The 236,088-nt window shown below is 38.9% G+C and overlaps 8 protein-coding genes across 21 annotated transcripts; 4 read left to right on the top strand and 4 right to left on the bottom strand.

Moving 5' to 3' along the window:
- The first annotated feature begins 9,671 nt into the window (after positions 1-9,671).
- Positions 9,672-19,204, top strand: LOC120309140 (sterile alpha motif domain-containing protein 12-like). Of its 2 annotated transcripts, none has more exons than XM_039346046.1 (4): positions 9,672-10,829; positions 13,817-13,952; positions 16,943-17,219; positions 18,821-19,204. In XM_039346046.1, exons 2-4 carry the CDS (start codon positions 13,866-13,868, stop codon positions 18,823-18,825), a joined length of 369 nt encoding a protein of 122 aa, XP_039201980.1. In that variant the 5' UTR covers positions 9,672-10,829; positions 13,817-13,865; the 3' UTR covers positions 18,826-19,204. The 2 variants fall into 2 exon arrangements, with proteins under 2 accessions (XP_039201980.1, XP_039201978.1); XM_039346044.1 differs by having other exon boundaries at positions 10,368-10,829; positions 13,863-13,952.
- A 1,088-nt stretch (positions 19,205-20,292) lies between these two features.
- On the bottom strand, positions 20,293-73,504 carry SELENOI (selenoprotein I). 2 transcript variants are annotated; one of them, XM_039346041.1, is made up of 10 exons: positions 73,222-73,502; positions 45,426-45,494; positions 44,967-45,075; positions 37,203-37,277; positions 36,091-36,353; positions 32,802-32,910; positions 27,860-27,908; positions 27,452-27,632; positions 25,832-26,014; positions 20,293-24,357 (listed from the first exon to the last, which is right to left on the bottom strand). In XM_039346041.1, the coding sequence occupies exons 1-10, from the start codon at positions 73,291-73,293 to the stop codon at positions 24,229-24,231; spliced, it is 1,239 nt and encodes a 412-aa protein (XP_039201975.1). In that variant the 5' UTR covers positions 73,294-73,502; the 3' UTR covers positions 20,293-24,228. The 2 variants fall into 2 exon arrangements, with proteins under 2 accessions (XP_039201975.1, XP_039201976.1); XM_039346042.1 differs by having other exon boundaries at positions 24,292-24,357; positions 73,222-73,504.
- Positions 73,505-76,715: 3,211 nt separating this feature from the next.
- PBK (PDZ binding kinase) lies at positions 76,716-85,238 on the top strand. Its single transcript, XM_039346043.1, has 8 exons — positions 76,716-76,934; positions 77,280-77,354; positions 78,196-78,289; positions 78,901-79,043; positions 79,737-79,906; positions 80,018-80,147; positions 81,348-81,521; positions 83,528-85,238. The coding sequence occupies exons 2-8, from the start codon at positions 77,294-77,296 to the stop codon at positions 83,731-83,733; spliced, it is 978 nt and encodes a 325-aa protein (XP_039201977.1). The 5' UTR covers positions 76,716-76,934; positions 77,280-77,293; the 3' UTR covers positions 83,734-85,238.
- A 190-nt stretch (positions 85,239-85,428) lies between these two features.
- On the bottom strand, positions 85,429-98,554 carry ESCO2 (establishment of sister chromatid cohesion N-acetyltransferase 2). Of its 3 annotated transcripts, none has more exons than XM_039346039.1 (11): positions 98,467-98,554; positions 96,652-96,711; positions 94,653-95,610; positions 93,691-93,754; positions 92,529-92,574; positions 89,792-89,927; positions 89,512-89,643; positions 89,317-89,406; positions 88,690-88,833; positions 87,193-87,374; positions 85,429-86,444 (listed from the first exon to the last, which is right to left on the bottom strand). In XM_039346039.1, the coding sequence occupies exons 2-11, from the start codon at positions 96,693-96,695 to the stop codon at positions 86,312-86,314; spliced, it is 1,929 nt and encodes a 642-aa protein (XP_039201973.1). In that variant the 5' UTR covers positions 96,696-96,711; positions 98,467-98,554; the 3' UTR covers positions 85,429-86,311. The 3 variants fall into 3 exon arrangements, with proteins under 3 accessions (XP_039201973.1, XP_039201972.1, XP_039201974.1); XM_039346038.1 differs by lacking the exon at positions 98,467-98,554 and adding an exon at positions 98,354-98,388; XM_039346040.1 differs by lacking the exons at positions 85,429-86,444; positions 98,467-98,554 and adding exons at positions 88,296-88,407; positions 98,354-98,453 and having other exon boundaries at positions 87,194-87,374.
- Positions 98,555-101,220: 2,666 nt separating this feature from the next.
- On the bottom strand, positions 101,221-113,043 carry LOC120309134. Of its 5 annotated transcripts, none has more exons than XM_039346033.1 (6): positions 112,924-113,043; positions 111,295-111,552; positions 109,434-109,482; positions 109,145-109,220; positions 107,162-107,254; positions 101,221-104,770 (listed from the first exon to the last, which is right to left on the bottom strand). In XM_039346033.1, the coding sequence occupies exons 2-6, from the start codon at positions 111,412-111,414 to the stop codon at positions 101,947-101,949; spliced, it is 3,162 nt and encodes a 1,053-aa protein (XP_039201967.1). In that variant the 5' UTR covers positions 111,415-111,552; positions 112,924-113,043; the 3' UTR covers positions 101,221-101,946. The 5 variants fall into 5 exon arrangements, with proteins under 5 accessions (XP_039201967.1, XP_039201966.1, XP_039201969.1 ...); XM_039346032.1 differs by lacking the exon at positions 112,924-113,043 and adding an exon at positions 112,841-112,891; XM_039346035.1 differs by lacking the exon at positions 112,924-113,043 and adding an exon at positions 112,810-112,859.
- CCDC25 (coiled-coil domain containing 25) lies at positions 112,942-135,836 on the top strand. The gene is made up of 9 exons (XM_039346037.1): positions 112,942-113,058; positions 115,179-115,226; positions 118,120-118,159; positions 121,241-121,292; positions 122,337-122,412; positions 126,081-126,184; positions 129,440-129,642; positions 131,356-131,401; positions 132,887-135,836. Exons 1-9 carry the CDS (start codon positions 113,034-113,036, stop codon positions 132,914-132,916), a joined length of 624 nt encoding a protein of 207 aa, XP_039201971.1. The 5' UTR covers positions 112,942-113,033; the 3' UTR covers positions 132,917-135,836.
- A 30,194-nt stretch (positions 135,837-166,030) lies between these two features.
- On the bottom strand, positions 166,031-203,252 carry SCARA3 (scavenger receptor class A member 3). Its single transcript, XM_039346030.1, has 6 exons — positions 202,731-203,252; positions 189,033-189,089; positions 188,641-188,760; positions 175,712-175,810; positions 172,336-173,379; positions 166,031-168,777 (listed from the first exon to the last, which is right to left on the bottom strand). The coding sequence occupies exons 1-6, from the start codon at positions 202,735-202,737 to the stop codon at positions 168,338-168,340; spliced, it is 1,767 nt and encodes a 588-aa protein (XP_039201964.1). The 5' UTR covers positions 202,738-203,252; the 3' UTR covers positions 166,031-168,337.
- A 9,344-nt stretch (positions 203,253-212,596) lies between these two features.
- Positions 212,597-234,685, top strand: CLU (clusterin). 6 transcript variants are annotated; one of them, XM_039346027.1, is made up of 9 exons: positions 212,597-212,726; positions 221,829-221,943; positions 226,000-226,148; positions 227,079-227,246; positions 228,339-228,792; positions 229,365-229,478; positions 231,433-231,656; positions 232,978-233,153; positions 234,445-234,685. In XM_039346027.1, the coding sequence occupies exons 2-9, from the start codon at positions 221,856-221,858 to the stop codon at positions 234,449-234,451; spliced, it is 1,380 nt and encodes a 459-aa protein (XP_039201961.1). In that variant the 5' UTR covers positions 212,597-212,726; positions 221,829-221,855; the 3' UTR covers positions 234,452-234,685. The 6 variants fall into 6 exon arrangements, with proteins under 6 accessions (XP_039201961.1, XP_039201959.1, XP_039201960.1 ...); XM_039346025.1 differs by having other exon boundaries at positions 212,629-212,748; XM_039346026.1 differs by having other exon boundaries at positions 212,642-212,688.
- Positions 234,686-236,088: the final 1,403 nt, after the last annotated feature.

Here is a 236,088-nt window from a genome sequence, read left to right as displayed (position 1 = left end):
AAGCACTACACCATGAAGGAGGAATCTCTGAGCCCTGTAAGATATCATTGAAAAGATCGCCTAGTGGTTGGATCATCTCCTCCATTAAAACTTTGTAGTAGACAGCTGTCAACCCATCCGTACCCGGTGCTTTCCCTAGTTTCAATTGTTTAATTGCTATCGCAATTTCCTCTTTAGTAATTAAGCCATTAATTTCATGTTTCTGATCCTCTGTCAATTTGGGAAAACTAGCCTCACTTAAATATTTATTTATATCTAGGATTTGCACATTAGTAGATTTGTATAATTTTTGATAATAATCTAAAAAAGATTTCTTAATCAATTCCTTCTGAAAGACTAATTTGCCCTTATAATTTATTTTATCTATTATCCTCTGTCTCTGCTTCTTTCTTAATTGATAGGCCAGCCATCTCCCTGGTTTATTGGCATTACAAAATGTATTTTGTTTCATAAACAATAAGTTAGTTGCAGCTTGATCCGCCAGCAACATATTAAATTGTGCTCTTAACAACTTTACAGATTCTTTAATATTTTCATCTGAAGGATTTAAAATCAAAGACTTTTCTTTTAACTTAATTTCATCCTCCAATTCTTTACGTTTTTGAGTCTGCCTTCGCTTATGAGAATTATTCATTTTTATCAAGATCCCACGCATAAATGCTTTACCTGCATCCCATACCATTGACATTGAAGTCCCCTTATACATATTTAAAGCAAAATAATCCTTTAAAGACTCCTTTAGCTTTTGAATATTCTTTTCTTGTCTAAATAAGTTTTCATTCACCCTCCAGGATCTTCTCTCCTCTTTTTCTTGAGTCAACTCCATCCAAACTGGACTATGATCCGTCAATGACCTAGGAAAAATCTTTACATTCTTTACTCTATTGTATAAGTCCGTTGTAATAAAAAAAAAAGTCAATTCTTGAAAAGGATTGGTGTCTATCTGAGAAGAAGGTAAAGTCTCTCTCCTCTTGATTACATTCCCGCCAATAGTCCCTTAGTTCCCAGTCCTCCTTCATATCAAAAAAAGCTTTAGGTAGTTTTGCCTGTTTAAAAAGAGGAGAAGAACCTTTCTTATCCCTTTGTATATCTAGGACGCCATTCCAATCACCTATTAATACCACGGATCTATAGTCCAGCAAAGTTATTTTTTGATGTAGCAATCTATAAAATTGTTCCTGTTGCTGATTTGGTGCATAAAGTCCCACTATGAGTATTTTCTTACCATACAGACCAAGTTCAATCATCACATATCTTCCTTGGGGATCTGATTCTACCAGACAAGCTGGTAGATTTTGCTTTACATAGATAACCACTCCCCCCTTTTTCCCAGGAGCAGAAGATACAAAGTGAGATCCCAGACGGGCATTAACTAGATATTTCTGATCTTTAAGTAAGATATGAGTTTCCTGTAAACAAATAACATCATTGTTATGTTGCTTCAAATAATAAAAGATTTTCTTTCTTTTCTGTGGAGAATTCAATCCGTTAACATTCCAGGTCAGGAACTTTGCCATCTCCCTTGGCCATGAGCCTGGAGAAGACTCCCTGGAGATCTGCCATTCCTGCCTGTATTGCAGAGCTCTTGGATCTTGCTCCTCCCACCGGCGATGAAACACTTTCGGAAGAAGATTCTTTAGCCTCTCTTTTACGTTGCTCCTTCTCCTTACGTCTATAAGCTGCACGGGTCATTCTCTGCTCTTTGACCTCCATTTGACGTTGCCATTCAGCTTGCAGCATCCCAGCAGAAACCAGACCAAGTGCTTCAGCTTGCTCCAACTCTTTGCCACTCAGGGGTTTCTGAACAGGTGGAACTGAGCCTGCACCCAGGACCGTGTTGACCGTCTTTGGCTTTATCAACCATATTCAACCTATAACACATCCCCGCATGGCTCAGAACAATACCCATCGGGATCTCCCATCTAAATGGCATCAATCTGGCTTTGAGCTCATTAGCTAGAAAAGCAAAATCTTTCCTACTTCTTAAAATTTTTGATGGGATTTCCTTTAAGAGAATGATATCTTGGGCAGCAATCTGGAATCTTTTATTATAAAAAACTTGTATAATTTCATTACGCAGAGACTTCTTTGTAAAATAAATCACTACATCTCTAGGCAAGTTCTTCTGCTTGGCAATCCAAGAGTTAACTCTGTAAATTTTTTCCACTTCTCTGCGTAATTCTCCTTTATCCATATTCAGAGCAATAGCTAAGTCAGTGAGCACCACCTCCATCAGGTCTTGATTCATATCTTCCTTAAGGCCCCTGATCCTCAGGGCATACTCCATCTGTCTATACTGGAACATAAGGATATCTTCTTGTGAAGTCTCCATCTTCCTTTCCATATCTTGGAATTTCTCCTCAAAAGAATCAACTTTATCTGCCACTTCCTCCACTCTCGAGTCCAGCTTCACCACCACCGTAGCCAAGCCTGATACAGCTGCAACTATATCTTGCCGCAAAATGGTGCTATTATCTTCTAGTGAGACCTTCATCCCACTTAACTCTTCCTTAATTTCAGATTTAATCTGTGTGACAAGTTGCTTCATTTCATCTCTAATTTGAGATACAACATCTCCCATTATGCCTTTAATCTCTTGTACTGACGGGCCTGGCAAAGGAGGGGAGGGTGGTGGCTGGGTCGGTGGTACATGTTTAAGTTGTTGTTGTGATTGTGCAATTAAAGCTGTGGGAGAGGAGACCACCTTAGATGTTATAGAAGGCGGCTGTCTCTTTGAAGCCATTTTATATGACGCAGTTCTCTCTTCCCTTCTTCCCCAAAAAAAGGGGGGGGAGGAGGAAAATAGAATTTTTTTTAAAAAAGGACAAGAACACTGTAATCCTTAAAAGTCCAAGGAAAAAAGGAGAAAAAATCCAATACCAGGAACAAAAAAATCAAAAGCAGTCATTTAAGTCCAAAACTTTAAAAGCAAAAAGACAAAAGAGAAAAGGAAAGGAGGAAAAAAAAAAAACTCCGACACTTTTAAAACGCCATCTTATTTCCTCTCTCCATACCAGCAAAAAAAAAGAACAAAGGAGAGATACTCAAAACTAACTAAAAGAAAGAAATAAAATACTAAACTATATAAAAAAAAGATCCTTTAAACCGCTCTGTCCGCTTCGGAAATTACTCACCAAGACGCTGTAAACGCGGAGATAGAGGCGGCGGTTTCTTTTGCTTCAAAAGGAAGCAAAAACAGCTGGGAGGCGGAGATCAGCAGGAGCTCCGAGGGAACACTCCTTCCACCCCCTCTAGGAATAAATCCAGAGGGGGTTCAGGGGTTCTACCTCTACTCCTGCGTTCTCTATCCCTTCCCTTTGCCCGGGAAGGGAATTCCGAGCCGCGGGCCAGCTGATACGCGCTGCGCTCCGCGGTTCTGACACCTTCCCAGCTGGACGGCTACTAAGTAGCCACCATCGCCGTCGCCCCGTACCGGAAGCTCCGTGTCACTGTTTTTTTATCAGAATGTCCCAGGTTTAGGATGCAGAAGACTGGACTTTCTCCGTTTTCTGCTTTCTGGGATTTTTTCCTCCTGTTGCTTTAAAGGGCTCAAGCCTGCTTAACCATCTTGTTCGACTCAAATGTGTGAAGAGGTTTAGTTTTAATATTGATTCTTCCCGATTTCAAAAGCAGTTAGTGTTTATTCAGGGAAGAATGGTGAGTGTGTGTGTGTGTGTGTGTGTGTGTGTGTGTGTGTGTAAAATATTAGTAGCTGATGAGCCATTACCATACTTACAAAACTGTCCTCCCCAGAAGAAAACTGGTTCTGGAAAATAAAACTGACCTGGATTTCATCATGCTGGATGTAGCCTGTTCCTGTAAAACCAGTGGTGTGGTCAGCTTTCAGCCCAATATCCAGAGCTAACTATTAGATGGAATTACATCATGCTGGATGAAAATCAAGTCATGACTTAGCATGATGTATGAAACTACTGTTGCTTGTCAAAATGTCTGGATTAAACAGTGTTACACAGATTTATGAAGAATTAAATATTTTCTTCCATACATATACACATCCCATCCCCAATCCTGAATGTCTTGTTCCAATAGTCCTAAAAATGGAGAAATTATTAAGTTTATGAATGCCAATATTTGTTTAATTTACTACAATGCTTATTAAAATAACATGAATTCAGATTTGATTTTAAGTTCATTTATTCTTTGGAGTGTGTGTGTGTGAGTGTGTGTGGGTGGGTGGGGGGGTATTCCACAAAGATTAAATGCAAGTTTCAGCTCCCACAGTGTTATACGTTCCTGATATTGAAAAATCAGAATGCCTTGGCAAGGATTTCTCCATTGTTGACGCCCAGCCCTTTTGTCAATTCTGGAAATGACTACTCCCAAACTAATATGAATCAATAGTGACTTCCAACATCCAGATAGTATAGCAAAAGTTCTTTCTGATATCAAAAACACAGCAGATAAATTCCTAACGAAGCAGATAGGGTCCTTTAACATACATGATACTTCTAGGCAAAGGATGCTGTTACAGTGTAGGCCCTGTGTTTGGAGGTTGTAAGGGCCTGGATGGGGAGAAACTGGCTTGATTCAACCATGGCAAGACAGAGTGGCTCTGGATTTTTGACCCTCTAGGGCAGGGGTAGTCAACCTTGGCTCTTTTATGACTCGTGGACTTCAATTCCCAGAATTCTTGAGCCAGCTAAGGAATTCTGGGAGTTGAAGTCCACGAGTCATAAAAGAGCCAAGGTTGACTACCCCTGCTCTAGGGCCTAGGCCCAGTTGATATTTAATCTCTGACTCTGGATGAAGTAGCGCTCCCTTGGACTGAGTTGGTGTGCAATTTGGGGACCCTTCTAGACTCACAGTTCCTGCTTGATCAGGTGGCAGCTATAGCCAGGAGAGGATTTGTACAGATTTGACTGATGTGCCACCTGTGCCCCTTCCTGGACCAGGAAGCCTTGCTCATGATCTCGAGCCTTCATCAGTTCCTTTTGGGATTATTATAATCCGTTCTACATGTGGCTGCCTTTTTTTAAAATAATATTTTATTTTCCAATTTTACATTTAAGTATTTAAAAAGGCAACGTGGTGACTGGGTTAATCAATAGTTTGATAACAAAATCTTTAGTACAAATCTCAAATTACAACATCAAATATTTCTTCTCTTTTTCCCTTAACATTTACTGTCTCGTATTCAAGCTAGTACAATTCTTATTATATCAACTCAATAAAAACAACATTACATTTATCAATAAATTTGTAGCTTATACATATCTTAATTACATTCAGTCTTCATAAACAATCCATATCCTGTTATTAATTTTTACCCAATTTTTAGTTTCTCATCAATATTCCAATTTAACCTTTGATATTTATAATTTTCAAGCCTTAGGTAACCAAGATTTCCCTTGTCTCAATTCATGACAAAATCTAATATCCAACATACATATTTTATATATTTGAATATAATCTTGTTCTATTTCCTAAAAGTTATCTATTTCCCACCATATTAAATCATCTACTTAATAATACAATATCCTCTTTAATAAATCAAAACCATTATGTGTATTACCTAAGTCAGGGATAAGCAACCTCGGCTCTTTTATGACTCATGGACTTCAACTCCCAGAATTCCTGAGTCAGGAATTCTGGGAGTTGAAGTCCATGAGTCATAAAAGAGCGAGGTTGCCTACCCCTGACTAGGTTAATCAATAAATCAAACATATTCATAATAATTTTCTTTTTCCTTTTAGGTCTAATTTTTGAATGTTAAACAGATAAAGTCCTTATTTTCAATGGTCTAATGACCAGAATTCCCCTTTTCTCAACTTCTTCCTTTAACCCTCTAATTAATAATATGAAATCCCCTCTAATAAGTCAAAACCCCAATTTTCTTCAACCTTATTCTGGCTTTCTTCCTTTGCCAACTAGGCTTCCATATCAATTCTTTTAGATCGTCAAATAGATCTCCTTCTATTATTATATATGTTATTTGAAATAAAGGAGACCATTTAATTGCCATTTTTTTGGAAGGACTAGCCCATTTGTATTCGTTGTCTCCCTGTTATTCCAATTCCCCATGCTTGCCCTGATATGTTTGTCTTTCATTCAATCTGTTCTTCTTTCTCAAATTTCTTCTGATTTATATAGAAAGTCATTTCCATTTTCAGTGTTGTCACTTCCTTTTCTGGATTTTCCATCAGCTGTATTTGTTGGTCAATTGAGTCCTCTGTCTTAATATTTGATTGTCTCACTTCTTCTGTTATCTTCTGCATTGTTGGTTCTTTGGTTGTAGTCGAAGTTTGGGTTTGTGTATCTAAGCTGGCATCTTGATCTTTTATGTTAAGTCTTATTTTATCACAAGCTGAAAGAATGGTTTCATGTATTGCTTTCAACATGGAAAGAATCTTTTCCTGGTCTTCATCCATCTTTCACGTGTTTATAAATAGTCTTTCTAGCAGAAGTTGTTTGTCAAGCAAGATTTTATAATCCAAGGTATTTCAACATCTCACATAGTGACCAATATTCCTCAAGTCAAACAGATAGGAAAGCAGCTTCCCACATATAACTCTGAGAGTCAGTAAAGGTTTACATTCACAGTTCAAGTAGGCCAATTATACCGCCTAGTTGTTCTCTTACAGCTAAGTCTCTCACAGGTGGTGCCAAGGTCAGAAAAGTCTTATCTAAGATCTGGGCTTCAAGCCAAGTCTCTTTCAGGAAATAAGTTGTAGTACCAAACTTCACCACAAGATGTCACTGATGCCATTTAAGGTTTTTTAAGTCCAAATTTTTTATAATCCTTTTTCCAATTTTATTTCTTTTTTGTAGATAAAAACAAGAGTCTCCAATAAAAATAGGAAAATTTTGGTCCCCAAGTTTCAGGAACATATAAATCCAATTAGATTAAAGTTGATTTTTTTTAATGCTTTAATTCCCCTGGGTAGTCAAACGCCGCTATTCTTAGAGGGTGGGATAGAAAGCTACTTCAGGTAGCTTTTACAGGAAGAGAAAGCTACTTCAGGAAGCTTTTACAGGAAGAGAAAGTAAAGAGAAAATCAGATCGGACCCAGTTTCATCCGCGTTGCTTTCAAAGTGCTTGGTGATGAGTTTGACCGGCTGTCTGCATTTTAGTGATGGCCGCAGCAGCTGCAGCGGCAAACCGGAAGTCTACATGTGGCTGCCTTTGAAGACCACCCGGCAGTTAGAATTGATCCAAAATGCAGCGGAGTGCGCAGTGGTGCCTCTAGGTTTACTCACACTATACTTCTTTTGCTTGATCTGTATGCTCTATAGATTCATTCTATTTTCTATGGCTGTTCCAGCTAGTTGGGTATACAATCATGACAGAAATGGCTTTATGCAGATTGAATACTATAGTTGTTTATTTTCCTTCCTTTCCCCCCTTCAGGTCCTTTTTGAGGAACAAAGAAAATCAATACATTGTTGGAGAGTATTTTTCACTAGTGATTGCCTACATTTTATTCTGTTATGGAGGTTGGGACAGCAAACAGACACACAGAGCCCATTACTGCATGCATACAAATCGAAATATATTAGTAACAATTGTCCTGCTTTAGTTTCTAGTTAAATTGGGCATGGAAAGCCTAGCATGAATTGTGTAATATTAATTGAACTATCATTGATTGATTTGCAATTGTTTCTTAGATAGCAAAATCCAGATATAATATTTTAAAATTACTAGAATGCCATTATCTACAGTATTTCTAAATCTATATCCATTGGTGAAAGAGGTTCTAAGTCTTTCATATATTATAGGGACTTCTGGATAGAAGGGCCTAGCTGTATGTATCCCTTAGAAACCAGTGCCGAATTGGAACAACAAGGCTAACTCAATTTCTGGTCTAAGATTGCTTAGGAACACTGTAGATACAACCTACCTAAGCTGACAGTACTGAATTGTACATGGGCAGATTGTATTGTTTGGATTAAACACATTGGAAGACATATCAGTGCCCAGAAGACCACACAGTTAGTTGATAAATAACTTCTGTGATAACAGCTAGTTTCATGTTCAGTGGCTGCAGAGGTGGTCATAAGGGCTACAAACAGTATTTGGAAACAAATAAGTCTATGCAGAGTTTGTCAAGAACAGATATCTCTCTTTATGGAGGCACTTGGATGGGTTTATTGAAACAATCCATTCATCAGATCAGCCTGCTTTTTGCCTGAATGAAATTTGTGGAATCTCAATTGTTAATTGGCTTTCTTAATGCTTTTAACTGTGGTTATTTGGAATTACAGCTAACCAAACTAGAAGCATCCATACTAGTATCATCTGTGCAGCCTGCCAATCTCGATTGCTTCACCCCAAATCTGAAGTATCACACTTGCTCTGTGAACAAAAAAATGAGATGCAAGGATAACAAGAAGAGGATGAACTGGTTTATCGCCTGTTCAGGATCCTACAGAATCAGGAACAAGAAATGGAAGGGGAATTCCATACTAAGTTCCAAAGCTTGCTCTCCACTTTGGGCTCAGTGAACATCAGAAACTTCATTTTATTCTGCACCAGCAGTTATAAGAACAAGAGCAATATAGCCTTCCCTGAAATGGCAAAGAAAACAAGGGGTAAATTAGTGTTTCCCAACCTTAGCAACTTTAAGCTATGTGGGCTTCAACTCCCTGCATTGCTGGCTGGAGAATTCTGGGAGTTGAAGTCCATATATGCTAAGACTGGGAATGCTGGGTTAGAAGTTTCAAACTACTGGGCAATAGGTGCTGATTAAATGGGATAGAAAACTGAATTTATAAGAATAGGGCAGCACTGAGGTATCTTCCAAGTGGATGTGCATCTCTAAGACAGGATTCAACCAAGCTAGGCTTGGGTAAATGGCATAGAGCCTCTTGAGTTTTTTTAACAAGATGATAAGAAGAGGCTTTTAATTGCCTGATATGTACCCTCCCAGATATAGGTAAACTGCACAAATGTTTCTGTAGAGTTCCCTCATCTAAAAAGTATGTGCAGCGACTCCTGGTGTCCGTAGCATAGAAGTATTTGCATTTGATACTTCTCAGCCAGCATTTTTTTTTATTTATTAGATAAATAAATGTTATTACTTTATAACATTTTTCTAAACTCCACTTTTGAAGCCCACTCCGCCACAGCCATTGCATAAATGCATCTGCTCAAGTGGGATTAATTAAAATATCCAGGGATTAACATTAACAAGATTCTTTTTAGGCAGTAGGCAATCTGACATGGCAGTGTCTGAATCCTCCCTGAGAAATGCATAAAAAGCATTAGCAACTACATTTATTTATATCCTTTACCAAGAATTTGGTGCCTGGCTCTTATCAAAGAATTGCAAAATGTAAGGGTGAGAAAGGAATTCATCTTGTATAAAACAATATAAATCACTAGTGAGGAAATATGGTGAAAACTTCCAGGGAAAGGAACCCCACTATCCTTCAAAATAGATTGTTCCACTATCAAATACAGGTAGTCCTAGAGTTATTACCACAACTGAGCTCAAAATTTCCATTGCTAAGCAAGACAGTTGTTAAGTAAGTTTTGCCCCGTTTTATGAATTTTCTTACCACGGTTGTTAAGTGAATTGCTGCAGTTGTTAAGTGAATCATTTGTTCATTAAGTAAATCTGGCTTCCCCTATTGACTTTTCTTGTCAGAAGCCAGCTGGAAAGGTTACAAATGGTGGTCATAAGACCCCGGGACAGTGCAACTGTCATAAATACATGCCAGTTGCCAAGTGTCTGAACTTTGACCACGTGACCACGAGGATGCTGCAACAGTGGTAGGTGTAAGAAAACCAGTCATGTCCCTTTTTTAAGTGTCATTGTAACTTTGAACAGTCACCAAATGAATAGTTGTAAGTTGAAGACTATTTGTAGTTCACTTCATAAGCTGTTGTTTAGCCAAATTTGATTTCCTTTAGAATGCTTGTGCAAATGGAATTGGTTGGTTTTGTACCAAGCAACATATAAAGCCCAGCTATGGGAATAAATCCCCTGCAGAAGGGGATAAATAAGCCTTAATGAGGTTTGCTATTCTCTTTCTTTCCCTGCAAATCTGCTGACTAGGACAGATGGTGTTACTATGCTTGTGTTACATACAAGAGATTCAGCTGCACCTCCCTCCCCATTCCCCCAGGGGATGGAAGGCGGAGGGAAGAAGACTGAGATTCATCCTCTCCTTTCAGATCTTGTTTCACAATGACATAGTCAGATATACCAATCCCAAAGCAGAATGTGAATAAATGATTCACCCTAGGACAGGTTGAGACATCACAGAATTATGGTTTGGATATATACCCATATATAGAAACTTAATCTGTGGTGTCTCCAAGGCATTATTATTTATGGTTTAGTGTATTTTGCAAATAAGATGCATATAGATATGAACCACTCTTGACGTGAAGCAGGAAGCAGGATCAATCAAATCATAAATTGCCTTGAAGTTAAAATAAACATGGATGGGTGTATGCATGCCAGGTTGCGCATGAGTGAAAAGAGGGTGCATCCGATTAGATTCATAAGGCAAAGAGGAGGGAATTTTTCCAGATGGCTCCTGCATAGACCTGAACATGAACGTGCCTGTTTGGTTGTGTGGCTGCAAGTCAGGAAAGACAAGGACTCTCTTGCCTGGATTTGAAATCAGAAAAGGAGGAGACTGGGGAAGGGGAGGGGAAGGAGCTGAGAAAATCTCCAGGTATGTTTGGAGATTAGCACAAAGGCAAGAAACTACTCTACCATTGAGCCAGGCTGAAGCTGAGGGAGAAAAACTGTGAGTGTCTTAAAGGCCATTCTAGATCTTCTCAGTGGACAAGACTCAATACCTGGCATGGGTCCATGACGTCGGTAATCATATTTAATTCCACTTCCACAACATTGGTAAGTGCATATCTCTCATTGAACATGTAGGTGTTTATGCTCCTTATCAACTCTGAACTGCAGGGAGGGCTTGAAATTGTGTCCTTGCAGTTTGTCCAGAGTCTGGAAGTGAATTTGTGTAGCTGTTATGTTTTAAGGTGTTTGCTTTCTGCTGCAAAACTGAATTTTGGAAATAGGGTAAGCAATGCAATTTGCTATAAATGGGGTTGTCACCTGAAGGGATCCAGGTGACAATCTGGAGTGGCAGGTACTACTAGTACAGACTGATTCTCATGAATGTTTGACCCAAATCCTCCACAATAACTCTGGGCATGGTTGCTCCATCTCATGAAATTCTGTAAGTGGGATACTTAGATGTGGTAGAAGCTATCTCAATACAATATCTTTATTGCTAAAGGGTAAATAAGCATGGCTGGCAATCAAAACAAAAGACAACAACACTAAAACAAAACAAGCAGTGACATTTCAGAAGTACCATATTTAGCCTTCTTTCTCTGGACTTCACTTTGTTATTTCCTTTGGAAGGAGGTCATCAAAGGCTTGCAGTGCTTAATCATGTGTTCATTTGTTACAAATATATAAGTTGGACTTGAATGGAGGCAGAAGAATTCTAGGAGTTGAAATCCACACATCTTAAAGTGGCCAAGTTTTAAAAAAAATTGCTCTAAGTCATTCACTAGGCTAGTTGGGGATATTGGAGCTTGTGGCCCATTTATCAGAAAGGACTACTTTGGGGGAATATGCTACCTATGTCAATATCATACCCACCCCATCTTTTCTTTAATTTGTGTGTTTGTGTGTGTGAGGGAGGGAAGAAGACTATGTACAGAACTCCTGACAGATGGTGAGATTCCTAAAGTTTTCTGTTGAGTCATTTTGCTTCCATCTCTCTAAATCTCACACTTCGAATGCAATTTAGCAGCCAGTCAGACCAGGCTGTGTGCAAACAAGTAACCAAAGGTTCTCATGATTATGTCAGTTACTATGCCTTCAGTGCACATTTCTTATAGGGTAGGTTGGTTGAAAGAGTGCTTAGATGTTGGCAAAGTAATTAGACAAGATGTTGAAGAATGTTATATAAAAAGTGCCTTTTGGGAGGTGAGGATTGCTAGCTTTCCCCCCTATTTCAGGACTTTATTTTAAGAAATCCCTATTATACTAAATACCAGCCTTCAGTTTCATTTGAGCCCAGTGGGCATATGCACACTTTTCTCCCTAGGCTACACAATGTCTCCCTAGTCAAAAATATCTCAACAGAATAAGTTTATGTTTATCAAAATGGCTAAGATTTCCCCGGGCTCCAGACAGAAATCAAGTGTGAGTTATGTTATTTATTTCAATTTATTCGCTGCCCAAGTCCAGTGGACTCTGGGCAGTGTACAAAACTAGGAAAGTTAAAAACTGTTAAAAGTGTTGAATTTCAGAGACAGCCCAAACTAAAACTAATGAATGCAAAAACAAACAAAAATTACCATCTTAAATAGCTCATAAACATCACCCGAGACCTGGGATCAAAGCCCGGTTTTCAAAGCTTTACAGAAGCCTAGGAGTGAGGGTATCATTTTTATCTCTGGGGGGTGGGGAATACTGTCCCAGAAGTTGGGGGCCACAACAGAGAAGGTGAGCTTCCTTGGTCCCACAAGAAGTTCATGTTTAATAGAGGAAACCTGAAGCACACCCATTTCATTAGAATAGAATAGAATAGAATAGAATAGAATAGAATAGAATAGAATAGAATAGAATAGAATAGAATAGAATAGATACTGGGTGGCCACGTACTATTGGAGATAAACAGTCTCTCAGCTATCCAACCCTATGCCATGCATAACTTTATAGGCAATCAGCACCTTGAATTGCTCCCAGAAGTTGCCTGATAGCCAATGCAACTCACATAGCAGTGGGTAACACATGCACACATTGAGATGCTCCTGTTACTGCTTGTAGTGTCGCATTTTGAGCCAGCTGTAGTGTCTGGATGGTCTTCAAGGAAAGCTCCCTCTACAACATATTGCAGTAATCCACTTACGAGGTGACCAGAGCATGAATGATTGTCTGGAGGGTCTGTTTATTGAGGAAAGGTGCAACTGGTACACATGATGAACCTGTGCAAAGACCCTCTAGGGCCTTATGTTACCTTACATAACCTGAGATAAAACATGCAAAAGGGCAGGGAAAAACGTTGCTGAACAAGAAGTAAAACAGAAAGAGGCTGTAACCCTGCAGAACCTGGCCCTAAACCTCTCCCACATTTTAACGTCAATATGTTATGTTGGATTGTTGATCTTGCTTTACAGAAGAGAAGGCTGGTTATGGGATTCTGGTTTTTGGAAAGAAGAGTGACTTTTGAGCTCTGTTGATGACAAGCCTTTATATTAACTCACCAGCTGGCAGCCTTTTGCACTATGAGCCAAACACAAAACTACTTGTAATGTATATCAGAGGACTCCAGGATCCTTTCCTTTGTAAAGACGCTGAGAAAAAGACTCAGGCATGTCTTGAGCAGAGATTTGAAGCTGCTGCAGAGCTGCTTGTCACAGCTTGAGACAGCTTGAGAGTCTCTGTGTGTTTATTGGTTTTTATATACTTTTTACATACATAGGCTTCTACCATTAAATGCTGACATTTTACATACATAGGTTTAACCATTAGATGCTGACATAAAGTTTCTTCATTGGAAAATTCCTTCATATAAGCAACTATTTTCTAGTAACATATTACCTGATCAGAGATCAGGTAAAAACAAATACAGATAGATCAAAAGGAGAAAGAACTAACAAAGGCAGGAAGAGATAGGAAGTAACTTAAGCATATTATCTATTTAGGTAGGTGAGATATTAAGTCAAAAGGGGATGACCTTTTGGCTGCTTCATTAGGACAAAGGGTATCAAAAGGTTATTAGGTTTGTGGGGGGGGGGGAAGCATGGCAGTTTGCTGCGCGTGCAATTTCCCCCACATTCCTTAAAACGATTTCTCTGCTTTGTCAACAGTATATTGTCCACCTGCTTCACAACCTTGTGCGCTTGTTTCCTTCAGCTCATGATCCCGATGGAGAGCAATGCTAAGAGGGGATTGGGAGACTTGAATGTCATGGAGGAATCACATGCAGAGCCTGCAGGCTTAGAGGTGAGCTATCCCCTTCCTGGAGATTAACTACTGTAAGCACTTTGGACTCTGCTTCTTTTCTTCCTCTGGCTCAAGCAATCTGCAATAATCTGCAGGACAAGAAGCAACTGGTGGAAACTAAGCAAGGAGAGAAGCAACCTAGAACTGAGGAGAAACTTCCTGACAGTTAGAACAATTAACCAGTGGAACAATCTGCCTCCAGAAGCGGTGAATGCTCCAACACTGGAAATTTTTAAGAAGAGACTGGACAGCCATTTGTCTGAAATGGTATAGAGTTTCCTGTCTGAGCAGGGGGTTGGACTAGATGACCTCCAAGGTCCCTTCCAACTTTACTATTATTATTATTATTATTATTATTATTATTAAATGTTTCATCCTTATGCAGAGTACAGATTCTGTAACTTTTATGTTCTAGAGCAAAACAATGGCAAACTATTTAAATTAGATTTATTCTTGCCAAAATGTGCTAAGACTGTCTTAAATTGTACATAGTACAGTGCCATACAGTGCTTTGCAGTCAGTCTCCCCCCCAAAAAAAATGCTTTTAAGCATGCAAGAGTGTGAACGTAGCATGTCTTGCAACAAACCAACTAGTTCTGCAAGTTCTTAGGCACTATTTAGAGAATTAATCCAAAGCACCGCAGAAGCCCTTAATCAGAATAAGCACTAATGGAAGTGCCCTCAGACCAATAATAGAAAAGAAGCTGCTTCATATCAGGCAAAACTAAACCACCTGGCATTGTATTGCAGGGCTTCTCCACCCTTTTTATCAACTGAATATCTCTGACTGAAAATGACACTTGTTGAATCTGGTCCACTCTATACACAGAACAGGCACTGCGTTACTAAACCATGGATTCCTTCTAAGCTCTTCAATTATTTCTACTAATTAATAATGAATAATAATTTCTGTAACTCCATTCTCCATCAAGGGGCAGAAAGAAAACCTGTGGAAATATTACAACTGAATGGAATATGCTGGTGTTGGCGAGAGACTTTTGTTAGTTTAGACTTTACATTATATTGATTGTATTCTTTATTGTCCAGGTTTTGATTGATTATACAGTACTGTGAAATCTGCTGAATCTAGAAGATTTCTTGACAATGGCTTTGTCACAAATGTGTCCTTTTTTGAGCAAAACTGGTGGAAGGCAATAGTGGGTGAACACTAGGCAGTATTAGATAAATTGCAAACTTTGTTTTGTAACCGGTTATGGCATGAGAACAACCTTGATCAACCTGATAGAGGACTTTGGTTTAAAGATAGCAAGAATTTCTTTGATTTCCCAGTAATAGCTTTGATGTTATCAGTCTTGGTAACTAGCCAAACTAGTTTAGGAGATTGAAGTCCAGAGCAATAAGGTTTTCCTCTCTTAACCTGAAGAATGAATGCATTTTAGAAAGTAGCAGTAAGGATGGGAAATCTGAGCTTGGAGTGCTGCTCTCTGCTCCCCCCCTCTCTATTACCTCTAAGTGGTCAAGTGCTCCAATGAGTAGGTAATTACTAGGATCAAGATATGATTGTTCAACCAGTTCTGGATTGCTATTCTCCCCAAAGGAGAGTATTCACTTTGAGAATGTTTGTTGAACCAAGATTTTCAGACATCTTAATGACATCAGTCAGTCAGTCAGTCAGTCTATCTGTCTGTCTGTATTTATTTCTCACATTCTTATGGCTGTCCATCTCACAAAAAGTGATTCTGGGTGGCATTAGCCAAAGGTTTTGGAGCAGAAGTAACCTAGTCACAATTACTATGTTCTGGTAACTTCCAGGAGAGATTACTGATATCATTCTCCAGAACTATCTGGAAGCTTCAGTTAGTGTAGAATTTGGCGGCGGGGGGGGGGGATTCCTGGGGCTCTTAGGGGATGATACTTCAGTATAAAATAACTTCTTACAACTAGTACCAACTCAAAGCCTTTATTTGCATAACCCCTCATTTTATTGGATTAATTTAATTTTTATACTGTGTTCCTTCAGCATACATAATCAAATTAGCTAAACTTAGTAGGACAAGTCTTAAGCACTTTTTTCAAGGCCATTGCAACTTTGAACTGCTGTTAAAAGAATAACTCAAGGACTATCTGCATAGAGAGTACCAGCACTTAAGCACTTAGAACAGAGGGTTAAAAGTGTTATCCCATAGAATAACATCTTGCTACTTAATATTCCAGTAATCATAGTGTTTTACCTGTCTTCTGTGGGCTATATAACTTGACATTAGGCTGTACAGTATAGTAAACTATGTCTTTGGAGGAATATTGTGGTTCCAGTGTAGAATATTGCCTTCTTATTGTGTAGGAGGGTGGGGTGCAATTCATTACTTTTTCTGTATTTGCTTTTGTTCTTAAGCATATATTGCCTTGAGAACCTTCCACTGAAGTCCAGTTTGCAAACGTACTGGATAAATAGAAAAAAAATGTCCTGTTTGTTTAACAAATGTAGCTTTATTCAAGTATTTCAGTTACTGGCACAGAATTAAGAAAGGAATGTGAGAGATCCAAAAGGAAAAACTTCATTTCATTACAAATAGTTCTCATCTTATGACAATTGGAGCCAGAATTTCTGTGGCTGAGCAAGTCAGGTGTTAAGTGAGTCACTCTCAATTTTATGATCTTTTTTGCCATGGCTGTTAAGTGGATCATTGCTGTTGTTAAGTGAAACACATGGTCATATCAAATCTGGATTTCCCTGCTTATCAGAAGCCGGCTGAGGTTGCAAACAGCCATCACATGACCCCAGGACCGCAACTACCATAAATAAATGCCAGTTGCCTAGTATCTGATTTTCGATTGCATGACTATGAGGATGCTGTGATGGTCATCAGTGCAAGGACCAGTTGTAAGTGACTATTTTCAGTGCATTGTAGCTTTGAGTGGTTGTGACAGGAATGGTTCTAAGTTGAGGATTACCTGCATGCTGTTGAGAGTTGATGTGGTGTGCAGAAAGTAAAAGAAACCAATTAAAAGATCAGCTTGGCACCTTACAGGGTTCAAAGGAGGAGGAAGCAAGGCGCCCGGTGGCACAGTGGACAGCAGCCGAAGTGTGTGCCTGGCTAAGAGGAAAAACCTTGGGAACTCCAGGCAGTCCACTGCTGGAGGCAGCCAATAGCCATGCCATCTCTGGCAAGGCTCTCTTGCGCCTCTCCGAGGAAACCCTGGAGCGCATGGGGATAGTGCCGAAGAGCCTGCGGGAGGAGCTGTTGCAGGAGATCCTCCTGCTGCGCATTCAGCAAGAAATGGAAGATTTGCTGGGCATTTCAGATGGTGAGTGATGGTATCTGCTTAGAGCTATCTTCACTAGAGGGAAGTGTACTGGCATTGGGTGGAATCAGAATTTGAGGAGAAAAGGAGGTGGAAGCAGGATATGATTATAATCTCTCTACAGAGCAGGAGTGTAAAACTGCCAGCCCGCAGGCCAGAAGCTTCACAAGGAAACCACGCCCTCCCCATTGCTGGCAATGTGGAAAAAGCTCCGATACGTTGCGCGACATCATGTGACGTCGCAAGTTTGACCTGTCTGCTATAGCGCATGCACAACACACCTGCCCATTCTTCTTGCCGGGTGTGCTTCGTGCCTAAATGTCTGTGTCATGAACACAGTCAACAGTCCCAAGAATACACTAACATTTCTGGCAGTCTCAACTGTTCTGCGAAATTGCTGATCTTGCCCCCTAGCACAATACAAGCAGTCCTCAACTTACAACAGTTCATTTAGTGACCGTTCAAAGTTATAACGGCACTGAAAAAAACTGACTTATGACCGTTTTCAGAGTTATGACCTTTGCAGCATCCCAATCGTTTGAGCAAAATTCAGATGCTTGGCAGCTGGTTCATACTTGTGACTGTTGCAGCATCCCAGGGTCATGTGATCAACTTTTGCAAACTTCTGACAAGCAAAGTCAATGGGGAAGCCAGATTCACTTAACAATCAGATTCCTAACTTATCAACTACAGTGATAGATTGCGGCAAGAAATGTCATAAAATGGGACAAAACTCACTTAACAAATTCTCACTTAACAACAGAAATGTTGGGCTCAATTATGGTCGTAAGTTGAGGACTACCTGTATTGTCTATATTAACTGGCAGAAGGTTTTCAACTAAAGTCTCTACCTGGAAAGATTAAAGATAAAATTTGGGACTTTCTTATGCAGGAGAGAGATACTACAACTGAATTATGTCTTTATCTTCATCGACAATACTAAATAATCTGCCAAGAGTAGCAATGGAATTGGGGAAATGTGTTTTGCAATGAGGATGAGGCCCATGTAGTCAAGGTTTAGAACTCATTTTTTTCATGCTGTTGTTCAGCAACTTTTTCATCAGCTGACAAAACAAACCTTGTATTAATTCAACTATTGCACAAATGGTCTATTGTCTTAACATGTTGTATGAGTCAGACCATCACATTATTTGTTTGGAGGCAACAGAGGCATTTTGTTAACTAAAACTTAGGTTTAATTGCATGAATCAATGTTAAGAGTCAAACCAAGGATAATCCAATTCCTATTTCAGCATTTTAGCCACTTTATTACATCAACATATGCAACAGCATGTGTTCAGATATACGGTTAGATCAGTGGTTCTCAACCTGTGGGTCGGGACCCCATTTGGGGTCGAATGACCATTTCATGGGGGTCACCAAGCCATGCTGTCCGCCATTTTTTCCCTTTTCCCTAGCTGTCCTACTCCCTCTTATTGGTGGTCACACCCACTTGGGGGTCACCACAACATGGGGAACTGTATTATGGGGTCACAGCATTAGAAAGGTTGAGAATCACTGGGTTAGATGGTTTTTCAGTTGTTGCCACTGTCTGGCATCAGTTTCTTTGATAGATCATTTCTGCCTCTCCTTCTCTCACACAGAATAACCCAGGAAGTCCAGCAGTTTAAAACCACAACTGTCTGAAAATCAGCCATCTTGAAGCATCCTTTAGAATTGGTTATTGGTGTCAGCTGTGCCTCCAGTTGGATTGTGGGTTCATGAATTGGAGCATGAAAATCGGTCATTTGTAACTCGGACTCAATTCTTCATGTTCAGTGCAAGTTCTTTTGTAGAAAAGTATGGACTTCGAAAAGGAGGCTGTTCTGTTATTATTACCCCACATGGAAAGACCTGCTGATAGCTGTTGAAAATGCACTTCAACACTGGGCTATTCTGCAACAATGAAGGGGTAATTAAATCTTTGGAGAGCATTCAAGGTTTCTAAGTCATCTTAAGAATAAACCTATTCACATCATATAATATCAGAGACAGACAATCTGGTGCCTGCTAAATATTTTGGGCAACTCCCTAGTGGCTTGATTGTTCCATGTCTAGGCCTACAGAGAATCAGGCTTCCTATTCATTAGACCAGGGCTATGCTCTGGATTCAGGCAACCACAGCATTTGTACTTGCTGTTTAATCCTTGTCTCTTTTGAGACAAATGTGGACAATTTCTATCATTGCCAGGATAGGCATTGTTTTTCCCTGCTCCAAGTTCAAATTCTCTGTTCCAAATAAATTGGACAACCATCTGTCTGGGATCATATAAAGCAGCGGTTCTCAACCTATGGGTCGCGACCCCATTTGGGGTTGATCGACCATTTTTCGGGGGTCGCCAAAGAAGGCGATCCGCCATTTTCTCCCCTCAGGGGGCGCCGCCGCGCATGTGCGCCGCGCATGGGGTGGCCCCGCCCCCATGCGCGCGGCGCCGCGCATGCGCAGAACGTTTGTGTGACGGGGGTCGCCGTCACACAAACGTTGAGAACCACTGATATAAAGACTCCTGCCTTGGATAGAAGGTTGGACTAGAAGACCTCCAAGGTTTTTCCAGCTGCATGATTCTATGATTCTGTGAAATTCCTTTCTATTCCTTGCCTCTTGAAAGCCAAAAGGGAAAGCCCTCCCTTCCACCTTTCCTGGCAACCTTTGGAAAGAACCTGTAGCTTCCCAATTAGGAGAAAAAGTATTGTATCATTGTTTGAACTTCCAGACATTTTAATACTTTTGCTATTTGTTGTATTGATATGTGTTATTTTATTTCTAGAATACTCTGATAACAAATATTGATTGGCAGAAAGATTTTTGTTTTTAAGAATAAAACAAAACATTTTTAACATTGTTTTTAAGACCAGCATTTTGCAAATAAAATCATGCACATTTAATGCCAACACAAAAGAGACAGCATTAATAATCTTACTTCTTGGATCTCTGAGTTATATCTATCCTGGCCCAGGAAGACTCTATTATGACCATCTTGTGTCTAGCACTTGTTTTGAGCAGACACAACTCAGAACTGATAAATGATAGCCCTCCAATACTTTCATTTCAGGAATAAAACAAGTACCCAAAAGATGAGATATTAAAAAGCTTGGAAAAATTTATTGACGTTTTATGTCATAATAGGCTTTTGAAGTTTTTAAATACAATAAATATTTATCAGTAATAATAGTATTTAATGGATCAGAATTCAAATCCATTGCCAGACTGTCAACTGTCCACAATACATAAGACAGACATGAATCTTGATGAAGGATGACACACTGTGGAGCAATCCACAATGACATTATATAGTTTCTTATTGAAAATTCTTTTTCACTAACAACAATAGTAATCTGTACAGTCAGTTTTGCTTTGACACAGCTTGTACTGCCCAGAATCTGCTGGACCGAATGCTTCAAAGAATACAAGCCAGAAGTTTCCTTGTCCAAGAAGAGTAGGAAACTGTTCCTGGCAGTCAGCACCTATGAAGACCAAGGCACACACCCTCTTCCCCAAAAGAGACCCAGTTATCATTTTCCCCTTCTGGAGAAAAAAATCAGGAGAAAGCTATCTCTTACAAGTTCTGCCCCCCTCCCCAGGTATGGTATCTTACAAAGAACTGATGATTTGATATTTTACTTGACAGCCAAGTTCACAGAGTTAATCAAAAAGCAAGGAAAACCAATTGGTCCAATATTTATGTTTGGTTCATTGTTTCCAGACAGAACCTACTCTGAAAAGGGCACTTATCTTGCCTGTATTCCAGAGTCAATTTAAATGTGGAGAATGGATTCCTATCTATTCTCGGTCTCTTTTAAACTGAGAAATCAGTTCAATGAGTATTGATTGGGGAGATCTGGAATACCATTATTATTAAGCTTTACATCCTAGGATTACATTTCAAGCAAAAATGGGAGGGGTGGGATGGGGGACACCGTGGCCTCCTTCATTGAATCTGTAGGTAGATGTCAGTTTTCATGAAATATTTTTATCCAACATACTCTTTCCTGAAACCATGGTGGAGAACAGTCAACTATCTATGTAAGGTTTAAACACCGGAATGATCTACTGCTGCAAGTCAAAATGAACATAGCCCCAATGTGTATTTTTTATTGGACTTAACACCAACCACAAATCATCAGGGTTCTAGCTAATTAGCATTCCATAGATTTTCTTGCAATTCATACCCAGTTCTGAACTATTGTATTCTAATATGAGGGCTATACAAATGGTTTATGGGCCCAGCCCAGTGTTGTCTTACAATAGCTGCTTCTCTATACAACCCACTTTTGGATTAAGCTTTGCTAGCAAAAGCTGAATCTTGCAGGACTGTGGAGGGACTGGAAAAAAGTTATGTGCATCAGGCCCCTAGAGTTGCTTTGCCCAGGAATCATCCTCTACTTCTCTGAGGTTTGCTTCAAGGGCCAAAGCATAGATACCTAGACAATAGTCAATCAAGGCAGAACAGACATCTGTTTTGGAACATAAAATGGAATTGTTATTTGAAATGGCAACAAAGGATGCAAAGGAATGGCACACTACTGAAGAACTGGTTACAACTGCTCCCATCACATTCTATGCCATCTTCCATTCACTGAGGTAATCTAGGAAGCAAGATGAGGTTAGAATCAAGGAGAACTTGAAACCAGTAGTTACACCCACCTCTTGAAAGTAGAGGGCAAGTGGCAAAATGTCCACCCCCCCCATTCCTTCAGTACTCAGTACCTTTATTTTCAGAACAGTAGAGATGAACTCAAACAGGGTGTTTTAAACCCCACAAATGGTGCATTTGACTCCCACCGAACTTGCAATCAGTTTTAAATCAGTAATAAAGAAAAATACACAAACCTATTTTCCTGTTTTCATTTTTAAAGGTGCTATACCTACTCCTTTAACTTGGACAACACTTAAATAATTTTTTTTAAGACAGCTGACTTTTCCCTCAACTTGAGGAGAGTCATTTAAGGCACCAAATTCCTTACTGAGAAGCCCTGATAGGTAGGAAAGAAGAATCACATTTTTTTCCCCAATGAAGACAGATAGGCAAACATGCCAGCAAGCTCATGCAAAAGCAAATGTTACCTGCAAGCTGCAGTGGCACTGTTCCTGATCATCACAAGTGTAGATGTTCCCATATAATATGCATGCTTCTAGGCAGAATCTAACAATCATTTACTAGCTCACATTAAGCCTGCATACATATAAGGAACCCTGCTTCCCAAGAATATTGGCTTCTGTGGATAGCCATCACTTTCTGTCTAAAGGATTCTTATGCCACAGTAGCCTGTGCAAAACTATACCATTGATCTGACAACTCTTTGTTTCCAAGACAAACACTATTGTCCCAAATTAAGAGACCAAAGACCAAATGTTCCTACAATGATTCATTTCTTAACTGCATAAAGACAGATCCCTTCTCTGAACTGACCACCTTCTTAAAAACAGAAAATGATTCCAAGAGACTATAACTACATGACCTATTTCTTACTGTCACTTATGACTGACAACTGATTATTTTATTCTAACTATTGCAACATCAAATATTCACACAAGCTCAATTCCTCTTTACACCCAAATTTTACCCCCCTGTGCAGTGTTCTGATACAAATAAAAAATCTCCCTAACTCCATTTCAAGTTTTGTTTCATAGCAATGGAATATTAAGTAAACAGAACCAAAATCAGAATTATTTGCCATCCATGTCTTGAAATTTCTTTTTCATGCTAACAATGAGAATCAGGGCTTTCCTTGTTCATTGCCATACCAGACATGGCATTTGGGGTAAAACTTGAAAATCAGAAAAATAAACTATTTACAGAAAAGAAGGGATAGGAATGAAGGCAAGAATTAGTTCTAGGACTTTACACTGCGTACACTTTGTTTTTTGACATAATGCTTCATGTTTACAAAAGAAAAGATAAATAATATCACAACTCAATGTTTTCTGCAGAATGGAATGCATCATCCACAAAAAGAAAATGAAACAAGTGGATCTCCTTATCAAACCATTCATCAAGTTACCTCTGCCGTTAATTACATATGAAAAAAAAACATTCTGCGCTCAGTTTCTTCCGGGTGCAGCCTTTCCAAGAAAATTGGGGTTAGGGTGCACTCTTCATTTAAGCACACATACACAAATAAAAAAATTCTTCCTCAAATAAAGTACAAACAGAAGAGAAAAATCAGTGCTGGGTCTTCACCATCACTCAATTGTTCAACAGATTCCCAACCAGGTAATAAACAGAAACAAACTATTTCTAAAATCGAACACGGGGATCAAAATCACTTGCATTTCTTGTTTTCATGAGAGAAAATTCAATTGTACCCAAGAAAAGCAGTGTCACTCAGAGAGTATGTACCACATCTAACAAATAACTCTGGTGCAAGCTTACTTTAACCCATTGAGATGGTAATGTTGTTTATCACAATCTCAATCCTATGATAAACATGAAGGAAGAATGTCTGTTACTGAGTCCTCCCACAGCATTGGCTGTGGCCCCACTCTCTCTTCACAAGGCACAAGCCACAATTTGGAGGGAGGATAAAAAAGGCATTTGGGAAAACACAACTGACTAGTCATGGCTTAATGAAGTTGTGACCTCCGAGCTCTCTAGAAGAATCAATTGCTTCTTTAAATAAAAAGTCCCTCTTTATAACTGGGTCTCTGATTTTAGGATGTGGAACAGTTTGCAATAATGTACTTCAGTTCCCAAGGGTAGTTTCATGGGCCCCTTGTTCTCAGTATAGCCATGATGACAGTTCTGTGGCAATCTTATAGTTCTAAAGCCATCATCCATGCCTCTGTGCCTGATGATCTTTCTTTGAAGATTCCATGAGGCCCTCTCCTGATCATGTAGTTTTACTGTCTACACATTTCTGAAAGGTGGCATGAAGCGGCATGGGAGGAGACATGAACAATAGCCTTCTCTGGTTTCTGGGTCCCACATGTTCTTTGCCCCCAAACCATCCAAAGCGGGTTAAATCTAGTTCCATGGTGATGGTTGAAGTATATTTACACAGGCTACCAAATTTACAGTGCCTCTGAAGACCGCAGGCTGACGTTTTCCTCTGATGATACCTTTTCCATGCCTAGTCAATCAGAGCTGGGCTTTTGTAAAGAAAAGGTTCGGATGTTGAAGTGTTTACTAAGCTGCCTCACCTAAATGGAAAGAGAAGAGAGCAAATGAAGAATGGTGGATAAACCTGAAATCAAGGCTGGGCATGCAGAAGCTTTCTTTCCTTTGTGTATTCCCTGTTCCTTCTCTGGAGCATAACAAGCTTTATGTCAGTCTACCAATCCTCCAGATAAAATTCATTTTCTATTTGCATTATTTCAAGACAAACAAGAACTGGGAAGAGTATTCTAGGTAAATAGGCGATCCTACTTTATAATAAGTCTGAAGGATGTGTTGCAGTGGGATGTTCAAAAGTCGTGGTTAAAGTTTTAATCTTTAAGCAAGAACAACACCTCAAGCTCCTGTGGGTTTTTTAAACTACTAATTGAAAGTTTTAGATTTCCTGCCAATCCATGAGACACCACGTCTTTTATCCCCTTTGGTGTCTAAGAAAGGGCCCATACCTTAGCATACGGATTCACATGGTTAGTTCCGTAGACTTAAATCTCTCAGTACAAATTCAAAACTCTCAGAATCATCCAACAGTTTGAGATTGCTTTGGTTCTACTGTATTACAACAAGAGATAGACTATAGAAAATATATCTATGCAGGTTTTTACAGCCAGCAGCAGTCCAATGATATGAACCCGTAGACTGATCAGTTAAATTGTAGCCTATTAGCCTGGAAGTTCATCACCATTATATAGAAAATACTTGAAAGGGTGGCCTTTTCTTTTAGGAATGAATAAAAAGCTTGTCTTTATTCAACTTGTATTGCTCAATGGGAACTCCTATTCAAGCTCTAGTCACAAATCTGTTACTTTAAAAACAGATTTTGGTCTTACATTTTAGGCAATTGTACTTTATTAGTTGCTAATATTGGCTTACACCAACCCCATTCTCTATAGCAAAAAGCAGTCCAAGTGGTGGATGAAGAACATTTCAAACCTGCGAAAAGTACAGATAGTCCTCAACATGCAACTATTTGTTTAGTGATTGTTTGAAGTTACAACAGCACTGAAAAGGGTAACTTATGACCATTTTCAACACTTACAACTTTGCAGCATCCCCTTCGTCACACTGTCAAAATTCGGATGCTTGGCAACTGGCATGTATTTCGGACAGTTGCAGTGTCCTAAGATCATATGATCACCTTCTGCAACCTTCTGACAAGCAAAGTCCACGGGGAAGCCAGATTCACTTAACAACCATGTTACTAACTTAACAACTGCAGTGATTCACTTAACAATTGTGGCAAGAATGATAAAAAATGGGTCAAAATTCACTTAACTGTCTTGCTTAGCAATAGGAATTTTGAGCTCAATTGTAATCATAAGTTGAGGACTACCTGTACAGGAATGCCTACATATCAACCAATGAGACAACTGAAGGGACTTCATTGGGAAAGATAAGCCAACAATTCCAAAGTTATCTCTACCATCTGTTACACTACATGGAAAGTAGAACAATGCTGAAATGGACAATGCAGGGAGCCCCAAACCCTGCGGAATGGCTTACCACATTGACTCCATAATGAATGTGTGCCAAGGTGATGAAAATAGTGATTAAATAGAGGAAATTTGTTTCCTGTTCTGGTACCAAGTCTGACATCACTACAAGGATAACAAGCGCAAGTGGAAGAAGCAGCCAGTTCAATGGCTGACATCGAGTGCTGCTCATCTGACTGACAATCAATCGACACTGGAAGAAAGGGCAAAACATCAAAAGGAAGTTAGGAGGAGAAGGAAATCTGAGTTTAATTTTCCTATCAATATAGGCTAGTTGAGAATTCTCAGAATTACAGTCTGAACGTCCCTGAAGGGCAGGAAAATGGACTGACTGTTTCAGTCATCCGAACACCTGTGTTCCTCTTAGAATAATCCACTGCTCCAGTAGTAAATCATCTGGCGAATGTAAAGGATGCTGAGAATATTCACACGGTTTTGACTGACCATTTGGGCTAATTCAATTTACAATTGTCCACCATTTTGATTACTATCTAAATACTGTATCAGGAACTGCAAATACCCGGATTCCTTCTAACATGAAATGTTCTCTCTTTGTACACAACAAAATCTATAACTTGCTAGAGACTTGCAATTATACTGGGTTCTGTACTGTTTCGTTTTGGCTTCCTTACATGCCCTTTATCTTTCCCACCATGCTGGTTGGAGGAATTCTAGGAGTTGAAGTCCACATATCTGAAAGTTGCTGAGGTTGAGAAACACTGTTCTGGAACGTTAAGAGAATCAGGGATCTGGAAGAGGCCATTTTTAGACTCTCACATCCAAACTCGTGCTCTGCCTCTACTGATGGCTATCCAGGGGAAATTGGGGAGTTGACGTCTACACATCTTAAAGTTGCCAGGTTTGGAAAACTCTGAGCTAGATTGTGGTTCAACATTTTCCATTGGCTTTCTAAATAATTGATTCCATCACTCTTGCTGATAAGAATTAACTGTTAAAAGTAGTCTTTAACAGTATTTGACCAGAATCTGTTTTCCTGCATTGTAAATCCACTAAACTTTATAGTCTCTATCCTGACAAAATACAGAAACTGTTGTGGTCTTTTGGACATTATCCTTTTAAATCAGTGTGCACAAGTACATCTCAAGGTATACATGATGTGGCCTCTTAGCATTCCTTTAGAAGCCTCCAGACTGGGAGGGGCCAAATATTTAGGCATTTTTAGTTTTTTAAGGCACCAATTTAATCCCTACCCAAAAACCTGGTCTTGGCTCTGCCTAATTCTGGAGAGCAACCTCTATGTCTTGTAGTAAACCATATATGGCTCTTGGATCAATGGAAACTGCCCACCCATTATAGGTTCCTGAGAATTTCTACCTTATTCAGCCCCCTGCTTCCTCTTGTTAAGGTGGTGTTGGAATGTAACCAGGCAGTCATGTCAGCTAGAAATTGTGGGAGTTGTAATGAGAGAGAGAGAGAAAGAGAAAACAGAGAAAACAGAGAAAGAAGAGGAGAGAGAGAGTGACAAAGAGAGAGGAGAGAGAGACTAAAAGGATGGCTGGTTTGGGAAGGCTGGCTCAGACAAATGGACTACCAATCAAAGCAACTGTCTTCTTCCTGACCCCTGAACCTTTTGGAAGCCTGACTTCAAAGCAAAAAGGATGACACGTACAGAGATATTTGCGAAGGCGGTCCCAACCATGAAATAGAAGAGGCGTGGATGGGTCTCCAGGATATCTGTCGGTGACTGGAAGATCCAAATGGTGCACAAAATGAAAAGGAGGACTGGCGAGAAGAAAGGCAGCATGGCTTCATAGAAGGAGTGGTGCTTCAGGGTGCTGTTGACATAGGCTCTGAAGGATAGGAGGTAGCAAACAAGGGCTTGGTGAATGAGTGGGCCAAAAGCAAGGTCATTTGGCAGAGGGAGCCTGGCACTGCAGCCAGAAATGGAGTGCCTGGTATCTCCATACCCCTTTTGAACTTGAAAAGGGAGAGTGGATATTTGCCCAATATACTTTGCTTTTTCAATACTATCTCTGCATGATGCAGATGCGACCCCTTGACAATGCAAAACACTTACTTGTAGTAATTGTTCAAGCTCATGGGAACAGTGATAGTAAGTGCACAGCCTAAAAAGGAAAATATAGAACCAATTTACTTTTCCAATAAATCTGTCTTTCTCCTTCAGATAAAAGGAGGACCCGACCAAATCTATCTTGATTATTTCCTATTTTGGGAGTCATGCATACTGTTATACATCAAAGCAGCATTTACACAATTAAATCATAATCAAGCAAATCTTATACTCCATGTATTGTTTGAACTGGGCAAATAAATCAGTAGATATCACAAATAAATTTATATAGAATAGAATAACAGAGTTGGAAGGGACCTTGGAGGTCTTCCAGTCCAACCCCCTGCTTAGGTAGGAAACCTTACACCATTTCAGACAAATGGTTGTCCAATCTCTTCTTAAAAACCTCCTGAGTTGGAGCATTCAACATATGTTCCTTAAAAAACTGGAACATGAGTCATAACATGAGTCATATCAACAATTAATGTACTTAGGCCTAATATTTACAATCTCATTAACGTGATTATTTACTAGTTTTCAAAAGGAGCTATCGTTCCAGGCAAGGAATTAGCAACTTGTAGCCTGGAAGTCATTCCATCTCCTTCCCCAAGACCTCCAAAACTGCATCAATGAAATTCAAGTCATACTGATCAACTATGGTATATAATTTTTAGATTTTGAATGGGAACAGCAATAAAATAGAAGTAATAAACCTCCAATAATCCTAATGCTTACCTCCCCCAATCTCAAAAAGTGGAAAGGTCAAACCTGTCCCCCTGTGGAAACATCATAACACAACTCCATCCACTCTGGCCCCTCATGACTATAATTTTTAAAAAAGCAGTCTCTGATGCATAAACAATGTATGTGTCTGCTCAACCTCATATTTGCTTTATACTAGCTTGTGTAATGTTGCAAAGAATTATAAATACTCAATGCAAGAAAGAGTGGCTATTAGGATTATATTTATAATACATAAGGAGAAATCCGTATCTGATTGTAAATTGCTCAGGATCAAGAAAATGATTTTCAAACACTTGGCTTAATATTTTTATCATTTTGCACATGTTTTCATGTATTTTCATATCTTATCAGGAAGCAGTATCTGAGGCTAATTGTCTTGCCTTAAGAAGTTAACTTGAGTTATGCATGGTTAATACTTAAATGGGAGACAACTATGATATCAAACCTATAATTTGGATTCTAGAATAAGTAGAAACCACTTCTGTATTGTTGCTAAGAAATTAATCTCTATAGTTTTGATATTTGTTCATTTATTTTAGAATTAAACTAGATACTTTGGTTAGTGTAGAATATTGTCTCACAAATACTTTTCTAAAAGGCACGTAGGTCACATTGACATGTATACACATTGACATGTATCTGTACAGATATGTAGATCACATTCTTTTAAAGTATCTGAAATCTGTTGAAACAGATCTATATTTTTGCTTATGTTAAAGGAATTAAAACACCTTAAAGGTAACTTAAGATAAATTACCATGATGATCTAGGGAGATTGGGATGAAAGTGAGGGGCAAAATTTCAACTGCAATTCTGTAACTTGAAATCTAAGGCAGGGGGTATTTTGAAAGTTTTTAGAAAAGCACAACTACCTTTGAGCAGCCCCTAGTTAGAAAATAACCAATTCAGAAACAACTGGAATAATTAACTAAAGTTCTGTGCACTTCGTGCTCTACAATATACGATATGATATCTACAATATGTGATTTGGCTACGTTTACCAGAAGAGGGCTGCAAGGTTATACTAGGAATATGCTGGATTAAGTTACAGATTTGTGCAAGCTTTAATGTATGTTTCCTAGTGCACAGAAGAAAATGAAAATGAAAAAAACAATAGTGAAGATCCAGATTTGAAGAAAAACTATATTCCTCTCTTGCCTCTGAATTTCCTGAATTATTGAGCTGGTGAACAGGAAATTCCTTGGTTTAGATGTATGTTGGATCAGAGAATATATTCTTAAGAATGTGGTGAATATGCCATACTTATTCCAATGTATTCACACTCATTCTCCAAATACTTCCCTCAAAGTCAGTGTTTAGACAATTATTATTTTTTTGTTATGTTCCAACAAGTCAGTGTTGGATTCCTAGTGACCGTATAGATAAGGTTTTCTCCATGACAATCTGTTTCTACATTTGGTCTTTCAAAAGTGCATTCATTGCCTCTGTGACTGAGTACATTCACTTTGTTGCAGATCATCCTCTTCTCGTGTATTTATTTGCTGCCCATCTCAATGTGAGGCAACTCTGGGCAGGTTACAACAATAAAAGCAATAAAACCATACAGATGCTACAATGATGCTATCTGACGTCTCTTTCCTTTCCACTTTCCAGCTTTAGAATCTTCTCCAGAGAACTAGGTCTTTGCATTATGTGTTTGAACTTAAACATAATTTAAGCCTGGTCATTTGTGCCTTGAGTGAGAACTCTGGATTGATTTGTTCGATAATTCACTGGTTTATTTTCTCAGCTGTCCAAAGTATTCTCAGGAGTCTTCTCCAACACTAAGTTCAGAAGTCTCACTACGGTAACTTCCTAGCCTACCTTTTCAGAATCCAACTTTCACTTTCATGGAGTGTATCATAGGAAATACCATTGTTTACACAATTCTTATCTTTCGTAGGTATATCTTTTGCAAGGCCTTCATGGCTGCTCTACCATGTGCTAATCTGCAGCATATTTCTTGAGTGCTCATTCCTTCAGTTTTGATGGTTGATCCTAAAAGGCAGAAACTATCTTCCACTTTGATAATTCATTATCAATTCTAATGCTGTACTTTTACATTAACTTAATTATCTTGTTTTATACAACTCATCTGCTGCAATGTAGACAGACTGAAACATGGTCACAGTTTTAGGCTTTCAACAAAAATGTCATCTCGTATGAGATATTCTGTGACAAATAACTACGCAGTGTAGTCCCCATCTCGTAAGAAAACTCAGCATAAATAACAAACATTTTCTTGATAAAGACATACTAGGCCAGTGATGGCGAACCTTTTGGAGACCGAGTGCCCAAACTGCAATCCAAACCCCACTTATTTATTGTCGGGTACCAGATGGGCATGGCCCACTGGATGGGTGTGGCCTACTGGGCAGGCATGGTTGGCATGGGCATGGCCTACTGGGTGGGCGTGGCCAGCTCACCGTCACTCACATCAGGGGTACTTGTGCGGGCCTGGGCAGAACTGGGCCAGATCTGAGAGTCTTCAGCGGAGGGTGGGTGGGACCAGATCAAGTGCTGGGGCATGGTCCATTGGAGGAGCCTCACTGAGCCTTAGGCAATGCAGGGGGCCCATGGACAGTGGCACGGACTTCCTGGAGCCCTGGGCAGAGGAGGTCAAGCACCCAGCCTGGCCCTTGAGCTCTCACAGCACCAGAACCCCACAGTCCTGCCTACCCTGGCTGCACTTCCCTGAGGGGGTGCCCAGCTGCATGGTGACTGCAGAAGGGCAAATTGCATGGGTCAGAGGGAGGCCCACTCCCTCTCCATGTGAGGAGACCTGGCTTGGATATGTTGGATATGTTCATTGCCTTGAGCTATTTATAAAAATAGTATAGGCCAGATATAAATAAAAATAAAATTAATTCATTAAATAAATACTGGATTTCAGGACCTGTACTGATTTTCTAGACATGCAGGGAAACCAATCCAAAGTAAGCAGCAGGTTGCCTAGAAGAAGACTCCACTTTGCAAAAGATGAGAGAGAGAGGGAGAGAGAGTGAGTGTGTGTGTTTTTGCATTCTGTGTTTCACAGCTTCATGAGTTTAATGAGATTTATTCCTAGATATAGATATGCAGGACTGGTGTCTTAAAAAAACAAGCTATCCTCTCGGTGCACACAGATTTGAAATGTTGGATAGCGTTGGATAGATTGGATTTTTCCTTGTTGCAAAGGATGGCTTCAAGCGGGGATAATGCAAGGAGCCCAATAATCTTTCTTCCTTTCTCTTTTTTTGAAAGCAGAACCAGCCTTTTATATTAAGGCTCTGCTCGCCTTCCCAAACTCCAAACTCACGCATCCTACTTTTCTCGCTCGCCTTCCCAAACTCCAAACTGAAGTAGGACGAGGAAAATAGGACGCACACGTGAGTTTGGAGTTTGGGAAGGCGAGTGTAAGACGCGCGAATTTGGAGTTTGAGAAGGCAAGCTAGGAAAGTAGGACATGCAAGTTTGGGGTTTGGGAAGACGAGCGTAGGACGCGTGCCTTCCCAAACTCCAAACATGATATTAAAGGGGGTGGGGGAAGATATATTAAAGGGGGTGGGGGAAGAAATGATTAATGAGGTGGTGTGTGTATGTGTGTGTGTGTGTGTGTGTGAGAGAGAGAGAGAGAGAGAGAGAGAGACAGAGACAGAGAAAAGAGAGATCCCCTTTTTGTAAGTTTGCTTACTCTGCAATGCTTTCCTTTCCCGACACTTTTGCTTCCCTGCTGGCTCAGCTGCCCAGATCTAGGGCTGCAAAGCGATTTTGCTCCATCACCACCCCAGCCGATCTGGGCAGCAGAGTGTTTTCGAAGTCTCTGGAACTTGCATCCATGGCCGTGGAGTGATTTTATGGCACTTCAGCGGCTCGAAGTGGGCACCGAAAATGCGGCGGGGGAAGAACAGCAGCAGTGCAATCTGCACGGTGGGTGGGGGATTTTGCACACCCCCCCCACGGCCGATCCAGGCAACAGAGGCCTTTTCCACCATCCAGCCCGGGCTCTCAATGCAAAGAGAAAGAGAGCCGAGAGTGCAGGCGCACATGGAGAGGCGGAAGGGAGCAGTCTGGCCCGGCCTCCCTCCAGGGTGATGGCGTGCGTGCCCACAGGGACGGCTCTGCATGCCGCCTGTGGCACGCGTGCCATAGGTTCGCCACCACTGTATTAGGTTTTGGTGCAAAGCAGCTTGAAAGATACAAGTTTCTACAAGATTCCTCTTACCAATTATCATAGCAACAAACAGATCCTTATATAAAAAATGAAACAGGAAAGGGCTGTACCAGGCCTCCACTCCTAGGATGGATGTCACTATGTATACTATTGAAATGGTCTGGAAAAGAAGACAGAATTACACATCATTATAATAATCATCTATTCAGCATTTCCAAAATTGTCTAGAGATCAGAAAACCCTTTTATGTGTTATAATGTAACATGAATGTTGTTGATGGAAATATCTAAGTTTTTTCTTCATGCCCTGTGCCTGCTATAACTGCATGTCCAAGAGTTAATAACTGGTGCAAAGAGCAGAGCTAACTTTTCTTACCATTGTTAAAAGGGAAGGAGCTACAAACCAAGGCAACCTCTCCCAAACTAAGCATCCCATAGGTGTCTGCATTTCCATACCTATTTTACTGAGAATGCTGAAAACTGGTATCTGGAAGGTGTGCAAAATTGGAAGCTGGCCCAGAAAATACCCCAAGGTTTTTAAGCTGCTGATTGCAAGTTATATCTTGAAAGTATGATCAAGGCACTTTTATGAAATAGTACCCACAAAACTTGTCCATTTACAAAATGATTCGCATGGGGGATATGAACAATCAGTGAGCATCAATATACCAGAAAACTCTGAGGACATGCTGAAGGAACTTAGGGTACGCAATCTGGACAAAAGACAATTAAGGAACAACATAGTATTAGTGTTTGGGTATATAAAAGAATGCCATAGGGAAGAGGATCAGGAAAGATTTTCTTTTCCCAAAGAAATTAAAAGCACAAATAAAGATTTAAATTATAGCTACCTAGACTTCATTTAAATAAGATAAAATTGTCCTGATAGTATGATCTCTATAAGCCAGTAGTCTACCTATAAAGGCTATGAATTTTTAAGAAGTGGGAGAGCCATCTATCAAGAATGATTTTGCTGTAGACTGCAGAGAGAGTTGGACAAGATGATTCTCGTAGTCCTTTCTCGTCATTTGCATTTTATAGAAGGATGGTGTACTGCGGGTATCCAGAGACCAGTAAATTTTATGGAAAAAGAAGGGAAAGTTGGACTGCCCCAATAGTCTTTTTTTTTAAAAAAAAAAAATCTGGAAATAAATTCTATAGGCTAACAGCGTAAGTGTAGAAAGTTTAATAGCGTGAAAGATATATACAAACTAATTCAGCTGAATCCTGAAATCACACACAGAAAGGAGGACAGGCAAAAACTTTTCATCCAAAATTCTCCATTTACAGTTATGAGATTTTGGATTTTTGTTAATAGGTTTCAAATGTAATTTCTCTTCCTAAATTCATGAGTGAGACTGTATATGGAGGATAAGGAATCAGATTTTAGTGTGGGGGAAAAAAATCAAGGTCCCCTCTGCTCAGCCATGCAAGTATTTAAGTCCAAGTCAATAAAACCTGTAGGCAGCAAACGTAAGAGGGCAAAGGGCTCTTTTAAGGTTCCAACGTGGTGAGTGATTGTTCAGAAAGTGTTCAGTGGGGCATCCCAGAAGAGTGGAAAGAAAGTGCCTGCCCACCAGCATTCGGGAGGAGTGGACAACTAACACCAATAAAAACAACTATACTTGGTAGTTGTTTTTCAAACAAAGCTACTTTTACCAAGTTCTATGGCATTCATGCCTGCCAATAAATGCACTCAATTTCATCCACTGTGTTGCTGGGTTTGTCTATGAAACATGCAGATGGAGAGAAACACATGCTTTGATTCTTAAAATTATATGTCTCAAGAGACATGACTTTAGAGGAGAGATACTTTCCATTCACAAAGCTAAGGCCTTATCCAAAACATCTATCCCTTAGAATTTTTCAAAGTATTTAAAATGTGCATCTGCTTCTTGCTTTATTAAGGGCTCAATTTAGAAGCTAGTCAAAAGTGTCATCTTCATCTTTTTTTAAGTACCTGGGAATCATTTTTTTTTTTTTTTGCAGTTCATGCCTTGGTAGCCCAAATGAATCAATGCAGAAATTTCTTATACAGACCAATTCCATTATGCCCAAATAGAATTGCTTTAATTGTTGTGTCATTTCTCAATGTTTACCTTCAACTGAGTTCAAGTGAGTTACTCAAGGCCAATTGATTACTGAGTATAGCAGTAAACAGTAATCAGGATACCAGTTTGCTAAATTTCATCTCTAAATAGTAGTTGCTCCACAGTCCTAACCTCACTTTCATAACTACAATTTCTCAAACTCTCTAGATATGAATCAAATCCTACAAGCCTGAAAGTCTGAATAAATACTATGGCCATTATACATCCTTGCAATGAATGGAAACTGATTAAAAAAGATATCCTTCCTTTAGACCAGGGGTAGTCAACCTTGGCTCTTTTATGACTCGTGGACTTCAACTCCCAGAATTCCTGAGCCAGCTAAGCTGGCTCAGGAATTCTGGGAATTGAAATCCACGAGTCATAAAAGAGCCAAGGTTGACTACCCCTGCTTTAGACTTTGTGGAAATCACCAGTTAGTTTTGTTTCCAAACTGTAAGAATGGTGGCTCCGATAAATTTTTTGATTCAAGACAACTTTTAGAGAGGATTTTTTTTGTAGCCTATTCTAGTCTGTCACAGGGAAATCTGACAGCATTAGCACGCCCTTGAACTGAGTGGTAAATTACACACACAAGCCTATCTAAAGCTCTCCATTGCTTTTAGGTTAACTTAGGGGTCTTAAAATATAGGTTATAGCCCACTCAGGGAATAACTATCATTCCAAAATATGCGTAGAACAAAAAATTAGAATGGTTGTCTCAACAATAAAAATTAATATTTTAGGAATTATGTAATACTGAACAAGCTTCTACTTTCTATTTAAACTAATGTTTAAATAGGATTATTTCCAATAAAATTTTATTTTATAAAGCTGTAGGGCTCTACTGTTGATTCTATGTACATACAAACATAATTAATTTAAATAATTTTCATTACTCATAGTGGTGTATTTATTTCTCACTCAACTCTAAATCTCATGTATTGTTTCAAAGGGTCGTGGCACCAAAAGGTTTGAAAACTCCAGGGTTAAACATTTCCACATCTTATTTCAAGACTTCTAAAGAAATCTCACATAAAATAAATGGGGCTTTAACCTGAAAGTGGTAATAATAAGCAAGTGAAGCAAATATAAACCCCAGAGAATCAAAATAAGCCAGATGGCAACCTAGAATGAGAAGAAAAAATGGCTGCAGCCATGCTCATTGTAGCTGTCGGATCCATGACACCAGATCTCTGACCACTATTAAGGCAACCCTTGGAAATGATTGTGGCAAAAGGCTGGTTGACTTACCACCTGGCTGATATCGTAACCCCAAGGCAAGAAGAGAATCTCTGTATTATACTTCTCCCAATGGGAAAGGATGAATGAGAACAAAACCACCCAGAGGAGCAGGTAGAGGACAAAAACGCTGACACCATTGGATCCTCGGCCAAAAGTGGAGTACACGGTCACCACAAAGAACATGCAAGCCCAGCTGTCTAGGCCATGGTCAAAGAGTTCCCCAAGTGGGGAGCTGGATTGGGTGCGACGTGCCTGTTTCCCATCCACACCATCTGAGGAGAGAGATGTCACAGAAAGAGAAGGTTAACTGATAGCTTTCATTTCTATTGAGTGGCTGGGATTAAAATTAGAAGAAAAATACAGTAAGGAAAGAAATCAAAGCAAAAACATTTAAGAACTAAGCTGGGTGAGGCTCTGGCAATTCATAAACCAAGGCCCATTTGCTAGTGCCATTGTTGTTAAAAACAGTGGAAAGTGCATATGAGGCAGAAAAAAAAGATCTGGTTTTCAGATTGTGGTTAACTGAATCCCTAAAACATTATCCCTTTTCTGCTGTAAATCCTACTGCTTTCCTAAAATTGCTACAGATCCATAACTGCTCTTTTAAAGGATTCTCAAGGCCTTACATCACTGCATTTAATATTCCCGATACATTTTTTCCTATGCACATACTACTTGCACTTTACTTTACTAGTAGATACTCTTATTTCCTTTTGTAAAAGCTGATCAGAATATGTGGCTTCCAAAAGAAAACTAATTACTTTAGAACAAATTGCTTGTGGCTTTGGGCTTGCATCTTCCAGAGTCTCCTTTCTTGCCCCTGATAAAACTAAAATGAAGAAGCAACAGCTATTTCAGAAATATGAATGTGCAACAAAGAACAGAGCAGCTTCTCTATCCCTCCTCCTCTTTGGGAAAAACATCCTCTGATATTTCAGCCACAAGCATTAATGGTAAGAGGCATAAGGTACAATCTGCTTGCATATGTATTTTGCACTAGACCTGTAGGTGTAATAATAAGTAGCTGTTTTATTCAGGGAATTTGGTTTCAATAATATTAATGCTCAATAATATATTGCTAATTGTATAAATACAGTGTGCAGAAAATTAACAGATCTTACCTAGAGTATAAGCCGCAAAATTGAGAAGACCTACTATGACCCACACTTTGTTTGGAACATGCTTTTGTTCTGGTGCTGCAGGAAAGACAAGTAATTCTGAGTCATTATTTTTCCTAGGAAAACATTTTTTTCAAACAAGAAGAGTACATTTTAGTCATTAAGATCAGGTTCATTCTATTGCAGGCTTAACCAACCTGGAACTCTAGAAGAGTTTCGGGACAATAATAAGTCACAGCAGCTGGTTGGTCTTGCCTGACCTCAAAAAAGCATGTGCGAGAGACTACCAGGAAATACTAGGACTGTAAATTAGAATGAGAAGTTTAAAAAAAAATCCCAAAAGGCGGCAATGGCAAAGAGACACTATGATGTGGAAAACCTATTCTAACATCATTACTTGCTTGTATCAGCAAACCTTTACTTACCATTGAATTCATAGCAACTACCACCTAATTGGGAATGCCACTCTTATTGCCATAATTATAGTGTAAAATAGTATTTTATTTATTCATTCATCACATTTCTACACCGCCCACTACTTGTGACTCTGGGCGGCTGACAATAAATTTAAATTACAATTACAAGTTGAAATAATATGCAGATAAAACAACAGCAGCAAGATCAGTTAATCTGAAAGAAAGATATTAGAATGAGTGGGCTCCAAAGCATTGAGGCTGAATTGGAAAATTAAATGCTTCAATAATGGGATTAGCTGTGCTTCTTACTAAATTATGCCCCCTGTCCCCTCCAAATCAAAACGTCTTGAGAAAATGTATCCTTCCTGGGACTCGCCTGATGCCTTAGACCAGGGGTAGGCAACCTTGGCTCTTTTATGACTCGTGGACTTCAACTCCCAGAATTCCTGAGCCAGCACAGCTCAGGAATTCTGGGAATTGAAGTCCACGAGTCAGATAGGAAATGGAATCCAAATCATCTGGAAAATGCTATATTGCATTTTTATATTAATAAATAAGGCTATCCTTGCCCTTTGAAAGACATGTAGAGCTTCCTTTCAAAAAGGAGTGTGTGTGGCCAGAAGAATGAGATTTCATTTCATTTCCATTTAGTTAGATGTAGTTATTAATCTTTGGGTGTACATTCTGTGAATTCCTGTATACAAATCTTGGGGGGAGGGCTGCATTCAATCCAGGGAACTCAAGTTATGTATTATTGCTCTAAAGGTTATAACCCTTCTCGATATTTAGGGAAACAAAACAGCATTTCAGCTACTATAAAATATCCTGGTTTTAATTTTTCTCTCAGGTGCGAATTTCAATACTAACAAATATAAAGCCTGGGTTTCCATCAAAATTGTATTCATTATTAAGTGAGACATGCTTATTCAGAAAGTGCTGATTCTTAAAAATAATTTGAACAGAAAGGACCCAAGATAATAGCACCTAGACCAGGGGTCGGCAACCTTAAACACTCAAAGAGCCACTTGGACCCCTTTCTCAAAGAAAAGAGAACACTGGGAGCCACAAAACCCTTTTGACATCTAAAATGAAGATAACACTGCATATATCCTTTTTTTAACCTTTATCCTATGTATAAAAAAAACTATAGTGTGTTGCATTTATGAAATCAATGAACTGCTACAAAGAAAACAGATTTTTATGCAGGAGAAAGAGGGGGGGAAAAAACCTTTCTCCATCCCAACAGGTGAAAACAATTTTAGTAGCTTATCTACGATCTTTAAATACAGCATCATCTCTTAATTAAAAAAATCAAAGTATTTCATTAAACGTTCTTTACTAAAAGTCCAGTAAGGACAACATATATTCATATTCTCTCTCTCTCTCTCTCTCCCTCTCTCTTTCCTCTCCCTCCCTCCCTCCCTCCCTTTCAGGATAACTGGGGGGGGGTTTAGCTCTCTCGGAGTCCATCGCTCCCCTGAGGCCAGTTCACATCTGTCACAATTCAAATTCCTTGCTAGGGGAGGAAACAGAACCCAAAGCTCTTTTCTCGCTCTTTCTTCCTGGTTGAGTCGGGGGCTCCATCTGAGGACATGGCTGGGCTCTGTGGACCCCCTTGGTGCGGCGGGGGTTGACCCTCCAGCTCTGACCAGTGAGCGGCACAGCCAGCCCCCCTTGGAAGATCCCCAAAGCTGCTCAGCCAGGCTCCCTTCGGAACAAAGACCCAGAGCTGAGCAGAATCAGGAAGAGACACCCCAGGGTCTTACAGAAGACCCAATTCCCTGCCCTGCTGATCTGGGGACCCCACCGCAGCCCCCCCTGCAAAACCCAGGGGGGGAACCCAGCACCGGGCTATGAGGGGAGCCGGGCTCCCAGGATCCCCTGCCCCAAGGAGAGGACCCCCAACATGCGCCGATCCTTCCAGGTGGCCCTTCTTCCCTCCGGCTCTGGGGCTCCTACAGTGCCCAGCTTCCTCCCCCCTCAGCCCCAAGCCAGGCTTCCCGGGAAGCCCGGCAGGTGTTGTGGGGATAGGTTGGGGAGGGGTCCTCCTGCTCCAATTGGGTCCCCCCTCTTTTCAGAAACAGTGCCTGAAAGGAAGGACAGAGCAAGCTTCCCCCGCGGGCATCCGGCACTCGTTGCTTACCTCCCTTTCCCGGGCGGGGGTCCCTTGAGAGAACAGCTGCCGCCGCCTCCCCTCCCATCTCCCAGTAGGCTTCAAGGGAAGCACAAGACTTCGGGGGCAACTCCGAAGGGAGCCCCCGACCCTAAACAGGGCAGACCCCTTTCCTGGGGCCACGGCTTCTGGGAGGGCTGGCCCACTTAGCAGAGGCTCTGACAGGCTGCTCCCAGGGGGGATCCTGAGGCTGCCTTGTGCAGCTCCCTGGCCATGTGCGCCTTGGATGGGTCCAGCACAGAAAAAGGACTTCCTGGCTGCACTTCTCCCAGGGGGCAGGGCGCTTGGGCGCAGGGCCAAGCAGGAGCCCTGTGAGGGGGCAAGTCCGTGTGTGTGTGTGTGTGTGTGTGTGTGTGAGTGAGAGAGAGAGAGAGAGAGAGAGAGAGAGAAGCGCAAGTGCCTTTCTCTGTCTCTCTCTCTCTGCAAATGGCGGAGGACAGGAGCCTGGAGCCGCAGGAGAAGGCTGAAAGAGCCGCATGTAGCTCTAGAGCCACAGGTTGCCGACCTCTGACCTAGACTTATATATTACTCCATAGTGTTTTACAGCCTTCTCTAACCGGTTTATAGAGTCAGCATATTGCCCCCAACAATCTGGACCCTCATTTTACCAACCTTGGAAAGATGGAAGGATGGAAGGCTGTCAACCTTGAGGTGGTCAGGATTGAACTCTTGGCAGTGGGCAGAATTAGCCTGTAATACTGCATTCTAATCACTGTGCCACCACAGCTACTACTACTATAATTTCTATAATTACTTGTTATAACACAATTTTGATATAATCTGAGGTAATAAATTGTATATCAATGAGAAGCAAAACATCCAGCTGACCTTGAAAAGTTAGTAGGATGATACTTTTTACCAGGTAATTCTGGACTCACAGCCTAGATTGTAAAGTCCAAAAATATAAACACAGGAAGAAGGCAATGACAACTATTTTCCCTCTTATTGATAACAAACGCCATGGATATTTGGAAATTTAGCTTGACTTGTTTTATTTATTCAATTTATTTGTTACCTCACAACACAACACAATACAAAACAACCTTGAAGGAGAGTTGACCAGTGAAATGCAAGGTAAAACAAAGACTTTCTGTATTAATGAAGTCTCACATACTCTTGGCAAGAATTTAAATCCTTACTCTGTACTTTCACATAGCTGATTTTCATTTCCTATATTTCTGCCAATTTTCATTCAGGCTTATGTTTAATATTAATGCATTATTAGCTAGCTCTGCATAAATTTCAAATCCCATTTGGGTCAAAATTTTGTGAGACGTTTTTCAAGAAAAATACCTTTAGGGAGAGAAAAATATATATTTTGATCTTGATCTGAACTGAGTTTGTGCTTTCAGTTTGGAAAAATAGATCCAGGAAGCAGCACCATTATAAAACTATTGTCATATTGATTATTAGCTGGGCAGTAAACAGCAGTGAAAGAACTAAACAACAAGAGATTTGTCTGCCCTCACGAAGATCCTTGCTTTGCAAACACAGAGGGCAGCTGCTATACTATTTGCTGAGATCTTAATCTTAATGTCTCACCCACATTCAATGATGGAAAAACAAAATTCTCTATTTCAAAATAACAAGAACCCAAAAGCATCTTTGTATAATTTCACTAAGGATAATCCTCGTAGAGAAAGAGAGATCAAACAACGTATTCCACTGAGTCAGATTTAGGACATGTTGCCGATTAACCTTAATTAAAACTTAAATGTTACTCTTGGACAGTAAATGGATTGTGGCTAAGCCTAAAAATAGTCAGTCGAATTAAGCATTACAATTAAATAAGACACAAAAGAGCTTCAGCAAGAAGTTGCAATATGGACTGCTGCTAATCAGTTTCCAACCAGCCATTCATGCTTTCTTCTATGAGTCAAAGTCAAAGCCATACAATTTTGGGTTGCTCTAATTTCTTTACTAAAAACAAGATTGCACAATGGAAGCAAAAGTTTATTAAAATCAGTATCCTATTCTCCTTGACAGCCAACTTTCTGAGCAGCCTATCAAATAAACCTGAGGATTAATTAGAAACTGATATTTAAGGATTTGCTAGAGGCAAAAGACAGCTATTGTATCCTATTTGGTAGCTAATTAGAACTTTGTTCAATTTCCCTTCGCAAATTGGTAAACATTATCCCTCTACCTGATGATGAAGAATCCCACATCTTATTTAAAGGAATATTTTGTGAACTTTTAATCATTTAGTTTCTTTGGACTCCTAGAATAATGGAGGAAAATTAGACATGCATTTTTGCAACACCATACATAACTTTCTGCATCCCATTATTTCCTTTCACTTTTCATTACAGAGTAGTTCCAGCAGACTAATGACTTTTGATTCAGTACAACATCTGAAATTATTTCTAACATCATTATCAATAAAAAATGGGAAGTTCATTGGTATAATCTAGCACAATCCAGTGTTCTGTAAGGCAGTTAAAACAATTCTGCACTACTAAATTTAAGTTTATTGGTTTTTATGGCATGCATCACAAAGGGTGTTTTCTTAATACTGTTTTGACTATTACCTCTTAATGCATTTTTCTTTTATTGCTGTTCTATTGTATGTTGCACTAAGTCTGTGGGTTGATGAAACAAAAAACTTAAGATTTCTTTTTTAATATATTATTATAAGGAAATATATTATCAACTAACGTATTAATTATAGAAATTAATTATTGGTTGTTTTTAAGTATATGAACCCAGACAACAAATTGTTCATTAAGCACTAAAGATTGTTATTGTAAAAAAACCTTAGATTTCTTAATACAGTCTAGAATTAGGTGGTTATGAAAAAGAGTGTAGCTGTTAAGGTTGACCCAGAATGAGGGAAACCCAAATTCAAGTCTACCCTCAGCCACAACTGCCTTCCCCAACCAGATTCAATCTGTCTAAATAATTCCTCTCAAGAGAAGCTGTGGGTAATCCCTCATTTTGGTGAGATGATGTAGGCCAAATGCAGGAAACACTAGCTCTTGGACACAGCTCCAAATTTTGGAGCAGACTTCCCATGTAGATTAAATTAGCCTCATCTTTTGGAAGGTTGTTACAATAGAGTTCTTCCAAAGGAGTTTGGGGGAGTTATGGACATTACACTGAGTGTCAAGCCATGAGTAAATTGTGCTCGATATATTTTCTCTTTTTTATTATGAACGTTTTCATGTATTGCTTATTTTTGTATGATTATAATTGTATTAGCCTCCAGATTAAATGGATATTACTATCCAGATTTATGCAACCTCGACCAATTCCCAGCTGCTGCGTCAAACAGTGAGAGGGACGGTATATAAATAAAATAAAATAATTTGTGAAGCCAGGTAAAAGCACCTGTGTTATCAGGCACTAAACAGGTAGCTGGCTTACCAACTGGTTGTTTAACAATGTTTACAGTTATGATGCCCTTGGACTTCCAGCTGTCGTAAAGTACTGTGCTATCCCCTGCAGTCATGTGATTGCAATCTGGGTGACTGGCAACCTGTCTGCATTTACAACTGTTGCCATTTGCAACCTTCTTTGCTGTATTTCCCTCTCATCTCTGGAGGTTGGTTGAAAAAGCCGCCTGCTAAGGGGGGCTGAACTCCTTTAGTGGAGTGAAGGAATGGAGTTCAGATTCTGAGGATCTGAGCTATTCCTGCATGCTGCAAAAAGCATTCCCTTTAGTGAGGTAGAAAAAAATGAAACTCATTTCCTGATGATTTATGCTCTGCTTCCTGATCCTGGGGAAGGAGTTCCCTTCCATGCATGGAAGAAAGCTGACATCCTTTGGCAAGCAGCTCTTTCAGCTAATTCCTAGAGATGAGAGTGAGCCAAAATGCAAGCAGGATTTTCAACTCTTGAGCAGAGAGGCAGCACAGAAGATAAGGAGTGTGGGATGCCTCAGGTGGGTGGGGAAGGAGGCCTGGTGCAGCTGCATGTGAGTGTCTCTTCATTCAGGGGCTGTAAATCCTGCTTGAATTTTGGCAGGGGAGATTTTCAGCTTTTGAACAGAGGCTCCCAGATTCCCTGCCCACCCCTCAGGCACATTCCTTATTGTCCACTTAACAACCACAACAGGGAGTGCCAGGATTGTGATCACTGAGCAAAGCAGTCATGGGGGTCTCAGTCACATGACATCTTGCTTAACAACTGCTTCGCTCAACAAACAATCTCAATTGTCGTTCATTAAGTGAGGACTAAGGACTACCTGTAAAGTCCTTCATGGTTTGGCATCACAATATATGAAGGAATATTTCTTCCTGTAATTACCAATCGTATTTTAAGATCTTCTTCAAAGAGGATATTCTCCCAGGATAATAATGTCCCCTGTTGTTGTTAAGTGAACCAATGATTTGCAGTGAGTGCTGTTTTGGCAAAAACAGTCATTATTCTGGTTTTCGGCAAAACTGTTGTAAAATGTGGTCCACGGGACAATGCAAATGGCTGTAAATGCAGTCCAATTGTCAAGCGCCCAAAGCACAATCATGTGACCTTGGTGTGTGTGTGTGTGTGTGAGAGAGAGAGAGAGGGGGGGGAGGGAGGGGGAGGGAGGGAGAGAGAGAGAGAGAGAGAGAGAGAGAGAGAGAGAGAGAGAGAGAGGCTGGCTATCAGAATATCGAATCTGGCTTGTAAGTCCCCCAAAGTAGGTCTGTCAGAACTTTGAACTAAGCAACCATTCATAAACCAAGTACTACCTGTATCTGTATTTTCATTCTCTCAGGTACTTTAATCAATTGATGTACTAATTGCTGTTACTGTTTTATATTTATAATGCATTTTAATTGTGACTTACATTTTACTTTTCATTTAAAATCTCTATACACTTTTATGATTTCAATGTCCTGCAAGCAGCTAGATATACACCTTGTTTTGAAGGACAGCACACATATTTTTAAAAGCCTGTAAAAAATAAACCGAGAAATTGGAAAACCTAAGAACACCATAGCAAGACTAAGTAGGCAAGGTTCTAGCAATACAAGGGCTCAGTTCAAGTTAAACCGGATTATTTTACGCATCGTTTATTGAATAAATCTATGTGGCCTGGCTATAGCTAAGTAAAACTGAGTCAGTCTGAATATCAAGCAAGGCCAAAATCAAACAGATATCAATATCGAGAATATATTTTTCATAATTCTTGACATTCTTGTGATTATAAAGGCACACACAATTTAAAAATTGAATGAAACATGAAAGTCTTACCAGAAGCATAAAAATCAGGGTCAAAGTATGCCATGAGAAAGAAGTTGAAGACAAGTAGCAGGAAACCAGAAAATGTTATCAAATTTGGGGCCAGCCACTTAGGAAAAATCTAGGAGAAAGCAAGTAAAAAAAACACACAGCAAGTTCATATTAATGGACACAGTAATTTTCATCAAGGATAAATAAACAAGAGGAAAATAACTATTCATTTGACATAAGCTTTTTTTTCCTTATTGTTCTATAGCAGCAGAACATAAAATCCAGTCCACAAGATGACTGCATATCCAAATGATCAAGTTTTCTGAAGAAGGGAATCTCCTGGGTTAGTCACAGAGAAAAGGAAGGGGTTGTAGTAATATTAAATGAGTCATAATTTTTTTCTACTTACAGAGAGTTAAACAAAGCCCAAGTATAGCACAGAAAGCATGCACAAACAGGGCAGACAATAGGTTTACTCACCTTAACTATAGTGTTCCAAAATGGATGCATGACATACAGGGAAAGAGGGTTGTTGTCCACAGCACTGTACTATAAAGGAAGCCAAGAGAATAGAGGATCAGCTGAAAGCCTTAGAAAATTCTTCCAGCCAGCTTACAAGTAGGACATCTGCATTCACATCACCTCACATTTCTCCAGAATCAAGCAACAGGTTGTTCTATGGAAGTGAGAAGCCTCTACATATTCTCTCTTTACAAACATTTTTGGAGAAGCATTCACTAATGCTCTTTGCACATGACAACTACCCTTCAGGGCCAGGTTTCATAAAACTAGATAACTGTATTTTACTGCTCAGAGCACAACTGTTTGTAAATACCTTTTAATTTCACAACAGAGGGATATAGACCATCTCTAGTAACATGATGGTTGTGTCAATTCCATAAGATCAATGACAGGGAAGATAGAGTACCGGCAGTAATCTATTCTGATTGAATAATAATGAGAAGGGCCATGTTATAGGTCATAATTAGGTTGGTCTTTCTCAGAATTGAATATTGTTATTAGTCACAACTCAATGGAGCAGATGTGACCGCCTGCTAATGTTCATGTAGCTGCTTGTCCTATAGCAACATTTAAAATTTGGCTAAGCACCCACATAGTTAACTCACATCAAAACCACTCCAAATTGTCAATCAAGCTTCCAAATTATGATTTTGTTTGTTTTGCTTTTCTCTCTGATGAATAAGGATTGCTTCCAGACAAATAAGGAGGGCTATGTTCAAGGGACTATCTATGAGTTCAATACATTTGGGTTGTGAGTTCGCATAAAGCAGTTTCTGGATGGTAGACAATGGAGCTTAACACACACATGCATACACACATAATTACTCCAGGGTGATAGTAGGTGGTGGTACGTTCCTGGAAGGGATGAATGAAGCAGTCTGGGAGTTTATGCCAAGAGTGTATACTCCTACTGGAGTCATCCAACTAAACAAGTGGGCACCCACATCAGGCAGCAGCCGTATAGGACGATGTTGATGGCACATGATCACAATTAAGACACAATTGCAAAAACAGTGCTGGGGAAGGCAATAGCAAATAATTTTTACCACCCACCCTAATAAAGAATAATATACTGTAGTGCCAATTATGAACCCCTGAATCTGATTGGCACTCCACATGTAACTGAGGAAAAGCTGGAGATTTCTCAGAATTCTGATGATGTTTATGATGTGGCTATATTTAAGTTTTCCACACTTCTTGATGCTGACATTACCATGCAGGAAAATCTACAAAGGCAGAATGGTAAGTGGGACCATGGAATATAAGAAGTATGAACATGGGAAAGTGATGAAATATCTTGAAATTAGATCAAAAACAATCATAGTGTTGATTGTTCTGGATACAAAAACAAAGAACAGCATTGCTTTCATATCAGGAAGCAAACACAGCACATAGGTACAATGCAAACAATGACCAATTACTGTCAGTTAGATTTGGGGAATAACCCTTTAATATGATAAGTTATCCAGGATTATCTCTGGAAAGGGATAGGAGATTTACCAGTTTTATGATCAAGTTTAATCTGAAATTGATTTAACAAAATATCCTGCTTATGGAATGCCAAAGTTACAAATATTAAGGAAGAAAATATAATTGAACTGTACAGTCTAGGAAACAAAGGAAGAGGAAAGTAATTTACCAGCTTCTGCCAATCTAATGATTCCTAAATTGCTGACAATTTCTCAAACAACTAAAACTACATCGACATACATGGACATCAATAGATGATTCACAAAGAAATCAATCAACTATATTTTTGGTACAAGGAGGTAGAAGAACAAAGATGTGGAACAGATCATAAGCTACTCCTATGCTACTCATGTTCCAAATCAAAGTAGAAGTATAATCAGTTTCTACAATATTTCCATTCCATTTTTCTCCATGCAGCCTGCCCACCAAATACTTTTTAGTCTCAGGGACCTTATTGCTTCTTTGGATCTTGACCGTGAGAAAAAGAGGTGTTATGAAGCCATGCCTAGATACATGTTAGAAGTCTGTGAAAAATTCTGTTTAGCTTGGTTACTGATTGTAATTAAGTCTATCCACCTTGTTGCTAGTTATCTTCTTGTTCATTTTTCCTTCCATCTTTTCAGGACTTGGTAAGGAAACAGAATTTTCGTGGTGTGTTCAAAATATGATAATTTGAGTTTGGGTCATTTGCACCTTGTGTAAGAACTACAATCCATCTTTTGTTTTGTTGGCTGTGCATGGTATTTTCAGAAGTCTTCTTCAAGACCAAAGTTCAAAAGTATGAGTACAGTGTTCTTTCTACCCTACTTCTTCAGTATCCATCTTATAAGAGAAAAAGGATGGAAGCAAGCAATTTCGGGAGGATGGGGGTGTCCTTGGTGCCTGTTTTCTTGCAGACGTTTCATTACCCAAACTAGGTGAAATCATCAGTGCTAGTCTAAATAGAAGCCATCAATTTCATCATGAAATGAGATATCTGAGCTTTATTGATTGCTTGCTTGCAGATGTTTCATCACCTAAATAGGCAATTTGATGATATTATCTAGTTAGGTAATGAAACATATGCAAGCAAACAACCAAGCTCAGACAGCAGCAACAATCCCACGATATCTGATTATAATGCCTCTACTATAATAGTTAAGTTGTTGGATGCTGGAGTAAGAAATAGAATCCCCTTTCCTTTAGGCAGTTAAAATTCTTGATCTGGTGAGAAATTAATATCATAGAAACTGGGTTGGCTCAGATATCTCTTGTTATTTTCAGCTGAATAAGAATAATTAAAATTAAGAATTGTGAAGCAGTATTGTCTCAAACAACAATCAAAGGAAGAAGCAGCATACATCTAACAAACTCTTACTACCCGATCTAACCCAACCAGAAGCAGCCCCATTAAAACTGAGCAATTGATTTCTCCCCCTAAATGGAAATACACAGATCTACAACCTCTCCCTCAAAGAAAACAGACACCTAGCAAAGAAACAACACCAAATATCCCTAAAAAAGTCACATCAACAAACACACCTGAGATAAACAGAAAAGAATCTCAGACTGCACCTCCCCCCCAAAAAGGCAAGTGCTAGTGATAGAAGATTCTATTCTCAAAGGAACAGAATCAACCATCTGCAGACCGGAATCCAGGGAGGTATGTTGTCTCAGTCCTAGGCCTTCAGCTGGGTTTTATAAAATGTTTTCCCTTTAGGCCTCCACCGCTGTGTGTAAAAAAAAAAAAAAGGTTCAGTCAGTCAATTTCAACTTCTCGCAGGAAAAAAAAAGATCTTGCAAAGTTGGAATTGATTGATTGAACTTTTTAGTCCCACCCAGTCTGCCGTTATCACCGCAGCCATGCCCACCCAATGGGTCATGCCCACCCAATGGGTCACGCCCACCCAATGGACCACACCCACCCGGCACTCGACAATGTATAAGTGGGGTTTGGGTTGCAGTTTGGGCACTCAGTCTCTAAAAGGTTCACCATCACTGAACTAGGCAATAAGTGTAAGGAGCTAGGAGCACAAGTAGTGTTCTCATCAGTACTCCCAACAAAAGGCCAGCACCCATTGAGTGAAAAAAGAATTCTAGAAATAAATCATTGGCTAAAGGGTTGGTGTCACCAAGAAAGCTTTGGTTTCCTGGACCATGAACTGCATTTCCTACATGAAGGACTCTTGGCAAGAGATGGTCTGTACCTCATGAAAACAAGGAAAAATGTACTCAGAAACTAATCAGAGAGAGAAGCAACCTGGAATTAAGGAGAAAGTTCCTAACAGTGAGGACAATTAACCAATGGAACAGCTTGCCTTCAGAAATCATGGGCGCTCCATCACTGGAGGTTTTTAAGAAGAGACTGGACTGTCTGAGAGGGTATAGAATGGTTCCCCTTCTTGAGTAGGGGGGCTGGACTAGAAGACCTCCAAGGTCCCTTCCAGCTCTATTCTATTCTATTCTATTCTATTCTATTCTATTCTATTCTATTCTATTCTATTCTATTCTATTCTATTCTATTCACTAACTGGTATACATCATCTCTTTAAAAAGATGGCTGATCCTTAGGATATGCCATTCAAAAATTTGCAGGCTTTCTGAAACACAACTGTGTTTGGTCCCTAAACTGAGTTTCAGGTCATAATATCAAAACAGATATCGAAGAGAATGAGGTATCAGATAGACAGATATATTTAATATATACACATATATTTAAAAGGAAGTTTCACACACGTCTCAATCCTTATTTGCAAACTTGATATACACTAGAGCAGTGGTTCTCAACCTGTGGGTCGGGACCCCATTTGGGGTCAAACGACCATTTCACGGGGGTCGCCAAACAACACAGTCCGCCATTTTCCCCCCCTTTTCCTTAGCTGTGCTACTCCCTTTTATCTTGAATAGAGTCTAATTCTATTGGCTTTCAAAAGCCAATAGGAATTGTCCAGGCTGTCTCTGCCCTGCTGAGCCTGCCAAAAGTCCCATTCTGCAAACGGTGCTGCAAGTTGTCTGCAGCGAAGGCGAGCTGTCTGGAAGTTTCCACCCCTCCCTGCTGAGAAACTACTAAAAATGTAAGTAAAAGAGGGCCAGGGGTGGGAGGTGGGAGGCCGGCGGGCGCAGGGAGGGTTGCTGGCGTGCGTGGGGCCCGGCGGGTGCCTTACCTCCCTTGGGGTGGGCCAGCTTGTGGCCCAGCCGGTGGTCGGCCTGTGCCGTCTCTGCCGCTTGCCAGCTACGCCTCGGCCGGCGCAGGGGGCGGCACCACGCATGCGCGGTGCTCCCAGGCAGGGAAAGTCCTCGACTTACGACTGGTTGGGTAGTCCTCGACTTACGATCGGTTGGGTAGTCCTCGACTTACAACCGGTTGGGGGTCGCGGCATTAAAAAGGTTGAGAACCACTGCACTAGAGAGAACACAAATGGCTAAACTGTATACTGTGTTTTCATGAAATATTTGCAAAAAATTAACTTCAGGGCAGATTGGTCCAAGCTGGAAAAGGGAAAAAGTCCTAATCTATCAATGGTAAACAAAATAGCAATAGCAATAGCACTTAGACTTATATACTATTTCACAGTGCTTTACAGCCCTCTCAGCGGTTTACAGAGTCAGCATAATTCCATATTGCCTTAAAGACAAGCTACAGATGACTAACTACACTTTCCTTGCTACATAGGAGCCAATGACAAGTGAGTTCCAGTGCTTTGTTGATTGATTTCTTTGACATTAAAAGGCACTAAAGGAACCCTCTGGGCTCTGCAATCTAAGGAAAGACAGGTAAGAAATAAAGCATAGCAACTTGTCATTTATGTTCTCTTGATTGACTGATTATAGGCCATTGCGTTGGTGTCAACTCTAAGCAGCCAGAGATTTTCTCCAAACTTGATGCTTCATATATATAAGTAGTTCTAAAGTTATGTCTATAATAGAGCCCAGAATTTCAATTATATGTCATGACAGTCTTAAGTTGAGGCATCCACATGACTGACCTGATTTTCTGCAGCAGTCATTAAGCAAATGCAGCAGTCAAAGTAAACATGGCAGTCATTAAGCAAAAACAGAAATGCCAGTTTATGGCCAAAAATAATAATAATGGTAAACTGCAGTCATGTGACCGCAAGATGCTGCAAATGTGGGCCAGTTGTCAAGCACCCATGGGACTACAAAGGAGGGGCAGCCATCAGAGTTTCAAATCTGAGTCATAAATACCTTTTGGGGGCCTCTGACATAACAGAACGGTCATTAACAGACCAGTTGTAAGTTGAGGATTACTCCATTTCCATAGTAATGCTAAAAGAAAAACTTTCTATGAAAAAAAGTTGAGATTTGTCAAAATAATAATCTTAAAACATTCTGTAGTTATGTTTAAATACTAACTTCACTTTTCAGATTATATTTTTAGAATGTTAACAATGGTTTTATTGTTGTTGTTAGTTGCGAAGTCGTGTCCGACCCATCACGACCCCATGGACAATGTTCCTCCAGGCCTTCCTGTCCTCTACCATCTTCTGGAGTCCATTTAAGCTCACTCCTACTGCTTCAGTGACTCCATCCAGCCACCTCATTCTCTGTCATCCCCTTCTTCTATTGCCCTCAATCTTTCCCAGCATTAGGCTCTTCTCCAGTGAGTGTTTCCTTCTCATTAGGTGGCCAAAGTATTTGAGTTTCAACTTCAGGATCTGGCCTTCTAAAGAGCAGTCAGGGTTGATCTCCTCTAGGACTGACTGGTTTGATCGCCTTGCAGTCCAGGGGACTCGCAGGAGTCTTCTCCAGCACCATAGTTCAAAGGCCTCAATTCTTTGGCGCTCGGCCTTTCTTATGGTCCAACTTTCACAGCCACACATTACAACTGGGAAAACTATAGCCTTGACTATATACGCACTTTTGTTGGCAGGGTGACATCTCTGCTTTTTAGTGTGCTGTCTAGATTTGCCATAGCTTTCCTCCCCAGGAGCAAGCGTCTTTTAATTTCTTGGCTGCAGTCCCCATCTGTGGTGATCTTGGAGCCCAGGAAAATAAAATCTGTCACTACCTCCATTTCTTCCCCATCTATTTGCCAGGATTTGAGAGGGCCGGATGCCATGATCTTGGTTTTAACATTGAGTTTCAAGCCAACTTTTGCACTCTCCTTCTTTACCTGCATCAAGAGGCTCTTTAGTTCCTCTTCACTTTCTGCCATTAGAGTGGTATCATCTACATATCTTAGGCTGTTGATATTTCTCTTGGCAATCTTAATTCCAACTTTTGATTCATCTAGCCCTGCCTTTCTCATGATGTGCTCTGCATATAAGTTAAATAGACAGGGCGACAGTATACAGCCTTGCCGGACTCCTTTCCCAATTTTGAACCAATCAGTGGTTCCGTGTTCAGTTCTCACTGTTGTTTCTTGACCCGCATATAGGTTTCTCAAGAGACAAATAAGATGGTCTGGTATTCCTATCTCTTTAAGAACTTGCCACAATTTGTTGTGATCCACACAATCAAAGGCTTTAGCATAGTCAATGAAGCAGAAGTAGATGTTTTTCTGGAACTCCCTAGCTTTCTCCATGATCCAGCGTATGTTGGCAATTTGATCTCTAGTTCCTCTGCCTCTTCGAAATCCTGCCTTTACTTCTGGAAGTTTTCAATCCACATACTGCTGGAGTCTAGCTTGTAGGATTTTAAGCATAACTTTACTAGCATGTAAAATGAGTGCAATGGTGCGATAGTTTGAACATTCTTTGGCATTGCCTTTCTTTGGAATTAGAATGTAAACTGACCTTTTCCAATCCTGTGGCCACTGTTGAATTTTCCAAATTTGCTGGCAAATTCAGTGTAGCACTTTTACTGCATCGTCTTTTAAGATTTTGAATAGCTCAGCTGGAATACTGTCATCTCTACTAGCTTTGTTGTTACTCAGCTTTTCTAACACCCATTTCACTTCACATTCTAGGATGTCTGGCTCGAGGTCAATGACCACCCGATCGTTGTTATCAGGGATGCTAAGCTAATTCTTGTATAGTTCTTCTGTGTAATTTTGCCACCTCTTCTTAATCTCTTCTGCCTCTGTTAGGTCCCTGCCATTTTGGTCCTTTATCATGCCCATCTTTGCATGAAATGTTCCCTTCATATCTCCAATTTTCTTGAAGAGATCTCTGGTCCTCGGTATTCTATTGTTTTCTTCTATTTCTTTGCACTGTTGATTTAAGAGGCATTCTTATCTCTTCTAGCTATTCTCTGGAATTCTGCATTCAATTGGGTGTATCTTTCTCTTTCTCCCTTGCCTTTCGCTTCCCTTCTTTCCTCAGCTATTTGCAAAGCTTTCTCAGACAGCCATTTTGCTTTCTTGCATTTCTTTTTCTTTGGGATGGTTTTAGTTGCTACCTCTTGTACAATGTTGTGAATCTCCGTCCATAGTTCTTCAGGCACTCTGTCTATCAGATCTAATTCCTTAAATCTATTTGTCACCTCTACTGTATATTTATCAGGAATATGATTTAGTTCATACCTGAGTGGCCTAGTGTTTTCCCCTATTTTCTTCAATTTAAGCCTAAATTTTGCAACAACAAGCTCATGATCTGAGCGACAGTCAGCTCCTGGTCTTGTTTTTACTGACTGTATAGAGTTTCTCCATCTTTGGCTGCAGAGCACATAGTCATCTGCAATCTGATTTCTGTGTTGACTGTCTGGTGTAGAGCTGTCTCTTGGATTGTTGGAAAAGAGTGTTTTTTATGACCATCGTATGGTTTTATTAGGACTACACTATCTGGTCCAAACCCATTTTTGCCCAATGGAAACCTCCAGCTCTGGTGCTTATTTTATGTAATTGGTCTCCAACTCCCAAGCAGCCTTATTGCTACCACCTATGTGGCACTGATAAGCTACTTATGCTCTAACTTGGAAAAAAATACTTATCAGAGAATAACAAAGTTGTATTCATTGTGTTCCTTCACCTAAATATGCATCATTTATTCAATATCAATCTCTCCAACACCACAAATAATTACTCTCTTTTGAATGGGATTCCACTTTTCTGCCTCTCAGACATTGTTGCTTTGCAATTCAGAGCCAAGCAGGAGATGCATACTGTTAGCTAGAAAGTACTTTTGGCCATCTAAAAATAACATCCTTTAACTGGATAGTTTTTGCTATACCATTAGCATCATTTCCAGAAACCTTTGAGACTTATTGCCATCCCATTCATTTAGCCTTCACATTACTTTCAAAACATCATATCCAAGACATTCAGGAGATGGTGATTCCAATTAATGGTGTGGAATATTTAACAGATTGTTTAGATCTCATTATTTCTCCTTTTAGATGCAGGAGAGAGCAGTCTAATTATTTGGGCTAGGCAGAAAGAATTTTATCATGCTGAATATATGATCATGAACACTGGATCAAATCCTGTAAAAGTAATCACATCCAGATATTCAAGCTAGGTAATGAGATATGTAATGAAGACTATTACTGCAATCTGTTCTGGAAATTAAAATTAACATCTACCAACCCAACCAGATGGAAAGGATTCTTCCTGTAGTTCAATGATCAGCACTATTCAGTACTAACTACAAGGTTTTAATTTCAAACGTATATGGCACACAGAACTTTTGGTTTTTCAGAGAAACATAGATAGCACAAAAGATTTGATGTCTAAAAATGCACAACTGCAAATGTTCTGGTTCACCTTAAAATCTGTACACCTGTTATAAGTAATAAAGGCTACTTAAATGAAAAGTTATCAATTCAAAAAAGTGATTGGATTTATTTTCCTGAGGTATCCTAGCAGCCCCAATTCAAGCTGCACTGTTCTGTTTGTCAGTTGTTTAGTTCTAAATCAGGTGGAATCAAATTACTCGAGGAAATTCTTTTGCAGAAAAGAGGGGGAAAAGCAAATGGAGTCTAGAATGTAGATATTCAAGACTATTCATAGTAGACTATAATCTTCAGACCATAAAGTAAAGAAGATGAAATGTTAATTTAATCCCATGATAGGAATACCTGAAAAATAGTCTTGGGTAATACCCCCCCACCCCACACACAAATATATAGGCAAGTGTAATGGTATGTGAGGAAAGACCTTGGGAGATGGGTGAATTGATGCTGCCTAGGGAACAGTCATATAAGAAACAGCATATCGAGTACAGCTGGACAGAGGGTGGGGCAAGAGGCTCAGAAGGGACCCTCCCTAGTTTCTCAGGCTATAAAGGAGAGAGCAGGAGAATCTGCTTTCAGACTTCCAAGGTGTTACTACTATAATTTTACACTAAAGTAAGTTATCTGGTCTTATTTCTGTCTGATCTATCTGGTAAGACTGACAGCAGAGAATGGGGCTTATGTTCATCCTGTTACTGAACAATACACCAGTTCTGTGTTACAAGCAAACACTATGGACCCATGGTACAAAAAAGATTGGACAGATTTATAGCTTGGGTTAAACTGACATCTTAATCAAGATTTGCTAATTATGTTGCAACTTGCTGGGTTCACAAGCAGATTTTTATACAGTTCGATTCCCATATGAAAAGAGATTATCTACGTTTTGAGCAGCTCTGGTGCTATCAATAAACTAACATTCCATTTAAAAAAAGAGGCAGGAAAATGAAGATTTGAGAAGAAAATTGTGGAACAGCCTTTCTTTCAGGTAGAGTAGCTTAAGTACTTGCTTGCTTTGGGTTTCCTGTTAGCATCCCTTGAAGCCTCTTGAGATTGCAAATGGCAAACTCTAAATAACAGGCATTTGTCCAGATGTGATTGACCATCAGTGGATGAAAATGTCTCAAAGATGCATTCTGAGAACCAAGTCCTCTGGGCCAACTACAGCAATATCTTTAAGGTAAATCATTAGCTTTCAAATTTACAGAGCACAAATATAATTAAATGACCATAAAATCCTGGAAATTTGACATCATTATTAAAGCTATCTCAAAGATCACCGAGCCAAAAAAAAATCAGATGATGTGCCTAATAAATTATCTTTATATGAATGTTTTTGATACCATTGTTATGGCTCCAATAATAAAAAACTCTTTAGATTATATCCAATAATAGCATGATTTTTTCAAGATAATTGTATATTACATATATTGAATATATATGTATAGAGAATACAGATAGCCCTCAACTTGCAACCATTTATTTAATAGTTGTTTCAAAGTTACAATGGCGCTAACTCCCTCACACTTACAGCATCTTCTTGGTCATGTGATCAAAATTCTGGCACTTGGCAGTTGGCATGTATTTATGATAGCTGCAACATCCCACGGTCATTAAGAGCCGTGGTGACACAGTGGTTAGAATGCAGTTTTGCAGGCTAATTGGCCAACTGCCAGCTGTTTGGGTCTGACTGGCTCAAGGTTGATTCAATCTTCCATCCTTCCCAGGTCAGTAAAATGAGGATCCAGCTGGGGGCAATATGCTGACTTTGCGAACCACTTAGAGAGGGCTGTAAAGCACTGTAAAGTGGTACATACAATAAGTCTACGTACTATTGCTATTTGATTTGGGATGTTCCCAGCTGGTTTCCAACAAAGTCAATGGGTGAAGCCAGACTCACTTAATAGTTGCATGATTCACTTAACAAATGTAACAAAAAGTCATAAAATTGGCCACGGCACACGTAACAGCCTTGCTTAACAATGAAAATTCTGGTACCAACTGTGGTCATAAGTTGAGACCTACCTGCATATATATTCTTAATTCAGAAAAAAAAATTATAAAAAAGAATTTATTTATTTCAATTTGAGGAGTGTAAAGATGAAGATTCCCTCATGCCTAGGTCTTTATGTGGTTTTCTTAGTAACAAGAGAGAAGTGGTCTGCCAGGACCTTGGACAAGGATGCTTTTTTGACTGCATAGTCTAACTTAAGCTTTAGGATTCCCTGATGGTTTTCCTTCCAAGTAGTAAGCAGATACAAACCTGATTAGTTTTTTCCCCAAGGTCAGCAAACTAAAGTTGGATGAATTCAGAATCTTAAAAGTAGCACTGTTCTGATTTGTGAAGTCATCTTGAAAATTAGTTTAAATATTTCTTTTATAATATATGTTAACAGTTGTTTGCTTCATCTTGAAAGATTTACTTGTAAAAATAGTTTAAATATTTCTTTTATAATATATGTTGACAGTTGTTTGCTTTACAGTTTCCTGTTTAACAAGTTGCTTTATTTCTGTAGCATTAATAAATTAAGAAAAGAAAGCAAAGCAGCTTACTAAGCACTTTAGCTAATGCATAAGCTGGGAAACCCCATACTCAAACTTCTTTCATCTGTTAATTTTGGCAGTGACTTACATCACACTGATGTAAATATTATAAATGGGAATGCAAGCATAGTGAATATATCTTGGGAGTATATCTGTTGAGCATTATGGCAGACACATTAATTGCACAAAAAAAAAATATTAGCAAGAGACATGTCAGGCAAATTGACCAAACACTGCTTATCCATTCAGACTAGGGAATAATCACCTCCAAGTCCTGTTCCAACAAGGAAAAGGGAGAAGACAATTCAAAATTCACTTAGCAGGAGGTAATTTACAATAAAGCTACTTGTGTAATCTTTAATTAATATATGTTTCAATATTGTCTGCCCTATTTCAAAATGCTGGCTCTGTTTTTAAATCTCTACAGCAGCAACTTTTGCAATTCCAGTTCAGAGAGGAGCAGTACAGAAACGCACTTCTTTGAAATGCAATGTCATCTCCTTTAACAGGGAACAAATTACGTAGATATAGATATGAGTCAAGATACGATAAATCAAAACAAGTGTTATTTCCCCAATAATCAACATTTATTATGCATAATAAATTTAATAATAATATAGATTAATTTTCCATAGAGATTATAGACATATATATATATTTGTTTTCTGAGGTTATATATATATACATACATATACATACATATATAAATAATAATAATAATAATAATAGTAATAGTAATAATAATAATAATAATAATAATAATAATAATAATAATAATAATAAGTAGTAGTAGTAGTAGTAGTAGTAGTAGTAGTAGTAGTAGTTGGAAGGGACCTTGGAGGTTATCAAGTCCAACCCCCTGCTCAGGCAGGAAACCCTATACCATTTCAGACAAATGGTTGTCCGGTCTCTTCTTAAAAACTTCCAGTGTTGGAGCATTCACTGCTTCTTAAAACAGGTTGTTCCACTGGTTAATTGTTCTGTCAGGAAGTTTCTCCTTAGTTCTAGGTTGCGTCTCTTCTTGATTAGTTTCCATCCGTTGCTTCTTGTCCTGCCTTCAGGCGCTTTGGAAAATAGCTTGACTTCCTCTTCTTTGTGGCAGCTCCTGAGATATTGGAATACTGCTATCATGTCCCCCCTCGTCCTTCTCTTCATTAAACTACACATACCCAATTCCAGCAACCGTTCCTTATATGTTTTAGCCTCCAGTCCCCTAATCATCTTTGTTGCTCTTTTTTAAAATTTTTATTTATTCCTTTTTCACTATACAACAAAAATAAAAATAAAAATACATTTTTTTCTTAACAATACTGTGTTATACATCTCATATATATTTATTTACAATTTATTTATATTAATAATCATGTCTTTTTATTTCTCTGTTCCAGCCAATCATAACATTTGTTCCATATTTCATAAAATTCTGTTGCCTCCTTGTCTTTTAATTCTAGCGTAAGTTTGTTCATTTCTGTGTATTCTAGAATTTTGTATATAATCATATCATTTGTAGGTATGTTTTCACCCTTCCAACACTGGGCATATACTATGCGGGCTGCTGTTAATATATGTACAGTGATATATTGGAGTTGTTTTTCCATCTTTAAATTTATTATACCCAAAAGAAATAGTTCAGGTTTGAGTTCAATTTGCACCTTAGTTATCTCCTGTACCCAGTTCCTTATCCGTTCCCAATAGGTCTTTGCTTTAGGGTACAACCACATGTGATAGAATGTTCCCTCCTTATTTTTACATTTCCAGCATTCCGGATTCATATTTTTGTAAATTTTAGCCAATCTCGCCAGTGTTAAATGCCATCTATAGAACATTTTATATTGATTTTCCCTATATGCAGTTGACAATGTCAGTTTACAATTTCTGTTCCATAATCTTTCCCATTCTTCCAGTTTTATATTTCGGCCCACATTTCGTGCCCATGCTATCATTGGTCCTTTCACTATTTCTTCCTCCAAATCTACCTCTAATAAATATTTATAGGTTTTTGTTAAAAAATTTCCTTCCTTATCTGTTAAAATTTTATCCAATTGGTGTGGGGTCTGGTTTATTCTTCTGTGTACTCTTTCTAGGTCTCAATCTCTTTTTCACATCATGGTGATCAAAACTGGATGCAGTATTCCAAGTGTGGCCTTATCAAGTCATTGTAAAGTGGTATTAACACTTCACGTGATCTTGATTCTATCCCTCTGTTAATGTAGCCTAGCACTATGTTGGCTTTTTTGGTAGCTACAGCACACTGCTGGCTCATATTTAAATGATTGTTCACTGGGACTCCGAGATCCCTCTCACAGTTACTACTATTAAGCAAGGTACCCCCTATACTATACCTGTACATTTGGTTTTTCTTGCCTAAATGTAGAACCTTACTTTTTTCACCATTGAATTTCATTTTGTTAGATAGCGCCCAGTGTTCAAGTCTGTCCAGATCCTCCTGTATCTTAAGCCTATCTTCTGGAGTGTTGGCTATTCCTGCCAGCTTGGTGTCATCTGCAAATTTGATGAGTTCCCCATCTATCCCCTCATCCAAATCGTTGATGATGATGTTGAGAAGCACTGGGCCCAGAACAGAGCACTGGGTCACTCCACTACACACTTCCCTCCATGTAGATGCGGTTCCATTGAGGACCACACGCTGAGTACGGCCAGCCAGCCAGCTACAAATCCATCTGGTGGTGATGCTGTCTAACCCACATTTTTCTATCTTATCAAGTAGTAGGTTGTGATCTACTTTGTCAAATGCCTTACTTAAGTCCAAGTAAATTATATCCACAGCATTCCTCTGGTCCACTAATTTCGTCATTTGGTCAAAGAATGCAATAAGATTTGTCTGGCATGATCTGTTTTTGATAAACCCATGTTGGCTTTTAGTAATGACTTTATTTGCCTCTTGGTGTTTAGTAATGACTTTGTTTGCCTATAGATTTGTTGTTTGATTATCTTTTCCAGGATCTTCCCAGGTATTGAGGTCAGGCTGATAAGTCTGTAATTTCCTGGATCCAGTTTTTTTCCCTTTTTTGAAGATGGGAACTACATCAGCTCTTTTCCAGTCCTCTGGTAATTCCCCAGCTCCAGGATCTTTGAAAAATATTGTTCAGTGGTTCTGAGCTCACATCTGCCAGTTCCTTGAGAACCTTGGGGTGTAATCCATCTAGTCCTGGTGATTTGAACTCATCTAGGCTGGACAGGTGCTCACTTACCATTTTCTTGCCTATCTTAACTTGTGTTTCTATTCTGTTTTTTTATGGCACTATTTTTGATAGGTTGGTCTGTTTTTTCCCTTTGTGTAAAGACAGATGCAAAAAATGAGTTAAGTAGTTCTGCTTTTTCCCTGTTGCTTGTCACCTTCTTGCCACTTTCACCCACTAATGGACCAATCATTTCCTTCACTTTTTTCTTGTTTTTTACATGTTGAAAGAAGCTTTTTTTGGGTTATTTTTGACTTTGGTCGAAAGCCTTAGTTCATTTAGTTCACTTCATCTTTGAAGGCTCAGGCTATTTGCTGATATTCTGACTTAGTTATGTGCCCCTCTTTCCATTTTCTATACTTGTCCTTTTTATCTTTCAATTTATCAGAGAATTCTTTATGTATGATGTGTGTGTGTGTGTGTGTATGTATATATGCACATATCAGTAAATATACACAAATACTAATCAATCCCACATAATTTTTCCTGAAATAAGTGAATTTACTACAAGTAATATCAATTTGTTTGACCAATCATGTAGACAAATAGAAAATATCAAAACTAATACTTTCTTAAAATGTCACAAAAATAAAAATCTGTTTTTGTATTCATCTTTCACTCCAAACAATAGCATATATGCCACCTTGATCAATGATCTATTCTTGAAGCAACAATAGGGGAAAACCATTAATAGATATTTTAATTAATCAGAAAATAAAAGCAAAAAACAAACTCCATAAGCAGTAATTCTATTACATCCCCTGCCTATTTACAGCACATCCATTGATCCATTCCTCAACCTTGAGCAAGCTCCTGTTCTTTTTTCATCTTTGTCTGAGCTAGATCTGAAACTTTCTTTTTGCCAATACATTATACATATGCGTTGCATATATTATACAATTCTGAGCAAGCCCACTAAAATTACAGAATTAAGAACTATGACCATCACTGAGAAAAGTGCTTTCACATCAGGCTTGTAACATCAGAAGGAACTCTGAATGGCATGAAACAGAACAACATTTTTCCTTTATCTTGCTGATTTTAATCAATTTGGTTCCTTGTCCTCAAATATGACTTCATCCACAGATTCCAGAAGGAATAGTACGGTTTGAAGCTAGGATTAGAAGCTACGACAGCAGCACTCGGAAATATAGAGATTCTCCCAGCACAGATTTGATGACTTCTTTCCAAAGGGAAAAGGAGGAGGAGGAGCCAGCGCATGCCAGTAGAACAGGCTGAGCAAAGCCCTGCATTTTTCTTTAATCTACAGTATATCAATTTAACCTACTAACATGACAGCAAGAAAAAAAAAAGCTTGCTGCCAAATGGCAAAATCCAGAAACTGCCATTCACAGCTCTGCACTTGTCTGTATCCTGCAAAGAGCCAACTGTGCATTGAATAAGTGCAATCATTACAGAGGAATCTCTGAGGACCACCTAACAATCTAATTCAGTGAGATATAGATTTTCTATAAAAAAGGATCAGTGCAGATCCCAGCCAATAGCTCCTTGACAAAAACATTATAATTTTTTGCAAATCCAAAATCAGAGATCTGAAGCTGTGACTGACTGTACTGAAACCATACTGAGAAATGATCCTGTTTGGGATGTTCTGATTTACTACTGAATTGATTTACATTCCATTTTTCATAGAAGATATATTACTGTATGTCATAAATTCATCATCTGAAAATTAGTTTAAAAATAAACCTGTCTTTTAAAACCATGATTTGAGCATTGAATATTTCAAATTACAAATTCCCAAATGTATTATGTATACAGGTAGTCCTCGACATACGACCACATTTGAGGCCCAGATTTACACTGCTAAGTGAGTCAGTTGTTAAGTGAGTTTTGCTCCATTTTATGGCCTTTCTTGACACAGTTGTTAAGTGCTTAAATAGCTTAGACAGTTAATAAATGGTCATAAGTCACTTTTTTCAGTACCGTTGTAACTAAACAAATGATTGTAAGTCAAGGCCTACCTGTAAATGCTAGAGTAGATGGGACTTCACTTGGTTGTAACAGGGTCCTTCTAAAATATTCAAAGGAATTTCCAGAAAAGAAACAGCAACACAACTGTCTAGGGCCAAGGAAAAGCAGTTGCAGAGGTGGCTGTCTATTCTTTTGTTTAATTATAGTTAGGTCAGAACAACTGATGCAATGTAAACATGATTCCAGGGGTGAAAAGGTCTTTCTTGAGACTTCACACTTATTGGAAGTGCTATGCATGCCAACATTCCACTAGTAAATATATCTGTAAGCTACTCAATGCACCTTCTCGAACACCAAGTCAAATGTCCAATCCCTCACAGTGCCTGTATTGCTCTCCATACTTATAGCTAATACTGTATTCAACACAGTACATGGATAGTGAAAAATACATGAAATGATATATATGATGTATAGTCTCCTCTTTTCAATTTTCACGGGAAGCCAAATTATGGCTCAACCTGTGCAAATGGCTGCAATTTTGTTTTTTTGGGGGGGACCTTGCAACCTGTGTAAATTGCTGTGATTTTATTTGTTTGTTTGCTTGCTTGCTTGCTTCCTTAGGAGCTTACCATGAGGCAAAAATAAAAATATTACATACATAAGTTTAAGAAGGCATTAACTCTGTCCATTTCTCATTAATCTCTCCTCCTCATATGCTATTTAAGATGGTATTGGGGTGCGTCTTAAATCAGAAAATATTTCAAATCAAAATAAATTATTCTCAACCTAACAGAGAACTGATCATGAAATAATGGAGATTTGTAGCTATCATCCATATCTAGCTAAAAAAATTATACTGGTTGACTTTAAATACAGCAATATTGCAGATATTATGGCAAACTGCTTGTAATAATAACAGTGCAACATTGATGGTGCTAAATACAACATAACTTCAATATTAGCCATCTCAAAAAACAATCACAAGGCTAGATAATTTAATATTTTTTAGAAGCCAGAAATAAATTCAGTATGCATAAACCCTGAGTGACCTAAGGACATCCAATACAGTTACTGGCATTTTAGGACTTCTTACTTAATTTGTAAACAACTGGGAGATATTCTCTAATCTGCAGTCCATGTTTTTAGAATTTCCAAGATAACATACTATAATAATAATAATAATGATAAAGTTGGAAGGGACCTTGGAGGTCATCTAGTCCAACCCCTGCTCAGGCAGGAAACCCTATACCATTTTGGACAAATGACTGTCCAGTTTCTTCTTAAAAACTTCCAGTGTTGGACCATTCACTGCTTCTGGAGGCAGGTTGTTCCACTGGTTAATTGTTCTAACTGTAAGGAAGTTTCTCCTTAGTTCTAGGTTGCTTCTCTCTTTGGTTAGTTTCCACCCGTTGCTTCTTGTCCTGCCTTCAGGTGCTTTGGAAAATAGCTTGACTCCCTCTCTCTTTGTGGCAGCCCCTGAGATATTGGAACACTGCTATCATGTCCCCCCTCGTCCTTCTCTTTGTTAAACTAGACATACCCAATTCCAGCAACCGTTCCTTATATGTTTTAGCCTCCAGTCCCCTAATCATCTTTGTTGCTCTTCTTTGTACTCAACATCTTTTTTTACATCATGGTGACCAAAACTGGATGCAGTATTCCGAGTGTGGCCTTACCAAGGCATTGTAAAGTGGTATTAATACTTCACATGATCTTGATTCTATCCCTCTGTTAATGTAGCCTAGCACTGTGTTGGCTTTTTTGGCAGCTGCAGCACACTGCTGGCTCATGTTTTAATGATTGTCCACTAGGACTCCGAGATCCCTCTCACAGTTACTACTATTGAGCAAGTTACCCCCTATACCAGTGGTTCTCAAACTTTTTAATGCCGCGACCCCCAACCGGTCGTAAGTTGAGGACTACTCAAACAGTCGTAAGTCGAGGACTACTCAACTGGTGCAGCACCATTTGCAGAATGGGACTTTTGGCGGTCTCAGCAGGGCAGAGACAGCCTGGACAATTCCTATTGACTTTTGAAAGCCAATAGAATTAGACTCTATTCAAGAGAGTCTATTCCAGGGGTAGGCAACCCAAAACACTTAAAGAGCCACCTGGACCCATTTCCCACCAAAAACAAAACACTGGGAGCCGCAAAAACCTTTTGATATCTAAAATGAAGATAACACTACATATATCCTTTTTTACCTTTATTATAGGTGTGTGTGTGTGTGTGTGTGTGTGTATATATATACACATATATATGTATATGTATATATATATAATATACATACACATACACATACATGTAAAAAAAGGATATATGCAGTGTTATCTTCATTTTAGATTTCAAAAGGGTCTCTCTCTCTCTCTCCCTCCCTCCCTCTCTATCTGCCCTTGGTCTGCCACTCCTCTTCCCCCACTCTCTTTCTTTATCTCTCTCTCTTTCCTCTCTCTCCCTCCCTCTCTCCCTCTCTCTCTTTCTCTCTCTCTCCCCCCCCCCTCTCCTATCTGCTGCTCACCTAGCAAGCTTCAAGCTGTTGTCCAACAAGCTCAGGGGTAGGCAACCTCGTCTCTTTTATGACTCATGGACTTCAACTCCCAGAATTCCTGAGTCAACCTAGCTGGGTTAGCTAGCTCTCTCCTGCCCTTCCTGCTTCCTGCAGAGATGCAGCAAAGGGAGGAGCTCCGCCCAGTAAGCTTTTCAGCTCCTCGGAGAACACTGTTAGTGCACTCTCTTTTACACATACACACAGATACACACACAAAAACACAAACACAAACACAGAGAGAGAGAGAGAGGGAGAGAGAGAGAGAGAGAAGGAAGCAGGGAAGCGCAATTGCCTCTCTCTGTCTCTTTCTGCAAAGGCGGAGGAGGCTGGGAGCCACAGGGGAAGGCTCAAAGAGCCGCATGCGGCTCCGGAGCCGCAGGTTGCCGACCTGTGGTCTATTCTATTGGTTTTCAAAAGCCAATAGAATAAAAGGGAGTAGCACAGCTAAGGAAAAGGGGAAAAAATGGCAGACTGCGTTGTTTGGCGATCCCCGTGAAATGGTCGTTCGACCCCAAATGGAGTCCTGACCCACAGGTTGAGAACCACTGCCCTATACTATACCTGTGCATTTGGTTTTTCTTGCCTAAATGTAGAACCTTACTTTTTTCACCATTGAATTTCATTTTGTTAGATAGCGCCCAGTGTTCAAGTCTGTCCAGATTCTCCTGTATCCTAAGTCTGTCTTCTGGAGTGTTGGCTACTCCTGCCAGCTTGGTGTCGTCTGCAAATTTGATGAGTTCCCCATCTATCCCCTCGTCCATTGAACTATCTCCTCAAACAACCATTTTCCACATTTGTTACTACTAAAAGCAAGATTGGCAAATTTCCAAGGATTTAGCCACTGAATTGCATGAATAAAGAAACCAGGAAATTGGATACTGAATTTTGTTTATTTTTCACAATTATGCATAAAGATGAGGCTAACTAAAGAAAGAGATTTTGATTATACAGTATATTGCTGCAAAGAACTTACCTATAACCTATCACTTTATCCAGCTGAAATATGCATGGTAAATGCCAACTTCCTAGACCTAGACTGACTGTTCTATGTTTGGTTGGATGATTGACTTCCTTGTTTCAACTGCTTTGATTCTGTACATTAATTTTCTTAACATCCTCCTGACATACATTTTACAGTATTTAAACTTCACATATTTTGCAAAAACGTAACTCCAAAGCGGATTTTAGCTATTTGTCTGGTTCAGGCTGCAAAGGAAATCGGATTAAAGAAAGGGCTCAACTTCATTCCTTAGCATTGTAAGGCTACAAAAGACTCTTCTGTTTGAATTCCACACTGCTGGTGCAGAGGCCACTGAAGGAGCTGGCCTAATAGTTTGACTTAGAGTTTATTGCAAGATTAGGAGAAAACGCAAGAATATCAGGCTTCAAATCCCAAGAAAGACACAATGAGTTACTTCAAAGCAGTTTCCTTTACAGGTAGTCTTCAACTTACAACCATTTGTTTAGTGACAACGCCAGTGAAAGAAGTGACTTATGACTGTTTTTCACACTTACGACCCCATGGTCATGTGATCAAAATTCAGATGCTTGGCAACAGGTTTATTCTTAGGACAGTTGCAGGTCACCTTTTGTGACCTTCTGACAAGCAGTCAATAGGGAAGCCAGATTCACTTAATAACCATGTTAGCAACTACAGTGATTCACTTAACAACTGTGGCAAGAAAGGACATAAAACGGGGCAAAACTCACTTAACAATTGTCTCTCTTAGCAACAGAAATTTGGGATTCAATTGCAGTCGTAAATCAAGGACTATCTGTATTGTTCCTCACCTATGGATAGAAAGCTTGCCAACTAAAGCAAACTATTTGCATGATTAAAGATATACTCTGAGAACTGCTAGGGAGGAGCTGTCTTGACCTTCTTCCTCCCAACCAAACTATCGAAATGTCATTGATTTGCTTCTCTGGAATGCAGCCCCTCCCTTCTGGGAATCCAGACTACACTCCACCACAAGAATGACTTAAAGGCAAGGAAGACCACAAAGTTTAAATTTTAACCATTTAATGACAATATATATATTTTCTTGACTACTGTTCATTCAATCAATTATAAAGTCATAAAATTTGAATATATGTGAATATACAGACAGAGTATGCAGAGTAAGGAAGATACAAGGAAGTAAGAAGATTGTTAGAAGGTACAAGTACAAGATCCTTTGTGTGCCAAAGGATCCAGTTGTGGCATATCCTGTTTTTCCTCCTGAATGAACTCATCCAATCTTTCCAGGAGTTTTCAATTATTCCTGGAAGTGGGCAGAAAGTCATTCAAAGATTTTCAAACCTGTAGCTGATTTCAAGAATCTACTTTAATAAGCAGAAAAGTCATGAATTGATTAGTCCTGGGGGGGAAAAACCAGGAATTTTTAGAGAGAGATTGCTGTAACTGTTTTTTGTTTGTTTAAATGTGGTATGAGATACTACAGGCAGTGTTATTGCCACTCCTGGAGAATGATTTAGAATAAAGCACTTCGTGCTGGTTCTTGAGAAAAGTGAGTATACAGTATGTGTGGCATTTATTTTTATGACATATTGTAGACAATTCAAAAATTTGACCATAGTTTTTTTCGCATTTGAGAGGTACCCTTTTCAGGACTCACTGGATATATTAGCAATTTCACTGTTTGCTCAATCATCTGTTCAGTTTTATCATGGAGATCCCAGTTTTTCAACATACAGTACATTAGTACATCTAAACCCTATTACTATTTCTATGATTAAAACAAAAACATGGCATCTTTGTTGAGATCCAAGACTATAAAATATGCATAGTTAAATTATTAGAAGGCTTTCTTTCAAATTCAGTAAAACTGGAAAGGAATGCCTCTTTTGTTTTTTTTTTTTTTTTTTTTTATTGAAATTTTTCAAAAGTTTTACAAATAAAAATCCACCCCCCCCTCCCCAACCACCCCACCCCCCCCCGACTTCCCAGAACTGAATATAGGATTATTTAACAAATATTTTAAAAATAACATTTGCAATTTATAAAATAATTAATAATAATAATAAAAATCACAGTAATAATATATATAGAAATAATATACATAACATAAACTTTAAAATGAATAATATATACTAAAAAAGAAAAAAAATAAAAAATAAAAAGAGAAGAGAGAGAGAGAAAGAAGAAAGAAGAAAGTAGACGAAAAATAAAGCATATATATATATAAAAAAAAAAAAAAATATATGAATAATAATACATTAAAAATGTATATATATAAAAAAGAAAAAGAAGAAAGAAAGAAAGAAAAAACAATCATTACAAATTATAAAAAGGCTAAATAATATTTTTCCATATCCAAATTATGTTGTATAAAATTTATCCATTTTTCCCATACCGCAAAAAATTTTTCTTGAGATTGCTCCTTTAAGAAAGCCGAAATCTTTGCCATTTCTGCCAAATACGAAACTTTATGAAACCATTCTTGTAAAGTAGGCAAAGATTCCTTCTTCCAATATTGTCCTATTAACAACCTAGCGGCTGTAATCAAATTTAACATCAATATAACCTCCTTAGCATCACAGTCAATAACAATACCTAGTAAAAATAATTGCGGAGTAAATTTTACCCTTCTTTTAAAAATTCTTTGAATATTCCACCATATCTTAATCCAAAAAGCTTTTATATGCTTACACGTCCACCAAATATGGTAATAGGTAGCATCCAAATATCCACATCTCCAGCATTTCGGCTGTAGATTAGGGTACATAATGGACATTTTCTTTGGGTCAAGGTGCCATCTATAAAACATCTTATAAAAATTCTCTCTTAAATTTTGCGCTTGTGTGAATTTAACATTTCTTATCCAAATAAGTTCCCAAGTATCCATTGAAATCGTTTCACCAATATTCTGTGCCCATTTAATCATACAATCTTTAACTAGTTCAAGTTCTGAATCTAATTCCACTAAAACCCCATAAACTCTCTTAATATGGGTTGGCCTTTGATCTCTTACTTGTTTTAAAAAAATTCCATCTTCTCTAAGCCAGCCCATTTTACAATCCATCTTCCATCTATCCACTATTTGTCTATATTGGAACCATGAATAAGTTAAGTTTTCATGTGTTAATTCTTCCAAAGATTTTAACTGCCAGTCTTGGCCATCCCATCTTAATAACTGTACGTAAGAGACCTTGTCCATATTTACCCCTTTCCTTATACCTTCTATGGCATGCCGAGGTATAGCCCATAATGGTATTTTGAAGTCACTTTTATAATACTTTCTCCACACTCTTAGCAAAGAGTTTCTTATAATATGAGACTTAAAAACCCAATCCACTTTTTTATTAAATATTAAATAGGCATGCCATCCAAAAAATAGGTCCCAGCCTTCCAAATGAAGTATTTCTGTATTTGTTAAATTCACCCAGTCGCTAATCAATGTCAATACTACAGCATCATAATACAATTTCATATTTGGTACCTTGAGTCCACCTCTCTCACGAAAATCTTGCAGTATTTTAAGTTTCACCCTTGGTTTTTTCCCTGCCCAAACAAATTTATTAATACCTTTTTGCCATTCATCTAAATTACGTTCGTTTTTTAAAATAGGTAACATTTGAAACAAAAAAATAAACTTTGGCAGGACATTCATTTTAATAACTGCAATTCTGCCCATAAGGGATAACTGTAAATTATTCCAGGAATGCCTCTTTTGTTGATAACCTATTTTTGCTCCAGTTTTAAGTCTTCTCATTTCTATTTACTATAACACACAGCTCATATACTGTAGTTTGTTTCTTTGGCTATTTCACAAAACATAAAAATAAGGAAACAAATCCAATGAAATAGCAAAGAAAATTTAAGTTAGTATGATTAAATTCTTTATATTTAACATTTTAAATTAAAGAATTTTCAAACATATTTCAGCAGGCTTTTCGACTAAAGGTCATGGTAAGTCATAGTATAGTTGTGTGGAAGATTACAATAATGCTTATTCATAGCTAAACACATTGTCCAATGTTTGTTCAGCAAATCAGGCTCTCTGGCTTATTCAGTGAAAGAAACCAGAAACAATCCTCTCCTTTCCCTTACCTCCCACTGTTTCCACTTGAATCCCACAACTTGCTAAACTATGAAGAGGTGCTTTACCTTTTATCTAAAAGCAATAAAAATAGTACATATGTATGTATGTGTGTGTGTGTGTGTGTGTGTGTGTACTATATGTATATGTATATGTATATGTATATATGTGTATGTACATGTGTATACACACACATACACACACACACACACACACACACACACACAGCAACTGAGAAAAATTCCACAATAATGAGTAAAACCAAGAAATAGGTCCCTCGGCACATAGCCAGGTTTTTAAAGTGTTTAAAAGGGCCATTCTAATCTCCAAAGGAAGGATGTTCAGAAGAGCAGGAGCTATAGCAGAGAAAATAAATCTTCTGGTCCCAGTGCCATGTGACCCTGCAGCATGCCCAACCTGCTGGACTGAATTGTCTGCTAGGTGTTTAGCAACCCTAAACCCTAAGGAGGGACCAGATCCCCTAAAATAGGGCTACTGGGCGATTGTCTGCAGAACCACAGACACAATAAGGGCATAGAAATATTGTTTCGCTGCTCTTATTGCCACGGACTCTAATAATGTCTCTAGCTTGTGTTCAATAGTCTTTGTTCCTCATCTTTTGCCAGTGGTGGTCTACACATTTCTTAGTCCTTCAACTCTACCATATATATCTAGGATATTTTTTAAATTTCTCAATATAGTTTATACCCCCCAGTATTTCCACAAGGTCTCCCACACAAGTACTAATCAAACCTGATTCCACTTAGCTTCCCAATTCAGATAGTCAGAAAATGCTGCCACCTGCTGAGACAGGTCTCAGCGGATCAACTTTTATTAGAGAAAGGAAATGTGAGCTACTGGCTGGATTCATGCATTGTGCTAATTCATGCATTTAGCTGATTTCAGCAATGTATTCTGAATGTGAACTCAGATACTATTAAATTATAGTTTATAATTATCATGCTGTGCTGGCCCTGCCAGTAAGGCTTATTTAATAAACTCAGGTTAAACAAATGAAAATTTAATGCAATGTATATACAAGGTCACCGAACTTCACATGTAGCAAGATGCCTAATTTAAGATAAAGAAAAGGGTATAAATGGTCCAAAGAGAAGAATTCTAATGCAAAAGGGTTGTTCTGCATACCTCTTCAGCATTAAGGTCAAGATTAAAATGGGAAGATCTGACATTCCACTGGAATCTTAGGGAGCAGTACACTACAAGTAGTCCTTATTTAATGATCACAATGGAGCATATAATTTCCATCAGATGTCACTGTGATCATTAAATGAGTCACCACGTGACCTGACTCAATTTCACAACCATTTTTAGGATGGTCATAAAATGAGCCACCATGGTCATTAAACAAATCATGTGCTCATTAAATGAATCACATGTCGTTAAGCAAATCCATTGTCTTGAATGGACATTTTTTGCCAGAAACCTGAAAAAGTCACAAATTGTGGTCATATTGCACGCTGCAATCAGTCATAAATGGAAGCCAGCTGTCAAGTGCCCCAAATCACGTGATCATGGGGTGTTTGTGTGCAGTAGTTGTAACTTTGAAGTTAAATTGTAAGCAATGTTTCTGATGCTGTCATAACTTTAATGGTTATTAAACAATTAGTAATTAAGAGGGCTAGCTGTCTAAGTAGAAAACTCAGCAAGTTACAGAATGATGATAAAACATAAGTAGCAGCAATTTCCCAAATCTTTCCTTCAATGCAACTTGAGGAAGGTGGCTGTTAATTTTGTAGGCAGAAGTTCCTTTACAGAGAAGGAAAAGAAAAGATTCTATATGTTGAGGAAACCTCAACATCTGCAAAAGTAAAAAGAAGTCAACTCTTTATCCATACACACAAAGAAAAAGAACAGCCAGAGAGTCCTCTGCAAAGAAACAAAAGGAGATAATTGCTGTATACAACTTCCTTGTCCTCATTATAATGACTGAAACCAATTACCCTATGTGTTTACGGAAGAATGAAGGAGTCAGAAAAGTCTACAAGCAGGTAGATGAAAAAGCGTTCTTGTGACTTTCATTCATTTCACTATTATGAGCAATAAATGTTCAGATGATTTTCTCTTACAATGTGTGTGGCTCAGTTCAAGTCACTCACCCATGGGAATTTCTTTGCATCTATTTCATTTATAAAATTTATATTTGTCATCCACCAGGAGCTTGGGGAGGGGGAAACTATTTCCTTTTATCCCAACAAGTATTGTGAGATAGTTGGCCTGAGAAAACAATTGGCCAAATAATTTAATGACCTTTCCATGACTGAGCATGGGCTTGAATCTGGATGTTCCCACTGCTAATCCAATATTTTACACTCAATTTTAATTGTTAACTGGCAGTATTTGAAACACCTGATTGGTTTGTATAAAGAAAGGATACACATGCTCAGAGTCAAATACCTTTTGTGGCTAAAGAAGGCATAAAAATTGCAGAAGTGAGGGCAATACTAAAAGTCTCAAACATGATAAGCACATATCCATCATTCAACAAAAATTAAATATAAAATATAAAAATAATTAAAATAAATTAAAAAACAAAAAACAAACTCAATGGACCACTAGATCTTTTTCTGCCATCAGTTTTCTATGTTTCTATGTGGTAGTAATCAAAGACAACCTACTGAAAAGACTTAGCTTTGTGACTGAACTCTATATGCCATGCCTAAAAAGAATCAGCAAAGTTACCAGTAGAGTTAAACTATGACAGCTACTGGATCCTAACTCTCTTTTGTCCCTATATCCTAGGAAGAAGACTCAGCTTGTAATTCATGGATATCATAGAGTCAAAATTATAGAATTCTTTGTCATGCACATATTCCATTTTCAAAAGATAGTAGAGAAAATATTACATGGCCATATAGTGAAAGCACATCTGTGTGCAAAAGGATTATTCACAAGCTTAAAGCTTCAAAAGCATCTTCTTGGCAAGCATAAAATAATAATAATAAATGGATATCACAGAGGAATCTTTACTGAGTCACGGCTCTGAAATGATCCACGAGGTGGGCAGATGGAGACACTCCAAATACCGTCTGTGCCATAACCCCAAATTTTCAACCAGAAATAGGCCTCCTTTATTCCAAATAGCGGGCCTTCGTCCAAGGTGGACTACAGTTCCCATCAGCCTCACTCATCTCTCCATTCGGGTTAGCGGCAATGGGAGCTGTGGGCTAATTCATCCGGTGAGTGGAGGAAAGAGAAGCACTGACAGGGCACGGCTGCTTCCCGCAGGAAAGAAACTGCGCCGCCGCTGAGCTATCCAAGCACCGCGTGTCTCTCCCGAGGGATACCTCCCATCGCCCTCCAACAGCCCAGGGCATCTCCTTCCCCGCAACCCCAGCAGCTCTTTCCCTCCTTCGGAAAAACCCGCGGAAGCCCACCGTCTCACCTTGTACTTATCAAAGCCGGCGAGTTGCTCGGCGTTCACGTACTCATAACTGGCCATGGTTAGTAGCGACATCAGACGGATCCGCTGTGCAGAAAAGGGCCCAGTCCGTATCGCCTACCTTTCCCACGCGACGCTATTACAGGGAGCAGGAGCAGCGCCCGCAGATAGACTCTGTACGCTCGTCCCGCCCGGCTTCGAGAATAACAGGGGAAGAGGAGGAAACCCCCCCTCCCCGCTCCAACCCCTCGCCGGATTCCGTACTTCGCTGCTCCTCCTCCCGCGTGGCTGCTCCAGATCAGCCCATCCGTGACGTCACCGAACGCCTCTTTGCCCGCCCACTTTCCCCTTTTGGCGTGCCGCCATCTTGGATGAAGCTGAGCCCCTGGGATTGGTTCTGTCTCTGCCTCTGTGATTCAGAGGTCATTCCCCTTCTCGCCTGCTCTGCTTCTTGAAAAACAGCTTGCTTTCAGGGTACCGCTGGGATTTGAAAATTATTTAGTGGGCGGTTTATATCATAGAATCATAGCTCTGGAAGGGACCTTCAGAGTGTTGTCTTTATTCCTCGAATTCATTGCAACTGAATATATTCCTGTTCTTTTTCTATCCCTCCCCCGTTTCTTCATTCAGTTCATGATAGCCTCTTCCCTACTTGCTCTGCGTAGAGCATCCAATTGGTCTACCAAACGCTACTGTATGCGGATTTGATGATACGTTAATAAGAGCATGGGACCGATTTTTTTATGTTTTGCAGTAATTAAAGCTACTTCAATTTCTTTTATAACAGGTGAGGGAAGTTAGCCCAGAGAAAGAAATATTAAAAAGGGCAGAAAAATATATTTTTCCTCAAAAGGACTTTTTAAAACCAAACCTGGCCCCAAATCTACCTCTCTGCCCCAAGCAAGAGCTAGGCCCATACAAATGCAGATGTAAAACCATCAGAAAGTTGGAGCCAGAGTAATCAAGAAGACAAAAGAGAAGATCTGCATACCCCACCCAAACTCTAGGAGTCAGCCCCATCACTTGGGAAACAGGATATGATAACAGAATTAAACCACAGATATCAAGGCCTAGACAAACACTCAGAAACAGCCTCAAGGGTCATGCCACAGGAACAGGAAACTATTCCAAACAAGGCTAGAGAGGGTATAAAAAACCTAACTGTCCATGTGCTCTCTCTCTTTCCTCCTTTCTGCAAGGACCATCTTTCTGCTTCTTCAATAAACTGTAACCTTTTTCCCAAAGCAGTCTCCATGTTGCCTATTTATTCCCAGCTTGGATGAACCAGGATGAAGACTTCTCACACTTTTTTTTACTGAAAAGATGACTTTATAATGAACTGGTAACTAACTGCACAAGTTGGCTTCACAAAATGTGCTATCCTATCAGTTGACTTGTGGCTCAGTTTATCCTGTGACTTGAGTCCAACTTTCTGCATAGATGGTGGGGCTAAAATTGGGGGTAAAATTGCTAGAGAAAAAGTAAGTCTAACAATCCAATTCTGCTGCTTGTACTGGTCCTGTACTCTTCAACAGCTTCATAAACAATATGGGAGGGGGAATAAAAGATGAATTTATCTAATTTGCAGACAATACCAAGCTGGCAGGAATAATCAACACTTTACAAGATAGGCTCAAGATACAGAAGGATCTTGACAGAATTGAACACAGGTTTTACACTTAGGCAGGAACAATAAAATGCACAGGTATAGAATAGGTAGTACTTGGCTCAGTGGTAGTGACTGAGAAGGATCTAGGTGTCCTAGTGGACAATCACTTAAATATGAGCCAGCAATGTGCTACAGCTGCCAAAAAAGCCAATGTAGTCCTAGGCTGCATCAACAGAGGAACAGTATAAAAAATCAGTGAAGTGACAGCACCGCTTTATACTGCACTGGTAAGACCACACTTGGAATACTGTGTCCAGTTCTGGTCACCATGGTACAAAAAAGATGTTGAGACTCTAAAAAGAGGGAAGAGCAACAAAGATGATAAGCGATATGGATGTTAAACCGTACAATGAATGATTGTGGAAACTAGGTGTATCTAGTACAGGGTTAGGCAACCTTGGCTCTTTTATGACTTGTGGACTTCAATACCCAGAATTCCTGAACTAGCCATGCTGACTCAGGAATTCTGGGAGTTGAAGTCCACAAGTCATAAAAGAGCCAAGGTTGCCCACCCCGGTCTAGTCTAACAAAGGACTAGGGGTGACATGTAGACCCACGTTTCCATAGTTAAGTTGATAGCAGTCAATAACTTGAGCTGTCACAGAGAAGAGGGGGTCAACATATTCTCCAAAGCATCTGAGAACAGGACAAGAAGTAACGTGTGGAAAATTATTAAAGAGGTTTTAATAGAATTTAGGAGAAATGTCCTGGCAGTGAGAACAATTGATCAATGGAACGGCTTACTGCAGAAGTTGTGGGTGCTCCAACACTAGAGGTTTTTAAGAGGGTAGACAACCATTTGACCGAAATGGTAGGGTCTCCTGCTTGAGCAGGGAGTTGAACTAGAACGGGGTCCCCAACCCCTGGTCCGTGGACTGGTACCGGGCTGCGGCATGCCAGCAACCGGTCTGCACAAATAAGCAAAGCCCCATCCATGGGATGTAGGCAGCACCCAAAACCACACACTCTCTGGTCCGTGAAAAAACTTTTCTCCACGGAATCGGTCCCTGGTGCCCAAAAGGTTGGGGACCTCTGAACTAGAAGACCTCCAAGGTCCTTTCCAAACCTGTTATTTTTTATATTCTACTTTTTGATAGAATTAGTACATGAACTTTGAAAGCAGTGGGATTGAAAAGCAAGACTGACTTCATCAATATCAGATTCAACCTATTTTCATTACTACTTGAGATAGAATACATTTATGATTGTATGCTTTCAAACATTTTGACTGCCAGCTTTAACCTAATCTTTGTTGAATGATTTGCTAATTCAACTACACAGTAACAACATAAATCATTTATTACATGGATATACAATACTGCTATTATATGACATTGACTCCCCCATGACCTCTGATGATTTCCTGGGTAAATCCATGTCGTTTGATACAGTATTGTGAAGTGTTTGACGCTTCCTTCCTCCGTTTTTTTTTTTTTTTTTAAAAACTTCCCATTCCAGTCAATAACCTTGGCATTCCTGGGGAATCTCATCCAAATACTAACCCGTCTTACTTCCCTTAGCCTTTTCGAATTGGCACTGCCATTATTTTATATGCCGCCCATCTCACCGATAAAGTGACTCTATTTAGCTCGGTTGTAGTGAGTAAACCAGCTCGAAATCATAAACTACTGTATGAGGTTTGATACTTCGGTACTGTTCTTAAGTGCGCAGGATTGGCGCCAATCTTTTCTGGTGCTTTCTTAATCTGTCTTCGTTAGCAACCCGTAACTCTTCTAGGATAATAGAAAATCTAGGACAGTAATCTTTTGGTCCATCTGTTGCAGAAACCCTGCTTTTCGTTCAGGTGCTGACTCCCCTTCTCCGATAATGCGCCGGCTGTCCACAAGACAGAGAACCAAGCCACTCCTCCAATTCGTTCGCGGCGTGTCCCGAACCTCCAATTGGTCCGTTCTCCTTTGCTCCGCCCCTAGTTAACGTTCTGTTTACGCAGCGCCAGCAGAGATTCAAACGGTGGCGGAAACTGCCGGGGTGGTTGAGACTGAATCGTATTGTCGTCTTCCTCGTTAACGGTGGCGCGTCTTTTCCCGTGAGATTTTTTTTTTATCCTGTCTCTTACCCTGCTAGCTCTGTCGTGAAAGTCTGTGCTTGGGGCCTGTGGACCGCAGAAAACAGCTTCTGCGATTCCTTGCACGCACTGAATTGGATGCTCCTCTCCTGGCGTTCAGTTGGGAAGAGGGAGACCCTGACTCTTAACAGTCTGAGAGGAGAGAGCATCTGGCCTAACCGCTGCTTTCCCCAGTTTGCAGGCCGTTAGTTATTAAATTATTTGATATATTTTATATTGTTTCTTATTATTAATAGAGAACCATTATTGAGTGGGCTTCCAGTTCTTTGAATTACAATTGAAAATTCTTCTCACTTTTTCCTGCAGAAAAATCATTAGTTATGGCTGCAGAAGCTGCTTTCAAGACTCCTAGTAAGCTAGAAGGAACAAGAAGGAAATCCGGTGAGGCTGTACTTAGTGAAGATGTGGGGCAACTTTAGGGTCATTGATTAATTTAACTTCATAAATTGGTCAATTTATAGATATAAGCAATCAAACGTATTAGGAAAAATTAGGTAAAATCTTTTAGATTCTGAGCAAGGCTTTTGTTGTTGAAAAATATGGTAGTACATGACTTAAAGGTGAATATAGCTCTTAGCACACAGTATTCCCCTCTGCAGAAGTGAAGAGCTCACATGGATTTGTACTGGAGGGGGGAATCTATGGCAGAAAATGTCTGCAAGAAAGTGGTAACTCAGCTTCCACCAGTAACATACAGTATTGCTGTTGGCAGAGGAGGATGCAATGAATGTTTGTTCTAAAGGGTAAGAGAAAGATGGATTTGGGGAAGGAATAAATTTGTAAATTTATTCTAAATGCTTCTTATCCAAATGTAGAATACAAGATTTTAGTATAAATTATTTTTAAATACAAAGGTTTGCAGATTTGGGACAGAATAACTTTTTTGTTTCCATGGCCATCACTTTATGTTGCTTCCTGCTTCCATGATAGTGAATGTGAAGAGAGAATGCTGACTCCAAATTGCCTGATATATGGTTGAAATTGAAATAGGTGGGTTTCTTTTAAAAAACAAAGTTATAGGATATATTCTTCAGAACATTCTTAGAGAAGCAGTATGATGTCTTTACATGTCAAAAATTCAAAGAATCGACATCAGATTGTGCACAAAATACTTGATAAAGTCTGGTCTTGGTTGCTGAGTTAGAAAAACAATTTTTGCAATTTTGGTAACAAAAATTTATTTCATATAGCATAAACAGCTTTTTTTTTTTTTACAATATAGGACAAAGTACTTCATCTACACTATCTATTCCAGCTTCTCCTTTCATGCGAAAACTGGGATATGGAACTGGTGTGAATGTTTACCTTATGAAACGGTATGTTATCTTAATTGATATATTCCAACATACTAAGATTTCTAAAACATCACAGCATAGGCCACTTAGCAAAATTGAAAAAAAAAAGTGATTTAACTCTGAGCCTACTAATTGGTTGTTACAAGCACAATAAATCTGGATTTTTCTGAAGTGTCAGATTGTCATGTCTGCTCTGCAATTCCTGCTTCTGCTTGTAATTTGTTATCAACTGTGTTATCCTGGAATAGCTCATTATGAGACAGGTATAAGCTTCAGTTAATTGTTGAACTTGAACCAGATATAGCATTGGCTTTGATGAATGATGGAGAAATATATGTTGGTTTTTTTTTTTAAAAAAAAACCCTAATAGTACTGGAGGCTCAGAAGAAAACTAATAATTTGCTTTCTGAAAGTTGAAGTATCAAAGGAAAGCTATTTTAAAATATTTGATTTCTTGGCAGGTAAAAAAATGCCCACAGTGCTTCTTATAGGGACTGAGAACTAATTCTCAGCAATGGTTAAATTGCTGTCAGCCATGCTAAAATAATGGAAATGGTATTTCATATACAGTAGTATTAGCTACTTAGTTTATCTATATACCCACTTTTTAAACTAAATCTCTTTTTTTCTAGGTCTCCTAGAGGGATCTCTTGCTCTCCCTGGGCTGTAAAAAAAATAAATACCAAATGTAACTCCAGCCAGCAAAGTATTTATCAAAAGAGGCTGAATGAAGAAGCTGATATTCTAAAAAATCTTCAGCACCCAAACATTGTGGGTAAGATTATGCAGGGAAAGTGGAAGATAGTTATTCATATTTATGAGCCTATTTAATTGAAGATTCCACGGTTCCACCTGGCTAAATATAGAGAAATGTCCTCAGGTAGATATATAAGCTGTACTGATGTAAAGGACTTGTCCTATTACAAATGAAGGCAAATGTAAGTATCCCAGAATTATGTTGCAGGATCCAATCTGGGCTGGTCACTGGGACCAGAGGTTTAGTCTTCTGAGCTTTCCGAACCTTGCTGGAGCCCTTCCTCAGGAAACGTCTCTCTCACCAGGAGGTGTGCTTTGGGCTATTCTGTGTGTGGGGTTTATTTGATACCTCTGTGTGTGGGGTTTATTTGATACCTACGCATAGAATAGCCCAAAGCACACATGTCTGAGAAGTTCCCTGAGGATGGGCTTTAGAATGAGTCCAAAAACTTGGAAGACTAAACTTCTCGTCCGTGACAGACCCAGATTGGATCCTGCAACAATTCCTATTGTTCTGTTAGTCTTTCTTAGGTACCATGATAGTTTTCTTAAAGCTCTTTCAGCATTATTTTGGAATGAATACTTGGATTGGAAAATATTTGGAGAATTATAAAAAGTGTCCTGGCCCATTTAAAGTTTGAATTACCCTGGAAATAATAAATGAAATGTTGTCTCTGGGGAAACTGACAAATTCTAAGTATGTGTTTTGAAGGGTTTCGTGCATTCATTGAGGCCAAAGATGGAAGTATGTGTCTTGCTATGGAATATGGTGGGGAGAAGTCCCTGAATGACTTGATTGAAGAAAGAAATGAAAAGCAGAAGAAACCTTTTCCAGCTGCCACCATTCTCAAAGTAGCGCTGCACATGGCAAGCGGCTTGAAGGTAGGCTGTAGAAATGGAATATGGCACTTTATGTGAAAGTTTAAGGGTTGAACAAAAACAGCAAAGCCTACAATTCCTTTGTAAATAAAATCCTTCTTTTTTGATTTTTAGTATCTTCACAATGACAAGAAATTGCTTCATGGTGACATAAAATCTTCTAATGTTGTCATTAAAGGTGACTTTGAATCGATAAAGATTTGTGATGTGGGTGTCTCTTTGCCTCTAGATGAAAATATGATGGGTATGTTGAATATTTAGTGTTCTTTTTTTTCTTTCACTGAAAATCAGCTTCAGTTCTTATTTCCGTCCACTCTACTAGGAAATGATGACCTCTGTGCTGTGGTGGTCATCAGTCAACTTTCCTGCCACACTGCTGAATCCTTAAAGGAATTCTATTGTTAAAGTCAGAGCTGCTTTTGTGATCTATTTTACAATGGACAATAAACAGTTTGGCCATCCTCATTTGGAAATAAACCAGAGCTGTTATGTCCATTTCATGCATATTTACTTATACCTGAAGGGAGAGCAAAATACTAGAGATCTGTGTGAAATATAGAAATATTTTTGAATATTGTTTCTTTGAGGTTTCTGAACTTAAACTAGAAAAGCAAAAAAATGGACCCAAAACAATGCAGTTCTTTCAGGACAGGAATGTAAGATAAATGTTCTATATCAGTGGTTCTCAACCTGTGGGTCGGGACCCCATTTGGGGTCGAACGACCATTTCACGGGGGTCGCCAAACAAGGCTGTCCGCCATTTTCCCCCCCTTTTCTTTGGCCATGCCCCTGGCGATGTATAAGTGGTTGGGGGTCACCACAACATGGGGAACTGTATTATGGGGTCACCGCATTAGAAAGGTTGAGAACCACTGTTCTATATAAATCAAGAAATTGGGATTGTAATATGTCTCTTGGTTCTCAGTGCCAAGCTCCCTTTTCTCTTCTTGGCTGCTTCCAGCTGCTGGAGCATATAACTCTTACAGGAAGCAGGAAGAGAAATTCTCATTCTAGAATTCTAATTTACTTCTCATGTGGAAAAGAATTGCAGTTGTAGGATGAGGCTATCCTCTGTAAGTATTCCGATGGATCTGAGAACCTGTATAGAATTGTGATTGGAGTTGTACGTGCTACAGAATACCATTTCCTCCAATCGCTTGTGCAATGGGCAGCTTTATAAATTAGTTAGATAAATAAATCCTGCTCATCACTATTGTGGCTATCAAGATTTTACCAAGCAGATTTTTTTCAGCCCTACTTGGTTTTAAGGAATTTTAGAAATGAAAGGATAGATTCTTTTCATAATGATTACTGTGACACTAACTGTTCTTGGCTTTCTTTTCCTTGGTTTTTACAGCTGCTTTAACATCATTGCTTCTTGAGAGAATTGCACTAAATCCTGAAGGTGGCTCTTAGTTTGTAACTATAATTTGTTTTTGTTCAGTGAGTGATCCAGAAGCTGAGTACATTGGCACTGAGCCCTGGAAACCCAAAGAAGCCTTAGAAAAAGATGGTATTATCACTGACAAAGCTGATATCTTTGCACTTGGGCTGACTTTGTGGGAGATGATGACACTTTCCATACCTCATCTTAATCTGCTTGGGGAGGATGATGATGGTGCGTCTAAATATTCTTCTTAATTTGGCAGGTGGGATGGTGGGATAACTTAATTTTATTTTTTGTTTTAGTCTCAGGCCTGCATTAACAGGGATGACATCATTGGGGTAGGCAGGCTAAAATGAGATGTGGATGAGATGCAGAATGTTACATTTAGCAGAACCTTTTTTACATCCATACAAAATGGCCAATTTGACTTTCTGGGAGAAAAGAAATGGGACAACAGAGCTGTCTGCAACTCACAAATTGCTCAGTCAGTGAATTTACTGGTAAAGTTAGCTGCTGAACCAAATCTTGTATGATCTTGGGGTGATTTTAGCCATTGAACATATGCCAAATATGTTAGAAATTTAATCAAGCATGGAATTTCTTTTAGTACAATTTATATTCTACCTTTCTGTCAACATGGCAATCAAGAATAATAGCAAAAAAAATAATATAAATATGTAAAATGCCATAAAATAGGTTAAGTCATTAAACTTGAGAAAAGCTTGAATAAACAGTCTGTGGAGATTCTCAATCCAGGTCATGGTTGTCCCAAAGATGCTTTTCAAGAGGCAACTGGACTTTCTTGTTTTTCTTTAAAGACATTTCGCTTCTCATCCAAGAAGTCTTTGTTGTCTGCATCTCAGACTGAAGCAGGAACCATTTGCGCTTCAGTTTGAGATGCAGACAACAAACTCATCCCCAACACCTACCCCTGTGTTCAACAGTGAAAGGGCACAGGGCAGAAAAAATCCTACAGAAAGCACAGCTCCACAATACAGTCCTTTCAGCAGTTCCAAGAAGGCTCCCCACACCCATATTCAGGTGATCCTGAAGACACAAATCCCCAAGTGGCCTCAACGACTCTGTAAAAGAATACAAATAACCAGCTGTCTGCAAGGAATATATATCCTTCCATCCCCCACCATCCAGTTATTGCTGAAGAAGCTTCTTGGATGAAAAGCGAAACGCCTTCAAAGAAAAACAAGGAAGTCCAGTTGTCTCTTGAAAAAACACCTTTGGGATAACCATATATATATATATATATATATATATACCATATATATATATATATGGTAAAAGGGATATATGCAGTGTTATCTTCATTTTAGATGTCAAAAGGGTCTGTCTCCTTCCCTCCCTCTCTCTCTCTTTCTTTCTGCCCTTGGTCTGCCAGTCCTCTTCCCCCACTTTCTTTCTCTCCCACTTCCCCCCCTCCCTCTTTCTCTCGCCTCCCTCTCTCCGATCTGCTTACCTGGCAAGTTGGCTTCAAGCTGTTCCCCAACAAGCTCAGAGGTAGGCAACTTCGGTTTTTATGACTCATGGACTTCAACTCCCAGAATTCCTGAGTCAGCATAGCTGGGCTAGCTAGCTCTCCTGCCCTTCCTGCTTCCTGCAGAGACATAGCAAAGGGAGGAGCCCCGCACAAAAAGCTTTTCAGCTTGTCGGAGAACACCGTGAGTCTACTCTCTTTTACACACATAGACAGAGAGAGAAGCAGGGAAGCACAAGTGCCTCTCTCTGTCTCTCTCTGCAAATGGCAGAGGAGGCTGGGAGCCACAAGGGTAGGCTCAAAGAGCTGCAAGTGGCTCCGGAGCCGCAGGTTGCCGACCTGTGCCATAGATATTTGCCCTCAAGACTTGGTTATGTGACCAGATATGGGGCTTCCACAAAGCTGGAAATTTGGCAAGATGGCTCCGTTGTTGAGGGTGGCATTTTTTAAATTTCCCTCCATTTTGACTGAATTTTGAGTTGTTAGGATACCTATTTTCATATATTTGTATTCACTGTTTTTGTTTTTTATCCATTGTGGTGCACTGCCCAAAGTTTCCTTCAATGAAATAGGCAAGTATATAAATATGATTAATAAATAGAACTCTGTGATCAAACCCTGGTCACTGGAAAATCAGCAATCAGTATTGTTTCTGGGCAGTTCTAATGTTGAATATAATCATTTTCTCTTAGCAATTTGTGATGGTTTCTTGAAAACGGCTTTTGACCCATTTCTAATATATTTCCAGATGCTTCTTTTGATGAAGCTGACTTTGATGATGATGCCTATTATGCAGCGCTTGGAACTCGGCCACCACTCAATATGGAAGAGCTGGGCCCTTCATATCAAAGGGCTGTTGAGCTTTTCTCCTTGTGTACTATGGAGGATCCAAGAAACCGTCCTTCAGCAGCACAAATTGTGGATGTTTTAGAGTCGGAAGAGTTCAAATATTAGCCATCCAAATCAACTCCTGCATCATATGGCACCTTTTCCGTTCTCTTCTAGAAATGTTTGTAGGTGCTAACATAGTTAGATTATGTGAGAATATTCAATACTTAGTTGCTAGTTCAAATGTATTTACGATTAAGTGGTCATCTGTTTCATTTTAAACTATTTAAATTGCTGGATTATTTTTTTAGATCAGATAAATTATCTCAGTACCTTTTGTTTTCTTATTGATAAGCTGATGTGAAAACATAGAAGAGGATGACTAATTCAGTGTTAATGTGCACGATTTGGATGTAAGTGAACAAATTCTCCAACTTCTGTTATGTTCTAGATAAGTTATATCAACTGAATATGACTCAGACATAGTCAGTATGAGAATTTGCAATTCATTCAGAAATGGCTGCACATGTTGTAAAGGTCAACTATTTGCTTCCAATGTTCAGCAATAAATTACTGCTTTTGGGTGATGTTACAAAGCCTCTCAACCTATTGGCTGAGATTACTGAAAACGTTAAGTGATCCCAACCATTTGCAGCATTTTTGCAGAAAAGCTTAGGGTTCTTTTCTAAGCTGTTTCTCATGGCATTTCAAGGGCAGCAGTCCAAAAATTATTTGGATTGCATTTCACATTCATTGGAACAGCAGAACAAAACTTGGAATGCTTTGGTTATTCTAGGTCTCAAAATTCAGAAAAATCATGAGTGATTTCACAGGGCAAGTAAGTTAGCGCTGGTATGATGCTCCTGCCAATATATTCCTAGTGCCTTTCCCTTTCTCCTGCCACCAATGCCCTTAGTTGCCACGATTGCCCTTAATTTTTCTTTTACCCTCCCACACCAGATCATTTGTGCGTGGAACAGCGTTTTGGTCTGTATCTAGAACAAAACTGCTTCACTTCATCCTATATATGAATCAAAACACCTGAAATAATGTTTTTTTGTTCAGGTGCATACCACATACTATAATACATAGTTGAAATTTTCTTGTATAAATCCAAATTCTGTGTGAAGGGCAAAACTGCAGTTTATTGGAATTACTGAAAAATTAAGGTAGAGATAAATTCTAGGATTAGTGGAAGGCATTGCCTTTTGTAATTATAGCACACAGATTCAGAAATGTTTATATCTTTAAGAATGTTTATATTTTTGCAAGAACAGTTGCTATATGTAGGAGCTCAAGTTCCTTTAGTGTAATGGAAATTGCATTATCTATATCAGAGGTCCCCAACCTTTTGGGCACCAGGGACTGGTTCCGTGGAGAGGTTTTTCTACAGACCGGAGGGTGCATGATTTTGTGTGCTGCTTGCATCCCACAGATGGGGCTTTGCTTGTTTGTGTGGCCCGGTATTGGTCCATGGACCGGGGGTTGAGGACCCCTGGTCTATATGGATAGCATCAGTTAATAGACAATTTGTTTTAGCTCGTTTTCCAGTTTTTCTAGAAAAGGACATAATAAAGAATTGCAATGACCTCAGATCAAAAACCCTGATTAATGATTCCAGTGCTTTGAAAGAAGGGAAGTGTGTGTGTGTAATTATTTGAAATGATGGTTTGAAGTGTATGCTCATATAGAGTGCTATCGTGGATATCTATAGAACCAGGCTGGCTATGAGATCAAATAAGTTAAATTATGCCATAAAGTTAAACTAAGGGATAGCCACCTATGGAAGAATGTTAGTATTCAGTAAAAGAGGCAACTTGGTAAGTTTGTATGTATAGATTGCACAATTTACTCATTTCTGTGTGGTAGCAGACAGGTTATTTTATGATCAAATGTGCATAAAGAGAACATTTGATCATGAAAGACTCAAAAGAGGAACTAGCAGGTCCTCTGTTTATGGTTAACTAGAGATGATTGATTGGAACAGTATATACATTTTGTAAACAAACATTTACTATTGCAGATACATATCAAAGAATGCTTAATACAGAAAAATATTTATTTGAACAGACTTGATCCAACAATGTTTAGTGCAAAATTGCAGTTGTTGTCAGACATAGTCTATGCAACTTCTGCAGTCGCCGCCAACACTTTCAAAGCTTCAAAAGCTAGTTTCGATAATGTGCTTCCATGAACAGGTGCAAAAATAATTTTAAAATTTTAGTTCATAGCAGCATTACAATACCTCTTACAGTTTATTTCCTCCTATAAAAAAATTATTCTAGATGTTGCTGAACAGCCATAGCCAATATAATCACTGCTAAAAAGTGCTGGAAATTAACAGATAGCTTAATACATTTTTCAACCCTGCTTATTCAGTCTCAGCATGAGTTTCTTTTACTAAATCTCCTCAGTCTGAAAGAAATCAGTATATTTGCTAGAATACACTGAAGGTAGTACAAAAAAGACCTAGAGCAATTAGGAGTTATTTTCTTACACATTCTAACACCAATTTTGGAATTTAACTTTCAGAATTAACTTTTTAAACAATTCACATACCAAATACATACCTGGTATGCTACTAACTCAAATTTACTTTAACACATTAAAGCAGAAAACAATGCCCTAACCACATTTTATAAAATAGTCCTTGCTGAAAGAGATGGGCTCATTAACTCTACTTTGCATTTGTACAAATCTAGTCTTAACTAATGAAATTATAAACAAGGAAGTTGGGTACTTGGCAATATTTTGCTGCAAATAGTTTCCCATCTGGTGTTGGATCTGAAAAGGCGATTTCATTGATGCTTAGGTAACAGCCAAATAAAAAAGTTTGCCTGGAAGAAAAAAGTATCAAAGCAGAATAAGAACCCAATTGTCCTTTTGTTTATTATATTTATTTAACAGTTCATTTAATAGTAATAGCTAATCATTTATTATATTCATTTAATAAAAGTTTAAAACTATTACAATATTAACAAATGAAACAGTCAAAAGAAATCATCTTTATCCAGTGCTCAGCTGAATAAAATGGCAAGTCCAGACTAATTAAAGGAAGGCTGTTCTCAGCACTCTGCTATATATGAGACACGTGCAACCATGCCCCTAAGATTGGCTCCGTTGAACAAGAGTGTATACTTTTTATAATTAGCTGAAAAATACTTATATTCCCAGAAAAGAATATAGGTAGTCCTAAACTTATAACAGTTCATTTAGCAACCCTTCAGTTACAACAGCTTTGAAAAAAGTGACTTATGACCATTTTTCACACAACTGTTGTGGTGTTCCCCATGATCATGTGATCAAAATTTGGATGCTTTGCAAATGGGTCATGCAACCTTCTGACAAGCAAAGTCAATGGAGAAGCCAGATTCACTTAACAACCTGTCACTAACTTAACTGCAGTAATTCGCTTAACAACAGGGGCAAGAAAGATCATAAAATGGGGCAAAATTCACTTAACAAATGTCTCAATAACAGAAATTTGGGGCTTAATTCTGGTTGTAAGTCAAGGACTACCTGTATCTGAAAATAAGACGTCATATGTTACAAAATTTTCAAACTGGACCCAGACTGCTTCTTTACCTCATCACATCCACCAGACGGCTAGCAATGTGCTTCCTCTGCATCAGGCTGAATACCCAGATTCGGCTAATCCCGCAGTAGACCTTTTCTGGCTTTGTTGAACAACACCAGGCACGCTGATGCTCTAGGCTGTTTTTAGTAGGGGATCCCACTGTTGCGGGCTCTGAAAGCACTCGGAAAGCCTGTACAAAAGAAGAGTTGCTTTAAACAGTACCTAACTGATATTAAAGGATGGATTACAGGACTTTAAACTTTTTGCGTCCCAAATTTCATATGGCATATGTTGGGCTGCATCTACCAAAGTATCCTAACTCTTTATGAATTGATCTACAAGTACACACAACTATTAACAAATTATCTTCATGACATCTTCACACAGTGATAATGAATGTCACAAGTTTAGATAACAAAATGTTATCTATGTTAGAGTCATAATTCCCTGCTTCTTGATTATTGTCCAACACTGCTTGAAATGGAGTCCACAACTGTTCTATCTTTGTTAAATGCTCTTAAGAAAGAAGCTCAGGCAGAGATTTTACTAGCACTTCTTTTGCTCCAGTGTTTTGCAGACTTTTTAAAGGAATGATAGGAAGTCATCCACTGAAAAAAGGCTCACTATCTGGATTAAGATTTTCATGTTCCTTGCAAGGAGAGAGAGGGAAATGGACTCTTGAGAACTTGCAGGGAAGCTTAAGTGATTGCTAATGAGGCTGCAAACTCACCCCAGAATAAGCTGCCTCCAAATCTCCATCCAAGGTGTGGATTTGGTACTAAGCAACCACCTTTCTCTTCCTATCACATATGGAACAGAGGATAATGCAAGGATCCAAATAAGAGGTCTTCTTGCATTAATGTAAAAACATACACAACCTTTCTTACTAGCTTCAACAGAAAAAATCAGTAGATACTACCTCCCCCACAATAAGATGGTTACTATAAGGAACATTTGTCCCAGAAAGATAACCCTACCTCTCGGTCAAAGAACTCTTGAATATGGATAGAGTAAAATTGTAAAGATTATTTGCCCATCATTATTCACTGATACTATTAAGGTAAAGTTCAAAGATGTTGATCACAGCAAAGGATCAGATTTCTTAAATTACCTTCTATCAGGTACCCAGGTCTGGTTTCCCAGAGAAATGGGGGCAACCCAGAAATAGCTGCAGCATTGCTGTAAAAGCGTAGCCATCTCTTGAAAAGAAACATTCCTTTGGACTTAAAAAAATGATTATTTTCTGAAACATCTGAAGGCAGGACAAGAAGCAATAGATGAAAACTAATCAAGGAATAATTGAAATAATTAGCATCTTATTGTTAAGATTCTATTTTAAATAAGGTTTAAGTTATGTTTTAAATAAAAACAATATAAAAGGATCTGATTCAAACTACTGAACTTGGTCAACACTATATGAACATTTCTGGGCTTGCCCACCCATTTCAGAACAAAGGTATTTCTTTCAGACATAGATTTTTCATTCAACAGTACCAATTACTTACCTGTTTGACTGGCTCAGCAATTAAGCAGCCAACTATCTTTTTTTCATTGGATACAAACAAATATGTTTTAGTCTGTGATGGATGAGTCTGTACCACATGTTTGAAACCAAGTTCATTGTCTACAAGTTTGCGTATGTCATCAGCCTACATAAGAAAAAAACCCACAGTAATTTAGTTACATAGTTGTCAACAGGCAACATTTCTAACAGCAATTAGTTATAGAATTATAAAAAGTGCATTTTTTGCTGGAATTCTATTTGGCCACCAAGATTTTTGGAAAGCAGTAAGCGTTGGATAGTTTGTTAACACAAAAATAGCTGGCTGGAAAGTTGCTCCTAAAAACTGAACACAAGCTATTTTGTTTATAACTTTTTAAAAATTCAAACCATGCAATATATTTAGTAATAAAAGATAATTCCTGAGATTATTAGAAAATGGGAAAATTTTCTTTTGTAATTTCTTAAATTACAAGAACATTTAACTTGGGCTGAGAGTTATTTATCATTTGGGAATACTGTATACGTACATTTTCCCCTCAAAATGTAAGAATTATGGAACAACACTGGAACTGATAAATAACTTAGACAAAAAAATAGAAACAAAGTTAGAAAAACTCTAGTACAGCACCTTTTTGATAACATATTTTGGATCATTCTGTAGAATCAAGATAATTTTTCCATCCCAGTATTCTGCAACTACATGTTCATTCTTCCAGCTCTACCAAAAAAAGGCAAAAGGAATATGGAAAAAGATTTAGATTAATAAATTTAGCTATGAATAAAAAAAGAACAAACTCTATGGTATATCTAATTTCTGTCTTACTGTATATTTTATTCCCTCAATAAATCTTTGATGATACTGGACATGATGTGCTTCATCCTCTGGGTTGGCAGCTGAATAAACCATGCCACATGATTTGCAGATGGTGGCACCAATATGTTTTTGACCAGCATCCTGTAAAGGCACAGAAGATATTAACATGTCATATTGTCCAGTCTAGGATATTAGGAGAGACCATTTAGCACTTTAATATACACATTCAGAAACAAAATGTGGCATGTCTATCAGCTTTGTAAATGATGGCTGCAAGAAGTATACTCACAATGATCATTTGATCCTTCAAGCCTTTGGACAATACTTTTGCCTTCTTGTTGATTTTTAGTATGGAGGGAGACTTCTGCTTTACTGGACTTGGTTCCACATGTGATGATGGTTGTTCATCTGGAAGAGTCTGTAGACTGAAACAAAGATATTTGCACCTTACCAATAAAGATTCATAAAGAATATATAGGTATTTCATTTCTTAAGACTAACATTAATGAATACGGCTATAAGCACAAGAATTTTCTCCCAGGAGAAGCCATCTTAATTTTGAATACTGAAACATGGGATTTTACATTTAAGAAATCAGTCCCACTAGATCTTGCACTCTTTTAGATTACAAGTCCCATTCCTTGATATTGGCCAGTGCTGACTAGGGTAATAAGAATCAATATTTAAAACGTAACAGGAAAATAACAGATTGCTTACTTGCTTAACTCAATGACATTGTGAACATGAATTCTAGGTAATCCTTCTATATCTTCAGTTCAAATACAGGTAGCCCTTGCTTAATGGTAATTTTCACCGTTAATGTGTTTGTAAGTGCCATGTCACATGATAGCATCACTTGGTGATGGCAATCCTGTCAGTCCCCATTGCCATTGTTACGTGAGTATCACGAGTCATTTAACAAGGATCACTTTCTGCTAGCTTCCCACAAGCAAAGTCAATGGGAAAGCCAGCAGGAAGCTGCAAGGCCCAAGTGACTTGCAAGCAGACTGGTGGGCAGACAAGTGGCTGCTGCTGTGTGTAGCACGAGCAAAGCTGCAAAAGAGGGGGGGGGCTGCTACAGAGTGCGGGAAGGTACTGTGGTATAGTACAAACATGACCTGGCAGGTGTGTGCTATAGAGTGCAGGAGGGCAGCATGCTACAGGTGTGATCTCATATTCCATAACTGGATTCTCAGAAAAAAAAATCAGCAATACTGGGAACAACCTGGAACGTTCCCTGCCAACTTTCCCATTGACTTTACTTATGGGAAGCTGGCAAGGAAGGTCACAAATGGTGATCATGTTACTGCAAGACATTGCAACCATTCTAAGTGTAGGCCAGTCATGTGACTATGGGGATGCTGCAACAGCCAAAATTTCAAAAACTGATTGTAACTATCACTTGTTCAGCACTGTCATAACTTCGAACATTTGCTGAATGAGTGCTTGTTAAAAGAGGACTTCCTATACAATGTTCCTGTAGCTATTTCTTCTATTTCATTTTTACAAATCCCATGACCCAGCTTAGGCTGATATGCACAGTGGCCAAGGGACTGAGGTTGATCAGAATTCCAATAGGCACTTCAATTCTAGTTTAACACTCTAATATAATGGCATTATAAGGAAGAAGGAAAAAAACTCTTAACAGCTGCCCTACAATTAATTTTTTTAGCATATTTTAATTGGTTGTAGTATAGTCAGTACATGGGCAGAGTATCATTTTAGTCTAAGGAATAGCAAAGTTTTTATCGCAGTTTGAAATATTTATATTTTATTTTTAAGCAGAAATTCTTTACAGCCAACTAATTGCCAGAATTTTGCAACCCAGATGTGCTATGTCTTTATAATATTAAGACAGTACTGCTCTCTCTACTTTGAGTGATTAACAAAACCAAATGATGTAATAGTTAATACAATGTTCTATTTGTTTTGCCCTCAATAAGCAGGCTTTGCTAGTCCTATGAGCTTAAACTTCAGTATGGAAGCATAACCTGGTGCATAAGCAGTTCCTCAGATGTAACAATTTGCCTATTAGAATTACTCAAGGACAATAATATTCAGCAAAGAATCTTTGTCCTTTGGTAACTGAATTGTGATGCCAACAGCAACTAATTAGGTAGCAAAATGCCATGACTTATTATTTCAAGATCGGTATAATTTATGATGGCAGAAATTTTCCATAACATTGCAGGGAGCCATAGAAATAATCTTGGAGAAGGAAGTTAGAAGTTATTACCTCAATAACAGCTGCTGAAGCATAGGCTAGCTCTGAAGTGTTTGTTTGGTGTGTTTGTGTATGGAGGAAAGGACAAGAGAGTATAGGTCCTCGACCTACATCCATTTGATCAGTGTTCAAAATTATGACGTGCTGAATGAATGGTGATCGTGAGAGTTCTGGCTATCCAAGCATCCCTGAGATCACATGATTGCGATATGGCTGCTTAGTAACTGGGTCACACTTGCAACCAACTACAGCACCCTGCAATCATACCATCACCATTTGCAATCTTCCTTGCCTGCTTCCCCAGAAAGTCAATTGAGAGGCTGGCAGGGAAGGTTGCAAGACACTGTGCTTGTTTTCCCCCATTCTTTGTGTTTGCATGGCACTGACCGCTTGTGCACCTCTGTGCAATCTCCACAATCCTCACTGTGCCTCCTTCACATCCGCCCAACCTGCACTTCTTGTGCATCCCTTTCCATTTTCCCCAAACCTCCCTTGCACTACCTCATTCCTTCCCTCACCCAGCCTGAGATTTACCTGCCTGCTGGCCTAGGACTTACTTCTTGCTGTCTTCCAGATTTTTATGTGTGAAAATGGAAGCTGACTTGCTCAATGTCTGTAGGATTTGGTTAACAATGATAACTGCAGCTTGCAGAGATTGTTGTTGCTAAGTAATGTCATTATGCTTTACAACTACATTGCTTAGAAATTCCAGTCCTGATTGCCTTAAGTCAAGGACTTAACTCCACAGGAAATTCTTCATCTGCATTATATAATTACCGAGAATATTACAGAACTGACGTACCTTTTTTTGTTGCTGGAAAATGTTCTGAATAAAGAATGGACATTGTCTGCCAAAAATAATATTGGAAGAAAAAAAAGAGTATCCATAAAATTTATATCCACCCATTTCCATTATTCATAACACTGTGCTCCAGATCTTAAAAGGAAGAGCTTAAGCTTAAGAACTTAAGGATCAATATAGCTTGACCACAAAATATTATATAAATATATATGATGCGTTAATATTTGGTGGTCAAGCTACATTGATCCTTAACTTTAGCTTAAGTTTTATATACACACACACAGATACACAAAGTCATAAGCCTGCTGGATTCCAAAGATCACTTATATCAAGCTTTTCTCCTGCAGGAGATGGACACATAGATATCAACTACCCTCTTGAAATTTAGGTGTGAAGGAAACTAGGTTTTCATGCCAAAGTAATAACAAGGTCTGAAGGCAATAGCTAAAAATATCCATTCTGGTCACACCAGATAATATACAAGACCTGGAAATAGCTGACCTTGTTCCGTCTGATCAGATTGGGAGAAAATGATCTTTCAGATAACCTGATATATATTGGACCTTAAAAGTGGCAATTGGCACCATGAAATGCACCTGGAGGCCAACTGGTAAACAGTGAGGTCACCACCTCTGAATGGGGGATTACAATTAAGTTCAGAATCAAAGATGGTATCATCTGGCCCACAAATCCAAAGCCATTGTCTTGGAATAAATCATCCTCAATCTATTTCTACCCATCTAAACACTACTACCTGGAACTGAGTTAGGATTCCTGTTACACCATTTGCTTGGCTTGGTCCTGAGACATATAGCTGTGAAGCATAACTATCTTGATAGTGAACCCCATGCCAACAGATGATCTGCTCCAGTAGATTCATGTAGAAGGTAGGAAACAGTGGAGAAAACAAGAGGCTGGAGTACTTCACAAAATAGACATCTCAGGGCAGATCTATTCTTTCAGCCCTCAGTTGGAACTACCCCTGCGGGAAAAAAGGGAACTACTACGACATGATGCTTTCTATTCTAAATCTGTGGTCCAGAATAACACTATCATCAATGGATGCTGAGAGTTCAGTGAGGACCAGGAATGTTGCACTCCAATCCTGGTCCCTATAAATATTCATAATCATTGTTTATAGGATCAACCATAAATAACTTACTGGAAGAGGCAATCTTATAATTGTTTGTATTGTCAGATGGTTTCTTTGAGATATCGTCCAAAACCTGTCAAAAAAGCAACAACAACAACAAAAAGATTTTTTTAATACAAACTGAAGTGTCCCTCAGTACCAATTCTATTGGATCTTGAACCCTACGGGTTATGAAAATATATATTTTGAAAGTGGAAAATTAAACTATAATTAATAAAGTCAATATAATGTATTAAATTACTAATGAGGCAAATGTCATAAAAGGCCATTAAACAATCTTTTAAAATTGTATTCATGACTTCCAACAGAAAATAATTCATGGCCTGATCAGGAATGGGACATTGCTGGATAAAATTTTCTATTTACTTATTTTACAGAGTCCTCTTTTTTCATTCCAGCTTCTCTGAGAAGCCAGTTAATATTGTTTGGTAATAAAAACTAATAATTAACTCATTTAACAAGAGAGCAAGTTCAAATATTTTTAATGGTGATGGATGCAATATGTAAGAGCTTAAAGGAACATGAATGGAGCCATTGTTTTAGATAGCGCTCTAGTCCAGGTCAGGCCTTTCAAAAAAGTTACCAGAAACCCGAGAAAGAATTGTATTTTAATCCAAAACAGCTTGTTGACAATAATCCAAGTTGCTATATTAGTGAGATAATTATATGGCCTTTCCAAATAAATCAGTCAGTTTATCCAAATTATAACCCTCAAGGGTCTTCAAGAAACAAACCCTGTCTTTATGCTAATTTGACAGAACATGCAGGACTACAAATCAAATAATCATTGAATTAAGGAATTTAATCTCTTCTCAATCAAACTTACTAGAGGGGTCTGCAACCTCGACAACTTTAAGACTTGTGGACTTCAGCTCCCAGACTTCTGGGACCTGAAATCACAAGTCTTAAAGTTGTCAAGGTTGCGGACCCCTGTGCTAGACAAATTACTAATATTTATAAATTACGCATACCTCTTTCCTGGCATCAGTTTCTTTCTGAGCTGGGGACTCCAAGGAACCAGACGGAGAAATTTGAAGAAGCCCAGAATTTGGCAATGATTTCACTTCACACAAAGGGTCCTTAATATGACTTTTATTACATGTTAGTGTCTTCTTATCCTTAATATCAAGATTTTCTTTTGAGGATGCATCTGCTTGGTTTTCTTTCCTGCCAGTTTTAGCTGCTTTACTTTCAGAAGATAAGCACATTTTGGTATTTGTGAGAAGATTGTCCTGCTTCTTGCTTTCTGTGGTATTGTTAACAAATTGGAGAGATTTTCGTGGTGAAAACAGCTTCTTAGAGTCACCGTTCCCCCTCTTTCCAGTGGCAAAAAATGCTGCCCCTGTCTGGAGTCTTAACATAGGTTTGAACTTCATGGTTAGAACTCTGGAAGGACCTTCTATTTTCTTTTCTACAGCATAATTTTTATTCTCCTTCCCCCTAGGCTTAGGGACAGCAATTTCCATTTTAGCTTTTTTGGTATTTCTTGATAAGGTCTTGGCCTGTTTGGAAATAGCTAAGTGCTCGGAAGTTTTAAGATGTTGCATCTTGGCCTGTACCACTTCTGTCTTGTTAGCAATAGGTAAACTTGCGTAATCGTTTCTGGAATTTATATGACACTCCTTTGCTTGTTTTCTTTCCAATATACTTTGAAATATATTTCCTTTACTGTAAAAGGAATTGATTGGCACAGTGGAATTATATATAGTGCCAGACACCGGAGATATTCTCTGTGGGAATGCATTTGATTTTACTTTTGGTACATCTGCTGTCTGCAGTGGTGAAGTATTAAGTTTCTCCAAGCTGGTTGACTTTTCAAGAAAGTGCTGGCTTTCTTTATCTTGGAAACTAGGTTTTTTTGTTGGAGATGCTTCTTCAGTGAATTCCATCCTCAGTCTTTTCACTGGAGTCTCATTTACCAGCTGTAAACTATGAAAAGTACACATTTGTTCTTTACCTATCTCAGAACTAATTCAGCAACCTTATTGTATTATAGCTAAAAAATAACATCTTACTTAAAGAGTTTTCAATCTATTACATTAAAACAAAAATTCTATTGAATGTACTCTTTTTTTAAACCGAATTTGAATTAAAAACATCACTGGGTCTGAGGCATCTTAACATTGTTCCTTTAAATGGGAAATGTAAATTTAGTTCAATTTTCGCCTTCTTAATTTGGACAATAAAATATTAAATATAACGAAGAATCTATCACAGTTTAATGTGCTTTATGTACTTAACAGTAGATGACTTCATATACTACAATTCTGATTTGTAGTTTTCCAAAATAAATCAAAAGATTTATATATTCAAAAACTAAAACACAGATCACTGAGACTAAAAAAAATTATTTTAAAACTTAGCTTTCGTCAGCATCTGCTGACATCGTCAGAGTTCTAGCCAGGATTGAGAATCACGTTCTTATAGTTTCTGCAACACCAAGCGTTTGGCTAACGACTTTTGTTACCGGTCTGTTCAGCTCCCGCCCCCCTGTAGTTAATTGCTGTGTTGACGGCTGTTTAAATTTAGGCACCCTGCTCCTCTCCTCACACCCTGCCCGTGTGGAGTGTGTATTCTGCCGTGTGCAGTCATCTCGCTGCTTTAACGCCAGAAAAGCAGCGAGTTTAGTTTATTTTAAAATGCTTATAGTAGTAACAAAAAGTTCAAGAGTTTCTCTGGAACAGTCTCCTGTGAAGTTCATCTTGTCATCTCCCTGAGGGCATTCAGGAAGAGGAAAAAACAGGACTGTTCAGAAAGCATTCAAACAGATTCAGCCATCTTTGCTTCTATTTTTGAGTTTGTTTTATCTCTGATTTGTTGTTTTATTATTCTTTAGTTTTTATGCTTGTTGTGGATATTTAAAATTATTTTCATTTATATTGTGTTAATCGATGAGGATTGATTATAGTGAGATATAAATAAAACAAATAGAAATACAGTATATCCTTATGACTGGCTTTTAAAACTCACCTATTGTAACAGCGTTTTCTTTTTCTTGGAGTAACAGCTGCCATACTCGGAGTAAAAAGCCTATTATAAGTTACAAATGTATATTTTAGAAAGTGCATTTTTTTCATTAGGCAATTTAAAATGAGCAAAGCTGGCACAAGAACCTGCATCTCTAACTTGTCCTTGCTTGCCTTTTTCTTATGCCAATTTATCCTGCCTTCATCTACAGAGTAGCAGCTAATTTGGTGTATTTATCACTTCTTCTAATAGTGGTTCCAACATACTTGGTTAAATATATAGATAGGCATGCCAAAAACAAATTTCAATGGTAAAGTGCCTGCTCTGCAAGCATAAGATTTCAGCTTTAATCTCTGGCATTGCTACAGATGGTGAAAAAATCTAGGGAGAAGCCAGCATCATTAAATAAATCAATAACCTGATTCCAAAGAAAAAAAACTTCAAATGTTGTAGATATTCTTCCATTCAATATATATTGAACAGCAGCTTTTTGGCAGAGCATGTCTTCAAACCTTCAAGATAGGTTTGAATATGACATCTGTCTGTAAGCTTCAAGGACCAGTAGAAGACATTACGCCATGGTTCTCTTGAACCTTGGACAACAACACTCTATATTTCCCAGCTGTCATAGCTGTGGTTGAGGACAGTGGGAGCAGTGGGAGTTGAATACATATAAAGGCATTGCTGGGTGAGAAGGATCAAGATATTAGAATTCTCACAAAAACTCTTGGAAAGTCTTATTTTTTTCCAGTGTACAGGTAATTTTTAAATTACAACTGTTTGTTTAATGACCATTCAAAGTTACAATGGCAGAAGAAAGTGACTTATGACCATTTTTCAGTTATGATCTTTGCAACATCCCCATGATCACGTGATCAATATTCAGATACTTGGCAATTGGTTCATATTTAGGCCATTATGTGTCTTGAGACCATGTGATCTCCTTTTGCAACCTTTTGACAAGCAAAGTAAATGGGGAAACCACCTAACAACCAGGTTACTAACTTATCAGCTGCAGTGATTCACTTAACAACTGTGGCAAGAGAGGTCTTAAAATGGGGCAAAACTCACTTAACAAATGTCTCACTTAACAACACAAATGTTGGGCTCAATTGTGGTCATAAATCAAGGACTACCTGTACTACCCACTCGCCTAATGTACACACTATTTATATACTAAACAAAATCAGACGAGTATATATTCATGTCATGCTGCAGAATTAATAATAGAATGAGATTGCAGACCAGAGGTGCTCAGGGCCTAATGTAAGGCTATCAAAAATATTCAATGACTCAGCACCCTGCCTGAGCCTCTGTCCAGCCTACATTTCTCCCACCCCCACCACCTCACAGCCTCATTTTCTTTATGCAGGCAGGTTGGCTTACTGAGAAGCTAAACCGAAATTTCCTTTCCTGACCTTTTTGAGGAAGCAAAGTCAAAGCAACGAGAAAAAAAAAAAGCAAAGAACGTGAAGATATTTTTATGAAACTCGTGATCTCTGACCGGGGTTCAGAACTCCCCAGATCTCTTCCCAGATCTCTTCCCACTTTTTCAAGGCGATCAGGGCTACAAAAATCCGGAGGGCCATTACATAGCCACAAAACGGCAAAGCAGTTTTTTGTTCCCACCCACCGATCATCCGGATTTTTGCAGCCCCGGTCGCCTATAGACTTAATGGAAACAAATCAATAAGGTAGTACATACTCCTTAGTAATTCTCAGCATTTCCTTTTCCTGCCCGTTTCCTTTGTTCCAGTCCCAGCTTTCTTTTCCCCCATACATAAAAAGCCGATCTCTGATCACCCCTCAGTACATTACCTCAGTCAGGAGAGAGTGGGGAGAAAAAGAAATCCCACCGTGAAATACCTCCTATCGACTCAGACACTGACTGCGCCGTTCGAATTTGCTCCCGCGCGCGCCTTAGCTCCCTCTATTTCCTATTGGTCTGTTCCTTAACGATAATTGGTTAAATTGCTAGCCAATGCCTATGCTAGCCCACTCAGAAGCAATGTAAGGATCTCGGCTCTCGCAGACACTTCGCCAGCATATTAACGCTGAATGGAGCCAGCTACTGTAGTATAGTAATAAGAATAGTAAAAGATGTTTTGGATATTATTTTTCGGTCTTCTAATTCAGTTGTATAAGTAATTCCGAAATGAGTAGTATATAATCTTGTGCACTACTTCAAATCGGTAGTAGCCATGCTGAATGGCAACAAGCTGATCATTTAGACAAGAAAAACCAAATGCACAGGTATAGTATAGGGGGTACCTTGCTCAATAGTAGTAACTGTGAGAGGGATCTCGGAGTCCTAGTGGACAATCATTAAAACATGAGCCAGCAGTGTGCTGCAACTGCCAAAAAAGCCAACACACAGTGCTAGGCTGCATTAACAGGGATAGAATCGAGATCACATGAAATATTAATACCACTTTACAATTCCTTGGTAAGGCCATGCTTGGAATACTGCATCCAGTTTTGGTCACCACGATGTAGAAAAGATGTTGAGACTCTAGAAAGTGTACAGAGAAGAGAAAGTGTACAAAGATGATTAGGGGACTGGAGGCTAAAACATGGGGAACGGTTGCTGGAATTGGGTATGTCTAGTTTAACGAAGAGAAGGACGAGGGGAGACATGATAGCAGTGTTCCAATATCTTAGGGGCTGCCACAAAGAGGGAGTCAAGCTATTCTCCAAGGCACCTGAAGGCAGGACAAGAAGCAACGTGTGGAAACTAACCAAAGAGAGAAGCAACCTAGAACTAAGGAGAAACTTCCTGACAGAACAATTAATCAGTGGAACCTGCCTCCAGAAGCGGTGAATGCTCCAACACTGGAAGTTTTTAGGAAGAAACTGGACAGTGATTTGTCCGAAATGGTATAGGGTTTCCTGCCTGAGCAAGGGGTTGGACTAGATGACCTGCAAGGTCCCTTCCAACTTTATTATTATTATTATTAAGCCAGCCAATTGGCTTGCCTCATTATACTTAGTGGTAGTGCTACCATTTTTTTTGTGTGTGTACTCGCTTGCTCGGTAGCAAGTTCATTTTCAGTATGTGTTTGTTAAATAGTAACCTCCTGTTTAATTCGGCCTTGATTCCTCTTATTCCTCTGTTTGGTATTTTTACCCTGCTTTTGTAATGCATATGTATAGTAGACCTCGAGTTACAACAGTTCGTTTAGTGACTGTTCGAAGTTACAATGGCACAGAAAAAAGAGACTTATGACCATTTTCCCCACAAACCATTGCAGCATACTGTGGTCATGTGATCAAAATTTGAGTGCTTGGCAATTGATTCATATTTATGACGGTTGCAGTGACCCAGGGCCATGTGATCACCTTCTGCAACCTGACAAGCAAATCAATGGGGAAGCCTGATTTACTTAACAACCATGTTGTTAACTTAATAGCTGCAGTGATTTGCTTAACAACTGTGGCAATAAAGGTTATAAATTGGGGCAAAATTCAACAACCTTTTTGCTTAGCAACAGAAATTCTGGGCTCAGTTATGATCGCAAGTCAAGGACTACTTGTACTACCCCACTTGTAGTGCTAATAAGCTGTCATTAGAAAAGAGAATTGGACAAAATACAGTAATAGGAAAAACATGGAATAAAAGACTGCCTTTTTGTAATGACAGTTGCAATTCTACTAGAAAGGAAGGCCATGAAGAAACATATTTGTTAGCTAATGGAAAGAAATTGGTTGAAGACATTGGGTTCAATAAGTGGCTGCAAATGTTCCATTTGCCCCAGTTGGTTTGTGATTTATTTAATAAATGGGGTTTACAAAGGACACTGGCTGAGTTGGCTCAAAAACTTAATAAACCTTTTTAGGCAATGGGGGCAGGTACATAAGGGGATAAGCCACTTCTGCACAAGTTCATTTAATACAGAAAGGAATCAAATTATTGGTGTTTAACGTGTACCCCTCACCCCAGGAAAAATATTGAGCAGAGCCTGAGGAAAGTCAACAGAAGCAATGGAACTTCTCTAGGGAAAAAATATTCCTTATGTTTTGACTGATAAAATAATGTGGATAGTACAGACCCAAGTGTATTCTTTTTTATTGACTAATGGATGCTGTCCAAAGTAATTCGCGAGATAGGTACCTTCTGTATATAGATAGTCCTCAATGTATAGCCACAATTAAGCCCATAATTTCTGTTAATGGTGGTAATGGTCATAAAGTGGTGACCAGATCCAATTTTATAATCTTTTTTGCAATAGTCATTAAGCGAACTTATTGGTTTTTGCCCAAAATTGGAAGTAAAAGCTGGTTTGTAGCAAAACCATTGTAAATTGCAGTTGTGACTGCAATGGCTGTAAATGTAGGCATTTGCCGAGCACCCAAAATACAGTTGGAAGAGGGAGAAATCAAAAGTTTGAATCCAGGACGAAGCCCCATGATCAGTTATAAGTTGAGAATCAGCTGTATAAATTTGATAAATAAAATATAGATAATTAAATAACACAGCCATAAGCTGCAAGGGTAAAGATACAAATAATTGGGTGCAAAACATTGTGAATCAAAGCAGATAATACTAATGCTTCAGAGCCAGAATGGGGGGAATCATAGAGTTTAATGCTAGTAGAGGACATAAGAGAAAGGTGATGCCATAGAGAGAGAAATAGTGGGATACAATTACTTCTAAGAATGCTTACAGCCAGCTGCCATTTTTTTTCTGATTCCAATATAAAATGCACTCAGAACTGAGCTGTACTCTTTTGTCTTTTTGTGGATCTATTATTTATCTCCCTTAATTTTTCTGCATATATGGTATACTAGGAAAACTAAGCATGAGTAATTAGCCAGAGTAATTTCCTCCAATAATGTGGTTTACCGGTCCATCCAGTTTTCAATTTGATCCAAAGCTGCAACATTGATCATATTGCCATCTGCCTCACCAATGTTTTCTTCCCACATGCTTCCATTCAGTGCTCCCTAGAGCCCAATTTCCTCTCTGCCTGGCTGTGTGGTAAGCTCATGATCCCCAAACCAACAATTATAATCCATATATCTAGCAGATGTTTTTTCTGGAATAGTGCTATCGATGATGGACAATTAGCTAGATGTATTTTTACATTTCCCTGCAATTTCTCAGGGAAACCCATGTGAATTGAGCAAAGGTGGTATTTCAAAATACAGAAATATGTAATAGCTCAGCCAGTTTATTTGCAGCCTGGAAAAAAAACAACACAGACCTGCTGTGTTCTATCTGTGGAGATGAGTGACAAGAAGATCCTTGTTGGAGAGGGACCGCAGAGACTGGCAGCAAGCCACATCTTTATTGAGACCTCAATACATTTGATCTCTGGGGTGTTTGGAAGGGCTTCTTTGTAATTGCATTGCGGGAGAATGTCTGGAATGTTTTTTTGGTGCTCCAGAAGAAGCTGATTTTGCACGGTAGCTATCAACCTTCTTGTGGGAATGAAAAGTTTCAGGTTCTGAGACTTTCATTGATACTTTTCTACGACCATGAGAGTGTCCTTGTTTCAAGTGAGTAGGAGTCATTGCATCTTTAGGAAGAGAGTTTTGCTTATGGTGCAAAATGCCTTTGGCTTGAAAACCAGAAGTAGCTGAAGGAACCACCAGATTTTGAGAAGAAGCTGCTTTCTGGAGGGATGCCCTAGAGCTTTGCTTTGTGGAGGGGAGTTCTTTTTTCCTCCGTACCTTTGCCCAAACTTTCCTGATGCATAACAAGAGCTTTTTCAGAATGCTGGGAGGCTTCTGTGGGAATTTGGATTGGATTGCCTCTGGGGCTGGCTTTCGAATTCGTGACTGGGGCTCCATTTTAGGTGAACGTGGAGAGGATCTAGGTGGTGTTGCTCTGGATGGCCTGGAACCAGCCCTGTGCCGTCTGACTCTCAGGTCAATTGCCTCTGTAGATCGCTGCCTGGCTTGGTGAGATGGCCTCTCTGGGGCCCATGATGGAGGTGCTGCTTCATGGGCATTCCTGCTTCTGCTCCTGCTCCTGCTTCTGCTCGGACTCCTCTCTCGCTTGGAGGGATGCTCTTTGCTGTGTTGCAACTTTGATGCATCCTTTCCTTGCACCAGACCCCATTTGCTGGCCTCATGCCTCTTGATCTTAAGGAGGAAGCCCAAATTCATGTAAACCTCCCCATCCTGTACACTTAGCCGTGGATAGACAAGGAGGCAAGGGCCGTGCTGTGGATGGGGATGCGGACAATAAGGAGCGCAGCGGCCACATAACAAGCAAACAGGATATTCTACACTTGGCCGGCTACGTCCATTCTCCAGACCTTTAGCCAAGCACATATGTAGATCCCGTGTAGCTTGCTCTGTATCCAATGATTCCACAATGGCATGGGCCAGACACTGAGACTTGGGGGGGCTCTTTGGAAGTTTGAGACTTTCCTGATGCAGTTCTACTTGTGTTTTGTGAACACAAGGCAATTCCAGTTGGTTCTGGCACATGAAAGTAGGGTCTAAGAATGATGTCCGAATAGGGCTACGGAGGTCTCCACTTTCTTTCGGGACTTCTGTCATGTCCTTAGCCCAGCTCAATCGGTGTATCTTTTGGTCAAGCATCAGGCTGATCTGAGTCTCTGCTGGCTTGTCCTTGGGACTGCCTGACCTTCCTGCACTTTCCTTAGAGGTACTTGGTCTTTTGCCACGAACTTCTTTCTCCTTTTTCTTGGGAGTCCTGGGTCTTCCAGGCTGCTTTGTCAACAGGCTCTGGTTTTGTGCTAGCAGGTTAAGTACCTCTTTTAACTCCTCCTTAGGGGTCATACTACTCAGATTTACATCTCTTGGTGCCTTGAGACTGCTGTGGCTAGTAGTATGACAGATGATGAATGGGGGAGGCAGCAAATCTTTGGGAGAAGGTTCAGGAGTCTGGGTGTGGGGTCCGGGGCTTCTTACCCTGACAGGTGGAGGTTTGGGTGAAGTTTGACGACCTTTGGGGCTAGTTGAAGGAGGTGTGCGGCTATGTGACCTTTGACCAATGGAGCGCTGCTGGCTTACCCAATGCACCACCTCATTTTGTGGGGTGATGCCAATCTGCACATTGTCTGGTGCCTTGAGATTGCTGTGGCTAGTAGTTTGACAGATAATGAATGGGGGAGGCAGCAAATCTTTTGGAGAAGATGCAGGAGTCTGGATGTGGGGCTTGGGGCTTTTTACTCTGACAGGTGGAGGCTTGTGTGGAGTGTGATGAGCTTTGGGACTAGTTGAAGGAGGTGTGTGGCCACGTGACCTTTGACCAATGGAGACCTGCTGACTTACCCATTGTACCACCTCATTTTGTGGGGTGATGCCAACCTGCACATTGGTGTCTCTGCTGGGCATCTGAGAGAATGGTGATGCTTCTTTCTGCCACTGTAATGGCGGTGCTTCCCTCTGCCAATATAATGGTGGTGCTTCCTTCTGCCAATATTGCCAATGTAATGGTGGTGCTTCCTTCTGCCAATGTAATGGTGGGGCTTCATTCTGCCAATATAATGGTGGGGCTTCCTTCTGCCAATGTAATGGTGGGGCTTCTTTCTGCCAGGGTAATGGTGGAGTTTCCTTCTGCCAATATAATGGTGGTGCTTCCTTCTGCCAGGGTAATGGTGGATCTTCCTTCTGCCAATGTAATGGTGGTGCGTCTTTCTCCCAATATAATGGTGGTGCTTCTTTCTCCCAATGTGATTGTGGTGTTTCCTTCTGCCAAGGTAATGGTGGTGCTTCCTTCTGCCAATGTTTCTTGTGGATGTGCCAGTCAAGCAGCTCCTGCTCTTTGTAGTCCAGAAAATAAATCCTGCCTCCAAATCTCTGAATATGGATAGGGCTGCTTCTGACTCTTGAAGGAACCCTTGGTGTCAGTTTGGTCAGAGATTCAGATGTTGGAGTACTTCTTCTCCGTTGCTTTGACTTCTGGTGCAGTTGGAAGTTCATTGGAGGATAAGAAGAAGATCTTTGGCGTGACTTCTGGAAACCAGTCTTGTAGGGACTGGTGACGTGCCCCTGCCACTCTGGAATTTCTTGTGAAGCAATGGGGACTGGGGGGGAGGGAGGTGTTCTAGACCGGCTATAGCAGACATCTCTGGTTGATGAATGGGCCCAGCTGTACAGAGAGGTGATGGAATCCAAAGTGGTGTTGGATGCAGAACGTGAGATTCTAAACGTGATGGGAGGTAGAAAAACAAAAAAATAATCAGAGCAGCCATTTCCCTGGAACTTAATTATATAGCATCCCATCCTTTGCTACAGTTTTGTTTTGTTTTATTTTATTTTATTTTATGTTTGTTTGTTTGTATCCCGACTTGTTTTTACAAGTAACTCAAGACGGTGAACATATCCAGCTATGAATTAACCAGCTCAGCTTCCAATAGCCCTGGCACTGGGGGATGGAGAAGTATGAAGCAGACAGGTATCATTCCCACATTGAAAAGATCTGTATTTATTCCAGCTAAAATATACTATATCCCCTACTTTTGGCAGGGCATGTTGAAGATGAGTCATTGGGAAGTCAGAGGGAAGACTCATACTCCAAATGCTATTCTCTTCCTCTGTCAGGATCAGCCCCTGCCTTATGTAGATGAACGCAGTTGCCTCAGGCCACAAAAGCTAGGCATTCAATAGTGATCTTCAGGGAATCTCAGTTAAAAGTATGTGCAAAACTTACAGGCCATAGGTCCTCTAGCTGTCACATTAAAAATAGATGGGTAACTTTGGGCTAGTCACTCTCTCTCAGCCAAATTCCCCTCATAGGAGTCTTGTGGGGAAAATAGAAGGAGGAAAGAGCATTAAGCATGCTTGCAGCCTTGAGTTGTATATGAAAAGGGGTGGAGCTTTGATCACATGGTTGTGGCCACCATCTTGACATTTTAAACTCTCCCTGCAGAACCGCTGCCTAAAATCTATGTGATACAGTATTGCTTTAAAAACTGGCAAATAGGGAGAGATGGGTAAAACTACCCAGAGGAGCATCTTTTCAGTTGTTGTACTTCAGTTTTTGGACTTCCCCAATTAAAATTATCGTTTGCTTCATTCCTGGTCCTTGAATATACTGTAGATCAGGGGTTCTCAACCTTGGCAACTTTAAGACTTGTGGACTTCAACTCCCAGAATTCCTCAGCCACAAGTCTTAAAGTTGCCAAGGTTGAGAACCCCTGCTGTAGATAGATACTAAAATCAGTTACAAATTTGCTGCCCATACCTAATATGGGGAGAAAGTGACTTCCATATCACTCATGACATAATTTATGTCATCCTTACCATGCAACATCACCCACTAGACCTGGCCATGGGTGATCTAGTAAATCCCAGGTCACAAATAAGGAACCAGAACCTTTTCTGCCCATATTTGGCTGAACTGGCTTAAGTGCATCTCTCATAGGAAATTGGTAAATATCAGCAACTCAATCAAAACTATAAAAAATTCTTCAGGACGTGGAAATTTACACATACAAAGAGGATGAATTGGCCCAAAGTGACAGGTAAACATACCTTTTAGGATGTGATATTACTCCTATTAATAAACAAAATATCTCTGATTTCTACCTCTAAGCCTCAATGTTCTAATCTGTGGGCCAGTGTTTCCCAATCTCAGCAACTTTAAGGTAAGGGGACTTAAATTCCTATAATTCCCCTAGTCAGCATACTGATTGATCTTAAAGTTGAGAAATATTGCTGTAGACATAGGTTACAATGGTCACAAAAATAAGATTTCTCTAGCTATAGTCTCTTTTTCCTTGCTCTATTTCACTAAGCTTTGAGGGAGAGAGATATATGTAAAATTATGAGGAAGGATAATAATACCACACCATCAACAGTGGTTCAGTACCATCCAAGAAGTGAGCCAGTCACTGACATGAATGAATACAGCATTGTTCATTGGTAAATTAGGACTGGCTTCCATTTGATGTATTGTGGAAGTCTTACGGTTTAGTCAACTTGTTGGTATAAGGGATAATTTGAGCTTTTCATATTGTTTGTATTTACCTTGTAAACCATATTTTAGGAAAGTTTGTAGATATGTAGGACATTTTTATTGGGGATGTTTTTATTTTTATTTTTGATTAACTCTTTGAAGGAAGAGCTATCTTAACATATTTTATCAAGGTTTACATTAAATTAACATATCTGAAAGCCTTTTTTATGGTTGGCTGGAAGAATGTACGTTTGCCTTTTTATCACAGTATCAAATGTTAATAAGAATCAAAAGCAGAAGAGGAAAAGAAATGTGAATATGCCTGCTAAGAAGACTACAGCATTATTTGCTGAAAAGAGATTCTCAAGCAAGGTGATTTTTGATTGATGTTAAACAGTCCAGAACTTTGAATTTCTTGAATAAAAGAGATATGCATCTAGCTGTTCTGACTTTTTCCATCACCATCTACTTATTCACTTAGAAAGCTTTAGCTTACTTTTATACTTACAAAACACTCCACTGCTTACTAGAAAGTGTCCACCATTGTTCCTGGACTAAGAAGTCTAGAGATCTGCTCAGCCTGCTCCCCCCCCTTGCACAGACCCTCGCTTTCAAGAAGTTCTATCAGAGTCTTACGGTTTACTGATACGTTGCATTTGCCAGGTGAGGTACTCAATTTTCTTATCCAAAACGCACAGAGTACGATAGAGGCTCAAATTGTTGCAGGACCTGACAAAAATGGGAGATAACCATATGCACATTAGGAAGTAATGCATCACATACTTATAACCAATCTCTTCTTGTTGACTTTTGCAATTTTTTTTTGGGGGGGGGGCAGAGCTAAGATGACAATGGGACATCCTTATGATATGTTATTTTTTATTTGTTTCTATAAATAGCCTTTCTTTTCCAGAAAGTTCATTTGGCTCCACTTCATTACAATTCTTTTACAGATATATTTTCCTTTTTTTCTCTGTTATTCTGCAATTGTTATCCCCTTCGCAGAGTTGATAAAATATGGAAGGCTACATATTTGAAAAAATAAAAAAATTGTATTGCAATCTTTCTTCAGTGTGAAAAAAAAATCCCTCAAGTATAATTCCTCTTGATACCTTGGTCTCTCCCTTCCCTCTGTGATCTTCTGAAGTCTCACTTTTAAGATCACTTATATTGCACCACAATTTTGGTTCAATGTCTGGCCAAGCCATAAATAAAACATTTGCATTAGGTGTGCCTGGCAAGTACCTATGGCAGTTAAATAAGCAAAGGAGGCCACATTATCTGGCAATACCATTTGTTCATATTCAAAAGAAAAACCATTAACTAATCCTTTTATCTTTTATGACCTTTTACTTTATGCTTTTCTTAATTATAGGTAGACCTTCCTTAGTCACCATCTCATGCAGTGACCATTCAAAGTAATGATGGCACGGAAAAAATAACTTTGCAATTAAGGTTCATGTTTATGATCTTTTCTGTCTCAGTCATGTGTTTAACATTATAGTCAGTTAGTATGCATTGTCCTGTGTCTGACCTCTTCTTTCCCACTCCATCCCAGAGTGGAGAGATTGGAGAGGAAGGGAATACAAGAGAGTAAGCAGGTACTTAATGGGGAATACATACAGTATCAAAGGCTAGTGTCAGCTGTTTGTCTAGAGTCTTTGTGGCTGGGAGCTACAAGCATGCTAAGTAAACAGACAGTATTAACTTATTCCTTTTGCTGTACTGAATATTCCCCATTGTGGGCTTGCTTACCCTCTTGTACATAACCCCACCCTACCCAATCTCTCCACTCTCTGAAGAGAAAAAAAAAGAAAAAAAAGACTCAGGCACACAAACAGGCAATCTCTTTAGATACTTTCTCACGTGCTGGACTTGTTTTTTTCTCTCTCCTCCCCATCCCACCTTGTAGAGAGATTGGAAATGGATTATAAGAGAGTAAGTAGATATATAGTGGGAAATACAGATAGAAAGGGCTGAAGTCATAAGTATATTGGGCAAACAGTTGACACTAGTGCGTATTTTTCAGTGTGTATTCCCCATTGTCTACCTATTGATATTTATTGTCATGCAATCCCTTCCTCTCCAATGAATGTAAATTCAAAAAATCAAATTTCCTTCTTGCTAATTACCCCAGTGCTTCCCCCTCCCTTTCCCTCAGGTCCCCCAACCAAGAAAGGTTGGGGACCTCTGGGTTAAAGAATCTCCCTTCCTGTTCTTTTTCCTTATAGCCCCAGAAAGATAGAGAAAAGCTCACATGTTTTTGCTCCCTGTTTGACACTTTATTAATAATTACCCAAATCCTGAAGTGAGAATTTAGTTTTGATTTCTTTCAATTTGTTAAATTCCCCATGAAAGTATAAAAATGCCCCTGTATCTGTCATATCAGAACAGAGATTCCTATTTAAGTTGGATAATTCTTCTCTTATTGTATCTCTTTCATAAAATGAAGATGATCATAAATACTATGAAGATAAGAGCAGCGTCTGAGCTGTCCTTCCAAACCACTTTACCAGAATTGTTGCACAACAGGTGCTGTTTCTAGGCAGAAATAATCTTATTTTTTGGAACATACATATAGCTTATTAAGAAAGATATAGAGTAGGTGGGGTTACTTACTTCTGTTCTGTGGCTGAGCTTATACCCTTTTTCCTCTCTGGATCTGTGCTTGTGACACTTAGTCTTTCCAAAGATGCTGCAGTGGGAGAGATAAAAAAGAAAGGTTGACTGCTCCAAGACACAACCTCCCAATTACTACAGCAATGTTTCTCACCCTTAATACATGGTAAATGTCTAGATGTTAACCCTCAGAATTCACAGCAAAGGGCATGTTGGCTGGGATTGCCAAGGCACCCCAGTGCTATAGGGCTAAAAAGAAAGAGAAAGTGAAATTAAGTGCATCACTTACCTATCCATGGTACTCTGTACTTGCTCTGCTTTTTGTTGCGGGCATCAGCCTATAGAAGAAGAAAAGAAACACACATAAGAATTGTTCTATAAAAATCTATGAAGAATTGTTTTTTTCTGTCCCAAAGAGTAGAATTACATATAACAATAGTAAATTTGAAGAGAGGGTACAGTTTGATTGAACATTAAAAGAATATTACGATTTGTCCATTTTGAGAACTTTAATAAGTGAAACAATTATTTAAAGGAATCATTTTTTTCATCACTGATGTTCTTAAAGCAGATATTGGACAACCATCTGTTGGGGATGTTCTACCACTGGATGGGGTTAGATTAGATGGTCTACAGCAGGGCTTTTCAACCTTTTCACAGATTGTACCACTTTTAGGACATGACAATATTTGAGTGCCACCAGTGCTTAGCAAGGTGTCAAAAACTTGATTATTAAAAAAAGGGGGGGATTTGGGGTTTTACTGATTAGATTCATTTGTTGTTCTAGAAATGGCTAGTTTATAATATGGAAAAGTAAAAAGTTGAGGTTTGATGTTAATGCTTCATTCTACTGAAACAGAGGAAGTCAGAAGTCAATGCCTTTTCTTTTCCCCTTTCCCCCCTCACTTTTCCCCCTTTCTTCCTCCCCACTGTGTCCTACTATTTTCTTTTGTATTTTATTCCATAATCTAATAAAATGTTACAAACCGTAAAAAAAAAGGAAAAAAGTACTGATTTTAATTTCTTCGGTGGCAGTTCCTTTGCCGAATCACTTTCCTTTTGTGCTAAGAAACGTATGATGAATTTATCCATATTTATTAATATGCACCACCACCAGCTGGTTGGTTGGCCCTTCTTCCACTCTCCCTCTCCTCTTCTTCCTCCCTGCCTTCTGAGCTCTCCTTCCACAGTGTAGTAATTTTGACAGACAGAAATTATATATAGTAGTCTTTAAAAACAGTCCTATTTTTCCACAATCCTTTATTATGGAAGATTATTGTAGTAACTGCAGGGAAAATCAGTCTCCTATACTATTTTAAAAATGAGGAAAACCCCATAAAAATGGCCTTCTCAGGTTTGCTTAGTGCTCATACGTAAGGAAGAAAGAAATTATATTGATTTGTTTAATCAGCTATTATTCTGTCATTCTCTGACCATAAGTCCAGATGAAACAAAAGCAGGATTTCAATCAAATCAATAATGATGTGGGAAATAACAAAGAGTGGATGGCACAAAAGAGCTTATCAAAATAAAGATGAAGGTGTACTTTCCTTCACAAAGGAATATGAAATGAATTTTTCCTGTGATTTCTTTTCTCTGAGCAGAGAAATATTTTTCTCAAGAAAAATGTGAGAATAGAACACTCTTTACAAATACCACTTCTTGTCTTTTTATTGTAGTCTAATTATTTCCATTTTTTTTAAAAAAGCTAAACAAGCTGCCACAAAAACAATAGAACCAACTCTCTCTCTTTCCCATTGCTTCCCAAATAATTCCAGAACTTTACACAATACAAAATATTTTTAATAGTTGGTTAAGATGTTCCAGATCCAGCCATCAAACATAGTGAAAATATACTCTATTATATCCATAAAATAGTTACATTATCTATCTGACAGAAAGCAAAGACTTATTTCATGAGACCAGATAGATAATGATCTGGGAAGTTATAGCTGAAGTTTAAGAGCCACCTTCTCCCTTAAAAGCTTGCTTATAGCTTAAAAAGATAAATGGATCTTTGTGAATTGAAGTAAACAAAGTATATGACAATAGTTTGTATTTAGTATTTAGTTAACAGCCTCTACCCTTCTTCATGACCACAGCCAAGACCAGCAATTTAAGCAACTTTCCATGAAGAATTTTGATCTTACCTGTATTTTTTTCACCTTTTTGAAGGCCCAGATAGTAGCAGGCACAAATAAAATGGCGACTAGCAGAAACAGCAGCAGGTGGCAGCAGTCTGAGATGACATTCTGCAGGACTGTCAGCATGGTGCTGGGGCCCAGCTGGTATATCAGCAGCTGCTCTGTCAGCCTCTAGGCTACAGGTTCTTAAGGCTTCCCATCTGAGGTCATGCTTGCATCACAAATGTCTTTTACAGTCCATTTTGCTTGGCTGAAGCCTTTTCTCTGATCAGCAGACAACATCAAAATTAACCACATTCAGCCCACTCAACTTATAAACAGTGAAGATGTTAGGTATATACACCAGTGCTGCTTATAGTCATTTGTTTATTTAGTCATTATTTTGACCTCACTTTTTTGCTATAAAATTCTAAGGCACAATCATCTCAACATAAACATGAACCCAACTCAGGCAAGAATTCAAAGCTAAGAATGAAATGTGTATCAATTACTTAGGTCTAGCAAATACTTTTAAAAATCATTTTCAAATGTTACTTGTATTAGACCTATAAAGTTTCATAAGATAGCTGCAAGCTTTTTGATTTACAAGGACTTTCCCCTTTCAATTCTTATTACTTGAATTAAAGCAAGGGGACGTGAAATACAGAAACAGAAGACAATAGAATTAGTTTGGTCTAGTGGTTAAGACACTAGATCACAAACCTGGAAAACATGTGTCCTAGTCACATTTTAGGCATGAAAGTTGGCTTTCCAGAAAATAGGAAGTAGTAGCATTAGGTATGTTCGCTGCCCTGAATGATTTTAAAAATAATAAAGGTGGAAAATAAATAAAATATTGCATTAGATATGTAGATCAACTTTTTCCAGCTTTATAGAACCAGCATGGCCACATTTATTGGAAATAATGGGAGGGCTTTTTTTTTTAATAGTGAAATACAAAACAACTGGCACCAACAGAAAGAAAAATAGAGAAATGGTGATTATTTATGAGTAACCCCCCCAAAAATATGGAGATTAAAACAAACATGACTAAAAAAGTAGTGATATACCATTCATTAAATCCTTAAGCTGATCAAACATGTTGCTTTATTTTCACTCTTAGAACACAGTAACTTTTTGAAGATTGATACAGACCCATATCCTGGATCCGTTCCTAAGAAACTTTCCTAATCAACTGGGTGAACGTTAGCCTCTGAAAGGCTGCTAATTCTGTCTGCCTCCTCAGAAGCAGAAAATTCTACCCTACTGGCATAAACGAATACTGTAATATTTAAAATAAAGAATGCACATTTGCAGGTTATCACAGGTAGAAAATAGTCACGTAGGCAAATACGTATCCAGCCCCGTTCAGTAGTGCTTGAGCCTGAGGTCACCCGTTTCTATATGCCCCCTTCAAAGTAAAGAAACATTTTTTTTCTCGTAAAGGGGTAAGATTTATATAAAACTACACAACAGAGAGTTTGATTTTTGTTTCGTTTAAGGAAGCAGACAACGAGGGAACATGGATGAGGGTCCCTGTACCTATCTTCAGGCTTATAGGGGTGAAACCCACCGTTGGAAAATTAACCTCTGTGTTGGATTTTCGGAAAGTTCTGCTTGTAACACTTATTATCTCTATGGGAACTATTGACTTACGTCATTTCCTGAGAGCCGCCTCGCTAGAACCGGAAGGCGCTGGCCGTTTGCGAAGCTTTCTGGCTTAAATTTCCGAAGCGGGTGAGAAGGAGCTTTCGTGTTGTGTTGCCATGGTTTTTTATTTCACGTCCAACGGTAAGAGTGGCCTGGCCACACTCACAACTCTTGTCAGATAAAAGTGGATGCTTATATCTGAAACCGCTTTCCCCCGGTTGATGTGACAGATTACAACTCTTCTTATCACCAGCCACTTCTGTTTCGGTTGGCGGATGATGGGTTTGTAGTCATCAGTCCAACCTATCCAGTGGCCTCGTTATCTCTGCATGATGTTCTCTTATCGCTGTACAACCCAGCCAGGGTAGGCTGGCCGTGCTATAGTTGATAAACAAGGTGAAGGTAACTCCACACCCCCGAGAGTTTAGGATATTTTACAAAAGGCAAATGGAAGATGAAACGAGAAGCATCTTCGCTCAGATTAATGTGGTGGGTTCATGAAAAGTGATCTTATTGTGAAGGAATACAACCAAGTGCTTGCTGATGATGCATTGATTGCCACCATTTATGAAAAGACATATTTTTTTATTACAACGTCTCAATTTGACATGCTTTCAGGAAAAAATGAAGAAAAATTGTACAATAAAAATCACATTAAACAGTTTAGTTAGATTCAAACCATAATTTAGCATAATGTATGAATCTAATCCATATCTTCTCAGCATTTGGCACACTTTTGTTGAAATGATTGCTTTGGATTTTGATTAACTAAGAAGAGGTAGAAATGGTGGGTACTGTTGTCTTATGTCCTGTTTGTGAGAACAAAATACTGTCCTAAGCTTTTGCCTTGCCTTGAACGACTTTTACAGTATTGTTTCTAGTATATTTTTTCTCCATTCTGGTAGTATACATTTCTACATATCATACTATTCTACTTTGGGTAAGCAGTGTTCTATAAAGTGGAGAAAAGGAGTAGAAAAATGTGAATAAATTGCAATTATTCACTTCACTTCACTTTCCTTAACAAATGCAGCTATATTTGATGACTATTAATTTTCAGGTCCATGTTTTTAATTGCACCATACAACCTGCACAAAACATTTGCTGGAAATCTTGTGGATTCTCAGCCAATAAACAGCAGCCTCTGCATGCAAATATATGCATATTCACATCCCTAACCTATATACTGTATCTCCAATGTCATCACACAAACTTCTTATAAAATTATTCAGAAGTACATTAAATAAGCAAACTGATTGTTGTTTTATATCCTCCTTAACGTTAAGCCATTTTTAAGCATTCCTTTTATTGTCAATTATGCTTTACTTTCAGCATAAACACTCATTCAACAATGCATTTTCAGCACCATATTAGCACAAAACATTTCATAATTCAAGTCTGTTTTCATTATACCTATAGAGTTTTCTCTATATAAGAAAAAGTACAATAAATATTATCACCTTCATATATTTTTCAGAGAATTGTTGTAATGCAGAATTTTTGCTCATTGTCATGTCTAGTATTCTGTCAATCAGAATTCTGCCAAACACTTTCTAAGACTCTCAAGCTAATTCCCCTTTTGTATTATTAATCTTTCTCTTTAAAAAGGGGAACATTAATGGATTTCCTCACAGGTGAGGTTTTCATACATATGTTATACACAACCATTTTATAAGCAAACCACATCCATATTTTATCATTTCTTCAACTGTACTGTTTATATCTGTAGCCTTACCATATCCAGCATTCTCAGAGCTTATATTCATTTCCGTCAGCTTTTTCCTAAACACTAACTTTTATGGAATTCTATTTGGCATAGTACTATAATTTCTAAAGCATTTCCTTCCAGCATTTCCTCACTTCAGTTTCTTCAAACATAATGTAATCACTTTCATTTTAATGCCATTCATTCATTATTTAGCACTTTTCACCCATTTCTGAAAGTTTTCTTTACCTCTTATAATCTTAATCATTCCTTGCTCTCTTTAACCATATTTTTCCACATTTTTTTTAGAATTTTCCTTTTCTCCTTAGATGTATAATAAAATATATTTCAGAGCCTATCTGAAAATAATACTGGGGCAACTGATGTTTTTAGACCAAAATTAATTATCCCTCAGCTGAGGAAAGCTTATAATGATTCTGACATTGGGATATGAATATGTTTAATAGTTTAATAGATAAATCTTTTGTGGAAACCTTGCATATCTGTGCATAGTGCAAAAATAACATGGGTTATTTTTTTCTTTTCTGTCCTTCAGTTATTCCTTCTGTTTATACAATTTATATGGGAAAAGACAAGTATGAAAGTAAGTAAAGCATTCCTTTGATTTGCATGAAAAAGTGTGATCTATTGATAATTTATGCATCTTCTGTAACAGCTCTTTTTAGCTTCCAATTGCTTGGGAATTCACTCACCCTTTCTTTTAGATACAGTAGCCACATTTTTTAGAATAGCAGGATGATTATTAGTTTTAGGAAATCAGTTCCCAAATCAATATTGATAAAATGTTGAATAAAAATATAAGCAGACCACTTACAACCACAATTGAGCCCAAAAATTCTGTTGCTAAGTGAGACAGTTGTTAAGTGAATTTTGCCCCATATTACGCCCTTTCTTGCCACAATTGTTAAGTGAATCTGGCTTTCCCATTGACTTTACTTGTCAGAAGGCCCTAAGGTGATCACATGACCCTGGGACACTGCAAGTGTCATAAATGTGAGTCAGTTGCCAAGCGTCTGAATTTTGATTACATGACCATGGGGATACTGCAATGATCGTAAGTCTGAAAAATGGTCATGTCACTTTTTTCAGTGCCACTGTAACTTTGAATAGTCACTAAATGAACTGTTTGTAAGTTGTAAGTCAACAAACTGTAGTTTCTGATGACTAATTACAGTAAATTACAAGAGTATGTTGTACAGGAAGGGTTTTTTTTTTAAGCTATGACATTTGTTACCAACATATAGTTGCCAATATAGATGGTTTTAAAGAGTGATTAAACAAATTATTAGAGCATTAAAATACAAGTCTGACAGTTTCAATGACAATTTATTGCCTCCATTATGAGAACCGTGCTGGGAGAGAAAATACCCCTGTGCTTATGTTTTACTTCCTAGTGACATCTACATGGCCCTCTTGGTCTAGATCAGGGGTAGGCAACCTTGGCTTTTTTATGATTTGTGGACTTCAACTCCCAGAATTCCTGAGCTAGCCAGTTGTCTACCCCTGGTCTAGATGGTTTGAATCAGTAAGATTATTTATTTACTTGGTTCCTTTGAGTCAGCATTAACTCCTGGCAACTGCCTGGACAAGTCCCTATAGTGTTTTTGGCAAGAGTGCAGAAGAGCCTTGCAGAAGATAATGGTTTTATTATCTTCAAGTATGTAGAATCATATTAAAAGAATTGCAGAAATAAGGGGAATACAGTATCGGGAAGTTGGAAAACCTTATAACACGTAACTCAATATTTGTTGAACCTTATTTATAGATTACTGGTGAAATATAACTTAGAATCTGGAAATGTCAAAGGCTGCATGATTAAATGGATACAAAATTTTAATGTAGTAATAACAATTTAATGGTAGGAACTTCAAAGGAAGAACATAAAATTTACTCTGAACATTTATTTGGAGTAAATTGGTATAAGATGTTTTGTTGTTGCTATATTAGTCCAATTTTGCTAGAGTGGATAAATCATTTTCAAAACATTATTGTTGGCTGGGGGGTTTATTGCCTTTTGTATTGCAGTTTTATTTCTGTAAGCCATCCAGAGTTATGGTGAGTGTGTTGGGCGGCCATATACATTTTCTCAACTAATAAATTTAAAAAGTTGTGAGGATATGCTTTGGCATCTGGAATAACTTTGTACCTTAAAAGTAAATCAGGCACAAGTTTCAACTCAAACTGGAAACCATTCTTAGATTATTATATACATGGGTTGGTACCATGTGAAAAATGGTTTATTTGTCCATAGAAATTATGTGCAATTTTGTGAGAGAGGTGCTTGAATCAGAATAGATTCTTCATAATATGGAGTAAACTTAACACAATGTTATGTAATTACATTTCCTGATTTATATTGTGTTAATCAAGGTTCTTGATATGGTACTTGATATACAGTTGATATATACAGTATTGATACAGTTGCCTCGCAGTGAGATGGGCAGCAAACAAATTTAATAATTAAAAAAGGAATTTAATAATATCAAAACATTTTGCATAATTCAGTGACACACTCCCCCGACCCCACCCCTCACAATTCTCAACCTTTTATCTTTAAACAGATGGAACATTTCTTTTTTTCTAGAGCAAATGTAGTAACTGTGAGTATAGGGTACAGTCTAAATTAGATTGTGTCAATTTTGTGGACAATCAAGTAAAAAAGCTAATGTAATTGATAAATTGGAACAAGAAATAAATTCAGTAGAAATTCAACTTCCAGATGCCTTATGTATCTTCCTCACCCACCAATATTTTCAAGATTGCTTTTATAAATGGATTTTGTAAAGTTCATTTTGAAAAGTGAAATTGCACTGTGTGCCTTGTGCAGAGATCAAACACCTGCTATGTAAAATAAATTGTACTCCTATTTATCTAAAATTTTTATTTTGAAATTGGAATTTGTAATAAAAAAACGCTGATATACAAATTAATATTTGAGTGCTACACTCACTTGGGCTTCTGTAACCCTGGTGTACAAAAATGCTTTTGTCAAGAACTACTTTTCCTCATGAGTTGAAAGCTACATGATGAGTAAGATTGAAGTATGCACTGGGTGAAGGCACAACTTAAAGTAGGGATACTTTTTTCTCTCTGACACTGTAACATTTCTGTCTTTTAAGTAGTAATTTACAGGAAACTGCCAGATAGCTGTTATTTATACTTACCTATACTTATATTTATATATTAAACTTATGTAACCCAGCTTGCCTAGAGGTTATTATCAGAGATCTGATCTGATTTGTTTAAAATTAACTTTAAACTACATAAAAATAACCTGAAGGTTGCAAATCACTTATGTTTGTTCCCTAAAAAATTTAAAATATGTTATCTCAGAATCAGACATAATATATTTTTTGCCACCTTTCTGATTAACATTTTGTTTCAGTCTCAAATCTTCGGTTTGAAAAGAAAAGGAAAAACAATTTATGTAAACGCTATTAGAGCTCTGATCAGTCTTTGTTTGCATTTTCTTTTAGATGAAGATCTAATAAAATATGGTTGGCCAGAAGATATTTGGTAAGTACTTAAAAGGGTCTCCTTTTGTATAATGAAATCCTTTTTCATATGAAACAAATCTTTCTCCTTCCTAATAATTACTTATTAGCATCCTTTCTGGACTCAGACTTAAGATAGGAGAAGAGATCCCATTTCTAATATTATGCCATACCCAAAAAAGTGAGATTCTCTCCCTACTTCTCAAATGTAAGTGGTCTACCATAGCATTTGTGAATTTTCTAATTCTCTCTATAAAAATGCTGTTTGTTTTTTTTAAAAAAGAGTTCATTTCCTGTTGTCTTTTTATGCTTGTGGAGGTTTTTCCCCCCAGTTTCCAGTAATAAGTTTCCAATCTCCCAGTTGCAATTTTGTAGTCTTCCCAAACAAGTTATGCATTCTGTCAAAATGTTTTTCCTATTGGTTTTATGTCTTCTTAAAGGCTTGACTGTAAGAACCACAAGAATACTGGCAAATTATAATTTTAACTCAGCATCAAAATTGATGAGATTTTATATCATCTCATATGCAGACAACATTAACGCAACCATGCTTAATTGTAATGCAATTTCTTTGTTTTTTTACTGTATTGTCTGAACCAAATTGTTGTAGGAGTATGAGCTAACAGAAAGTATGGCTTATCCAAAACAATCATAGCAAAGCAACCCATGGCTTATTAAGTTTTTTTTTGTGTATAATTAATTATTATAGTTATGTAATTATGGTTATATATTTTATATACAATATAATTATATTATAATGTATATAAATATAATTTCTTCCATAGAGAGAATGATAAAATATTCAAATAGTACAGAGATTTATTAAAAGTTTCACAAAAAGCTGCCAGGCTTCATACAAGCCACTCAAACTCTTATTGCGTTTTCCCTTCACACTCTTTTATATCCCAAGGACTTGGGAGAATTAATCTGGATTTCTTCTTAATACAGGTAGTCCTTACTTAGCAACTACAATTGGGACTGCCAACTCTATTGTTAAGCACCACATTCATAAGTGGAAAATCTTCTGACCGTGATAGTTTATAATCTCATTTCAAGTTCATTCATTAGGTGAATCATGGTCGGTAAATGAGACCTCTCATAACTGCTACTTGCAGTTCTACTTCCATATATAAAATATTTGTATTTTGCCTTTTCATACAGATTTATAAGACAGCAAACTATGTAGGCTGGAAATGAGATGTGCTATTTAAAGCCAATTATTATTTAATACAACAGCATTAAATCACTAACATTGCTAATAATATGACTTATTTGGAATGAATTTCAACTTATCAACCATCATCTATCCTGTTACTGATTCCAGACATCTGTTTCTAGTGAAACAGTTTCAGGATTTGACTTTAGTTTTAGTAGGTAAAATCGATGCTTTATGGCCCTTCAAGTTGAAAAGCATGATAAAGATGATAAATACATACTAAGGCTTTGGCACTTCTGCATATGTATTAATTTCCTGAAGAGTAGAATTCCCTAATCTTGACAAAAACAGATGTGTGGATGTGAACTCCCAGAATTTTCAACATCAACTGTGCTGTCTAAAGAATGCTGGGAGTTGGAGACCACACATCTGGAAGTTGACAATGATGGGAAACTGCTGTAGATCTTTTGGGCTTAACTCTTAAAGCATGTGTTTTTCAATTGCTGTGGAAAATAGCTTGTGAACTTATGAGAATCCTAAACGGGAGATTTGTCAGCTTGATGCTTTTGTGTTACTATATAAATGTTGGATGAGAAGTAAATTCTCCACCTCCATAACATTAGTTTAAATAGTAATATTTTAAGAAATGGGAAAATAACCCTTGAAATGAGTTCTTTTTGTTACCTCTATTTACTTCTCCATGTAATCACATTTACTTCATATTTCTTCAATGATGGCCAAGCTTCATAAAGCTGTCACAAAGCCTTCCACGTAATGTCTCTTCAACCAGTTCTTTCTACCACTTGAGTCAAATGGATGCTCAACAAAGTTATTTGTTTTGGAGTCAGACATCACCCATCCACACACAGACAAATAAATAAATTCAATATTGGGAAAAGAGAGAACCAAATGGCACCAAATCTGGACTGAAGGTGAATAGAGTAAGATAGTGAGATCCATCTTTGCAATCGCTTTTTCAAGACTGAAGCCATTTGACGTGTTACAGAAAGAGTTCCTTGTGCTTCTGAATTTTAATTATTGTTTCAAAGGGACAAAGCTAGAAGAGGGGAAAGTATGGAATTCTGTGATGGCTTTAATAAATTTGTTCTTTGTCCAAGTGTGTAGCAAATTGTGGTGATTATGTGGAGAAGTAAATGCAGATAATGACATTGTTTTAAGAATTATTTTCTTATTTAATTTATTCATATATATCTAAATTAAAGTTATGGAAGTCGAGGTATTACTTTTTATTCAAATCTTGTTAGAGGGGAATAACCCTTCCAGCTTCAGCTACAAGAGGTAGTAAACTTCCAAATACTGGTTGTCAAAGGCAACCATGAAGTGATAAAGAAGTGTTCCTTTCATGTTTTTTTAATGTCTTTTGGAGAGGCTTGCAAGATTGTGATTAGAACTAAAGTGCTGGAATATGTGTGTCTTAGGTGTAATTTCTACTTTTTTCCTCCCCAAATACATTTATAAATATTTTGTCTCACCTGGATACTAGTACCCAAGAAATCAATTAAAGAATAAATAGTTGAACAACAGGGCACATTACTCAGATTTATTAAGTTCTAATCTCTGGAAGATACTAAAAATCTGAGCATCTATTTGAGATGATTTATGAATTTGCCTTATTTATTGATAGAGAAATGGTCAAGTTAAGCACAGGATTTTGTTTGCCCAATATCTAGTGCTGTTTTAATCTGGTATCACTGGAGGGAGTACTTGATCTTATGTCGGTATTTTTCACCAAAGTATTTTGCTCTTTTAACCCTCTGGTTTCCTTTTCTTTGGATTCTTAATCTTCAGTCAGAGATTAACATGTTAAGACATAATTCTTCTCCGTACTATTAAGTCACAGAGACCACATGATAATATCTAGAAGTGTTGTGTCTGTGGGGAAGATACTGAATTGCAATTCCTATCAAACTTTTGCACTTTGTCTAGGTTTCATGTGGACAAGCTCTCCTCAGCACATGTCTACCTCCGGCTATATAAGGTAACTGTCCAGTTTTGCTTTTTTTTTGCTCAGTTATATGCATCCATGAATAATTATGGGATGATGCTTTCATAGCTATATAGCAACAATACACAAAATTATGCAGAGTAATACACCAATAGAAATACAAAATTTCCCTTTTCTGGTGGCAGAACTTTGCAGTTTCCTAAGAACATTTCAGTGTTCAAGAATGGCCTGATTGAACATTTGCAACAATGGTTTGATATTTTTCAGGTGTGGACCATGCCTAGAATTCTGATTTCTGTTTTGGAAATCAAAAAGTTATCAGACTAAAATTCTTCTTGAATTCAGCTGAGCATAATTTTCATACTAGGCATAATAAGCTACGAGGAGTAGGACCTGAAAAAAGTATACTTGTTTACATCCTTATGCCTTAAAAACAAGGTCATCCAAAGGAGTCTAATCAAATAGTGCTATGGTGTAATATAGTTTGGATTGCCAAAACTCTAGGATTTCAATCATGGAAAATATAATCAATTTTATTCTCAAAACATCTAACCAAGATGTTATAGTGAGCTATATGATTTTCATGGTTTTTATTTGTATCATGTCAGCTTAATTATATGCTTGTATAGCTTATGGCAGTTAGTGAACCCAGAGTTGTATCTTTGTCTGCAAAACAAGATTTTAAAATGAATGGCTTGATATGACATGCGAAATCTTTCATAAACTGATTTAATTGTGTGCAAGAAAGATCAAGATATACTTTTTTTAAAACAACAGCAATGCTATAGTAAACTTGTTCATTACAATAGCAGCAAATAGTGTTACACCATTATATAGAACAACACATTTTTAATAAGGCAGTATTTTAAATTTCCAGTCCAGTTCATAATTTGCATGAAATGAGATCTAGCCCAGGAAAACTTATATAATACTATTACTCCTTTTAAGCATTTGGCATTTTTGCTATAACAGCCTTATGTATCCATAAATTCAGCGCAAGGGACTGTGAAACTTTTCACAGCAAGTTCTCTGCATTCCCACACCTAGAATGCTCATATCCACCTTGATTTATTTTAGGGGCAAACAGTGGATGATATTCCTAAGGAGGTTTTGATAGATTGCGCACAGCTTGTGAAGGCCAACAGCATTCAAGGTAAAATTTTGCCTATATGAGAAAGTGAGCCAAAATAAATTACAAGGATTTTGAGTGGAGAGTCAAGGAGGAAGGCTTTTGAATTTGGGATTAACAAATACCAAAGCTTCTGAGCCTAAAACAATATGAATCATTTGGAAATTTCAAAATATGAAAAAGGTTGTCCTAGCAAAGGCACAAGGATCAGTGATAATTAGTTTCAGTCAAGTAGATGTCAAATTGTAATGGAAGACAGGATATAGTGTAGCACAGAAATAGGCAATGTTGTAATGTGGATACAAGTAGCATCCATATATTTTCCTTAGTGCTCACCAAGTTCCTTATCCTATTTATTTTTTATTAAAAGAATATATTTTTTAAAAAAATGGAATGCTGCAATGTAAAATTCAACCATCATACTGCATTACATGTAAGAACATTGTTGGCTCCTCAGAGTTCCTCCTGAGATGGTAAAGAATATCATAGGAGACTAGTTTGTATTATGATAAATTTATGTTTTGTGATCGGTCATGTCTTTTCTGTGAACATCTGCACCAGCCTTAAGTGTGCCCACTGCATGTTCTTTAAATTCCAGATGCGCCCTATCCCAACATTGCTTTAATCTAGCATCTGTCCATCTGATGTACCAGTGTGTTGAACAGAGGAAGCCACTTTTAGAGATGGGTCAATATTCGGGTTAATATTTAAGTAGTTGCCTCTGTAAGCCATCTTCTTCTCCTACTTCAGATCTTATCAGGTGCTCATAGAGATTTTCTTCTTTCTTTCTTCCTTCCTTCCTTCCTCTCTCTCTCTCTCTCTCTCTCTCTCTCTCTCTCTCTCTCTCTCTCTCTCTCTCTCTCTTTCTTTCTTTCTTTCTTTCTTTCTTTCTTTTCAATGACTCTTTGCATGTATTTATGGGATTTTTGCCAGTATGAAGTCCATCTTTTCCCAACTTAACTTCTAATGTTTTGTGGGCATTGCTGGGGGCGAGGGAGAAGAGAACATAATTCCCCAAGTAAAATACTGTATGTTCCAAATTTCTTATTGTCTGTGGTCTTAGCCAGCATTGTCTCAGAATTTCCGAAAATTATTGTATTGTGGCCTTCAAAGGAATTTTTGATTATGTTTCCTTGTCCTGTTCCAGCCATGGGGGAACACTAGATAATTAAGATACTGTCGTTAACCATTGATACCTCAGGGAACTTTAGTAAAGGAAGATCTTTCCCTTCTTTTTAACCAGCATTAAGATCACAGAAAACTACTCAGCTTTTCCCTCTAATTCTCCAACCGTATGATCTGCAGATGTATTGGGTTCTAAAGTCCACAGTTCTTCAGTTGCCATAATTTAATACATAAGACAGCTCTACTGGGGACACAGTTCACAAACCCCAAGCTACATTCCAGAAGATCCCCCCTTTCTTTTCTGCTGATCCAAATTAGTGGGGTTGGCTTTCTTCCTTTAGTGAGAGTAAAGTCAAAATACCATGAATATAGTCAGACTCAAGGATCCTTTTTGGAGATCCAAATTCTATAATTTCAATTAATTGTCTAATGACTAGCTATCCAATATAATTTTAAAAATAAGATGTAATAATGGAATGATTATTATGCACCAGCTGCATGGGAGCCTTATTTTTTCAGTTGGCTGGTTAGTTCAAGGAGTGTTATTTTATGTTCCCTCTCTTCCACCTAAGCCAGAAGTTTTGGTTTGTGGAATGCTTCTATTTTTTTGGTTTGCTCAAAATTCCAGATCTAGAATTTTACAGCTGCTGGGTTTGCCTGCTTGCCCTCTAGGACATTGGTTCTCAACCTGTGGGTCGGGACCCTGTTTGGGGTCGAACGACCATTTCACGGGGGTCGCCAAACAACGCAGTCTGCCATTTTTTCCCCTTTTCCTTAGCTGTGCTACTCCCTTTTATTCTATTGGCTTTTGAAAGCCAATAGAATAGACTCCCTTGAATAGAGTCTAATTCTATTGGCTTTCAAAAGCCAATAGGAATTGTTCAGGTTGTCTCTGCCCTGCTGAGCCCGCCAAAAGTCCCATTCTGCAAACGGTGCTGCACCATTTGAGTAGTCCTCGACTTACGACCGGTTGAGTAGTCCTCGACTTACGACTGGTTGGGGTCGCGGCATTAAAAAGGTTGAGAACCACTGCTCTAGGAGATATGAGCAGTTGAAAGTTGAGGCTTGTACTCAAATTGAGCTGAATGCTTATATGATCTCTTTTACCATAGGCCACCGAGCATCTCTTAGAGATGTTTTCTAGCCTTGAAAACTCCTTTCAGTTCTGCGCCTTAGATTCTGCAAACTTTTTTTGAGGAAATACTAGGGCACCATGTGCGTAAGATTAAAAGGAAGGTTCAGTATTATCTCATAAATTTTAAATTTTTATCCTGCTGTATCTGCATTCATTGGATCACATCTCAGTATTTGAAGAGAGCACTCTAGGCAGATACAAAATGGGTTACAGAGTAAGTGTTCTGAAAGCCCCAATATAATATTAGGGGATCAAATACAGTTTCCAATTGTCATTCAAAAATTTCATGTGCTGAATCATAATTTAGGACTTTGAGAGTTAAGTACAAATTTATTTTTGAGCTTTTGGGAGATAATATGGATAAAACTAAAATTATAAAGTGGTGAAGAATATGGAGCCTTGTTAATCCAATTCTTGTCAGAGTAAAACAGCCTAAAATCCCCCCAAAACGTGCATGCAGCCTCCCAGATGGCTCCAAAATTGCTATCAAATTGTATAGTGATTTTTAATAGGATACAACAGTGTTTCTCAACCTATGGTCCGCAGACCCCTGGGGGGCTGTGATGTCACAATATTTGGTACGATCTAGTGCTTTAACTCTTGAGTTAACTCTTGGTGGTCTGTGGCCATGGTCTGTGGCCACAAAAGTATTTAAAGAGGGTCTGTAGTGAAGAAAAGGTTGAGAACCATGGGATAAAAGAAATATTTTCAATAATCTAAATTAAACCTAGTCCTTGTCCTGCAGTCATTTTTGGAATGCAGCCGTTAGTATGCTACTCAAAGTCTAAGTATGTTCTCAAAAAATAGATATGTGTGGAACAATAAATGTTGCATTATCCAGAGTTCTTTACAATTTGTGTCAGTTTTGGATAGATAAGCTCCATGCTTCAAAGCTAGAAAATAATAGCAAAATGTGTAGGGCTACATATGGAGGATTATAACTGTTGAATTATGACTTATATTTAGATACTCCTTTCGTGCCTTGACTATTATCATGGGAAGCAGATGGTTTGTTCAGTTGTTGTCTTTAAAAATTTCATCCCAAGAATCTTGGAACATCTCTTTAATTCTTGGCGTTGCTTCCCTGTTCCTGCAGGAATTAGACAGATGAAAGATTGAGAGTCTCTAACTAGTACCTTTCTGGGAATAACTGGAGCTAGTCAATTGCTCTGAACCTCAATTTTTAGCAGATGTGATGTAGCATGATTGGGCAGTATTGTGGGAGCTGATGAGATCTTCCACTCTTTCTGCCTCTTTTACATAATTGGAAACATAAAAGGTATTTCAAGTTTCTTGGAAAATAGCTTAGCTGTAGATATTGTATTCTTACTATGTAAATGTTTCTGATCCTAATTAAGGCATTGAGAAAGATGCCCAGAAGTGGGCATAATTACGCTTCTTTTTTTTCTATATAAGTACTCTCTTTTTTTAGGCTGCAAAATGAATAATGTTAATGTAGTATACACCCCATGGGCCAACCTAAAGAAAACAGCAGACATGGATGTGGGCCAGATTGGATTTCATAAACAAAAGGACGTAAGTATCTTCTTCCTCCCTGACCTCTCCAAAGGTTTCAAGCTACTTTCCTTCATCAGACCAAGAAGCTAATGGCAGATTTTGCTAATCTTCTGTAAAATGCAGAAAGAATATGTGGGAAAGCAGAAGTATCTTTGGCTTCTTCTCTCACCACTAAAGTTAAAGTCCATGAAAAGCCTGAGACTGCAATGGAGATCTGATACTGATTGGAACCTTTACGAGTTGCAATGCAGAAGGGTCAACAGCATTGCCCTGCTGTTAATTATTTGGTTTCCTGATATGATGTTTCAGCTAAACTCCCAATAAATGACATAGTGTGAGAAACATTGCCAATGTTTAACCTATGATACCTTTTGTAGCAACTTGTTATACATGACTTCCCTTTATTTCTAGTAATTTGATTGCAAGATGATTGTCTTGACTTCTAATATTCTAGTGCTATCTCATCTGCAATTCCTGTGTTTAGAATAAATTGTGCAGATAAATACCACAGTTCACTAAATTTGGCTCTTCCAGTTGCAAAAGGTAAAAGTAGAAAGAATTGATCTTGGTCAAAAATGAAAGGATGAAGCATATCATACACATGTTCTTGGGGAGGACAGTATAGACAGTCATGTGAAGAGCACCAACAAGAATAAATCAATGAAGCTCCATCCCAATCATCTTTGGATAGTAGCTATATTTGTTGTTCATTATACCTATAATTTTAGAGGGTTGTCCAAAACTGCTGGGAACAGTGCTTTTAATGAATTGTTAGGATCATCTTTGCATACTGGGAGAGGGGATGTATTTTGGTTGGAAAACATGATTTGCACATATAAGGCCTTCCATCAGCTTCTGTCTTCCTAGATTAAAAGAAAACTATAGAATTAGGTCTGGGAAAGGTTCTGTGCTACTCCCCCAGGATGACTTACGGGCCAGTGAAATAATTTGATTTAAATTGCTATTTTCACTGTGTTCAAAATTTTTCTTTGCCTTTAAAGACTTAGAAATAAAATGGAAAATGGAAAATAAAAAAATGAAAGAAATTTAGAGGAAACATCTCCAGCAACCATAGTAAAATTTAGAGGAAACATCTCCAGCAACCATAGTAAAATGAATGCCATATAATAATTAGGGGGGAAAAAGCAAGTGTTCTTCAACTAGGAAGAGTCCTGTCTTTATGTTTACTGTTTCTCTTTCAATTGAGATTTCCAAACTCTTTTTAAAAAATCTTAAAAATGTAAGTGATCTATCACCTTTTGAAGCTTTTATTTCTACATATCTATTTCTCTTGGAAGAAATCCAGTCGCTGAATTATTCTTAACTAACTAGTTTTAGGAAAACTAAGAGCATTGCTGAAGGACTTGGTTTTACCAGTGAATTTTTTAAAAGGCAGAAGATTCTGAAAAAAATCCATTAAGAACCAGCCATTACAGACATTATACAAAAAATATATTTTTTATTATTTTCTTGAGAATAAATATGGAGCTAAAGTATTTGGCACATGCATAAATATGTGAAAAAATGAAAATTAGAATATTTCGGACATGTGACACGACACCCAGAAAAATACGGCATACTCCATTTAATACTCCAGGGAAAGATTGAAGGCAAAGGAGGTCCAGGCAGAAGAAGAACACTGTGGCTTCAAAATCTAAGGGACTGGTTTGGACAAAACTCAGCAGCACTTTTTCGTGCGGCTGCTGTTAAAAACAGGATCGCCAACATGATCGCCAATGTCCGATAACGGATATGGCACAAGAAGAAGATGAATATGTGAAATTTGGCTGAAACCACACAAATTCTTGGGCTTCTTCTTATCTATTCTTGAATTATCAGCAATTGTAGAAGAAGAAGTTACAAACTTTATGAAGCCTTAGTCCAGGGATGTCAAACTCGCAACGTCACGTGACGTGTCATGATGTATTGTGACTTTTTTTGCCATGGCCAGCAATAGGGTGTGCGTGGTTTCGCTATGATGCATCCGGCCCGCGGTCCAGCAGTTTGACACCCCTGCCTTAGTCCATCATCTATCCACAGGAACTATATATGTGACTTGAATCCAGGGTCACTTAGACCCCGAGTGAAGAGATCAATGGGGCTAAGGTCAGCAAGTATCCTTTTTTCCAAATGGGAATATACATGCTGGCTATTTGGCATATGTGACTTTGAAGACTTCCTACATTATTTTCATCAAGTGATCTAATATCCTGAGCCTGGAAAAACAAGTCTTTTTCAGTGACATCAGAGGGCTGTGAATCAAAGAGGGGAGGCCCCTGCATTTTTCAAAATATATTTTTAACCAAATGAAAGCAGAAAGTTACTGCTTTAATGTTTTTATTTGGTGAACTAGGTGAACCTCAGGATAGTGTCCTGCTGTTCTAAAAGAACATCTGTCAGTAACATTTAGAAGTGAACCCAGGACAATCAGAATATTTGGTCAGTATGAGCATGGGTTTTAAGGCTTCACAATAGAACAGCCTTCAGAATGTTTCTTTCTGTATTGACTTTATGGGGTTTGAGTATGTAGGAGAATTTGGAGGGAATGTGCCTGTCAGTTTCCTACCAGTCAGTACTTTGGTAACTAATAGTGCAATCAAGGAAACTCATATATGTTTCAGAATTTTCTCTTTCCTTAATTGGATTTCTTAAATTAGTGATTGCTCTCCAATGTTCCAAAGTTCTACTTTGAAAGGCAGAAGCAAGTCTTATAGACGCTGATTTCAGAGGGTTTCTGATAGTGGTTTCTGGAAGCATTAAAAACCCAATCCATGTTTCCTTATCCCAATTTCAAATTCTCATGATTTTTTCTCTTTATTCTGCAGTATGGATAGAAAACATTTCAGTGACATTGACATCAATCCTATATCTATGGTGCCAAATACAATTTTAGTCAATAGACTTAAGGATCACAAAATTGCACAATTGGAAGTAATTATCTAAATCATCAAGTCAAAAAAATTTTTAATGACTGCTTTACTTTCGTGACTTATGTGCTTGTAACAGTCAATATATAGAAAAAAAAACATGGTGACAGATGTGGCCTTTCTGTAGTAATTTCTGTAGTAATCCTGTTTACACCAGGATCAGATCAAAATAGTATCTCTTAAATGTCCACTTTCTTAGTACCTGTAAAAGTATTGGCTCTCCAAGTACATGACCATTTGAGGTGTTTCTACATCAGTGTTGCCTCAGGGAACAGAAACCTGAGTGTTACTCAAAGTTAATTCAGCTATATTTTTTATAAGAATTACAGTTCTTTCCTGTTCCAAGGTAAAGATAGTGACAGTGGAGAAGAAGATAAATGAGATTTTGAACCGACTGGAAAAGACCAAAGAGGAACGATTCCCAGACCTGGCTGCAGAGAAAGAAGCCCGTGATAGGGAGGAGAGAAATGAGAAAAAGGCCCAGATCCAAGAGATGAAACGAAAGGAGAAAGAAGAAATGAAAAAGAAAAAGGAAATGGAAGAGCTTAGGTGAGTGAGGAGATGGGTTCCTTTCCTGCTATCCCTAGAATGGGCAGCTATGGAAGGTCTGATTGAACTGACAAGTGCAGATAGTATCCATAAGTTTGGATGTTCAACAGGTCATGGAAGAGTTTTGTTTTAAATTTTGAAGGGAGGTGGTTTGGCTTTTTGAACAACTTGCTTGGATGCCAGCCCAACTCTTGATTTCTCTCCTGCGCCCCTGACTTTCCAAATAACTTTAAATAGAACTTTCTAATAATGGTGGTGTAATGCCAATATTTCAGCTTCATCCTAATGCTGCTGCAGGTTAACAGTTTGTGCTGTACAGAATCAACAGAATGCTCACACAGAGTATTGTTACAAATGTAAGTAATTAATTTCCCAAGATGGAATGGATTGCAACCTGTTCTAGCCATATAGTTCACTAATCAAAATGTTCTTCTTTGCTCCTTCCTCCCTTTCTCTTCTTGGTATTCCTTGTAGGCAACCAGGGCAGCTAGTTTTTGCAATTATACAATATGTAGAATGGTACTTCTACAATTTGATATCTTCTTGCTGATCAGACTACATTCTGCTATTTCAGAAGAGTAGTCTCAAAATGTATCCTCTCTCAGAAATTATCCGTCCTTTAAGATAGGCAAGGACTGGTTAGGAAACACTTATCACACAAATGATTCTTAGTCATTTTATTTTTGTACCGTATAATAACAGAATGTTGAAAGCCTAAGAGAAATCCTGAAGATTTCAGCTCTATTCCTGCAGCCCCACAAATGACTTCCCCTCCACACCAGAGGGGAGCTGAAATCCTTTGGCAGACTGCAGAATGTTTAAGAGAGAAAGGTGTATAAGCTGGGAGAGTTTCAGCTGAAATCTTTTGGCAGGCAGCTCTTTCATTCTGTCTCCTTAATGACCCAGAAGATCACTTAATGTGTGTAATCAGGAATGTTGGGATTGTGGTTGCTGAGCAAAGCAGTTATGTGGGGATTTTGCTTACCAACTTCTTCACTCAATAACTAATATTCTGATGCCAGTTGTGGTCATTAAGCAAGGATTATCTATAGTTTGTTTTTCTGTGTTGCAGCTATGTGCCTTTAGAGCAGAGATCCCCAATCTTTTGGCCACCGGGCCTGGTTCTATGGAGAGAAGTTTTTTCCGCACACCAGATGGTGTGTGGTTTTATGTGCTGCCTACATCTCGCGGATGGGTCTTTGTTTGTTTGTGGGAACTAGTTGCTGGCATGCCATGGACCGTTACTGGTCCATGGATCGGGGATTGGGGACCCCTGCTTTAGAGTTTACAGGAATCTTCTTAGGTTGTTTTATTCTAGAGATTTTGAAGATAAATTCAGCAAGAGCTGATACTTGTATATGGTTCAATCAAAAGACACTGCCAGCATCAGTTTCTAATTGGTCATATTACAATTAAAGTTCCAAAGTTCAGTAAACAAGCCTGCCAGCATCTTACTCCCCATTGTAGAAATTTTATGTTTATCATTCAAACCAAGCCACTTTTGGATCTGTGGAAACTGGAATTTGAAATCTAGTCATGAATTCTAATTGTCACAATTTTTTTCTACACTTAGATGTTTAGCTTCTAATTTATAAACTCACTTTTTTCCCTTTTATTGTCACTCATGCTGAGTTGTACCTCAGTGGCAAAATTCCCATTTATATTAATTATTTAACCTTAAAAAATTTAAATGTATTTGCTTTCTTTTTACAGAAGTTACTCTTCCTTAATGAAAGCAGAAAATATGACTTCTAACCAGGTGTGTTTTCTGATACTTTTCTAATGAGACTATAGATATTATGATAGTCTTCTTTGAGTCCTCCTTTCATGCTACGACTTAGTAAGTAACATGTACAGTAGAGTAACAGAGAATGAAATGCTTCTTGCTTACCAAATTGAGTCCTAATTTTTCCTGATACTAGGCTACTTTATTAGAAAAATCTGTAGTCTTGAGATCTTCACTTTCTATCTTGGTAAATGCAGTCCATCATTCTCCTCCCATAGTAAGTCTTGGATAAGTCATGCATAGCCATTATGTCTAATGGTAATTGATAGTATTACTCTCCATATAATTTTCTAAAGTATCAATCTGCCTTTTATAAACAAATGCCAGTTTACTAATGTGCTTGATAAAAAATATATTATCTTTTATCTGTCCTGAATTTTCTTTAATTGGTTTCTTTGGACAATGCTCAAATTCCCTTATTATAAATAAAGGAAAGAAACTTTTTTCTACCGACTTTTCCACATCATTCATTATTTTATGCAATTTTGTCATGTTAGATGTCTTCTTGTCTACACTAAAATGTTTCAGATATTACAGCCTTTCCATACAGAAGAATGCCTCCCAATAAATTGACATTGTGGCAGCTATTTCTGCTTCTTTACAAAATGCTTTCTAAAATGTAATTAGCATTGCCAAAGTGATCGCACTATAGATTTTTATATAAGGTCATTTCAAGATAGGCTTTTTAAAAAATTCTTTAAAAAGAATTTTAAAGTTCTTTTTTGAATGATTTCCCCATTTCAAATAATTCCTTCTGTGGAACTTAATGGGTGACCTGTGTCATTCATGTAGCCTTCACTTACTAATGGTAAAGGGGGCCAGAAAAACTGTTGTTAAATGATGCGGTCAAGGTGTGGTATCATGTGACTGCACCAACTTATCACAGTAGTTCCAGCAGTCCCAGTTGCAGTTGTTAGGCAAATCCTGCGTAGTCATGGTGTCCGGAATCATACGACCAACTACCAATTTCCCCATTGTCTTTTCTTGTTGAAAGTTGTCAGTGAAGGTTGCAAGGGAATCAGTAACATCTTACCTCAGGAAACTAGTCTACAGCCATTCTCTGTGGCAGTGATTTTCAACCACATTGCTGTAGTATCTTGTGTGCTGCACCTCATCAGCTAGAACCCTGTCTCAGGGGCAGAAACTAGGGTGGACTGCCTCCATTTCTTCCCCTGTGTCTCAGCAACCTGTGATGTTATGGGACTTTTGTGATCCGGAAGTCCCACGTATGTGATGTGTACTGTGAGACGAAAATGTTTGCAAACCTCTACTTTGAGGTCATAGGAATGGAAGAGTGTGATTTCAATATTTCTTTCTCTGAGGAAGTTACAACAATTAATTGAAAGAAAAAGAGAGAAAGGGGTTCTGATATTAAATCTGTCATGCTGAGCAGCCTAAAATATTAAAGTCATAAAAATATCCCTTCTGAATAATTTTTGTTTGTCTTTCCTTTCACAGGATGGCAATGACTCCGATGACTTCATGTAAATCTAGCACCTTCCTTGTGGAAGATGAAGATGAATTTTGACATCTTAGCCTTTTGCTCTGGATGCCAAAAATAAGCAAATGAAATTGTTTTATTGTGAGCAGCAAGTATCTGTTCATTTTCCTGGACAGATCATTCCTGTTAAAGTTCTGAAACCATCCGTTGTGACTCCAGAGCTACTAGGGTGTCTTACTTCCTGGAGAGGCTGGATTTTGGGGTGACTATATTTTCAGGATAGGTTGAGGAGAAGGCTACACTCAAGAGGCTTTGAGCCAGAAAATCAGTTTCTGCCTTAAATTTTCCTGGGGAGCAGATTTGGAAAGTTTTGCCATTATCTTTTCAATATGCATCATTGAGCTGAGAAATATTTTTATCTCACAGTGTTTGGAGTTTGATTTTTTTTTTTTTTTAGTTTATTTGGTTGTTTGGGTACCTGGTTGCACCAATTACAATTTGATACCTCTCATCCCTTAGAAATCTGAATTCAGAACAGCTGTCTTTCCATGCTTATACTTGGCTAGAATCTAAAAGCATCTTTCACCTAGCAGTCAGCATTTCCTTGCATGTGTAGCACCCTGCAAAACTCAGTGCCATCTTTCAAAGAAAGAAGTATGCACTTTTGGGCTGCTTTTGTTATGTTTGGGCTCCTTGTAATCCTGATGCAGAGCTTTACATGGGCTTTTTTTTTTATCTGCCCAGAGTTTGCATGGGTATAGTAGAGGAGGAGCCAGGAAAGCTTCCACTGTTGATTCTCCATTCAAGAAGGCATTCAAAAGGTCTACTTCTTTGGTTCTCTTCTGACCAGCAACATATAATATCTCTTTGCAGTGAACATCAACCTTTTTCTCCCATACAAAACGAAAACTAAAAAACCAACAAAACAAAACCAACAAAAGGTGGTAAGCTGCTTTCTCAATATTGCCCCTTGCTTTGGCATTACCCACATTTTTCTTGCTTGGGGATTTTGTCTGTTTTCTGTCTTATGGTGTCACCGGGGCATCTTCTAAAATGTGTAAGTATTGCATATGAAGTGAGCATCCCTAGATACGAAAACTGTTTGCTTAGCCTAGTAGGGGAAGATATAAGGTGAATTTCTTTATCTGAACAAGTGCCTCAGTATAAAAAAAAAATATGGGTTAGAGTTAGGGTAGTAGCTACAATCTCTAAAGTCTACAACCTCTAAACTAGAGAGTTTCTGATAGGATGTTGGAGAGGGAAAAATAGGCTTGCTAAGTCACCATCTTTTACTGTATTCACTTGTTTTCTGCTGTGTTATCACTGAACATGCAGAAAAAGTTAAAGGCTGGCCTTGACTTCTCCAAAGGCTCAAATTCCCACTGCTGTTCCTGATGCAAATTTTTTAAAGTACTTAAATAATCCTAAAAAATGCCTTCAAAGTAGTTCAAATTTCAGCACTGAAATTTTGTCACATTAGAAGTTTACATATGCTCAGTAGGAAACCCCAAAAATAAATAAATAAATAAACACAACCCACTGAAATTTGGATCTGTATGCTTTTGTAGGGTTCCATACCTTCCTGAAATCTGCTACGATAGTTTCTCCAACTCTCTGAAGCAGAGTTTCTGAGCATGTAGGAAGAGAAAATAGTGCTAATAGAAATCTAGTTATGCAACATTGGGCCTTGGACTTTACTTCAAAGATGTATTGGGTCTGCAGATCAGGTTTCAGCATCTAGTTAAAGAAAGATACACACTAGTCAATGGGTTTATAGTAAAAAAACAATCCCCAGAAGATAAGCTAATTTATTAGAAGGGTAATACTGCATACATTAAATATAATACTTTTATTGGCAACTTGTCATACTACAAATTATTCAGAACAAAGAGTATTAATTTTTTTCACAAAGAAACAAAAACATGTATCCAGTCATTGATTTCACAGAATGTCACTGATCTTCAGCAATTTGAAATTGCTGAATGTTAACATTTTCAGTAATAGCTTGGCAAACTCCCATTCCAAATTTAGTTCATTTCCTTCTGAGACTTTACACAAAGTTTGGCTCAATATGCTGTTCTCATTCTCTCATAAAATCATTCATTTTTAAAGAGTTGCAAATAGTATAATCTCATTGGATTAGTATTAGCCTAGATAGATTAAAATGTTTATATATAAGTAAAAGCCAAGCTTCTATTCCTAACATATTATTATGCCCCAATTTGTGGTATTGTCTCAAATGGTCTGGCTGTTTAATACTATTTTTGGAAAATGAGACCTAGTTTATAGCTTCTATCTCCATCCAGGAAGTTCAGTATATTTAAAAGATGGCTTCTAACTATTTGGGCCTTCTAAGAGTGATAATCTTTTACTGTATTCATTGTATAGACACTGTGACATGCTTGTAAAATGACTACTATGATTCTGGAGACTAGTATGCTCAGGATTTCAGTGCAGTCTGGGACCCTTTCCTTTCTCTTTGCTTTGGAACAAGGGTTTCTTTCCTTGTTCTCATTGACTTTGGGAAAGTGAGAGGATCAACAAAGTGAGGGAAATGACCCCAAATAATTTCTAAACATTCAGTATAAATCATTTTTATTAAGGATAACTTTAAATTTCAGGAAATATCAACTTTTTGCAACAAAGAATTTTAAAGCGATGACTCAAAAGATTCTTCTGAATAATAGAACACCTTTAACCGATTAGAGGACACGTGTACTTTTTTTGTTTTTAATGTATTATGTTGTTGGTTTTAGATTATATCTTGCAACTAAATTGTTGAGCTGTTGCTATCCTTACATAAATGTTCATTGCCGAGACTGCTGTTATTTTCTGACTGAAAGTCATCCAGACAGTTTCCCAAGTTCAGTGATTTTGTTCTTCTGAAGGATTCAATCATCTGTGCATAGCTGTCTTTTGTCTTCACCTGAATCTTGTTCTAACTGACACATAAACTATTTAAACCTATCACTGTCTATGTTTTTTTATTTTACATAATTTGGATTTCTCTTATATTTGTGAGGCACATGGACAAGTTATGATCTGCAATGTTTCTCTGCATGCATTGGCAGAAATTTGTACTATTAGTACTATTCCCATTAAATAGTTTTTTAAAATGTCTGCTACATTCTCTGTTTTTCTCTTTCCCCATCTTTTTTTTTTAATTGAAAAGTTTTACAAAAAATTACAAAATATACCCCAAACCCACCCCCTACCCCCCCTACCCCACTTCCCAGAGCTGAATACAGGGTAATAAATATAATAATCATAATCTAACTAACATTAACCAACAATATAGATAAACAAATATAATGCGCTTTAACTCTCTTTTAACACAAAGTAAACAATTTAAGAATAAACTTAATCATATAAACAAATTAAAATCCCAATTTATAAACAACACAATATCATAAAATTTCCACTATACTAAACTATTAATAATAATAATAATAATAATAATAATATTCTAAAATTTATTCATAAAATAAATGAAACTTTTCAGTCCCATATTTATTCTGAATATAATCTATCCATTTTCTCCAAACTGAAATGTATCTTTCTTGTGAATAATCCTTCAAATAATCTTTCCCCATCTTTTAAGTCATAAGACAGAGGCTTGAACATTGTAAGGTCTGTTTAGTACAGCGGTTCTCAACCTATGGGTCGCGACCCCATTTGGGGTCGATCGACCATTTCTCGGGGGTCGCCAAACAAGGCGATCTGCCATTTTTCCCCCTTGGGGGGCTGCGTCGCGCATGCGCACCGTGCATGGGGGCGGCACCCCACATGGGGGCGGCACCATGCGTGCGGCGCTGCGCCGTGCATGGGGGCGGCCCCGCGCATGCGCGGCACGTTTGTGTGACGGGGGTCGCCGTCACACAAACGTTGAGAAGCACTGGTTTAGTACTAACCTTTCACAGAGGTATTAGAGGAGGTAATTTCAAGATAGTGAATTGGGATAAATGAGACTACTTTTAGGTATCTTTTATTCAGTATTTTATTCAGTTACAATCATTATTGATGCTTGGTGACTTTGATGGATAGAATAACAATTATGAAAAATTAGAATAAACCCAAAATTATAGTAATAGTCATTGGACTTGAGATAATCATTCTTTCCCAGGTCTCAACTCTGTATTTTTTTCCCCTTATCATCAATGAAGTTAGAAAAAACACCCTAATTAGTAATCTCCAGGAATAAGTTAAATTTAAAAAATAAATAATCTTAAATTTTAGATTTAAGGTTAAAGTTTTGAATTTTTGCAGTTGGACTAAAATCCTATGGCAAACCTTGAGTCCATATTTTTTTTTAAAAAACCTGTTGATTATTTCTTAAGTTGCAGCTGCTGTCATGTGACCTGTTATGTTGTATAAGCAAAAAACATACAATTTAACTGGTTAAATTTAATGAATTCATTTTGATTAAATGAAGTGTCGGGTAGCTTTTTGTTGCATCCATCCAGCTAACAATCCCATGCCTATAAAGCACATTTGTTTTGCTTCCTGCAGTAGTCCCACATACCTATTCTCAGAAAAGTAACTAGCAGTAGACATCGATTAAATATTTATTTAGGTTAAGCATAGATTTGTCTCTGGGGAATCTTATTCTGATTCTTTTAATTTACAACTAAACATTTTCCGCTTGTTTTGTGAAGTAATTTGGGTAAATACTTGCATGCAAAGTGATAGTAAGTTTGTTTATATTAGATTGTGAATGATTGATTTTGATTTATTTGTATTTATATTTGGCTGGAAGTAAACAAATAAAAAGGGGAGTGATGGCTCAGTGGTTAAAGACACTGAGCTTGTCAGCTGGAAAGTTGATAACCCGGGTTCAAGACGCCATGTGCCATGTTAACGGGATGAGCTCCCGTTACTTGCCCCAGCTCCTACCCACAAAAGCATGCAAAGGCAAGTAGATAAATAGGTACCACTTGGTGCATAGTCATGCTGGCCATGTGACTACAGAAATGTCTTCAGACAACCAGGGCTTCCTTGGCTAAGAAATGAAGATGAGCACCGCCCCTATAGTCAGACACGAGTGGACAGGGGAAACCTTTAAAGAAATAACATTTCAGTCAGAATCAATAGCTGAGATCTGCATAACCAGTTTAAAGATTTGGACACTCAGGTGGCTTGGCTGAGATAGAGTTTGGTCTTTTGTCAGATCAGAAATGTTGCAACATGAGAGTGAAAACCTATTTAATGTAGCTGCAGCTGCTCAGATCTTCCAAGGGTTGTCTCACAGAAGAAAGAAAAGAACAATTCTCTGCTGGGGATTGCTTCTTGAAAGTCACAAATCTGCACAAAAATAGACTTCATCTGAACTTTTAAGAGCAGCTCAGTTATGGTGCAACCCACAGTGTCCCAAAATGCATGAGGCTGGGATGAATTAGATGCCTTGATCCTTATAGAGATTTAATTAGATTAGATAATCTTTATTGTCATTTTTTACTGTGGGCACAAAGGCACACATTAAAAATGAAATTTAGTTGCTTGCTCTCAAAAGTGTAATACACATTTAAACATGCTATATACAACATATGTATAGACCTACACCCTTATGTATAAGTAACATAAATATTAATCGCTGTCCATCTTGAATATATAACAAAAGGAGGAAGCTTGAGAGTTCACAAGGTTAATACTGTATGGAACAAAACTGACTGAATCTGGATGTTCTGCTTTGGATACCACGAAGCCTCCCCCCAGAAGGTAACAAGGAAAGTAGGTCGTGAAGAGGATGTGTAGTGTCCCAGACAATCTTGTGGACCCTGCTCAAGCAATGCTTATGTGCTATGTCCTGGATAGAAGGGAGGGAACTGCCAATGATCTTTTCAGCCATCCTCACCACTCTCACCATTTGAACCTGATTACTCATTTGAATACCAGTCGTCATAAATTAGATTGGGTTTTTTTGTTATCTTTTTATATAGTTCGTAGATAAAGACGTTGCCTCTTAAAACGTCCCACCCCCAAAGCTCACAAGAGCCCACTTTCCGCTAGCTTTTTTGCTTTTTGAAAGCTGTAGTGTTTCGCTTTTATCGGTAGAGGGAGCTGTAATGCTGAGAAGTTTCAGTATCTCACGTAAGTGAGAGGAATGAGTGATAGCAGCCCCTGGCCCGCTTCAAGCTTGGAAGCTCCTCAGTGTCAAACTTGGCTAGTACTTGAATGGAGGACCATCCAAAACACTCCAGAGGATAGCAACAGCAGAACTCTTTCATAGTTAAAAAATTACATGAATATACTAACTGACTAAGAACTCATAATAATCTATAAAGGTTTAAAGCATTCTGAATGCCTTTTCATTCTGCTTTGCCTCAGTCATTTCTCTGCTTGAAACATGAAACTAGAATTCAGTCTAAAAATCTTTTGTATCTTTGCTTTTTTATTTAATTTGGAACACATATCTATATAAGGTATTTAGTACAATACATTTTTTTGCTTCATCACTAAACTTGCAAACTGGAACATACTAAAACAGTTTGCTGAATCCATTAACGCATCTCATTCCAAACAAATTCACTCATACACTCAACCTGCTGCTTTCCACCTCCCAGAAACCCCATCTAACATGTCCCCTATACTGGCTGGAAATTTTGAGTTTCACAGCGCTAACGTACTAAGTGGTTTTCATGCTGAGGAAGGTGGCATCTAAAGCTCCAAAGAGAATAATTAGGACTGGCCAGAAGGAGATTTGTGCATCTGTTTTTGGAATATGTTAAGATTGAGCTCAACGGTTTGGAACAATTTTTGTTTTCCAGACTGGTTGGTGTTTGTTGGTTACCATCAGCAGCTGCACACAAATGAGGCTATTGGGTGGAGGTGTCTCCTCTCTCTTGCTTGTTCTGGAGACCTTTCCAGAACATTATGAGATTTTCCGGTTGGGCTGGTACTTCTTTGGTGACCGTCATCTTTTTGCTGGAAATCTGTCAGGTTGGGCCTCTTCATGAAAATCTAGCAGAATGCTGGCCAATGGACTTAGGCTTCCTGAACCCTTGGCATGAGACCAAGATTAGTCTTGACCTAGACATCAAACTCAGTTCTGTGGGATTGGCAATGTCTCAGTGGAAAATTGGACATCTGTACTATCGTTTTGCCAGTCTTTGTATGAAAATGAAATATACTGCTGATAAACAGCATTAGTCCTGAGGGAAGGAGTACTTTTAGAGAGATCAGTTTGGGAATACTGTTTTTATTGTATTTCTGGCAAATAAAAAAGAGCTGTTTAAAACACAAAAGGTCAAGACCTGGTAGAAGGATGACAGTTTATATGGAAACTGGCTTCTTTAGCTTTCTTTTAAGCACATTCAAGGGGGAAAAACATGCAGGTTTGCCTGCCATCCCAACTTGGTGTTATCTAATGCAGCTTTAAACTGGCTTATTCAGAAAGACACCTGGGCAACTAGAAACTTTCCCACACTGCTTGATTTGCATGCATAAATCAGCTACAAATGAAACTGGACCTCAGATTTTAGCCCTTTCCTCCACAGCGGCCTGAGGAATTGTGAGAGGTGAAGGCCACATATCTTAAAGTAGCTGAGATTGAGAAATTCTGATCTAGGACACTCTGCAGTTGGAGCACTTCAGTTACAACAATCCGCAGAAAAGTCAATCCAAGTAACCAGATTTATGTCAAGAAACCTCGCTCTGCCAGAACAGCCATGTTAAATATGAACCTTTGTTTTTGGTATAATTTTTAAACAGCGTAAAGAACCCCCTCCCTTTGACCTATTTTCTTTCCTTTTTCCTTTCATATCCTTTCAGATTGATACAAGATGTTGAATCAAACTGCCAGTAACTAATTACAAGTTGACACAAGCTAACTACATACACAGGCAAAGAAATTAGAAAAAGATGACAAAGCCATTCCATGTCTGTAGACTTCTGGAGAGTCCAGATTATCTGGAGACTTATCTGAGTTTAGATTCAGGCTTTGTTATCCAATTGAAACTGCATTGGTTGCTGTTTGATAATTACTGGTGACATTAGGATAGGGCGAAATGTGGCCTTTCTCTCTTGTTTACTTTATCATTGGCATTTGATCTTATTAATCATGGTATCCTGTTAGACCAGCTGCAAGTGTTGGGAGTGTGTGGATGTTGTGTTGTTTCTAATTGGTGATGGGTGGGAAAAGGTTAACTGGTGGTTATTCACTTATAGGGTGCTACGGAACTTGGATCCCCCTCTGTTACATGACTTCTGGGTTTGGCTTAATGTTGCTCAGCATGGGATGAGTTATCAATATATAGGTGACAAATACCAATTGCTTCCGGCTGAATAGTGATTATGGTTGAGGTAGAGGTGCTGATCTCTACCTCCACAATATTATATTAAAGTCAGGAAGGGGAGGAGCAAAGTAAAACAGTTCCAACCTTTGCAATGAACCTGTACGGGTATTTTAGTTGCACAGACTATGCATTTCACCTGCTGTAGCCTAGTCCTCTTGCTTCAATTAATATTTACACTGAAAGACTCCTTGTGTTTTGGGAGTGTAGCAAAAGTGAATTTTTAAAAAATTACTTAGTCATCAGAATCAGGCTTGTCAGCATCCCCAGCAGCTGCAGAACTGTTGACCTTGGCTTGGGATAATGGAGTAAATGAAAACCCCCAAAGTCTTGGACTGGGCCCTGGCCTCTCCTTTATGCAACGGCGTCTTTTCCTGCTGAGCCAGCAGTAGCCAGGGAATCCTTGGCTGACTGTGGGTAACGCAAGGGTGGGAGATCATACAATCCATTTCCTCATATGTGATTTCAAATGTCTCCTAGTGTCACTTAGTCATCATTAATGTGACATAAATCCTGTCTTTAACATGGTTGGGTAATATTGGAAGATTCTGTAAATCAGAACTGAGCAAATGGCTTTTATTTAGAACTTGGCGAAGTTCAAAATTGGTCTCTTAAATGTATTTAACAGTCAAGGAGTGGATAACCTAGTTGTTCTTGATCTTCTTACTGGTCTTGTGCAGTAATGTCAATATGGATCTAATTGTGAGCAAAGTTTGGAGAGACTGGGTACCTGTTAATGTTCTGATTTATTTTAGGAATATCTTCTTGCCACGTTTGGAACAACTTTTAAAAATTCAGTGAGATTCATACATATAACAGGATCTGGAGGCACTTGACACTAGAAGTTGTTTTACTGCAAATCACAAAATTAACTGATGTATTCTCTTTACCGTAAGTGGACAAACTTTTGATAATTAGAGGCCATCTCAACACTTGGGGGCTGGGTGGGATTTTATTTGATTTCTAAGGCTATTAGAAAAGTTGCTACAAGTTTCATGCATTTCCCATCAAAAAATGAGAAGAAACCATGTCATTGATCAAAGGGGACTAGAAAAATAATTACATCCACTGCCACCTCTGTTCTACTTTGACAGCAGCTCCCCAGAATTGCAATCTCCCTTAAGTGAAGATGTCTGAGATTTAATGTTTAAGCCCACTCCTGCTGCTTACGTTCCACTGTGCAGATGTACAAATAGTCCTCAACACACAACCACAAATGAGCCCCAAATTTCTGTTGTTAAGTGAGATTTTTTAAGTGAATTTTGTCCCATTTTACGACCTTTCTTGCCTCAGTTATTAAGTGAATCACTGCAGTTGTTAAGTAAGTAACATGGTTAAGTGGATCCTGCTTCTCCATTGACCTGACTTGTCAGAAGGTCTCAAAAGGAGATCACATGACTCTGGGACACAGCAACCGTCACAAATATGAACCAGTTACCAAGCATCTGACCATGGGGATGCTGGAAAGGTCGTAACTGAAAAATGATCATAAGTCACTTTTTTCACTACGTTGCAACTTTGAATGATCATTAAAGGAACTGTTTTAAGTCAAGGACTACTTGTATATGAATAAAAACGTATATGTAGAGAAAGTATTTCTCCTTTTTGTCATCTTATTTTATCATATTCTTAGCATCTATCAATGCCATGGTGTAAAAGTGTTATCAACGTTTCTGGTAGTTACATCTGAAAAATTCCTTTGTCTTGCCTGTCTACCTATGAACTGTAGAGGATAACTGGGTTAGCCCCAGGTCAGTGGACTTAGCAAAGTTTGGTTATAAAGGCAGGGCAAGTAGGCCTACAAGCTCAGCCTAAGATAATTTAGTGTCTGAAGTAGAAACACAAATGAACACTTCCAATTAATAATGAGGGAGTCTCCTCCCCAACTGCTGTCTTATACAAGAGAAGCTCCACATCATTGAGACTCAGATGGGAGGCCTTTCAATGTACAGGTACTCCTCAACTTATGCCCACAATTGTGCCCAACATTGGTTAAGTGAGTTTTATTCCATTTTCTGACCTTGCTTGCCACAGTTGTTAAGTGGATCACTGCAATTGTTAAGTTAATAGCATAGTTGTTAAGTGAATCTGGCTGCCCCATTGACCTTGCTTGTCAGGAGGTCACAAAAGGTCAGTTATGAGTCAGTTGCCAAGCATCGGAATTTTGATCACGTGACCATGGAGAAGCCCCAATGGCCATAAGTGTGAAAAATGGTCATAAATCACTTTTTTCAGTGCTGTTGTAACTTTGAATGGTCACTGAATGAACTAGTGTAAGTCAAGGACTACCTGTATTGTGTTCCCTAATTTGGGGGGTAGGGTGGTGCAGGATTATAGGTCATCTTACTTGAACCCATTGAAGAGCCCTCAATACTACAGCATTGAATTGTTTTTTTTCAGTCTATGTTTGTAATAGTCTGTAAGAATAGTCTATGGTTCTGTAAATATCCTTGAGAGATAGAAGGAGGAGAAAGAGGAAGAAGAACAGTAGACTAGGCAACAGTGTAGCTTAGCCTGCAGAAGCAATGAGGTTGTGACAAATGTCTCAAAAGGAACTCCATAGTAAAGTTAGGGGGGGGGGAAGAGATGTAATGTCAAGCCCCAAGGGGCTTGCCATTCGGTGGGGGGGGGGGAATGAGCAAACAACCCCACCCCCACCAACACGCCGAGCCGGAGCCAGCCCGCACCGTCGCAACCGCCCGCCGGGAGGAGGGAAACAACTTACAGCCTCCCGGCCAGTCCTCGACACCGCGGCTGCAAGATGCCCCGCCGCTCAGCTGGGAGGCAGGGAGGAACCAGCAGCAGGGAAGCAGCCTGCCGCCTCCCGGCCGGCCCTGGACACTGGAGAAGGCGCCACAGCCCAGCTGGGAGGGGGGGAGGAACCGGCAGCGTCAGGCAGCGTGGAGCTTCTTCCCAGCGCTGCAGAGGGTGCCGGAACCGGACTGCAACACCCCGCCGGCCAGCTGAGAACACAGGAACAGCTGACGGGTTCCAGGACCAGACTGCCCCATCCCGCCGGCCAGCTGGGAGCGCAGGAACGGCCGACGGCCTCCCAGCCAGCTTTGGACGCTGCCGGCCAGCAGGGAGACGGGGAGCGGCCGGACATGTCGGGTGGTGGGCGGTCTCTCTCCGACGCAGTGGAGGGTCCCGCAGCCGACCCAGAGCACCCTCCCCAGCAACAAGTCAACCCCAGCGCGGCCCTGAAAGGGGAGGAGGCGCACATTGCCATCTGTATGGCTGGAAAGGACTGGCCAGCAGCTAAGCACATAAACTTACCATTGCAACTGAAGGCAGCAAACATGCGGCAGCAACAGCAAGCGGGCGGACGCTGGACCATGGGGGGTGGGGCTGCACGGGGGGGGGTTAGGGCACGGGGGTGGGGTTATAAGGATAATTAACCGGATGGTGGTTTGTGGGTGGAGGGTGGGGATGTGGGCGTGGACACACTATAAAGAGCTCTGGGGAGAAGTTATCCCCAGTGCTGACTTTGTTAGTTACCGTATATTCCGGCGTATAAGGCGACTGGGCATATAAGACGACCCCCAACTTTTGAGAAGATTTTCAGGCTTTAGAAAGTCATCTTATACGCCAGAAAATACAGTACAATATTGAATTTCTGTTTATAGATGAGCACAATAGGAGCTCCTTTGCTGCTAGAAAGCTTTGTCCTGTCAGTGCTTATTTCTGTAAAAAAAAATAGAGCTGGCCACTAGGGGGCAGATTGGTTTTAAATTCAGAGAACAGCTACCCGTATATTCCTGTGTATAAGACGACCCCTGACTTTTGAGAAGATTTTCAGGCTCTAGAAAGTCATCTTATACACGGGAAAATACGGTAGTAAATAAAATTGCTAACGTGCACCAAGTTCCTGACCCTCATTCTGGACGATCTAGGACTGTGGTTTGTCATGTACTTTCAGAGTTCAAAATTCTGTTATTGCAACCTTATAATAAAGGTATTGTTAGCAGTGCCAGGTTTAGGCGTAAACAGAACGGGGTACACTTTAGGACCCCAAAATCCACAGGGCACCACAAAATTTCAGAGTATCAGTGTTCTGATTTCAAAAACAAGTTATATACTATTAAAACTCTTGTGTCTTTTGATTGTAATTTTCAATTGGGTAAATGTTACATCATAGGGCAACAATTTTTTAATCAATGTACCTCAAATGGGTTAACTGCATCCAAATGTATTCATGACTTCTGTGGGATTGAAATTTGCAAAGTAATGGTTGGTTCACTGCTGCTGCATCATATTACTGCAGTCAGCTTCAGTCATGTGATCATTTCCAATGTTCCTTGCAACCTTCCTACAAGGAAAGTCAATGGGGAAGCCAGCAGGAAGTCAGAAGTCACTTCTACTGATTTTTCTCCCATTCTGTTTCTCTGTTTAGTTAAAGAAGTATCTATGAAACCCTAATGGCTCCCAGGTTATCTAGTTACGTCCTACTTTATCAAATGCCTTACTGAAGTCTAATTTTGCTATATATGCAGTATTCCCTTATCTGCTAATATAGTCATATTGTCAAGGAAAACAATTAGATTTGTCCAGTGCAACCTGCTTTTAACAGATCTTTGTTGGCTTTTGACAGTTAGTTTATTCATTCTAAGTGCTTGTAAAGCCATTGCTTGATTATCTTTTCTGGGATTTCCCCAGACATAAGTGTCAAGCTGACTGGCCCGTAGTTTCCTAAGTCCACTTTTTTTCTTTTCTTATTTAATATTAGAACAAAGTTGGCTTTTCTCCTGTCTTCTGGCACTTCCTCTGTGCTCCAGGATCTCTTAGTGATTTCAGTCAGTGATTCTGAGATGACATCCATGCATTCCTTTAGCAGCCTGCAGTGCCACCCATCTGGTCCAGGAGACTTTAATTCATTTGTAACCTAGATTTGTCTAAAATATGATTTCATTAGTTTGTTGTAAGATAGTACCAATAATTTTCACTGGAGAAGGGCCTAATGCTGGGAAAGATTGAGGGCAATAGAAGAAGGGGACAGCAGAGAATGAGATGGCTGGATGGAGTCACTGAAGCAGTAGGTGTGAACTTAAATGGACTCCAGAAGATGGTAGAGGACAGGAAGACCTGGAGGAACGTTGTCCATGGGGTCGCGATGGGTCGGACACGACTTCGCAATTAACAACAACAACAACAACCAATAATTTTGTAATGTATGAAAACATATAAAAAATAAAATAAAAAAAACAATTGTCATACTTTTATTATTTCCCCCTTTTCCTCCTTTTCTTGTATAACTATGTTTATTGTTAAGTTGTGGTATTTAAGTTTACTGTAGTTTGGGTTGAAATGTTTGAATAGTACTTAGAACTTTTGCTTTTGTACATGTCTTCTATTTCTATCTGTTCTCTTTAAGAACATCAATGGCATTTTATTTATTTATTCCCCACCCACCCATTTTGCAATGTGACCCCTCACGCTAATGAGTCATTTGGGTGCTCAGAGGGATTGGGCTTCGTTCCCAGTCACTGGGTAGCTCTTTTTCATGCCAGAGCCTCATTTAGTGGAAAACTCACAAAACCAAACAAAATAATCATTGAAGCTTCTCTCTTTCCTGCTCCATCCCTGGAAGAGGAGAGGTTGATGCTAGTTAGGATCGGGGGACCATCTCAGACAGGCAGAAAACTATGCCATTCCTTGGTTTATCTCATTTTTTCCTCTTAGAACAGAGGGCTTGAACGCCTGTCATGTCACTGTGACATCTGGCTCACTTTTCAAGTACAAGAGCCTTCTTCCTGGCATTATTTCTTTCAATATTCCATTGTGAATTCTTTTTGATTGTGAAAAAAGCAACTGCTCTCATGTACTGCTTATCAAGTGCCTATGGAGCAGCAGTTAGAAGTGGAATAAATGCAGTGTTGCCTAATAGATGAAAAAGCATCTGGAGCTGATCTTAAGGACATTGATTTTATAGAGTGCCAGTCTGGTATAGTGGTTAAGGTGCTAGGCTAAAAACCAGGAGACCCTGAGTTCTAGTCCTGCCTTAGGCATGAAAGCCAGCTGGGTAGTCTTAGGCCAGTCACTGTCTCTTAGCCCAACTCACCTCACAGGGTTGTTGAGAGAAAGAAGGAATATTCGTTGTCTTTGCCATCCTAAATTACTTATAAAAATAAGGTGGGATATAAGCAAACAGCTCCCTACCATGACAGTAATGACCGAAGATGATCCCCTATCTCAGACTGGAGAATGAACCCCCAACTAGTAGAGAGGAAATGCACCATTCCCCCTACTGTGGGGGTAGGAACCTTGGCTCTTTTATGACTCAGGTCCACAGTCACAAAAGAGCCAAGGTGGCCTACCCCTGCCCTACTGTAAGGAGGTAGCAGTGTGCTCCACCTGTATTACTCCCCCTGTATATTTCTCCCCTAGGAGCAGCAATGCCACACTTACCTCCTGTTGAATCAGTGCTTTTGGATGATCCCCAGTAGTAAGTACAGTAGTCAGTGAAACAGTAAACTGTTCTGGAGAGTTGTCCACAACCCACACAATGAGGCAGTTGCTTCAAGTGGTAGTGGATGATTGTTTTCTTGGTCTGGATTTTGGGATAGTTTGGTGATTGTATTTACCTTTGGCCTCTTTTAAGCTCCAAAAGTAAAGGTCTCCAAACCTGACAACTTTATGACTTGTAGACTTCAACTCCCAGAATTCCTCAACCAACCATGCTGGCAGAGTAATTCTGGGAGTGGAAGTCCACAAATCTTAAAGTTGCCAAGTTTGGAGACCTCTGCTCTGTCGGGATAGTTCCCAACTTTCTACATCAAAGGGAGGAAAGAATAGCAATAGCACTTAGACTTATATACCACTTCACAGTGGTTTACAGAGTCAGCATATTGCCCCCAACAATCTGGGTCCGCATTTTACCAATCTTGGAAGGATGGAAGGCTGAGTCAACCTTGAGCCAGTGAAAATAGAATTGCTGGCAGCCAGCAGAATTAGTCTGCAATACTGCATTCTAACCACTGCACCACCATGGCTCAGTGAAAAGAAAAATGGGGTTTGGACTGAAAATAGTATCAGGAAGATTCCTTGTGTTATGTGCTATGCATTCCAAAAGTAAAGTAGCTATACTATAAGAATAATACTTTAATAAACCCACCCTCCAATTTTCAGACTTCTAAATCCTGGGATTAGACACTAAATGCTGTTCTCCTCTTTTATAATCTGTTTTCTGAATCACAAGATCCACAGAGCACCAATTATATTAAAATTAAATTGATTCACTGAGAGCCAAAAAGGAACCACGTAGTTGCTTGAAGGCTTTCCACAAAATGTTAAATGTTCAGGTGTAGCTGGTATTTGGGAAGCTGGTCGAATGCCCATCCTGGCACATAGCCTCTCCCCAGGAGCCAACAAGCAACCAGAGAACAAAATATTCCTCAAGACTGGAGCACCAGCCAAAGTCTGCATTATTGGCATACATGCCTTGGGGCCTCTTTAAGAAGGCAAGAGACTTACTGCAAGGTGAGAATGGAAAGACCAGCATAATCCAACCTGTGAATTGTTTAGTGTTACACAATTGTGGAGGACACTTCTTGCCATCCATTTGTTCCTTCCTTTGATCAGTCTAGAATGGTAGAACATGCCTTATGCTTTGTTGAAGATTTTTTTCTGCCTTTCCAATCTCTGTTAGAAAAAGTCTAATGTTTTCCCACATTTTTCTGTTTTTCTCATTCTTGTAATCTTTTCCTGTTATCCTAATTGTTCCAGGGCAGGAGGGAATTAATGTAGAAAAGAAATAATAAAAGGCATGGAGATGGGAAAAGGCAAAATGCTTATATAAGTTCACATAAATATATCTAAAGAAGCAAAGGTGCTTTTTTCAAAAGGCATCTGGATTTTGTTTTTCCTTGAAGATGTTTCGCTTCTCATCCAAGGAGCTTCTTCAGTTCTGACTGAATGGTGGAGGATGGAAGGATCTAAATTCCTTGCAGCCATCTGGTCATTAGCATTCTTTCTGAGAATTATTGAGGCCACTTGGAGGTTTATCTGTGCCCTGAGAGTCACATGAAAAAAGCACCTTTGGATGACTGAGAATCTCCATAGAGATCTAAAGAAGCACTTGCGGAAGCTATTTTGAATCTTCAGCCAAGATTGTCATTTTATAATATATCATCTATTTAATCCATGAAAAGTTGTGAAATGTTTGCTATCTCTGTTGTACACAACATTTTTGCTTTCACAAATTTATCCTATTGCAATTTCCAGAATCTCTCCTAGCTTCTTTTTTTAAAGTTGACATTATATTGGCTACTTACCAGTCTTCTGAGACAAGTTTATTTTGCAGAGCTGGTACTTTTTATATTTTTTTAAGATCTGTAATTTCATATGAGAGTTCTTTCAGTAATCTTGGACTGACCTTCTCTGCATCCAAGGATTTGTTTGCTTTCAATTTGTTAATAAGGTCTAAAATGTAAGGTCAGATAAGCAGCTGGCTGAGAGGGTTATGGTGAATATATAATTAAATATGAGTCAGAAAAATCTGGCAGTAGACAAAAGAAGGACATGTTTTCCTGGAAATTGATTAACCCAAAATCTTCAAACACATACTTTATTTAATATGTTTATACCTTGCTCTTCAGCTGGAGAAGCACCCAGAGTGATTGACTGATCAATAAAAACAGAGTGTTCCTGTGGTTAGGCAACAGTTTTAAAAGGGCTTGGAAAGGAAAAAGAAAAAGCAAGAATTTATGACATCAGCCACATCTGCCAGTGTCTGCTGTAAACTAGCAGAACTGGCTTTTTTCAGAATGTAAATTTGGATTGGATTATGAATGTCCAGCAAAAACATGATCTGAGAGCTTCTACAACAGTTTCCTTTAATTAGTTTTCAGATGCAGTCTTCATTCATCATACGGTACTTACTTTGGATAAAGTCATGTTCAGTGTTTGCATGACAAATATAAATTATTCAAAGGGGCTGGGTTCACATAGCATACTGAGCTGCGCGTGCGCGCACCTGCATACACAAGCAAACTAAAAACAAGACTAGACCCATTGGTTACCTGTCCTGTTAGATCTACCAGTAGAGGCATGCTCTGGTTTCTGTTCACAAGAGAATGTCATCTGGCAGGGCCCAGGAAAAGGTCCTTTTTTGACATGGTGGCCATCCTTCGGAACATTATTTCCCTTCTGAGATAAGACTTGCCTGACCCCTGTTACCCTTTTGCAAAGCATTAAAAATTTGTTTGGCCATCAAGCTTTGGGACCCTGATAGTGTGGGTGAGCTCATTCCTTGAGAAGTGGTGAATGTTCTTGTCTTGTGTTCTTTATGTTTATAATGCTGGTTGTGTTTTTATTCTATTTTAATTGTCAGCCACCTAGAGACATTTATATGAGATATACAACCATATAAATTAAATGAATGAATGAGTGAATGAATGAATAATCCAATATTTTTACATTGTGCAAATGCAAACGTTGGATCTATAATAGTCCTTGCCCAGCAAAATGTGTAAACTTAACCATTATTAAATAATGATTGATGTATGGAGTGATCTTTCATACATCCATTCTAATCTCATAGATTAGGTATATAATGTTGGAATTGTCAACGGGAAAGGTACAATGTTGTAGAAGATACTCACATTTACACATATAAAAAACAGAAAGGCAGCCAATGCTGGTCTTTAGTATCATATTAATCTATAAGAAAACAAATCAAAAATCCATTCAAGGACAATATTTTCATTAAAATAATTCAAATGTTTTTTTTTTTTTTTTTTTAATTAAAATTTTTCAAAAGTTTTACAAATAAGAATCCACCCTCCCCTCCCCAACCACCCCACCCCCCCCCCCGACTTCCCAGAACTGAATATAGGATTATTTAAGAAATATTTTAAAAATAACATTTGCAATTTATAAAATAATTAATAATAATAATAATCACAGTAATAATATATATAATAATAATATGCATAACATAAACTTTAAAATGAATAATATATACTAAAAAAGAAAAAAAAATAAAAAAAGAAGAGAGAGAGAGAAAGAAGAAAGAAGAAAGTAGACGAAGAATAAAGCATATATATATATAAAAAAATATATATGAATAATAATACGTAAAAAATGTATATATATAAAAAAGAAAAAGAAGAAAGAAAGAAAGAAAAAACAATCATTACAAATTATAAAAAGGCTAAATAATATTTTTCCATATCCAAATTATGTTGTATAAAATTTATCCATTTTTCCCATACCGCAAAAAATTTTTCTTGAGATTGCTCCTTTAAGAAAGCCGAAATCTTTGCCATTTCTGCCAAATACGAAACTTTATGAAACCATTCTTGTAAAGTAGGCAAAGATTCCTTCTTCCAATATTGTCCTATTAACAACCTAGCGGCTGTAATCAAATTTAACATCAATATAACCTCCTTAGCATCACAGTCAATAACAATACCTAGTAAAAATAATTGCGGAGTAAATTTTACCCTCCTTTTAAAAATTCTTTGAATATTCCACCATATCTTAATCCAAAAAGCTTTTATATGCTTACACGTCCACCAAATATGGTAATAAGTAGCATCCAAATATCCACATCTCCAGCATTTCGGCTGTAGATTAGGGTACATAATGGACATTTTCTTTGGGTCAAGGTGCCATCTATAAAACATCTTATAAAAATTCTCTCTTAAATTTTGCGCTTGTGTGAATTTAACATTTCTTATCCAAATAAGTTCCCAAGTATCCATTGAAATCGTTTCACCAATATTCTGTGCCCATTTAATCATACAATCTTTAACTAGTTCAAGTTCTGAATCTAATTCCACTAAAACCCCATAAACTCTCTTAATATGGGTTGGCCTTTGATCTCTTACTTGTTTTAAAAAAATTTCATCTTCTCTAAGCCAGCCCATTTTACAATCCATCTTCCATCTATCCACTATTTGTCTATATTGGAACCATGAATAAGTTAAGTTTTCATGTGTTAATTCTTCCAAAGATTTTAACTGCCAGTCTTGGCCATCCCATCTTAGTAACTGTACGTAAGAGACCTTGTCCATATTTACCCCTTTCCTTATACCTTCTATGGCATGCCGAGGTATAGCCCATAATGGTATTTTGAAGTCACTTTTATAATACTTTCTCCACACTCTTAGCAAAGAGTTTCTTATAATATGAGACTTAAAAACCCAATCCACTTTTTTATTAAATATTAAATAGGCATGCCATCCAAAAAATAGGTCCCAGCCTTCCAAATGAAGTATTTCTGTATTTGTTAAATTCACCCAGTCGCTAATCAATGTCAATACTACAGCATCATAATACAATTTCATATTTGGTACCTTGAGTCCACCTCTCTCACGAAAATCTTGCATTATTTTAAGTTTCACCCTTGGTTTTTTCCCTGCCCAAACAAATTTATTAATACCTTTTTGCCATTCATCTAAATTACGTTCGTTTTTTAAAATAGGTAACATTTGAAACAAAAAAATAAACTTTGGCAGGACATTCATTTTAATAACTGCAATTCTGCCCATAAGGGATAACTGTAAATTATTCCAGTTTTTTAAATCCTTCTGTACCTCCATCCACAGCTTTTCATAATTATTTTTATACAATTTTACATTAGAAGCAGATAATGTAACCCCCAAATATTTTACCTTATCAACAATTTCAAAGTCTGTTAAGTTAACTAGAGCCTGTTTATCACCATTAGTCATATTTTTAGCTAGTATTTTGGTCTTATTATTATTAATTTTAAAGCCAGAAACACGTCCATATTGTTGAATCAATTGTAATAATTTCACCACCGAAGAAACAGGTTGAGACAAAGTAACAACCAAGTCATCTGCAAAGGCTCTTAATTTATATTCTTTTTTATTAATTTCTATTCCTTTTATTTCTTGAGACTCCCGAATTTTAATCAACAAAATTTCCAGTGTTAAAACAAACAATAACGGAGACAACGGGCATCCCTGTCTTGTTCCTTTTTCTATTACAAAAGCCTCTGACAAACCCCCATTTACAATAATTTGAGCAGTCTGTTTTTGATATATATTGGATAATACTTGTAATATATTTTGTCCAAAATTCATCTCCTTGATTAAACACAGCATAAACTGCCAATTCACTTGGTCAAAGGCTTTTTCAGCATCCAAAAATATCAGGCCTGCAGAGACTTGGTTATTCTTTTCTAAATACTCTAATAAATTAATAATTTGTCTAACGTTATTCTTCATATACCTTCCAGTTATAAAACCCGATTGATCCCTATGTATAAACTGCTGCAAGATCCCCATAAGCCTGTTAGCTAAAATTTTTGCAAAAATTTTATAATCCACATTTAAAAGAGATATAGGCCTATAATTTTTAGGCAAAGTAAGATCTTGACTATCTTTTGGAATCAATGATATAAATGCATTACGCCAGGATGGAGGGATCTCTAACCCCTGTAATAAATTATTAAACAGTTCACACAACGGTTGAATCATCTCTTCTACTAAAGCTTTATAATAAATAGATGTCAACCCATCCGTACCCGGCGCTTTGCCCAATTTCAATTGTTTAATAGCTGTAACAATTTCTTCCTTAGTAATTAAACCGTTAATCTTTTTTTCCTGATCTTCTGTTAATTTAGGAAAGTTAACTTTGCCTAAATAATTATTTATATCTGTAATTTGAATATTAGTACCCTTATATAATTTTTGATAGTATTCTAAAAAAGATTTCTTAATCAATTCTTTCTGATAAACCAATTTACCATTATAATTTATTTTATCTATATTCCTCTGTTTCTGTTTTTTTCTTAACTGATAAGCCAACCATCTCCCTGGTTTATTAGCATTACAAAATGTATTTTGTTTCATAAATAGCAAATTAGTTGCAGCTTGATCAGCCATCAGCATGTTAAATTGTGTTTTTAACAATTTTAAAGCTCCTTTAACCTTTTCATCTAAGGGATTTGAAATTAAAAGTTTCTCTTTTAATTTAATCTCCTCTTCCAAGTCTTTCCGTTTCTGAGTCTGTTTCTGTCTATGCAAATTATTCATTTTTATCAAAATACCACGCATAAAAGCTTTACTTGCATCCCAGACCATTGACATTGATGTTCCCTTGTTCATATTTAAAGTAAAATATTCCTTTAAACATTCCTTTAATTTATGAACATTTTTTTCTTGTTTAAATAAATTCTCATTCACCCTCCAGGATCTCCTATCTTCCTTCTCTACAAACAGTTCCATCCAAACTGGACTATGATCGGACAATGTCCTAGGAAAAATTTTTACATTCTTCACCCTGTTGTATAAATCTGTTGTGATCAAAAAGAAATCAATTCTTGAGAAAGATTGGTGTCTATCTGAGAAAAACGTAAAATCCTTTTCTTCTTGATTACGTTCACGCCAATAGTCTCTCAATTCCCAATCTTCTTTCATATCAAAAAAGGCTTTAGGTAATTTAGCCTGTTTAAAAAAGGTAGAAGAGCCTTTTTTGTCCATTTGTATATCTAAGACACCATTCCAGTCTCCCATTAAAATCACAGATCTATAGTCCAACAAAGTTATTTTCTGATGTAGTAACCTATAAAATTGCTCCTGTTGCTGGTTTGGTGCATACAACCCCACAATAAGAATTTTCTTGCCATATAAACCAAGTTCAAGCATAACATATCTTCCGTAAGGATCTGATTCTAACAAGGTAACAGATAAATTCTGTTTAACATAGATTACCACACCCCCTTTCTTCCCAGGGGCGGGAGATACAAAATGAGATCCCAAGCGAGGATTATTTAAATATTTTTGATCTTTAGCTGTAATATGAGTTTCTTGCAAGCAAATAATATCATTGTTATGTTGTTTCAAATAGTGGTAAATTTTTTTTCTCTTTTGAGGAATGTTTAATCCATTAACATTCCAGGACAGGAGCTTTGCCATCTCCCTTGGCCTTCAGCCTGGAGAAGATCCGCTCAAATTCTGCTGCTGATGAATATGTAGCAGAGCTTTTGGGTCTTGCTCCTCCCACCGGCACTGAAGCAATTTGCTGAGTAGATTCTTCAATTTCTTTTTCTTTTTCTTTTTTCTGTTGTTCTTTTTCTTTACGTTTATGTGCTGCACGGGTCATTCTCTGTTCTTTAACCTCTGGTTGAGACATCCATACCACCTGTCCGGCAGTCATCATCCCTGTACCTTCAGATTTCTGTTCCATCTCTTTGTCACTCAAGACTTTATGCATCATGGGCAAAGGAGAGCCTGCTCCCAGGACCGTTTTATAAAATTCCTTAGCTTTAACAACTGTATTAAGTCTATAACGTGTCCCCGCATGGCTCAAAACAATGCCCATCGGAATCTCCCATCTAAATGGCATTTGTCTTGCTTTAAGTTCATTTACTAAAAAAGCAAAATCTTTTCTGCTTCTTAAAATTTTAGGTGGAATTTCCTTTAAAATAATAATATCTTGGGCAGCAATCTGAAATCTTTTATTATAAAAAGTTTGTAGAATCTGATTTCGCAAAGACTTCTTAGCAAAATATATCACCACATCTCTAGGCAAATTCCTCTGTTTTGCAATCCAAGAATTAACTCTATAAATTCTTTCCACATCCCCACGTAACTCTTCTTTATCAATATTCAAAATAACAGCCAAGTCATTAATCACCATTTCCATCAAATCTTGAGTTTTATCTTCTTTCAGACCCCTTATTCTCAAAGCATATTCCATCTGTCTATACTGGAACATAAGAATATCATCTTGTGAAGTCTCCACTTTTTTCTCCATATCTTGAAATTTATAATCCAAAAGTTCAACTGTTTCTTCAATTTCCTCTACTCTGGAGTCCAGCTTCACAACCACTGAGGCCATTCCAGATAGAGCTAGAAGTATATCATCCCTCAAAATAGCATTATTCTGTTCTAAAAGCTCCTTCATCTCTTTCTTCATTTCCTCCTTAGTTTCAGATTTATTCTGGTCCAAAAGTTGTTTCATTTCCTCCCTAAACTGTGAGACAGCACTTACCATTATTTCTTTAATGTCTTGTGCTGATGTGCCAGATGGGGGAGGTGAAGGTGGAGTAGATTTAGGTTGCTGCACTGAGGGTATTATTTTAAGTTGTTGTTGCACAGTAGAAGTAGCAGGAGAAGAAGTTACTTTAGAAGCTGCAGTAGCTGGTTGTCGTTTTGAAGCCATTTTAATTTATCTTCCTTTCTTCTTAAAAATACCGATAAAAATAAGTAATCCAAAAAAAAATTAAAAATAAGATAAAATAGAATAAAATAAGATCAATCTAAAAGTCCCCAAGAATAAAAAAGTAAAAAAGTAAAAAAAAAGCAATATTAAACAACAGTTCAACCGATCCGTCTTTTAAAGGAAAAAACTTTCAAAACGCCATTTTACTTTCACTCTCACTTTTCCGCCCGAAAAAAAAGAGAAAGCTCAAAAAAATAAAAAAAAATCAGCACGTACTAAATAAACTAAATAAACTAAAAAAAGATAAAATAAAGCTAAACTATAAATAAAATCCTTTAAACAGTTCTGTCCGGTTTAAGATTACTCACGGTTTCTTTAAGTACGGAGATGGTAGCGGCGTCTCGCTTTGTTTCCGAAGAAACAAAGACAGCTGAGAGGCGGAGAAGGCAATGAACTCCGAGGGAACCCTCTTTCTACCCCCCTAAAAATAAAAATCCAGGGAGAGTTAAGAGGTTCTACCTCTATTCATGCGATCTCTACCCCTTCCCTTCGCCCGGGAAGGGGATTGCGAGCCGCGGGCCAGCTGGTAAACGCTGTGCTCCGCGGATCTGACACCTTCTCAGGAGGACGGCTACAAAGTAGCCGCCATCTCCACCGCTTTAACCACCGGAAGTCCCAAAATAATTCAAATGTTAAAATAACAAAAGTTCCTGAGTTTTTCAGGTCATTTTGTGACACTTACTGTGTTTTGTAAAAGGTCATTTCTATCCTTCAGACCTCCAAACTTCAGAACCGGTTTCAAAATAAACCACAGTGGTCCTCAATACCATGGACCCAAAATGCGAAACAAGAAACAATCACCACCCTACATTCAGCTGCTGCAGACTTTTTAAAAAATCATGTTGGTTGTGTCAATTAGCATCAGTTGCATAATAAAGTCTTCACTCAAGTTTATAAGATGAGGCGGAGGAAGTATTTTATTTGCATAATGACATTATTGTACAAATTATACAAAGAAATTAAAATGATGCCATTTCCATTGTTTCTTTACTGACATTGCTATGGATGACATGCTCCCCCCTGCTTTTACTCCAGATTATATGCAAGGATACATAGAAAAATCTGGAGAGCTTTCAAGCTATCTTCCCCTGCGAAGGATCTGCTAGGACTGCTAAAGTCAGGAGTCAGCACATGGGAGGCTTTTTCCATTGTTGAGCTGAAGTGTTTTCCAATGATCTCTGAGTCAGCTGAGAAGTACATTGGCACAATTTGTTGGTCCAATTGCTAATTCTCCCTCTTCCAAGCCATCTGACTATCCTCCAAGGAAAAGATGTCAAAGCCTAACAAATTTGACATGCCAAGTTGAGATTGTCCTTAGACGGTGTCAGAATAAGGGACAAAGTACAGGCAGTCCTCAACTTACAACAGTTCATTTAGTGACCATTCGAAGTTACAACAGCACTGAAAAAAGTGATTTATGACCGTTTTTCACAGTTACAACTTTTGCAGCATCCCCAGAGTCAAAATTCAAATGCTTGGCAACAAGTTCATATTTATGGTGACTGCTGTATCCCAGAGTCATGTGGTCACCTTTTAAAAAGTCAATAGGGAAACCAGGTTACTAACTTAACAACTGCAGTGATTCACTAACAACTATGGTAAGAAATGTCATAAAATGGGGCAAAATTCACTTAACAAATGTCTCACTTAACATCAGAAATTTTGGGCTCAATTGAGGTTGTAAGTTGATAACTACCTGTGTTCCTTTAACACTGTTACAGTGAAGGATTCAGGCTGTCTCACTCATGGATTGAGGTTAGATGAAGGCTAAATTATGGGGGGGGGGACTTTTCCAGGCAGGCCATATTTATATTTTTGTTAGATGAAAGAGAGCAAAACTCGATGGGATCCACCAGTTTTCTCCAATAGAGCAACACACCACGAGCAAGACCTCTGGAGTTGCTGCATTTCGAAGCATTGCAAAATAAAATACTAATTCTGTCATAGTTCTAAATGAACTGCAATTGAGTTAGAAATAAAGCAGTTCAACTCTCTTCCAATTGTCTGATGTTGTAGGATCAGAAAGCTGAAGAATTACTACTACAATCATGTTGGGAGCACCAAAGTGCTTCAGGGTTGAAAGGATTGAACAGTGCAAAATTTAAAAGCAATTTTGCTTTTAAACTGTCATGGAATCCTTGTGTGCCTCAATATTTGATACTGGAGATGTTAGCAAACAGCGTGATTAGTCCTAGCAGATGAAAATTTCCAAAGCTGCAGCCCAGACTTTCAAAAGCAAATGAGAGATTTTGCAGTATTTCTCCATAATTTTAAATTTCCATTTACTCTAGCCCATTGAATAGAGCATGAACAGGTAGAATATTCTTTGTTTTAAAGCAGGGGTATCTAATCTTCACAACGTTAAGACTTTTGGACTTCAATTCTAGAACCCCTCAGGCAGCCATGCAGGCTGGGGGATTTTGGGAATTGAAGTCCACAAGTCTTAAAGTTGCCAAGATTAGATATCCCTGCTTTAAAGAATTATTTTCCATAGGGAATTCACAATAGGTGGCAATCCTATTATTTGCTCACCACAATGTGGCAACTATGATTCTCTCCATTTTGGGGGACAATGTGATGCTCTCTTGATTTCTCACCATGCATGCTAGCTCAGTCACAACACTGAAAAAGGGCTTGTTCTGACTGATTTTTATCTTCCACAGTAATGGCTTCATGTACACTATCACTAAGGTGACCAACTTTTTTACAATGAAAAGGAGGACACAAATAAATTGAAGAAAAAATATCGTAAATAAAAGAAACATTTTATTCATTGCAACAATAATGCAGAATACACTATAATATGATAAATGCATAATAAAAAACATTTGTAACAATAACATTTTATATTGTAATTATCTTACATGCTGCACCCCCACCCGCAGCCGCCCTGCCAGCAGTGCTGCCCCGCCGTATAGAGCAGGCCCCGCGGCTCCTAAAGCACCAGCTGTACCAGCTCCGGCCCCGGGGGGGCAGTCTGCCGTCAACACACCCCACCTGCAGGCGCCCCGCTTGCAGCCGCCCCGCCAGCACCACCACCCACCCTGCAGTCCCGTGTAGAGCAGGCCCCGTAGCTCCCACAGCATGGGGGGCAGCTGGCCACCGCCGCCCCTCACACCCCTGCCCACAGCAGCCCCGCTGCCCCTGCCTCTTGCACCCGCAGCCATTATTGCCCTAGCAGGGCCGAAGATCAAGAGAAAGTTACCGTGGCATCGCCACTCCAGTCTCCTCCAGGTATCTTCAGGACTAACTAGGAGATGGTGTAGTTGGGTAGCAGGGAGGGGTGCAAAATTCCTGCCAATTAGCCTTCGCTGCAGATAACTTACATGTGCAAAGTTTGCCGGTCGGGTGTTTTGGCGTGCTTAGCAGCAATTCCCATTGGCTTTCGAAAGCCAATAGTGGGAGTAGCACAGCTCATGCAAAAGTTGGAAAAAAAACCATCAAAAAAGATGCTGGAATGCCATTCTGAATGTTCTATGAGGAAAAAAAAGCCCTGCAGATTAGTCTTCAAATATCAGAAAGGATAACATGTAGGAGGACACTTTTCGAGGGAGAACAGAACTCACAAAAGGAGGACTGTCCTCCCTAAAGGAGGACAGTTGGTCACCTTACCATCACTCAAGGCTCCATATGCCAAATTGTTCAGTAATCTGAGCCAAACTGTCCTGTTAAGGGAGATGACTTCTATTCAATAAAGTGGATATACTCTCACTGGGAATTGCTTTTTAATGAACACAGCAATCAGCAGTTTGGTGGGTTTTTTTTTTTTTTTTTTGAGTTCTCCAGGTAGTGCTGTATTCAGAATGTCTTCGCTGCTTTCCTTTGCAAACAACAGTTGTTGAGTTTCATTATATTGTGCATGTGTGGGAGGCAATGTAGGAAAGCAGAAAGAAATCCCCAGAGCTACTATTTATGTAAAACAAGAGTCAACCAGAGCCTCTGTAACAGAGGCTCAACATTCAGGGTGTGTACATGTGTTGATCAGACTTAATGCAGAGAGATGAATTTGTCCTGGTATTTCTGGTAGGGGAAGGGGCGGAATGGGGAGGGAAAGAGAGCTACATCAAGTGTGAGTTGCTTCCCAAAACATTCAAAGTTTTGGTTAGTCCACCCCAACAGTTGAGTTTCTGGATTTCTAGGCTTTTAATAAATACCAGAACCTTTGTTATTATTACTGAAAATAGATTCCTGGGCAGTTACCAGCCATTCGGGAATCAATTGCAATCCCTCCACATGGGATTGCCCTTGAAAAGTATCTGGAAGCTTCAGTTTGTTCAAAATGAGGTAACCCACATGGTTTTGTACCAGCTTAGATGTGCACATGTGTTAACCTCTCCTGCAGGAGCTACATTGGCTGCAAATTTGCTACTGGGTTCGATTCAAGGAACCTACATGGGTTGGGACCAGGTTATTCAAAGGCTGTCTTTTCCCAGTCACATCTACCTGACTTACCAGAGTGGGAAGGCAGGGAATGCTATGGGTTCTCTCTCCTAAGGAGGTCCATCTAGCGGGACCAAGAACAAGTTCTTTCCTGTGGTGGGTCCCTCCCTGTGGAGCATCATCCCTGCAAGGATAAGATTGGCCCCATTTTGACACTTTTTTTTGCAAAGCTCTGAAGACATAGCTCTGCCAATAGACTGGGGACCCCAGGGTGATATGGAGCCCATCAAGTGGCTTGTCTAATAGTTGTTGCTGGGGTGGTGGTGGTTGTTATTGCTTTTCACATTAGAGTTTTATCCTTGTAAGCTGCCCAGAGTCACCAAGAGTGAATTGGGCAGCCATATAAATTTTCTTTAAATAAATAAATAAAAATTTCCAAAATTACAATGAATGTCTATGACTAGGTGGACTTTTTCTTTTCCTCCTCCCCTTCTCAGCTTTCCTTATGGTCATCTTATAGTCCAGTTAAAAGCTGTAGAGCTTGGCCTGGGGAGCCCACTGGGTTCCTGCCTCCTTTATGAAGTCTTGCTATTTTGCCTTAGGAAACCTCCTTTTATGTGAAGCTGGTTGATCTACAGAGAATGGAAGGCAAACAATACACCCACTCCTCCTTGCCTGATCACTCTTTTCCAGATCTCAGGGGATTTGTGGTTTTAGTCAACCCTTAATTTGATTTGAAAGCAGTCAGCACCCTAGCTATTTTCCACAGTGTTTTATCTGGAAGTACAGCAGTATTTGTGTATGTTTGGAGAAAGGGGGAGGAGATGCTTTGTTTTAATTCCACCCTCTGAGTAGACCTCAGCTCTCATGGCGTCTCTCTGGCCCGGCAGGCCGGAGTGGGTGGCAAATATTGTGGGATAGTTTTGAAAGGCTGAGATTACATTTCAGAGGCCTCCAGCAGTGAGGGATGGAGAGCTTGCATGCTCCTATCCAAAAACTGACCTGCTTCAAAATTTTGTCAAATACATTTTCATGAAACATGTTGCTGTTCTCTCCGAGGAAGACAATTCTCACTAGAAGGGTGCCAAAGAATTCAATGCTGATGAGAATAAGAAGGTATTGTGTACCCACGGATGTTTTATATTAGACGGGAACATGCAACAAATACAACCCAATACAAATAAAATCTTGTCTTCATCCCAGTGTTAGTTACCGGAATTTCTTCAATTTCCCTGAAGATTGACAATAATCAAGACAAAGTTGTAGAAAATTGCTCTTCTCCTTTTTGCCTCTTTTTCAAGTGACTGCAATTCCCTGACTTCCCTTTAGATAAGGGGGTGATATAACCTAATCAGTTTTACATATCTTGAACATTGCTTAGAACATTGGAGTAAGAGTGGAAATGCTATTTTAATGTTTTTATATAAAAGAATGATCTAACCTTGCCCCACTAGGGACAAAATAGGTTTGGGATGAAGGCAACTTCACAAATATGGAAAGTAAGAATAGGCCCCAAGACTCTAATAGCTAACAAATGTCTCCAATTTCATTTTCTTTGTTTTCCTGTGGGTTCAAAAGTATTGTTAATACTTCAGTAGCACCCTACTTCCTGCTCTTGGCGATCAACAATAGCCATATTCTTGCACCTATAACAATGGAATCCTAAATCCTGGGAACTCTCATGAAATCTTTATACCAGAAACCAAGTCCTGTGTCAAGATGGAGGAGGAAGTGGGCAAATTTACCTTTCAGAGGACAGAAGCAAGTTAGAATAGTATGCTTCAAGACCTCCAAAAGATGTCACCAAATATCTCTTTTCTATGATTTCAGAGTACAAGACACAGAATAATGGGCATTTGTTGCAGAAAGTTAGATTCTGAATGAATATTAGAATAAACACATTCTTCACTGTAAGCATTGTTTAATACTAAAATCAACCAGGAAATGATTGGCTCTCCCTCACCAGATGTGTCCAAGTAGTTCTTAGACAGCTTTAATATGTACTGAACAGTACTGAACAGGGATCGGACCTGATGACCTAAATGACTTTTTCCAATGTTATGATTTTATTTCAGTGATTCTATTACAGTATTTTTTTTTTATTCAGATAGTTTTCTTTCCATACATCTGATTTGATAATGGTGTCTGTGTGCATGTGTGTTTAATTAGCCATTTTTCCCCCTCAAGATTATTTTTGGAGAGTAAGTAGATAAGGGATACTCCAGGAAGTATATGGGAAGGAAATTCCTTCCTGATAACTTTTCACTCAAAAGCAATGGTGGGTACTGTAAGATTATATTATAATTAATAGTGATCAACACAGGAGGAAGTGGATATAAAACATTCAGGTTTTTTTTTAAAAAAATTGGGATACTTGGAGGGAAGATTTGAAAAACAAAGCATGTTCTTATAACCTTGAAGATTAAAGATTAAAGAAAGATGATTGAATATGTAGGACAGGCTATGTGTTGTCTGGCCCTGTTCCAGTACAGGATGTGCTGGTCATCTTTTTATTTAAAGATAGGCTAAGATAACATAGTACATGCTACAACTCCCATCATTTATAGCCAGCATACTTCCAATCATGGAATTATGAGTCATAGGGAATGTGATCTAACACATGTACTCCTTAATTTGGAAGGGCACCAGGTTGAGAAGAGCTGGGTCAAAAATTTAGAAACTTTTTTTTTGTAATTAAAATTGAGACACTTCTAATCTCATCAGGTTCAGCAGTGTCAGATTGGGCATCTTCAGGAGGTGAGGTGGTGGTGGTAAAAGAAAAAAGTCGAGATAGACCACCACTGTGTGATCCAAAGTGGCCTGTGATGCACACCCCAAAAAAGCAGAACTTACAATTGCTATCTTGCCTTCCCCCCCCATACACAATACACAGAGAAACTCCTAGATTCAGGAAATTTAGATTAGAGTTTGTTGTTGTTTCACTTACGGCTTTCCTCTTCCTTTAAAGACCAATAAATTTACCTCATTTGCACTTTGTTTTGCATTGTTGAGGTTTGCTATTTGCAATGTATGAAATGAATACAGTCGTGACAAAAGAGGAGCTAGATGTTTGAAATAGTGCTTTAGAGGATAAAAACAGAATACTTTAATGTTTAGAAAAGGATAAATTTTTCCCCTTGTGATTGAAATAGCTTGTGCTAACAAGCAAACTGAGCTGGTTGATCAGCAAATGTCTGATGGATTTAAGAAAGAATCAGCATTAAATGAGAATCAGCAACATATGTGTGACTTGCCCACAGAAGGAAAATAGTGTTTTGTTTTGTTTTGTTTTGTGCAGCTATATTTAGAAACCCCCTAAGCTCCAATAACATTTGAGGATATGTCACAATAGGAAGACTGATCTAATAGAATTAGGTTCTATCTCACTCCTCCAGACCAAAACCCTGGATAATAAGGATTTGCTTTTTAAAAAAACTGTCCTAATTAACTTTGGCGGTAAAGTAAGAACCAAACTCCATATGGTTCTCAACAGGTTATCTATCTTTTTTGTAAATGAAAGGGAGGAGGTAAAACTTACTGGGAGATGTGCTTTTGAGTAAAACAAGGCAGTGGAGAAAGGGCCAAGCATTCCTCTACCATCCCCACATCCTTCTCTGTTCAAAGGAGCTTTCCAAAAGACCAATCAGAACTACATTACAAGCTTTTGCCCATAAATCCTAGCATGTCCCTTAAGAATCGAGGAAATGCCAAATAAATAAATAAATAAATAAATAAATAAATAAAACAAATGCATCATTGTGAAATCATTCACATCATTGTGAATAATGTCATTATTGCTCTTCCTCCCTCCCCAATGAAACTCATCATTGGAATTTAGGGAAATCAGAGTCAATTTTCATCTGGTTGTTCCTAGTCACTCATCCAACTTGTCATTTCTTTGGCTTGATTATATGATTGTTTAAATATGTGGCATTGCAAAAGCATTTCCAGACAAATTTTCCTCCTGGTTCTTCTTGATTTTATCTCGGCTAAAGAGTTTGCTTTTCTGCCTCAAAACAACAGATTAGATACAGATTAGAAAATTTCAATGGCTAAGATTTTAAGTAATTGAAAGTGAGGGAAAGTAACAACAGAGAGCCTGAAAAGTAATGCTGCTTCCTTTCTTCCCATCAGTATTTCCATTCAGTGTTTTCTCCTGTGAAGAAAGCTTTCATTTGCTGGGAAATAATAATGGACAAGGCATATTTCTCTCTTGACCATGCTTGTAAAGTGGTTGAACTGGTTGGTCACTGTGTGACAGAGAAAACTGGACTGGATAGGCCATTACAGTAGCCTGATTCCATAGAATCTTTCTTTGGTCCAGATAGTCAGTGATTATGTTACATAGGTGCAGAATGGTATGTGAAATAGGAAAATGAAACAAGTTTAAAATAAAAAAAAAACCTTCAGAGTAGGATAGAAATAACAGCAGTAGAAAAATGTAAAAAATGCAGAAAACTAAGCCAATGACTTGCCAAGATAGGATTGCTTTTGATTATGCATATGTAGAGCAAGACTCAGCTGAGCATCCTAAGGGGGGAGTAGGTTGGTATGGGAAGCATTGGTCCTTTAGCCAGCTCAGTCTAAAACCACTGGAATTCTGAATTAGAATTAGAAACAAAGTGGGAACTTTTGAAGATGCTTATGAATTCAGGGAGATATGATGAAAAAAGTAGGCTTTTGTCAGCACTTTTGCTGCCACGTTCTGTAAAATCCATATAATCCCACAAAATGGTGATTTATCTAGAGCACCGTTTTTCAACCTTGGCAACTTTAAGATGTATGGATTTCAGCTCCCAGAATTCCCCAGCCAGCCTGGAAATCCACACATCTTAAAGTTGTCAAGGTCGAGAAACACTGATTTAGACTTACCATAATCAGATAATATTGCGAAGATAGGTAGATAAAAGTGCCGAGTCTAGTCTAAACATCTGGCTGACTATACAACCAACCACCACCACAACAAAATACCCTTCACCTATATTTTCAGTTGTTACCTAAATAATTCTTAATTCCATGGTTAGGATTTTAGTTATCAAACTTCTATTAGTCTTTTGATTGTGAATCGAACTGTAGATTACTACCTGCTACTACTATTTCTACTACTAATTGTTTAAACTTGTGTGCTGTCCAACTCTCGGTGACAGATGATCTCTGATGCACTCTTTCTTTCATAAGGAAAATAGCAGGTTGTCCAACTGATTGTCAGGAAGAATATACCCCCCCAAAGAAATACAGACATTGGAATGGTCAAGCTTTACAAGTCTCTGCTCCACCACATACAAAGAAGACCAGCAATTTCATCTCACCTTTACATTACTTTTTTATTGTTTTGGATGTATATGTTTAGCAGTTATACTTGTGTAAGAGAGTTACAGATGAAAAGATCAGTGACACAATCTAGTTGTACTATGAAATGAATGCACAATCATATGAGCCAATATCGCTTATGAACACACTTGCACATGCACACACCCATATATACAAAAAGCATGGCAACTGTGTAACATGAAGATAGGAAGTTGCTATTGATTGAGTCAGCCTATTTATTCTTTTAGCATGGCTAATTTTTATTTATTTATTCCATTTCTAGAGCCACCCAACTGGGCTATATTAACAGGTAATCTCTCTCCAGAGCTTTAACTCTCTATGGAGATATTAGAGACTGAATTTAGGTCCATATACATGCAAACCATGTATTTTAATTACCAGTGATTGCTCCACCTACTTACTTTGCTAATAGCCAAGCACTGAGAGGGTGGGACCAGCTCTAGGCCACATGAGGTAACCATATTTCAGTGTCAGTGAGTACAATCCAAAGGTGCACCTCAGAGGCTTTTGCAGTGAGATCCACATATCATACGAGGATGCTGTATATAACTATCTGGAATATACAGGTTTGCTAAATGGCTAAAATTACAGTACATCCAACTCACTTTCAGCCAGTTTTATTATCCCTTCTCATCCATATTTCCTGGGAGAGGGAAACTACTCACTGTTTGAAGCTCCAAATGTATTACTTATCATTATAGAAAGAGGCCATACAAATGTGGTCTTGTATCTGCTCTGTGGATCCATCTGGAGGTTCAGATGGAATTTAGAAGCCTCCTATAAGGCTAGGGCTACTGGCTTTGGGGTAGCACATGATCCAGTTTAGCAGATGATCTCTTCGGAAAGCAGAAGATCCCAAATGCAATTTTTGACATCTTTAGTAAAAACATGAACAGGCAACCAGCAGCCCCAGGATCATATGTAGCCCTCAATTTAATTTCAGAGGATTCAGTCTAATTCAAGAAGCCCATTTAAGAAGCCCTTTGCAAGAGCAATCTATCCTGCTCATTATATGGGAGAAGAGGAAGTTAGAAAGAGAATTATCAAATTAGAGACAAAGGAATGCCAGAAAGAGACAATAGGGCCCTAAGCATAGTTCATTTCAACTTCGTACACATCCTTCGACAGAATAAAAATTGTACCCTTCCTTATTTGAGTAATGAATCAGGTAGCATGTAATGGAAAAGACTAATCTTTGTGTGTAGATCCACTTCTGGTTAGAGCATGCAATATTTGGCTAGATCATGTACAAAAAAATCTGCTCTAATAGAACACAGTTTCAGCCATTATCACACCATCTTAAAGATCACAACCTAACTATCGAAAATCTATAAGCTGTGACAAGCCTTATCCTATTTTATTTAGTTCTTTGATCCACCTAATCTTGTGTTATCTAGTCCATTTAGCATTTTTGTTTTTACAATATGGGAGGTTTTCTCCCAGCTTTCTAGTCTATTTATTTATTTTTTACAATGTGGGAGATTTTTCCCAATTTTTCTGTCTTCTGGCTGGAGAGCTGAGGTCAGACGGTATTTCTGACTGCAAACCTGAGCTGGGCCATTGTGCTGTGTATAGCCCACCCTTTATGGTGCTCATCTGACAGCAGTGGGGATAGGTCTCTGCTCTCATGAATACTGCATAGTTCAGTAACTTGTTCTGTTTTGAGGTCTTCCTTAGCCATTGGCAGCCATCACAGGACATTGGGGATGTGTCACTTGCTGCGGGACTAAGAAAAAGAAAGGAAGTTTCCCCAGCTGCTAATCCGTATGTCAGGCTCTGTAAGGTCAGAGCAGTGGCATATAGAGAATGGGTCTCTCTCTCTCTCTCTCTCTCTCTGTGTTTGTGTGGGTACACACACATACAGACAGACAGACATATTCTCATATTGGCACCTGAGCATATAAAAATCATAATGTTTCCGTTAAAAAGGGCAATAATAGCAGAGAAGGCCATTATCAAAAGGTGATCTTTCAAATGCCAACCTTGACTGATTGATTCACTATGTTAACGGAGAGATGAAGAAGGTGCTTGAGGTGGTGGGACCTGCAATTCTTTACCTTTGGAGTTCCCAAAATTAAGGAAATTCAGTGACTTGAAGCAATTTTTCAAACTACCCCCTAGCTGCTGGAAACAGAGCTTGACAGTCCAGAATAAATGACACCATCCATTCCCCATTATCTTGATGCCTTCCTGGGTAGATAGGTATCTGCAGTGAAGAGTTTTTTTTTCCAGTTGTCCACATTAAAACTTTTTTTGGGAGGGAAAAGGGAGTTTTTACAATCCTGGGGGGCCTGGAGGGCCTGGAAATCCACGTGAACCTCGTAAACCAGGATCTCCTTTTCGGCCCTTTGGCCCTAAAGGACCAGGGGGCCCGAGTTTGCCTGGGATGCCTGGTTTCCCCTGTGGGCCAGATGGGCCAGGTGGACCAATGGCCCCCTCAGGCCCTGGAGATCCAGGGTCCCCTTTGGGGCCTGCCCGCCCCTTGGAACCTCCTTGTCCAAAGCTACCCTTGCTTCCTTTGAATCCAGTGGGGCCTTTGGTGCCCACAGTGCCTCTCTCGCCTTGAGGTCCAGGAGGTCCGGGAGGGCCCAAGGAGCCTTTTGGCCCAGGAAGGCCCAGACTCCCCATGTCACCCTTTACTCCTCTGCTTCCAGGTGGCCCTTTAATGCCAAGATCTCCTCTGAATCCCCTGGGGCCAGGAGGGCCAGGAACACCTGGAGAAAGAGAACAGGCAAGGAAAGACTAAGCAAATGGGCAGCAATACCTTTTTTTTTTGTTTTTTTAAAAACAGGTTTACATTGTTCATTATAAAAATCATCCCGAATAGTATGCAAAATAAAACTATTACACATTATACAATCATTTCAGTAAAAATAATGGTGGATAAAGCCCAGGAAAGAAGCAAAAATGGCATCTTCTGATTCAATGGTAATCTGTAGAAGATGACACCAAAAAAAACAATCTGCCTTGATGACCCTAAGGATCCTCAAGTAAGGATGCTGTAGCCCAGGGTGCCACAAGCACAGACAGTGGGCCCCACATGGCCTCCCAGAACCCCTTTATGGATCCAAATCCTCCAAGAGTGGGCAAAGTAAGTATTTATCCCATTTTTTCAGTGTAGGATTTTTGAGGAATTTTAAGAGAAAAAAAACCCCAGCCTGGTTGAAGGGTTTAAACCTGGTTGAAAGGTACCCATTTCATCCCTTAAAACTTTCCAACCTCCCCCCAAATCTTTTGGAGTTTTGGGCACAATTATTTTGGAGTACCACCCTTAATGTGCTTAGTAGTGCCTGGTATAATTCCTGACTTGATGAAATGGACATGAATTGATTAGAAGAGCAGCTTAAAAACTGAAGAAGCTTCTTGGATGAGAAGTGAAAGGTCTTCAAGGAAAAACAAAAAAAGTCCAGTTGCCTTTTGCAAAAGCACCTTTGGGACAGCAGCTTAAGAGCTTGTTTAAGAAATGAGCAATGGACAGAAATGTGCATTGGGTGGGCTCACATAAACTCTTTTGCCATCCTATAATCCTCTGTAGCTTCAGGACATATTTTGGACCACACTGTTTTTGTGGAAGCACCATTACTTCATCCTGCCCGAGACACAAAATAGCCTGACTTAGGCCCAAGACATATCAAGTGCACTAAGGCATTTTGGATTTGCTTGCTTTTGCAATTTCATGTTTGTTTTGGCATGTTTTTTCCCAGTTTGCAAATGTAATAATTACAACATGTCATATGCATTTTGTGCATTTTTCTTAAAGCACGTATTTTGTATACGTTTCCCTCTAAAATAACAGTTTTGTGCCTTTTCTAATATGTGTAATTTTGTAGGCTATAATACTTGTTTGTACATATGTCCATAATACAATATTCTGAAAAGTGAGTATTTCATAAGTATGTAGTTTATTCCAAGTGCATTTTTAAATTCAAAAAGTGTTTCTAACTGAAGTTCCCCAGCATAACTGCAGAAAACAGGATTGAACAAAGTTTTGATTTGAAATTCTGGGACAGAGCAGTAAAAGCAACATTAGTACTATAAACAACAGCTGTACTCCTTGCACATAACTAGAGTTGTAAGCCCAAAATATCCAGAAGCATAAAAATGTGGAAAACCCCTGCAGAGAGGAAAAACATCTGCATTCTGAAAATGTTTAGGTAGTTCTTATAGCTTTTGGAGAGTGGGGGACAGAAGGTTGGAGTAATTTTATGCAAGTTTTTCCTCTCTGAAAGTCATGGGGTTTGTAACAGTCATGTATTATCCACTGGAGAATACAAGTTTTTTTAAAAACAGTTTTTTTAAAATAATTAGGATAGTAAGATTGTTTCCTTTCTAAAATTGATGTTTTAAGGTAAAAGAGAGAGGGAAGGACATTCAATCCCATTATTATATGATAACTTGATACTCAGTTTTGATATTGTAAGTCTCAATGGATGACAAAGTTTCCTTGCTTGCTGCAGACACATAATTCCTGCTGCCTAGCTTCAATTACTCATCTGAGAAGCATCTTTCCAAAATTCAAATTCTTGTTTTCTTTCATCCCAGGTAATGCATTTGACAGGCAGGTGGTAGACTGATGTAATTGTGTATTACATTAAAATGGCATAAGCAGCAGTGCTCTCTTACTGCTGTGACAATACATCTATGCTCATTTATTGTTTAATTCTAAGTTGGAGACCTGGAACTGCAAATAAATGCCTATTGACCTCCTGTTTTGATGAGGGAATTCATATGATGCCTTTTTAAAAAAGTGGCCAGAAACTGACAAAGCCAGTATTTCCACATAGATGTAAAGAAACTTACAAGGTATGAAGAGCTTTTCTTTATATATTCTAGGTAGGACATAACCTAATTAACTAATTAAAAAGTACAGGAAGTAAAAGTTAACAGTGCACTTTTCTATTCTGTAAAGGTGACCAATAAGCCTCTGGAGCAGCATTGAGAGAATCAAGGCTATTTGTCAAAATCCAGGCACACCGGATTACCTGGGTTTATGAGGTCAGCATTCAGAGGAAGGAAAACCACTAGTCTGGGAGATAATGGAATGATGATTTTCTCTTTCTGTCTCTCATATTCACTTCTAAAAGGAAGTGGTGACTCTTCCGCTCAAAACTGAATACCAGTTTTGTGGCAAATAACATCTCTTGTTCCATGCAGGGTTTTTCTTTCTCAACTGTATTGACACGGGGGAGTATTTAGTTCTATGCATGTGTGTTTAGAAATATTCTATTGAGTTTTCTAGGGCTTATTTCCAAGTAAAAGGGCATAGAATTTGCTCCATTGTGATCAATCACAAGAGATGGACTCACAAATTGCAATAAGCTATAGTTTGTTTTTACTTTGTTATACTGAATTGGGCAAGATGCTTGACTAATACATAACGCTAAGCCATAAACTATGACTTACAGATCAAAAAGATTGTATTCATACGTTGCCCTAAATTAAAAGACCAAATAAATTAATTTAATGCTTAACCCAATGTGTGAATCCAACGCTTACTTGCAAATGAATGCAGCCAGGTCTGATAGAGATCTAATGTGTTAGTAGGGTGCAGACATCACATCATGCCGTAAGATGATTTACTGCTTCTCACTTATAAAGCTGTAAGATCCATTTATTGTAATGTAGCATTATATACAAACCAAAGCGTATATAGTGGTGAATGCTCCAACACTGGAAGTTTTTAAGAAGAGACTGGACAGCCATTTATCTGAAATGGTACCCCCTGAGCAGGGGGTTGGACTAGATGACCTACAAGGTCCCTTCCAACGTTGTTGTTGTTGTTGTTATTATTATTATAGCTTGTTTATTAGACCATGGAGAGATAATTTGTGTAGACATGTGTTTTTCTGGAAAAAAATATCCAAATTTGTGAGGGAGAAAAAAAATCATTTTGAATAACTTCCTCTTTAACTTTTGCCTCCTGCTCTCTTCAGTAATTCACATCAAAATTGTAACTCATTACATGGAAAATGTTTTACATAATCAGGAAAGTAACTGACAGATTAGTCATTTTGTGTACCCTATTTGTTTGCTTGCTTTTTAAATTGAAAGCTTCTGTAGTCTTTGTATTTGTATGCTTTCCCAGATAAGCTCAAAGATACTCTGTCTTTTAGTTTATGAGGTTTTTTATTCAGAAAAATATATTTCTAAGAAATTATTAATAGACTCTCCCACATATTCACAGTTCCATTAAACAGATGAAATGATTCTACATTAGGATCTTTTTATTTGGGAGATATTCACCTGGAAAACCAATCCTGCCATTTCTTTACCTTGTATAATGGTGATGTTCCTCAGGATCTCCCCATGATGGATATCAACAGCTTTCATCTCTTCCATGACCATTGAAAGGTTGCGAATGTTAAAGTTTAACTGGGCATTGAGCAGGCTAAAATGTTCTCGCAGAAGATCTGTGGTGCTTATCATGAGGCTGACTGATTTGTTCAGGTAGTAAAGCTCTTCAGCATGTGTGTGGAAGCCCAGTGTGCAAGAGAGTCGCACATCATCCAGGTACTTGAGCATGCTGTGGACATGGTTATCAGTGGCATTGATGTTGGTAAAGATTGTGCTGATCTCAATCTCATGGGATGACATACGGCCTTCTAAAGTCTGAAAGTGCTCAGCTGTCCGGTTTTGCATGTATTGAGTATGGTACTGAAAGTCATGCATGTTCTCCTCATGGTCATCCAAGAAAGAGGAGATATTGTCCAGCTGCAACTGTAAACTTGTTACTTGGAGTATGAGTTCATGCATACTCTCTGAGTTCTGGCTGATCCTTTGCGAGGCAATACCTAAATTAGTTTGAACATTCTTGACCAGGTCAGCTGTTTTGGAAGAGGTGGCCCTCAAGCTGCCAAACAGGCGGGTGTAGTTCTGCCACTCAGTCACAATCTTCTGTAGTGTCAGGGTCTCCTCATTTGTCTTCCTTTGGATGATCTGGATCCAGTCTGAGGTCTGCCTACTGGTAAAGTTTATTTGCTGCATAGCAATTTCAACATCAAAATGTTCTTGTGTTAGCTCCTTGAGTGAGCTGCCTAGCTGAGAAGTGGAAGCCTGCCAGCCCATCACTTGAGCCAGAAAGAGGCTCAAACTCTGGTTGGCTTGCTGAACAGCAGAGAAACATCTATCCACTTCATCAGTGATCTTGCTGCTGGAAGATGAAAGCTGCTGATGGGCTTGTCCAGCTCGATCAAGTAATACATCTTGGGCCAAGAGCTTCTTCTGAATCTCCTCCAGCTCTTTTTGCAATTTGCTAATCTCCTGTCCAAGTTGCCCTGTGTCATGACACAAAGAGCTGTTGTCCATTGATTTCTGATCTGAATGAAGGAGCAGAAGCATATCAGTTTAGTTGATAATACTGTTTTAATGCGGAAGTTTAAGCAGTAAGTGATTACAATTTCTTCCCATCACTAAATTATGAAGAACATATTAGGAAAATAACGTACCTGCATAAAAATAAATACATGTTACAGAATCCAGTTTCCCTTGTTGCAGAATTTAAGCTAAAGTGATACTGAATAGCTTCCCAATGTGATTATCTGCAAATCACATCAGTCCAGGAAGCTTAGTCCTTGACACCTGAGGATGATATAAGCTGTTGTTAAACACAGCTGGAAACAGTAGGTTGGAGATGGCTGACCCAGCATACAAAATACTGGAGGCACTGGTGGCACTGCTTAATTTGTTGCTACAAGGTCCTGATCTGGATCTTGTTTTTCCTATCATTGTAATCTGCTAATACCTAAGAAATGAGAAATGGATCACAGGTCTTTGACATCTAGTCTTATTTGAACTTCAATTACCAAAATGTTGTTGAATAAATGGAAAACAAGTTCTAGCCACCATGTTTCTAAATTGTTCCTTAAATATTTTAACTTATCCCAAAGCTATATGAGTCAATAATACATAAATCCAATTATTCAATGTAATGCCAAAGATATGCAGAAGCTTACTAACTGAATGATTTTTTCCTATACATAGCCAACCAGCATGTTATCGTATATGACTCCAAATTTCAAAATGAACCCTCCAAAGGAAGAGTAAAAAATCTTAACAATATTGTCTGATCCCAGTTTTCTTATATAAGATACCTACGCCAATTGGAAACTAATTGTGTCCAAGTGATATAGTTGTGTATGCATGGATATATATCTCATGAGAAGTTGTAATCCTCATAATGGGAAGGCCAGAACAGCAGCAGAGACTAATAACTACTAGTTAAAACCAGTTGTGTGTAAATAAGTTATTTCAGTTGATCCACAATCCTCATATACCATCCAGTCTCACAAACATCAACGAAACAATCATCATAGAAACATAATTCATGCACAATCCCTTCCTCCAGCAGAAACAGCAAGAAAGAAAAAAAGAAAGAGGGTGCAAGAGAATGAGAGAAAAATGTAATTACACTGGAAAGAGAAGAAAAGGGGGAACAAAACTAGGTGGAGATAACAAGGCGGGGTGGGGGTGGGGTGAGCCAGAGAGGTAAAATCCATGAAATTCTACAGAATGTTTATGACTAGATTAAAAGAAAAAGAAAAAGAGAGAAAAGATATATGTAGGCAAGCAGTCTGTCTCAGCAACAGCTAATTTTTTAGGTTAATTTAAAGAAGCAGCTTTATTTGCAATCTTTTGTACCAAATGTCTATGGAGATTTTTAGTCATCCAGGTCATGGTTGTCCCAAAGATGCTTTTTCAAGATGCAACTGGACTTTCTTGTTATTCTTTACCTCCCTGGCTCACACCCACTCACTCACCCCGAAGTCCAGTTGCCTCTTGAAAAAGCACCTTTGGGACAATTTTTTGTACCTTTTGCGTATTCCTTTGTTTTAACAGGTTCTTCTGTTTTCTTATCAACACATAAGGGGAATAAAAGAATGGAAAACAACCCAACGATCCTGACTAGCTTCTGTACCTGATCTGGGAATTATAGCAGATGGAAAGGTGTTTAAGTTTTAAACTCCCAGCTGCTGGCATGAAAAGACAGTTTCTCTGAAGCTAGACAGACACAACTCCCCATCCAATGAAAATCATTGTTTTGAAAGAGAAAATAAGAGAAAACTTATTCCTTTGTCCATACTGAAGTGGTAGATAACTTCTGCGTTTTAAGATCAACCATCAACAGTAAAGGAACAGCCAAGAAACAAGCTGCAGACTAGCTCTTGGTAGAGCAGTCACAAATGCCTTGGAAAAGATATTCAGATGCTATGATGGAAGAAGCCTACCAGCAAGGTGCATGGACTCAACCACAATTGCAATGAGTACACTGTTGGAAGATCAGAAGGACCAGTTAGGCACAGATTACGATGAAGAAAATTTATCTATATGGTTGCTAAGAATCTACCCCAATCAATCAATCCTCTCCATAACCACAATGGTCCCCAATCTAAATACAACTGCCAGCCAAATCAGTTATGGGAGATGCTGGAAGTTGTTAATTTAGCATCATCTGAAGGATCAGAGGTTCTCTAGTTTGCAATACAAAAGGAGTCTTGTCTTGCCTTGCATACAGGAGATATCAATGTCAACCCCCTGTGGGAACTGAAACATGTATGATATCAATATGGGAACTAAAACAAATGGAAGTAATTAGAATATAACATTCCTGTGTTTTGGATGAAAACACCAACGTGGCAACATCGCTCTTACCTAGTTCCTGAAGATTCTTTTGCACTGACACAATCGTCTTTTCATAATATGTCTGAGTTGAGTTAAATTTATCAGCTATTGATCCCACTTTCTTGAAAACTGCAAAAAAAGCATTAAAAATGAGTTAGCATGCAATTGTCTTCAACTCAAGATTACAACTTCACAGACATTATCAACTGAAGGTGAATAACTGAAGGTTGGGCAGCATAAAAAATCCAGGATGAAAGAAAACTCCAAGAGATTTTAATTGTGTTTGTTCATTTCCTGTTGCACCACAAGCCAAACAGTGAGGCAAATTTAAATAGGAAAGGGCCAATCCAAAATAACATGTGTAAAATCACCTTAACAATCTTGGCCTGGAGTTGGACTTCCGGTGGTTAAGGCGGTGGAGATGGCGGCTACTTTGTAGCCGTCCTCCTGAGACGGTGTTAGATCCGCGGAGCACAGCGTTCATCAGCTGGCCCGCGGCTCGCAATCCTCTTCCCGGGCGAAGGGAAGGGGTAGAGATCGCATGAATAGAGGTAGAACCTCTTAACCTTCCCTGGATTTTTATTTTAGGGGGGTAGAAAGAGTGCTCCCTCGGAGTTCATTGCCTTCTCCGCCTCTCAGCTGTCTTTGTTTCTTCGGAAACAAAGCGAAACGCCGCTACCATCTCCGTATTTAAAGTAACCGTGAGTAATTTTAAACCGGACAGAACTGTTTAAAGGACTTTATTTATAGTTTAGCTTTATTTTATTTTTTTTTTAGTTTACTTAGTTTATTTAGTATGTGCTGATTTTTTTATCTTTTGAGCTTTCTTTTTTTTCTCGCGGGCGGAAAAGTGAGAGTGAAAGTAAAATGGCGTTTTGAAAGTTTTTTTTTTCCTTTGAAAGACGGACTGGCTGAATTATTGCTTAATACTGCTTTCTTTTTTAAGTTTTTTTTTTTATCTTCTGGGAGTTTTCTAAATTGATTCTATTTTATTCTATTTTACTTTATTTTTAATCTTTTGGATTTTTTATTTTTTACTGGTATTTTTATGAAGAAAGGAAGATAAATTAAAATGGCTTCAAAACGACAACCAGCTACTACAGCTCCTAAGGTAATCTCTTCTCCTGCTACTTCTACTGGGCAACAACAACTTAAAATAATACCCTCAGTGCAGCAACCTAAAACTACTCCACCTTCACCTCCCCCATCTGGTACATCAGCACAAGACATTAAAGAAATAATGGTAAATGCTGTGTCACAGTTTAGGGAGGAAATGAAGCAACTGTTGGAACAGAATAAATCTGAAAGTAAGGAAGAAATGAAGCAAGAGATGAAGGAACTTTTAGAACAGAATAATACTATTTTGAGGGATGATATACTTTTAGCTTTATCTGGAGTGGCCTCAGTGGTCGTGAAGCTGGATTCTAGAGTGGAGGAAATTGAAGAAACAGTAGAACTTTTGGATTATAAATTCCAAGATATGGAGAAAAAAGTGGAAACTTCACAAGATGATATTCTTATGTTCCAGTATAGACAGATGGAATATGCTTTGAGAATAAGAGGCCTGAAAGAAGATAAAACCCAAGACTTGATGGAAATGGTGATTAATGACTTGGCTGTTATTTTGAACATAGATAAAGATGAGTTACGTGGGGAAGTGGAAAGAATTTATAGAGTTAATTCTTGGATTGCAAAACAGAAGAATCTGCCTAGAGATGTGGTGATATATTTTGCTAAGAAGTCTTTGCGAAATCAGATTCTGCAAATTTTCTACAACAAAAGATTCCAGATTGCTGCCCAAGATATTATTATATTAAAGGAAATTCCACCTAAAATTTTAAGAAGCAGAAAAGATTTTGCTTTTTTAGCAAATGAACTTAAAGCAAGACTGATGCCATTTAGATGGGAGATTCCGATGGGTATTGTCCTGAGCCATGCGGGGACACGTTATAGACTTAATACAGTTGCTAAAGCTAAGGATTTTTACAAAACGGTCCTGGGTGCAGGCTCACCTCTGCCCATGATGCACAAAGTCTTGAGTGATAAAGAGATGGAACAGAAACCTGAAGGTACAGGTGCGATGACTGCTGGACAGGTGGTATGGATGTCCCAAGCAGAGGTTAAAGAACAGAGAATGACCCGTGCAGCACATAAACGCAAAGAAAAAGAACAACAGAAAAAAGAAAAAGAAATTAAAGAATCTACTCAGCAAATTGTCTCAATGCCGGTGGGAGGAGCAAGACCCAAAAGCTCTGCAACATACTCTTCAGTAGCAGAATTTGAGGGGATCTTCTCCAGGCTCAAGGCCAAGGGAGATGGCAAAGCTCCTGACCTGGAATGTTAATGGATTAAATATTCCTCAAAAGAGAAAAAAAATCTACCATTATTTAAAGCAACACAACAATGATATTATCTGTTTGCAAGAAACTCATATTACATCTAAAGACCAAAAATACTTAAACAATCCTCGTTTGGGATCTCATTTTGTATCTCCCGCCCCTGGGAAGAAAGGGGGTGTGGTAATTTATGTTAAGCAGAATTTATCTGCTATCCTGTTAGAATCAGATCCTCATGGAAGATATGTTATGCTTGAACTTGGTTTATATGGCAAGAAAATTCTTATTGTGGGGCTGTATGCACCAAACCAGCAACAGGAGCAATTCTACAGGTTGCTACATCAGAAAATAACCTTGTTGGACTATAGATCTGTGATTTTAATGGGAGACTGGAATGGTGTCTTAGATATACAAAAGGACAAAAAAGGCTCTTCTACTTTTTTTAAACAGGCTAAACTACCTAAAGCCTTCTTTGACATGAAAGAAGATTGGGAATTGAGAGACTATTGGCGTGAACGTAACCAAGAAGAAAGGGACTTTACCTTCTTCTCAGATAGACACCAATCTTTCTCAAGAATTGATTTTTTTTTGATTACAACAGATTTATACAACAGGGTGAAGAATGTAAAAATTTTTCCTAGGACATTGTCTGATCATAGTCCAGTTTGGATGGAACTGTTTGCTGAGAAAGAAGACAGGAGATCCTGGAGGGTGAATGAGAATTTATTTAAACAAGAAAAAAATGTCCACAAACTAAAGGAATGTTTAAAGGAATATTTTGCTTTAAATATGAATAAGGGAACATCAATGTCAATGGTGTGGGATGCAAGTAAAGCTTTTATGCGCGGTATTTTAATAAAAATGAATAACTTGCATAGACAGAAACAGATTCAGAAACGTAAAGATTTAGAAGAGGAGATTAAATTAAAAGAGAAACTCCTAATTTCAAATCCTTTAGATGAAAAGGTGAAAGGAGCTATAAAACTGTTAAAAACACAATTTAACATGTTGATGGCTGATCAAGCTGCAACCAATTTACTATTTATGAAACAAAATACATTTTGTAATGCTAATAAACCAGGGAGATGGTTGGCTTATCAGTTAAGAAAGAAACAGAAACAGAGGAATATAGATAAAATAAATTATAATGGTAAATTGGTTTATCAGAAAGAATTGATTAAGAAATCTTTTTTAGAATACTACCAAAAATTATACAAGAGTACTAATATTCAAACTACAGATATAAACAATTATTTAGGTAAAGTTAATTTTCCTAAATTAACAGAAGATCAGGAAAAAGAGATTAATGGTTTAATTACTAAGGAAGAAATTGTTACAGCTATTAAACAATTGAAATTGGGCAAAGCGCCGGGTACGGATGGGTTGACATCTATTTATTATAAAACTCTAGTAGAAGAGATGACTCAACCGTTGTGTGAATTGTTTAATAACTTATTACAGGGGTTAGAGATCCCTCCATCTTGGCGTAATGCATTTATATCACTGATTCCAAAAGACAATCAAGATCTTACATTGCCTAAAAATTATAGGCCTATATCTCTTTTAAATGTGGATTATAAAATTTTTGCAAAAATTTTAGCCAACAGGCTTATGGGGATCTTGCAGCAGCTTATACATAAGGATCAATCGGGTTTTATAACTGGAAGGTATATGAAAAATAATGTCAGACAAATCATTAACTTATTAGAGTATTTAGAAAAGAATAACCAAGTCTCTGCAGGCCTGATATTTTTGGATGCTGAAAAAGCCTTTGACCAAGTGAATTGGCAGTTTATGTTATGTTTAATTAAGGAGATGAATTTTGGACAAAATATATTACAAGTATTATCTAATATATATCAAAAACAGACTGCTCAACTTATTGTAAATGGGGGTTTGTCAGAGGCTTTTGTAATAGAAAAAGGTACAAGACAGGGATGCCCGTTATCTCCGTTATTGTTCGTTTTAACATTGGAAATTTTGTTGATTAAAATTCGGGAGTCTCAAGAAATAAAAGGAATAGAAATTAATAAAAAAGAATATAAATTAAGAGCCTTTGCAGATGACTTGGTTGTTACTTTGTCTCAACCTACTTGTTCGGTGGTAAAATTATTACAATTGATCCAACAATATGGACGTGTTTCTGGTTTTAAAATTAATAATAATAAGACTAAAATATTAGCTAAAAATATGACTAATGGTGATAAACAGGTTCTAGTTAAGTTAACAGACTTTGAAATTGTTGATAAGGTAAAATATTTGGGGGTTATATTATCTGCTTCCAATGCAAAATTGTATAAAAATAATTATGAAAAGCTGTGGACGGAGGTACAGAAGGATTTAAAAAATTGGAACAATTTACAGTTATCCCTTATGGGTAGAATTGCAGTTATTAAAATGAATGTCCTGCCAAAGTTTATTTTTCTGTTTCAAATGTTACCTATTTTAAAGAGTGAACGTAATTTAGATGAATGGCAAAAAGGTATTAATAAATTTGTTTGGGCAGGGAAAAAACCAAGGGTGAAACTTAAAATAATGCAAGATTTTCGTGAGAGAGGCGGACTCAAGGTACCAAATATGAAATTGTATTATGATGCTGTAGTATTAACATTGATTAGCGATTGGGTGAATTTAACAAATATAGAAATACTTCATTTGGAAGGTTGGGACTTACTTTTTGGATGGCATGCCTATTTAATATTTAATAAAAAAGTGGATTGGGTTTTTAAGTCTCATATTATAAGAATCTCTTTGCTTAGAGTGTGGAGGAAGTATTATAAATGTGATTTTAAAATACCATTATGGGCTATACCTCGGCATGCCATAGAAGGCATAAGGAAAGGGGTTAATATGGATATGGTCTCTTATGCACAGTTACTTAGATGGGATGGCCAAGACTGGCAGTTAAAATCTTTGGAAGAATTAACACATGAAAATCTAATTTATTCATGGTTCCAATATAGACAAATAGTGGATAGATGGAAGATGGATTGTAAAATGGGTTGGCTCAGAGAAGATGAAATTCTTCTAAAACAAGTAAGAGATCAAAGGCCAACTCATATAAAGAGAGTTTATGGGGTTTTAGTGGAATTGGATTCAGAATCTGAATTAGTTAAAGATTGTATGATTAAATGGGCACAGAATATTGGTGAATCGATTTCAATGGATATTTGGGAACTTATTTGGATAAGAAATGTTAAATTCACACAAGCGCAAAATTTAAGAGAGAATTTTTATAAGATGTTTTATAGATGGCACCTTGATCCAAAGAAAATGTCCATTATGTACCCTAATTTACAGCCGAAATGCTGGAGATGTGGACACTTGGATGCTACTTATTATCATATCTGGTGGATGTGTAAGTATATAAAAGCTTTTTGGATTAAGATATGGTGGAATATTCAAAGAATTTTTAGAAAGAGGGTAAAATTTACTCCGCAACTATTTTTATTAGGTATTGTTATTGATTGTGATGCTAAGGAGGTTATATTGATGTTAAATTTGATTACAGCCGCTAGGCTGTTAATAGGACAATATTGGAAGGAGGAATCTTTGCCTACTTTACAAGAGTGGTTTTATAAAGTTTCGTATTTGGCAGAAATGGCAAAGATTTCGGCTTTTTTAAAGGAGCAATCTCAAGAGAAATTTTTTGCGGTATGGGAAAAATGGATAAATTTTATACAACATAATTTGGATATGGAAAAATATTATTTAGCTTTTCTATAACTTGTAATGATTGTTTTTTTTTCTTTTCTTTCTTCTTTTTTCTTTTTTTTTTATGCTTTATGTATTATTATTCATATACTTTTTTATATATGTTCTATTTTCCGTCTACCTTTTTCTTTTTTTCTTTTCCTCTCTCTTTTCCTTTTCCTTTTTTCCTCTTTTTCTTTTTTTTTCTTTTTTTTTAGTATATATTATTTACTTTAAAGCTTATGTTATGTATATTATTATTATATATATTATGATCATGATTTTTATTATTATTATTAATTATCTTATAAATTGTAAACGTTATTTTTAAAATTTGTTAAATAATCCTATATTCAGTTCTGGGAAGTCGGGGGGGGGGAGGGTGGGGTGGTTGGGGGGGTGGATGTTTATCCGTAAAATTTTTGAAAAAATTCAATAAAAAAAAAAAAAATCTTGGCCTGGAGTTTTCAAGTGTCTCCTTTGCTACAAAAGTTACAAATTCCTTCCTGGGAAGGAAAATTATGGGATTTGTAATATAACACATTTGAAGAATTAATATTTGGGAAATCCACAGATCAGATGCTAGAGCATTGAGCTTTGGCTGCCTGTTCAAATGTTTACTGTTGTGTCATTTCTTTGCCATTACTAAATTTATAAATCTCTGTTATCTCCTTTCTTGTGATTCTTAGAGTCCCCTCTGATGAAAGTGTTTTTCTGCCATCTTGATGCACAAAATGTATAATGAAAATTGAAAGACCAAATAAGTCTAGCACAGCTTTAAAAAATACCCTCAAAGCCATCCATTCCCACACCAAAGTACACTCCTTAGCCATCAAAAAGGCCTCTGTCCTTGCTTGAAGATATTATTTTTGATGTGCCCAACTAAAACAAGATCAATATATTGATCAGATTTCAGTAAATTGATCTACTGATAGGAAATTGGTAGCTCAAGAAGCCTGGTTAATCTTTCATTCTGCAATAGTTGTATAACTATTTCTCTCTCTAATACAGATAGATCAGCCCACTTATTTTTATTTCCTTTCTCTTCAAGGGCAGAGTTCCTTCCTCTAGCCAAGTACTAAGTAATGTGGAACAATGTCAAGTTCTCTGGTCAATACATCCCCCCCACACCCCAAACATTCCCTTGTCCTGGCCACTGCAAGATTTTCTTGACTCATGTTCAGTTTGCAATTCACCATATCCTTGCATTTCTTCCAAGCAGCTGCTCATCTGATCCTTACATTCTGCATATCTCCACTGAGGTTTTCTTCTTATGGATAAGTGTTACCAGTGAGGAACAAAGCTTGAAAGGGATGAAAGTTTATGGAATCAAATCATGAATTTGACTGTTAAAAATTCAATTTATATAGGTGAAAATATTTTCAGAATATTTCCTAATTAATCAATTTTCCTTGTTATATGGCCACACCCTTCAACCTGATTCCTGACCTCTTCACTCACCCTTCTGACCACTTTTGGCTGCAAGAGAGACTGAAACTCTAGATCCTACTGTCATTTTTTTCTTGTTTGAATGCATTGGTGGACAAGTCCACCTAGAGACAAAGTCCTGAAACTGACCAGCCCATACTTAGCTTTATGTGTGGTAACTGAAAGGATCCATGTTTGCAGGAAGTCTGCTTCCTCACATCATGTTCTTAGAGTAGTTTACAACTTTCACCTCAATCCACTCTGCTAAATTGGAAACCAGATTGGTCTAGTGCAGCGTTTCTCAACCTTGACAATTTTAAGGCATGTGGACTTCAACTCCCAGAATTCTGGGAGTTGAAGTCCACATGCCTTAAAATTGTCAAGGTTGAGAAACACTGGTCTAGTGGTTAAGGCACCAGGCTAGAATGTCAGAGATTGTGAGTTCAGGTCCTGTCTTAGCCAGGAAAGCCAGCTTGGGTGATATTGGGCCAGTCCCTCTCTCTCAGCCCACCCCCTCTCACAGGGTTGTTATTGTGAGGAAATAGTAGGTGGAAGGTGTGTTGTTGGATATGTTCGCAACCTTGAGTTATTTGTAAAAATAATAAAGGTAAGATACAAATAAATAATTAAATAAATCCCTTTCTCAGAGTCCTTCAACACCATATGGATGTTGTCTTTTAAGTGTCACTGAAATTTCCTGCAGATGCTGCTGGGTATCCTGAATGTTATTCTTTGGGCTTGTATAGGATGACAAGCTCTGGGCTTTAAAAACCTGACAAACATATTATGGCATCAAAGTTAGAGCCTTCTGTGTATCTTATATATAGTCATATAGAGTGACTATTATACAAAAAGTATGTACTGTATATAGCTCTTCTAATAAATAACAGCTGTTTCTGAACTAAAATAATATCAGTGATGTTGACCTTTCTTCTATTGTGTCCATTCTTTCCCTGTCTATTATGTCCTAAAATCTAATATACAAATGAGCTATTTAGGATTTTTGCTTTCTATCCTCTACATTCCTTGGCTCAAAAGGGGGAAAGATTTCTAATTGCCAGTTGGAATTGGTTCAAACTGAGGGCAAAAGAAAGATAAGACTCTGTAACTAGCCCTGGGACAGTTGTTTTTTTAGGGTGCAATTTCCATTTCACCTGTTATCAACACCAGATTGTTCCTTGAAAGGGATATGATTGCTCTCTCCATCTTGGGAATGTTTAGGCCATGTTTAGAACCTGGCAGATTACATAGCATCTGAAATACACAAGGCCTAACAGTAGCTGACTGCTCTTTCAACATATCACTTTTGTTCCAGGCTTAACAAGCACTTTTGTTGCAGGGCCCCATTATAGACTGTGAGAGGAATATGCAAACCAGACTGGGGTGACTTTTCATTCTTTCCAAGTCAAAAGAATGTTGAAATAAATTATGCAAATGGTCTCAGGACTTTGCATTCATCCATAGAACAATTCTTCAAAATCAATACAGGTGGACCTAATTCCTGTGATAGAAAAGGCCAGGAAAAGAAAGACTGTATTTGTAAAGGACCCAATTCATTTAGGGGCTGCAGAGAATAATAAGGCAGATGAAAACATTCAAGGAATACTTTCAGATTACAAGAGGATAGGTCCTGCCGAATGGGGTTTTATTCTAAAACTAAGAACAAAAAAGCAATAACAAAAATGGAAGAAAACTGAGAATGCAGCCCAGCTGTTGGGAATCAGGCAGCAAACAAGCTCATTATTAATGGTTTGTCACACAATCAATCAGATGTTCAAACTGGATTGGGCATTTTTATCCACCTATTGACTCCTTCCTAAAGACCTGGGATAGGCAGACATTGTTTGATGGAATTTACAATTATTATATGGAGGAATCAATAATTCTTTTGTCTTTGGCTTAGCACATTGTGAACCCAGCCAACAAAGACTTCTTCAACAAACCATGGATAAACACATCAACATTTGAATGATGTATGCGATATATCAACCAGATCAATCTGATAATGGTTTGGTTTCATGTTTTTAAGACCATCTTGCAAATAGATATATTAAAACATTTTGCCAAAAGGCTTCATAGAAAAGATGAGACTTATTTGCAGATGTTCCAGGCTAAGCAGATGGAATCCAAGCTGGCAGGCAAAGAGGCAGTGGTAAACCAAACACTTCCACCAAAGGACTCACATCCCAAGATTGCCCTTTGCTAGCCAGCTCTTAAAACTGAGTCATCAGATGAGGAGAAAGTGGAACAGGTGCAGGCTAATTGTTAGAAAAAAGACAAGGCTGGACCAAGCAATACCATCAGAAAGGAATCTGGGAAGAAGGAAGAATTGTTGGATATTTCTTGCCTTCCTCCTTCCACGGCAGCTAACATTAGAAAGAAATGTGGACTACTAAGGCCTTTTTCTGCTGTTTTGCATGGCTTGAGCTATTAGAGGCAGCTAGGGACATAATGAGATTCCTAGGGCTGGAATGAAGAATATTCTAGCTATCTGGTGGATAAAGTTGCTTGGACTTGCCTGGAGTTGAATGAGCTAGTTATGTTGAGGCAAGATCTTATGTAGTTGGCTAAGATGAGTTTGACCCTGATAACTCCTGAGGAAGCAGGCAAGATTATTAGAGATGCTAACTCAACCACATATTTATTGAATTTATGCCCCTATGTACTGAGTAGGTAAGAAAATGGCTTATTATAGACAAAAGACCCAAGAACAAATCTAACAATTTATGATATTGCATGAGAAACAAATGGTTCAGAAAATAGTTTCTTCTTGGAATTACAACAACAGAAACTTGGCTTTTGACAGAGTCATGATGGGTCTTAACTTGGAGAAGACAAAATTTGTATATATGTTTAAACAACCTGGTTGAAAAATCAATAGAGAGATAAAGGTCTGCTTCAACATAGTAAAATCAAATGCCAAATGTATTTGCTCCATTGACTCTACTTCTGATTTACTACAAGAGTAGAGTCTTTGTACAAGACCTTGTACAGAGTATATTCTGGAATCTTTCTAACAAAGCATGTGATAGAAAGGCATTTACTGTAATTGTACTTTTTGCAAAAATAATCTGATAAATGCTATATTATTTAAATATGAGGCTCATATGTCAATTATTTTAATAATAAATGCCTAAATGAACAGAACAGGATGAATTAAGCTTTACAAATCAAGTCTTATATTCTAGAGTTTTTGCTTAATTAACAAAACATTGAAGTATGGCCCATTAAAAATAGATGATCTGGAGAGAAGCCAATCTAATTTTCCTACATACGATTTTAAACCAGGAACTTTTAAGTACAGCATCAACAAAGTAAGGAAGTAATCCTAATGTGGATTGGAATGCATATATTTTGAGTGAGAGTTTAGTCCTTGCTTGCAGTGAGCTTTGTCCAGTCTCTAAAAGGACAACGGTGTTTGGTACACTGATGAGTACTGTTAAAAGGAATCTAAAAAAGCAGTCCTGAATATTACAACAGCCCTTGAGATATGTGTATATGAGCTAAGGCCAGCCTAGTATTAAAAAGTTCTAATTGTGACTGGAATGTACTATCTATTGTTTGAATGGAGAACATTTTGAGAAGGTAGTTGGGATGCAGCACTAGAGGAATGTGGAGAAAATGGATTACATAAACACTTCAGTTGTATTTCAAACTGGCCATGGTACATAGATTGGCTTCTTGATGACCTCTGGAACTACCATCCTGGCTCTCCTTGATCTTTCAGCAGATTTCAATATCAAGAATGGTGTCCTTCTGGACTGCCTCTGAGGGTTAAGATTACAATGCATTATGTACACAACAATGGGAAACCACAGATGCCTGTTCTTTAGCTGCTGTTGGCCTTCATATGTATCAAGTTTTTCCTAAGAACCTAGGGCAGCGGTTCTCAACCTTTGGGTCGCGACCCCATTTGGGGTCGAACAACCATTTTACGGGGGTCGCCAAACAACGCGATCCGCCATTTTTTCCCTCAGGGGCGCCGCTGTGCATGCACACCACGCATGGGGGTGCCGCCGTGCATTCGCGCCGCGCATGGGGCGCCACCGCACATGCATGCCGCACATGGGGGCACCCCCCCACGCATGTGCGCCGCACATGGGGGCGGCGCGTCCTTATGACTAGGGTCGCCGTATAAAAAGGTTGAGAACCACTGACCTAGGGTATCATCAGCAGCAGCAACAGCAGCTACAGCAACAACATATTCCTGGTTTCCTAGTTCCTGCTCAAAGAGGCAGTGCTGTGGCTAGGAAACCTCCCACAAATTCATCTTGTGACTGTCCTTGTATTAGTAAGCTCTCCAGACAGTCATTCAAGTCCTGATCATGATTATTGTAATGCCCTCTACACAAGGCTGCTCTTGAAGGCCGCACAGTTGTTTCACTATCAGGTCAAAATACAGTGGTATGGATATACAGGTAATTCCCAAGTTACGAGCGTTCACTTGATGCTCGTTCAAAGTTACGTGATGAGAGCCCTAGTGCTTATGAGCAAGTCCTGAAATTACGAATGTTGCTGAACCACGGCAGTTGTTCGCCCTTACGAGCAACTGCAGTGGCACTGCAACATTCACCCTGGTAGCCCTCCAGTGGCCCATTTCTGGGCGACAGCAGCCTGGAAAAGGCTTCTGGTGCCTGGATTGGGCTGTGGGGAGGTTTGTGGAAGCATCCCCTAACCTCAGATCCAGGTATCAGCAGCCTGGAAAAGGCCTCCGGAGCATCTCCCGGTGCAGATCCAGGCAAACGGCCTGGAAAAGGCCTCCAGAGCCTGGATTGGGCCATGAGTGGGGGGCCGCAGAAGCATCTCCTGGCCTCAGATCTAGGCAGCAGCAGGAACCGCAGCAGAGAGGAGATGGATCTTGTTCAGGTACATCCACAGCGGCAGGAAGCATGAGATATCTTAATAGGTTGGGGAGGCCTTGGGGGCCTGTTCCATCACTAGGTCCTCCATGGCCTTCCCTATCCTGAGATATCTTGTGTTCACTTAACGTCTTAATGTCTTATCGTACATCTTAACGAGCAAGGGAGTGATCTCGTTTGAGGTACGAAATTCACTCTATGAGTTTCTGAGTTACGAGTGGAATGGGCAGGCTCCATTACACTCGTAACTTTAGGACTGCCTGTAATGGGCATACCTGTCAGCTTCCAGGTGCAATTCAAGGTGTTGATTATAACTAACAGGAACCCAGTACTGGGCCTTCTCTGTCAATGTACCTGGACTCTGTATTCCTCCAAATATTAATGTGATAGATTAATTAGATTGCCTTCATTTAAAAAGTCATTAAAATATATTTTTCCCTAGGCCTTGAGCTAAGATGGGTGATAAGCCTTTCATTAGACTTTCATGTAATGAATTGGATGGTTGTCTCTTCAGTCAACTTTTTCTTTCTGCTTTGTTGATATTAGTTTGTATTGTTTTTACTACTGTAAGCTGCCCAGCATCATCATGAAGCTAGGTGGCCTAATAAACACTTAAGCAAAAAATGAGTAGTCCCTTTCTTACCTAAAGCTGCCAGCACCACCACTGCCATTACCAGCAAGACAACAAAGACATACAACACTTTCACAGATGTCTGTAGAGTTAGGTTTTTCTCACACTGGCTGCAGTTGGTCCTCATCCGGCCTGCAAGAGATAAAGTACATATGGAGAGCCTGGTATATCTAGGGCTGAGTTCAGCTTCTGATTTCATTCATATGACTCAGGTTTTGGGAATATACCCCACAGAGAAGGGACTGTGAGAGCAGACCCTGAATGAAAACGGAACATAGTCCTCAAGGGTGGAAGGGTGATTTTGGAGAACCCAGTAGAGTTTTCCAATATTTTCTGGCCCTGGAATGAAATGGAAAAAGAAGGACAATGAGGAGACAACCCAGCCAGGCTTAATTTGCTCTTACCATTTGGTCTATATCTGAAGGAAGGCATTTCGTCGTCTTCTCCAGGAAGGTCCTCTTCTAAAATATAAAAGTAAATTACAAAATATGTTTAAGTATCAACAATTGCCAAAAAAGCCCTGCTACATTTTGCCTAAACCTGTTATATTTGGCTTTTATCGAACATCCTTTTGAGTTCTTTGGGTAAAGAGGTTTTATTAAATAATGCAGGTGCCTCCTACAGACTTATAGTGCTGCTAGAAACAGATAAAGAGTATGTCTTGGGACACAATGAGAAGGTTATACAGAATTCAAATACCCACAAAAACAGAAGTTGGTGTTTAGTTATGTCTTCACTGCACACTTGTTCCTTTCCAAACAAATGTAAATACTGTCCTCCTTCTATGATCAGGTGCTCTCTAGATTACAGCTGCCCATAATTTTCTGGTAAGCAATTGGCCTATCTCCAAGTCTGACACATCTGAAGAAACCAAGTTGACTTCAATGCTTCTTATTTTAATTTTGTTTGACATCTTCTAATCTTTAGTGGCAATTTCATCCTCTGAGTGCCAGAACAGAAGGTCTACATTCAAGAGGAAGTTATTACTATCTTAGGGGTATGCTGTGCCATGCAGAAAATACAATATATTTTGCTGTGGCAGAGGAACAACAAGGGTGAAATCTCTTTCACAGAACTTCTCTTTGATATCAGAACTTGTGCCTTGTTGTTGTTGTTGTTGTTAATTGCGAAGTCGTATCCGACCCATCGCGACCCCATGGACAATGTTCCTCCAGGTCTTTCTGTCCTCTACCATCTTCTGGAGTCCATTTAAGTTCACACCTATTGCTTCAGTGACTCCATTCAGCCATCTCATTCTCTGTCGTCCCCTTCTTCTACTGCCCTCAATCTTTCCCAGCATTAGGCCCTTCTCCAGTGAGTCCTTCCTTCTTATTAGGTGGCCAAAGTATTTGAGTTTCAACTTCAGGATCTAGCCTTCTAAAGAGCAGTCAGGGTTGATCTCTTCTAGGACTGACCGGTTTGAACGCCTTGCAGTCCAAGGGACTCGCAGGAGTCTTCTCCAGCACCATAGTTCAAAGGCCTCAATTCTTTGGCGCTCAGTCTTTCTTATGGTCCAACTTTCACAGCCATACATTGCAACTGGGAAAACCATGGCCTGGACTATACGCACTTTTGTTGGCAGGATGATGTCTATGCTTTTTAGTATGCTGTCTAGATTTGCCATAGCTTTCCTCCCCAGGAGCAAGCATCTTTTAATTTCTTGGCTGCAGTCCCCATCTGAGGTGATCTTGGAGCCCAGAAAAATAAAATCTGTCACTACCTCCATTTCTTCCCCATCTATTTGCCAGGAATTGAGAGGGCCGGATGCCATGATTTTGGTTTTCTTAATGTTGAGTTTCAAGCCAACTTTTGCACTCTCCTTCTTCACCCGCATCAAGAGACTCTTTAGTTCCTCTTCACTTTCTGCCATTAGCGTGGTATCATCTGCATATCTTAGGTTGTTGATATTTCTCCCGGCAATCTTAATTCCAACTTTTGTTTCATCTAGCCCTGCCTTTCTCATGATGTGCTCTGCATATAAGTTAAATAGGCAGGGAGACAGTATACAGCCTTGCCGGACTCCTTTTCCAATTTTGAACCAATCAGTGGTTCCGTGTTCCAGTTCTCACTGTTGCTTCTTGACCCGCATATAGGTTTCTCAAGAGACAAATAGATGGTCTGGTACTCCCATCTCTTTAAGAACTTGCCACAATTTGTTGTGATCCACACAATCAAAGGCTTTAGCATAGTCAATGAAGCAGAAGTAGATGTTTTTCTGGAACTCCCTAGCTTTCTCCATGATCCAGCGTATGTTGGCAATTTGATCTCTAGTTCCTCTGCCTCTTCGAAATCCTGCCTGTACTTCTAGTAGTTCTCGATCCACATACTGCTGGAGTCTAGCTTGTAGGATTTTAAGCATAACTTTACTAGCATGTGAAATGAGTGCAATGGTGCGATAGTTTGAACATTCTTTGGCATTGCCTTTCTTTGGAATTGGAATGTAAACTGACCTTTTCCAATCCTGTGGCCACTGTTGAGTTTTCCAAATTTGCTGGCAAATTGAGTGTAGCACTTTTACTGCATCGTCTTTTAAGATTTTGAATAGCTCAGCTGGAATACTGTCACCTCCACTAGCTTTGTTGTTGCTCAGATTTTCTAAGGCCCATTTCACTTCACATTCTAGGATGTCTGGTTCGAGGTCAATGACCATCTCATTGTGGTTATCTGGGATGTTAAGCTCATTCTTGTATAGTTCTTCTGTGTAGTTTTGCCATCTCTTCTTAATCTCTTCTGCCTCTGTTAGGTCTCTGCCATTTTGGTCCTTTATCATGCCCATCTTTGCATGAAACGTTCCCTTCATATCTCCAATTTTCTTGAAGAGATCTCTGGTCCTCCCTATTCTGTTGTTTTCTTCTATTTCTTTGCACTGTTCATTTAAGAAGGCATTCTTATCTCTTCTAGCTACTCTCTGGAATTCTGCATTCAATTGGGTGTATCTTTCTCTTTCTCCTTTGCCTTTCGCTTCCCTTCTTTCCTCAGCTATTTGCAAAGCTTCCTCAGACAGCCATTTTGCTTTCTTGCATTTCTTTTTCTTTGGGATGGTTTTAGTTGCTACCTCTTGTACAATGTTTCGAACTTCCATCCATAGTTCTTCAGGCACTCTGTCTATCAGATCTAATTCCTTAAATCTATTTGTCACCTCTACTGTATATTCATTAGGAATATGATTTAGTTCATACCTGAGTGGCCTAGTGCTTTTCCCTACTTTTTTCAATTTAAGCCTAAATTTTGCAACGAGAAGCTCATGATCTGAGCCACAGTCAGCTCCTGGTCTTGTTTTTACTGACTGTATAGAGCTTCTCCATCTTTGGCTACAGAGCACATAGTCAATCTGATTTCTATGTTGACCATCTGATGATGTCCATGTGTAGAGCCGTCTCTTGGGTTGTTGGAAAAGAGTGTTTGTTATGACCATCGTATTCTCTTGACAAAATTCTATCAGCCTGTGCCCTGCTTCATTTTGTACTCCAAGGCCAAACTTGCCTGTTATTCCGGTTATCTTTTGGCTTCCTACCTTAGCATTCCAATCCCCCATGATGATAAGGACATCATTTTTAGGTGTTAATTCTATAAGGTGCTGTAGGGCTTCATAGAACCGGTCAATTTCATCCTCTTCAGCATCAGTGGTTGGGGCATAGATTTGGATTATTGTGATATTGAATGGTTTGCCTTGGATTCGAATTGAGATCATTCTGTCATTTTGGGGATTGTATCCCAGTATGGCTTTTCCTATTCTTTTATTGACTATGAAGGCTACTCCATTTCTTCTGAGGGATTCTTGCCCACAGTAGTATACCTGATGGTCATCTGAGTTAAATTCACCCATTCCTGTCCACTTTAGTTCGCTGATTCCTAAGATGTCGATGTTCAGTCTTGTCATCTCTTTTTTGACTACATCTAGCTTGCCTTGATTCATGGATCTTACATTCCAGGTTCCTATGGAGAAAAAATCTTTACAGCATCGGACTTTCCTTTCACCACCAGATATATCCACAGCTGGGGGTCCTTTCGGCTTTGGCCCAGTCGCTTCATTCTTTCTGGCGCTACTAGTACTAGCCCTCTGCTCTTCCCCAGTAGCATATTGGACACCTTCCGACCTGAGGGGCTCATTTTCCAGCGTCATATCTTTTTGCCTTTTAGTACTGTCCATGGGGTTTTCATGGCAAAGATACTGGAGTGGTTTGTCATTTCCTTCTCCAGTGGATCACATTTTGTCAGAACTCTCTGCTATGACCTGTCTGTCTTGGGTGGCCCTGCACAGCATAGCTTATAGCTTCATTGAGTTACATAAGCCCCTTCGCCACAACAAGGCAGTAATCCATAAAGGGGAACTTGTGCCTAGATTAGGCTAAAAGGGGGATGTGTTATTTAGCACATTACGGGAAAATTTTGTCTTAACATATTGGGTTAATTAGTAACATGCTTGTCTGAACATATCATGTTATGTGAACACAACAAATTGCTTTGGTAATCTGAGATGGGATTAAGCATGTCATATGAGCCTTGAGCATACATTGTAGAGAGGAACAGAAAACTGGGAGGTCAAGTGGAGTGGAAGGGAACAGGTGACTGGTTGATTGGCTGGCTAGTCTCCTGTGTAGAATTATCTTATGGTGCAATGTTCTATTGCAGGTCTCATTTATCAGAATCTTAAAACCACTGAAAAAAGAATACAAGGCTGAGACTATCAACACTAGCTCAGCACAGCTTTTAAACTGGTCTCTATGACATACAATACCAAATCATAGGGACAGATGTGCCAAATAATGGGAGAGCATCACTTTCTCCATGCTCCTCTTGCACAATTGTTGGCTACTGTTGTAGAGCCAGTTCAATCTGGCACAGGATTATCAAAATGCAACTATGTCTTAATATATCTATGCAACCTATTGATTTCCATTAGGGTTATTAGTGCATTGTTGCATTAATACATGCTCAGATATTTATTCATATGTACATACTGTATACTTACCTTCTGTCCTCTTTCCCAGTGACTGTGTTTGATGGTGGGTACGGAAGGCGCAGCTTTTCTCCCTCCCTAAAGTCATTTCACTCAGTAACAATTTCCTGATGCTGTTTACAGGGTGGACATGTCAACCTGACTGTCATATGCATGTGTAATTACACATTTGTAAGATGTTGGTCAGAAACCCTATTCAGCATAGTGTATTAATTACTGCTTGGCATTACAAATAGATTAAAGATAGAGATTTTGGATCAAAAATGGAGACTTGAATGTTGTTTTAGGCTTTAGTACATCATAAAAATAGACAGGCCATTGTAATATAATTTGTTTACTGAACAAGGTCTTGAGAAACATGGTGAATTGGAAAGGAAAAATGATGTAAACTGCTTACACCCAGCAGAGGCACCGAAGGTGATGGATGAATGGATAGAGATTGGGTGGGACCCTAGATCCACATAACAGGCTAGAGAAAAGAATGTAAGGAGAGTGTCAGAATAAGCCAGATTGAGGTCCCAGACGGCCCAAAAGAAACATTAGTATAATGCTCATGTAACTTGAGGATCCTGAGCAGTCAGAAGTGCCAGTTTATCTTGAGCTCTGCACCAGTTATCATTGGGAAAGCAGGATCACCAGAGCCTAGAAAAAAGCATAAAAGCAACAACCCAAGAATCTTTAGATGAATTAAGTTGCTGAATCTGCATTCTATTCCTCTCACTGTGTTTATCTGCCTCTGCAATCTTCTGTTCTCTAGCTGGAATCACCATCTAACTGGATGAAGCAACATTAGTTGGGAAAACTTCCTATATATGCTTTTAGATTGTAACATCTATTGTATTATGAGCCTTGCCTGAATAACTTCGTAGTATTTTGCTTGGTTGCCAATTTAATTTATAGTATAAAGGGCATGGACATCTATTTCAGATTGTTGTGCTTTATTCTCTCCTGAGGATCATCAGAGAAAGACTTATACACTGAAACGGAGAATGTCTTTGAGAATTCAAAGTAGCTGCTAAAAAGAAGTTGTTTTGTGTGAAATACTTTCCCAAAAAACCTGGAGTATATTTCTATGAGCCTCTTAACAGAATGAAAACCCTAGTTTTGCTGATTAGTGTGAATTCAGGGGCCTTGTCTGAACTGCCATCCTGAGCTTCAGATTTGCTTTGCTAGATGCCAGCCTGCCATAGACTATGCAGGAAGAACAGGAAAGGGAAATTTAACTGGGGAACCTTCGCACGCAAACTTCAGCTCTGGCTTTGCTGTACTGTAATGACTTGGCTTTTAGTAAAAGAAAACCTTTCGCACAAATGGAGTCAAGGGTCTTTCTTTCCTAAGAAACCAAGTTGGTGCGGGTGTAACAGGCCTAAATGCCCCCTTCCAAGGAAGACTTTTTCACTTCCTTGAATATAATTTTTTTTCTGAGCATAAGAATTCATGTGTTGGTACTGTTCATCCTAAGCATGTGAAATGAATGCATGGTTGGAAACTGTTCCTAGAAGCTGACTAGGCAATACACACAAGCAGATCATGTATGCTCCCAGAACCAAGTTAAACATTGCTCTTAAATGCGTAACACTTCCAAGGGATCACTCAGAAGCAAAGTTAAATCTCTGCACCCTCAAGGTATCTGATCAGGATGCCTATTTCCCTATTGTTGATTGTGTACTGTTGTTGGGAAACTATCCTCTGCCATCTGTTACTGATTAGTTGGACAACAGGGGACAGTGAGTGGTCTTCCCACTTGGTATGACTGAACATAAGTATGAGCTATTCATCTTCTTTGACAATTTCTAATAGTGCAACCTGTGTGATCCTTAAATGCATCTCAGCATTCTTTGATTGCATGTAGAACATTTTCAAGCTGTAATTAGATTTGCTTTGCCCCAATTTCAAAAAGTTTCTCTAGCCTACATTTAAATCTACCATTTTATTGGTTCTCTTTTCCTTTTTATTGCAATATTTTATTTTTATTGCTACGATTTCATGTATTTGTTTTTCCACCGCTAAAACTTTCTTTGGCTATAATCATATAATCCTTGAGAGTTTGTGTTGCTAAATATTATCAGATGTATTTTTGAGTACATATGGACTAGATTGCTCTGGAAAACAATGACTTTAATGGGGTCTGCCCAGCCCATAGCTGGGGTGTACCACAAAGATTTCCTAAACCCCACTAAAATTTTGTAATTAATTGGTGTAACCTAGGATGGTTCAACCCCCATTCTTTGGCAGTCCTACAAGACTTTTAGACAACAAATGGGCCTGATCTACCATTTATAAAAAGCTCTATCAAATCACCAAGAATTTTCTGGGCTTTTATATCGGTCCAAACTTTTCAATCTGTTTGTGCTTTTAGTATCTTGCCAAGACCCAATATTCTTAAGGTTTCTTGCCAAATGTTTTGGAATAGACCAATGAACAAGATTCATGGGGGAATGAGTTCTCCTTTAGTTTTCTTGTTTTTGTTTTCTTTTTCTGGATGAGAAATCAATGTTATTTGGATACTGTGGTTAACCTAAAAGACTAAGAAATGCCAGGGATTTCTATGCCAGCCACAGGCTAGGCAAGTTGACAGAAAAATCACACATTTGGCAGTGACTTTGGCCATCAGAGATAAAGACAAATGACAAAATGTAAGACTTGATGGAGCTGGCACTCTGCCGGTGGTGGGAATCCCCTGGGCAACTTATCTTACATCCATAGCAGGATATCCAGTGCTGGACTGACATCATTCTTTTTACTATGTTTAATGGGACACTTTCCACTTTCTAAAATTTATTAAGCTGAATTGTTTTTGTAACTCAGTCATCTTACCAAAATTAAAGTTTTTTTTAATGTCAGTGTTTTTTTTTTAATTATTTCAAAATCACTGGGTATATATATTGCTGACCTTATAATAGTGGTCAACAGATGCTTTCCACAACAGGCTTTTCCTTGTTAAAATGAATGATTTTGTAAACGTGCATGCTTATTCAACTCTCAAGAGCAACAGCAGAAGAAAAAGAAATGTATTTTTACAATTGTTGCATTGGTATGAACTTGGGGAAAGCCTGACTAAAGAATGCAATGCCAAACCCAAACTTAGGCAATTTGGAAATACAATGCCCATGAAGGTATTTAATAACCATGGAAAGTTTAATTATAATAGTGTTTCAATTTCAGTTTTACATGGGGCATGGTGGTGGTGGGGAGGGCCAGCAGGGTGTGACTTGCCCAACACACTCTAAATAATTCATACTAAAAGCAAGATTTATGCTGAATTGAAGGCAATAGTCAGGTCAGACCTGGCCCTTGGTTTCTTAGTTTCTTAGACATAGTGTTACATCACAACATATTTGAATAAGATAATCATGGAAGAAATCTCAAAAGTCAATTTAAATTTCTGATCTCTACTGGTTTATCATACACTCTTCATCCCAGACTGCTACTCCAAAAAATTGTTCAGGGTAGCAGAGATATACTTCAGAGTAGGAAGCATAGTGTCTTGAAGTGACCTTATTTTGGTGATCAAATCTTTGGCTTACCCTGGTTCCACAATCAGACAACTTGAGAAAAGCAGTGGAAGGATACTTTCAAGTAGACTAGGCCTTCCTATATTTATTTAATTTTCTCATGCATGCAAGCTGTTTTGAGAATTACTCCCTTATGTCAACAGAAAATTGTCACTGGGCAGCATGCCAACTTTTAGAATTGCATAAAAATAGTCTGGTGCTGAAAGCTTTATTTATGATTGCATTTGTGTGTTTTCTTTAAAGACAAATGTACTATTGGACCATGTTCCATGTTAATGGAAGAACAGACACAAATAGCATAAAATAGTCTGAATCCTGGTAAAAGCCTAGGACTGCAGTGCAAAACTTTTAAAAATATGATGCTGAATAGATTCCTAATAGAGCATTACATGGACATTCTAAGAGTAGGCAATGGGTGTAATTGATGGGATATACTATTATATAGATCTGATTGAATTGAATGGGAATCAGGTAGGACTTTTTTTTTGCAATTATTCTCTATAGTGGAAGAGCTTCTCAGCTATCCACTATATAGTTATAAATTTAATCATTTTTAGGGAATTCTCTTCTAGTCTTTTGCAGAAGTGGAACCATTCCTGTTAATTAAGCTAGAATTTAGAGCAGACTATCCCAGCTCAGGTCTCTTGGACCAGAATGCCAACAATCCCCAGCTAAATTGGGAAATTTAGGAGACAGGTTGAGAAATGCTACAGTAGCAACTTCAAAGAACTTCAAAGAAGCAGCTACTCTAGCACCTCAGCAAATATCAAATTGACCCCTTCTTGCATACTGGGAAATTCAGCTTGCTAGCAGGATTTCTGTGATTACCTGAGCCCTGTTTTTTAAAAATGAAAATAAAAGTTTATGCTATCCATTCATCAATCCTGAAGGCTAAAACTAGCAATCATCCCATTTCTAAAGAAGCCAACTCTTTCTTTTGGCACTTTAAAAACATCTGCTCACCTTAAACACAGAGTGGTCTCTTGCAATATTATTATCATCCAGAAAGATGGACCGTGCAACATGGGCATGAAAGGAAAGTGGAGTTAAATGCAGAGTCTACTCTGCAATGTTTTGCAAAGTGTACAACCCAAGCAAAACTGCTATTCATTGCACTTCGGTAGTATTTCATGTGCTTTCTCCCAGACTTCAAAAGCTTTCATTATCACTGAGGCTCAGATGCCAGTTATATTCATTATTTATTGCAAGAACTGAGAACAGAATATGTGGGAGATTCCTCTACATTTATCACCACAACCCCTGTAACATGTGGGGTTGAATCAGAGAGTGTGATTGGCCCCAAATCATCCAGTAACTCCATGACTGAGGGAAGATGTAAATCTGCTTTTCTTAATTATTAGCCTTAATTAAATTATAGCAAGAATTTTCAGAGCTGCCTCAATCCAGATTACAAAGAAGGGGCCAACTTTTTCTTCAAAAAAATGATTCTTAATAAATCAACCATTATTATATCTTGGCCTACCAGGATAGGATGGCAGGATATGCTTTGGATCCCATCGATTAGGGATATACATCTGGTGGGACCAGGAAAAAGGGCCTTTTTAGAGATGGCTCCTTCTTCTTGGATCCTCATTCCTGCTAAGGCATCTATTTTGTTGCTTTTCCAAAAGGCCCTAAAATGTGGTTTTGTCAGAAGGCCTGGGGACCACAAATGAAGATGGAGCCATCAAGTGGTTGATTTGATTGTGGTGGATTTTTATGTGGTGCATTTTTAAATGTTGTAAGTTGCATGGAATCAACTATGCATGAATTGGACAGCCATATAAAATTGTTTAATAAATAAATAAATAATAAACTCATTCTTCCTGCCCCAAATATTGATCACTATTGCCACCAGCATAGGTCAGTGATGGCGAACCTTTTAGAGACCGAGAGCCCAAAAACTGCCCCCCGTCCACGCTCTGCCCTGCCCACTGGGCCACCCAGCACCTCCACGGCCTGCCACAGATCATCCAGACAGCCCAGCAGCATCATGGTGGCTGCGCCCTCCGCCTGTGCCCCACAGCATCATCTGCGTGCAACGGGGCGCAAGGATGGAGTCTTATCCCCGCTACCATGTCCTTGGCTGTGCTGCTTCATGTGGGCCATGCCCAGGGGCAACTCTCCTCCGGGGGGGCTGCTGGTGAGGAGGGGGCCATGGGAAGAGGCAGGGCTAGGAAGATGGTGTGTGTGCCCACAGAGAGGGCTCCGAGTGCCACCTCTGGCACCCGTGCCATAGGTTTGCCACTACTGGCATAGGTCATTTAGCCAAATATCTAGAAAGCAAAACCATTCTGGTAAGAAAGTCAAGTTCAATATAATCTGTCAATCAAAGATGGAGGTGGGGAAGGCTTTCTCCAGCCAAAAGCTCTGTACATAAAACAAAAACCAAGCCATCAAGGCCATCGTTGAGAAATATTAAAAGCTGAGGAGAAAGGAATAAGGATGGAGTTTTCTTTTCCAGACTGCATGAGAGGCAAAGACTAATATGGTGGGATCTCCAGCTAGAGTGGTGGAAAGTGTGACGAAGGGATGAGCTTAGAGTCCTTGCAGAGCAGGAAGAAACACAGATCTTATCTCCACCAGTAACCCTGAAACTGTTATCTGGCTGTTCCTAAGAGAATGCAGTTAATGGCAAGATTCTTGTAAATAGGCATGCAACAATAAAGAAGTAACTTTGATAAGTTCGTGGTATCATTCTGGTTCCCTGTGCCTGACAGACAAAGAAAAAAGAGCAACTGCCTTCTGAAAGAACTAGCACCCAGAGGCTACAATTTGATTTATCAACCTTCCCTTAATGATGATACCTTCCAAATGTGTGGATCATCACCTCTCATAATTTCCAGCTAGCATGACCAAGCTGGGAAAAATGGTCTTAGGTGAGGGATAGTTTCAGGAAAACAAGATTTAGTACATGTTCTGAATTCAACCAGTTCAAAAAAAACCTTGTGATACTTGCAACAGTCCAGGACTTTCAAAACAGGAAGAGTTGGAAACATCAGCTTTCTCATTTTAATCGCACCATTATGAACACTGGTATTAAATGAATCATTTAGCCAACTGGAGGGGGAATGGAACCCTTTAATCAGTTTTTGTGGAAGTTTGAAATCTGAACTGTACTTTTGATCTCTGAAATGGGACCAGGAAAACGGGTGGAGGAGGGAACATCCTGAGGCCCTGAGGCAAAAAAATTGCTATGGTTTTAACTGGCCTCTTCAAGCGGATGTGTTAGGACTTTGGGTAATCCCACACCCCTTCATGCCAGCCACTAATTTCTCCCCCCCCCTTGGTTTCCCTTTTATTAAACATTTTCTCAGATTTCCTCTTCCGCATTCACCATATAGCAATTGTTCCTGTGCACCAGATTTTAAAAAGATTCAGAGAAACTAGAAGAGGCATAGGAAATGGTAAGGAGAATGATCAAAAGAAAAGAAAATTGGGGCATTTATAGCCTTCTGTCTTCAGACAACGCTGGTTCCCTCAGCCAAGCAATGGAGATGAGCATTCTACCTTAGAGTCAAGACACGACTGACAGGGAAACCTTTACCTGTACCTTTAAATGACAATAGAAAGGGATCTGACAGCACTTTAGAGTACCTGAAAGGGTGGGGGGCATAGGCAGCAGGGTGACACACTGAAGATGGTCAAGAGATTTTCATGTGGGGTATAATCCTATACAAGCCAAAGGGGAAATGGTGAAATAATCCTATTGTGATGGTAGCTATACTGATCCTCCACACAAGACGTCTGTTTTGAAAGACCGAGTACCAGCCACAAGGGAGGGCTGTTGCCTCTATGATATATGAAAACTGTTCTTTGTGGGAGATATGAGTTGCCAATGTTGGAAAAAAAAATACTGGGTTACAAGGATTGTGGTCAGATCTGGCAGGGCTATTACTACTTTATGTGATCGTACATATTTCCCACTCATTTCAGTTGAGGTTAAGGAGAACATTCAATTGCATCCCTCGGCAATCTTCCCCCCCCACCCACTCCCTCTGCCGTGCTTTTTGGATATTTGACAACTTGCATCACTAGGCAATATGTCCACTGGCTTAATATTAATTAATTTTCTCTGTCCTATAGCAAAGGATGTGAAAATTGTAAATAAAATTGCGAGGCACCATGTATTACAAACAAACACAAATTCTCATAAGGCAGGGGTGTCAAACTGCCGGCCTGCAGGCCGGTTTCATCATACTGAAGCTGCACCCACCCCATTGCCGGCAATGCAAAAAGAGTCGCGATACGTTGTGACATGTCACATGACGTGGCAAGTTTGACACCCGTGTCAAGTGCTTCTGATTGTTATAAGAAGTAATTTCAACTAGTTTTGATAGGGAAGGAAACATAGCTTCTTCAGGTACATCAGTATAGGGAAGCTCAGAGTTTGACCCTCTAGTACTATTAGCACCTCCATGAAACTTTTGGGAGAGGTCATTCATTATTCTGGAGTTTGGTGAGCATCAATATACTGATGACCCATCTATTGCTTTGGATGAGGTCACACTTCCCTAAAAGGTCAGGTGGTTCTGCTAGAGTAGCAGAAGAGCAGGCTATACTGCCAGAAGAGCTTTTGATGAGTTTCAGCTAGTTTGATCATTGTGTCCTTTCCTGGACTAGAAGAGGAAAACAACAACACATGCCCCTATCAGATTATCCTAATTTTCTCTAGGTGCGGGCTACCGTTGAAGATAAATTGGAAGCTACAGTGAAACAGAATACCTTCTTGCAGATCAGTGCTATTTTATTTTGTGGCTGCTGCACTAATTGACAGTAGGACTCAATTCAAGATGCTGGATGTTGTTGTTATTCACCAGGTAGAATATGCTCATCCTACACTGTTCTAGCCAGGAAAAGCTGTTGCAGGTATTCACCCCTCAAAAGCTCAAGTAGGTTGGGACCTGGAGAGTGACTTTTTCAGTGACAGTCCCAACACTGCAGAGCAGCTTGCACCATGAGGGCAGATTAACGCCAATCCTTTTATCCTTCAAGAAATTGACTGAAACACTCCTCTTCCATAAAGCATTCAAGATGAAGACTTTCACTTGGAGAACAACTGTTGTATTTTTCAATGTATCTTTTGTAATAGGATGTTTTGATGTTTTAACATTATAACCAATCTTGAATCTGATGAATAGGTGGAATAGCGTGGTAAGAAATATCCCTGGTTGTCTCCCATTGTCAATAGGCCACTGTTTGGGATAATTGTGTTCCTATCTTGCTTCCTTAGTCTTCGCTATTAACATGACAGTTTAATCTGAATCCAGAAGTAACTCATTTTCTGAATTTACACAGTATGTTAAAGCAATCACTAACCAAACGAAACTGAGTGCATATTAAGCACAGAAGTCTAATCAAAGTTATTCTTCAACATGCTCAATATGTTGTGCCAAAGCATCTACAAAGTTTCTACATGACTTAAAATCCGGTCTGGTTAAAAGTTAGGTGGGAAAGTAGCCGCAGTAGTTCCCAAGACAACAGCCCATTTTCCCTCCTCTGCCTGACCTACAGCAGCCCCAGGGGGCGACTGGGAGTGTTTTCTAGGCTAGAGGACCCGGGTGAGGCAGAGCCATTTGACGGGGCAGCTGCCTTGTTCCTCTCGCCCTGCTAAGTCCGAAACTCACCTTTCATTCTCCTCCCGTCGGCAGTCCCGCTCGGTCCGAGCTGAGCCTGGGAAAACAAACAGCTAGAGGCTGACGCTTCGACCTCATGGGAGTAGGCCCTAGGGGCCGAAAGGAGGCAACCGGGGGGCTCTCATCCGAAACAAGGGCTGCGGTCCTTGGATGGCTGGTACGCTACGCCACCGCCGAAATCCAAGGAACCCGCCGTTCAAACTTGCTGCTTTCTGGGCTGGAGGTGGGGGTGGCAAGGCGGCGCGAGGTGCCCGCCCTTCAGTGCTCGGCGGTGGCGTGCCGTCTCTTCACGAGCATCCCTTGCGCGCCGTCCTTGCTTCCCTGACCGCCGTTTAGCACACCGGCAGCATGTTTTCCGCCACGCTCCCTCTTTCTCTCCCTCTGCTCCTTGGGCCGGAGCCCAGACAAACTTCCTTCAAATTTCCCCAACAGGACGAGTGGCTTCTCTACGTGCCAACTGCCTCCTCCTCCTCAAGCTCTCTCTCTCTCTCTCTCCTCTCTCACCCCCTAGACGCTGCCCCCAAATCTAGGGTGGGCGGGCCGGGAAAGGAGTGCGAGGCGAGGAGGCTTTGGAGCCCTGCCGAAATATGCGCTGTCCCTCCCACCCACCTCTAATTGCTAACAAATGTCCTCTGACAGGGGTGAGCAAGGAAGGCCAAGAACGGGGCGGGGGGCTGTTGGGGAGAGGGACAGAGAAAAAGGAAAAGCAGGTGGTCGATTCACATGGCATGTTTAATCTGCTTGCTGAATTAACTTCCGTTTTCTAGTCCCAAAGGTGTTTTTTCAAAAGGCAACTGGACTGTTTCTGTTTTTCCTTAAAGATTTTTCACTTCTCATCCAAGAAACTCCTTCAGAAGCTTCTTGGTTGAGAAGTGAAACATCTTCAAGGAAAAGCAAAGAAAATTCAGTTGCCTTTTGAAAAAGCATCTTTGGGACAACCATGACCTGGATGACAAAATCTGCATAAGCACTTTGCACAATAGGCTGAACCACAAAGTCAGCATTTCTCAACCTCGGCAACATTAAGATGTGTGGACTTCAATTCCCAGAATAGCTAGGGAATTCTGGGAGTTGAAGTCCACATATCTTAAAGTAGCTGCTGTTGAAAAACATTGCATAAAGTAATCAAACGTGCTGAGGTCCCCCTTTAGCTACCAACAAACAATGCACCTCACTAATCAAGGTTAGCAAATTGTACCAATAGCACATGTTACATCTTTATTTTTATCATTAAGTGTGTTATGTGAGCAAAGCCAATCTGCTTGTCGGGTGTGGGGGAGAGAAGAAAGCTCAGGAGGATGTCATAACTCAGTTTGGCATATCAGGGATCCCTCTGTGGTTGAAGCTGCTGTGCATCATGAGACCATATACCTCCTTATGACAATGGAAAGGCATTTGAGAAAAAGAGAAGTTTGAGCTCCCAATAGGTGTACTCGGAGTAAAAGACTAACTGTTCTCACACTGCCTTATGACACTGTTTCTCAACCACAGCAACTTTAAGATGGATGGATTTCAACTCCCAACATGCTGGCTGGGGAATTCTGGGAGTTGAAGTCCACCCATTTTAAAGCAGCCAAGGTTGAGAAACACTGATCTGGATGGTTGAAGTTTCTCTGGCCCAATGCTCACAAGATGTGTTGAACTTCAGCCAAAGGCCATGCTGGTTTGGAATGATAGGACATAAAGTCCAAAACCATTTGGAGAATATCAGATTAGGGAAAACTGGCTTCAAATTTGAAAGCATTTTGAGATTTTTTTCACTTCTGTGTATTTGAAATGCTGAGAAAAAGGAGTAAAAATTCCTGTTCTGTTCAAAACTGGTGCAGGTTCTGCAACAGTAACATCTCCTTATCTTCACTCTATACAGAATAGGAAAGATAAATAAAAGCCCAATAGTCTGTCACTTTGTACACAGCTCCCTTGCACTGAAGAGAACAATTTAGTCAATTAAAGAAAAGTAGTCTCCTCCAGATAGTCTCCTTCTCGTGTGAATTTTATTCCTGCTCATTATTTTTGTGATATTTTCCTTGCATGACCTAAAACCCATGCAAGGGACACAAGATTTCACTCCCAAGGGGCATCTTATATAACAGGAGTCTTCAAACTTGGCCTTTTTATGACTTGTAGACTTCAACTCCCAGAATTCCTCAGCCAGCATGTCCGGCTGAGGAATTCTGGGAGTTGAAGTCCACAAGTCATAAAAGGGCCACGTTTGAAGACCCCTGTTATATAAGGAAACTAGCTATACTGTGAGTTGCAGCTGAGTTGGAAGTAAATCAGCCAATTCTCCAATATGTTGTGTTGTGTTGTGTGAATACCAAGTCCTAGAGCAGGAGTCTTCAAACTTGGCCCTTTTATGACAAGTTTGAAGACTCCTGTTCTAGAGCTTCTTTTGGAACAGCATAGGAGCCTTGGGTAGAAGTGATCTTACTGCTACTCAAAATAGATAAATGGGCAAATCCTTAGTCTCAAATATAGTAACATACTATGGAATTCAACTATGTTGAGAGAACATACAATGGGAAAGAGGAAAAGAAGCCACGATCACCTTCTGTTTGTCTAATTTGGTAGAAGATCAGGTCAGATAGATTCTCTGTAAAAGTAATAGTCAATGAAGACAGGTTCTATTAAGCATAATTTGGACTATTGGTGGCTCCCTATGCAAAATTTCCCAACACAGAAAAGGTGACTGATGGATAGCATAGGATGCTGGATAAATCAGCATCTTTCATTCACTCTTCAAATTGACATTTGAATTCTTTTACATATCTTGGGATAATTAAATCAACATCTTTCATTTACTCTTCTTTCCTCCTTTTCATACCAGGGTTAGATGGTTTGTGCTTGCTGCCCTCTGCTGACACGAGGAAGGTTCTCCAGATGAAACCTTGGACAGGGTCCCATTTACATAATGTATAAAGGTATGCTGATATTATATTTCTTTTTTAGTATAATTAACATTTAAAATCTATGAATTGGTACAACATTTTGGTGAATTATTGGGTTTCTGGCACCCTACATACATGCTTCCATATATAAGGAGAAACTTCCTGACAGTTAGAACAATTAACCAATGAAACAACCTGCCTCCAGAAGCGATGAATGCTCCAACACTGGAAGTTTTTAAGAAGAGACTGGACAGCCATTTGTCCGAAATGGTATAGGGTTTCCTGCCTGAGCAAGGGGTTGGACTCGATGACCTCCAAGGTCCCTTCCAACTTTATTATTATTATGAATCAATCAATATATATGTTATATATATATGTTCATATGATATATGAAAATGAAAAATTATGGGTGGGGGTTCCTTCCAATTAGTGCTGATTCCTGGTGACTGCCTGGAGTCCTTGCAGTTTTCTCAGCAAGTTTTCAGAAATGGTTTGCCATTGCATCTTTCCTAGGACGAAAGAGAATGACTGGCCCAAGATTACAAAATTGGCTTCAGACCTAAAGCAGGACTAAAACTCATGGTCTCCTGGTTTCTAGCCTGATACCTTAACCATTACATCAGACTGCTTTTTGGGGCAAATATAGTATAGCTAGAAAAGAAATGTAAAAAATGGTGCTTCACTTGATATTCAAATTCTTTTATATATCTTGGGATAATTCAACTTTATCTGTAGAAGAAATATTTAAAACTTTTTTTTTTTAATCTCAGATTAATATTGAGGTAAAGCATTAACATTGTAATGAATATAAGGGGAAGGATAAACATGGTAAAAATGGATTATTATTTCAGGATTGTTATAATAGCCAGAATAATTTATTTTAAGGATTTCAAACAGATTAATAGGTTCAAAGCTTCTAATGCAAAAAAAGGCAAGCCCTCTAGATTTCCTTTAAATTAACCTTACCATGTAATGAAGGTGATGGTGGGATAATTTTCTTGATTTTCAGTGTTTATCATTTGACATACATTTTCAATAAAAGTGATTAAAACAACAGACAAATTGATCATTATAATATGTAACTCCTTCAACAATATGACTTGTTTCCTTTTTTAGCCAGGATTCCACTGTGTATTTATTATTAAGCTGCATGGCGTATTTGGAAGATCAGGATCAAAATAAAATTTAGATTTTTATTCATATGATAAATATTCATTTTGGGTTACTCTCAGTTTGAAACTTGCATTTTAATAAAATATTAATGGCTAATTCTTTACTAAAACATATTTTGATTTCACAGATTGGTTCAGATGCATTACAGCAGACATGTCAAACACAAGGCCCTGGGGCCAGATGCGGCCTGTGAAGTGGTTTCATGTGGCCTGCGAAGCCATCCTGGAAACAGTGAGGGAACGACCCCCGCTGCCTTGGCCCTGGCCGGCCGGGAGCCAATGTACAATTTTGTGGTGGCCATCTATGCTAAACGCATTCAGTCTTAGCTCACAAGGCTGTCTAGAAACACCGAGGAACCAGCCTCTGCTGTGTCGCCCCCACCCCTAGGTGCATGTTGGGGAGGTGTCACCCTTTGTGAAGAATGAAGAAATGGCCATGCATTAGCGCTTGCCCTGGTCCCAACCCCTTCTGCCAGAGACCCTCAGATCTGTCCCACTCCTGCCCAGCCCCCCACAGGCACCCTTGACGCGAATGATGTAGAGCTGGCCACACCCACTCCATCCACACCCACCCAGTAGGCTGCACCCACCCTGGCCACATCCACCCAGCCACCCGAAGGCAACTGCAATGCTCATGTGCCCTCAATGAAGTTGAGTTTGACACCCCTGCATTACAGCATCTAAAGCTCCTGAGTTGTTATCATCACTGAAATGTGTTCTTTCAAGCATATTGGTATTTCTTTTTTCAAAAATAAGAGTATTGTTGAGATAAAAATTATAAGAACGTTGGAATAAAAGTTAGAATACCCCATATTAACACATGTTGCTAAGAGGGCTGTAAAGCACTATGAGGTCTAAGTGCTATTGCTATTGCTAAGAGTATTACAGAATACGTGTGTTTTTATTATCTTAAAATGAGATTAATTCAACATAATATTTTTTTCGTATTTATTAGACACCTCAAGCAACATTTACAAAAGAGTTTGCTGGCAACCTTATTATGCTGAAATTACACATTGATGAAAGAGATACAGTATGTACACATATACATAATATGTTTTAGGAACAATAACGTGATTTAAATAAGTGAATGTAATATACCAAATAGTTGAAATCATTATATAAAGAATTCTAGCTATATCAAGTATGAGGTATATTAAAAAAAAAAACCTGTTTACTCTTCTACAGTGGAAAGATAGTGCTATCACAGATTCATGGTACTGAATGGATAGTATTTATTACCTGCTTATAAATTGGCTCTTTACTGACTTAATGGAAAGATAGCTCAATATTACTCTCTGTGTGTTTAAGGCTTAATGATGAATTTAACAGATAATATGTCTTCTATATGTATTGTAATATACTTTTGTCTTTTTTGTTTTATTTCTGTATATTAAAATAAATGAATGAATGAATAAATAAATAGCTAGCAATCAGATAGTTTTAATAGCCTCTTCCTGCTTACTCAGTGTTCCTTCCTTCGTCTCTTTTTCAGATTAGGTATTGTAATGATATGTGGGAATGATCTTGGGAAATGGAAGAATGGCAGCCAGGGGAATTGTGGGATAAGAGGCATCTTAATCTATAGCAGGAATGTGGGCATGGCAAACATCTTAAAAGGGACCCTCCCTAATTTCTTTGGGTGTAAAGGGGAAAGAAATATACTTCCAGATTTGCAAGATTCTGTTAATGCAACCTTACAGTAAAGTAGAATTAGTTCATCTGGGTGTACTTCCTGTCTGGATTACTTGCAAGACTAACATAGATTGAATGACAACATTATTCATTTAAATCCAAATCTTATTATATCTTATACATTATCTGCTTCTATCTTGTAACTTAACATCAAGTTCTGGAAACTTACATCTGATTAATACTTCTGGTAAGATGGGACCTCTGCAAACCAGGAGATGAGTGGGTTAAATGTGTCTCATGCTGATTTAGCATTTCTCATTAGATTACATCACATAGTAATTTGACTGGATCTTTTCTGACTTGCCTGAAGTTTATTTTGCTTAACACTGAGGTCTCACAGACTCCCACATATTTCTTTTCTCATTCTTTTTTGCAGCTGTACCCACTTCCTTATCCCTTTCCAGATTAGTGTAGAGATTTTAGTTCTTGCTGTTATATTTAGGGGAAGTGCTTATATATAGTAAGAGACAGATGAGTCTGCAGAAGCAACTTGGGCATGGCAAAGGTCTCAGAAAGGACCCTCCCTAGTTTCTTGTACTGCAAAAATGAGGTAATAAGAGATGTACTTCTAGATTTAACAGATTCTGTTAATGTAACCTTATTATAAAGGTAATATTAGTATTCAGGGTAGATATTTCTTGTCTAGACTATCTCTAAAGGTTGACAGGATGTCACCTATGATTGTAGAGGTAAGGAATACCATCAAGAACAGAACTTCCTTAATAATTGGTTCCATTGTCAACTGCTCAATATTTTCTAATACTTCACAGTGACCTGGCCTCTGAGGTGAGGTAAAGCTTTCTATCCGATATATATTGAGGTACTTGAAGAATGCTTTCATATTCCCCTTACATTATTCTCTTGTCAAAGGTAAACAGAAACATTTCCTTTTATAGTATTACTATAGAATTTATTTCCAATTCCCTGATTATTACAAGAGTGATTTCTTACACTAATAAAAGACTAGAAGTTACAAAAACAATCAAAAGATAGAATAGAGCAGAGCAGGGCAGTTCAGATTGATTGGTGAGAATTCTTACAATCATCCTTATCCTTCTTCTTTGAACCTTTTCCACACTGTTTGTTTTTTAAGACAGATTGATACTAGTACTCACAACAGGCTCCAATCAGTACAACATAGATTGGAAATCACTTCCTGTAATTTGAAAATTGTACTGGTACTTTCTAAAATTGAAAATGCCTATTTTGCAGTTATGTCATGCTGTCTCATAGTCAGCTTGTGATCAATCACAGTTGCCAGATCCCTTTCACATATTTTGCTATCAAGGCAAGCATCTCCTCTTACAGTGATGCCTTTGATTCTTTTTTCTAAGTACCCTGTACTTTACTTTTATTAAACTTCATTATTTTATTTTTAGCCTCTTTGCTGCCTAACAAAATCATTCTGAACTTCTGTTATTTAGAGTATTAGATATTCTACTTTGTTTTGTGTTATCCATAGATTTTGGAAGCATTCCACATCTGCTGAAAGTCTTTTGTTAATTGGATTATCCTGACACCTTTGAAAGATGTATCTTTGTTAGATCTCTTTCAGGAAAACCTCTATATATTTTCTCTTTAATATTACTATTTGCATTGAATCTAAAACTAGTGGCATCAGGGGATCAGGGTCAGAAAGAAACCTCTGCATATCAAAAATACCACGCAAATTAACCGTTGCATATGGTCACAGATGTCATTTTGATATTTTTGGCGTATGTGTGTATGTCTATGTGTGTGCTCTATACTTTTTTATATATAACAGAGTTATATACTTACTATTGGCAGTGAAATGTTTATATCTACAATGATCAGAATTTGCAGGCAATGGTTTTCCCTGTAACACTTTATGGAAGCAAAAGTTGAACTTTAAAGAAGAATACAAAAACTACTGTCTAGATACATTAGAACTTTGGTGTTGAATAAAACTCTTGGAGGATACCATGAAATCAAACAAATGGCTCATAGAACAAATCAATCCAGTTCTCACTCAAAGCACAAATGACCAGGCTCAAATTATGATATTTTTGAACGAAGACTTCTCCCACGAGAAGTCTAATATACTAGGAAAGACAGAAGCATAAAAAGACAGACAACCAGCAAGTAGATGGAGGGTCCCAATTACAGCAGTAGACAACCTGAAAGGCATGATTGGGACCAGATCCCAGACATTATCTATGTAATCACTAAGAATTGACACTAAGTTGATGGCACATCATCAATATCAAACAGACTACTATTCACTTTCTGAGATAACCTCTCCATTAGATTAAGGATTGTGTGCTTCATTCAGCTAAATCTGCACACAACAATGTCCAAGATACCTCAACTAGAACACTCTGTTCCAGCAGTTTCTTATTTCTGGGACTGTCTTTTGAACAGTGTAACTTTTTTGTTCAACTAACCCAGCTGTAGACAGAATATATGGAGGTGGAGATAAGGAATCTAGCCCGTTAATGCTTTGATATCTGACCATTGCCTAGACTGCTCCTCCTCCTGTTTCTCAAGGACATTCTCACAGACCATTACACATCCCTTGAATACCTACTGATAGGGAGCAGAAGGCCTATCTCTCCATGTTTGTAAGCTTCTGAATGCATCCAGCTGGCCATGGTGTTGCAATGAATATTGGATTAGACAGGCTCTTAATGAGATCTAGGAGGAATCTTATGTTTAATTTAGGAGCATCCATTTTTATGGTTCAAAACCTTATATAAGAACACTCAATATACAAGACCATTTCTTTGGATTAACTAACTTCTCACATCAAATTGTGATTTCCGTTGACTCTAGAAAGCACTCAGAGATGTGTTTGTAGCTAGCTTCTTATGGCTGTTTAGAAAGGTGTCACCTGATATGTTAAGTCCTAAACTCTGCAGCACAGCAAGAAAAGTGTAAGACTGAGTTCTAGTTTTGATTAGTCCAGGCAATCATCACGAGTCAACACTGATTTGAAGTTGCCAGTGTATGAGCTCGTACACACACACACCAACACACATCCACTCTGAGGGCAAACAGATCTGGTGATTTGGCAAGACATCACAACTGTACAGAGATTTTTATTTTCTTTTCCCCTCCTTAAAAAATGTTGCATGCCAATCTTGGTATCATTCTGGCAATCATAATGGATAGATGTCATTTCCTTCTCAGACTGAAGAAGCTACTTGGATAAGCAACAAAATGTTTCAAACCAAAAAAGAAAAGTCCAGTTACCATGACTCAACTTCCAGGTTCCTTCTCTAGCAATTTTTAGTGCTGAATCAACAAGTACCATAGTGGGTTTTGTTGATTCTGCAAAAGTTGGGGAGGTTTTTTTTGGATTGGGTTAATCCTGCGTGTCCACCATATGGACTGGATTCCATGCAGCTTTTGCACCATATCAGCACACTTTGTTGCCATCCAATAGTTTCATTTTTAAAGAGCCAAAGGTGAAATGACTTACTAGCAAGCAAACCCTTCTCAAGATTTCATCTGCTGGCTTTTGTAAATAAGTGTCTGGGGGTGTCCAAGGCAGAACTGGTAAGCCGGAGAGATGCTTTGTCCTCCTAGCCACTGCTTTCCCTCTGCAAAACCACCACCAACAGCAACCCCCTTTTTCTTACATGCCTGGGAAACCAGGCTCTGGTTGGGGAAAAGACTGAACTGCACGACTGCAGTGCTGGTAGTCGCCCGTGTTTATCCACGGCTGCATAGTCGATCAGTTCTACTTCAACATTCTGATCCAGGAGCCTCAGCGGATCCCCTGCCACGTGCGTTCGTTAAAAGCAAGGAAAAACCTGCAGCAGGCAGCTTTACCTGCTTTGCCAACCGGGGAATTGCCAGGCCCGGGGCTAAGCTTTTCGCAACAAGACACCGTGCGCCAAAAGCGCTCGAGGCTTTTCTGCAGCTTAGACCAGCGGGCTGCTTCGTTCCCGCTCGGCCTCTCGCAGGACCCGGGCTGCCTGCATTGGCGGGAAACGCGGCGCTTCTTTTTCCGCAGCGGTGGAGCGCGGGCGTCGCTTGGCGGCGACTCTGCGCGATACGCCTTTGCGGCGGGTTTCCTGGTCCGGTCGCGGGGAGGGGACGCGGAGGTGGGAGTGGGATGATGTCTGCCGGGGATGAGCTCAGGACCGGTGGGAGGGGCCGGTGGCCTATATAAGACCTTGGCGGCCAGCGCGCCATAGCCTGTCCAGGGCGAGCTGCGGCAGAGTCAAGGTGGGGAGCTGGGCGTAATCTGAACGCCGGGGTCGTCGGTGGGTAGTTTGCCCAGGCTGAGTAGGTACCATCGCACCGGCTGCAGGAGCGGTAGGACTTCCCGTCCCATCCTTTAGTTTAGGGAAACTGCCCACCGCCTGGTTGAAATATCTAAATGCCAAGGTGGGCGAGAGGATCCAGTTTGGGAAAGTAAATCCCCTCTTCCGTTCGATATCGGGGGTTTGAAAGGCAAGCTGCTGCCGGGGCGTAAAAGTAGAGGGTCCAAACGGCGAGAGTGACGCAGCTCTCCGACTCTCTGCTTCAGGTTGGAACAGTCTCGACGGTGGGGACCGGAGATAACTTCGCCCGGAGGAAGGGTGACTTGGTGGCGATGCGGGTTTGTCTCCCTTCCTTTGGAGGATGGAGAAAAGCGTCGCTCTCTTCCTTCGGGCGGGTGCAAATGTAACTTGAGAACGGTAGCAATGCGGCCAGAAATGGGCATCTCTCGACAGCGCTGGGGAGAGCTATGGGAAGAACGATGTACACGGAGAGGATCGGGGAACCTGGCTCGAACGCTGGGCTACGGTAGGGGAAAAATAATTGGGAGAGGTAGCCGGTTCGTAATGTACGTGCCTGAAAACGGGAGACGGGCAGGTTGCGTGAGGTGCACCGGTTGGAGAGAAACTTAGAATAGGAGGGCTCCTAGTAGAGCACCTGCTTTGCCCACAAAATTAATGCTCAACATTTCGGCGTAAAGGTGAAAAATAACAGTGCTTTGCCAAGCCTTTCATCCCTATTTTTTTTATCTCTTCCATCTTGCAATCCTGAGATTTCCTGAGAATGTCCCATTTGAGTGCTTAGTGAGTCTAGTCCAACTTAGTTTTGTGATGATCAGCCCAGGTTAGCTTGGTGATGCCACTTAGCTGAAGGACAGGGTGGAAATTCAGGCTTGGCAGCAGTGGCTGTAACTTCATTCCTATTGAGATTTAGTTCAGTTCATGTATGTGGGGTTTCCTGGTAAGTTGTAGCGCATTTGATGCTTAGTTTCAATGAGTGGGGCACACTTTTTATTTCCTTTATTTCAAATATATATCTGGCCACGCATTCAACCAATGGGTCTCTAAGCAGCATACAACAGACGATGGGATGGGAAATATTGCCTAACAGTGAAAGCCCAGCTCTGTGTTGGGTCTTGGTGCCTTTCAATTCATGTTGTTTTAAACAATGGGTGTATCCCATTGCACAAGACTCAAAGTGTATTAAGGAAGAGCAACCAAGCAAAGCTATCAGCCTAGATGAGGAAAGGGGTGTCCATGTCCAATGTGTGCATTTTAAAATTGAGGCATGATGCTCCTGGAGATTGCAAACAGCTTCGAGAAGGAGAGGTCTGCTGCCGTGCCCCACTTGCTGTTAATGTAAGCATTAACAGTGGCTTTGTAGTCCTTCTGCTACTGTATTGATTTATTGCCTCTGGTGAGTGTGGTGCTTATATGAGTACAAAATGACATCCGGCTACCTTGAACTTGAAGTCTAACATTGGATGCTGGGGAAATGGAGCTGTGATAAAATTTGCATGGTCATACTCAGTCCCAGCCAAAGTCAAAGAGTTAATCACTGTCCATTTGCTTTTTGCTTTGCTGAGCTGTTCCTGAACTATTGTCATTTTCTTTTTCTGCATGTTCTGTCTTGGTCAGTTTTTCTACTGAAGCAGCATCCAAGTCAATAGACCGGAGATTTCTCCCACCCACACCGCAACCCTCTTTTTGCTTATAGCAGTGCATGCTAGCTTTTTCTTTTAATAGTAGACCTGAAAATATTGGGAATTAATGCTACTTTAATTAGGAATTAATGCTAACCAGAAACCATCTCCCAGGATCTTAAAGGATCTATTTTTTTTTTTCTGCCACTTGGGGACTGGAAAGCACAGCGTTCTGAAAACATGGCAGATCCCCAACATCACCTGATTTGCTGGATTTGGCAGGCTCATAAGCTTTGCAGTCTGTTCTCCCTCCCCCCTTTCTGCCCCAGTTATTCATGAGCAGCTTTTGAAGTTTATCCCTCAGACACTGGAAAAAGTCTTCCAGATTTTTAGCTCCCTGGGGCAAGTTGTTCCTTAAATGTAAATGATGGGGCTAGAACTGTCCGTTCTCTAATAATTACCTTTGTTTTTGTTCTGAAATAGGATGAAATCAGAGAAGTGTGCTAGAATATTAAAAAAAAACAAGAGGCAAATAATGTTGAACATTATCCCGGGAACATGACAGAATGTGAGATGATTGCTGTATTTACTGACTCATACAAATATACACTTGGAAAGAGGTGCTTCCAGGTGGCTGCCTTTGGACCTGAGCAAATGGTCTCAATTTTGAGTTTGGTAGTTATTTTATGTTTGCAGAAACTGTAACATTCATCGTTGTCTTTCGATTCATGAGACTAGATTTTGTCTACTTTTCAGTCACAAATGTTCAGAATACTGACATGTTATAAGCATGTTATGTGTAAACATCTGCTTGCATGCTTGCTTGTTGCCCTCAGTTTTATTGGGCATTGACAGATTTCTACAATGCCTGGTTACCACTCAGCTCTAGGATTTGGCACCCAATTATATTTTTACTAAAAAGAAAACAGCCTGTAGGAATACTTTGGTGTCATTGTACTTTTCTTGCCACATCAGCTGGCACAACAGCAGAAGTTACATAGGAACAGAGATTTGTGATGTAGAGAAAATAGGTCTTAACCTGAGTCAGGAATCAGCTCTGCAAAATTTAAAGAATACCTCTGAGTATATGCAGAAAGCATTTTGTTTCATCCTGAACCAAATGTAGCTTGACAGCTTGTCTAAGAGGGCTTTCAGATTAAAGGGTAGTTTTTCAAGGTCAAATTGATTTTTTAAAAATATTATAGAAGAGGTCCACATATGTCTTGGTTAAAAAAAAAACAGATCCAGAACTAAAACCTACTTTGGATCTCTCTAGTCAAAATCCTGGTGAGTGGAGAAATACCGGGGTCAACAATCCAGGTACATGGACATCCATGGGGAGATAACACTCTTGCATAAATTTGTGTCTTGATGTAAAAAATGTAATTTTCATCATGTGAGTGAATGTGGCTGGATTGTTTGTTTTGAACTTTATTCACATAATACTGTCACATAAGCCATGGTTTACAATTCACAATGGCTGTATTCATAGGCTAAGCCAAGCACGCCACATTAAAAACTGGCTCAGTGATTTGACCAAGATGGACATTGCAGAACACTGTCTGTGAAGGGGGAGGATGTGACCATTTCTCAAGGCAGGAATTATTGATGCTTTTCATACCCATGGGCCATTTCAATCTCCTCTGTCTGGCACCTTATCTCCAGAGAAGCTTATCTTGTACCAGTATTTCCCTGCATGTTTGTTTTCTTGTCTAGGCTGAAGGCCAATTTCCAGCTTTATTGGTTTCCACAATCTTCTCTCTGTGCCTTTAGGTTCTGTTTAGTCAGATGATGGCTTAAGCCAGGGGTCTTCAAACTGGCTGAGGAATTCTGGGAGTTGGTCTACAAGTCATAAAAGGGCCAAATTTGAAGACCCCTGGCTTAAGTGATCAGGAAAGAAAAGGAAATGAAAAGGATGGCAATGAAGATCTCTGTGGTCAGGAGGGTATTTTTCTGAAAGAACTAAAAACATCTGTTCTTATAACTTCCCTGTTAGACATCCTATTTTTTATGTACAGTGGTTTTATGTACGGTGGTTCTGGCTTTACTCATACAATTAATATTTATCTTTCTATGTTGTTGTTCTGCTGATAAAGATTCCCAGGGTCAAAGCCAGCTGTAGGGTAGTATCCTTTGCAGGACCTGAAAGAAAAAAATTCTCTTTCATCTAATCAGGAGTGATATTTAAATTAGGCAACAACCAGTTTTCCTCCTTTCTTTGTTTGCAAAGTATCTCAGTATTACCTAAGTAATACTGCCCCCCCCCATGCATCTCTTTAAATTATTCTCTTTCTTCTATCCACTCTTTCCTGGAGCATCCTTGAAGCCAGGAAAATAGCAACTATTTTAAGGAGTTGTCCTACACACATTTTGAAGCACGGCTTTACCTTGAAATCCAAGTGGTGCAACAGCAGCCCTCTTAATACAACCTGTTAATTTCCATTAATTCTCCACTCTGTGTGTGTGTGTGTGTGTGTGTATGTATGTATGTTTAATATCTTAACCCCAAACCTCTCTAAATGCCATCCAGACCCTTTGTGCAAATGAGTACTAGAATCATGGGAAAAGGTTCACCTGATGCAAAATTCTTAGAAATGACTGCCATCTCTTGTGCCTTTTCTCAAATATTGCTGGATGTTTTGTGCGGTGAGAAACTTGTCTGCAAAGCTAACCAACCAACTAGGTCAGTCCCTTGGTTCATGTCAACCAGCATTGTCTATGCTGATGGTTCACAGCGCTCTAGAATGTCAGGCGGAGAAATCTTAACTGATCCTTTTAGATTAAATTCAGTGATTGAATTTGGGACCATCTGTATGCATAACAGATGCCTTGACCCTGCTACTTGAGAGCCTTTAACCACATATCTCAGGCTCCTTCTGTGGACAAAGCCACTGTGGTGTCTTTCACTGAGTGGTGGCTGTTCCCATTGGCAGCATGATCAAGGTCCTGTTTGCTGCTGCTCGTTTCCCACGCCACTAAGCTCTGTGTAGCCAAGGGCTCGGCCAGATCTTTTACAAGAGGAAATAATTTATTGAAAGGATTAAAGCACACTCTTTCCCCCTTAAGTAGCAGCTTTGAAAGGGGGCAAGTGCTGTAGGAAATTTGGCCAGAAAAATAGATTCTTCCATTGGAATGGATTCCATAGCTTTTACGAAGTCCCTGTTGATAAGCAACCCATTGCACCCTTTTAAAAATACAGTAGCTTTTACTTTATTATTATTTTTTAAAGTTCTTGTAACCTATCATTTTAAAGGGAGTTGAATACTAGCAAGGTCAAACTCTTCTTCTCCAATTCTCTGTCATGGGAGTGTGGAGGGAAGTGTAAAGATTTATATTTTCTAACGTACAACTATGTCAGTACAATATCAATTTAGAACTACGTCTTCAAAGTTTTGTGTGACTTACTGTCAGGAGACTGTTACAGACTGTAATCCTGAGGGAGAAAGAAGAGAGGTAGATGCAAAATAAAAGCAGGTGTTAGGAATAATGGCATTCCTAAATTATTTTTAAAAGGGGCTTTTTTTGAACTGCAGAGGAGGCATCACCTGCGTTGTGGAGAAGGGGCATGTGGTTGTGGTTTGTTAGGGTGCTACTAGTTTGAACCTGCATGGATGTTTTAAAAAAAAGTATGTCTAAAAACCAGGCCTGCAGTTAATCTCTGTGTAACAAACCTAGTTTAATTATCAAAATAACCCCAGTAAAGATCAAAACAAAGAGTACAGATAGTTCTTGACTTACAGCCATTCATTTAGTGACCATTTAAAGTTACAAGGAACTGAAAACAGTGATTTATGACTGTTTTTCACTTACAGCCCTTCCTGCATCCCTGTGGTCACATGATCAAAACCTGGACGTTTGCAACTGTATTTATGCAGTATCCCATCATGTGATCACCTTTTGTGACCATCTGACAAGCAAAGTCAATTGGGAAGCGATATTAACTTAATAACCATGTGACTAACTTAACAGCTGAAGTGATTCACTTAACCATGGCAAGAAAGGTTATAAAATGGAGCAAAATTCACCTAATAGCTGTCTTGCTTAGCAACAGCAATTTTGAGCTCAATTGTGGTCATAACTTGAGGACTACCTGTACTTCATACTCACTGCATTCCATATATTGATTCTGATACTCAGAAATTAATGGAAAGCCTTTACCACTACTAATTATTTTATTTAATTTTATATAATAGCAAAATATGCTGTGTCTCCCAAAATAAGGCAGACTCCTCCTCTCTTCAACCCCGTGCAAACTATCATTAATATTGGGTGAGTTGTTACCAGGTGTGTCCGATTAACATTATTGAGCTTGTAGGTTTTTAAGGAAAGAGATCTGAGGGTTAAAAAAAACCCCTCTCTGTTATTTCTGTTCTGCTGAGTGTTGTTTGCCTGCTTTGCTTGGAGACAGCATCATAAAAATGGTGGGTGTTTTACTGGGGCCTCCCTTCGCTCCTCCATGAAAAATTGAGGCCACAGAGCCTGCTTTGGTGACCTCCCACCACTACGGCCTGCCCTTTGCAGTTCTCTATGAGAACCATCTGTCCTCTAGCTAGCTTTGAATACAATTGGTAGCTCTTATGCAACTTTTCTTTAGTTGGGCACAATAGAGGAGTTATCTGGAAAGCAGATATTGGGACAATTTGCTGTTTTTGTCTGGGGAATCTAGCCAGCTATTAAAGTTGGGAAGGCTGGCTAGGTTTCTCCTCCTTTGCTGTGTGTGTCATGTGTCCATCTGGGAAAACAAACATTGGGATGAGTCAAAGTGGGCATTGTTCTATCTGTGTCTTTGTGAATCTTGGCAAGTTGGTAGTTGATTTGCTTTTTGCAGGCTCTCTCCTTGTCTTTGACTTAGGCAATATCATACAGAAGTCTGCCTAGCAATTTCTCAGGATTATTTTTCTTCATCTGCAAATGTGGTTTTTGTTTTTCTGCCTTGGTGCTCTCTGATCTTGGTTGTTTGCATATGTTTTGCCTGGTTGGGTAACAAACATCTGCAAGCAAATCACCAAGGCCTGAAAGTTCCAAGAATTCCACAGTTCAGCCTTGAGCTACAGATAATTTCTTCTACTGGTACTTGAGAATCTCTCTTGATTTTTTTCTCAGTGGTGTCTTTGAGCTCTCTCTTGTTCAGGGTGGCAGAGAGTGCTCCTCTCTGGGTTCAGTTTTCTCTTTCATATTTTTCCATCAATCTGCAGCCTCTCCGTTTGCCTATAGTACTTTCAAATCTGAAAAATGTCTGTGGGAGGAATGTTCTTATTATGTATCCCATGAGATTTAATGGTAGCTGTGGAAAATGCAAGAAAATGCAGACCATTAGAGATGATGGTTGTAATGTATTGATGTGAATTACTTGGAAATGTTGAAAAAAACGGTCATAAGGCTCTGTCAGTTAAGAGCCAGACTTTCTGTCTACATGCTAATTAATTTGTGTTAAAGCGGGAACTAATACTTGAATCCTATTGGCTGCTGCCTAGTTGCTGAGTGTATAAATAGGGGTGGATCAGCAGTTATTCAGGCTTCTGTTTAAACCTTTAATAAAGAGTTGTTGCACCTGCTGCCTCCTCATGCCTCACCGATCACCAAACATAACAATGGTTATTAGCAATAATCTTTCCCTCCCTCCTATATACATTAAAAACTGAATGGCTGTGTCATATACCTCTTTTGACCAAGATAGAGATGTACTAGAGTGGCTGAATGCACATCACTTCAAAGTTTGGTTAAATTTAACTTTGTTTTTTTTCCTGCATGGCATAACATATTGGGTGAACTCAAACTATGTGGTTAGGTAATGATTCAGCATATAGTGTAAGCCCAGAAAATGCATTAATTTAATACCTTGGCTAAGCAGGCTGCGAAATTAGTCATGGGATAAGAAACCACATTGGATTATAGTTTCCAGGTGGTTGCAAAGAAGAGCTCAAATGAATTCTGTATTCTGCTTCCCCAAAACACTTCTCAGCAGCATCTTCATGCCATATCATGGAATTATGAATACTGCATAATTTCATCAGGTTTCAGGACATAGTTAAACCAAGAAATTGTGATTATAATCATTCTAGGTAAAGTAGGCAATGCTCATAAGATGGAGGTGCATCACTTTGTTTTTCCCTCTTCCAAAGTGAACTATGTCTGGATTTCTTGCTAGGGGACATCACCCTGGCTCCTACAGTATTTGTAACAGGCAGTCTAAGAGCACCAGTTTCCCACTGTAAGGTGTCTTCTTCAAAGAACAGAAGAATTACAGTATTTGGACTTCCTGGAACAAAACACAGAGTCTGTGCTGGGACCCAGCATGATGGATCTTCAAGAAGCACTTTGGAAGAGATGGAATGTGACACTTTCCAAGAATGCCTTAATTCAGGCTGGGCCAGTTGGGTGGTTCTTGGGAGAAATGTGCAGTCATTGCATAGAGGGCAAAGACTGTTAGAAGGGAGCATGGTGTTTGGATCCTGTGCACAGGTTGGCCAAGCAAGAAAGGCTACCCACTGCCAGGCAGACAGGGTAAATGTCGAAGTCTCAAATTTATTTGTGAATCTCCCAGGGGATTACACTCCACAGTCTAAGAAACCTTCATTTTACTGGATCCTGTCTATGCTGACATTGACCTGCTACTCTGAAGATAGGTTTATCCTGATCCAAAATGGTCACTGTATTGCCAGTTGGCTCACTTGAGCTTGTAGTCAGTTCATTTTAGGGACTGTCTTGTCAGCCAGAAGTCTGGCGAACAGAAATATATTAAATTGGCTTTGATGCTGGAAAGTAAAGAATTACGGAAGTAATTGGAGCAATTCTTTCTGTTCTGGCCTTCATTCTTACCCATGAAGTAGTAAAGAAACAACATTGTCTCAGTCAATACACCATGCATTTATTTATTTCTGCTCCATTAATTGCTAAGAATTCAAAGCAAAAAATAAAGCTATTGATAAAAAAAACTACTAATCCTATTCAATACATTCAACATTATTCTCAAAGAGCAAGCTGAATTACAAAATGACATTCAAACAGGCCTTCTGGCAGAGTTGCAAACTGAAACCAGCAGATTCTATTTAATTTAAAAGACTTCTCCAGAAGGGGTATGGATTCTGTGGTCCAAAATATATTGCTGAGTTCTTGATAGTTTCATCCAGTGTGGTTAATAGTCAGGGATGAAACTTTGGGAAGATCTAAGGTTCTGCATGCTGTTTTAGCCAATCATTGGAATGAAAAGTTGCTACTCTGATTATGATTAACAAGAAGCTGTGTTGGCAAGGAGCTCCAAAGTCTCAGCGTTGCAAATAAAACATCCTATGTCTATTATGTATGCTATATAGCTTTTAATTTTAATTTTTCCAGAAGAAATACAGGATTTCATTGCAAGTTCCTACTATTGAAAGAAAAATCATTGAAATATATTGTCTGGTCTTAATTATTTAGTAGACTAATATGGCTCTCCTGTTTTATTTTGTTTTTCTTTTTGCAGGAACCTGTATTTCCTTCTATTGAGAAGATGATTCCCACTCTGTTGCTCTCATTGTTGGGAATCTTGGTTTCTTCGCAAGGGGGCCATGGTCTTATTCCTCCTAATGAGCTTCAGAGTGAGTACATGCCTGTTAATTAGAAATGATGGCTTTTTCCCCCTGGTTAGCAAAGAATTTGTGGATTTGAACTGCAGCCAGTTATGGGCTTTTTTGAGAAACCTGGGTAGGGATGAATTAGTGGATGTGCTGGACCAGGTTTTTGTCCACTGTGCATGATTTCTGCTTCTGCAAAAGATGCCAAAATCTTGTCTTGTGAACCAGAGGAGGCCTACACTGGCAAAAAGAGAAGAATTGCTGGCAGTGCTTATAAAGACACTATTTCAGAACCAGCCATTTGGGTCATGAAGTCACTTCCCAGAAGCGTGACTCACAGCAGTTTGTGGCTAGTTTGGACAAAATTAAAGCTGCCTTGTCATTTGTTTTGAATGTGTTGCCAAATTATGCAAGAGGCTTGCAGTCAAATCTATTTCCCCAAAGGGAGGCAAGGAAATGCTTATATAATACCTTTTGGAAAGATCCAAGGATTGTTAGGAGAAGCAGATGGAAGAAGCAGAGGTGGCTTTGACTGGTTTTTTTTTTAAAGTAATATGCATTACGTTGAATTATAAGAAAAAAATAAAGCTGGATATGGCTGCAGCCAAGGTAGTAGCAATTTTAGGTCTATATCTAAGGCCATGTTCTCCGAAATTGGGAGCTATCTAGTGGCCACAGTTGAATAATACTAATTATTAAATGTATATGCTGACAATGTCTTGCAACTCTGAAGGGAGATATGTGTAATGGGGACGAGACATAAACTTGAGTAGAAAGGCCTATTCTGTCTCTGACTTACTCTGTTAAATATTCTGATATGCTCTTCTGCGGGCACTTCATATCAGCACTCTCCCCCCCCATCACCCCTGCTCAGTCCCTTAAAACAGTTTGAAGATTATCTGCTGTGGGATTCACTTTGGACAACCTTGCAATGCCAGAACAGGAACAACAGTCATAATCCTATCCTGAGTTGTGTATCCTGGAGGAACACACATTTTCTCACTTCTGCTCCATGCAAAAATGGGGGGAGGTATGGAGGGGAGAAAAACTGGTTTGCATGCTTCTGGCTCACATCCACTTCCTTACTGCAGATCATGCCAATGTTTACTATAGACAAAAAAGTTAAAAATTCCATCACTTTGAATGGGAGGTGCTAAATGAAATATAAAGCCATCTTTCAAACCAGAGACTAGATGGTTTGACGAATTTTGGACAAAACACTAATTTTTCTACATCTTTAAATATACAGGTCCTCGACTTACGCAGTTCGTTTAGTGACCATTCAAAGTTACAACCGCACTGAAAAAAGTGACTTATTACAATTTCTCACACAACCTTTGCAGCATCCCCATGGTCATGTGATCAACATTCAGATGGTTGGCAACTGACTCGTATTTATGATGGTTGCAGTGTCCTGGGATCATGTGATCACCTTTTGTGACCTTCAGACAAACAAAATCAATGGGGAAGCCAGATTCAATTGTGTTACTAACTTAACAACTGCAACAATTCACTTAACTGTGGCAAGAAAAGTCATACAGTGGGGTAAAATGTCTCACTTAGCAACAGAAATTTTTGGCTCAATTGTGGTCATAAGTCAAGGACTATCTATACCTGTGACCTAGGAGAAAATAACAGAATAACAGAGTTGGAAGGGACCTTGGAGGTTTTCTAGTCCAACCCCCTGCTCAGGCAGGAAACCCTATACCATTTCAGACAAATCATTCTCCAATCTCTTCTTAAAAACTTCCAGTGTTGGAGTGTGCACCACTTTTGGAGGCAGGTTGTTCCACTGATTAATTGTTCTGTCAGGAAATCTCTCCTTAGTTCTAGGTTGCTTCTCTCTTTGATTGGTTTCCACCCATTGCTTCTTGTCCTGCCTTCAGGTGCTTTGGAGAATAGCTTGACTCCCCCTTCTTTGTGGCAGCCCCTAATTGAGCTCAGTGTTTAAATACTGCTATATTGTGGGAAATAAAAATCCAGAACTTTTTTAAAAAAAATATGGATTTCTTATGTAACAGTCCATCTTCCGTGGCCTTGGCTGGGATGATGGAAGTTGTAGTCTGACAGTACCAGGAAGGCTGATGTGGATTATCAACCTTTTGGAAAATCCATAAACAAATCCCTGCTTAATTATTTGGTATTTGTGGGCCTCTCTCTTTATAAGCGGATTGGTTTAATCCAATTGAAATAATGCTGGAAAGCTATTCTTGTTTCTTATTTATTAAATTTCTATGCCATCATCTCACTGATACAGCGACTCTGTATTCCTTGAAGTGGGGTTCAAGAAAATAGGCACAGAAATAATGCTTTCATTGTAACGCATATCCTATAAGAATAAGGAAAAAGGGAAGAAACATACATCAACATAGTCTAATCATTTTCCAGATGAGCAACTGGAAATACATGTTATGCCTTTCTATTTTTTTCATGCTTCTACTTTCTCCTTCTGCTACATTTAGTTGGGAAACTGCTTAATGCTTCTACCAGAAAGCTGTCTCATGCCACTTGTAACCTGGTCAGCCAAGATTGTCCAAGAATTGGATGCTCCTCTAGTCCAACTCTGAAGGATCCCTCAAAAACCTCTTCCATTTTTCTGTAAACTCTCAATTTGAAATGTTCTCCTTTTTCTCATTTTCATGCTGCATTTTCTGCCAGGATTGTGTATAGGAGATCTGGGCTTCACTCGGTGTTCTTGGATGGCAGAAGGCTGTTCACTTGTCTTTTATTTCTTATTGTTGGGCAATTAAAAAAATAGAAGTAATACATTCTTTAATAATAATAATACAGCATGATTTAATTCCTAAGCACTGTTGTGGTGGGAAGTCTTCTGCTCAGTGCATGTTCTGCTCAAATAACCAGTGAAAGAGATTCACCACATCCCGAAGCTGTCATTTCCATGGTTGAACATATCTACCATTAGGATTCTTTTTTCCTGATGCGCATGCGAAATTTGCTTCCATATTTTAAATTTATTGTTCTTGTCACATCTTCTGGAACATATCTGAAGAATTCTTCCCTGTCTTTTACATGATAAAAGATACTACAGATCATTGTTTCTCAACCTTGGCAACTTTGAGATAGTTGGCTGGGGAATTCTGGAAGTTCAAGTACATCTTAAAGTTGTGCAAAGCTTATGTTAAAACGACCAAGGTTGAAAAACAACGCTGCAGAAACTATATTTTATGGACATCTATCATATCTCATACAGCTTTGCTTAAATATATCCAGCACCTCCAACCATACCTCACAAATTTAATCTTCCCAGACTTATTAATTTGATTGTTGTTGTCCTTTGGCTGCACTCCAGTTTGTCAGAGCCCCTCCTAAAATGAGTTGCCTGGAACTAGACCCAATATTCCAGGTGCAGCCTGACCAATGCAGAATAGAAAGGAACAATGACAACTCTTGATCTTGGCACTGTAACAAGTGTTTGTCTGATCGATGCAGAGCTGAAGGGAGTGAGGCAAAGAAGAACAATAGCTCTTGATCATACTGGCTGCTGATTCTGGACTTGCCATGCCAATAGTTCTGAAGGGCACCACTTTGCGGAAGGCTAACTCCAGCTATGATATTTCTGGAATGGGCTTTTAATATAGTTCCCCAAAGCAATGTTTAATTTACAAAAACTCAAAATAGGAGAGATCCATATTGATTACTTTTAGCACCATGTATCTCTACAATGTGTTTACTTCCCTCATCTATGTCTAGAAATACCCCAGAACATATCTCTGCCTCTTTATAGATATGGATGGCTCTGGCTTGTGTACATTACATTTTAATATGGAGTCTGCTAATAGTCTTATCAATGTAACATAAGAATATCACATATAGGTTGCATATGAAAATTGTTGGATGACATACATTAAATCTTACAGGTAAGTTTGAAAGTCCAATCATTCAGGAACTAAGTGCTGTAAAGTAACCACTTTCCTTGGTATGTCTTTGCTTTCTAAAAAATGCCTTCTATTTTATTTTACAGTGTGTGAAAAGTTTCTTCTGTCTATTAACATTGTGCACTGTGAAATAGCATATCAGAATGATGCTGAGGTGCCAATTTTTTTTCTTTTCCTCTCACAGAAATGTCTGAAAAAGGAAGCCGGTACATTGATGGAGAGCTGGAAAACGCCATCAATGGAGTCCGGCAAATGAAGCTATTGATGGAACAGACGAGCAATGACCACCAGGAGATCTTGAATAGCTTGGAAGACACAAAGAAGAGGAAGGAGGTCTGTTGGCATCAGGGCTTTCTGAGATGTGATTGTTTCCTTCAGATGGTCTGAAATTTCTTTGCCATTCAAAAAGGGGCAAGGGAGTTCTCTCCCCAGCCTAACCTAGATTCTCAAGTTCTACTCCGTGACCTACTAGCTTACAACTCTCACAAGCTTTGGATACATTTTCAGTGTGGAGTAGAACTATTGCTATGAAATGACTAGTTCAGCCTTCTCTAGCCAACTGTTCACAGGAGACAATTGCAATTTGAGCTGGAGCTGTGGTTGCTGGCATTATCTGGCAGGCACCAACTTGGGAAGACTCAATAACCATCTTGCGGCATCATGTTTATAAGGAAAAATAGTGGGAGGGAGGCTATGCAGCTAGCCCCACCCTGTAATAGGGTGTGCACCAAGTAGTTTCTTCCCCTTTGTTCATGCATTTAGTATAAATAACAGCAGGAAGGGTTTTTTTTTAAAAAAATAATTTTATGAAACATACATTGGCTGTTCTGTCCTTGTTGTGACACCTTTAACTTGAATTAACCCATTTCCTGGGTTTGTATATTACATCGAAATATCAACTAACAAAATGGGCCAGGTTCACATGGTATGCTGACCATTAAAAAGGTAACCAAGTGTAGCTACTTTCACCATCATACTCTCCTGTAGATGCAAGATCCCCCTCTGCTGCCTACTGGCTCTTCTCTTATGTAGTGTGTTTCCAAAAGCAGGGTGCAAATGTTCCAAGGAATTAGGATTTTTCCCCTAACCCTTTGAGTCTTGCACCTAAGCAGTTAAATTGAAGAAAAGTCACCTGTTGCTTCCATCTGCTCTTAATGCCTTGGTCTTTCTTCCTTTTCCACTGCCTGCCATTGCAACTCTAGTTCCTCTTTTTTTTATTGTTGGCCCTTTAGGAAAGTCCTATTAACCCTGTTTCCTCTGCAGGAGGCTCTCCTCCTTGCGAAGGATATGGAGAAACAACTGAATGAACAGGAAGTGTGCAATGACACTATGCTTGCCCTCTGGGAAGAATGCAAGCCATGCCTGAAGCAGACCTGCATGAAGTTCTATACTCGGACATGCCATAGTGGTGCTGGCCTGGTTGGCAGGCAGGTGAGTGAGCCATGTGATGTTGCTTGCTTAGCCTTGGACTTCTGGATAACTGCAGTTTGGGGATTCAGGTGAACCTTGAAACCCTCAAGATATTATCTGGGCTGAGCCTTATGGCTGAGTATTATGGGATACAAAATTAAAATCTGGATGAGCCTCATTGAAAGGTGTGCATTTTCTCATGATTGAAGGATCCACCTTCAAGAGCAACCCCCCCCCCAAATTAGGCAAAGATTAAGTCTGTTTGAGAAGCTGGAATTCAATATTTTTAATGAAATACCTGCCTTAAATGATCTCAGAACATCCAAACTTTGGAACCACCTCCTCAAACATATAAGCAATTGTACAGCCAGCTGTATAAGAAAGAAAAACCCTCTAGATCACGGTGTCAAACTCACGACGTGTCATGACATGTCGCAATTTTTTTCCCATTGCCACCAATGGGGTAGGCGCAGTTTTGGCGTGACGCATCCGGCCTGTGGGCCGGCAGTTTGATACCCCTGCTCTAGATAAAAGAAATGGTTTCCCTCTCAAATAATAGTGTAGGCTCATCTTCTTGCCTCTCCAAATTCTCCTAAATGAACCTAACCGCATTTTGAAGTAGCTAGAAACCTTTATTCTTCACTTTCCTGTGTTGGAAGTGGGTTACAGATCAGATCATCAGATGTTGATCTGAATGCACAGGGGTGAAACAGGAGGGAAGAAAGATCTCTTAAAGTATTTGAGTTAAGCTTTTTCCAACCTGATCCTGTTTGAGGTTTATATCATAACTCCCAGTAATTGTACTGCTTGGGGATAATAGAACTTGTCCAGTACATCTGGGCTCCAACTTAAGGAATGCTGATCTGGAATTTAAAAGTAAACTTAAATTGATTCTGGAAATGAATGTATAGAGTGAAATCATGGGTGTCCCTGGGCTTAAGCCATGGCGTTATGACATATGGAAGCTTTACAGACAGTTCTGGTAGTGCCTCTCTTGGTTAGTGAATATTTACCATACTCCTTTTCTAGGCAGTGAACTGTTTATTTTCTAATTACAATAGCCAGCAGGCTTCCAACTGGAGTGATCTTCAGCTTTCATACTTTTTCCTTCAGCTGGAAGAGTTCCTGAACCACTCTTCTCCATTCTCCATCTGGGTAAATGGGGAGCGCATCGACTCGTTGATGGATGTAGATGAAGAACAGGGCCGGAAGTTGGATGATCTTGAAGAGCGCTACGGTCTAGTGGAAGATGGTGTGGATGACATCTTCCAAGAGAGCACTCAGGCCTATGGACAATTCTCACCCTTCTTCCAGTGGCCATTCGGTGGTTTCCAGGATGGCTTCCACAGCATCCGTATCCCATTTACCCATTCCCGTGTTGCCAGGAATGTGCGCCCTTTCTCTCAGTTCTTCAGCAATTACCGCCCACATCAAGGTTTCTACCAGATTTTCCAACCATTCTATGAGATGAGCCAGCATTTCTTTGAGGGAGCTCAGAAAGCCATGGAGTGGGACCACCCAGGTCTAGGAGGAATCTCTGGGTTTTCTTTTGATCAAATCCCAACAGGTAAGGTGAGATCCTGGGCTGCAGAGAGAGCCTGGCCACTGGAGCTCTTTTAAACATCTATATTTGCCTGCCTATTCACTCTAGTTATACAAAGGAAAACAAGCTTTACTGGGCATAAAAAGGGAAGATCTAGTTTTTGGTACCTAGCATATTCCCAAGAATTGGAGAAATACTTGCTTGGTTCATATTCATAGTAAGCCACTGTTCACCAGCAGATGTAGACTCAGTTGTCATGGGACAAACTCATTTGGCAATTTGATGGTAATGATTAGTAAGGGGCTCTGCTTTTCTTTCCCCTATTTGCCCCCTCTAATTTCCAGTATGAAAAGTACGGTTCCTCTAATGTTGCTGCTATGCTTTGCTGCCCAGACTGTCAAGAACAGTTTTGATTGTCTTCTGTCAACTCCAAATTGTATCCAAAGGGTATATTTTTGAAGGTGAATGGTGTGATGCAGCTTCCAGATTTCTGGTCTCAAATAATTCTTGGCTTTATTAACAATGCTGGCTTGTGACTTAATACAGCTGGCAAAACTGGGGTCTGTTGTGATGTCCGCTACCATTCTTTCTGTTAGCAACCCCAGGTCACAATGACAACCGGATGGTGTGCCGTGAGATTCGTCGCAATTCTGCTGGCTGCCTGAAAATGAAGGAAAAATGTGACAAATGCCAGGCAATCCTGGCTGTAGGTAAGTGGAAGAGGGTAAAAGGGAAGACAGAAGCTTTTTGCAGCTGACAACTATGGCTTGATGAAATCATTTATTAAAGGCAATCTGTTGTGCAGGTAGTCCTTAACATGCCCATTCGTTTAGTGGTTGTTTGATGTAATACTGGACACTGAAAAAAGTGACTTACAACTGATCCTCACACTTATAACTTTTGTAGCATCCCCACAGTCACAAAACCTGGGTGCTTGGCAACCAATATGTACAGGTAGTTCTTGACTTACAACAATGACCGAAGTTACAACAGCACTGAAAAAAAGTGACTTATGACTGTTTTTCACACAACCATTGCAGCATCTCCATGGTCATGTGATCAAAATTCAGACACTTGGCAACTGACTCATACTTATGACGGTTGCAGTGTGTCCTGGAGTCTTGTGATCATCTTTTGAGACCTTCTGACAAGCAAAGTCAATGGGGAAGCCAGATTCACTTATCGACCAAGTTACTAATGTAACAAGAGCAGTGATTCATTTAAGAACTTTGGCAATAAAAGGTTGTAAAATGGGGCAAAGCTCACTTAACAAATGTCTTACTTAGCAACAGAAATTTTGGGTTCAGCTGTGGTTGTAAGTCAAGGCTACCTGTGTTGACCATGGTTGCAGCATCCTGGGGTCATCTGATCACCATTTAAGACCTCCCCAGCCGACTTCTGACAAGCAAAGCCAAGTGGGGGAAGCAACTGTATGATTCACTTACCAACTGTAGTGATATTCTTAACCAGGGCAAGAAGGCAATAAAATTAGGCATAACTGTCTTGCTTAGCAGTGGAAAAATTGATCCCAATTGCAGTTGTAAGACAAGGACTGTCGATATAAAACAAAAAAAGGCTGGGATTTTTCTGTGAACATTTTTGGTAGTTTTCAATGCCCTTTTGGCTTGCCTAGATGGCAGCTACATCTTATGACATATATATATATTATTTTTCATTCATAATTGGTAGGAAATAGCATCTCCAGTATTTGGAGATTAAATTTCAGTGATATGATTTTGGCTGGGTTCAGTGGTGGGATTCAGAAATGTGAACAACCGGTTTTCTGTGTGGATGTTGCTTCCGGAAGTCCATTCTGGGCCTGGGCAACAAACAATTAGCTACCGGTTCTGCCGAAGTGGTGCAAACCAGCTGAATCCCACCATTGGCTGGTTTGCCAAAAACATTGCAGATATCCACCCACCCATCTCTGGGTTACTGAAAGAAAAGTTTTTTAGATGCGGATTGCTTATAACTAGTTTCCTTTTGCCAACATGATGTTTTGGCTGTGTTCATGAAACACCCTTATTCTAATTACTGAATTAATTCATACCCTACATTAATTATAAACTGAGCTAATGGAGGTGGATTCATATAATGTGCTAAATGTCATAAAATCTAACCAGACTTAAAATGAACATAATTTAATAGGCTGGGTAAATACAGCTGCCTGTAACTGATTTAGTTAAACATAGAATGTGAATAGAGGTTTTGTGTTGTGATGATGCCATTTTTAACATACCGGTATATCCAAAGTATCAGAATCATTGACTGAGATGGGCGGCTATAGAAATTGAATGAATGAATGAATGAAGTAGATTTCTAGCTTTTGTTGAAAACGGAACTATGGTGAATTCATGAAGTGTTTACAAGTGTCACAGCAGGGGAAGCTCATAACCAACCAGGCTTGAGCAACCTTAAGCTAAGCCAGATCAGGCCTTCTTTGCCCTCAAATGGTAGATCACCTGAAGATCCCAAAAGTGAGAAGTTAACAAAACATCCTGGAAGAAGGCAATGGCAAAACCACTTCTGTACTATTTTTGAAACCCCCTATATCAAGCTTTTCAACCTTTTCACCGATTGTACCACTTTTAGGATATGGAAATATTCTAGTACCATGTAGCAAGGTGTCTCCTTTTGTTCTCTATCTTCTTCAAATCTATACAGATTGCTCTCAGAGTGATCCAGATCAGAGAAAAATTAAAGAACGCTTTGATGATGCTCTGCGATTGGCTGAACGATTTACCCGAAGATATGATGAAATCCTCAAGGCTTTCCAAGAAGAAATGCTCAATACCACAGCCATCCTGGATCAACTCAACCAACAGTTTGGTTGGGTATCTCAGCTAGCCAATCGCACTCGGAATGACAAGCTTCTGAAGGTTGTCATGGTAGGTTATTGACTGCATTTGTCTCACTTGCTTAATTTGATCACTGACTTAGCCCCTTCACTGATTTTGTGAAGTCCATTAAGTTACAAAGAAGGCAAATAGCTGGGTGCACACAAACTAAGCTACAAATATTTTAACTAGCGTTAACATGTGAATGTAGCCACTGTTTTCAACTTGCATGTTTAAGCATGTTTTTTTATTAGCTATTACATGCATTGATATGATGCTTATTTGCCAGTTCTAGGTAGCTTCCAATAGCATTGTAAAAACATCAGTAAGTTAGTATCAGAAATCCATACATCACCCCAACTCTTTCCCCTTCTGAGAAGTTGCCTTCCATTAGATGATAGCTTCTTCTACCCTGAAGGTTTGCCAGAAGAGAGTTCAGCAGCAAAATGGCAGCAGGGAGGAAGAAGAGGCCATCCTAATGTTGGAGATGGGGAACAGGTTATTCCAGAATGGGAAACTACTGCTGAGAGAGCTTGCTCCTAAGCATTCTTCCTTCTAACTCTTGAGGGTATTCTCAGTATACACCCTCGGCCAAGGTGTACCAAATGGGCAGATCAAATCAAATCAATCTTTATTGTCAAAGTACAACATGTGTACAGTGAGATTGGCTGAGCCTCCCTTCGTGCACCCTCCCCAACACAACTCACAGTGACAACAAACACACAATCTTATTGCACCATGTGAACTTATTGCACAACGCGCAGGCCCCGCAAGTCTATCATGCATGGAGTTATTTCCCATTCAGGAGTCTGACAGCCCATGGGTAGAGACTGTTCTTCAGCCTGTTAGTGCGTTTAGCTATGCTTCTATATATCCTACCCAATGGTAGGAGAGTAAAGGAGTGCTGACCAGACTGTGAATCATCCCTGAGGATTTTCCTCACTCTTCTAAGGCAGCAGGCCCTAGCAATGTCGTCTGGTGGTATCAGGGGACAGCCCACGATGTTTTGTGCTGTGTTCACCACCCTCTTTCTATCCGCGGCTGTCAAGCCAGCATATCACACCATAATGCAATGTGAGAGGACGCTTTCTATAGTGCTTCAATATACTATTTCATTGGTGTAGAGAGAGACAGCTTGGATTGCAAGATTGTTTCAATAGTTTTAAGAATGCTGACTTACCCAAAGAAGCTCAGAAATTCTGTTTAAACAAAAAGAGAGGAATTGGATCTATCTCTCTCTCTACTTGTTCTGTTTTGTGTTCATAGGCTGGTGTGGGTAGTTGATGGAAGACAAAGCTCTTTTGTCTCATTAGAAACAACTATCTTTTTGATAGGTTCAGGCACTGCTAATGCTTGGTCCTCCTCTTTTAAGGTGAAATCTTCCAGTCCAGAAGACACATCCCAAACTCCTGACACTCAAGTGACTGTCCAGATCTTTGATTCGGAGCCCTTCTCCTTGACTGTGCCAGGAAGTATTACTTTGGATGATGAATCATTCATGGATACAGTGGCCAGGGATGCCCTGCGTGATTATAAGAACAATAAAGTGTAAGTGTGGAGCTGGGGAGATGCAGTCAGAGTTGGATAGTCTCTTGAGTTCAGCTATATGGAAGATGACCATATTCATTTAAGATCATTGATCTAGTATATTTTCCTTTATGGCTGACCTTATATAAAGTGGGCTGTGTCACTTCAGACTGCAAGAGAAGACTTCAGTGGCTTATTTTCTTGAGAGAACCATGTTGTGATAGTTAGTAAAAGTATTTGGAAAGATAATTGAAAAGAAGAAGTGCCACCAGTTGCTCCACAAAACATTCTTCAATCTAATGTTTTATCTTACCTTTATTTCTAATGAGTAATCAAAGGCCAGACACATTTTCTGTGAGGGACAAATGGAAGCAAGAAGATTGAAATCTCCCATAGTTGTTTTTGTCCATACAGTCCTTTAAAGATTTATTGAAATACCTGCTATCAATGGCCAGTTGAGAATTGGAGCCCTGATAGATCTAGAGGTCTTAAGGCCATGAAAATCTATAGTATCCTAAAATATCATTAATTTGAAGGAAATCCATAGGAAGTGCATGGGAACTTTTTTGGATAAAGATGTTTTTAAGAAAACAATATCAGAATCTATAAGAACAGGTGGTCAGTCCCAGCCTCTTCTTTCTCAGTATTCAACCTGCAGACTCTTTTTATTGATGAAGACTGAATATGCATGCATTTGGGGTGAGACAAAGAAACAATATTTCTAGATCTCCAAAATGATGATTGCTTTTTTGGGGGGGGACTCTGGATTTATACTAAGTGGCATCTGATTTCCAGTGCTAAACAAGTAGTCCTCAAGTAACAACTGCAATTGGGATGGGTATTTCACAGGAGTTCTCCTGTGGTTGTTAAACAAATTATCTGTGATCATTAAGCACAATGTCATGTGACTGCAACTTGCAGCTTACTTCTGGTTTCTCCATTGACTTTGCTTATTGGAATTTGGCTATGAAGCTCGTAAATATTGATTTGCAGGAATGTTATGACAGCCACAAGTTTGAGGACCAATGGTAAAATTACTTTTCAGTGCCATCGTTTGAACAATCACTAGACAGGGCAGTCATTAACTGAGGACTACTTATATAGGATAAGTGTTGAACTGATTAGTAACTGAGGGTGCTATTTTTTACACACACACACACACACACACACACACACACACACACACACACATTCATATTCTTATACGTCTCCATACTTTGTCTCACATTGTTATTCCATGGTTGTCCTAGCATTAGGAAATTCCTTTTGGTTCTGGAGTCATACATTCTTTTTTCTTTTTTCTATTCAACAGAGAATAACCCCGCCTGCATTCTGGATCTCAGGCCATGACAAGGGAGAGCGAGAGAAGCCACAGCCCTTTTGGCCTCTCTGCCTTTCCGTCTCAGTGCTCTCACAGTGCCACAAGGGAGCTTCACCCACCAAGCCCCACCTGTCCGCCTTTGTAGCTTACACTGTATTGCCTGCCCTATTTTTGCTGCTGGGTCATTACCGATGCACAAAATGAAATAAAAGATTCTAGGCCCAATGCTTGACAAAGAGCTCTGTGGACTGGGTGAGAGAAGAAGTGGGATTTGGAGTGGGGGAGAAGGGCTGGATGATGCCCCAAAGAAGTTTTATGCACCCTGGGCAATGGGTTCCAGGCGTGAATCATGTGAATGGTTGGGCAGGATATCTGAGACAAAAGCCCATTGTCTGCTAATCCCCTTCCTCATCTTATCCATTGCCACTTGAGAGAAAAACACTGCAACACAATGCAAAGCATTGTATTTCTTCTTTCTCCTTGATAATTATCCTAGCACTGCCTTCAAAATCACACCTACAAGCTTACTCATGGCCATGCAGTTCAAACCTCAGCAGCATTTTAAGGTCTTTTTTTAGCACAATCTCACATGACTGCAGGAATGCTTCCAGTAATTTCGGGGGAGCCTTGGGGAACTCCAGTTTCATCTGTTCCTGGAACACCAATGGGTGCTTGTCATATATCCCTAAGAATGGTTGGATGCATAGGGGTCTGCAGCAAGCCCTAACTAGAGGTGGTAATTGTCTCACCCAGCATCATACTGCTTATTGTCAGCTGGCATGGACATTGTGAGCAACTCAAATGCTACTGTCCTGTATTTTCTGCATTTACTATTTCTCATTTCTTTCCCTCCAGTCATGTAGGAAGGAAGTACAGCATCTCACCCAATAGATGAAATAAGATATAGTCTGCTGAAGTATAAATCTAATGGGTTTTAGGAATTGTGTACCGGAGAAACTTGCTGGATTAAAATTCATTTGCAAGTCAAGTGTTCATAAACCTATAAAAAGATGTTATCACACTACCTGCCATGCAATGATCCATAGCTAATAGAGGATGCTGGAAAGTGGCGGGTAAAGATGGTGATGAGCTTTTTAAAGCCAAGGGGCAGCTTGAATTCATACCATCCTCTTGCTGCAAATACTCTGGTTTAGTCCAAGGCCACTTTGTGTTAACTCCTTACGTGAACTCTGGTCTATGAAAGGGCAAGCAGTGTGGTATAGTGGTTAAGGCAACGCTAGAAACTGGAGAGCATGAGTTCTAGTGCCTCATTAACATAATGGCAATCGGTAACTTTGGGCTAGCCACACACTCAGCTCTAGTCAGGTGGCAACAGCAAGTCATTTCCAAAATATCTTGCCAAGAAAACCGCAGGGAGTAATCCAGGCAGTTGGCAGGAATCTGACTGACTTGAAGGTAGAAACTGGGTACACACAAAGGAGGGGAGGGGCAGGAGAGAGAGAGAGAGTCTATGAAAATCAGAAATTACTTAACTATACTATCCATTACAGCAGAGGTCTACAGCACCAGAGACTGGTTCTGTGGAGTGTTTTTTTCCTGCGGATTGGAAGGGGCGTGGTTTCATGTACCGCTAGCACCAGCGGGACGCTCGGGGTGGTGCTACTGCCAGCGGGA

This window comes from Crotalus tigris, unplaced genomic scaffold, assembly GCF_016545835.1.
Source record: "Crotalus tigris isolate CLP2741 ecotype Arizona unplaced genomic scaffold, ASM1654583v1 scf7180000017987.690289119674:8195010, whole genome shotgun sequence".
NCBI classification, from domain to species: domain Eukaryota; kingdom Metazoa; phylum Chordata; class Lepidosauria; order Squamata; family Viperidae; genus Crotalus; species Crotalus tigris.
The sequence above is the reverse complement of the archived record's forward strand: the minus strand, read 5'-3'. Positions and strand labels throughout refer to the sequence as shown.

Bases quoted from the DNA above. Each gene is read 5' to 3' on its own strand.
- CLU (XM_039346027.1), top strand. From the start codon at position 221,856: ATGATTCCCACTCTGTTGCTCTCATTGTTGGGAATCTTGGTTTCTTCG. The intron at 221,944-225,999 runs GTGAGTACATGC...TTCCTCTCACAG, and splicing joins TCCTCCTAATGAGCTTCAGA to AAATGTCTGAAAAAGGAAGC. The intron at 226,149-227,078 runs GTCTGTTGGCAT...TTTCCTCTGCAG, and splicing joins ACACAAAGAAGAGGAAGGAG to GAGGCTCTCCTCCTTGCGAA.
- PBK (XM_039346043.1), top strand. From the start codon at position 77,294: ATGGCTGCAGAAGCTGCTTTCAAGACTCCTAGTAAGCTAGAAGGAACA. The intron at 79,907-80,017 runs GTAGGCTGTAGA...TTTGATTTTTAG, and splicing joins ACATGGCAAGCGGCTTGAAG to TATCTTCACAATGACAAGAA. The intron at 81,522-83,527 runs GTGCGTCTAAAT...ATATATTTCCAG, and splicing joins GCTTGGGGAGGATGATGATG to ATGCTTCTTTTGATGAAGCT.
- ESCO2 (XM_039346038.1), bottom strand. From the start codon at position 98,373: ATGCTGAGAATTACTAAGGA. The intron at 89,407-89,511 runs GTAAGACAGAAA...TTTTTTTGGTAG, and splicing joins TTGAGGGAATAAAATATACA to AGCTGGAAGAATGAACATGT. The intron at 87,375-88,689 runs GTAAGTAATTGG...TCTTTTGTACAG, and splicing joins TTGCTGAGCCAGTCAAACAG to GCTTTCCGAGTGCTTTCAGA.
- SCARA3 (XM_039346030.1), bottom strand. The intron at 188,761-189,032 runs GTAAGAGCAAAT...TATCTCTTGCAG, and splicing joins CTTCAGATATAGACCAAATG to GCCGGATGAGGACCAACTGC. The intron at 173,380-175,711 runs GTAAGAGCGATG...TCCTTCATTCAG, and splicing joins AAAGAATCTTCAGGAACTAG to ATCAGAAATCAATGGACAAC.
- LOC120309140 (XM_039346044.1), top strand. From the start codon at position 10,788: ATGACGTCGGTAATCATATTTAATTCCACTTCCACAACATTG. The intron at 10,830-13,862 runs GTAAGTGCATAT...TGTTTCCTTCAG, and splicing joins ATTCCACTTCCACAACATTG to CTCATGATCCCGATGGAGAG. The intron at 13,953-16,942 runs GTGAGCTATCCC...GGCACCTTACAG, and splicing joins CAGAGCCTGCAGGCTTAGAG to GGTTCAAAGGAGGAGGAAGC.
- CCDC25 (XM_039346037.1), top strand. From the start codon at position 113,034: ATGGTTTTTTATTTCACGTCCAACG. The intron at 113,059-115,178 runs GTAAGAGTGGCC...TCTGTCCTTCAG, and splicing joins TTTTTATTTCACGTCCAACG to TTATTCCTTCTGTTTATACA. The intron at 131,402-132,886 runs GTGTGTTTTCTG...TTCCTTTCACAG, and splicing joins AAAATATGACTTCTAACCAG to GATGGCAATGACTCCGATGA.
- LOC120309134 (XM_039346033.1), bottom strand. From the start codon at position 111,414: ATGCTGACAGTCCTGCAGAATGTCATCTCAGACTGCTGCCACCTGCTG. The intron at 109,483-111,294 runs GTAAGATCAAAA...CTTCTTCTATAG, and splicing joins AAAAGGTGAAAAAAATACAG to GCTGATGCCCGCAACAAAAA. The intron at 107,255-109,144 runs GTAAGTAACCCC...CATTTTTGTCAG, and splicing joins AGCTCAGCCACAGAACAGAA to GTCCTGCAACAATTTGAGCC.
- SELENOI (XM_039346042.1), bottom strand. From the start codon at position 73,293: ATGTCGCTACTAACCATGGCCAGTTATGAGTACGTGAACGCCGAGCAA. The intron at 32,911-36,090 runs GTAAGTCAACCA...CTTCTTTTCCAG, and splicing joins GTTACGATATCAGCCAGGTG to ACCATTTCAATAGTATACAT. The intron at 24,358-25,831 runs GTAAGCCATTCC...CTTTCCATTTAG, and splicing joins TTCATTATGGAGTCAATGTG to GTGAGGCAGCTTAGTAAACA.